The 253,104-nt window shown below is 46.8% G+C and overlaps 4 protein-coding genes and 2 long non-coding RNA genes across 19 annotated transcripts; 2 read left to right on the top strand and 4 right to left on the bottom strand.

Annotated features, from left to right (window-relative positions):
• Positions 1-29,743: 29,743 nt before the first annotated feature.
• PPP4R1 (protein phosphatase 4 regulatory subunit 1) lies at positions 29,744-111,605 on the top strand. Of its 8 annotated transcripts, none has more exons than XM_064150214.1 (20): positions 29,744-30,211; positions 30,461-30,505; positions 47,694-47,778; positions 55,150-55,256; positions 67,925-68,067; positions 72,079-72,225; positions 75,116-75,223; positions 76,002-76,067; positions 77,873-78,031; positions 80,768-80,898; positions 82,867-83,381; positions 89,170-89,339; positions 95,178-95,273; positions 100,014-100,199; positions 105,419-105,580; positions 106,305-106,405; positions 106,709-106,829; positions 106,919-107,053; positions 108,295-108,436; positions 110,330-111,605. In XM_064150214.1, exons 1-20 carry the CDS (start codon positions 29,863-29,865, stop codon positions 110,491-110,493), a joined length of 3,132 nt encoding a protein of 1,043 aa, XP_064006284.1. In that variant the 5' UTR covers positions 29,744-29,862; the 3' UTR covers positions 110,494-111,605. The 8 variants fall into 8 exon arrangements, with proteins under 8 accessions (XP_064006284.1, XP_064006282.1, XP_064006283.1 ...); XM_064150212.1 differs by having other exon boundaries at positions 47,643-47,778; XM_064150213.1 differs by lacking the exon at positions 30,461-30,505 and having other exon boundaries at positions 47,643-47,778.
• A 4,720-nt stretch (positions 111,606-116,325) lies between these two features.
• LOC135178867 (uncharacterized) lies at positions 116,326-118,010 on the top strand. The gene is made up of 3 exons (XR_010303766.1): positions 116,326-116,493; positions 117,005-117,125; positions 117,885-118,010. It is a non-coding gene; the product is annotated as an uncharacterized LOC135178867 (long non-coding RNA).
• Positions 118,011-118,053: 43 nt separating this feature from the next.
• On the bottom strand, positions 118,054-151,275 carry RALBP1 (ralA binding protein 1). 2 transcript variants are annotated; one of them, XM_064150209.1, is made up of 10 exons: positions 151,127-151,275; positions 134,874-135,167; positions 129,382-129,840; positions 126,078-126,427; positions 123,415-123,576; positions 122,431-122,562; positions 121,813-121,920; positions 120,957-121,078; positions 120,489-120,612; positions 118,054-119,778 (listed from the first exon to the last, which is right to left on the bottom strand). In XM_064150209.1, exons 2-10 carry the CDS (start codon positions 135,115-135,117, stop codon positions 119,503-119,505), a joined length of 1,977 nt encoding a protein of 658 aa, XP_064006279.1. In that variant the 5' UTR covers positions 135,118-135,167; positions 151,127-151,275; the 3' UTR covers positions 118,054-119,502. The 2 variants fall into 2 exon arrangements, with proteins under 2 accessions (XP_064006279.1, XP_064006280.1); XM_064150210.1 differs by having other exon boundaries at positions 119,646-119,839.
• Positions 151,276-157,339: 6,064 nt separating this feature from the next.
• On the bottom strand, positions 157,340-187,848 carry TWSG1 (twisted gastrulation BMP signaling modulator 1). Of its 5 annotated transcripts, none has more exons than XM_064150207.1 (5): positions 187,738-187,848; positions 183,994-184,159; positions 172,960-173,059; positions 167,615-167,881; positions 157,340-160,549 (listed from the first exon to the last, which is right to left on the bottom strand). In XM_064150207.1, exons 2-5 carry the CDS (start codon positions 184,114-184,116, stop codon positions 160,368-160,370), a joined length of 672 nt encoding a protein of 223 aa, XP_064006277.1. In that variant the 5' UTR covers positions 184,117-184,159; positions 187,738-187,848; the 3' UTR covers positions 157,340-160,367. The 5 variants fall into 5 exon arrangements, with proteins under 5 accessions (XP_064006277.1, XP_064006274.1, XP_064006275.1 ...); XM_064150204.1 differs by having other exon boundaries at positions 187,653-187,741; XM_064150205.1 differs by lacking the exon at positions 187,738-187,848 and adding an exon at positions 187,633-187,714.
• A 2,298-nt stretch (positions 187,849-190,146) lies between these two features.
• ANKRD12 (ankyrin repeat domain 12) lies at positions 190,147-252,649 on the bottom strand. 2 transcript variants are annotated; one of them, XR_010303765.1, is made up of 13 exons: positions 252,450-252,649; positions 231,441-231,578; positions 223,872-224,019; positions 222,179-222,325; positions 220,087-220,287; positions 215,693-215,835; positions 213,036-213,183; positions 206,546-211,191; positions 199,616-199,714; positions 197,507-197,650; positions 193,211-193,306; positions 192,627-192,885; positions 190,147-190,391 (listed from the first exon to the last, which is right to left on the bottom strand). XR_010303765.1 is itself a non-coding variant. In XM_064150201.1 (12 exons), exons 2-12 carry the CDS (start codon positions 231,525-231,527, stop codon positions 192,700-192,702), a joined length of 6,045 nt encoding a protein of 2,014 aa, XP_064006271.1. In that variant the 5' UTR covers positions 231,528-231,578; positions 252,450-252,649; the 3' UTR covers positions 191,532-192,699. The 2 variants fall into 2 exon arrangements, 1 of the variants encoding a protein (XP_064006271.1); XM_064150201.1 differs by lacking the exon at positions 190,147-190,391 and having other exon boundaries at positions 191,532-192,885.
• LOC135179034 (uncharacterized) lies at positions 245,297-246,221 on the bottom strand. Its single transcript, XR_010303875.1, has 2 exons — positions 245,762-246,221; positions 245,297-245,686 (listed from the first exon to the last, which is right to left on the bottom strand). It is a non-coding gene; the product is annotated as an uncharacterized LOC135179034 (long non-coding RNA).
• Positions 252,650-253,104: the final 455 nt, after the last annotated feature.

Here is a 253,104-nt window from a genome sequence, read left to right as displayed (position 1 = left end):
ACTCCAGATGGGGTCTCAGAAAAGTTTGCTGTTGTTGATAAAGGGCACAGAAGTGAGGCACAAGAGAGAAATTCTTGTAAGTTTCAAAGCACGGAATTGAGAAACTTGGATGTTCAGGGCTAAACATGGAACAATGAAGAAAGGGCCTTGTCATTAGGGTATCCTTGAGAGTTGAAACATCCTAGGCAAAGTATGTAAAAAGTGCTACTAAATATTATAGTCAGCTTTTGAGTCAAAAACAATGTCCTGACCTAAACTAACCTCAGTATAATGTTGAAAACCCACACCTCCTCGCTGGGAGACTCCTGCCCAAAATAAACCCCTCATCCTATGAGCATGCAGAGTGAATTTAAGAGAAGCTGGACCTTGAAAGCAAAGCAAGAGACCAACCAGTGGATAGTTAGTAGGTGTTAAGATGAAGTTGTAGGGAATACACCTCACTGTGTAAGTATCTGCCAGGAATTCCAGCTGACGTGCTGGATTTGTGGGGATGTCTCCTAGCACTGAAACTTGTGCAGCTTTGTAATTAAGTAATGCCTGCTCATTAATGCTAAATCTGGCATTGAGGGCTTTGATTCCTGATTTTGGTAACAACCTGACCTGGAATGTTTCTACCACCTCTGTGGGCAGCCTAGGCCAGTGCTTCACCACCCTTGGTGTAAAAAAAAAGGTCTTCCATCTATTGAGTCTAAATCTCTCCTCTTTTAGTTTAAATCCAACACCCCTTGTCCTGTCACAACAGGCTCTGCTAAAAAGTATATCCCCAGCTTTCTGGTCGGCCCTTTAAGTACTGAAAGGCTCCAAGAAAGTGTACCTGGAGCCTTCTCTTCTCCAAGCTGAACGACTCCGACTCTCTCAGCCTGTCCTTATAGCAGAGAGGTTCCAGACACAGCATCATTGTTGTGACCCAACAGGACTCCAACAGGTCCATGTCTCTCCTGTGCTGAGGACTCCAGAGTTGGACCCAGCACTGCAGGTGAGGTCAGTGACTGAATATATGTGGTGAGTTTCTGTAACAGATTAAATCCTATTCAGTGAGGCAGAAGCAGGAGGCTGGTGAGATCTTGAAGTAATTTTAACCTTTGGCCTTAGTGATTGTCGCTGTATATTTTAGTGGATATAGTAGAATCACAGAATCAGTCAGGGTTGGAAGGGACCACAAGGATCAGCCAGTTCCAAACCCCCTGCTACAGGCAGGGACACCCTACCCTAGAGCAGGCTGGCCACAGCCTCATCTAGCCTGGCCTTAAACACCTCCAGGCATGGGGCCTCCACCACCTCCCTGGGCAACCCATTCCAGGCTCTCACCACTCTCATGATGAGGAACTTCCTCCTCACATCCAGTCTGAATCGCCTCACCTCCAGCTCTGCTCCATTCCTCCCAGTCCTGTCACTACCTGATATCTAAAAAGTCCCTCCCCAGCTTTTTTGTAGGCCCCTTTCAGATACTGAAAGGCCACAAGAAGGTCACCTGGGAGCCTCCTCTTCTGCAGCCTGAACAGCCTGGAGAAGTAGTTGAAGCCGAAGGTGAAGCTGTTTATTGCTGTAGCAGCAGTCTTCTTATATGCCTTTCTACACATTGTGGCAGCTCTCCCACTTATGGAATACAGTGATGGGGCAAAATATTGGTTTTAACATTCTTACTGAGTAACAGTGAGGTGTTGGCTACCTTGGCACAGACTGCTTTCAGTTCTTTGTTCTGAGTTTGCTGTGCTTCTATGCAAGTGTTACTCAAGGTGAGCATCCCAGTTTACTTTGTTTCTAAACTCAGTCTTCTTATGTCAAGGGTACAGAGGGATGCACTCTAGCTGACTCTCACAAATGATGATGATGATAACTTTTCACTAGCTACATGAGCTTTTTACTGGGTTGGCAGCTTGGAGCCACAGGAAAGAGGAGATCCTCTTATTGGAATTGCCAAGCCCTCGTGTCTCACAGTGTGTGTGCAAAAAGCAGCCTGCATACAAGTGATACATGAGAGAGATGCATCTCTGATGTCAGCTCCTGTCAGCCCTGCCAGGTTTAACTGCCCTTATCCATGGCCTCCTGGACAGCCTTAAATGTGTGCAGCTAACACCTAGGGCCACACACAAACTGCTCATCTTGTGAGTGCTGCCATGGGTCAGGTACAGCCTCTGCATCAGCCAGTACATGCAATAACCCAGAGTGAATTAGTCTGGAGAAGGGAAGGCTAAAGGGGATATCTCACTGCTCTCTACAACTACCTGAAAAGAGGTTGGAGTAAGGCTGGTGTTGATCACTTCTCCTTGGTAACTGGCAACAGGATGGGAGCAAATGAGCTTAAGTTGTGCCAGGGAAGATCTAGATTGGATGTTAGGAAAACTTTCTTCAGTGAAAAGGTAGTGAGTTGTTGGAACAGGCTGCCCAGGGAGCTGATGGAATCACCAATCTTGGAGGTGTTGAAGAAGAATGTAGATGTGGTACTTCAGGATGTAGTTTGGTGGTCATGGTAGTTGGGTTAAAGTTGGACTCAATGATCTCAAAGGTCTTTTCCAACCTTAATGATTCCATGATCCCACTCTGGGATAGGAAGGGGCAAGTTGATATACCATGCTTCAAGACCAAGGCCGTTTACAGACAGCAGGTGTTTGTGTTAAATGAAGATCTGCAAAGCCAGGCTGACAAAGAGCTGAAGGAGGGAGCCTTTTGAAGATAAGACTGGCCCTGCTTTGACTGAAACTGACGAAGAAAGGCTCAGCTAACATAAACACCCAACTTCAAATCACTTTTGGAGGGACAGGGTGTCTGGATGAAGACCTCTGCCTAATTAACTGTAATCTGAATATTTAAGTTGAAGCCCCTCAGTATGCTAAGGAGGAAAGTTACGACCATGCTAAACACATACAACTATGTTACTCAACTTTCTTCCCAAATCGTGCTAAACACTACCTAGAAAGCAGGGACCATCCTGAGCTGTGGTATACAGCCCATGAGAGGGGTATCTTGGGTTGCACTGCCTCTTGCATCAGGGAGCATGAGTGCTACTCATACTGGTATCAGGTTCAGGAAGCAGGGGTGTAGCATGGGCCAGCACAAGCACCACCACCAGCGGCAGAAGCAGCTGAGATCAGGGGAGAAGACAGAGGCAAGGAGACCATGAGCTGTGCTCCTTTTACTCCACTCAAGACAGGGATATGGATGAACTTCTGCTGCATTAGAGCACGTTGGAGCTACAGCAAAATCTTCAGCTGTGTCAGGCTCTCACCACTCTCATGCTGAAGAACTTTCTCCTCACCTCCAGTCTGAATCAGGTTGCCCAGAGCCCTCTCATGCCTCATCTTGACTATCTCCAGGGATGAGGCTCCAACCAGCTCTCTGGGCACCCAGGTTTAAAGGCTGTGGTTTACAGTCCCACTTTGAAAAGATATTTGAGTTGGATTATTAGGGAAATGCCAGCCTGAATAGGACAATCCAGTTTTGCCCATCAAGAAGCTGCATTCTCAGGAATAAAGCCTGGGACAAGATTTAAGGGAAAAATAGATCTGAGGGGGAAATATCACTCAGAATTGGGAGATAAGAGAAAGCAACAGTACAAACAGACCAGACCAGTGCTCCAGGGTTCAAAGGGATAAAAAAAGGCTGATGATGCTCATTCTTCCAGGAACTAGCTTAATCCTTGTGTTTGTCTGCATGCAAGATGCTGTGGTCAGGAAAACGTTTTTGGGGAACTGGTCATGCTGCAGTGGTTTCAAATGCTGGTTAAAAGCAAAAGAAAACAAGTCTCTGCATCCCAAAGGGGTTGTTGGGTTGGTTTTGGTTTGGTTTGGTTTTTCCCCTTTTGTAGTATCTTATTCAATAGCTAATTATAAGTTTTGAAGCAGTCATTTACCTCACTGCTTTTTCTACCCAACTGTATTTTGCTTTTGGGAAATACAAAACCATACAGCTTTGGTTTTCAGCAGCCTTCCCTCAGAGGTTCACATACTTCTCTCCTCAGAAAACATTTCCTTCAGCTTCCAGACACTGGAGGAACCAGACCATCCTTTACTTTATCCTAATTTCATAACAGTGCAGTTACACTGATCTTATTTACTCCTTAAAGGGAGAGATTTAGTTCCTCAGAGATGAGCTTAAGCCTGCAAGATGTGATCTGACTCAAAGTGGTTCAGAGTGGGATAATTGGGAAGTTTGTTCAGGCCTGTCCCAGTCTGGAAATTCAAGGTAGTATTAGTTTTCTGGGGAGGGTAGGATTGATTCATCCTTCACTCTGGCTTCTTTTTTGCTTAGACAGCTGAAACAGGATGATCCTGTCATTCTTAATAGAGGAAGACAGCCTCTTGCTTAGAGGCACAAGAGCAGGAGTGCAGAATCACAGAATGGTGAGGGTTGGAAGGGATGTCTGGAGATCATCCAGTCCAACCCCCCTGCTAAAGCAGAGTCACCCAGAGCAGGTTGCACAGGATCACAATGTCCAGGCAGGTCTGGAATCTCTTCAGAGAAGGAAATTCCACAGTCCCTCTGGGCAGCCTGGTCCAGTGCTCACCTTCACAGGAAAGAAGTATTTCCATATGTTCAGTTTATGCCCATTGTCCCTTGTCCTGTCACTGGGCACCACTGAAAAGAATCTGGCCCCATTGTCTTGTGCCTCACCTTTCAGATATTGATGAGCACTGAGAAGATCTCCTCTCAGTCTATTCTTCTCCAGGCTAAACAGCTCCAGATCTCTCAGCTTTTCTTTCTCACAGAGATGCTCCAGTCCCCTCAGCATCTTCATAGCCTCCACTGGACCCTCTTCAGTAGTTCCCTGTCTCTGGGGAGTCTGAAACTGGACACAGCACTCCAGAAGACTGAGTTATTCTCCTACCTGCAGCATTGCCTTGCTGTGAGACCTGGGCTTGGGTCCCTAACAAGGTTCTGTCCTGGCACTTGGTCCTTCAGTAGTCTGGAGCAACTGGGTCTGCTGTTGCCCTCCCTTTTGTCTCTACTCACACATTCCTGCTGCTCTGTAGCTTGTTCTGGTAGAAATCTAGCCCTTTGTTTCAAAGTTTTCTACAACCTCAGCCTCTTCCTCTCCAGAAGTGGTGTAGTGGTATTTATCTAATCTGTACTGGTAGGACACTGGGTGCTTGTGAAGTGCTGGCAATGTTTCCAGCCTTGTGAAGGTATGAAGGCATCTACTTTGCCCCTGCAAGATTCTGATGCCTTTCCAGCTCCCAAAACTGCTGCTGTTCATCCTGAGCACCTGATGAGTTACTTCCTTTCTCCCACTGCTGCTTTCCTCCTTGATTTCTTGGCAAGCATCTTCCTCTCACAAAAACGTTATCCCTCCTCATTACTGTATAGTCCAGGCTCTCCTCCAATGGGCTGCCATCCTCTTATTCCCAAGGCACAGAGCAGGGAGGCAAGTTAACTCCATGCTGCCCAGGCTGAAATGCCTTTCTGGCCCGTGGATGACACAAACGTGTGGCACAGCAATGAATGCTGCCACAAAAGTCTCTCCAGTGCCTGCCCAAGGAACTGCCAAAGTCTCTTAAAGGGAAAGCAGTGTGCTGAGCAACTCAGCTCAGACTCCAGATCCCACACAAAGTCCAGCGGTCACCAAACAGCTACAAGTCTGGAAGAGGCTATTTTTGGTTCATTTGTTTGTTTAAAAGGCTCCAGGGAGAGCTTCTAGCAGCCTTCCAGTACTTAAAGGAGGCCTACAGGAAAGGAGAGGTTTTTTTTTAAGCTGGGGTTGTAGTGATAGGGTCAGGAGTAGCAGTTTGAAACTCCAAGAGGAGAGATTTAGATTAGATACTAAGAAGAAGTTCTTTATTGTGGGGGTGATGATGCCCTGGAGGAGGTTGCCCAGAGAATTCGTGGATGCCTCATCCCTGAAAGTGCTTGAGGACAAGACTGGATGAGGCACTTGGTGCCATGGTCTACTTGACTGGATAGGGCTGGGGGATAGGTTGGACTGGATAATCCTGGAGGTCTCTTCCAACCTGGTTGATTCTATGATTCTATGACAGGTTGGATGGGTTGAGGCTGTGTCCTCTCGTTCTGGTGCTGGCCACCCGAGAGTGGTGGTGCTTGCGGATAGGGGGATATGGTTTAAGGTGAATGTTGTAGAGTAGGGTTCTGGGTTGGACGTGGTGATCCTGAGAGGCTTTTCCAACCTGGATGTTTCTATGATTCTGTGATTCTGTTATGCTTCTTGATAGAATCAGAGAATCATAGAATGGTTTGGGTTGGAAGGGACCTCTAAAGCACATCCAGTCCAGACTCCCTGCAGTCAGCAGGGACATCCTCTGTTAGATCAGGCTGCCCAAAGCTGGATCAAGCCTCACTTTGAATATCTCCAAAGATGGGGCCTCAGCTACCTCCCTGGGCAACCTGTTTCAGTGTTCCACCACTCTCACAGCATAGAACTTCCTACTAACATCCAACCTAAGTCTACTCTTCTCTCATTTCAAGCCTTTGTCCTTTGTCCTGTCACTTCAGGCCTTTGTAAACAGTCCTTCTCCAGCCTGCTTGTAGGCTCCCTTCAGGTACTAGAAGGTCACTATTATGTCTCTCTTTTCCAGGCTGAGCAACTCCAGTTCTCTCAATCCATCCTGTGCTCCGACCCCCTGATCATTTTCATGGCCCTTCTCTGGACCAGCTCCATCAGAACCATGTCCTTCTTGCATTGAGGGCTCCAGAGCTGGACGCAGTACTCCAGATGAGGTCTCACCAGAGCAGAGTGGCAGGATACCCTCTTTCCATCTGCTGGCCACACATCTTTTGATGCACCCCAGGACGCCATTGGCCTTCTGGGCTGCAAGCCCACATTGTTAGTTCACGTTCAGCTTCTCATCCATCAGTACCCCCAAGTCCTTTTCTGCAGGGCTGCTCTCTATCAACTCATTCCCCAGCCTGTATTGATAATGAGCTTGTGACAGATGTGCTGTGCCTAAAGAGCTTGGGAAAGAGTTTTGGCAGTGTAGATGTATCATTGTCACTGAAGAAATGTGCATGTTCAGGGCTAAACTGTTCTTTTAGAGGACAAGCTGGAACAATGAAGAAAGGACCTTCTCAGGATGTTCTTGAGAGTTGAAACATCCTAGGCAAAGTATGTAAAAAGTGCTACTAAATATTATAGTCAGCTTTTGAGTCAAAAACAATGTCCTGACCTAAACTAACCTCAGTATAATGTTGAAAACCCACACCTCCTCGCTGGGAGACTCCTGCCCAAAATAAACCCCTCGTCCTATGAGCATGCAGAGTGAATTTAAGAGAAGCTGGACCTTGAAAGCAAAGCAAGAGACCAACCAGTGGATAATTAGGAGCTGCTGACATGTGGTATGCTGGAGAGGGAGTTTTTATAGGATGCCTGGCAACAGGACAAGGGGGAATGGTTTTAAGCTGAGGGAGAGTAGGTTTAGACTGGTTCTTAGGAAGAAACTCTTCAGTATGAAGGTGGTGAGACTCTGGAGTAGGTTGCCGAGGAAGGCTGTGGGTGCCTTCTTCCTGGGGGTGTTCAAGGCCAGGTTGGATGAAACCTTGAGCAGCTGACTCCAGTTGAGAGGTCCTGGCCCATGGCAGGGAGGTTGGAGTAGATAATCTGTAAGGTCCCTTCCAACCTAGGCCATTCTATGATTCACTGCATTGATATCCACTTGGCATTTTGGCTGGCGTGCTGCATTTGTGGGGAATTAATTGATGAACTCATCATGTTCTGCCCTAGTAAGACCACAGCTGGAATTCTGTGTCAAATTTTGGGCTCTCCAGTTCAAGAGAGATAGAGACCTGCTGGAGAGAGTCCAACAGAGAGACGTGGGGATGAGTGGGGGACTTGAGCACCTCCCCTATGGAGAGACACTGAGAGCCCTGGGGCTGTTTAGTCTGGAGAAGAGAAGACTGAGAGGAAATCTCATCAGTGTGTACAAATCTCTGAGGGGTGGGGGTCAAGTGGCTGGGGCCAATCTCTTCTCAGTGGTCAGCAGTAATAAGAAAAGGAGCAACAGCTACAGGCTTGAACGTAGAAAGTTCCACTTCAGCATGAAAAGAAACTACAGGGAGGTGACAGAGCACTGGGACAGGCTGCCCAGAGAAGTTGTGGAGTCTCCTTCTGGAGACTTTCCAAACCTGCCTGGATGCATTCCTATGAGAACTACCCTAAGTGCCCCTGCCTTGGCAGGAGGCTTGGACTCAATGATCTCTGGAGGTCCCTTCCAACTTCTCTTACTCTGTGATTCTGTGATGTTTTAGTCCAGCAAAAAAATCCCAGCTGCTTCATGGTGAATTCATAGAGCCTGTTCCTGGTGAAAGCTCCATATCTTACTATCAACCTCCTTTTCCATATGAACTTCATGAAAACATTCTTGTGAGCCCATGAAGCTGGATGTGTCCTTTCTCCTGATACATTCCATACATAATTCTGCCTCATCATGCTCCTGTTTGCAGTGTAAGCACCGATCCAACCCAAAGGTGGCTGTGATTTCATTTACCAAGGTGCCACTCAAACAGGGAGCTGACAGCCTGGGGGCATTCTAGGTTGCAATTAGGTAGTGTCCATAGCACTTGTAACGTGTTTCTTGGTTCAGAATCTCTCCTCAGGCTGATGGGTTTTGACAAGACAACATATTGATTGTTGTGAGTAAGCCCCTGAAAATGACCTGAGCTGTATCAACTACAAAAAAAGCTGGGGAGGGACTTTTTAGGGTCTCAGGGAGTGACAGGACTAGGGGGAATGGAGCAAAGCTGGAGGTGGGGAGGCTCAGACTGGATGTGAGGAGGAAGCTGTTCAGCATGAGAGTGGTGAGAGCCTGGAATGGGTTGCCCAGGGAGGTGGTTGAGGCCCCATTACAGGAGCTGTTTAAGGCCAGGCTGGATGAGGCTTTGTCCAGCCTGCTCTAGGGTAGGGTGTGCCTGCCCATGGCAGGGGGGTTGGACTCGATGATCTCCTTGAGTCCCTTCCAACCCCTAATATCCTGTGATCCTGTGAACTTGCTTTCAGTGGTGGTGACATTGGTTTGGTCTCTTCATGCTTCTAAGGGCTATGAAAGGTGCTGAAGGTCCTGGAGCATCTTTCTGAGGAGGAGAAGCTGAGAGACCTGGGGCTGTTTAGCCTGGAGAAGAGCAGCCTAAGAGAGGATCTTCTCAATGCTGATTAATAGGTAAAGGGCAGGGGTCAGGAGGATGGGGGCAGACTCTTTTCAGTGATGCTGAGCAACCAGACAAGGGACAATGAGCACAAACTGGAGGTTCCATCTGAACATGAGGAAAAACTTACTTCTTCTGAGGGTGCCAGAGCACTGGAGCAGGCTGCCCCTAGAGGGTGTGAAATCTTCTCTGGAGGGAATTCCAAACCTGTCTGCATATTGTGATCCTATGCAACCTGCCGCAGGTGACCCTGCTTTAGTAGAGAGGTTGGACCTCCAGAGGTCCTTTGCAACCCCCACCACTCCTGGATTCTCTGATAGCTGATACTTGTTAACTGCTGCTTGACAAGGGAATGAAGGACCAGCTTCATCCAGCTAGATATTGTCTGATTGGGCTGAAATTTGGCCAGACATCTGTACTCCAAGATGCAAGGAGACTTTGCAGTGGGACTGCAATACCTTCTTGCCTTCCAGCTCACTGCAGCAGCAGCCCAGTGAGGGTCTTATTGTAAAGGACAGTCAGATTTACTGAATAGCAGTGCTGTTTCCTTCTGGCAGTATATTCCACACTAGACTATTCTTACTCTTTCCCCAGTTTACCACCCTGAGCTTTGTGTGGGGTGAAGGAGCCTGTGTTTACTACCAAATGAAAGGAGGGCACCCACAATTTTCCCTTTAACTAAGCTGAGCCTTGTAAACTGTGAAAGGGCTGTTATATTAAGGCCAACATTTCATTGCCAAGCAAGCAGGCTCCTATTGTGTGGATTGCCAAGGAGAGATAACAGTGCTCTTATGCTGTCAGCAACTCATCCTGCCAAGTGGGCATCAGGTTTGTCTAAAACATGCCCAGCGTGTGTGTGTGCTGCCAGCCAGAGAAGGTCTGCATTTCACAGCCATTCTTCTCAGGCAGGGGATGCATGGTGAGAGCTCCTTCCTCTGGGCACAGGAAATTCAAACTGGCACCTTCCAAACAAGCCTCAAATTATTATTATTTTTTTAATTCAAATGCTTCTACCCCTTCTGGGACTAGAAGAGTTTGGGTGGTGAGCAGGGTGTCTGTAGCCAGCTTGGGGGGGGGGTGTGTGACTCCTGTCTTTTTGTCTGCTTTGGTGGAACCTGGTGTTCATTATAAACAATTGTGAGGCAACTGAAAAGGAGAAATTAAGATCTAGCTGTAAGCCAGGTGGTGACTGAGGAGGCATCTTGTGGAATAATACTGCTTTATTTGTTCAGATATAATAGTGAAGAAGTGCTGTGCAGTCATGGACTCTTGGAATCATAGAATCATTTAGAATAGAACAGAATAGAACAGGATAGAATAGAATGGAATGGAAAGGAATGGAATGGAATGGAATGGAATGGAATGGAATGGAATGGAATGGAATAGAATCAACCAGGTTGGAGGAGACCTCCAAGATCAGCCAGGCCAACCTAGCTCCCAGGCCTATCCAGACAACTAGACCATGGCACTAAGTGCCTCATCCTGGCTTTGCTTCAACACCTCCAGGGACAGCAACTCCACCACCTCCCTGGGCAGCCCATTCCAATGCCAATCACTCTCTCTGCCAACAACTTCCTCCTGACATCCAGCCTAGACCTCCCCCAGCACAACTTGAGACTGTGTCCCCTTGTTCTGTTGCTGGTTGCCTGGCAGAAGAGCCCAACCCTGACCTGGCTACAGCCTCCCTTCAGGTAGTTGTAGACAGCAATGAGGTCACCCCTGAGCCTCCTCCAGGCTGCACACCCCCAGCTCCCTCAGCCTCTCCTCGCAGGGCTGTGCTCCAGGCCCCTCACCAGCTTTGTTGCCCTCCTCTGGACGTGTTCCAGTATCTCAACATCTCTCTTGAATTGAGGAGCCCAGAACTGGGCAGAGCACTCAAGGTGTGGCCTGACCAATGCTGAGTGCAGGGGCAGAATAACCTCCCTTGTCCCTTTTCCTACTGGCCACACTGTTCCTGATCCAGGCCAGGATGCCATTGGCTTTCCTGGCCACCTGGGCACACTGCTGGCTCACCTTCAGCTACTATCTACCAGCACTCCCAAGTCCCTTTCTGCCTGGCTGCTCTCCAGCCTCTCTGTCCCCTGCCTGTAGCACTGCTTGGGGTTGTTGTGGGCAAAATGTAGGCTAGAAAAGACCTTTAAGGTTACAAATTCCAAAACTACCAAGCCCACCAATGAACCATATCCCTTAGCACCATAGCTACACATCCTGTCAATCCCCTCAGAGGTGGTGACTACACCACTTCCCTAGGCAGCCTGTTCCAGGGCTTGAAAACCCTTTTCAGGGAATAACTTTCTCCTAATACTCAGACTAAACCTGCTTTGGCACAGCTTGAGGCTGTTTCCTCTCATACTATCACATTCTAAACAATAATTGGGAAAACCATCTGAGAAAGAAATCTCAGAGGGAGAAAAATATGGTCAAGAAAAGCTCATCAATCCAAAAAATCTTCAACAACATGAAAGACAGAGTTCCTAACTTTTTTTTTCCCTCTCTCTTTTATTTTCTTCTTTTTTTTCCCCACTCCTGTTTCCACTATGAATAAACTGTTTATGTGTTCCAATGTGTTTCAGCTCAAGTTTGGAAGTTTGACCTCTCCTCTTCCCACCACCGATCTAAACAAGTCCTGAAACATGGAGGACATTTGATGTAAGTTCTGAATGCCCTTTAGGATCTATGTCCTTTGTGGGGATAAATTCACCTTTAAAGAAACATTCACTTTTGCAAAGTTTTGGACACACCAATTAGAAGTCTTGCTGCTGTGAAGTCTGTATTTTGCTTTTCAAGTCCTGTCCAGAGAAGCTGTGGAACCTCCAACCCTGGATGTACTCCAAGTCAGGCTGAATGGGGCTTTGAGCAACTTAGTCTAGCAGGAGGTGCTGGAACTCGGGTGGTTGTGGCAAGGAGGAGGTTGCTCTCTTCTCTCAGCACCAGAACAAGAGGGCACAGCCTCAGGCTGCGCCAGGGGAGATTTAGGCTGGAGGTGAGGAGAAAGTTCTTCACTGAGAGAGTCATTGGACACTGGAATGGGCTGCCCGGGGAGGTGGTGGAGTCGCCGTCCCTGGAGCTGTTCAAGGCAGGATTGGACGTGGCACTTGGTGCCATGGTCTAGCCTTGAGCTCTGTGGTAAAGGGTTGGACTTGATGATCTGTGAGGTCTCTTCCAACCCTGATGATACTGTGATACTGTGATAACTAGATTATCTCTAAGGTCCCTTTCCACTCAAACCATTCTATGATTCTATGATTTATTCCAATTTCACAGAATCACAGAATTGTCAGGGTCAGAAGAGACTTCAAGGATCATCTAACTCCAGTCCCCCTGCCATGGGCAGGGACACCTTCCACTAGATAAGGTTGTGCAGAGCCACATCAAGCCTGGCCTTAAAGACATCCAGGGCTGGGGCTTTCTCTTTGGGCAACCTGTTCCAGTGTCTCACCACCCTTCTGGTGAAAAACTTCTTCCTAATGTCCAATCTGAATCTCCCCTTGTCTAGCTCGGATCCATTCCCCATAGTCCTATTACTACCTGACATCCTAAAAAGTCCCTTCCCAGCTTTCTTGTAGGCCACTTCAGATACTGGAAGGCCACAATAAGGTCTCCTCATCGTGTCCATGGTAGAACTGCCTGTTTATAGATGTCAGAACTTGCCTTCAACACAGATAATCTGAATTTGAGCAAACCTGAAAAGTAAATGAGAAGGCTGTATGGTTCATTTGGTAGGGTTCTGACTATTTAGTCAGGAAGTGTGATCTGGTATAGGTGATCCTGCCCTGGCAGGGGATTTGGACTGGATGATCTTTCAGGTCCCTTCATAGAAACACAGAATCAACCAGGTTGGAAGAGACCTCCAATATCTTCCAGTCCAACCTATCACCCAGCCCTGTCCAATCAACCAGACCATGGCACTAAGTGCCTCAGCCAGGCTCTTTTTGAACACCTCCAGGGACAGTAACACCACCACCTCCCTGGGCAGCCCATTCCGATGGCAAATCACTCTCAAACTTTCCGCCCCTGACATTCTATGATTTAGTGATTGACAATGGGGGGGGGGAAATAATGCACTACCTGATTGACTTCTTTATTGTTCTAATGAGGAGCAATCATAGAGTAATCTCTGCAAAGAAGCAGTAGCTTCTCAGGTCCTTGAGCAGCAACAGCTGCTGAGTAGCCTGACATATCTGGTAGCTACAGGACTATCCTGAAGAGCAGAAATTGGAAACAAGCAGATCCAGCATATTTTATCAGTCCAGATTTCTCACCCTCCCCTTCAATCATTTTTGGTGGTTTCTTTTAAGATGATTGAATGGTGATGGGTGCATGTCCTAGTTTGAACTAGATGAGAATTAATTTCTGTTCAGGGATTTGACTTCTCAGCTCAGTCTCTACTCAGTGAGGGCACTTGCTGAAGTTCAGGGCAGGTTTGCACAGCCAGAGGCTGCTTCTAGCATTGAGAGCACTGATGGGGACAGTTCCTGACAAAGGTTGGGCTGCAGAAAGACTCTGGCTTAGGCTTGCTCTGGGGCACACTAAGGGCTACTTCTTGTGCTCCACGCTGGGGTGCAGGAAGTGACAGCTGGCACCTGTGAGGAGGAGCAGACAGGACAGGTAGGTAACCCTCAACTGACCAACAGGGGATTCCATCCCATGGACAGCATCTTCAGGATAAGGCTGAGGGATAACTGGGTTCAAATTCTCTCTTCTTCAATGGCCAGTGTCTGAGAAGGACTCCATCCTTTCTGCCTTCAATCCTGATCCATGTCTTCCAGAATCCAGCTCCTGAATCTGGTTCTCATCTGCTTAAGAGTGCAGTCTGGGATTTCACCAGTGCCTGTGTCCAGCATCAGTGGTGACAATGGTGACATCATTGCCATCAGGGGTTGGGGTCCATACTGGGTTTTATTTATTTCATTTCATCATTGTTATTTCCAGCTGCTTTTGTTTCTTTCTCAGACAAAAGTCTTTCTCCATTGCTCCCCTTCTCTTCCCTATGGGAAGGCAGAGAGGAGTTGAGATACTGGAATGTGTCCAGAGAAGGGTGACAAAGCTGGTGAGAGGCCTGGAGCACAGCCCTGTGAGAACAGGCTGAGGGAGCTGGGGGTGTGCAGTCTGGAGAAGAGGAGGCTCAGGGCAGACCTCATTGCTCTCTACAACTATCTGAAGGGAGGCTGTAGCCAGGTGGGGTTGGTCTCTTCTGCCAGGCAAGCAGCAACAGAACAAGGGGACACAGTCTCAAGTTGTGCCAGGGTAGGCATAGGCTGGATGTTAGGAGGAAGTTGTTGGCAGAGAGAGTGATTGGCATTGGAATGGGCTGTCCAGGGAGGTGGTGGAGTTGCTGTTCCTGGAGGTGTTGAAGCAAAGCCTGGCATGAGGCACTTAGTGCCATGGTCTGGTTGATTGGATATAGAGCTGGGTGCTAGGATGGACTGGGTGACCTTGGAGGTCTCTTCCAACCTGACTGATTCTATGATTCTATGATAGGGAGCCTCTGACACTTGTTTAGTGGTCAGCCTGTCTCTTGATAGTGCATCAGGTCCAAAGATCCTGTCAAAAGCCAGAAGGAGTCCAGGTCTGGTGAGGAGCAGCTGAGGGAACTGGGGTTGTTTAGCCTGTAGAACAAGAGGCTGAGGGCAGACATTCTCTCTTGCCATGGAATCAGACCTCTGGAAATAGGAGAGTGCTTGGGAAGCTGCCGAACAAATTGCACAGAAGATGGGGGAAAATTGAACTGCTGTCTGGCTCTATCCTTCAGGAAGGGTTGATAAATGACACTGAATTCAAAGGCTTCTATCCAAGCACAGAGCTGCCTGGGTATGATATCCCATAGCAACAGCAAGTTCGTGTCTTGTTTATTCCAACAGAGAAGTCAGGACATAGGCATCCCTCTGAGGGGACGTCTATTCTGTATCTATTCTTGGACTGATCACCCCCAAGATAAGCTCAGACTGAGGGCTGGTTTGTTTATGTAGCCCAAGGGAAGAAGTAAAACGAGCAAGTGATCAGGTTCAGTGGACACATGCCATGCTGGTGGCATCTAAGGAGCTCAATTCAGGAGGAAAAAAAGGATGCAGAGATTTGTGAGGATAAAAACACATAAAGCCTGTCTTAAAGCAAGCCACTCTGCTGCCAGCTCTATCTGTATGCAAGCTCTGTCTCTGGATCAAAGAAACAAAATTGCTCTACAGCTTGTTTGCTCAAGATAAGTCAGATTTTGACTGCCTCTCCTCTGACTTGCAGTGGCATGCTGCACACAGCAGCTCTTTATTTGCTTATCAAAGGCAATATGAGATAATAAATGCACAGAAGCTAGAACTTTCCAAGAGAAAGAACATTTCCTTTCTTCTCAAGTTTAGACTAGATGGAAGGAAGAAATTGAGGGTGGTGAAACACTGGCACAGGCTGTTCAGAGAGGAGGTGGAAGTCCCATCCCCGGAGATGTTCCAGGTCAAGTTGGACAGGGCTCTGAGCAACCTGGCCTAGTTGAAGATGTCCCTGCTTACTGCAAGGGGGATAGATTAGAGGATCTTAAAAGGTCCCTTCCAAACCATTCCATGGTTCTGTGATTTTTTGAGTTCCTAATTTACTGAAGTTTTTAGTCCCTGATAATTTTGAGAACCATAGACATTAACTTCTCATGGATAGGTGAAGGACACCACTGCAAGCACAGCCTTTAATCTGTTTCTTGCTGAGATGAATTACAAACTAAAATCTTCCCTGTCTATTTAATCTAATTTAAACCTTAAAGTACATTGGAGTGAAAGGATGGAATACATCATTTGAAGCTAATCCATTAACCTGGGGGTTAATAGAACCCATAGCTTTAAAAACAGTTGATAGGAAATGAACATGAACATGAGCCAGAACATGAGCCAGCAGTGTGGCCAGGTGGGCAGGAAGGCCAACAGCATCCTGGCCTGTATCAGAAATGGTGTGAACAGCAGGAGTAGGAAGGTGATCATGCCCCTGTACTCAGCACTTGTGAGACCACACCTTGAGTACTGTGTCCAATTTTGGTCACCACAGTATAGGAGGGACACTGAGGTGCTGGAGTGGGTGCAGAGAAGGGTGATGAGGCTGGGGAGAGGTCTGGCAAACATGAGCTATGAGGAGCAACTGAGGGAACTGGGGTTGTTTAGTCTGGAGAAGAGGAGGCTGAGAGGGGACCTTATTGCCCTCTACAACTACCTAAAGGGAGGTTGTAGTGAGGCTGGAGCTGGTCTCTGCTCCCCAATTACTAATGATAGGACAAGAGGAAATGGCCTCAAGTTGCATCAGGGGAGGTTTAGGTTGGCTGTTGGAAGGAAGTTCTTTACTGAGCAGGTGGTCAGACACTGGCACAGGCTGCCCAGGGAGGTGGTGAAGTCACCATCCCTGGAGGTGTTTAAAAGGAGAGTGGATGTGGTGCTTGAGGCTATGGTCTAGTGATGAAGGCTGCTGGGATGAAGGTTGGACTGGCTCATCCTGCTGGTCCTTTCCAACCACAGCGATTCATAGTGATTAGAAGTTGTGCTGAGGGATTTGGTTTAGTCAAGGACTTGTCAGTGTGAACCTAATGATTGGACTCAATGATCTTGAAGGTCTTTTCCAATCTGAGACATTCTGTGATTCTGTGATCCTGTCACTCCATACCTTTGTAACAAGTCCTTCCCCAGCTGTCCTGTAGCCCCCTTCAAATCCTGGAAGACTTCTCTGTCGTCTCCCAGGAGCTGAACACCCCCAGTTCCCTCAACCTGTCCTCACAGGAGAGGTGCTCCTGCCCACTGATCATCTTTGTAGCCTGCTCAGAGCTCACTCTAAGAATTGCACTGAATGAAGATTGACTCAGCAAAGGAGGGCAGAAGAGCAGTGTCCATGCTAGCTGGAAGGTGCTGGAACAGATGCTGCTTTATTTTTACAAATACTTTAAACAGTGCCCCCCAGTTTGGGGTGAGTAAAAGCTCTACTGGTTTTTAGGCTGCTGGACACACAAGTGTAGGTGAAACAAGCTATTAGCACAGAATTTTAGCATGGTGGGAGTTAAAAGAGATCTGTGGAGATTATCTGGCCCAAAGCCTCTGCTAAAGCAGGGTCACCCACAGCAGGTTGCTCAGGATGGCAGTGTCTGAGTGGGTTTGCAATCTCTCCAGAGAAGGAGACTTAACAATCTCTCCAGAGAAGGGCACCAAGGCTGGTGATGGGGCTGGAGCACAGCCTTACCAGGAGAGGCTGAGGGAGCTGGGGGTGTTCAGCCTGGAGAAGAGGAGGCTCAGAGGAGACCTCATTTCTCTCTACAACTACCTGAAAGGAGGTTGTAGTCAGGTGGGGGTTGGTCTCTTCTCCCAGGCACCCAGTGAGAGAACAAGAGGACACAGCCTCAAGATCCACCAGGGAAGGTTTTGGCTGGATGTTAGGAAGAAGTTCTAAATGAAAAGAGTGATTGGCACTGGAATGGGCTGCCCAGGGAGGTGGTGGAGTTCCCATCCCTGGAGGTGTTTAAGAGGAGGCTGGATGAGGCACTTAGTGCCAGGGTTTAGTTAATTAGAAGAGTTAGGTGATAGGTTGGACTCGATGATCCTAGAGGTGTTTTCCAAGCTGGTTAATTCTGTAATTCTGTGACTCTGTGATTCCTGACACCCATCCTTTAAGATTTATAAGCACTGATGAGACCTCCACTCAGCCTTCTCCTTTCCAGACTAAAAAGATTAAATTCTCTAAATCTTTCCTCCTAAGAGAGATATTCTAATCCCTTAAACATCTTTGTAGCCCTTTTTTGTACCCTCTCCAGCAAGTCCCTGTCCTTGAAGTGGGGAGCCCAGAATTTTCTTCTGTGTCAGCACTGCAGACAGTGTCCCTTTAAATCTACACTCTTTTGATTAATACTATTAATTCTCCTGACCTTTATTCCCAACAAGTCTGACTGTGGCCTCATTGCCAGTGGAATATCTTAGGGAGAACGATGTAGCTTTCTCATTTGACTTGGATATTTTCACTGGGGGTTCACTTGGAATAAATGACACTTGGAAACATACTGAGGTTCTCCTGGGCTAAAATCCATCTTTATTCAGGAAGAAGATTTCCTGTGAGTTCTTCTTGACCAATATATTCCACTCAATCACATTCCAATACTGCCAGGCATACTTCATCTGAGGTTTGTATGAATCACCCAGTAAAACACACCCAGCTAAGATATGGTTGGCGAGGTACCAGCCTACCTACATTAAACAGCATTTTAAACAAACAAACAAAAAGCTTTCAACCTGAAATGTTGCCATTGCCCAAGCCCAACAAGTGCAAATGCAGTAACATCCTGGCTCGTGTCAGGAAAAGCGTGGCCAGGGAGGCTGTAGCCAGGTGGGGCTTGGCCTCTTCTGCCAGGCTAACAGCAACAGAACAAGAGGACAGAGTCTCAAGTTGTGCCAGGGGAGTTATAGGCTGGATGTTAGGAGGAAGTTGTTGGCAGAGAGAGTGATTGGCATTGGAATGGGCTGCCCAGGGAGGTGGTGGAGTCGCCATCCCTGGAGGTGTTGAAGAAAAGCCTGGCTGAGGCACTTAGTGCCATGGTCTGGTTGATTGGCTGGGGCTGGGTGCTAGGTTGGACTGGCTGAGCTTGGAGGTCTCTTCCAGCTTGGCTGATTCTGTGATTCTATGTGCTTGTTCACCTCTACTCAGTACTGGTGAGGCCACCTCTCTAGGTGGGGACCTCTCAAGGCAGGAACCTCTCAGGGTGGGACCTCTCAAGGTGGGCACCTCTCAAGGTGGGGAACTCTCAAGGGGGGAACCTCTCAAGGTGGGAACCTCTCAAGGCAGGGAACCTCTCAAGGCAGGGAACCTCTCAAGGCAAGAACCTCTCAAGGCAGGGAACCTCTCAAGGCAGGAACCTCTCAGGGTGGGACCTCTCAAGGTGGGCACCTCTCAAGGTGGGGAACTCTCAAGGGGGGAACCTCTCAAGGTGGGAACCTCTCAAGGCAGGGAACCTCTCAAGGCAGGGAACCTCTCAAGGCAAGAACCTCTCAAGGCAGGGAACCTCTCAAGGCAGGAACCTCTCAAGGCAGGGAACCTCTCAAGGCGGGAACCTCTCAAGGCAGGGAACCTCTCAGGGCGGGAACCTCTCAATGCAGGGAACCTCTCAAGGCAGGGAACCTCTCAAGGCAGGAACCTCTCAAGGCAGGGAACCTCTCAAGGCAGGGAACCTCTCAAGGCGGGAACCTCTCAAGGCAGGGAACTCTCAAGGCGGGAACCTCTCAAGGCAGGGAACCTCTCAGGGCGGGAACCTCTCAAGGCAGGGAACCTCTCAAGGCAGGAACCTCTCAAGGCAGGGAACCTCTCAAGGCAGGAACCTCTCAAGGCAGGGCCCTCTCAAGGCAGGGAACCTCTCAAGGCAGGGAACCTCTCAAGGTGGGAACCTCTCAAGGCAGGAACCTCTCAAGGCAGGGAACCTCTCAAGGCAGGAACCTCTCAAGGCAGGGAACCTCTCAAGGCAGGGAACCTCTCAGGGCGGGAACCTCTCAAGGCAGGGAACCTCTCCAGGCAGGAACCTCTCAAGGCGGGAACCTCTCAAGGCAGGGAACCTCTCAAGGCAGGGAACCTCTCAAGGCAGGAACCTCTCAAGGCAGGGAACCTCTCAAGGCAGGAACCTCTCAAGGCAGGGAACCTCTCAAGGCAGGGAACCTCTCAGGGCAGGGAACCTCTCAAGGCAGGGAACCTCTCAAGGCAGGAACCTCTCAAGGCAGGGAACCTCTCAAGGCAGGGAACCTCTCAAGGCAGGGAACCTCTCAAGGCAGGAACCTCTCAAGGCAGGGAACCTCTCAAGGCAGGGAACCTCTCAGGGCGGGAACCTCTCAAGGCAGGGAACCTCTCAAGGCAGGGAACCTCTCAAGGCAGGAACCTCTCAAGGCAGGGAACCTCTCAAGGCAGGGAACTCTCAAGGCAGGGAACCTCTCAAGGCAGGAACCTCTCAAGGCAGGGAACCTCTCAATGCAGGGAACCTCTCAAGGCAGGGAACCTCTCAAGGCAGGAACCTCTCAAGGCAGGGAACCTCTCAATGCAGGGAACCTCTCAAGGCAGGGAACCTCTCAAGGCGGGGAACCTCTCCAGGCGGGGAACCTCTCAAGGCAGGGCCCTCTCAAGGCAGGGAACCTCTCAAGGCAGGGCCCTCTCAAGGCAGGGAACTCTCAAGGCAGGGAACCTCTCAAGGCAGGGAACTCTCAAGGCAGGGAACCTCTCAAGGCAGGGAACCTCTCAAGGCGGGAACCTCTCAAGGCAGGGCCCTCTCAAGGCAGGGAACCTCTCAAGGCAGGAACCTCTCAAGGCAGGGAACTCTCAAGGCAGGGAACCTCTCAAGGCAGGAACCTCTCAAGGCAGGGAACCTCTCAATGCAGGGAACCTCTCAAGGCAGGGAACCTCTCAAGGCAGGAACCTCTCAAGGCAGGGAACCTCTCAAGGCAGGGAACCTCTCAATGCAGGGAACCTCTCAAGGCAGGGAACCTCTCAAGGCAGGAACCTCTCAAGGCAGGAACCTCTCAAGGCGGGGAACCTCTCAAGGCAGGGCCCTCTCAAGGCAGGGAACCTCTCAAGGCGGGAACCTCTCAAGGCAGGGAACTCTCAAGGCAGGGAACCTCTCAAGGCAGGGAACCTCTCAATGCAGGGAACCTCTCAAGGCAGGGAACCTCTCAATGCAGGGAACCTCTCAAGGCAGGGAACCTCTCAAGGCAGGAACCTCTCAAGGCGGGGAACCTCTCAAGGCAGGGCCCTCTCAAGGCAGGGAACCTCTCAAGGCAGGGCCCTCTCAAGGCAGGGAACCTCTCAAGGCAGGGAACCTCTCAAGGCAGGGAACTCTCAGGGTGGGGCCCTCTCAAGGCGGGGCCCTCTCAGGGTGGTCACTCTCCAGGGGGGAGCCTCTCAGGGTGGTCACTCTCACGGTGGGACCTTTCCCGCCTTCTCCCTCGCCCCGTTGATCTGTTTCCCATTTGAGAAGGGGTGCAGGAACCCAGCCCCCAGCAGCCCGGCTCCAGCAGGGGCTGCCCCACGGCCAGCCCACGCGTGGAGAGGAGCCTTTGGCTGTTCCACTTCAAGCCCACAGGCCGGGGGCGGGGGGAAGCAGTTGTTGCACCTCCTTTTCCCATTCAAACCCGTGTCAGGGAGCGGGGGAGAAGAAGGAATTTGGGGTAGCCCAGGACACCCTCCTCCTCAGAGATGGTGCACAGGGTTGTAGGTTTCTGTTTATCTCCTGGAGCTTTGGAGTTCAGTTTCTGAGAATCATCCTTCAGGTGTCCCTGTTTCGGGTGGCCTTTTGGTGGTTATTTCCTCTGTGCCGCTCCCGGTCTGTAGATCATTTCCTGACATCATCAGTGAGACAGGAATGGAGTTGTTTTGAATAATCTCAGCCTCCACTTTTAGAGGAACAACAATTTTCATTTCAGTTTTGTTCTTCTCTGCTGTATTTGGTTGGTTTCTGTCAAGGGTAAGGACTGGGACAGCCACTAGGTGAGTGACAGAGGCTCTGCAGAGAATCATAGAATGGTTTAGGTTGGAAGGGACCTCAAGGATCATGTAGTTCCAACTCCCTGCCACAGGCAGGGACACCTCCCACTAGAACAGGTTGCTCAAGGCCTCATCCAGCCTGGCCTTGAACACCTCCAGGGAGGGAGCAGCCACAGCTTTCCTGGGCAACCTGTGCCAGTGTCTCACCACCCTCACTGGAAAGAACTTCTTCCTAACATCCAGTTTGAATCTCCCCTCTTCGAGTTTAAACCCCTTACCCCTTGTCCTGTCATTACAAGACCTTGTCAATAGTCCCTCCCCAGCCCTCCTGCAGGCCCCCTTCAGATACTGGAAGACCACTATAAGGTCTCCTTGAAGCTTTCTCTTCTCCAGGCTGCAGAGCCCCAGCTCTCATAGCCTGTCCTCACAGCAGAGCTGCTGCAGCCCTCTGAGCATCTTTGTGGCCCTCCTCTGGACTGGTTCCAACAGTTCCATGTCCTTCTTGTGTTGGGGGCTCCAGAACTGCACACAGTACTCCAGGTGGGGTCTGACAAGTGCAGAGTAAAGGAGCAGAATCCCCTGCCTTGCCCTGCTGATCTTGATGCAGCCTAGGACATGGTTGCTGCACATGCACACTGCTGGCTCATGTTGAGCTTTTCATCAGCCCAGACCCCCATGAACACCTCTGTCTTCCCAAAGGGAAGAGAAAGGGAATAAGGGAAAGAGACTGATGGGCTGGGAAAGAAAATTAAACCAGCTGGAATAGAAATGAGAACAACAAATTGAAATAGATACAAGGAGGTACAAACCAATATGCAACCAAATTCTGATGGCAATGATGTCACCATTGTCACTGCTGATGCTGGGGGCAGGCACTGGGCAAGTCCCAGACAGCACTCTAAAGCAGATGGGAAACATATTCAGGAGCTGGATTCTGGAACTGAATTCCAGAGCACGTGAACTGGGGTGGAAGGCAGAATGGACTGAGTCCTCTTCAGACACTGGTCAGTGAAAAGGCTTGACCTTGGTGATCTCTCAGCTTCATCCTGACAATGAAGTCCATAGGATGGAATCTCTTGATGATGAGTTGAGGATCTCCTGTCTGCTCCTCCTCACAGGTGCCACCTCTCAGTTCCAGTACCCCAAGGTAGGGCACAAGATGTGGCAGTGCCCTTGGCGTGCCCAGGAGCAAGTCTAGGCCAGAGCCTTTCTGCAGCCCAGTCCTTGGCAGGAACTATCCCTGCTAGAAGCAGCCCCTGGCTGTGCAAACCTGTCCTGAACTTCAGAAGGTGCCCTCACTGAGCTGAGAAGTCAAATTCCTGAACAGAATTGTCCTCACCTTACTCAAATCAGGGCAGTTTCCAAATATCATACCACTGTCTGCCCATGTGACTGTCTGAGCTCAGTGCTACATGCACTGTAAATGCACAGCTGCTGGCTGGAGCACAAGCAGAATGAGCCCACATCTGCCCTCATAAGCCTGTACAAATACACATATCTAAACACTCATTCCTCCAAAGATCTGTGTGTAACTGACCCTGAAGTTCAGCTTGCTTCCTACAAGAGCCAGGGTTATCTAAACAAAGAGTTCTTGGGATGTAACTCCTGAACTTCTCCACTTCTCACATTTTTTATGGTTGACAGGTCCTAGCAAACACACAGACCAGGATAACGAGCCATATGCCAAAGCAATCATTCTCCTGACATGCATCCTACTGGCACCTACTACCTCCAGATCAGCACAGGTAGTGATAGGACAAGAGGAAATGGCCTCAAGCTGCGACTCGGTAGGTTTAGACTGGACATTAGGAATCTTTTTTTTTTCCCAGCAAGAGTGGTTAGGCATTGGAATGAGCTGCCCAGGGAGGTACTGGAGTCACCAACCTTGGATGTGTCTGAGAGTCATTTGGATATGGTGCTTGGGGATATATGGTTTAGGGTGAACCTTGTAAAGTAGGGATATGGATTGGACTTGATGATCCTGGGGGCGTCTTTTCCAACCTGAATGTTTCTGAGATTCTGTGGAAAGAAGAGCTTAGCTGCCAGCATAGGCATGCACCCAATTCCTACTAAATGGATCACATTGTTGTTGGCCAAGAAGACTTCCAGCCAGCTTGTATTTACATGGGTTGTGAAACAGTGCTGCTCTTGAATCCAACCTAAGCCCAGTTCTGACCTGAAAAAGGTCTGCAGACAGGTTGCCAGATTCCATTTCTTCCAGGATTTGGAGGGTTTTCTTTTCTTTATTTTACTTCAGGAAAATTCAATGTGAATATAAGAAAACACTAAGAAGGTTTAAAAGAAGGTTAAAAACTTGTGGATAGAACCAGAATTAGAAGTGCTTGCACCACAGCAGCTTGCTGAGAGGTGTTTAGGATGGAAGAGTGAGGGGTTGCAGAGAGCAGGTGCTGTAGTGAGAATAAAAAGGATCATAGGAAGGGGCCAAATGGAAGGATTTGAAGCTGATATTAGAGGATAACCACCAAAGGTAAAGCAGGTTTGGTGGTTGTGGTAGCTCAATTCCATGTGTTCTGGGATCTGGCTAACTCATCTCTGATTCAGAAGAAGAGTGTGAGCTGACTGTATGTGCCAGTACCTAAGCAAACCCAGAGAGATGCAAATTTCAACTCAGAAGACCAGGAAATGAAGGGATAAATCAATGCAAATAAAGTCATCTGAAAATCAGCCTGGGTATTGCCAAGTAGGGACTGATTGGGTGGGGAAGGGAGATAGTGTGGGCTGAGGAAAGGCTGGAAAGCCTGGCTGACTCAGGGGCAAGTTGAACAAGAAGGCAGGGGCTGGCCTGGCAGAGCTGGTATGTTAGGAACCACACATTAGATTGCTACCTGTCACCTTGCATCCTGGGCTGCATCAAAAAAGCATGGCCGGGAGGTTGAGAGGTGACACTGCCCCTTGGCTCTGCCCCAGAACTCACCTGTCCAGCTCTGGGGCCCCCCAACACAAGAGAGGCATGGACCTGCTGGAGTGGTCCAGAGTAAGGCCACAGAGATGATCAGAGGGCTGGAGCACCTTTCCTGTGAAGACAGGCTGAAAGAATTGAGGCTGTTCAGCCTGAAGAAGAGAAGGCTCCAGGGAGACCTTAGAACTGCTTTTCAGCATCTAAAGGGAAGGCTGGGGAAGGACTGGCAGAGGGGAGATTTAAACTAGATGTTAGGAAGAAGCTCTTTACAGTGAGGGTGGTGAGACAAAAGGTTGCCCAGGGAGGTTGTTGGTGCTCCCTCCCTGGAGGGGTTCAAGGCCAGGCTGGATGAGGCCTTGAGTGACTTGTTCTAGTGGGAGGTGTCTCTGCCTATGGCGGGGGGTTAGAACCAGATGATCTTTGAGGTCCCTTCCAACCTAAACCATTCTATGATTCTATGACTGTTTAGAAGGGTTTGTAGCAATAGAATGAGGGACAATGGCTTGAAACTGGAGCAGGGTAGATTTAGGTTGGACATCAGGAGAAAGTTCCTTACAATGAGAGTAGTGAGTACTGGAACAGGTTGCCCAAGGATGTGGTTGAGACCCCATCCCTGGAGATACTCAAGATAAGACTTGATGTGGCTCTGGACACAGCCTGATCTTGTTGGAGGTGTCCCTGCTGACTGCGGGGGGGGGATTGGACCTCTTTGAGGGTCCCATCCAAGCTGATGCAATCTGTGAATCTGCAAATGTATATCATGGCATCAGGTAGCAAAGAACAGCACAGATTTTTAGGTGTGGTTTAATTAATTCACTATTCTCCATCTCGAGGCTTTAAGCAGTATCAGGAATTAAGTTTGCTTGGTTTGTTCTGTATTTCTTTATCTGTTAGATGTGAATAATGACATTTATTTGCTTTCTAAATGATTTTGGAGAGCAAGAATGAAGGGTTGAGGAATATCAGTATCTAGTACAATATTAACCCAGCTGCACATATTCATAGTTGCTGCCATTTTATGAAATACCCAAAATTCAGGCTTTTTTTCCCCTCTCTGCTCAAATAAAAAGTAAAATATTCAACAGACAACTCAGTGAGGAAAAGGTTCTGCATCTGATTGTCTGCTCTTGTTTCTTTACAGCATGTTTGTGAGATGCAGATCTCTGAGAACCAGGAAATCTGGAGCTAAGGTGCTTGGGTACAACCTCAACCCTGCCTTGTTTGATCAGTGATTCAGTCTTCCTGTCACATGCATATGCATGACACATGATTCCTGAAGCAGGACATCTCAGAGCTGTAGCACAGCTCTCTTAAAGGAAAATCTGTGTCCAGGTGAGTGCTACTGAACAAGGAATCTTGTGCTCAAATATGGAGACCTGCCTCCCTGAAACAGCCTCTGGGTCCTGTACTCAGCACCAGTGAGGCCATACTTTTGAGTAGAGGGTTCAGTTTAGGGCCCTTCACTACAAGAAGGACAGTGAAGTCCTGGAGTGTGTCCAGAAAAGGCCAGTGCTGCTGGGGAAGGGTCTAGAGCACAAGTGCTATGAGGAGTGGCTGTCGAAACAGGGGTTGTTTAGTCTGGAGTAAAGGAGCCTGAGGGGAAATCTTTACACTCTCCACAACTTCCTGAAAGGAGGTTATAGTGAGGTGGGTGTTGATTTCTTCTCCTAAGGAAGAGGTGATAGGAAATGGCCTCAAATGTCAACAGGGGAGGATTAAGAACATTTTCTACCCTGAAGCAGTTGTCAAGCCCTTGAAGAGTCTGCCCAGGGAGGTGATGGAGTCACCACACCTGGAGGGATTTAATAGACCTGTAGGTGTGACGCTGAGGGACATAATTTAGTGTGGACCTGTCAGTGTCTTTGTCCTCTTTCACAGTGAGCTTGAGCACCTAAGGATCAGATACAGACAGAGACTTCTGCTTGCCTGCTGTAAATGTTACAGACTACCCTCATGCAGTGTCTGTAGCCAGAAGAGTTAGAGTTATCACCACTGGTCATAGTCTGAATCACAAAATGGGGTATTGAGAGTTATCTCCTGAGTGACATGGCTCTCTGCCTTTTGCCCACACAGTTCTCATCTTCATACCGTTGGTGCAATAGATTTGCTTGCAAATTAATGCCAAGAGCCAGTGTGAGCCCCAGGTGCAACCTTAGTGTTGTACCAGCACATCCCTCAGGTGGGTATTTCCTCGTTTTCAGAGGTTTGAGCATCACTTGAACTTCCCACTGAATTTGCTCCTGCCCTGGAATGACATGAGGAACCCACGGGGCATAACTTTGTATTAACCCAGCTCTTTGTCAGCAAATGTAGGTGCTAATTTATTCATGGTTGGCATACTAATGTGTTTATAACTCTTCTGCAAGGCCTTGGCTGAGAGCAGCGGCAGGAGGAGTCTGATGTTATGGGTCACAGGTAGTCAGCAGTTCAAGCTCTCACCCAAGAAAAAGGGAAAAGTAAATAAAACTCAGTGGTGCACAGTCAAAAACATCCTCAACCACAAGAGATGCATCAAAAATAGGAAAGGCATCGTAGAATCACAGGATGTTAGGGGTTAGAAGGGACCTCTGGAGATCATCGAGTCCAACCCTCCTGCCAGAGCAGGACCTTAATCTAGTGCAGGTCACACAGGAACACATCCAGATGAGTCTTGAAAGTCTCCAGAAAAGGACACTCCACAACCTCTCTGGGGTTGAGGAGCAGAAGGAAGGGAAAGGGGAAGAAGAAAGGAAAGGCTTCATGACCAACACCTCTTTTTAGGAGGAATGCTTCAGCATGAGAGACATTTTCAAATGCAAATTGAGCATGTCCCAGTCTTCAGGCATTTATTTTGTATCCATTTATATGGGCTTACATGTGTGTGTATCTTAATCCTTATGTTCAATCATGGGCCAATTTTGGTTAAACACTCTACAGAGAGCAAAGAAGATGGTCTGTAAAGAGCAAAAAGACAGTCTATAAAGAGCACAGAGTTTAAGTGTAAAGCCCAAGAGATGTGTGCAGACAGAATCCTGGGGGTGGCCAAGAAAACCGTGAGTCAGTATTACTCAAGAGGATAAGCAGTTGCCTTGGTGCACCAACAGCCTAACCCTGATGCATTTTTTTAATAGGCTTTACAGGAAAAGCAGGGTTTGCAGAGGAGGTTTGCAGAAGACTCTGAAGGAGGATACTGAGATGGCTGCACAGATATTTATGGGAAGCTCTCCCCACATGCAAAAGGTAGCCTGGGACAAATGCAAGGCTGGTGAAAAGGTGGACAGTGAAGAATGGAATTGTTTGACCACACTTCCTTCTTCAGAGCAAATGAGAGAAGATAAAGAATAATATAGAATCATAACATTTGGAAAAGACCTCCAGTTACCCAGAGCAAAGGCTCTGGGTAACTTGATGTCTCTGCTCACTTCAGGAGGTTGGCCCAGATGACCTTTAGAGGTCCTTTCCAACCCAAACCACTCTGTGATTCTATGATCTAGCAAGGACATCCATATGCTTTCTCTGTTCTAGTTCTATTGCTATTACGCCCAGTGTTGGCAGTGATTTGTGAGGTTAGATATTTCCCCCTGAATCTCCTCTTAAATGACAAAAGATCAAATGGGTATGAAACAGGGCAGAGTTATTCCCTAGGACTGGAAGGGATGGATCCTTGTGAAAAAAGATTACACATTTTGAGCCACTATGGCAAAGAGAAGATCATTCTCTTCATAAGTAGAGAGAGAGGTTTAATCCTTATCCAACATACAAAACAAATCCAGCCATAAGATGTTAAAAATCAGCTTATAAGACATGCTGTCAAGCATTCAGTTTAAACCAAAGCTACTGAAATTGCATCTTTCAAAAGACAAAAAGATCCAAAATAACTTATTTTGCTTTTCTCTTTATTAACAGCTTCATCAACTATCACCAAGAGTAAAACAAGACTGCAGAAGACTCCCAGGCAGCATCAGCAATGATCCTTTCCTTTATCAAGTGCTGAGGGTATGAACTAATGAAGAGGATTTGTTTTATCCAGGACTTTTAATCTTCCCATATAGTGGAAAATCCATCAAAACAGTTATAATGGCAACCACCAGCACTGATCTAGAAGGTTCAGCCAACAAGAGCAGAAAACAGTGGCAATCTTTGCATTTACCTGCAACTAAACCATTTGTTTTCACCACCAAAGTCAAAGCAGACAGCAGCAATGCAGAACACGTCCTGTGCTTTCAAGGCACAGGTTCCCACTTGCTGAAACTCAGCATTTCACGCTGGGAGGTGCTCATGAGTAGCATGGCCACCTCTGAGGGGACTCTTCTCTCCAGGTGATCCCACATTGCCCAAAGCAGGAGCTTCCGTGGCACCTCTGCCTTGTTGAGTCTTTTCCTGGCAGCCAAGGTGAGGATGCATGACTGCCTTGTGTGGACCCTTCTCTCCAGGTGACAGCACAACACCCAAACCAGGCCCTTCTGTGGCCCCACTGCCTCACCAAGACCCCTTCCTCTGGAAAAGATGCCATGCAGCCTCTGGCGAAGAAGGTTTTTGTGGAGTGGCCATCCTGCAGGGACCCTTCTCTGGGAGACCCGCCCCGACACCCAGTGAAAGGACTTCTAGAGAGGTTCTTCTCCCCCTCTGCTCTGTTCTGGTGAGACCACACCTGGAACACTGTATTACTCAGTTTTGGGCTCCCCAGTTCAAGACAGGGAGCTGCCGGAGAGAGTCCAGCAGAGAGTCACGAGGATGATTGGGGAACTTGAGCATCTCCCCTATGGAGAGAGACTGAGAGCCCTGGGGCTGTTTAGTCTGGAGAAGAGAAGAGAAGACAAGGCTGAGAGAAGACTTCATCAATATGTACAAATATCTGAGGGATGAGTGTCAAGTGGCTGGGGGCAATCTCTTTTCGCTGGGCAGCAGCAGTAAGACAAGGAGCAACAGCTACACACGGGAACATAGGTTTCAGCACAACATGAGAAGAAACTTCTTTACAGTGAGGGTGACAGAGCACTGGGACATACTGCCTAGAGAAGTTGCGGAGCCTCCTCTGGACTTTCCAAACCTGCCTGGATGCGTTCCTATGGGAACTACCCTAAGTGATCCTGCCTTGGCAGGGAGGTTGGACTCGATCATCTCTGGAGGTGCCTCTAAAGTTCTGTGATTCTGCGGTCCCTCTGCCTCAGCAAGCCCCTGGTTCCCTGGAAGCGACCCCTTGCAACCCAAAGTGACAAGAACCGCGGGGCTTCTCTCCGGGTGACCTCGCAATACCCAGAGCGGGACCTTCCGACGCCGGACCGGGACAGCCCTGGGGCCACAGCACAACCCCGCTGCGCTCCTGGTCCCTCGGCAGGCGGCAGGAGGAGCCCAAGCCCCGAGATAGCGGCGGGGAGCGCATCGAGGCCTACGTAACCAGGGCAGCGAGTGCGGCCATGCCTAAAGGGCAGGGAAGAGCCCAGGCGCACGGCCCCGGCGTAGAGCCGGAGCGGAGGGGCGGGGAGGCGAAGCCGCCCGTGCCGCGCCGTGCCGGGCGGAGGCGGGGGCAGCGTGTCCGGCCCAGACCCCTCCTCCCGCCTTCCTCCGCCCGCCCGTTCCCTCCTCCCTCCCTGCGCGGCTCTCCCGGGGAAGCGGGGAGACGCTGCTGTTGCCGCCGGGCCCGGGGCCTGAATCGGGCTGGACCTGCCCCTTGCTCTCAGCGCCCGGCACCTCCGCTGCCTTCGCCGCCCGGCGGTGGATTAAATGTAGCCCGGTGCCCCGCGGGGGGCTGCAGCAAGATGGCGGGTAGGTAGCGCCCCCCTCCCCCTTTCCGCACACACCGCCTCCCCGGTGAGGCGCCAGCCCTCCTCTACACCCCCTCTCCTCCTCCTCCTCTTCTCCCCCGCCTCGGCTTCGGAAGCGCTGCCCGCCGCTGGCCGGCTCGGGTGGCTGCGGGGTGGGGTCGGGTCGGTTGCAGGCAGCGGAGCTCGCTGCCGGTGGCGGCTCCGGGGGCTGCCGGGCCGGACGCGCTGGGACACGGTGTATCTCCCGCAGATCTGTCGCTGCTCCAGGAGGACCTTCAGGAGGAGGTCGACGGATGTGAGTGGGGCCAGGGGGTGGCGTGGGGCGGCTTTCGGGCGAGGAAGTGGCTTCAGCGGGGAAGGGCGCACGGTGCATTGTGGGAGGAGGAAGAGGAGGAGGCCATGCTCCGCGCTGCCCCGCGTACATGACCCGCTCCCGGGCTGGCGTGGGGCAGGCCGGGCTCCGCCGGGCATCCCCGCGGGGAAGCGGCGGCGGCGGCGGCGGGGCTCCGAGGGGTGCGTTGGGAGGCGGGAAGCGCGGGTGGGGTGGCGGGGGTGGGGGGGAGGAGGGCCCGTTAACGGCGGGAGGTGTGGCGGAGGGCCCATTAACGGCGGGAGGAGTGGCGGCAGGCTGGGGGGCTTCATCTCATCGCGGCCCAGGCCCAGGCCCGGGAAGATGCCTCCAGGGGAGAAACCTGCTGGGTCGGAGGCTGCTGCCTGTGGGTAGCTCGTACCTTTTACATCTCGCTGGGTTTATTTATTTATATAGAGATTTCTTTTGTGTATCCCCTTTCTTCCTGCCTCCCGTCCCTCAGCCTTCCCTCGGGCTCTGCTGGACAAACGCTGGGGGAGCGGGGTGGGGAGGGAAGGAAGAAGGGAAAAAAGGAGTTAAGTGTCAGGGGTGTAAATTGCCGAGTGCGTCTCTGCTGCAAAATGACTTACCTCAGGGGCATGAAGCCTGGCTGGGCACTCAGTGAGATGTTACTCAGGTGAGAAGGTGTCCTGTTGGTTATGTCAGTACCCAGGGAGCTTGTTGGTAGCGTGAAGGAGGATAAATTTTGGGTGGAAAGTGAAGATGGAGGCGGTTGGTATCGCAGGCTGCCGTGGGCATGCAGGCGCTGGTCGCTGTCTGGAGGTATTTCGCTTGAGGTGCAATCTGCAGAGCGATCTGCTCACAAGGGCTGGATTTGCAGGAGAAAAGAGGAAAAGAAAGAGCTTTCGTTCCATGTCTTAACGTTTCATCTCTTCAGCGTTTCACTGGTTTACGTCCCTCTCGGTTTTGCCATTTGATGTTTGAGAGACCTTGATCGTGCCCTGCCTTGCACAAAGGAGCCTTTCTCTAAGGCTTTTTATGGGGTTTTATTTTCAGTTCTGCTTGCTCGAAATGCAGATTGCTTGGCGTAGCTGCTTGAAAACTTTGTGTGATGACAAGAGGACTTTCTTGGAAGTGACACACTTTCTAAATGGTCTTAAATTTCCACTTAGAGGATGATTTTTCTTGACAGGAATTGAAGGATGATAGGGGTGTAACCATTGGAGAGATGATTCTGAACCCCTGGGTTTGTGGTGATGGTTCGAATCTTATGGTCTTGCATTTAAAAGCATAAGATAAGCATGGAGATAGGACTCAACCCAGATGAGAGCATCCTGAAGGCAGAATCCATAGAAATCTGAAAATTCGAAGCATCATTAAAAATTAACTGAGGTTTTGATGGAAGCAGATAAAAGTGAACAGCTCAGTACTCCTCTGTGTTGTTTTAGGAGAACAAAACAGGAGTCCGTGTGAATCAATGTGTGCTGTCTGGGCATCGTTCAGTCACACAATGTCTTTGACGGCTGTAAATTTCATATGGGGTTTGATCCTGTGTGGTGAGTTTGAGATGAACAAAAGCTGTACAGAGCAGGGACTTATCTAGTCAGAAGCATTGGGAGGTTTTTTTTTTGTGCCTTGAAATAACCACATTTTTGTATTGGCATACAGCAAGTTTTACGCCGTTTATGAAAGCATCCCCAAGTGATGCATCGTTTGGGGTTACATTTTGTGGTTGCCCAGATGGAGCAGTTTCAAAAAGAGGCTAAATGCAGTGATGTTTGCCTGAACCTCACCTTCCACTACCTCTCTGCTGTAAATATTTTAGGTGCTTGCAGCTTTTTTGAGCAGTAGACGCTGGTTTAGAGATGTATTCTGCAACTAGCGGAATGTGATTATGTGAGAACTGGAAGTGCTGGCAGCTTTTAATGCATGTGTGATTCTGCTGGCTGCAGTCCTGCTACTAAATCTACTAAGCTATGGTCGAGGATAAACAAGGAAAAGGACATAGGCAGGTCTGATGGTGTCATTTAGGAGAAGAAACTGGGTAAATATTTAGTAAAATGATATGAATTCTAAGGAAAAAAGTCAATTAACTGGTTGTTCTGAGAGGTGATCCATGTAGCTTTCCAAAGATCTTTGGGTTTTAGTTGATCTGATGTCAAGTAATAGGAAAACATCTGTGAGGTATGCTGGGAAAACCAGGAGAGATGAGAGCTAGATGCATATGTGAAAGTCTGAGTTGGGCATCTGTAGCTGGGTCTTTGATTTGACATGGCTTAGGACATTTGCCTTGAGATATGATGTTCCTTTGTAGCTTACCAGTGAGTCTAGGTTTGATCTGGAATCACAAAATGAGAGTTTCTTGGTAATGAAAGTCTACAAGGGGATCCACTATTTCTAATAAAATGGAAGTACAAAAGATGATGAAAGGAGGGCCTTTTTATGAAGGCAAGTAGCACAGAATAAGTGTTAATGGCTTTAAAGTGAAAGAGAGTGGATTCAGGCTGGATAAAAGGATGCAGTTTTTCACTTCAAGTGTGATGAGGTTGCCTAGACAAGTTGTGGAGGCTGCAAGCCTAGAAGTGTTTAAAGGAAACTTGGATGGACCCTTGAGCAACCTGGTCTAGTAGGAAAGTGTGCCAGTGGCCACAGTATTTGATGATAATGCAGGTGAACTAAGACTTACATTTTATTGACCATATTCTAAGGCAGCAGAAGAAAGTCTTTGGAGCTGAGCAAACAGTAATACACAGTTCCTGATAAAAGTCATGAGCCAAACATCTCTGTGCCTTTTCAGATATGCAAAGTTAAGATCAGCTGGTTTATAATCTTTGCCTTTAAGGTCTCTGAATTGGGTATTTTACTGGAAAGTTGGAGTTTAGCCAACAACCTGTACAGCTGTACAGTTTGTGCCTCCATTTATTGAGCCAGCTCCTTGGATGCTAATTAACCTGAAATATAAAGCAGTAAATGATGATATCTCTGGACTACTGTTTTAGTGGTTGCTTGTAAAATGAAGGTTATCCTTTCTCAGTGAGATAAATATTTGGGTTAAATGAAACAAAGGAGTAAATCTGATTTTGGAGCATTGGGAGACCCTCAGAATATCTGTTGTGGAAGGCACCTACTGAAAAATGATTTATTCCTTGAAGAGGCCAGCATTTAAACAGGAGCTTTTCTGAGGAAGGCTTTTAGAGAGTGGTTGATAAACCAGCTGGACTGACTTCTAAATAATTAATTTCAGCTTTGGTTTGCGTTTCTATTTTGAAAGCTTCATCTTATTTCCTTCTCTTGGTTGCTTGGTAACCACTGGAAAGCTCTGATTAATTTTTTTTCAGGTGACTGCATACTTTACACCTGATGGTATGTTACACAGATGATTGCTTTAAGTAGTTGCACAGATTGGCACATGGTATTTCACTGCTTCAAATTTAGCTATTATTTTGCTTCAGTAGAAATGTCATGGAATGGTGGAGGTTAGAAGGGACCTCTGGTTAGAAGGTCCAGTTCAACCCTCTTGCTAAATAGGCAGGGTCACTCAGACAAAGTTGCTCAGGATCGCATCCAGGCAGGTCAGAATCTCTCCAGGGAAGAAGACTCCACAACCTGTCTGGGCAGCCTGGTCCACTGCTCTCTCTGTGAAGAAGATTTTTCTTCATGTTTTGGTGGAACCTCCTGGGTTCCAGTTTTCATCCATTGTCCTGTCACTGGGTACCACTGAAAAGAGTCTGTCCTCATCCTCTTGCCCCCTGTCCTTTAGATACTGATAAACATTGAGAAGATCTCCTTTCAGCCTGCTCTTCTCCAGGCTAGACTGCTTTAGGTCTCTCAGCCTTTCCTTGGAAGAGAGATGCTATGATAATCATAGAATCAGTCAGTGTTGGAAAGGACCCCAAGGATCATCTAGTTCCAACCCCTCTGCCATGCCCAGGGACACCCTACCCTAGATTAGGTGCCCACAGCCTCATCCAGCCTGGCCTTAAACACCACCAGGGATGTGGCCTCAGCCACCTCCCTGGGCATCCCGTTCCAGGCTCTCACCACTCGCATGGTGAAGAACTTCCTCCTCACATCCTTAATAATAATTAAGGAAATCCTAGTTCTCCCATTCTTAGCCTGTGAATTTTTCCTTGTGTGGCAGTTTGAAGTAACAACAAAAAATACAAAAAACCCCAACAAAGAAACAAAACAAACCCCTGTGGGTGTATCTCACAGATGAGAATAAATCTGTGAGGCTGAACATACAGAAGGCTGTAAAAGAAGATTAATTTAAAAAACTAATTTAATTCCTAAATCACAAAAGCTCTTATTGCAAAAGGCAGCTTTGTTACTAACTCTAACCCCCCAAATAAGTAACATATGCATTGCATTTCTGGGAAGGCAAACCTAAGAAGAATCCTGGTGTTATATCCATTAAGGTGAAAAAAAATTTAAATCCTATCCTACAGGGTTAAGTTCGAAGTTGCAAGCTTGCAGAAGACCCCCCCTATCCCATCTGGCTGCTTTAAGGTGGGAAAATAATGGCAGTGGTTGAATGTCATCTGTAACAGCTACCCATAACACTAGTGGGACTGTTGGCTTACTTCATCTTCTGTCTGACGTCTTAGAGTCATAGAATCAGTCAGGGTTGGAAGGGACCACAAGGATCATCTAGTTCCAACCCCCCTGCCATGGGCAGGGGCACCCTACCCTAGATCAGGCTGCCCAGAACCCCATCCAGCCTGGCCTGAAACACCTCCAGGTATGGGGCCTCAACCACCTCCCTGGGCAACCCATTCCAGGCTCTCACCACTCTCATGCTGAACAACTTCAACTTCCTCTTCACGTCCAGCATGAACCTACCCATCTCCAGCTTTGTCCATTCCACCTAGTCCTGTCACTCTCTAATATCCTGAAAAGCCCTTCCCCACCTTCTTTGTAGGCCCCTTTCAGATACTGAAAGGCCACAAGAAGGTCACCTGGGAGCCTCCTCTTCTGCAGACTGAACAGCCCCAACTTTTTCAGACTGCCCTCATAGGAGAGGTGCTCCAGCCCTCTGAGCGTCCTCATGGTCCATCTCTGGACACGCTCCAGCACGTCCACATCCCTCTTGCAATGGGGGCTCTGGTGGGGTCTCACCAGAGCAGAGTAGAGGGGGAGAATCACCTCCCTGGCCCTGCTGGCCACACTTCTGATGCAGCCCAGGATCTGGTCTTGCATGGTGTATGAAAAAAGGTCAGAGAAGTGTTGGCTTTGGGTCAAATCTTAGTTTGTGCACACAAAATCCAGGATAGGATCGTGTTAAGTGCATAAGATATGGAGCGCCAAAAATGATAGCAAACCCATGGGGCTGCAGAGTTAGCTTCTGGTGCTGCTACATAAAATGTTCTCTATGACTTCCCAGATAGTTTGTGTCCCCCTTGCTCTCCCCCTGGACATGTCCGAAGATTGAACATCACGATAGGTGCAGATCGATGCAATCAAACGTGCCATGATGCTGCTTTCTTTCAGGCTGCCCACTGAAGTGTGCTCTGGAAAATGGAGCCATCTGTAATTACAATTCAGGTTGGGAAATTGGATAGCTTTATTTAACTAAGGCTTTTTAATTGTGATTTAAATCAGGAGGGAAAAGATTATTTTTTTTTTCAATCTCATGTCTCTTCAATATTAGTATTTGTGGGTTTGAATAAAATGTTAACCAACAACTGCATGTACACACAACTTTGGGATGTTTGAGAGTTGCACTTGGTGGTGGTTGTGTAGCTTAAGATTCATATTCTCAAGCTTTACCTTATATTGTATTGAAAAATGCTAAGAATTACCCTTTGCTGTACTTTCATCTTCAGATATTTTAACTGAAAAGGCAGAAAATATTTTAATATCTAAGCTTAGTTTAGATATAGTTTAGAGCTGTTAAGTGACTTCATATATTAGTTATTATGAGTTTATATGTATTAATATACACTGTACACACAACTTTGAGACTTCTGAGAGTTGCACTTGGTGGTTGTGTAGCTTAAGATTCAGATTCTCAAGCTTTATCTTTTATTGTGGTGAAAAATGCTAGGAATTGCCCTTTGCTGTTCTTTCATTTTCAGATATTTTAACTGAAAAGGCAGAAAATATTTTAATATCTAAACTTAGTTTAGATAGTTACAGTTTAGAGCTGTTAAGTGACTTCATATATTAGTTATTATGAGTTTATATGTATTAATATACATTGTACACACAACTTTGAGACTTTTGGGAGTTGCACTTGGTGGTTGTGTAGCTTAAGATTCAGATTCTCAAGCTTTATCTTTTATTGTGGTGAAAAATGCTAGGAATTGCCCTTTGCTGTTCTTTCATTTTCAGATATTTTAACTGAAAAGGCAGAAAATATTTCAGTATCTAAGCTTAGTTTAGATAGTTACAGTTTAGAGCTGTTAAGTGACTTCATATATTAGTTATTATGAGTTTATATGTATTAATATACACTGTACACACAACTTTGAGACTTTTGGGAGTTGCACTTGGTGGTTGTGTAGCTTAAGATTCAGATTCTCAAGCTCTATCTTTTATTGTGGTGAAAAATGCTAGGAATTGCCCTTCACTGCTTTCATTTTCAGATATTTTAACTGAAAAGGCAGAAAATATTTCAATATCTAAGCTTAGTTTAGATGTAGTTTAGAGCTGTTAAGTGACTTCATATATTAGTTACTATGAATTTATATGTATTAATATACACTGTACAATACACAATGTGCACACAACTTTGGGACTTTAGAGTTGCACATGCTGGTGATTGTGTAGCTTAAGATTCAGATTCTCAAGCTTTACCTTTTATTGTATTGAAAAATGATAGGAATTACCCTTTGCTGTACTTTCATTTTCAGATATTTTAACTGAAAAGGCAGAAAATATTTTAATAGCTAAGCTTAGACAGTTATAGTTTAGAGCTGTTAAATGACTTTATATTAGTTATGATGAGTTTATATGTATTATATATATGTATTAATATGCATTAATATATATATATATTAATATACATGTGTATAGGTATTGACCAATGTATAAACTTATTTTCTTTAGGAAAAGAGCTTAATGGTATAAGAATTAAAGTTTAACAATAAGATGGCTTTTACATTAGCAAATCTCATATTGCTGGTTGAATTCTACTTGTGGATTAGCAGTAGTGCAGTAGCTGTGGTCTAATACAGCTCTAGGTTTGGTATTGAGTTCTTTGCAGTGAGTGGAAAGGGAGGACAGGTCTTTCTAGCCTCTCCTCTCAGCTGGCTTTTCTGAGCGAACCAGTTATTTAGCAGAGCTGAAGAAAACACTCTTTGTGCATCTGCAGATGTCAAAAGCTTGTTTGTCATCACTGAGATGTCCTTTTTCCAGGTGATCAGCAAATGATCTGACAATAGCAACGAGCTTGTGTTGAGTGCATGCTTTAAGGGAGATTATTCCCTTAGACTTCAGGTGTCTCTTCCCGTGTAGAAGCTAACTTGCACTTATGATCGTTTCTTTCATTTGTGGTTCTTACGGTTCTACAAAGGATGTTTTTATTTTCTTTTAATAACATCAGTCTGTGTTTCCCTGTAGTGCCAAATCGCAATCACAGCTTCACGCTGCTGTGGTTCCTACTCTTTTGCAGTGAATTACACTGGCACGACACACATTCAGTACATGAAAATCCACCTTCCCTTTCCCACAGCTCGACTGAGTGAGATCAGAAGCTTTTGCGTTGTGCTTGCTTTGTTCCTTCTGCCACAGAACAAGAATTAGCTTTTAGTTGTTGCATACAAACTGCAAGTCGAGTCACTTCTGAGACTTTCATACGTGATGTGCTAATACCATGCGGTAGTGCTGACTTTCCGGTCTTAGTCTTGGGTAGTTACTGGCTTGGCATTTCGGTAGTCTTCGGCCTTTAATAGTCTCTCTTGCAAAAAATAACAACAGAAACTAACGGCAGACTTTGTATAGTGCTCAGAAGCAGGTTTCTGATGTGACCGAGGTTGTGTTCCCTTGGGAATCTAATAACCGGATTTTAATGCTAATGAAGCATCCTTGTCAAGTCTGTTGTTTCCCCTGGAGATCAGGTTGCTATTCTCCCGATTCTTCAGCTCAATTCTTTGTCTTTTCATGTGGTGATTGACCCTCATAGAAGCTGGGAGCCTCAGGTGGATGACTCTGTCCCCGTGGAATTCCGGTTTTAGCATTCTCAGGTGGATAATGCTTCATCTCTTTTTCTCAGGCATACTAGAGAGAGGAGGAGATGGTGTGAGGCAAGGATCGAGCCTGACTTGATAGAGGCTAATGAACCTTCTTCGTGCAGCTGCATGCGTTATCACCCTTACACCTAACAGAGGATTGATGAAGAGATAATTGTTGAGTCTTTCGGTTTCCCAAGGCCAGTAGCATCATTTCTGATGTGGAACTGTGCTTTTCAGCAGACAGCTTTTGCTTTCCTGTCTGTGTCAGCCATCCTCAGTTAACATTGCCAGCTCTTTTTTAACTTTAACTTTGTCACCTGATCTGTCTCCTAGGCCTTCAAGTATCCTCCTTCTCGCTTTCTCTCCCGTTTAGAGGAGATAAAAAAGCCAAAAAGGGTAAGGAGTGAACAAGTCAGGAAGGAGCTGGAAGTTTTCAAAAGCTTAAGCTTAGAGTGAAACCTTGATATTTGTGGAGTTGCTTCTGACTGCTGACCAGCTGTGGAGGTGGCAGACCACAGCATGTTGAAGATAAAAGTGCCTTTCTTTCCTGTGTGTGTCTTTTGCTGCTGAGACTTTTCCCTCTGTGTGGGCAGGAAGTGTTCATTGTAAGAGTAGTAGCTGCAGGAGATGACTTGTAACAGCAGCAGAACAGGATGAAAGGAGAGCTTCTGCTTTGAGAGCTGGAGTATCAATTCCCTCTTTGGAAGAGCAGGGCAGGCACAGCTGCCTCTAAAGGAACCCAGAACATCAGGGCTGCTCTGTATGCTTTAGAAGGTACAATGTAAGAAAAATTCAAGTGGCTTTTTCTTGGTGTGGGTGAGATTCTTTCTAGCAACAGGCTCTTAAAATCCTGTCCAAGGTAGAGGCTGAAGGAAAAGTCAAATATGTATGTGAGAGATGTTCATTTGAAACAGCGGAACTGCACTGAGAGCTGAGGGTACTGGTTTGCTGGGGGGTGGTTTTTACTGTTTTTAAGGTTAAAAAGGCAAATAGCACAATTATTCTGTGATACAAGTTCATAAAAGCTAAGTAAATTAATGTATACAAGTGACATTCTGTAGGAGCAATAATGCAGCCTGTTAGAGCATACTTCTTTGACAGACAAGTCTGCTGAGGTGTTTTTTTGGTCTTGTTGCCATAGTGTTTGAACACTTCCCAAATATTTGAATGGAAGAGAGACCACCTTTTCCTTCCTTTCTAGGCTGCAGGAGGAATAGCCTGGTCAGTCTGTCAGAATATTTGCTTGTGTGGGTTTGCTTGTTTGTGTGTTTTATCAGAGGAGACTATTTTGCATAACATAAAAATTAACACTCATGACTGTTCTTACTTTTTCTCATCTCCTACATTCTGTCCTTCTCAGTCTTTTCCCACAGACCAGTTTTAAACTTTATACCAAGCACAGACAGGAAGAGTGCAGAGAGATGCAGAAGGAAGAAGAGCCTGAGGAGTTACAGAAGGAATTTCCTCCTGTGTGCTCAGGAAACACGGAGGCTTAATCCTGCTGAGAGTTTTGAATGCTATCAAGAAAGGTCTCCGGAGTGGTGTCTTTGGGTTAAGGAGTGAGAGGAGTGGTGCAGTTAGGAAGTTACGGGTGACTTGCAGTGCAAAGCCATGTTTTATAGCTTGCAGAAGTGCTAGTCATCATAGACCTTCCCTCCTCTGCAGCTTTTGGCCCAAGCAAGCTTGTTTCAGTTACTGTGATTGAACCATTCAGAGTAACTGCACAATGTAACAGTCCTTAGTGCGAGTGCAGCAATTGAGTTAATAGCCAGTATGTTGTTACTAGTGTTGCAAAGGCAGCAGGAGCCTTTGGAGCACTTCAGCTTCAATTGCTTGCTTCATAGAATCACAAAATAGTTTGGATTAGGAGGGACCTTAAAAATCATCACCTCCTACAGACCGGGTTGCTCAGGGTTCCATCCACCCTGGCTTGGAGTGCTTCCAGGCTTGGAGCCTCCACAAGTCCTCTGGGCAACCTGTTCCAGTGCCTCACCACCCTCAAGGGGAAGAATTTCTTCCTAATGTCTCGTCTCAATCCATTGGAAGCAATTTGAAGCCATTACCCTTTGTCCTGTCACTACATGTCTTTGTAACAAGTCCCCCTCCAGCAGTCCTGTTTCCCCCTTCAAATACTTAAAAGCCACAAGAAGGTCTCCCTGGAGCCTTCTTTTCTCCAGGCTGAACAACCCCAACTTCGTCAGCTTGTCTTCGTAGGAGGGGTGTTCTGGTGCTCTGATTATTTTCATGGCCTTCCTCTGGACCTGCTCTAAGAGGTCCATGTCTCTTTTGTGCTGAGAACTCCAGAGCTGGACCCAGCAGTGCAGGAGGCATCTCAGCAGGGCGGAACTGAGAGGCAGCATCCTTCATGATGCTTTCCAGTTAAGAGTTAAAGGTTCTACTTGGGATTTGGTTTGTGTGTACCAGATGCTCACTGAGAAGCTGAACCTGAGCATGGTGTACAGCAGTATGAACGTATGTGTCTTGTCATGGTAGGGTCAGGGTAGGATCTTGGTTGAAGGTAGGAGTAGGATTCATAGAGCTACAAAATTCTCAACCAGTGGTGGCTTCAATCACCACCCCACCACTCCCCCCAAGCAGCAGTGATCTAGAGAGAGGATGGTGCCTTTCTTTGACAATAAGGAACTTGCAGAAGAGGAAAAAAGTACCTTGTAGGACTTTTGTGCTCACACCAATTGACATTAGCTTCACTGCAGCCTCATTCTACAATTCTTAATAGTATGCAGTTGTTTGGAAGGGTAGGAGATGGGGCCCCGAGTACCGTGGTGATGGGTGTGACCTGCTCCCAGCAGGAAATCAATGGGCAAAATATAAACTGTTGATTGTTCTAACTGGTAGCTTCGATGCCCTTCTTTGTTTCAGTTTCCTCCAGACCAGCTTTTGTCGCAGATTACACTGCTAAGGGGTAGGAAATAGATTCTACTGTGGTGCAAAAATACGTTAGTGAGGAATAGGAGTTAGAACTATTCTTTGTTTCAGAACAAATCAGGATTTTTCAGTGCTGCTTGTGTCTACCTGGAAGAGACAAATTTATGTGCAGCTGCACTTGTCCTCCTTGCTTACAGAATTTTTGTTTTGAAGACCTTTGCTATATTAAAATGTTCTCTTTAGTCTAGTGGATCTTTCAATTTGCTGTGCTAGACTTGCATAGATTCTGTTTGTAAACAGCTGCTGATTTTGATGCCTGTGTCTGTCTTTCATCTGCTAAACACTTTCCCCCTCCCAGCCTGTATTGAAGTTTCATTTTAAAGAGTTTGCTCTCTGTCTTCTTCAAGCTGTTAACAAGCTCTGTGCTGCAAGTGCCACATAGGAGTTAATGTAAGCCTTGCTGTTAGCAGGGCAGCTTTTCATCAAGAGATGCTTTGCATTTCCCCCTCTTTATCTTCTTCCTTGTTCCTACCTCTGTTTCCCCACCCCCAAACCCAGTCTCACTAAACTGGGAGCACAGACAGCAAAGTGTCTGCATCCAGGTGTGGTGGCTTCACATTGGTAAGAGGCTCAAGGCAGATAGTGCTCCTTGTTTGAATGGGAAATTTAGGGGAGAGACAGAGAAAAGGAAGTGTTTTTCTTACTCCTGCTAATTGCAGAACAGTTTTGGTTGCAAGAGACTTCTAGGCTCATCAAGTCCAGCAGTTAACCCGGCACTGCCAAGTCCACCACTAAACCATACCCCTCAGCACCACATCTACAAGTCTTTGAAATCCCTCCAGGGATTGTGACTCCACTGCTGCCCTGGGTAGTCTGTTCCTACGGTTTGACAAGCATTTCAGGGAAAAAAAAAATCCTAGTATCCAACTTAAACTTCCCCTGACACAACTGGAGGCTGTTTCCCTTTTCGGTGGACTGACCGGCATCTGAGATTATCACTTGAAGATCCCCTTAGTACTCTTTATTCTCTTGTTCTGCAGTTTTGCTGAGTGAAACCACAGGCTGCTCAAACTTGCATTTTTCTGCCAAGGCATAGGCAGTATCAAGGTAATTTTGGAGCATGTTATCTGTGTTTTCAGTCTCAAGACTACAGCAGGAAACAGAAATCTTAAGTTTCAAGTATCTCTCCTTCTTTCTGACAGAGGGGTTTGTGATCACTGCTAAGGGATACCTAGATGGAGCAGGCAGTGGTGGGATTCAGTGTGCCAAACACATCTTGTCATATTCATATAACCATCACCACAGGAGCACTTGGTTGATGTTTCTGAAGCAGCTCAGTGAATTTGTGGTAGCAAACAAGGCTGAAGTAGCATGACTGATGCTGAGGCTGCTGATGTCAGTGTGGAACCAGTGCTAGAATATAGTGCATTATGAAAGGTTAAGAGAGCTGAGTTCCTAAATGGGGATAAACATAGATGTTTAGCTTCCATGCTCATGCTGAGGTGGATTTCTCTTTAGAATCATGGAATGGTTTGGGTTGCAAGGGGTGTTTTAAAGGTCGTCTAGTCCAACGCCTTTTGCAGTGAGCAGGGATGTCTTCAACTAGATAAGGTTGTTCAGAGTCCTGTTGAACCTGACCTGAAATGATACCAGGAATCTACCACTTCTCTGGGCAACCTGGGTTGGTGTCTTACCACCCTCACTGTAAAACATTTCTTCTATTTTCCCTAGTCTAAGTCTTTTAGTTTAAAACCATCACCTCTTGTCCTGCCTAAACAGGCTCTGCTAAAAAGATTGTCCCCATCTTAGAAGTAAGCCCCTGGGAACAGAACATCAGAGATGCAAAATGCTATTGCTTAGAGAAGACGAGATGGAAGTGAGTGTATTTAAATTTACAGCATGGAAGGGCTGAGACTTCAATCTGGGTTCTGCAGAAGTCTGAGCATACATTGAATTTATAGCACAGAGTATGGTAGCTTAGAGCAAAATCTGCTGCTGTTCTTCTGTGATTATGATATCAAATGTTTGGGCTCCTAGGATTTGTACTTTGCAATTAAACAGAAAAATCACTCGCTTGAACAGCAGAACAGAATGAAATCCTTCCTGCATATAAGTGCTGTGTTAACCTGAGCATCCTTATGGTAACAATTGATGTAGGGCATAGGAAATAGTTTGTACTGCAGCTGAATAAAAATTAGTCTATCATACCAGATTTATCTGTAGCAACTGCCACAGGGACTTCTTAATAGATCTTGGCAGTGCAGAAGACAAAATGAGGAAACTGTAATATTAGTTGGAAATCTTGACTCTAAAATTGCCTTCAGGAGTGAAAATGGTTCATTTTTAGAATACCTATTACCTTGTTACTGAGTTTCTCTGCCAAAATGAGGATGTTTCTGTCATGACACCCACACCAAGTAGAGAGGAACAAAAGGAATACATAGACCTTGCTCTACTGAACAGTCTGTGGCAAAGGGTTGTTCATGCATTATTAAATTAAAGAGAAATAGTTACTGGTTTTGAACGTGGTCTTGTGCACCTGCCTGTCAAAGACACAGTAAGATCAAGATCTTTGTGAAAGATGCAATGGAGATGTGTAGTAGAATCAAAGAATCAGAGAAGTCTTTGAGTCCAAGCTCGCTGCAGTGAGTGACTCCCTGAAGGGACCTTTTAAGGTCTTCTAGTCCAATCTTCTGCAGTAAGCAGGTCTATCTGCAGCTAGACCAGATTGCACAGGGTTATGTCCAACCTGAGCTGCAATGATTCCAGGGATGAGGTTTCTGCTACCTCTCTGGGCAACCCGGGCCAATGTTTTGCCACCCTTGGTGTAAACCATTTCTTCCTGCTATCTAGTCTAAATCTGCCTCTTTTAGTTTCAGACCATCACCCCTTGTCCTGTCACAGCACACTCTGCTAAAAATACTGTCCCCAGCTTTCTTATAGGCCCCCTTAAGTACCAAAAGGCCACAAAGAGGTCTCCTTTAAGCCTTCTCTAGGCTCAAAAATCAGCTCGGTTGAGAACTGGCTATATACTCTGGCTTTATAGAGGACTGAGTTTCACATGGACCTCTAGTGTGTTGTTACATGCTTGGCCAAGCTTGTCCACGGATGGCTAAGCACCTCTGAACAGTCTGTCTCAGCAGGATTGCTGTATGGTCCACGTTAGTTAATAATTGTGCCAGGTAATTGTTGTATCTCTCATAAAAGGGAGAACTTCAGGGAAGCAGTGGGGGTTGGGGTGGAGGGTGTTAATATATTCTGAGCACAGTATGGATGAGATGCAAGGTAGATAGACAAGCCTGAACAGTTAGAAAGCCCAGCCAAGCATAGGATTGGGCAGGAGAGTGAAGGTACAGAGAGGAGGAGGGACTTGGCTTGGGTCATACAATAGGTCAGTGAGGCTCAGATGCTGAAACAAAACGATGCTGTTTTGTGTGTGGCAGTTGTAGAGTTTGGGAAAGCAGTTTGCAAGATCCTGAATCGAGCTGAATAAACGTATTGATTTGTTTTACTCTGCTTTAGCATTTATGTGGGCAAAACAGAAGGGCACCGTGATTGCATTTCACACTCTTGTCCAGTCATTGTTCCTCCTTCTGTCACCACTAGTGACTTTGAGCTGCTGGGCTAGAGTGTTTCCACACAGACTCCTAATTACCTAGCTCTCCTTCTTTCTTGTGTTGGTGTGAACACGTGAGGCTAGATTTAGAGGTACATAGGCTTTACACTTGCAATGGTTTTCAAGTGTGTCCTGTAGCTCAGATGCCTTCTGAGTGTTTGCTTCAGCCTTATTTGTACTAATGTGGAGAAAATAGTTTTCCTGCAGCAGGAGAGGAAACAAACACGTGGCCCTGTTGCCTGGTCCTCGTTCTAAAAGCAGGGACAAATGTGGACGTTCTCCCTTTGAACTAGTGATGTTTGTACTGGTTTTGGTTGAGGTAGAGCTTAATTTCTTCCTAGTAGCTGGTGTGGTTTGGATTTGTGCTGAAACTAGTGTTAATAACACAGGGATGTTTTACTTTCTGCTGAGCAGCATTCACACAATGTCAAGGCTTTTCCTGCTTCTCACACTGCCTCTGAGTGTGTTGGACCCTCAAAACAGCCCCATAGAAGCTACTGCAGAGAATCTCTCTCTCTGTCCAAACCAGTACACATGCGTTCAAGGTTGGATTTTGTGCATTTGTAACACTTACCACAGAATCTCAGATTGGTTTAGGTTAGAAGTGGCCTCAAAGATCATCCAGTTCCAACCCCCTGCCATAGGCAGAGACACCTTCCGCTAGCACAGGTCGCTCAAGGCCTCATCCAGCCTGGCCTTGAACACCTCCAGGGAAGGAGCATCTGCAACCTTCCTGGGTAACCTGTGCCAGTGTTTCGCAGCCCTCGCTGTAAAGAACTTCTTCCTTGCATGTAGTTTAAACCTCCCCTCTTCGAGTTTAAACCCATTACTCCTCATCCTGTCGCTAAAAGACCTTGTAAATAGTCCCTCCCCAGCACTCTTGTAGACTTCCTTCAGATACTGGAAGCTAATACAAGGTCTCCTCAAAACCTTCTCCTCTCCAGGCTGAAGAGCCCCAACACTTGTAGCCTGCCCCCATAGCAGAGCTGCTCCAGCCATCTGATTTGGCCAAGTGCTCCAAGTTGGGTGGAAAGCATGGAAGGGCTGAGGGGGCAATATTGAGTTAACAGCTTTTCTGGTAGCTTCTCCAAGTGTAGGGAGTATCAAAATGACTTTGTTGATGGAATAATGCCAAAGATGCCATTCGTGCATTTTAGATGGAGTGGCTAAATTGTTGGTGAACCATATTTGGGGCAAGTTAAAGGCAAACATCCATCTCTACTTGCCAGTTTTTAGAAGGCTTTTCAGGGAAATGTGGCTGGGCTGAAAGATAGTTGGAGCATGCTGGTGTTTGCAGGAGCAAAGCAGGTGGCTTAGGGGAGTTCTTGCAAATGAGTGGTTGCATTTGTAGGCTGAAGTGTGTGTTTGGAATGGAACTGTGTTTTCAAGCAGTTTAGAGGACATATTTAAAAGGTGCAAAGACAACTGAGGGACTGGAACATCTCTCTTACTAAGAGACTGAGGGAGCTGGGGCTATTTAGCCTGGAGAAGAGGAGACTGAGAGGTGAAATCGTTCATGTTTATAAATATGTAAAGGGTGAGTGCCAGGAGGCTGGAGCCAGGCTCTGCTTGGTGATGCCCAGTGAGAGGACAAGGACAGTGGGTGGAAGTTGAGGTGTAGGAAGTTCCATGGAAACAGGAGGAATTTTGCCCCTGTGAGGGTAACAGAACACTGGAAAAGACTGCCCAGGGGAGTTGTGTAGTCTTCCTTTCTGGAGACATTCACAACCCACCTGGATGCCTTCCTGTGTGATCTGGTATAGGTGATCCTGCTCTGGCAGGGTGGTTGAACTGGATGAGCTTTGGAGATGCCTTCCAGCCCCTGACATTGAGTGAAAATCTAAATTCTTCAGGCAGCTCTGCAGAGCAGGATGGACTCTCCCACACTTTGTTGTGGTTCCATGTTGATAAAGGTGTCTTCAAATGAAGTTGCCTATTGATGCTCTAATTAATAACTACAGAGTAGGTGAATTGTGCCTATTCTGTTTGATAGTTGGATAGTCTGAACTTTTTAACGTGCTTAATTTGGGGTTTCCCTTTAGAAGTCTTTCTGTGTTCTGTTGGGTGATGGTCTATTAACTCTTTATCTTGGGGCTCATTGCAGCTGTGGTGTTAGCCTGTGTCTTCAAAAAGCTGGCTTTAGAGCTTGCTAAAAGGCATTTGCTTGGTAAAAATGAAAGATGTAAAAGCATCGTTGGCTAAAAAATACCTTGAACCTTAGGTGTTTAGTGAAACATGTTTGGGAATTTAGAGAATTTTTGTGTTGTCAGAAGAGGCTTTGTGGGGGCTGGGAAAGGCTGAGGGGAGAAGGGGAATGATGTAGTGCTGTTGGTAAACACATCGTCCTGGGACTTTGCCTAGACATCTGTATTTCAGACCAACAACAGACATCATTTTAGTGTTAAACTACCATGATTATAAGGAATATTTCTGATGTCTCTGCTAGTTGGTGTGGATGACTACAGCTCAGAGTTTGATGTGATTATTATACCTTCAGCCCTGGACTTTGTCTCACAAGATGAAATGTTGACGCCTTTGGGAAGACTGGACAAGTACGCTGCAAGTGAGAACATATTTAACAGGTATGCTTTTTAAATGTCCTGTCTGCCTAATGGTCTCCATCTGATTTGGGTCTCACTGCAGTTAATTTGCATGAAACACAATTAATTTAACACCACAAAAACCCCAACAACCCAAACAGAAGAACTTCATAAAACTCTTCACTTTCCACTCTTCCTGCTGTCTACTTACTCTCCTTCTATGTAGAGAGCAAAATACTAACAACAGATAACCATTTGCTTACCATTTAAGCAGCTGTAGTGCAGGGCTTGTTAAACTTTATCATTAATTGTACCACATCCTTTTAGGTGTTTTGGGGATGGTAAGCTCCTGTTGACACAGGACTAGAAGACAAGAGTAAACTGTATCCATAGCTCCGTGGGGAAAATGGCTTGAAGAATGGCCTTCACGAAGGGTCAGGAGGGAATAAGGAGCCCAAAAAGCATTCTGCAAGATCCCCTAGTTTACAGTTTGGGTGTTGGTGCTTCTGATTACCAATAGTAACTTTACCCACTTAATACTATTGTCTGTATTTTCCCCTTTTTATTTCTGTGATGCCACTGAGCTCATTGTTTAATTTAAAAGCACAGATATTGCAGCTTACTCAGACCTCCCCTGCACACAGACATACTGCGATGGAATGGAAAGATTCAAACTCAGCATCTTTATTTTACTTACAAACAGTTACAAGATCACAGAAGTGTATACAATATGTTAAGGTTGTGGGTTTCTGAGTGTTTCATTTTAACATAGTTTAATTCGGGCTGCAAGTAAGCAAGTTTGCTTTTATGCTGAGCTTTCTCCAGAATCGAGAAGATAAGTCTATGAACAACCACCCTATAGCTTAGCCTCTGGTTTTCTGCTCATGGTCTGAACTCTGTAAGGATTTAGCCCTGTGCTTAACTTCAGTCATGTGAATTGTACTTAAAATTCCATGTATGAATTTACCCTGGTTTGGAAAGTTTTCATTCTGATTGAACTGAAGCTGACAATGATCAAATGGTTTATTTTATGATAACCTGCATAAATTGGTTCTGAAGTGCCTGATTGTAAAGCTTTCCTGTTTTCCTGAAATCCTCTTCATTGTATTTTACAATTTAAGGTGAAATCAGCAATTTGAGTTTTTGTTTTTTCATGGAGAGGGAAGGAAGAGAAACTTTTAAGGCTGTAGGTGACAGCCATCAGGGAGGAGACCAAACTCAGAAACTCCAGTTGTGTGACTTGAATTTTAAACAGGAAGAGTGGTCCTAATATATTTTATTGACTTGTTTAAGAAACTCTCTGAGTTTCTCAGTATGGATTGCACAGAGAATGGGGCATGCACAAGCTTGAAATCTTGTGGCTAATGCTGTCCAGCTTTATGCATCCTGCTTTTCTGCAGGGGAATGTGGGTGGAGTAACCACAGTTTTTCTTGCTGGTGTAAACATGTTGCTGAGTTCTAGTACTCTGTAGGCTCACTGTGTTGTGTAGCATAAGAAAACAGAAGAAATACCATATGATAGCCATTAGCAATACAACTGTGAGTAGCAGTTACATCACTGTAAGTGATAATGAGTAATGATTGCAGCAGTTTGTGATGATTCAGCATTAATCAGTCTCAGGAGTAACTGGAGAAGTTTTGATATCCAGATGAGCTGGAGTGTTTCATAGGGGGAAAATGTAAGAATAACCAACTTAAATGTAATTTAATCTCTTTAGTATTCATCACATCCAGTTACTTAAGTGTAGTTTGTTACGACTGAGTGGATTCTTTGAGCACTCTCAGTTTCTCAAGCCAAAGCCAGTTGCCCTGAGATGAAAACAGATCTGTCTGCATACTGAGAAATTTTAGCAGATCAAACTTGGAACTCGCAGACAGGAACTGTTTCTTCCTTTAAATATGTGTGGGTTTTGACAGGGTGAAGTGAAAAAGAGATTGAGATAGGGATTCCTTTAACAGCTTCCCGAATGGAAGGAATTGCTGTGTGACAGCTTTTGGCAGGTCATGGTCTTCATCCTCACTGTTTGAAGTGTTGCTGATCAACACCACGGATGTTGTCTTGGTCTGTGAGAATGGAGTGGGACCTGACAAACAGTATGTTAAATGACGCCTCTTGTGTCTGAAAACCAAGGCAAAGAGGACTTTGGTTCTGATTTTATTAAGGAAGAAGCAGCCTCCAGACCAATGTAATCCAATATCATCTTATAGGAAGGGTAGATGTCAAGCAGGAAGCCAAGACCATCACCCTGAAACAAAGTGTCCTTGTGTTTGGTAGCACTGGTGTGTGTGCACGCATGGATGAGGATTCCCTTCTTTTGCTCTTTGCTTTAAAAAGCAATTGCTGGCACAGACTGGAGCAGAGCTTTTGTCTCTTCTCATTTTAAAAATCCTCTGAGGGTTTTCCTAAGCTTTACTGCTGTTAACTTACTTCCATTCCTCATTAAGAAGGCTCAGAAGTAAACAGCACTCACCAACAGATGTTCAAACAGCGAGGCTGTTCCTGGACAGCAGACCCTTCCTTTTTTCAGCCTACTTTGTGAGGAATTTTGTTGCCCTTTCTCTTCAAAGCAAAGCAGATCTTGGCAGCAAACTCTCATTCATCACTGTGATCAGTCTTGGCTCTCAAGACCGTAGCTACATATGGATGTAGATATTTTTTAAGCTATCTTCTTGCCATGTTACCTGCCTTCTGAAGTATTTCTTTGCTTGTCCCTTGAGAGATAAACCATTTCAAAAGACATCAGGTAAACTTGTAAATACTTGAAGGGCAGCACTCAGCACTAGCGGAGGAGATGTTGGATCTCAAAAAAGGATTGGTATTTGCAGTGTGAGTAAAGATGTAACCTAAAGCATTCTGAGTTACTTGTGGGTTTTGGCTAGAAAATATACTCCTTTGACTTCCTGGCACAGGTATGGTCAGTGGAAAGCAGCCTTCTTGGTTTCTACACTCAATGTGGAAGAGAGGTTGGTGTCAGAGAGGAAGCTGTGCCACACATGACTATTTCAGTGTGGCTGTCTGATTCCTGACCCCAAGATGGAATCTTCCAGGCTTTTTATCACACAACCATCAGTGCTGCATGAGAAGGAAGGTTGCCCAAAGAGGTGTTGGAAGCCCCTTCCCTGGAAGTTTTAAAGGCCAGGCTTGATTTAGTGGAAAGTGTCCCTGCTCATGGCAGAGAGGTTGGAGCTAGATGATCCTTGAGGTCCCTTCTAACCGTGATAACTCTGTGACTCTGTGATCAGGTAGCAAGGGACCCTTGCTTGCTTCAGCTCTCCAGCAAGCAGACAATGTTCAAGGGTGAGCTCAGATCATTAGGCATTAGTTGCCTACACTTCAGTGTGCTCTCAGCCTGTCTCAGATGCGAGGCAGGCTTAGCTTTGAGTCCTGTGTTTGTGCCTTGGAGGCACAAGAGTAGTTTTGGCAGATTGTTTGAGATAATGGCAGAGCTAGGCCAGAGCCTGAGTTGTTTGGATACATGGACCTGCTTGAGCAGGTCCAAAGGAGGCCACAAAAATGATCAGAAGGCTGGAACACCACCTCTGTGAAGAGAAGGCTCTGGAGAGTCCTTCTTGCAGCCTTGTGGTACTTAGATGGGGCCTGCAAGAAAGCTGGAGAGGGACTTTTTTATGATGACACGTGATAGAACTAAGGGATAATGGTTTTAAACTGGAAGAGGAGAGGTTTGGATTAAAGATTAGGAAGGAATTTGTTTGTCTGAGGGTGATGAAACACTCACAGGAGCAGGTTGCCCAAAGAAGTTGTGGGTGTCCCATTCCTGTAAGTGTTCAAGGCCAAGTTGGACAGGGCTTTGAGTGACCTGATCTAGTGAAAGATGTCTCTGCCCATGGCAGAGAAGCTGAGTAAGATCCCTAAGATCCCTTCCAACTCAAACCATTCTGTGATTCAATGAGATGAGTGAATATCAGCTCCCAAGATGCTGGATGGATGGACTTAGGAATTTACACTGTCATTATTGGCTGGCTTCCCAGTTAGGCTTTCCAAAGCCAGCTTAGCTTGGCCCATTGTCTTTTGCTGTGGTGCTTCTCACCAGGATCTGCTGAATGCCAGAGCAGATCCACTGATTCCTTTATGAGCACAGAAGGCTAAGTACCACCTGGATGTAGGTGGAAGCCATCTTCCACATTTAGTCCAGGGAAAAAGCTGAATGTCCCTTCTTAGCTTTGAGTGGATTTAAGAAATGTGTCCTGTCTAGATCAGGTTAGGATTTGTGTTTTCATCTCCTCCTCTTGAGCAGAAGGTTTGTGGCCTTCAGTTTACTGAATGGCTGCTTCTATATAACCACTCTAACTCACGTGAGTTAGCAAAGACTTGCTGTGGGATCGAGCCACCACAGTTCAGGATGCTGCCAACAAAGCTCTCTCTATGAGGAGATGCCCAAAACTCCCAGCGCAAGTAGGGTGCAATTCCACAGTCCCCAGGAGCCACCTGGGATGTAGTGCTGTTTATTGTGGTTTTCTACTTGCTGAGATCAACTCAGTGGGTCGCGTGGCTTGTCTCGCAGTTCCCAAGGTGACATTTAAGCTTGTAGGAGACACACACATCCAGGCAGGCTGCTTTATGACATATGCTTCATCTGTTCCTCTTCTCTTTTCAGAGGCATCCAGCCCTTTAAAAGACCAAGTCAACTCTGCTTCTAGGTTAGTGTGTCACATAGTCTGTTTCCCTCCATTAGTATTCTGACAGAGCTGAGTTTTCAACTGCATATCAAGGGCTCTGCTGAGAGATGTTGCACTTCTACCAAGTTATAAGGAATGAGGGAGAGGAAATCTGTCAAAAGCACACAATTTTTGCAGGTTTTTTGTTGGGTTATTTGGTTGGTTGGTTGTTTTTTAGGATTTTGTTCATCTGCATGTCAAAACACTTTAAAGAGTCTGTTGCAAGTGGCCAGTGTGAAGCATTTAAACTTGATTTTCAGCGTGAGAAAGTGGAAACATCTGCTTAGCTTTGGGAATTCCTGGAAACATGCTGAGTTTCTCTGACTGCTGGGAGTTGTAGAAGTTCTCAAGCTTCCCTTGTACGTTAGGATGTTCCCATCTGTTTCTAACCAGTTTGTGGCCGCTGCTTACATTCACCATTTGCAGTAAGCACAGTTGATATAGCTGTGGTTCTGCTCTTAGAAGCATGGAATCGTTTTGATTGAAATGACCTTTAAGGTCGAGTCCAACTGTTAACCTTACTCTACCAAGTCTGACGCTAAACCATGTCCCTGAGCACCACATCTCTGTGTCTCTTAAATGCCTCCAGGGATGGGGATTCAACTGCCACCCTGGGCAGCCTGCTCCAGGACTTGGCAGTGAAGTTTCTTCTGCTATACAACCTAAACCTCCCCTGGTGCAACTGGAGGCCATTTCCTTCCACCTGGTCACTTCTTCCTAGGGAGAAGAGGTTCACCCCCATCTCACTACAGCCTTTCTTCAGGGAGTTGCAGAGAGCAAGAAGGTCTCCCCTCAGCCTCTTTTTTTTTTTTTCCAGACTGAACAACTCTGGTTCCCTCAGCAGCTCCTCACAAGACCTGTTCTCCAGACCCTTCAAATCACAGACATGCTTCTTGTCTACAGCACTGCTGTTTGCTAACAGTGCCTCTATCTGCATCCTAACAGAATTTCTGTCAGTTCTGGAAATACCTGGCACTTGACCCTTGCAGCTTCAGCAATCGTTCTGGGGCAGTACCAGAGCTAACAGTGTACTGGATGCTGTTCCTTGGCCTTTTCCACTGTCGAGATAATTCCACTTGCTCACTGAACTGATGTTCAACTCACAGTGTTCAAAAGGGTGAAAAAAAATAGTTCTGTCATTGCAGGCTGTTGAGGAAGAGATGTTTGAATGTTTAATGTTTAGGGCACTCTAGGTAACTGATGGGCATGACTTTGTAACAGAACCTCAGAGGACGAACCCCTAAGTTTGTCTGTTTCTTATCACTGACAAGTGTATCCTTAGAAAAATATCCTGAATTGATTCATGTTAATGTTTCTTTTTCTACTTTGCTTAACTGTAGAATCATAGAAAGGTTTGGATTGGAAGGGATCTTTTGGATCACTAGTTCTAGCCCTCCTACTCTGGGCAGGGACACCTCCTACTAGAGCAGGTTACTCAAAGCCCCATCCAACCTGTATGTCTCAGGTTGGTTAGGGGTTAATGTATGTCCCAGGCATAGTACATTTTACTTTCCCAGAGTCTGCCCATTGCTCTCTATAGCTTTTAGAATCAAAGAGTTAGTAGGGTTGGACAAGACCTTCAAACTCAAGGAATCCAACCACTAACCAAGCACTGCCAGGTCCACCATTAAGCCATGTCCCTCAGCACCACATCTACACAGTTCTTTGAATGCTTCTAGGAGCAGTGATTCCACCCCTTCTGTGGGCAGCCTGATCCAGGGTTTAACCACTCACTCACAGGATCACAGGATGTTAGGAGTTGGAAGGGACCCAGGGAGATCATCGAGTCCAACCCCCCTGCCAGAGCAGGACCACACAATCTAGCTCAGGTCACAGAGGAATACATCCAGACAAACCTTGAAAGTCTCCAGAGAAGGAGACGCCACAATCTCTCTGGGGAGCCTGTTCCAGTGCTCTGTGACACAGTAAAGAAGTTCCCCCTTGTCTTGAGGTAGAACCTCCTGTGCTGCAACTTACATCCATTGCTCCTTGTCCTATCCCAGGGAGCAAGTGAGAAGAGCCTGTCCCCCCACTCCTGACCAGCCCTCAGGCCCACCTAAACCATCTCTGGTGCAACCTGAGGCCAGTTCCTTGTGTTCTGTCACTTCCTACTTGGAGGAATAGACCAGCCATCACTTCACTCCCACCTCCTCTCAGGTAGTTGTGTAGAGCCAGAAAGTCTCCTCTGAGCCTTCTTTTCTCCAGGCTAGACAACCCCAGTTTCCTCAGCAGATTTGTGCTTTGGGTCCTTCACCAACTTTCTTGCCAAATTTGAATGGAGTTTGGCTTCCAAAAATCACCATGGGTATGGAAGTCTTGAGCTGAGTGCTCATGCTTCATTGGAACGCTTCAGAACTGTTCTGAGAGCAGCAGTATTGTCCTGCTTTGTTGGGGACAAAGGTGAGGGCAGAAAGCTGACGCTGGCTTCCTAACATTCAACTCTTCTTCACCCATTTGGCAGATGATTCCTAATTTTTATCTTTGTGGCTGTTTGGTTTTGAATCCTTCTAGATTTAAAGTGGATAGTTCTCCAGGATCACAGCAGATGTCAGAATTAAGAATTCCCAAAGCAGGACTCATGAAATTTACTGAGCAAAAAGTGAATCTGCCTATAAGTTTACTGCTTGATTTTAAGGGTTTTGTCTAATTGCAGAGTTGTCATTTGCTTTGTACTATTTGTCTGTATTTCTGGACACCAATAATGCTATTTTAAAATCTTTTTTGTTTGTAAACTAGGCAAATGGTGGCTCGAAGTTTGCTGGACACTTTGAAGGAAGTCAGTGATGATGAGAGAGATTGTATTGCTGTGCTGGAGAGAATCAGCAGATTAGCTGATGATTCAGGTAGGTAGCCTTAAACCTCTCACTGTGCTAATGAGGGCAAGTCAGAATTGTTGACCCCTGTGTTCAGCACAGGACCAGTATGTTCTTTCTCATCTTCAATATTCAAACCAGGCTCCTGCAACTGCAATAAAATGCTGTCAAAATGTCGTTTTGCTAAATCACTACCCCTAAAGATGACTTTTTTCCTGCCTATTTTTCTCCACATCCCTTCAAAATATAAGATTAACCCTTCCCACTAGTAAGTTTTGAATTGCTTTTCTGATGTGCTGTGACTGCCCAGCAGGTCTACCTGATGAATTTAGGTTTGTAGGTAAAGGTTAATTTATTGCTTTGCTAAGAATCTAGCAAAATATCTGTGGAAAACTCATTAATTTTGGTAGAGTTTAAATGCTGAAGTTGTTGCCTTGGTCTCTTTTGGACAACCAGCTGAGAAGTTGAGGAGAGGCAGCAATAACTGGTGACCAAGATGCAGAGAGAAGTAATGAATAGTAGGGCTCTAGATACAGAGAGGCTTTTACTTGTGGACAGAGGTTGCTAGATGTTGTGAATGAAGTGAAAAATAGTGTGAAGAAACCTGCAATAAAATTCCAGGTTGAACATACACTAGAAAGAATTAAAGGCTTGGATATGAGTTGGGACACAGCAGCTTCCACCTCAGTGTGAGGAGAATCTTCTTTACTGTCAGGATGATGGAGCACTGGGACAGGCTGCCCAGAGAGGTTGTGGAGTCTCCTTCTCTGGAGACTCTGAAAGCCAACTTGAATATGCTCCTGTGTGGCCTGCCCTAGGTGATGCTGCCTTGTCAGGGGGGTTGGACCTGATGATCTTTGGAGGTTCCTTCCAACCCCTAACATTCTGTGATTGAGCACACAGTTGAAACACCAGAAGGAAGGAGGGAGTTTTATCAGCACAAGACTGGAGGAGGTCTGAAGTTCAGTCTTCTGTAACTGTAGGAGTGCTGTGGAGAGGAGCTGTTACATGCTGTGTGAGAAGAAAATGTTTCTTCTGCTTAACGCCTGCTAGTTTTTCTCTCTTCTTCTGGAGTGGCAGAAGGTAATGCTTTGCAAGGGTGAAAAAATACTCTGCTCAGTGCTCTTCCTCTCTCATTACTGTTCAAATTAAAATAATAGAAGGCTTTTGCTTGGCAAGGGTCCTTTAAAGCTCATCTAGTCCAACCCCATTGCAGTCAGCAGGGATATATTCAACTAGATCAGGTTGCTTGGAGCCCCGAACGACCTGACCTGGAATGGTTCTAGGCTTGGGGCTCCTACCAGCTTTTTGTGCAACCAGTGTCAGTCAGAAGGAACAATTTTCTGGCTCCCTCAGTTGATGAAGGACCTCAGAAAACCGCTTGAAAGAGTCCGGCAGAGTGCCGTGAAGATGATGAAGACAGAGGAACACATCCTTTGTGAGGGCAGGCTGAGGGAGCTGGGACTCTGCTTTCGAAGAGACTGAGAGATGACCTCATTCATGTTCATAAAAATGTGAAGGGCAAGTGTCAGGAGAACAGAGCCAGACTCTTCTCAGTGACATCCAAAGATAGGGTAGGGGACAATAGGTGCAAGCACAGGAGGTTCTACATGACCATAAGGAAAAACTTTTCACTGTGCCCTGGCACAGGCTGCCCAGAAAGGTTGTGGAGCCTCCTTCTCTGGAGGTACTCATAACCCACCTGGATTCATTCCTGTATGATCTGCTCTAGATGATTCTGCTCTGGCAGGAGGCTTGGACTAGATGGTCTTTTGTGGTCCCTTCCAACCCTTAGCACTGTGTGATTCTGTGATTTAATCTTTTTTCTTCTTCAATCTCTTCCAAATCTCCCTCTTTTAGTTTAAAACCATTATGCACATCTGTACTTTTGGGAGGGAATGCCCTCTCTTGTTAAACCAGGAAAAATAGCCTGTTGTAAGCATTGCATAATTGCATTGAGTGCCTCTCCAAGGCTTCTTTAAGAGAGGGGGGAAAAAACAAGTCATTATTCATTTTGAATTGAATGTGTCTTTATTTGAGAACAGTGGCACACCAGTGTTTCTAGAGAGCTTCCCTAGCAGACCTCTGCTTCTGAGATCTGTATGTACAGTGCTTGTTTGTGTGATCATGTTAACAGTTTTGAGCATCAGAAACTTTCTGACGCTTCAAGTTTGGGAAATAGGACAGATAGGTCCGAGGGAAAATCACAAAATCATTAGGATGGGGAAGGATGTCAAGGTCACTGAGTCCAACTGTTAAGCAGCACTGCCAAGTCCACCACTAAGTCCTGTCAGTAGGTGCCATCCCTCTGCTTCCAGGGGTAGTGACTCCTCTATGTTCCTGGGCAGCCTCTTTCAGCGAAGAATTTTTTTCCTAACGTCCAACCTGAACCTCCCTTGGTGCAACTTGATGCTGTTTCCTCTTGCCCTGACACTTACTGCTCGGGAAAAGAAACCCTCACCTCACTTGCACCTTCTTTCAGATAGAGGCAGCTGGAAGGTCTCTTCAGCCTCCTTTCCTCCAAGCTAAACAACTCCACTTCCCTCAGCCATTCCTTCTCAGACTTGTGCAGTGCCAAAATGGCCTCAGGCTTGCTTTCAGAGCCTAGGCCTGTCGTTGATGACCAAATGCATCAAGGTGAAGTATGTTTAGGTAGAAATTTAGTGGAAGACAAGGCTTGAGCTCACATCAATTGGTTCCCTTTCACACGGGTGGAGTGCATTTATTTTTCAGTCAGGGCTGATGTTTTCTCAGCGTCAGGAAAAGCAGCATTTCAGGCTTTTCCTGCGTTGGAGAAGTCACCTCAGATCTGCCAAACTAGTAGCACTGGATTCTGCAGCTGCCCCACAAATGGAATTTCTGCAACCTTCAGCGTGAGCTTTGTGCCTGCAGCAGTTGCAGTGTTGGACTTGGCCCATTTCTGTGAGACAGGTGATTAGAATTTCCTTCTGTGTGTGAAGATTCATTAGGGAACTGGATCTGCTTTGTGCCTTCTTAACTGATGTGCTGAACTGCAGCACAGCAGGGTTTGTTGAAGGTGTTTGGTGTAGGCATGAAGTTTTCAAGGTTGCTGTTACTAGACTTGGGTTTCAGTCTTCTCTCTCCTCTTTTTTCCCATTTATGATATTTTTTTCAACCTCTTTTGTAAAACAAGGGAGGTGGTTTGGGCTCCATCCCTGGAGGTATTAAAGGTGAAGCTTGACAGGGCTTTGAGCAGCCTGATTTAGTTGAGGATGTCCCTGCTGACTGCAGTGAGGATTGGACTAGATGACCTTTGGAGGCCCCTCCAACCCAGACCACTCTATGATTCTATGAAAAAGGCTCATAACTCAAAAACCCCAAATGCTACATTATAAAAGTGTCAGTGGGTTTGACTTGTTTAGTTAGAACCTGATACCTGAGTAGACACCACCTGGAGTCAAGGCTTCTTATTTAAATCACAGAATGATGGAGCCTGCAAGGGACCTCTGGAGATGATCTATTCCAGCCCCCTGCTAAAGCCAGGTCACCCACAGCAGGTCATCCAGGATTACAATCTCTAGGTAGGTTTGGACTTTCTCCAGAGAAGGAGATTCCACAATCTCCCTAGGAAGCCTGCTCCAGCAGCCTCACAACAAAGAATTTTCCTCTTATGTTTAGGCAGAACTTCCTTGTCATCCAGCTTTTGCCTGTTGCTTGTCCTGTCCATGGGCACCCCTGGAAGGAGTCTGGACCCATCCTCTTTACCCCTGCCCTTAAGATGTTCATAAGCATTGAGAAGATCCCCTCTCGGTGTTCATCTCCAGGCTAAACAGCCCCTAGGTATCTCAGCCTTTCCTTGTAAGAGAGAGGCTCTAGTCCCCTAGCAGCAGCAGCAGCAGCCTCCACTGGACTCTCCAGTAATCCCCAGTACACCCTTGTGGCCTAACTAGGGCAGAGCAGGAGGAGAAGCCATCCTTGCACCCCAGGAGACTCTTTGCCTTCTTGGCCACAAGAGCACATTGCTGCTCGTGCTGAACACGTCTGCTGCTTTCCAGCAGGTACACCCTCACCTGTGCTGGTGCAGGGGGTTATTCCCCTCCAGGTGCAGGACCCTACACTTGCCCATGTTGAACTTCACGAGGTTCTCATTTGCCCAACTGTCCATCCTGCCCAGGTCTCACTGAATGGCAGCACAGCCTGCTGGGGGTGTCAGCTACTCCTCAGCTCTGTGTCATCAGCTGACTGGCTGAAGGTCCACTCTGGATACATCTGGGAGATGTTTAACAAGACTGGACCCTTGAGGAACACCACTAGCTACATACAAGCCTGCAACTAGACCCTGCACAGCTGATCACAACTCCTGCTCTTTACTTCAGCTAGTTTTTCAACCATCTCACTGTCCACTCACCTAACCCATGCTTCCCAAGCTTCCCTGTGAGAATGTTAGTTAAGCTCAGAGAAACAAGCTTCATGTGAAATAAAGCTGAGTCCAAATACATGATTGCAGAATGGAAGGCACCAAAAAAAGTCATGGGGCTGGGATAATTTGGTGCATTTGACAGCACTTTCTTCATTCTCAGATGTAGACTAGAGCTTGAACAAGGGCCTTATGTCTGTCTTTTTCACTTCAGTATCATTCAAGCTGGGTTTGTTCTGGTCCCAGCTTGTGAGTGCTTTATGTGATACAAGACTTTATCACAAGATGCTCAACGATCTTAAAGGTCTTTTCCAACCAAAACAATTCTGACTGACTGGCTTTCAAAGTTAACCTCAGCCAGAATGCCTTGTAGGCATTTTGCTCAGTGTGCTTGCAAAGGCAACCAGAAGCTTTCAGACTTATGTTTCTGAGGGTTGTTTTAGAGGGAGAGCCTCTGTTTTTGTTTTTTAACTGTATGTGGTGTTTTAGTGTATAATGAAGTTAAGTGTGGGTGCTCTAAAGAAATGATGAGGGAAAAGAAAGTGGCTCCCTGGAGGACTTGGTGCTTATTTGCTTGGATGTAACCAAAAATAATGACTTCTTTTTTTAATTCCTGAATAAAATCAGTTGTGAACTCACTCTGCAAAGCAAACTGATTTTAAAACCAATTATTTAAACTAATTGGTCATTAACTTTTGAAGCTGTGTGATTAGCTGTAATGTGCGTGGCCTCCCAACCTTAATTACCTAACGTTGTGCTGCACCCGTTAGCAAAGCCATTTTAATTAGTGCTGTTGGCATGATGAGAGATGCCAACAATAGCTGTTGAGTAGCATATCTGACAGTGTTTCATTGAGCAAAATCTTCATATCTAAGCAATATTAATGGGAATCCTTATATTTGCCTTTCCCAGCTGTCAGGGTTTCACCTCTGCCCTCTCCTCTCCTGCACCAGTACAGGCTGGAGAACAGCCCTGTGGAAAGGGACCTGGGAGTGCCGGTAGATAACCATGGGACAGCAATGTGCCCTTGTGGCCAAGGCCAAAGGGATCTTGGGGTGCATTAAGAAGAGTGTGTCCAACAGGTTGAGGTGGGTTCTCCTCTGCCTCTTCTCTGCCCCATCATTCAGTTTTGTGCTCCCTAGTTTGAGAGACAGGTAATCTGCTGGAGAGAGTCCAGCGGAGAGCTACAAGGATGATGAGGGGACTGGAGCACTGCCTAATGAGGAGAGGTTGAGGGACCTGTGGCTGTTTAGTCTGGACAAGAGAAGACTGAGAGAGGATTTAATAAATGTCTATAAATATCTGAGGGCTGGTGGTGGGGGACAGACTCTGCTCAGTTGCTCTCTGGGATAGGCCAAGGAGCGATGTATGCAAGCTGCAGCACAGGAGGTTCCACTTCAACACAAGGGGGAACTTCTTGACTGTAAGGGTAACAGAGCACTAGAACAGGCTTCCCAGAGAGGTTGTGGAGTCTCCTTCTCTGGAGGCTTCCAAGGCCTGTCTGGATGTGTTCCTCTGTGACCAGAGCTAGATTGTGTGGTCCTGCTCTGGCAGGGGGGTTGGGCTTGATGATCTCTTTGGGTCCCTTCCAACCCCTAACATCCTGTGATCCTGTGATCTTCACGTTTCAGGATTTTCCAGACCTTTCCTCCCACCTCCTGCCACCCTAAGAATACTTTTTCCTTTGCTTGATGTGATCTTTTTGTCTCACCATACATCTGATGGATGACCCTCTCCCAGTAGTCTGTATTTAACTCCTCACTCTGCCAGTCAAGTAATGAGGAAAATCTCTGGTTAGTAAGAGAAAACTGAAGCAGCACACATCAGTCTTTCTGATGGACTCTTGAGCTAAGAGGGACAGGCTCTGGTTACATTGTGTTTCCACTGGTCTAGGTTTTCTTTCTGCTTTGAAAAAGGTGGAGAAGGTAGAGGGACAGAGGCGGCAGAGAGATAGCAAAGAAAAATATGCATGATAGCAGAAGGTTGAAAAGAGGGGAAGAGAAAGTTCTGCTTGGGAAAGAAGGGTTAGGTGAAGTTTGAGTGGGTGAATGATAGAATTTATTTGCAGTCTGTCTTTGATCATGCAATAATCTTCAATTTGAGAGCAAACATCCTACAAAGCCAGTACTATCACTATGCTCCTGGCAGATTGGCCTCTCAGTATGTTGTGGACCCCTCTTGTCAGGCTGAAATGAAGATCTCTACCTGGGGAAGGACATAAAGGTGATTTCTGCCCTGCTTGTTTCACTCTAGCATATATAACTGTATTTTTTCCCTAGCAGCCTGCTACTTTAAGGCAAAGGTTTGTGCCTTCAGGAGACAGTCTGGAAAGAGCAGCACTTAAAAATACTTCCCCTGCCAAGCGGAAAAGTACTGTTCCAAGCACATGTTATGGAGAACCTCATTGCACACAGTTTGCTTAAAATAGACTTGAAAGTATTGATGTGAAGCAAAATCCCCCACCCAGATCTTGTTTATACTGTGTGAAACCTTGGTCCTGACTGTCTTGTACAGTGCAAGAAATATGTAATACAGATGTATTCCCCAGCTGGATGAGCTTATGCCTCAAGAAGCAGCACACAATGATTTTAACTGCTTCTTCCACACTCTGTTCAGTGTGGTGATGACCAAACCATGAACTTGGTTAGAAACAACACAAGACTTTAAACTGAAATGGCAGACACTGGGTTTTTTTTTCCTCTGTGAGGGTCACAGAAGACTGGAACAGGCTGCCCAGGGGGGTTGTGGAGTTTCCTTCTCTGGAGATATTCAAAACCTACCTGGATATATTCATGTGTGACCTGGCAGGCAGATTGGACTGGATAATCTTTGAAGGTCCCTTCCAACCCCCAACATGCTGTTTTTTTCACTGTCATGTCACTGCCTGCGGGAATCTGTTTTTGGAACTCCTCCAGCTGAAGACCAAACTGAGGAATGGATGACAGAGAGGAGAAAGTGCTGTCTCCTAAGTGGAAATTTTGAGTACTGTTGCGTGGCTTTTTAGGAAGCATAACGAAACCAAAAACTGAAAAAGCTCTACTGTAAGCCCATCAGGCTGCAAGGTGGAGCTCTTTTCAGTACAAGCTGGAACATATGGTTCAGCTTTTGGAGGAACTGAGCTCTCATGTAAATTGGTAAGGTTAAGGTTCAGGTTTTTGCACAGCAACTTGAATTGCCCAGAAGAGCACAGATGCCTTTTTGATGGCGAATTAGGGTGTTGCATTACACCCCCTGCTCCCTGCACAGCGCTCGTTTTGTTTGTTGGTCAGAACTGATCTTCCTAGGATTGCAGAGCCATGTACTTGAAAGTTAGGGAAGGTAAGAACTAAGGTGGCTTGGCAGTTCTAATTCATTCCTGGCCATGAATTTTTCAAGTCTTTAATTGCATCACCTCATCTGCGTTCGTCGCAGAGCTGCAGCTTACTCAGACCGAAGCTCGGGGAGGAGAGGGCTCGCTTTACGTGAGCAGCTCTTGGGTCTTGTCAGGTGGTGTGGCTGCTCTCTCCAGTGCTACATAATAGATGAACCCTGTTCTGAAGAAGCAGGTGTCTTAGGGTTTTGGTGCTCCTTGCTCTCTTATTGGTGTGCTTCATAAAGAAATGTGCAAACTCAGTTTCACAGCAAACCTGCTTGGTGGGTTAAAAACTGGCTGTGAGCCGCCAATGTGTGCTCACAGCCCAGAATCCAACCGTGTCCTGGGCTGCGTTCCCCAGCACTCTGGGAAGCAAGTGGAAGGAAGGGATTGTGCCTCTCTACTCTGCTGAAACTTCACCTGCAGGGCTGGGCCCAACTCTGGGGTCCTCATCAAGGAAGAGACATGGAGCTGTTGGAGAGGGTGCAGAGGTCCCAAACATGATCTGAGAGTTGGAAGCCCTCTGCTTTGAGGCCAGGCTGAGAGAGTTGGGGTGTTTAGGCTGGAGAAGAGAAGGCTTGGAGTGACCTTCTCGTGGCCTTTTAGAACGTAAGTGGGAGCTGTGAGAAAGGTGGGAGCAGTTCTATTAGCAGGGCCAGGGGTGACAGGACAAGAGATGATGGTTTTAAATTAGAAGACTATAGAGAAGGAAGAAATTATTTACACCGAGTGTGGTGAAACCCTGGCCACCGTTGTCCAGACTGGTGATAGAAGCCCCATTCCTGGATCCATTCCAGTTTATGTTGAACAAGGCTTGGAGCAGTCTGATCTAGTTGAAGATGTCCCTGCTGCCTGCAGGGCAATTGGACTAGATGACCTTCAAAGGTCTTTTCCAACCCAATCCATTCTATGGTTGTATGATTTGAGGAGTGCCTAGCGTGTGAAGCTCTATACATAGCTCTTTGATATGCTTAGTGCAGAGCTCTTGTTGGCTTTGATTGTAGTGGTGGTGTTTCTTCAGCAGGAAGGACACACTTTGGAGTCCAGACAAATGAGCAGTGTGCAATTGCTCTCTGAAGAGTCTGGCTCGAGCATTTTGCGCAGCTTCATGCTAGGTAAAGGAACCAATTGAGTTTCTCAACATATTGCTTCTTTCACTCTGTTTTGATGGTAATAACCACGGGTAGCAGTCCCTGTGTGCTCTTTCTCACCATTGCTTGCTTGCTTCCATCATCAGATAGTTATGCTACTTGAGGGAAATGTGTGATTGCACGGGGAAGCCAAGCAAAGTGCCAGTTCTTGCTGTTTAATCATGTTGCTGTGGTGGGGCAGAAGCTGCGTCAGCCAGATCGCTTCTTTGATATGGTTTGTTGTCTGGCTGCGTGAACAGTTGCACTGGCATCATGGAAGCCACAGGTTTTGGGTTGGGGAGGGTGGGAACTGCCTAAAGCAAATTCAGGAACAGTTTAAGCTCTGCTGCCAAACGTGCAGCCTCAGCCAAATTCATCTTCCTCACTCTTTTTCCTCTCTGCCCCCTGCCCCTAAGTCATCTTCTCCATGCTGCAAGAAATGAAACAGGAGTCCTAAGAAGCAAGAATGAGATCCTAGAGATTAGGGTTGTGACAGAAGCTTCTTGTACCCTTAAATCATGTCCTGGGCATGTCTTGAAATAGCAGCCTCACTGGGGAGAAGTGGGAGCAAGTCCCTCCAGCCCTGGCATTTGGCCCTGATTCCAGTTTCTTGTCCAGCAAGTTCTTTTTAGTTACTAGGCTTCTTCATTCACCTCCCAGCCCTCCATCCCCCCTTGCCCAGACTGATGATTCCTCATTCTGCTGTTCAGCCTTTTCAAGAGAGTTCTTCTTGGGAAAGGGGCTGTGCAAAGTCTGTCTGCAGTGACTATGACTCATGATGATGGCTTTCTTCATCTCAAAACATGCCTGGCAGGAAGGACTCTTTTCACTGTGTAGTTGCTCTGATCTCTGTTGGCTAGTGGGCAGGCACAAATGTGAGGCTATATTTAAGGCCTGTTAGCTCAGCCACCTTTGGCCAGGTTTTCACAGAGATAGAAGAAAACATGTTGAGACGAGATGTGGAAGAATGTGTGCTTCAAGCCCAGCTTCCAGAAGTGGAGCTGGCAGACCTTGCCAGATTTCACAGAATCCAGTCAGAGTGCGGGTTGAGAGTGACCTCTGGTAATCATCTAGTCCAATGCCACTGCTAAAGCAGGGTGACCCACAGCAGGGTGCTTAGAAATCATGTCCTGGTGGGTTGGAATCTCTCCCTCTGGGGCAGCCTGCTCCAGGGCTCCAGCACCTTCACAGAAATTAAGTTTTTCCTCATGTTTCAGTGGAGCTTTCTGTGTCATACTTCATGTCAGTTGCCCTTTATCCTTTCCCCAGTATCTCACTGACCCCATGCCCTTGTTCCTGCTCTTCAGCTATTGATAAGCATTGAGAAGATTCCCTCTGGGTCTTCTTGATCCCATTGCTCTCTACAGCTACATGTTGGAGTGAAGCTGGCGTTGGTCCCTTCTCCCAAGTAACCAGCAGTAGAACAAGAGGAAATGGGCTGAGGTTGTGCCAGGGAAGGTTTAGACTGGACACTAGGAAAAAATTGTTTGCTGAGAGAGTGGTGAGTTGTTGGAACAGGCTGCCCAGGGAGGTGGTGGAGTCACCATCACAGGATGTGTTCAAGAAGCATCTAGATGTGGTGCTTCAGGATATAGTGTAATGGTCATGGTAGTTGGTGTCTCAGCCTTTCCTCCTTACAGAGATGCTCCAGTCCTTTCAGCATCTTTGTGACATTCAGTGGACACTCTCCAGTAGTTCCCTGTCTCTCTTGAACTGGGAAGCCCAAGACTGGACACAGTGCTGCAGATGTGGCCTCGCTAGGGCAGAGCAGAGGGGGAGGAAAATCTCTTTCAACCTGCTGGCCACATTCTTCTTGCATGCAGTTCACCATAGGAGGAAAACACAGGTGGTTTTGCTAACTTTGCCTTGAAAACAACTGATAAACTTTGGTTGAGAAAACCTCATCCCAAGGAGGAGTTGCAGCTTATCCTATCTCGTGTTCTAGGGACTACTTTGGGAAATCTGTATAAGGAAGCCAAAACTGAGTCACAGAGGTAGGAAATACAACACAGCTTTAATAGCAAGAGGTGCTGCTGACTGCCAGTAAAAAAGTTAGGCTGAAGTTAGAAACTGAGACTGAGGATGGTAACTTTGTGTTCATAGAATCATAGAACTCACTAAACTAAACATAGAATCTGGGTTGGAAGGGACCTCCAAAGATCATCTAGTCTAACCCCTTCTGCAGTCAGCAGGGGCATGCTCAACCAGATCAGGTTGCCCAGAGCCCTGTCCAGCCTCACCTTGAACATTTCCAGAGATGAGACCATGGCTACCTCCCTGGGTAACCTGTTCCAGTATTCCACCACCCTCGTGGTAAAGAAATTGTTCCTAACATCCAATCTAAATCTGCTTTCCTCTAATTTGAAGCCATTGCCCTGCCACTGCAGGCTTTTGTAAGTAGTCTCTCTGTATCCTTCTTGTAGTCCCCCTTTGGGTACTGGAAAGTTCTGTGACTGTGTTTTATATTCAGTGCAAACTTCAGGATGTGTCTGGTGCTTATGAGGCACAACCTGGTTGCATTTCAGAACATCTGGATTTTAAATAAAAAGCCTTTGTCCTATGTGTTCCTGATGGGTTTGGGGAAGAGAAATGGACCAGACTGGAAGAGTTATTTGTTTATTTGGGAATTAACATTGTGTTTTGAGATTCTGTCAACAATGCATTCATTTACAGAGGTTTTTGGTGTTGCTGTAGGAAAACTTAAGTCTAAGCTTGTAGTCAACAAAGTGGAGCCCAAAAGCCTTTTCTGGAAATGACACAGGAAGATTGGAGACACCTTTAAAGGTCATCTAGTCCAACTTCCTTACAGCCAGCAGGGACATTTCCATTTAGATCAGAGCATTTCCAGATGCTCAGAGCTCCATCCAACCTGGCCTGGAATGGTTCCAAGGATGAGGCATCTCCCACCTCTCTAGGCAAGCTGGACCAGTGTCTCACTACTGTCAGCATAAAAAAATACTCCTTTTCTCTAGTCTGAATCTCCCTTCTTCCCTGGAGGTGTTTAAGGGCAGGCTGGATGAGGCTCTAGACAGCCTGACCTAGTGTGAAGTGTCCTTGCCTGTGGCAGGGGGGTTGGAACTAGATGATCTTTGTAGTGTCTTTCAACCCTGACTGATTCTGTGATTCTAATTGAAAGCCATCATCCATCACAACAGGCCCTGCTAAGAGGACTGTCCCCATCTTTGGCATAGCCCCCCTTTAAGTACTGAAAGACCACACAGGATTTCCTTGGAGTTTTTCCTCTTTTCCAGGTTAATCAACCTCAACTCCTTCAGCCTATCCTCGCAACAGAGAAGATCCACCTCTTGGATCATGTTTGTGGCTTCTTCTGGACCCTCTCTTGCATGTTGGTCCATATCTCTCCTGTGCTGAGGACTCCCGAGCTGAACCCAGCACTGCAGATGCTGTCTCATCAGAGCAGAGGCATAGAGTCCCCTCCCTTCACCTGCTGCTCACAGTGCTAGGGATGCAGCCCAGGATACAGATGGCTTCTGGGCTGTAAGCACACATTGACAGCTCATGTCCAGTTTTTCACTCCCAAGTCCTTCTCTGCAAGGCTGCTCTCCAGCCCTTCAGCCACCAGTCTCTACTGATACTGTGGATTATCTCAATCCAGATGCAGCAGCTTGCACTTGTTGAAGCTCAGGAGGTTCACACAGAGGTTCACACAGACCCACTTCTTGACCCTGCCCAGATCTGTCTGGATGCCATTCCACACCTCAGGTCTATCAGCTAAAACTGCAATTTGTATGTACAGGACCAGAAAAAAAGCTTACTGTGGAGAAAGCTTCTAACCATTGACTGTTCTTTCTTTGCTTTTATTCTCCCCCCCTGACAGAGCCAACAGTGCGGGCAGAGCTGATGGAACAGGTGCCTCACATTGCAATGTTCTGTCAAGAGAACAGACCTTCAATCCCTTATGCTTTTTCCAAGTACTTACTGCCCATCGTGGTACGGTACCTTGCAGACCAGAACAACCAGGTAAGTGTCTGCTTACAAAGAGCTGGCTTAGAGGGTTGAATATTCCTGGTGTGATGCTGAATGGGAATAATTTAGCTTCATACAAGTGTGTAATGTTTCAGGGTGAAAAGGTTGTTGAATGGACAGGAAGTACAGGAGACTCTGGACTTCCACCTGGAGTATTGTGTTCAGTTTTGGGCTGCCCAGTTCGGGAGGGACAGGGATCTGCTTCAAAGAATCCAGTGGAAGGCTGTGAAGATGATGAAGGGGCTGGAGCATTGGCCTGTGAGGAGCAGCTGAAGGACCTGGGGCTGTTTGGTCTGGTGAAGAGAAGACTTAGAGGGGATCTAATTGATGTTTATAAATATTTGTGGGCTGGGAGTCAAGAGGGAGAGGATAAAATCTTTTCAGTTGCACTCTGTGATAGGACAAGGGACAATGGGACAAGGGACAATTGCAGCACAGGAAGTTCCACCTCAACATAAAATCATAGAATCAACCATGCTGGAAGAGACCTCCAAGCTCATCCAGTCCAACCTATCACCCAGCCCTACCCAGTCAACTAGACCATGGCACTAAGTGCCTCAGACAGACTTTTCTTGAACACCTCCAGGGATGGTGACTCCACCACCTCCCTGGGCAGCCCATTCCAATGCCAATCACTCTCTCTGCCAACAACTTCCTCCTAATATCCAGCCCAGACCTCCCCTGGCACAACTTGAGACTGTGTCCCCTTGTTCTGTTGCTGGATGCCTGGCAGAAGAGACCAACCCCCACCTGGCTACAGCCTCCCTTCAGGTAGTTCCAGACAGCAATGAGGTCTGCCCTGAGCCTCCTCCAGGCTGCACATCCCCAGCTTCCTCAGCCTCTCCTCATAGGGTTTATGTTCCAGACCCCTCACCAGCTTCGTTGCCCTTCTCTGGTCACGTTCCAGTATCTCAACATGAGGAAGAACTTCTTTACTGTAAGGGTCACAGAGCACTGGATCAGACTCCAGAGAGGTGGTGGAGTCTCCTTCTCTGCAGACTTTCAAGAGCTGTCTGGATGCATTCCTGTGTGACCTGCACTAGATTATGATCCTGCTCTGGCAGGGGGATTGGACTGGATGATTTCTTTGGGTCCCTTCCAACTGCTAATATCCTGTGATCCCGTGAAAATTTCCAACATTCTTCTTTATCTGAGGCAATCTGTTCTCATGTGAAGGTCTTTTAGCTGATGTTTTAAGAAGAAAATAAATCATTTTAAGTTTACATAACTTTAATTCTGGTAGAAGTGGTCATGGAAAACTGACTCCTTGTCTGATTCCTCTCTATGGTTGAAAAAATCACTTTGCTCTGCTCTGGTGAGACCTCACCTGGAGCATTGCATCCAGCTTTGGAGCCCTCAGTGTGGAAAGGAAAGGACAATGACCTGATGGAGCTGGTCTGGAGTGCCATGGAAGTGATCGGGGGTTGGAGCACTTCAGCTATGAAAACAGTCTGAGGGATCTGGGATTGTTCAGCCTGGAAAACAGCAGGCTCTGGGAAGACTTAGTAGCAGTCTTCCAGTACCTGAAGGGGGCCTCCAAGAAGGCTGGAGAGAGACTGTTTACAAAGGTCTGCAGTAACAGGATGAGGGACAGTGGCTTCAAACTAGAGAAGAGCAGGTTGAGATTGGTTGTTAGGCACAAACTCTTCATCATGAGGGTGGTGGAACACTGGAACAGATTGCCTGGGGAGGTGGTTGACTCCCCATCCCTTGAGAGAAGTTTTATGACATCCATTTTGTCCCTTCATGACATGTTATTTGTGTATTGATCCAAGAAAGCTTCTGTATGGTTTGTTTCTCTGTGTGAATTACCTTGCCTGAAGCTTTCTGGTTTCTCCACATCATTTCACACTGGACATGTTTTAGGTGAACCATTATTTTAAGTCTTATTACTCCCTCATTTTATTGGACGAGGGAAGGGCTGTGGGCATTGTAAAGAGATTGGTGCCAATCTCTTCTCATAGGTAATTAGTGGTAGGGCAAGAGGGAATGGCCTCAGACTGCAGCAGGGTTGGCTTAGACAGGACATTAGGAATTTTTTTTCCCCAGCAAGAGTGGTCAGACATTGCAATGAGCTGCCCAGGGAGGTGGAGTCACTATCCCTGCATGTGTTTGAAAGTCGTTTAGATGTGGTGCTGAGGGATACAGTGTAAGGTGAACCTTGTAGAGTAGGGTCAATGGTTGGACTTGATGATCCCAGGGTTGTTTCCAAGCTGAATGATTCTATGATTTTATGCTTCCATTTGCCACTTATTCCCATGCCCTTTCCAGATTCTCTGTAATTAAAAATAATTACCTAGACCTATTTTTCTTAGTTGTTGTTTTGCTACCTCATAGCATAACAGAATGCGTTGGGTTGGAAGGGATCGTAACAATCATCTAGTTTCAACCACCCTGCTATGGGCAGGGACACCTCCTACTAGACCAGGTTGCTCAAAGCCCCATCCAGCCTGGCTTTGAACACTGACAGGCTTGGAGCCTTCACAGCTTCTCTGGGCAACCTGTTCCAGTGGGGAAAAATTTCCTTCCTAGAGTCTGATCTCTGTTAAGCTTCTTCCAGCTGGAAGCCATTTCCCCTGATCACCTGCACACCTTTGAGCTCTTGCTGGCAGATTTAGTGACTCCTCACCTTAACCTTTGTTGATAGTTCATGGTTTTGTCTAGTTTGCTCCAAAGCTGAGAACAATGAGTTGTCTGCACTGCAACATGAATGACTTTTTTGAGAGGCAGGGATTAGCTGTGTATGAATCCAGTTGTTAATGGTTATCTTGTTTTTGTACAGTCTGGTTTGAGGTGGGAATAAGCAAAGCTGTGTCTCAGAATTAAAAGGAAGCCACCTTATTCATTGTCAGCCAACTTGTTTATCTCAGAAAAAGAAGTTGTTTCCAAAAAATCATATTCCTTAGAACTTTGCTACTCACAGTTGTGTTGCATGAGGTTTCAGCAAGACCTGCATCTGGGTTGGGGCAATCTCAAGTACCAACATAGGCTGGGCAGTGACTGGCTTGAGAGCAAACCTAAATAAAAGGGCTTGGGTGTACTGGTGGAGGAGAAGCTCAGCATGAGCTGTCAGCATACACCTGCAGCCCAGAGAACCAATCCCGTGCTGGGCTACATCAGGAGAAATGTGGCCAGCAGGTCAAGGGAAGTGATTCTCTTCCTCTACGCCACTTTGGTGAGACCCCAGCTGGAGTACTGCATCCAGTTCTGGAGCCACTATTAAAAGAGGATCTGGATGTGATGGAATGTGTCCAAAGAAGGGCCACGAGGATGATCAGAGAACTGGAGCACCTCTCCTGAGGACAGGTTGAGAGAGTTGGGGCTGTTCAGTCTGGAGAGCAGAAGGCTCTGAGGAGACCTTCTTGTGGCCTTCTGGGATCTGAAGGTAGCTACAAGGAAGCTGGGGAGGGATCTTTTTTAGGGTGTCAGGTAGTGATAAGACTGGGGGGAAAGGATCCCAGCTAGAGGAGAGATTTATATTGAATGTTAGGAAGAAGTTTTTCACCTTGAGGGTGGTGAGACATGGGAACAGATTGCCCAGGGAGGTGGTGGAAGCCTCATCTTGGAGGTTTCTAAGGCCAGGCTGGATGTGGCTCTGGGCAATGTGGTCTAATGTGAGGTGTCCCTGCCCATGGCAGGGGGGTTGGAACTGGATGATCTTTGGGGTCTCTTCCAGCCCTAACAATTCTGTATTCCTTTTTTTGTGCTGCATACACTTTGCCACAAGTGCACTTTTTGATCCTGTTACCTTGTGTAGTGGGAAGTAGGTAGAGACTTGTGTGACAGCTTTTGCTTAGCTTACAATATGCAGATGTTCTTGGGATCAAAGGTAGTTTGTTTCAAACATGAGGTGTTTGCCAAAGAGCTGTCGGAGCTCTTGTCCTCTTGCTGAGAACAATTAGCCTGGCACTGCCTAAGTACAGCTTCTGAAATACATGATGTTTAAGTAAGAAACCAAAGAACTCTCTACAAATTCCCTGGTTCAGTTTTGTCTTTTTGTGGTAGGTAAGAAAAACAAGCCAAGCAGCACTGTTAGTTCTGTTGGAGCAAGAGCTCATTGAGAGATACGATGTGGAGACCAAAGTGTGCCCTGTTCTGATTGAGCTGACAGCTCCAGACAGCAATGATGATGTGAAGACAGAAGCCGTGGCTGTAAGTATCAACATTTCCAGGTGTCAGAGTATGAAATTTGCCTGAATGTTTGATATTGCAACAATGGTCATGTGTAATGGACAGGAAGTTAGGCAGGGGACAGTAATGTGCCCTTGTGGCCAAGAGGGCCAATGGTGTTCTGGGGTGCATCAAGAAAAGTGTGTCCAGCAGGTCTGGGGAAATCATTCCCTTCTACTTTGCCCTGGTGAGACCACACTTGGAATACTGTGGCTGGTTTTGGGCTTCCCAGTTCAAGAGACATGGGGATCTACTGGAGAAAGTCCAATGGAGAGCAATGAGGATGATGAAGGCACTTGAACATCTCTCCTGTGAAGAAAGACTAAGAGACCTGGGGCTGTTTAGACTTGAGAAAAGAAGGCTGAGAGGGGTGTTATTAATATCTATAAATATCTGAGGGGTGGCTGTCAAGACGAAGGTGCCAGGCTCTTTTTATTGATGCCCAGTGATAGGACAAGGAACAACAGGTACAAGCTGGAACACAGGAGGTTCCACCTCAACATGAGAAGAAACGTCTTTGAGGCTGATTTTGCCCTGGAACAGGCTGCCCAGAGAGGTTGTGGAGTCTTCTCCTCCCGAGACTTTCCACATCCACCTGGATGTGTTGCTGTGTGGCATGCCTTGGGTGATCCTACTTTGTCAGGTGACTTGGACTAGATGACCTCTAGAGGTCCTTTCCTGTGCCTAACATTCGATAAGTCTATGATCCATGTGGTTTTCAAGAGAGAAAAAAAATACTGCTGCCTGTGACCCCAATCTCCTGACTTTTCCCATGTGTTTTACACTGAAGTCATGGTTAGATTTAAATTCATTAGCTCATACATCCTGTAAAGAAAACCCCAGCTGCACAAGACAGCTCAGAGGATTCATTTTACTGACTCCTAAAGCATCTGTTTTATTGTGCTGGTTCTTCTAAAAGTTTTTTTTTTTAAGGTTTATTTAGCTTAGAGTTTTAAGTTGGCTTATGTGGAAAATTTTCCATCAGTGGAAAATCTTTGGTGTGCGAATTGAGTTGCTGTGTCTGGTCCCTTTTTCTTGCTCTGGTTTGTGTTTTGTTTTATTGGACAAATAAGAAGCATTTGAGCTGAATAATTCATGGGTGAGTCGGTGGTTTGCATTAGACACATCTTTAATAATTCAAAATTATGATGTGTTGAATTAGTGAAGAAATAAGTTGTAGAGAAGAAATGGCAGCAGATATATACTTTTATACTTCCCTTGATATTTTTGTTCTTGCATTTCATGCAGATGTTGTCTGAGTGGTTTGTTTTCATTTATTTGTTTTCTTTTGGCTTGTGAGTGAGGCCTCATTAATGTTTCACTTGCTTAATGTGACTCATAAACAGGCTGGCCACTATTGGATTTGGCACCCAATAATTGGACTCAACGACCTTAAAGGTCTTTTGCAGTAAAAAAATCACAGATTTCTGAATTTCTAGGACTCTCCTGAAGAAGCTTATAAAGACATAAGGGAATAAAATTTAATGCAGGATTGCTTTACCTATCTTCATTGTTTTGAAGGGGTCTATAAAGGTTTCTGCAGCTCATCAATCCCCTTGAGGTTAGAAATGTAAGGATTTGTAAGGGAAATGGATTTAAATAGTTCTGCCTAGGAAAGTTAAACGTAGAATTCTTTTGGATTTCCTTCTGGTTTTGAAAGTTCTAGTAAAAATCAGGATGAAAGAGGAGAAAGCTGCCACTTTCTTTGGTGTGACATGCTTGCTTTCTCAGTGGTTTGCTGTCAGGGAACAGTTTGCCCAGGGAGGTCATGAATACCCCCTCACTGGAGGCATTCAAGGCCAGGCTGGATGAGGCTTTGAGCAGCCTGGGGTCCCTGCCCATGGCAGGGAGGTTGGAACTAAATGATCTTTAAGGTCCCTTCCAACCCAAGCCATTCTGTGAATCTATGAATGAAATCATGTGCATCAGTATGAAAAGTAAACATAAAAAGCTTCTGACACACCAGAAGGCTGTGCTGCTGTTCAGAGAGATTGAGATAGGCTGGAGGGTTGATCAGGAAGAAATGTAATGAAATTCAACAAGGGCAAGTGTAGAGTCTTGCACCTGGGAAAGAACAACCCCAGGTGTCAGTATAGGTTGGGGGCTGACCTGCTGGAAGGTAGCAAAAGGGAAAAGGATCTGGGGGTCCTAGTGGATAGGAGCTTGACCATCAGCCAGCAATGTGCTCTTGTGGCCAGGAGGGCCAATGCCATTCTGGGCTGTATTAGAAGGGCTGTGGCTAGCAGGTCGAGAGAGGTTCTCCTGCTCCTCTGCTCTGCCCTGGTGAGGCTGCATCTGGAATACTGTGTCCAGTTCTGGGCCACTCAGTTCAAGAGGGACATAGAACTGCTTGAGGGAGTCCAGCACAGAGCCACAAAGATGATGAGGGGAATGGAACATCTCTCTTAAAAGGAGAGATTGAGGGAGCTGGGGCTCTGCTGCTTGGAGAAGAGGAGCCTGAGAGGTGACCTCATCAGTGTTTATAAAGATGTAAAGGGTGAGTGCCAGGAGGCTGGAGCCAGGCTCTGCTGGGTGATGCCCAGTGACAGGACAAGGGGCAGTGGATGGAAGCTGAAGCATAGAAAGTTCCATGGAAGCATGAGGAGGTTTTTTTTTTCCCTGTGAGGGTGACAGAGCACTGGAACAGGCTGCTCAGGGAGGCTGTGGAGTCTTCCCTCTCTGGACATATTCAACACCCACCTGGATGCCTTCCTGTGTGATCTGGTCTCAGTGGTCCTGCTCTGGCAGGGAGGTTGGACTGGATGAGCTTTGGAGATGCCTTCCAGCCCCTGACATTCTGTGACTCTGCTTCGGTGCCAGGGGGTGGTGCGTTGTGGCAAGCATCCCTGATTGGTGTCTGTCTTGCCACTAGATCATGTGCAAAATGGCCTCGATGGTGGGAAAGGACATCACAGAAAGGCTCGTTCTGCCCAGGTTCTGTGAGATGTGCTGTGACTGCAGGATGTTCCACGTTCGTAAGGTACGCAGCTATCACCACCTGCCCAGGACCGTCTGTGAGAGGAGTTCTCACCACCTTGCAACTGAATGGCTGCTCCCTGCTACAGCTCCTTTTACCATGTCCAAGCAGAAGCCACAGGCATCCTTGGAAGCTCTCATTTCCACAGATGTTTATATCCCACAGTTAGATCTGATGCTGAATGGGTTTTTTCCCCATAGTCCTGGCATTTGTTATCAGAGACAAAGAATCTGCTTCTCCTCATCATGGTATAGATAGCCACAAAAATGTGAACATCTCTTAACTGATAACAGCATCAGCCCACTGAGCTCCTCTCTCTCTGAAGGAGATCTCTTGAGATGAGATGAATGGAATTAATTAATGGCGTTCATTAAGATGAAATAAATCACTACTCTGTCGTGGTATTTAGGTGCTGAGGCTGTGTTGTGGGTTAACACTGCCACTGCACAGCTTCTTTTCCTTGATAACTGCTTTCAGTCTTTCATATGACAGCACTTTGAACACGTTTTGTCCTCCCTCCCTTTCGTTTGAGCTCTGAGGTGGTTCTTTCATCATTAAAAAAGCCTGATTAAACTTGAAGTGAAGAAAAGCATTTTAAACTCGTTTTAAAACCATGGGAACTGATGGAGTGGGGAAGTAACTGATACTGAGTTTACATCAACACCTGATTTTATGGTTTATAAAGCTCTTTTGTTCCCCCTCCCCTTTGCTTTTCTTTGCTGTATTAAAACTCTTTAAACTGTTCTTAATGGTTATTTCTTTTTCATATTTTGTCTGCAAGGTTTGTGCAGCCAATTTTGGAGATATTTGCAGTGTGGTTGGGCAGCAAGCCACTGAAGAAATGCTGGTAAGCCTTCCCTTAATGGGTTTTTCTTTTAGTACAAGTCAATGTTGGAGCTGGAAAGGTACAGAAGGGCAAGTAGAATGATGGGAGAAGGACAGAATGGTCCTTGAGTAAGGAGAGACTAAAAAAAGCTGCCACTCCTCAGTTCTGCTGACATGAGGTTATGATTCATGTCTACAGAACCTTCAAGACGCTGTCACAGAGTGGTGGGGTTTGGAGGGGACCTCTGGGCATCATCTAATCCAATTCCTCTGCTGAAGCAGAGTCACCCAGGGCAGGTCCTGTGAATACAGAACTCCTCATTGCCAAGTTGTACAGTCTGGAGCTCAGGGGGACTTGGTTCTAGGGCTGGGAGAGGACTTTAAACAAAACTGGAGAAATAGCTGTGGTGATGGAGAATATTTGCAACTTCTGAACTAAATAAGGCAGGAAGGAGGCTAATCTACCCTGGTTGAGACCTCAGTTGCAGTGCTGGGTCCAGCTCTGAAGTCCTCAGCACAGGAGACACATGGACCTGTTGTATCAGGGTCTGGAAAGGCCACAAAGGTGATTGTAGGTCTGAAACCCAACCCCTCTGCTATGAGGACAGGCTGAGAGAATTGGGGTTGTTCAGCCTGGAGAAGAGAAAGCTCTAGGCAGACCTTCTCGTGGCCTTTCAGTGCTTAATAGAAGCCCAGAAGAAAGATGAGGAGACCTGTTGTGACAAGACTGTTGGGCCTTTTCCAACCAAAAGGATTCTATGATTTTATTCTTCAGCATTATGAATAAAGCCACTGCTCTGTTCAAACCTTGTTTGCACCAAACAGTGTTTCTCTTGCTCCCTTATTCCCCTTTGTGGTCCTGCTTTGTAGGGTGGGTGGGGAGAGAGATTGGTAAATCCAACCGTGAGAAATTGAGGTGGAAAAGAAAGGTTTTCTTTCTCTGTGAAGATGCCTTTTTATTTTTTTTTCATTTCACTGAGAATCTTAACAAAATCTGAAGTGATTTCTGACAGGTAACAAGTATAGGAAGGACATGGACCTGATGGAGTGTGTCCAGAGGAGGACCATGAAAGTGATCGGGGGTTGGAGCACCTCTGCTATGGGGACAGACTGAGGGAGCTGGGGGTGTTCAGCCTGGAGAGAAGGCTCTGGGGAGACGTAGTAGCAGCCTTCCAGTACCTGAAGGGAGCCTCCAAGAAGGCTGGAGAGAGACTATTTGCAAAGGCCTGCAGTGACAGGGTGAGGGGCAATGGCTTCAAACTAGAGAAGAGCAAATTTAGGTTGGATGCTAGGAACCATGAAGGCAGTGGAACACTCGAGCAGGTTGCCCAGGGAGGTGGTTGTGGCCCCATACCCTGAAATATTCCAGGCAAGGCTTGATGGGGCTCTGGGCAACCTGATCTAGTTGAGGATGCCCCTGCTGGCTACAGAGGGGCTTGGACTAAATGATATTTGGAGCTTCCTTCTAGCCCAGACCATTCTCTGATTCTGTGACTATGTGCCAGTGTTCCTCACTTTCACTGCTTTCAATGTTAGGTACATTAAAAGACTGGTGGGTGTTTTCTTTATGTAAATCAGATTACAAAGTTAGCATTTTGTTGCTGTTCCTCAGGTAGATGATTTTCCTTATCTGCATCCATGAGAGCAGCTGATCAGAGGGGTGACGCTCCTGAATGTGTGCTGTCTTGCAAGCGTTCAACTTCACCCAGGTCTGAGGGTGCAGAAGCAGATGAAGGAAATAAAAGTGAAGGGGGAAAAAAGGAAATGTACTTTGAAACAAGTACTGCCTGTCAAGACTTGCACACTCACTCACTCTGTTCCCAACAGCTGCCGAGGTTTTTCCAGCTCTGCTCCGACAACGTGTGGGGAGTCCGGAAAGCCTGCGCCGAATGCTTCATGGTTGTGTCTTGTGCAACGTCCCAGGAAGTCCGAAGGACAAAGCTGTCACCCCTTTTTATTAACCTGATTAGTGATCCTTCACGATGGGTAAGAGTTGGGGAGTTTTATGGCTTGAATTGCTGTCACAGTGAAAAGGTTTTACTGCGATGCTCTGCATAGAAGTTCTCAGCCTTAGGTGTGGGTAACTTCATAGATTCATAGAATCAGTCAGGGTTGGAAGGGACCACAAGGATCATCTAATTCCAACCCTCTGTCGTGGGCAGGGACACCTCACACTAGATAAGGCTGTCTAGAGCCTCATCCAGCCTGGCCTTAAACACCTCCAGGGTGTTTAAACCACCTCCCTGGGCAACCCATTCCAGGCTCTCACCACCCTCACGGTGAAGAACTTCTTCCTAACATCCAATCTGAATCTCCTCATTTCTAGCTTTGTTCCATTCCTCCCAGTTCTGTCACTACCTGACATCCTGTACAGTCCCTCCTCAGCTTTCTTGTAGGCCCACTTCAGATACTGAAAGGCCACAATAAGGTCACCTTGGAGCCTTTTCCTCTCCAGACTGAACAGCCCCAATTCCCTCAGTCCCTCCTCATAGGAGAGGTGCTCCAGCCCTCTGATCATCTTTGTGGCCCTTCTCTGGACATGTTCCAGCACATCCATATCCCTCTTGTAATGTGTGCTCCAGAATTCACAGAATCACAGAAACATCCAGGTTGGAAAAGCCCCTCAGGATCACCAGGTCCAACCTATAACTGTACTCTGCAAGATTCACCTTAAACCATATCCCTAAGCACCACATCCAAACCACCCTTAAACACATCCAGGGTAGGTGACTCCACCACCTCTCTGAGCAGCTCATTCCAGTGCCTGACCACTCTCTTCATGAAAACTGATTTTCCTAATGTCCAGCCTAAACCTATCCATCCTCAGCTTGAGGCCATTCCCCCTTCTTCTGTCTCCAGTTACCTGTGAGAAGGGACCAGCAGCAGCCTCTCCACAACAAGTCCCTTCAGGTAGTTGTAGACAGCAGTGAGATCTATTTCATAGAATGGTTTAGGTTGGAAGAGACCTCAGAGATCATCTAAGTCAAATCTTTAAGAGTAAGGATGTAGTTTAGATGAGGTGGCCCAGCACCTTGTCAAGCTGGGTCTGAAAACTCTCTAATGTAGGGAATTCCACCACTTCCCTTGGAAGTTTGCTTCAATGTTTAATAGTTTAAATGGTGATTTTTTTTTTTTTCTGGCATCATCTTGTTTCACACATCTTTATTCTGTTCTTGTGAGACCCCACCTGGAGTACAGCAGCCACTTCTGGTACCCCCACCATAAGAGGGACATAGAACTACTGGAGTGGATCCAGAGGAGTGCCACAGAGATGATCAGTGGGATGGAGCAGCTCTCCTGTGAGGACAGGCTGAGAGAGTTGGGGCTCTTCAACCCCAAGAAAACAAAGCTCTGGGGAAACCTTTTAGTGGCTTTCCAGTACCTGAAGAGGGCCTACAAGAAAACTAGGAGGGGACTTTTTACAAGGGCTTGTAGTGATAGAATAAGAGATTGAAGCTTGAAGAGGGCAGATTTAGGCTGGATATTAGGAAGTAATTCTTTACAGTGAGGGTGTTGAGACACTGGAACAGGTTGCCCATGGAGGTTGTGAGTGCTCCCTCCATGTAGGTGTTCAAGGTCAGGTTGCATAAGGCCTCGAGCAACCTGGTCTAGTGGAAGGTGTCCTTGCCCATGACAGGGAGGTTGGAACTAGATCTTGAAGGTCCCTTCCAACCTAAACCATTCTATGGATCTGTGAATCTCAAGTGGAATACTTCACAGACTGCTTAGTTTGTCACAGAATCGCAGAGGTTGGAAGGGAGCTCCAGAAATCACCAAGCCCAGCCTCCCCTGCCGAGTAATCAGTGGGTGTAGAAAGTCACTCATATTGTCACTGCGCCAGGTGAGAAAAAACTGTCAGTGGGATAGCTGCAGAACTGCCTGGAAAACATTGCTGAAAACCATGAACAAATTGGAAAATGGGATGTGATTTCATTGTATTTCTACCAGCTCCCTACCACCACCTCCTTTTTGGGGGGCAGTAGGGTCAGTGGAGGGGGTTGGTCTCTTCTCCCAAGCGGCAACCAGCAACAGAACAAGGGGACAGAGTCTCAAGTTGTGCTGGGGGAGGTCTAGGCTGGATGTTAGGAGGAAGTTGTTGGCAGAGAGAGTGATTGGCATTGGAATGGGCTGCCCAGGGAGGTGGTGGAGTCGCTGTCGCTGGAGGTGTTGAATAAAAGCCTGTGTGAGGCACTTAGTGCCATGCTTTAGTTGATTGGATAGAGCTGGGTGCTAGGTTGGACTGGGTGGTATTGGAAGTCTCTTCCAACCTGGTTGCTTCTATGATTCTTTAAATAGGAGGAGAAAAGAGGAGCAAATGAAGAATTCAGCCAAATAGGAAAAGGAAAGGAGTGCATCTTACCAGTCCAGCTTATGGCAGTGAAATGCCTGCTCTCCAAGCACAGTTTTTAACTTTCAAGCTGTCAGAATTCTCAGATGAGCTTTCCCATTTACCTGCTTCTCTTGCTTCAATAATTGTGATTGTTTTGGTTGTGGGGAACAGAACTGCCAACGTAGTTACTTTGATTCAACTGATTTTACCTTGCTTTTTCTTGTCTTGGTTACTACTTTCTGTATACAGCTGGCTGACTCCTGCCAAACGAGAGCCTTTGCCCTTGCTTTACTGCCTGTGGCCTTTCCAACTCCTAGTAGCAGGCATTTGTGTAAGCCAGCAGGATTTCTATCTATAAATAGTGCTTTCTCACCTTGCACCTTTCCCACCAGGTCCGCCAAGCTGCTTTTCAATCTCTGGGGCCTTTCATATCAACTTTTGCTAATCCATCCAGCAGTGGCCAGTACTTTAAAGAAGAAGATGGTAAAAACCCAGAAGATGGTGGTTCTGCACAGGAGAACAGGTAATGAATTGACTAAATCTAAACATTGTTCATGTCTCTTTTCCTTGGGTTTCTTCAGTGGGAACTGCGAGTTAAGAAGGTAACTTTCCTGTCTAAATTGAGTATCTTGGTAAATTAAAGATCTGGAACTTCTCATCTACTTAGTAGACCCCCAGAATTTCACAGCATCACGACCTTAAGAGTTGGGGTGACCTCCAGAGATCATTGAGTCCAACCCCCCTGCCAACCCCCTGTAAGTTAGTCCACACAGGAATGCGTCCAGGCAGGTTTTGAATGTCTCAAGAGGAGACTCCACTACTCCCCTGGGCAGCCTATTCCAGTGCTCTGTCACCCTCACTGTAAAGAAGTTTCTCCTCATATTGAGCTGAAACCTTCTGTGTTCCAGTTTGTAGCTGTTGCTCCATGTCTTATTGCTGCTGACCAGCAAAAAAGAGACTGGCCCCAGCCACTTGACCCCCACCCCTCAGATATTTGTACACATTGATGAGATCTCCTCTCAGTCTTCTCTTCTCCAGACTAAACAGGGCTCTCAGTCTCTCTCCATAGGGGAGATGCTCAAGTCCCCCTGTCATCCTCTTGGCTCTCTGCTGGACTCTCTCTGTCAGGTCCCTGTCTCTCTTGAACTGGGGAGCCCAAAACTGGACACAGTACTTCAAATGTGGTCTCACTAGGGCAGAGTAGAGGGGGAGAAGAACTTCCCTAGACCTGCTGGACACACTTTCCTTGACATAGCTAAGATATATCTTCTGAGAGGAAATGACAGACAGAGAGCAGCGAGTATAGCCTGCCTAGGCTTCAGTAAGATTTTCAACATGATCTCCCATCAAAATCCTCGTAGAGAATCTGGTGAAGTATGAGCTGAAGGAGCAGCCAGTGAGGTGGATTGACAGCTGGCTGAGTGGCCAAGTCCAGAGGGCACTGATCAGCTGGATACCAATAACTGCTAGTGTATCTCGGGGGTCGGTGTTTGGTCCAGTCCTGCTTGACATCTTCCTAGATGGTGGAGCAGGGTGTACCCTTAGCAAACCTGCTGATATGAAGCTGAGAGGAGTGGCTGTTGTGCCAGAAACTTGTGCCACTGTCCAGAAGGACCTCAGTAAACTGCAGGAATGGGCTGGTAGGAGCCTCTTGAAGTTCAACAAGAATGTAGAGTCCTGCACCTGGAAAGGAACAACTTCAGGTGCCAGTACAGGCTACAGTTTGCCTGGACAGAGAGTGTCCTTCCAGAAAAGACCTTAATAGCTATGGTGGACACTAAGCTGACTGTGAGCCAGCAGTGTGGCCTTGCAGCAAAGGCCAGTGGTATCCTGTGCTGCTTTGGGAGGAAGGTTGCCAGTAGGTTGAGGGAAGTAATCCTTCCTCTTTCCTCAGCATTGGTAGGGCTGCAGCTGAAGTGATGAGTCCAGTTGTGGGTTCCCCATTATGAGAGATGTGGATATAGTTGGTGGGTCAGGAAGATGATGGAGTGGAGCATCTCTCCTATTACTTAGGACTGAGAGAGCTGGGACTGCTTAGCCTGGAGAAGAGATGGCTCAGAGGAATCTCACTGATGCCTATAGATACCTGAAGGGAGGGATAGAAAGAAGGCAGAGCCAGGCTTTTTCCACTGGTGCCTGGTGACAGGACCAGAGGCACTGGGCACAAACTGCAACACAGCAGGTTCCCTCTGAAGATCAGGAAACACTTACTGTTAGAGTGAGCACTGGCACAGGTTGCCCAGGGAGCTTGTGGAGTCTCCATCCTCCAAAACATTCACAAGCTGCCTGGGCACAGTCCTGGGCAACTACTTGAACTGGAGGCGTCTCGAATCTCAACCATTCTGTGATTGCACACTTTCTTTGAGATTTTTTTTCCCTTTTCATGTAAGTAAATGTAGTCTGGTGAATAATAAGCTGGTAGCAGGTGTGCAGCTGTTTGCAAGGAGAATGTTTTGGTGCTCAACTGTTGATTTTCTTTGGCACTCAGCAGTGAACAAGTCAGGACTGCAGAAGAGGTTGCGACAGAGGATGAGCACAACAGGACCGAGGATCTGTCTTTGCACGCCCATCATGATTTTGCAACAAAACTTGAAAATGCCATGGAAGAGCAAAATACAGTCTCAAGTGGCTCCCAGAAGGAAAGTGATTTCCAAACTGAGTCATCCTTCCATTGCACTTTGTCTTCGGAACCTTGCGGGGAAATGGCTGGCGAGAAGGAGCGGAGTTCTCGTTGCTGCACGGCAGGTCTGCGGGAGGCTGGGCTGAATTCAAAGGAAGCCTCTCTTTCAGAGCAGGAATTGTACAACTCTTTCCATTTCTGGAGGACTCCACTCCCTGAAATAGATATTGACTTGGAGCTTCAGCAAGCTTCGGAGATAATACTTGACAGAGAGGTTCAGGAGCTGACTATGCCGGCATCTTCAAACATTCCTATGGCAACGAGGAGAGAATTGGAGGAAATGATAGAGAATCTGGAACCCCACGTAGATGATCCAGATGTTAAAGGTAGAGTAAAGATTCTGAAGTGGTTTTAGTGTTTGCAGATAATCTTGCTGTAGCTGTTTGAGCTTTAACTTTTCAGGTGCTTTAAAAGTCAGAAGCTCTGCTTTCTCCTGATCCTCAAAGAGATTGTATTTATTTTGATGTAGTTGTAATTGTGTTTGTGTAAAGATGTAAAGGCTGTGAGATGCCTTCCATGCACTGGATGTGTGGTGTTGGTATAAACTTAGGACTGCCTGGCCTATAATCAGGATTGATTTGATTAATAATCAAATAGATAATTCAATTATATCAGCTATTGATCTGGACTTCCCAGTTCAAGAGAGACAGAACTACTGGAGAGAGTCCGGTGGAGGCTACAAAGATACTGAGGGAACTCAAGCATCTATGTGAGGAGGAAAGGCTGAGAGATCTGGAGGTGTTTAGGTTGGAGAAGAGCAGCCTGAGAGGGAATCTTCTCAATGCTGATTAAGAGCTGCATGGTGAGAGTCAAGAGGATGGGGCCAGACTCTTTTTGATGGTGCCTAGTGACAGGACGAGGGGCAAAAAACACAAGCAGAAGCCTGAATCCAGCAGGTTCCATCTGAACATGAGGAGAAATTTTGCTGTGAAGGTGACCAAACCCTGGAGCAGACTGTCTAGAGAGGTTGTGTAGTCTCCTTCTCTGAAGAGATTCCAAACCCACCTGGAGATTGTGATTCTGGGCAACCTGCTGTGGGTGACCCTGCTTTAGCAGTAAAGTTGGGACTAAATGATCTCCAGAGGTCACTTCCAAGCCCCACCATGCTTGGATTTTGTAATTAGCATATTTGGAGGGGGAAAAAAAGGCAAACTAAGATTCATTTGTGTTTGAAATATCCAAGTGTGTTAAATGGTTTCCATTTTATTCTTTATTGATTGTTAATGATTGAGTAATTTTTCTGCAAGGTCTTCATGGGTGCAGCTTCCTGTTGTCAGGTGGAGTGTGTTGAGTTTGTTGGATCAGAGTGAGAACTGGTCCAAAATGAGTTATTGAAGTGAATGCACATTTTCAGAGCTCTTTTTAGATTGGAGAAGGGTTTCATAAATATGACCAGCTGGTGGAACAGCACCTTGGAGATACCTCCTGAGCTGAAATGACAGTCTGGAGAAGAGAAAGCTCAGAGGAGACATTACTGTGGCTTTTCAGTATCTGAAGAAAGCTGGTGAGGGACTTTTTAGGGTGTCAAGTAGTGATAGGACTGGGGGGAATGGAGCAAAACTAGAAGTGGAGAATTTCAGATTGGATGTTAGGAAGAAGTTCTTCAGCATGAGGCTGGTGAGACACTGGAACAGGTTGCCTAGGGAGGTGGTGGAAGCCTTATCTGTGGAGGTTTTTAAGCCAGGCTGGATGTGGCTCTGGGGAACCTGATCTAGTGTGAGGTGTAGAGGGGTTGGAACTGGATGATCTTTGATGTCCCTTCCAGCCCTGGCAATTCTATGATTCTGTGACTTGTTCCTACTGGAGATAAGTCTCTCTTGGTATTATGCTCAATAAATTCCAAGGCACATGAAGCTTGTCACAGTCAGACAGTCCAGAGGTACCACTGAAGATGAATCCATATTTTGGAGCTGAGGAAACCCCAGGAGAAAGCTGCCCACCAGGAAAAGTAGGAAGCAAAAAGAAGAGCAAGTTGGGAGTGGGAAAAACGTTTAGAATCTACTGATACTGCTTTAATCTTTTTGTTGCTAGTAGGTGGATATGCTAATACCTTATTTTTGGGCTGCTTTTATTTATTACTGTGTAAGTCAGCAGGAACAAGTTTGCTCTAAGAGTGCTTTGGGCACCCCTTCTCTAAGGGAAGAGGTAAGAGAAAAATTTCAGCCTTGCTACTCGTCTCTGAAGTCTGCTGTTAAAACTTGCCCTGCTGTTTCCTTTTGCAAACCCTTGTTCTACCCAGTTAGAAGGCATCTTAAAGACCTCTCAGGGAGGTTTTTGTAGCTATGAATTTGTATGTCCAAAATTGGGTTATTTTTCTTGTGTGTTCATGTCTTATTTCAGTGCAGGGAGTTTTGTAGCTCTCAGAGGGCATCAAGAGGTTTCTGTATTGTTCTTGACTAGCACAAACTGGAACCCAGGAGGTTCCCTCTGAACAGGAGGAAAAACTTCTTTGCTGTGCAGGGTGACAGACCTCTGGAGCAGGCTGCCCAGAGAAGCTGTGGCATCTCCTTCTCTGGAGAGACTCCAAATCCACTTGGACACCGTGATCCTGAGCAGCCTGCTGTGGGTGACCCTGCTTTTGCAGGGGAGTTGGACTGGTCCCTTCCAACCCCCTGAGTCTGTGAGTAACTAGTGATGGCAGGAAGGCTGTGTCCTTCATGGTGTGATAAGCAGGGACTGATTTCTATTTTGATAACTGCTTTCAGAGCCAGTCCTGAGCAGCTGAGGCAAGTGATTTGGTACTGGAGTTCATCTGGCAGTGACTGACAATGATTCTTTCCTCCTGTATGTTTTGTTTGTTGTTTTTTTTTGCTCCCATTTCTCTTCCTTTCTGGATTTTGCATTCCTCTACTACCTTGTGGGATTGAGTGAGCCCTCAGCAAGTTTCCAGGTAACACCAATCCTAGTGATGCAGTTGATACACCTAAGGGATGGGATGTCATCCAGAGGGACTTGGGCAAGCCTGAGAACTGGGTCTGTGCAAACCTTGTGAAGTTCAGTGAGGCCAAGGGCAAGGTCCTGCACCTGGGTTGGGGCAGTCTCCAATCTCAGTCCAGGCTGAGGGATGAAGGACTTGTGGGTGCTGGTGGGTGAAAAGCTGGGCATGAGCTGGCAAAGTGCACTCGCAGCCCCAGCACACACAGCTGTGTGGGCAGCAGGTGGAGGGAGGGGATTCTGCCCCTCTGCTCTGCTTAGACTTCACTTGCAGTGCTGGGTCCAGCTCTGGAGTCCTCAGCACAGAATAAACATGGAACTGTTGGAATGGGGCCAGGGGAAGCCACAATGATGGGAGTGCTGGAAGCCGTCTTTTATGACACCAGGCTGAGAGAGTTGGGGTTATTCAGCCTGGAGAAGACCAGGCTCCAGGGAGGCCCTTTGTCTCTAAGAAAGTTTGGGACAGACTTTTTTAGCAGGACCTGTTGTGACAGGACAGGAGGTGATGGTTTGAAACTAAAAGAAGCAGATTTAGACTAGAGAGAGAGAAAAAATTGCTTACACTGATGGGCATGAAATCCTGGCCCAGGTTGCCCAGAGAGGTGACAGAAACCTCATCTCAGGCAACATTCCAAGTCAGGTTGTTTGGGGCTCTGAGGAACCTGATCTAGTTGCAGATGTTTTTTGGGGGGGAGGTTCAGGTTTGTAACTTGACTGTGTTTTCTCTGTTTCTGTTGTGCACCTCCCTGTCAGCAGAGCAGTTTCCATTTCAAGCAGTTTCCATTTCAGGCTTCAGATCCTTGCTCCAAGGCATGGAGACTGATGAGGTCTCCAGTAAATACTTTTTTGTTGTTGTTGTTTATGGTGGCCAACTTTTTTTTTCCCCTGTAATCTCATTCTCAGGAAGGGGTAAACTGCTTTAATTGAACCTCACTCCTTTAAAATCTTTACCTTGAGGCTTTCTTTCCAGCACTAGCTTGCTGCCAGAGTGGTAAGTTGAGTAATAGGTAGCTAAGCAGCCAGCAACCAAGCTGAAGACAACCTGTCTTCTCCCAGCCAACCTGCTGGCCAGCAGACCTACACAGCTGTCCAAAGCTGAGCTGTGGTATGTAATCCCTGTTAATAAGACATTTCCAACCCACAGGACCAGACATCCTGAGGGTCTCAAAGTGGCAGATGGAAACCTACACATTCCTCTGAAGTCTGCCAGCTCTTGGTCTTTATTCAGGTCACATCTTTTTTCCCAGCTCCCTGAGTCTGCTGCCTTCTTCGCTTACTTCAGAGGTTGTCTTTTCTTTTTTTTCCCCCCAGATGTTTTTATTTTTCTTTCCAAGAGGCTTTATTTACCTCCTGCTGCATAGAAGGTGTCAAATTTATGAAATGTCAGCTCTTCTTAATGTTATTTGGGGGAAAAGATAAAGCCTGACTTGCAGGTTGCTGGAGCCGGTTGTGCCTTGTGCCAGTTTCAGGCTGCTTTGCCACATGGAGACCTAATAGGGCTAATCCAACCCAAATCTGGGGTGAATTTGATCCCATTTCTTTATCAAAATCATATTTGTGAGGCAGGCTACTTGTGTAAAAGTCTCAAGTGCTTTGCTAATGGAACAGTAGGTGAGGAGTAAGTGGAAAAGAAACTCTTCTTCCTTTGATACTTTAATTATTTTTGCCTCTGAGTAAGAAGTGAGGGTAAGGAAGGGCAGATTGCTCAGAGGAAAAAAAGGGAGCATGCCATGCAGGTGTATCAGTGTCTGCCACTGACATCATTCCCACTGTTGCCCAGTGACAGGAGAAGGCAGAGCAGGCACAAACTGGAACCCAGGAGATTCCCTCTGAACATGAGGAGAAACTTCTTTTTTGTGAGGGTGCTGGAGCTCTGGAGCAGGCTGCCCAGGGAGGTGGTGGAGTCTCCTCCTGGAGATATTCCAAACCTGCCTGGACATTGAGACCCTGGGCAGCCTGCTTTGGGTGACCCTACTTTAGCAGCAGGATTGGACTATATGATCTCCAGACATCCCTTCCAACTCCCAGCAGTCTGTGATTCTTGTGTGGCTTGCAGCTAGGATTGCCTCTGATACTTCATCTGCTTAGGTCAGACTATATCTAAGGAACATTGCTCCACAAAGCTGTTCTTAATGGGCAGTAAGCAGAGGTGGAAAGCAGAGCACTGCTGGACATGTTTGAAAGAGTGAAGTTCCTAAGGCTTTCTTTTGATGTCAAACACTGCAGCCTCCATTAGTTGTTTGGAAGATGCAAGGAGGCTAAAGTATTGTGCAGGAAAGATCTTGTGTCTCTACAGCTACCTGAAAGGAGATTGTAGTGAGGCAGGAGTTGGTCTCTTCTCCCAAATAGCAAGCAATAAGACAAGAGGAAATGGCCTCAAGTTGCACCAAGGGACATTTAGGAAAAAAATGTTCACTGAAAGGGTTGTGCAGCCCTGAAACAGACTGCCTAGGGCAGTGGTGGAGAGGTTTGAAAGCTGTGTAGATGCGGTGCTGAGGCACGTGGTTTAGTAGGGGACACGGCAGTGCTGGGTTAACAATTGGATTTGATGCTCTTGAGGTCTTTTTCAACCTCAGTGGTTCTATGACTTGACCTGTCATCCCAGTATGCCAGTGGGTGTGGGAAATGGTTGGACTCCATGTGAAAGGTCTGTGTCAGCCAAAATGATTCTGTGATTTGTGACCATATAGACACACACAGCCTCTTAGAACCAAAAGCTTTTTTGTTTGAATCAATCTGTTCTCAACCCTTACTTGAATTGCTTTTCTGTCTCTCTCTCATTCCTACCTCCCACAAAAGACCCAGTCAGTAAGTTAGCATCCATGTGCTCTTCTGCCCTGAGAACACCATTCCTATGCACTAAGATTCCTAGACAACTGATCCTGCCTTAACCACAATCTGCACCTGGGGTTTGTATATTTTGCTGTGAAGCCCAATTTCACTGAGCTGCAGTGTGGCTGAGCACCCTAGGAGGACTGGGGTACCAGTCACTCTTATCTTTGACATTTATTGTCTCCACTTTGAGATTTACTAAGAGTTAATAATCTTCCATTTGTACCTCCCCTGTAGTTCCTCCACCATCTGTCAGTTAATTAGTTGCTGTGTAGAAGTTGGTTTATGGGCTTGCTGAAGTTCCTTGCAGTTCAGCCTCTCATGTGTTTCCCTCTCATGTCCCTGCAGCACAAGTGGAGATGTTGTCTGCTGCACTAAGAGCATCCACATTGCGTCCAGAAGAGCCCATGGCCAACGCTGGCAAGGGAACAGACTCGCAGACAGAGCTAACCATCAATGACCAACAGAGTTTTAAGCCTATACTGAGTGATGTCGTGCCTTTAATTGGTGACACTGAGGTAAGAAGAGAGTTTTAGGCTCAATTATTTGTCTTCCCCTTAGGATTTCTTGTGCTCCAGTAGCAGAGCTGTGTTTTTTCTTCCTGGAGGAGTAGCAGCCAAAGATTTCCTACTTTTGGCTAGTGTGATGTTGAGATTTCTTAGCTGGCAGTGAAACTCCAGCTACTGAAATAAAATGAGTTGGGTGCCTTTGTTTTGGCCAGTTCTGTGCTTACCCAGACAGCTTGGTTTTGAAGCTGATTCCACTAAACTCTTTTGTGATTATCACATTTTAAGATGTTTTAATGCTACTGCTGTTTACTTCTGTGAAATCCCTTCCCTAAAACTAACACCTCCTGGTAATTTGTTGAGTCTCCTTCACCAGTACCCTTCCCAGTCTGGAGAATGAGGCACTTTGTTCCCTCTGCTCACTACTGAAATGTTCCATAGTGGTTTACTGGCCTGCATAAGAGAAGTTCAGAAGCAGTAGTCTAGGAGGTTGTGTGGACTACTGAAAGGGAAGGTAGATTCTATCAGTCAGTTAACATTTTGAAGTGCTTTGCTTTCAATCCTTCAGCACCACCACCTTGTGCCCAACTCGGGTCTGTGGCACTGGATACCATTTTCTGTTCTGCACTGTGCGTGGTATGCTGTGTATTGAATGTCTTGATAAGTGGTCTGGAGGAGGGGATCAAGTGCATCCTCACTAGATTTGAGGTTGATGCTAATTTGATTGGGAGTGTTGATCTGCTTGAGGGTAGGAAGGCTCTGCAAAGAGATCTGGACAGGCTGGGTCCATGGGCTGAGATCAATTGTATGAGGTTTAACAGGGCCCGAGCGCTGTGTCCTTCACTTGGGTGGCACCGTGCAGTGCTACAGGCTTGGGGTAGAGTGGCTGGGAAGTTACCCAGTAGAAAAGGACCTGGAGTGACGACAGCCATGTGAACATGAGCCAGCTGTGTGCTCAGGAGGCCAAGAAGGCCAATAGCACCCTGGCTTGTATCAGGAATGGTGTGGCCAGCAGGAGTAGGGAAGGGATCCTGCCCCTGTACTCAGTACTGCTGAGGCCACGTCACAAATACTGAATTCAGTTTTGGGCCCCTCACTACAAAAAGGACATTGAGGTGCTGGAGCACGTCCAGAGAAGGGTGACAGAGCTGGTGAAGGGTTTAGAGAACAATTCTTGTGAGGAGAAGCTGAGAGAACTGGGGTTGTTTAGCCTGGACTAAAGGGGAAGTGAAAGGAGATTGTAGTGAGGTGTGGGTCATCAGTCCCATCTCCCTAGTACCAGGTGACAGGATGAAAAGAAATGCCTTCAAATTGCACCAGGGAAGGTTTAGTTTGAATATTACAAGAACCTTCTTCACTGAAAGGATTCTCAAACTCTGGAACAGGCTCTGCAGGGAGATGGTTGAATCCCCATCCCTGGAGCTGCTTCAAAAGCATAGAGATGTGGTGCTGAAGGATGTGGTTTAGCAGCAGCCTTGGCAGAGTTAGGTGATGGTTGGCCTCAATCTGAAAGGCCTTTTCCAACAAGTGTATGATTCTGCATTCACTGCATCTAGTGCCACAAGCTCTGGTGGTACTGAAAGCTGCAGCAATGGTTCTAAAACCCACTTCATAAAACCACAGCAGATGTTTTGTTGGCTCAGTTGCCTGAATGGTGTTTTCAGAGGAAATGTTGATAAATGTCTTGGAAAAGTCCAGGAACTGACTTCTGTCCAGTGCAAATATTTGCAGCCTTCTTTAATGAGTGCAGTGTTTCTAAATGCCCTTTAGCTTTCACCTAAGCTGTTGGACTAGCTTGTGGCCTACAGACATCCAGGCAGTGGAGGAACGTGACATTTACTTGGATACTGCTGTTTGTACACAACCATAATTTAACACTAGAAATGTGGTTGGTTGGTTTGCTTCTTTGCTTCCAAAAAACAACTTGGCCCCAGTTCCTCCTGTCAATCGAGCTGGGTAGGTTTCTTCCTGGTCTGTTGTCATACCAACCCAAAACATGTCAGTCTGACTGTGTCCTCTGCCTTTCTCTGATTTTGGGAGTGAGGAGGGTGCTGTTTGCTCAGGGGCACCAAGTCCATCAGTTTATTTTTCACTTGATTCTGATGCTGACAGAGGGTTCAAGAAGCTGTCACGTTCCTGATATATGTTGGTTGTGCTTGTTTCAGCTTTGCCCTTTCAGAAGGATGCTCTTAATCTGTCAGTTCCTTGTTTGCTACTGGCATCAAATCAAGTCCTCATTTTACAAGTGAGAGGTTGTTATACAGGTGACCTAGAATTTGGGAATCAAACTGAGATCTGTTGAGCCAAGTAGATTGTTGCTCCTAATAGTGAGGAGAGCTCTGATTTTTCACAGGTGGCTTTTCTTTCTGTCCCCCCCTCCCCATACATGGGTGTGAGAGTTGTCTGCTTCTTCTCTCCAGTTGGAGGTAGAGGGTAAAGACAAAGCAAGCTGAAGTATAGGCAGTCCACTCCTGTCCAATATAAGAAGGTGCCCTAGTGAGGTCACATCTGGAGTACTGGATCCATTTCTTGCCTCCCCAGGTCAAGAGAAACAGGGAATTACTGCAGAGAGTCCAGTGGAGGCTACAAAGATGATGAGGGGACTGGAACATCTCTGTGAGGAGGAAAGGCTGAGAGACCTTGGGGACCTTTTTAGTCTGGAGGATAGCAGACTGGGAGTGGATCTTATCTCTGTCTAAACGGCAGGGGTAAGAGGATGGTGGCTGACACTTCAGTGATGCTCACTGACAGAACAAGGGTCACTAGGCAAAAACTGGGACCCAGGAAACTCCATCTGAACATGAGGAAAAACTTCTTTCTTGATGGTGCCAGAGCCCTGGAGCAGGCTTCCCACAAAGGTTGTGGAGTCTCCTTGTCCTGAGAGATTCCAGATCCTCTTGGACAACCTTCTGTGGGTGACCCTGCTTTAGCAGTGGGATTGGACTGGATGATCTCCAGAGATCTCTCCCAGCCACTACCCAGACATCCCTTCCAACTCCCACCATTTTGTGATTCTTTGATTCTGCAGATGCCAGGAAGAGTCCTAGACTCTTGAAACCTACCTCTCCTGTCTGTTTGAGCCAGCTGCCCTGTCAGGCAATGCCAGTACTACTTGCCCTGATGCTGTGGGCTGTGTGTGCACAGCTCAGGGGTCCACAGAGCACAGCCGCAACGCTCTTGTTACACCGCAGCCAAAGGAGGCCTCATGTGAGAGATTTGTGAGGCTGCCACTAAGGTTTTTGCCTCTCAGAGGTGGTGGTTCACCAGTTTGGTGCCAAGAAGCTTTCAGGCTGAACCTTGCAGAATTTTTATATCCTGGCTGTGCAACATTCAGCTCAGCTTGTATGCATGTGACATGGAAGAACTACAGATGGAGCTTCTCTGCAGGAGCAGAGATGCTACCCTGACTTAAATACCAACTGATGCTGCAGTGGGTCTGCACTGAAGCTCGTCCTTTCTGGAATGGAGACTTGACTTTAAAAGTGGCTGCTTAGAAATGTTCCCATCTGCAACACCCTTCAGTAAATTTAGTTGTTTGACTTAGTTCAGGCAGTGAAGTATTATTTTTGTCTGTCTTGTTTATTTTAAACTCAACTCTTGCGAGCTGAAAGATTGTGAGATGACATCTTTGCATTTTTATGGTAGCAGAATGGATGACTAACCCCTGACCTATGCACTTGGGCAAATCATGGGAAGTGCTGTGGCTAACCAGTGCTGCTTGCCTGCACTTTGAGCACTGAGTCAAATTCTGGGGGCTTCATACAAGGGGGACATTGAGGTGCTGGAGCAGGTCCAGAGAAGAGCACCAAAGCTGATATGAAAGGTCCAGAGAACAGTTCTTGTGAGGCTGAAGGAGCACTGGGGCTGTTTAGCCTGGAAAAAAGGAGGCTCAGAGGAGACCCTTTCATTCTCCATAAATCCCTGAAAGGAGGTTGGAGTGGGGATTGGTCTCTTCTCCCTGATAAAAAGTGAGAGAATGAGCAGAAATGGCCTCAAGTTGCACCAGGGGAGATTTAGGCTGGATAACAGAAGAAACTTTTTCACTGAAAGGGTTCCCAAATACTGGAATAAGCTTTCCAGGGAGATGGTTGAATCCTCACTCCCATTTTAAAAGCTGCAGAGATGTGGTGCTAAAGGATATGAGTTAGCAGCAGCTAATGGTTGGACTTGATAGTCTGAAAGGTCTTCTCCAACCCAAATGGTGCTGTGCTCATCTCTTGTTGTGAAAGAGGCCAAAGCTGCTGACTTTCAGGCAACGCTGTCATTTTTCTCCTTTTCATGGGGAGGAGGAAAAAAAAAAAAGGAGTGAGGAATTGACAAGGTAAAATCTTGCAGAGATTGTTCCCAGAGCCTCTGGAGGACACATTTAGTTATGAAGTCCCTTGCATATCTGTTCTTTCCTTGGCTCTTTGGCACCTTCTTGCTGCTGTGCGATAAACCTGACAGACGCCGTGGGCCGTTGTGCCAGCAGTCTGTGATTGCCTCCCAGCTCTGCCTCTTCTGCAGCACCTGTAATTATACCTCAGTGACTAAAATTACAACCTGCTGCTTCTATGAAAGCAGCCTGTGGAAGGGGAAGTAGCAGCTGAAGTCAAAGCAAGGAAGACAGATGGTATCCTGGAGGCTTTTTTTGAGGAAGTTTCTGGGTTGTGGGAGAATTCTCCTTGTCAAACCGATCCGAGCTGCTGGTAGAGCAGGCATGTTCCTGACCCTCAGAGCTCACCCTGCAGCCTCTCTGAATAGATAGCTTGGCTCACATCTTGCAAAAATGCCTCTGCCCTCTTCTACCTGACAGCAGCCCCATCTACTTTTCAAATATTCATCGTGAACCCCTTGGAATTCACAGCTGATTATGCAAAGTCCATTGTGTGTGGGGAGCTGCTCCGGTACAGAAGGTGTCAGCAGCACAGTTTATCAAGCCTCTGCTGCTCAGCACAGTTCCAAAGTCTTAGTCCTTATCTACAAAGCCCAGATATGAAGCCAGGATGCTTGAATGATTGCTAAAATAGATCTTAATAGAACTGCTGAGAGGGGGGATGACTCATGTCAGCAGCTATGGTCTACTAGGACTCTGCACGATAAGGTGAAGCTCATCTGCAGAGAAGATTATAGACTAATCACCTCTGGGCAAGGAGCCTCATCAGTTTCTACTCTTAAGTGTGAGAGTGGCTTTGTGGTGACCTTTTTCTAGCCCAAATCCAAAGCAACAAATCCAACAAAATCTGCTATGGATGATTTCTCCCCATGCCTTCAGGGGAGAAGCAATGTGACCTGTGTCTTGGTTACAAATTTCTGTAATGCAGTCTCAGAGGTACCATTCTCCTGGGGTTTTATGGAACAAAAAAACCCAACTGGAGCAGAGTAAGAGGAGCTTGTGTTGGAAATGGAAAGATTTATCTCACAGACCTTTTGATTTGGGGCTGTAACAAACTACCTGAGGGTTAGTCTCTTCTCCCAGGTAACGAGCAATAGAACAAGGGGACACAGCCTCAAATTGTGCAGAGGGAGGTCTAGGCTGGATGTTAGGAGGAAGTTGTTGCCAGAGAGAGTGATTGGCATTGGAATGGGCTGCCCAGGGAGGTGGTGGAGTCACTGTCCCTGGAGGTGTTCAAGCAAATCCTGGCTGAGGCACTTAGTGCCATGGTCTGGTTGATTGGCTAGGGCTGGGTGCTAGGTTGGACTGAATGATCTTGGAGGTCTCTTCCAACCTGCTAGATTCTATGATTCAAAATGATATTTGATGTTAGAAGATGTCCTTCTTTAAGAGAGAGACCGTGAGGTGAGGACAGTGCTTCTAGGTGCTGATGAGTGTACCTTGTGTGACCTTCTCCCTTTCCCTCCTTTTCACAGAATATGGATTCCACACTTCACTATATCCACAATGACTCCGATTTGAGCACCAACAGCAGTTTCAGCCCTGAAGAAGAAAGAAAATCCAAAGTACAGGTAGATGAGAGTGGTTGTTTTTTTTTCCTCTACATAGATCAGTATGTGAGGACTTGTTAACACCTTTCATTCACTCATTGCTGATGCAGTTTCTATTAAACATGGCAAACCTCTTCAGTAAGTACTTTTAGAATATTCCATGTTGAAGTTTGCAGATGACAGCAAGTCAGGTGGCAGTGTTGATCATCATGAGGAGGGTAGGGAGGCTCTACAGAGGGACTTGGATAGATTGGATGGATGGGCCAGTGTTAGTGGCATGAGCCAAATGCCAGGTCCTGCACGTGGGCCACAACAACTCCAAGCAACGCTACAGGCTAGGGGCAGTGTGGCTGAAAAGCTGCCAACAGAAAGGGACCTGGGGGGTGTCATACACAAACAGCTGAATATGAGCAAGCAGTGTGCCCAGGTGGCAAAGAAAACTAATGGCATCCTGGCTGGGGTTAGAAATGCTGTGTCCAGCAGGAGAAGGGAGGTGATTGTCCCCTTGGACTCTGCTCTGGTGAGGCTATACCTGAATTATTGTGTTGAATTTTGGGCACTTCAACACAAGAGAGACTTGAAGGTGCTGGAGTGAGTGCAGAGGAGGGCAACAAAGCTGGGGAAGGGCCTGGAGAATAAATCTGATGAGGAGTGACTGAGGGAGCTGGGGATGGTTAGTTTGAGGAGGCTGAGAGGAGACCTCATGGCTGCCTACAGCTATGTAAAAGGAGGTTATGGAGAGGTTGGTACTGATCTCTTCTCATGGGTAAATAGTGATAGAACAAGAGGGAATGGCCTCAAGCTGCAACTAGATTGATTTAGACTGCACAATAGGAGATAATTTTTTCCCATCTAGAGTGATCAAGCACTGGAATGAGCTGCCCAGGGAGGTGTTGGGAGTCAACCAACCCTGGATGCTTTTAAAAGTCATTGGGCTGTGGTGCCTGGGGATATGATTTAGGGTGCACGTTGTAGAGTAGGGATATGGGTTGTACTTGGTGATCCTGAGGGGCTTTTCCAACCTGAATGTTTCTGTAATTTTGTTTCCAGAGAGAATGGCTTCATTCAGCAGTTGCTTCTGGATTTAATTACACATAAGAGATGACACCATTTTGGTTTTACATGATAGGATGGTTGTCTTAGACTTCCAGACTCTGCTTGGGTTTGTTTCCATTTTCTATGGAAACCATCCTGTAATGGAAATTAGGGTTGTTGAGGAAACAGGATATTCTGTTAAATATTTGAAGTGGAACCAACCTCACTCTGTTGCAGAGCTTTTTGCAGGGATTTGTGAAAGTGCTTTCATTAAGCTCCAGCTGGTTTTTAACCCCCGGAGGAATTGAATGGTTGTTGTTGCATTGTTCAGGATGAAGGGTGCCACCCTCTGATTGCTTGAGTGGGAGCCTCAATCCCCCTTGTTGCTGACATCAGCTCCTGTGTTAGGGCAATGCTCTTGTGCGCCTCTTGGGTAGAGTCAGTGCTTCAGAGGAGCTAATGGCTGCTGACAGTGCCGAAGTTAACATCTTAGTGCTTTCATTTCTTAGTGGAGAGAATCATAGGATGGTTTGAGTTGGAAGGGACCTTAAAGATAGAATCATAGAATCAACCAGGTTGGAAGAGACCTCCAAGATCATCCAGTCCAACCTAGCACCCAGCCCTATCCAGTCAACTAGACCATGGCACTAAGTGCCTCAGACAGGCTTTTCTTGAGCACCTCCACGGACAGCGACTCCACCACCTCTCTGGGCAGCCCATTCCAATGCCAAACACTCTCTCTGGCAAGGACTTCCTCCTAACATCCAGCCTAGACCTCTACCAGCACAACTTGAGACTCTGTCCCCTTGTTCAATTGCTGGTTGCCTGGCAGAAGAGACCAATGCCCACCTGGCTACAACCTCCCTTCCGGTAGTTGTAGACAGCAATGAGGTCTGCCCTGAGCCTCCTCTTCTGCAGGCTGCACACCCCCAGCTCCCTCAGCCTCTCCTCGCAGGGTTTGTGTTCCAGGCCACAGAACTATTTATACCTGTGTTCCAGGTCATAGAACTATTTTGGTTGGAAGAGACCTTTAAGATTGAGTCCAACCTTCAATCTAAGACCACCACGGCCATTAAACCATGTCCCAAAGTGCTGTGTCCACATGTTTCTTGAACACCTCCTGGGACAGTGCCTCCACCACCTCCCTGGGCAATCTGTTCCAGTGCCTGACCACACTTTCTGTGAAGAAACTTCTTTTGTTATCCAACCTAAACCTTCCCTGATACAATTTAAGGTCACTTCCTTTCCTTCTGTCACCTAATCACTATGAGAAGAGACCAACCCCCTCCTCACTACAACCTCCTTTCAGGGAGTCCTGAAGACCAGTGAGGTATACTCTCAGTCTCCTCTTCTCCAGGTTAATCAATGCCAGTTCCCTCAGCTACCCTTCACCAGGACCTGGTCTCCAGCCCCTTTGGCAGCTTTGCTGACATTCTATGGACATGCTCCAGCACCTCAATGTCCTTCTTGTAATGAGAGGCCCAAGACTGAACACAGTATTTGAGATGTGGCCTCACTAATGCACACTATAGGGGCACAGTCACTTCCCTGCTCCTGCTGGCCACATTACTGCTGGTACAGGCCAGGTTGCTGTTAACCTTGGCCACCCAAGCACACTGCTGGTTCATGTTCAACCAGCTGTTCACCAGCACCCTCACATCCTTTTCCACTGAGCAGCCTTCCAGACACTGCTAAAACCTGGAGCATTCATGGGGTTGTTGTTACCCAAGTGCAGGACCTAGCAGTTGGCCATGGTAAACCTCATACAACTGACCTCAGTCCACTGATCCAGCCTGGCCAGATGTCTTAGCAGGGCCTTGCTACCCTCAAGCAGATCAACACTCCCACCCAATTTGGTGCCAACCTACTAAAGGTGCACTCAGTTACCTCATTGATGAAGGTGTTAAAGGAAACTGGCCCCAGTACTGAGCCCTGAAGGACACCACTAGTGACAGACTACCACTAGTAACAGATTAACAACTGGATTTAAGTCCATTCACCACACATCTCTGGGCCCAGCCAGCCAGTTCTTAACCCAGTGTAGTGTGTGCCTATCCAAGCCACAAGCAGTCGCTGCCTCCAAGAGGATGCTGGGAGAAACTGTTGAAGGCTTCACTAAAATCATCTGTGCAATGGTCAGGGACACCTCCTACCATTCCAGGTTTCCCAAGGCCCCATCTAACTTGGCTCTGAATGCTGCCAGGCTTGAAGCCTCCACATTTCTCTGGGTGCTGTATTTCATTGTGTCCTCCCTCATGGGGAAGAATTTCTTTTTTCTGTCCACTCTATGTAGCCTCTTCCAGTCTGAACCCATGACCTCTCATCCTGTCAGTCCATGCCTTTGTAAAAAGTCCCTCTGCAGCTCTCCTTTAGCCCACTTCAAATAGTAGAAGGCTGCACTAAGGTCTCCCTGGAGCCTTCTCATCTCTAGGCTGAAGGACTGTTCTTCACCAGAGATCTTTGTCTCTGGAGAGCCTATTTGCTTCCTGCTGACTGTTTGGAAGCAATATTGAACACTCTCTCTTTTGTCCTTCCCCATTTCTTACCCCCCCAACACATTTTAATTTAGCTTTTTTTTTCCCTCCTGACCTCCCCAAGATTCTGGTAAGAATAGGAAAATGATTTTTGAGTAAATCTCATCATTTACTATTCTGCCTATTTGTACTGATGTGTTAAAATGGCCAATTTCAACACATGGCCAACGTGTTGGCTGGGCTCACTAGTTCAAGGATAGGGAAGTGCTTGTGAGGATACAGTAAAAGGCTGTGAAGATGAGGGGATGAAAACATCTCTTTTGTGAGGAAAGGCTGAGGGACCTGAGGCTGTTCAGCCTAGAGAAGAGAATCATAGACTCATAGAATCAAGCAGGTTGGAAGAGACCTCCAGGATCATCCAGTCCAACCTAGCACCCAGCCCTAGCCAGTCAACCAGACCATGGCACCAAGTGCCTCATCTAGGCTTCTCCTGAACGCTTCCAGGGATGGCAACTCCACCACCTCCCTGGGCAGTCCATTCCAATGCCAATCACTCTCTCTGTCAAGAGAAGACAGAGGGGGGGATATTCTCAGTGCTTATAAGTATTTAAAGGATGGGTGTCAGGAGGATGGGGCCAGTGTTTCTTTGGTGGTGCTCAGCAACAGGACAAAGAGTAATGGACACAAAGTTGGAGACAGGAAGTTCCATCTAAATGTGAGGAGAAAGTTCTTTCCATTGAGGGTGGTAGAGCACTGGAACAGGCTGCCCAGAGAAGCATTGGGATCTCTATCCTTTGAGTCATTCCAGACCTACCTGGATGCTGTCCTGTGCAACCTGCTGTAGGTGAACCTGCTCTGGCAGCAGGGCTGGGTTGGGATGATCTCCAGAGGTCCCTTCCAACCCCCACTGTTCTGTGATTTAGTGATTTGCAGAGCCTGTGTGCCCGGGTGGGTGCAGAAAGGTAAAATAGAGCCCTTGAATCTCCTGCTCTGCCAGAGCAGACAGCGATCCACCCACTCCTCTGCTGTGTTGGTCTGTGGCTGTGCAGGCAGCTCCCACTCAGGTCACCCTTTCTGTGGAGGAACTTAGGAAGCAGACAGGTTTTGCATTCTTATTAACAGATTGTAATTAAATAACTCTAGGGGTATGGGAGGGAAAAAACCTGTTTTGCCAGAGTACCCTGGAATTTTGGCAGGCCATGGGAAGACTTGTTGGAAGCAGTGTGAGCACTGACCTCTCTTCTCGCCGCAGGATGTGGTACCTCAAGCCCTGCTGGATCAGTATCTGTCCATGACTGATCCGTCCCGCGCACAAACTGTCGACACCGAGATCGCCAAGCACTGCGCCTACAGCCTGCCTGGGGTGGCACTCACCTTGGGCAGACAGAACTGGCACTGTCTGAAAGATACCTATGAGACACTGGCTTCTGACATGCAGGTAAGCTCAGAGCCTCTGACAGGGGGTGAGCTCAACTTGGGGGGTGATTTAATAGAACCATAGAATCAGCCAGGTTGGAAGAGACCTCCAAGCTCAGCCAGTCCAACCTAGCACCCAGCCCTATCCAATCAACCAGACCATGGCACTAAGTGCCTCATCCAGGCTTTTCTTGGACACCTCCAGGGATGGTGACTCCACCTCCTCCTGCTGATATTTAGTTATTTGTATGGAGAATGAAAGCATTCTTGAGAAGCTTGCAGCCCATGGCACAGCCAGGTGGACTCTTTGCTGGATTAAAAACTGTCTGGACAGCTGAGAAAAGGAGTACAGCTGGTGGCCAGTCACAAGCAGTGTCCCTTAGGGTTGGATACTGGAGCCACTTCTGCTTCATATCTTTATTAATGATTCATTTATAAAATGAATAATGATATTTTCTGTTGTGGATGCCTCTCCCTGGAGGTGTTCGAGTCTGATCTGGATGAGGCCTTGAACAGCCTGGTCTAGTGTAAGTGGACTCAGTGACTTTTTAGGCTCTTAGGGAGTGACAGGACTAGGGGGAATGGAGCAAAGCTGGAGGTGGTGCATTCAGACTGGGCATGAGGAGGAAGTTGTTCAGCATGAGAGTGGTGAGAGCCTGGAATGGGTTGCCCAGGGAGGTGGTTGAGGCCCCATTGCTGGAGGTGTTTAAGACCAGGCTGGATGAGGCTCTGGCTGGGCTGATCTAGGGTAGGGTGTCTCTGGGCATGGAACTAGATGATGCTTGTGGTCCCTTCCAACCCTGACTGATTCTATGATCTTAAAGGTCTTTCCTAACCAAAACAATTCTAGAATTCTATATGTCTAGGACTTTCCTGAAGAAGCTTATAAAGACGTAAGGGAATACAATTGAAAGCAGGTTTGCTTTACCTATCTTCATTGTTTTGAAGGTACTGAGGGGCCTATCAAGGTTTCTGCAGCTTGTCAACCACCTTGAAGTTAGAAACAAGGATTTGTAAGGGAAATGGATTTACATAGCTCTGCTTAGGAACGTTAAACTTGGAATTATTTTGGATTTCCTTCTGGTTTTGAGAGTTCCAGTAAAAATCAGGATGAAAGAGGGGAAAGCTGCCACTTTCTTTGGTGTGAGATGCTTTCTCAGTGGTTTGATGTCAGGGAATGGATTGCCCAGGGAGGTTGTGAGTGCCCTCTCCTTAGAGGCACTCAAGGCTAGGGTGGATGATGCTTTGAGCAGCCTGGGAGGGAGGTCACGGCAGGGAGGTTGGAACTAGATGATCTTCAAGGTCTCTTCCAACCCCAAGCATTCTGTGGTTCTCTGATTGGGTTGAGGGGATGGAGTGCACCATCAGCAAGTTTGCAGACAGCACTAACTGGGGCAGGAGTGTTGCTCTGCTGGAGGGTAGGAAGGCTCTGCAAAGAGGTCTAGACAGGTTCAGTTGAGGCCAACGGAACGAGGTTTAACAAGACCAAGTGCTGGCTCCTGCACTTTGGTCACAACAACCCCAGACAGTGCTACAGACCTGGGGCAGAGTGGCTGGAAAGATGTCTGGTGGAAAAGGGTCTGGGGGTGCTGGTGGCCAGTTGAATGTGAGCCAGCAGTGTGCCCAGGTGGCCAAGAAGGCCAAAGGATCCTGGCCTTTATCAACAACAGTGTGGCCAGCAGGACTAGGGAAGTGATTGTGCCCCTGTACTTGCCTTGGTGAGGCATGAGTGCTGTGTTCAGTTCTGGGTGTCACAGTGCAGGAAAGAGGTTGAGGTCCCTGAAGGTGGTGAGGGGTTTGGAGGGCATGTCATGTCATATGAGGAGTGGCTGAGGGTGCTGAGGTTGTTCAGTCTGGAGAGGAGAAGGCTAAGGGGAGATCTTAGTGCTCTCTACAACTACCTGGAAGGAGGTTGGAGTGAGGCTGGTGTAACCAGGAGTAACCAGTGACAGGATGAGAACAAATGACTTCATATTGCACCAGGGGAGGTTTAGGCTGGACATTAGGAAAAATTCTTCACTGAACAAATGGTGAGGTGTTGGAACAGGCTGCAAGGGAGGTGGTGGAGTCACCATCTCCTGGAGGTGTTCAAGAAGCTGTAGATGTGGTGCTTCAGGATATAGTTCAGTGATCATGGTACTTGGGTTATGGTTGGACTCAATGATCTTAAAGGTCTTTTCCAACCTCAGTGATTTTGTGATGGGTGTCTTGGAGGAAGCTGGGTGTGTGCTTAGCTAGTGAGGAAATGGAGCAGTGTGAGTGGCATTTCCAGTGGGAATGTGAGGAGAGGTATCTGGTTTCCATTGCTCACTTCTGATCTTAAGGCAGTGCTTGGGATTTGGGGGACACCTTGCTCTTTACAACAGGAGGTTGTCACAACGTGAAGGTCAGTCTCTTCTCCCAAGGAACAAGAGATGGCACAAGAGGAAGTGGCCTCAAGTTGCATCAAGGGAGGTTTAGGTTGAGCCTTAGGAGAACTTTTTCCCTGGAAGGGTTGTCAAGCTCTGGAACAGGCTGCCCAGGTTTGTGGTGGAGTCCCCATCCTTGGAGGGATTGAAAAGCTGAGGGACACGGTTTAGCGGTGGACTTGGCAGTACTGCGTTTGTGGTTGGAGCTGATGATCTTCAAGGTTTCTTCCACCCAAAATGATTACCCAGTTGTTGCAGCTATGAGAACCTGGGCTGTGTTGGTGGGGGTGAGTAGACCTGTGCTCCTGCAGACGTGTCTGGAGCTCAGTGAGTCAGCCAGGCTTTTGGGGCTGCATCCAGTTAGTCATAAGGGAGTAACATCGTGAGCACCATGCAGCATGGCTCCTCTGAAAGCAAGTGCTGGAAACAGCAGCATTTCCCTTGCTGTCAGGTGGTGAGCAGGTGACTTTGTGCACTTTGCAGTTGTTTCCCAGTCCTCCCTGGTTTCCTTTTTTGGAGATGCTCTTTTTATTTCTTTAAATGTTCTCAGACAACTTCACCTCTCCTGCACTTTTGCTGCTTGTTCTGTCAGAGCAGAAAGTCTCATGGTATGCAGTGAGTGATTTTCTATGTGGCCATTGCTCATATTTTCCAAACTCTTTTGCTGCCATTAAAAACAACCAGCAAGCAAACTTAAAACATGAGTAAAACCAGACTACTCTGTGTTCAGAACTACCCAGAGTTTTATTGCCAGTCTAATCTGAATCAGAAATGCCGTAGAATGGTTTGGGTTGGAAGGCAACTTAAAGGTCATCTAGTTCCAATCCCCCTGCCATGGGCAGGGACACCTCCTACTAGAACTGGTTGCTCAAGACTCCATCCAGCCTGGCTTTGAACACTTCCAGGCTTGGAGCCTCCTCAGTTTCTGAGGGCAACCTGTTCCAGTGCCTCACCACCTTCATGGGGAGGAATTTCTTCCTAATATCTAATCTCAATTCAGCTTCTCCCAGTTTGAAGCCATTACCTCGCATCACCACAGTATGGGAGGGACATTGAGGTGCTGGAGGGGGTGCAGAGAAGGGCGATGAGGCTGGGGAGAGGTCTGGAAAACATGAACTATGAGGAGCAGGTGAGGGAGCTGGGGTTGTTCAGTCTGCCTTCTCCAACTACCTAAAAGGAGGTTGTAGGGAGGCTGGAAATGGTCTCTTCTCCCCAATTACTAGTGATAGGACAAGAGGAAATGGCCTCAAGTTGTGTTGGGAGGTTTAGGTTGGCTGTTGGGAGGAAGTTCTTTACTGAGCAGGTGGTCAGGCACTGGCACAGGCTGCCCAGGGAGGTGGTGGAGTCACCATCCCTGGAGGTGTTTAAAAGGAGAGTGGATGTGGTGCTTGAGACTATGGTCTGGTGATGAAGGCTGCTGGGATGAAGGTTGGGCTGGCTGATCCTGGTGGTCCTTTCCAGCCATAGTGATTCACAGTGATTAGAAGTTGTGCTGAGGGATTTGGTTTAGTCAAGGACTTGTCAGTGTGAACCTTATGATTGGACTCAATGATCTTGAAGGTCTTTTCCAATCTGAGACATTCTGTGATCCTGTCACTCCATACCTTTGTAACAAGTCCTTCCCCAGCTGTCTTGTAGCTCCCTTCAAATCCTGGAAGACTTCTCTGTCATATCCCAGGAGCTGAACACCCCCAGTTCTCTTAACCTGTCCTCACAGGAGAGGTGCTCCTGTCCACTGATCATCTTTGTAGCCTGCTCAGAGCTCACTCTAAGAATTGCACTGAATGAAGATTGACTCAGCACAGAATTTTAGCATGGTGGGAGTTAGAAGAGATCTGTGGAGATTATCTGGCCCAAAGCTTCTGCTAAAGCAGGGTCACTCACAGCAGGTTGCCCAGGATGGCAGTGTCCGAGTGGGTTTGGAATCTCTCCAGAGAAAGAGACTCCACAATCTCTCTGGGCTGCCTGCTCCAGGGCTCTGGCACCCTCACAGCAAAGACATTTTTCATTATTGGAAATGTTTCCTTACTGTTGAGAGTTGCCCTTAAAAAAAAGACTCGAGGGTGTTGATCAATGAGAAGCTTTGCATGAGCCAGCAGTCCACTCGTGCAGACCAGAAGGCAGATCCCATCCTGGGATGCATCCAGAGCAGTGTGGCCAGCAGGGCAAGAGATGATTCTTCCCTTTTACTCTGGCCTGCTGAGACTCCAGCTCAAATACCACGTCCAGCTCTGGTGTGCCCAGCACAAGACAGACACAGAACTGTTGGGGCAAGTCCAGAGGAGGACCACAGAGGAGATCTAAAGGCTGGAGCCTGTCTGCTATGAGGATAGGCTGAGGGATCTGTGGGTGTTCAGCCTGGAAAAGACACAACTCCAAGGGGAACCTTATAGCTACCTTCTAATTCCTGAAGGGAACATAAAGGAAAACTGGAGAGGGACTTTACATAGGAGTGTCTAGCGACAGGACAAGGGGGAATGGTTTGATGCTGAGGTTTAGCCTGGATCTTCGGAAGAAGTTCTTCAGTATGAGGGTGGTGGGACTCTGGAAAAGGCTACCCAGATGTGGATGCCTCTTCCCTGAGGGTGTTGAAGCCAACTCTAGTTGAGAGGCATCTCACAGCAGGGAGGTTGGAGTAGATGATCTCTAGGATCCTTTCCACCTTAAGCCATTCTGTGGCTCTTACACAAGTTTCTCCATTGTGGAAGCTCCAATGTGCCAGCTGAAATACTATAGGATATAAATCTTGCTGTGCTGTGTGAATGAAATGAGGGACAGAGCAGTGGAGCCCCTCAGGTGGGGCACCAGTGAAGGCCATGGATTTGTGTTGCAGTGGAAGGTTCGGCGGACGCTGGCGTTTTCCATACACGAGCTCGCTGTCATCCTTGGAGAGCAGCTGACAGCTGTAGATCTGGTTCCTGTCTTCAATGGCTTCCTGAAGGATCTGGATGAAGTCAGGATAGGTGTGCTTAAACACTTGCACGACTTCCTGAAGGTATGTCTGCATTCAGCCCCTGGCCAAGTCCAGTCAGGTGTTTTGCAACTTGTCTCTGCTCATGCTTTGCTTTTTCCCCTGCCCACCAGTACCCATGCAGCTGTCTGTTGAATAGCAGAGTGTACTTTGCAGGAGATCTCTGCTGCTGCTGCTTTCTTTCCTCTGGGGCGCCTGCTTTAGCCACTCTAGAGGTGGTAGAAGCCCCATTCCTGGAACCACTCCAGGTCAGCAACCTGCTCCACTTGAAGATGTCCCTGCTGACTGCCAGGCGGTTGGACTAGATGACCTTTAAAGGTCCCTTCCAACCCATTGGTAGGAATCCATGGTTTGTGCATGCTTATTCAATGTAGAGGCACCAGTGGATGGTGTAAGGATTTTTGATGGCTCTCACCTTTCTACTACAGCCCCTCAAACATCTTTAGGAGTTTTTCTGCAACTGGAGCTGAAAGCCAGAAATCATAAACCCTTTCTAATCAATACCATCTTTGTTGTTTGCTCCTCTTGTTTCCTAGAGTAAAAGCAGAGTCTGGATCGGATTCTGCCATCAGTATGCCCCCTGTGATTTCACAGCCCCAGCCATGGTTGGGTTTAGCCCAGGAAAGCCACATCATTGCTCTAGATTCCCTTTTGTTGAGTCAAAGCAAATGTTTCATTAGCTGTGTGCTACAGCTCTTGTTCTGCATGCTGCCTGTAGCCTACATTCCCTCATGTAACGTTGTTGCAGCTCCTTCACCCGGACAAGAGGCGGGAATACCTCTACCAGCTTCAGGAATTCCTGGTGACGGACAACAGCAGGAACTGGCGCTTCCGCGCCGAGCTGGCTGAGTGAGTCGCTTTCTGCATGTTTGGTTTTCCTCCCATGGATATTTCCCAATCTTAAAACCATAGAACAGTCCATAGAATGCTAAGGGTTGGAAAGGACCTCTAGACATTATCCATGCCAGAGCAGGACCACCTAGGGCAGGTTGCACAGGAATGTGTCCATGTGAGAAGGAGGCTCCACAACCTCTCTGGGCAGCCTGCGCGTTGCACGTTGGGCAAGGGCTGTTGTGTACATGATCTCATTCCCAGTTAAAGCTACCTTCCTGATTATGATGCACTCTCTTTTGTTCTTCTTCCATCTTATAGGCAACTGATCCTGCTTCTGGACCTGTACAGCGCCAGAGACATTTATGACTACTTGCGACCCATCGCATTCAGCCTCTGTGCAGACAAAGTGTCCTCTGTCCGTTGTATTTCTTACAAGCTGGTAAAGCAAGCTAAGTAAATTCAGGCTAATCAGGCTTCTGGGGGTTGGTGCTCAGAACTACATTGGGTGTTCCTTCTCCTTTCTTCAAGGTCAGTGAAATGGTGAAAAAGCTCTATGTGTCTTCGACATCAACCTTTGTGGTAGACCTCACCAATGAACTTGTAGAGAAGTTCTGCAGATGCCCCAAATGGTCTGGTCGGCAAACTTTCATCTTCATATGTCAGGTGAAGTGTCTTTTTTGTTCTTCCTCTGGGGGTTGTGGGGGTAAGAACAAAGAGGAGTTAGCAACTGGAGCTCTTCAGCTGTCCTTTGTTGCTATTTTTATGAGTGCCTGAGAGCTTTGTTTTCAAGGGAGAGCTTTGTTTTCATGGCTGCTTTCTGCAGTGTTGCCCCACACATGAACTTGAATTCATCTTGAGTTTAGCATTTTGACATCAGGTTGCCAGATCTGATGTTGGATGTGAAATGAAAGCATAGCAAAGTAATTCCTGAGTTCACAGGATCACAGGATGTTAGGGGTTGGAAGGGACCAAGATAATCGTCGAGTCCAACGCTCCTGCCAGAGCAGGACCACACAATCTAGCACAGATCACAGAGGAACACATCCAGACAGGCCTGAAAGTCTCCAGAGAAGGAAAGTCCACAACCTCTCTGGGGAGCCTGTTCCAGTGCTCTGTGACCCAACAGTTGGGAAGGTGCTTTGCTACTCAAGATGAAGCGAGGTTCTTCTAACATGTTGCAGAACCTATCACTCTTTTGGATTACCCTTTTGAAATCAAGCAGTGGGATTTGTCTGTACCAAAGTAATGCAGCTTGGCCAAACCCACCATATCCTCAACAAAATAAGCAGAGAAGTTGAAACTAGCAGCTGAGGTTCCAAGGAAAAATGGTCTCATTTGGAGGAGATAGCAGAGGTGCAGACTGGGAGCCAATGTGACTGGTGCCCAGGTGGGGCAGCTTGTTGAAGTATTTGGAGAAATGAGCTTTGAGCTTATTCAGAAACACATTTTTGGGTTTATTAGATGTTTATTGTCTTAATAGACTGCCTAGGGAAAACGAAGGCTAAACTTAATCTTGGAAAGCATTGGGAATCACAGAGTAGCAGGGGTTGGAAGGGACTTCTGGACATGACCTAGTCCAACCCCTCTGATAAAGCAGGGTCACCTAAAGGAAGGAAAGCTCTTTTACATTTCTTCCCTGTTCTCAAGTGGTGCAGTGATTAACACCACCACCAGCCAATACAAACAGGGAAGTTGCCAGATTTCATACAAAGTCAAGTGGGCTTCTAACTAACCCCAACCTGCTTCATCCTCTGCCAGGTATTGTGCCGTATCTTACAGCTGGTGGTAACCACAAAGCTGGGTTTGTGCTGTGAGGGTGATAGAATCTATTAGCTCAGATGTCTTGGGACTGTATCTTCCTACTGTGCTGAAATCTAATGAAATTGCTTCTGTCTTCTTGCCAGTTCATCATTGAAGATGACTGCCTGCCCATGGACCAGTTTGCTGTGCATCTGCTGCCACACTTACTGCACTTGGCATCTGACAGGATTCCAAATGTTCGACTGCTGCTTGCAAAAACCTTAAAGCAAACCCTTCTAGAGAAAGGTTAGTGGTGGAAAGAGCTGAGGTGAGCTGACTCTGCATCTTTTTGTCCCTCCATTTCCCTACTGGGCAAGAAGAAGTGACATCAGGCATGAGTTGTGTTTGCTTTTGCGGTCTCCTTGGTGTGGGGTGTTACCTTGGCTGAGGTAAAACCATTAGCCTTGGTGTGGCATCAGAGCCACTGTTGAGTGGGGCTGAGGAACTGAGAGTTCCTGCCTGCCTTCTAGTACCATTTTCCCTGTTTTGAAAAGGTGTCACCATAGAATCACAAAATGGTTTGGATTGAAATGCATCATAAAGATCATCTAGTTCCAGCCTCCCTACCAAGGGCAGGAGGACATCCTACTAGATGAGGATGCTCGAGGCCCCATCCAGCCTGGCTTGGAATACTTCCAGTCTTGGAGCCTGCACAACTTGTGTGGGCAGCTTGTTCCAGTGCCTCACCACCTTCATGGAGAAGAACTTTTTCAGGGCTCAGAAACCACAAATGAACAACTAGCAACTGAGGAGCTGTTCAGCAACTTTCATTACCTTGTAATTGCTCAGAAAAAACCCACACTAAACAAAACCCAGCAGTGTGTGATAAGAAAAAGAAAGGAAAATGCTTCCATACAAATCCACCTTCTGTTTCCTCACTGGGGGAGAAGAGATGGCTGAGGTTTGGGTTTTGTGTTTTATGGTAGCAGTGGGAAGGAGGCTTCTCTGCAGTCTCCTCAGGGACATCAGACAAGCAGCGCTCAAACTGCAGCCTTTGCTTAGGAAAGCATCTCCAGTGCAGTCAGCAGGCAGTCCAGAGCCCTGGAAAGGAAAAGAGCATAGATGAGGCTCCCTCCCTTATGGGAAAGGCATTGAGGTGGTGGAGCAGGTCCAGAGAAAGGCAGCAAAGCTGGAGAAGGGTCTGAAGAACATGTCTGGTGAGGAGCAGCTGAGGGAACCAGGCTTGTTCAGCCTAGGGAGGATACTCAGGGAAGATCTTCTTGCTTGTGACTCTTTGAAAGGATGTTGGAGCAAGGTTAGGGTAAGAAGTGGAAAGAGGTTGGAGTGAGGTTAGGGTTGGTCTCTTCTCCCTAGTAAGAAGTGGAAGGAGGAAAGTGAAAAGGGCCTCAAATTGCAACAGGGGTAGTTTAAGTTGGGTGTTAGAAGCACAGGGAGGTGGTTGAATCCCCATCCATGGAGGCATTTAAAAGCCAAAGAGATGTGGTGCTGAGGGCCATGCTTTGACATCAGCCTTTGCAGAGTTAGATAGTGGTTGGAGTCAACAATCTGGAAGGTCCTTTCCAACCCAAAGGATTCTCTGGCTCTGTGTGTGCCTGCTCAGCTATTCCCCTTTGACTCAGAATCACAGAATGTCAGGGGATGGAAGGCACCTCGAAAGCTCATCCAGACCAACTGCCCTGCCAGAGCAGGATCTCCTACACCAGATCACACAGGAAGGCATCCAGGCAGGTTTTGAATATCCCCAGAGAGGGAGACTCCACAACTCCCTGGGCAGCCTGTTCCAGTGTTCTGTCACCCTCACAGGCTAAAAATTCATCCTCATGTTTCCATGAAATCTCCTGTGCCTCAGCTTCCACCCACTGCCTCTTGTCTTGTCATTGAGCATCACCCAGCAGAGCCTGGCTCCAGCCTCCTGGCACTCACCCTTCACATCGTTACAAACATTGATGAGGTCACCTCTCAGTCTCCTCTTCTGCAGGCTGAAGAGCCCCAGCTCCCTCAGCCTCTCCTCCTAAGAGAGATGCTCCATTCCCTTCATCATCTTTGTGGCTCTGTGCTGGACTCTCTCAAGCAGTTCTTGTCTCCTGAGATCCTGAGCCTCATGCTAGCCTGCTGAGGTTTGCCTTGAAGCACCTCCTGTCTCTTCCTGCTGTAATTCTTATGCCTTTTCTCTTGCAGAGTATTTCCTAAACTCTGCCAACTCTCACCAGGAAGCTGTGGAACAAACAATCATGGTGCTTCAAATGGATGATGACAACGATGTCAAATACTTCGCCAGCATCCACCCTGCCAGTAGCAAACTGGCGGACGACGCCATGAGCACCACTTCATCCACTTACTGACCGGGCCTCAGCCTGCTATCAATAAAGAGATTTCACAGCAGCTCTCCTCATTTGCTTCTAAAATGGGTGATCTGGGACAACCTCTTGGGAAGGCAAGACTCCTTGCCAGATTGAGGAGGTGGATGTGACCCTAAGCCTCAAGAACCAGGGATTTTTAAGTCGAGAGAAGTTAAACCATACCTGTGTCAGCTTTGACTTTTAGCTCAACACTGCTCAGAGGATTCTTTTTGCCACCGAAGCCTTAAATCTTCTGTCTTCCTCAACAACTGAAAACTTGAATTGGCAGATCGTTGTCATTGCAGAACAGATGTGATCTGGGGGTTTGGATTTTTGGGTTTGGTTTGTTTTTCCAGAGACCTGCCTTGTTTCTCCCCCAGAGGAGTTAGCAAGTCTTTTCCTGTAGCAGCTGGTAGATAAAATGGCCAGAAAAAGGCAAATTTATACCAGGATGAAAACAAAAAAAAGAAAACCTCCAGTATTAGCTCTCAAAAAGTTTGGGTTTGTTGTTTTGGGGGCTTGTTTTAATCATTCAAGGACTCGATTTGTGTGCAGCTGGGCACACCCTGAAGTGGGAACAGCTTCCATGTCTTGTCAGTGGAGGGGGTGAGGGAAGCAAAAGAAGAGATTTGGGTTTTTTTTTCCTCTTAAGGGCTCAGTGCTAACACTAACCTAGAATTTGATTTTAATCCTTAAATGCAGCATATTGCTGTAGCCATTAGCAGAAAACTTTTGCTGAGTACCTGCGTCCTAATTATTTTTTTTCATGCTGGTCATGACCTAAAGAAGATTTATTAGCACAGATACTTTGAGTCAGGTATTTTTAACTTGATGATCAGCTCTTGAGGTGCAACTGTTTTGTTGGGTTTGTTGTTGGGGTTTTTTTTTGTGGGGTGGGGGTTTTTTTTTGTTGTTTTAGGGTTGGTTGTTTTTTTTTTCCTTCACATACTGTACATATCTGTCAGCCCCCTTGGAGGGCTGCAGTCTTGACTCATGTTGTTTAAAGCTGTTGTGATATGAGTTGTTCTCTATTTGTCCAAATAAAATTTGTTAATAAGATTGAAAGCAAAATTGTGACCTTTTTAAGACATTAAAAGAAGAAGTTTGACATTTAAGTGGCCTTTTTTTCCTTTGTTTGTGTTTTTGGTTTTTTTTCCCACCCCTCTTTTTAATTCTTTGACATCTTTTGCAGGAGAAAGGAGATTGCTTAGTCATAGAAGCTTAGAATGGTTTGGGCTAGGAGGGACCTTAAAGATCATCCAGCCCAACCTCCTCTGCCAGAGCAGGGTCACCTAGAGCAGGCCACACAGGAATGCATTCAGGTGGGTTTTGGATGTCTCCGCAGCCTCTCTGGGCAGCCTTTGCCAGGGCTTTGCCACCCTAACAGTGACAAAGTTTTTCCTTATGTTCCCATGGAACCTCCTCTGCTCCAGCCAGCATCCATTGCCCCTTGCCCTGTCATTGGCCATCACTGGTCAGAGCTTGCTCCATCCTCCTGACACCCTTTACAACTTCATAAACATTAATGAGATCACCCCTCCAAGATCAGAAACCCAGCTCCCTCCTCCCTCAGCCTCTCCTCCTAAGAAAGATGTTCCATTCCCTTCATCATTGTTGTGGCTTTGAGCTGGACTCTCAAACAGTTTCCTGATGTCCTTTTTGAACTGAGAGAGCCAGAATGGGACACAATATTCCAGATGCAGCCTCAGCAGGGCAGAGTAGAGGGGAAGAAGAACCTCTCCACCTACTAGCCACAGCCCTTCTAATACACCCCAGAATGCCACTGACCTACTTGGCCACAAGGGTACATTGCTGGCTGATGGTCTTCCTTCTGTCCACTTCTGGTCCCTTTCCCCTGTGGTGCTCTCCAGTAGGTCAGTCCCCAGTTTATACTTTGCTGTCCTTAAGGCATCTCTTGTGCTTGAGACCCTGTCCCTCCAGCATGAAATGGCATCAGAGCGAGGCTGAACATCCACCTCAGTCCAGGTGCTCAGCAAATTGAGAGCTCAAACTGCTTTGAGTCCACTGCCTGCTTTCCTCTGACTGATACATCTCCTCCTGTCTCTTCCAGGGCCAACTCACTCAAGTCACCTTCTGCCCAGCCTGCTGAACCAGGAACTTGTGAGGCTTACCTTCCCGAGGAGGTCGAAAGGGCTGTGGCTCCTCAGCTCTGGCAGGTGTGGGCAGCACATTTCCACTTCTCAGCTGGTGATACCCTGGCAGTTCAGCCTCAGGCAAGTGCCTCTTTTTTCCCTCTGTTCTCCTGGGAAACCATAAAATGCTTTGGGTTGGAGGGGACCTCTAAACATAATCTGGTCCAACACCCCTGCAGTGAGCAGGGACTTCCTCTAATCATCAGGTTGCTCAGAGTCTTGTCAAGCCTGACCTCAAATATCTCTAAGGATGGGACCTCAACGTTTCATTCTTTTCTTTAGCACACAAGGAGTTGCTGTTTGCTCCCCACAGGCCTGCTTCTGTCTTCAGCATGGCCAGGGAGGTGGTTCAGTTACAGAATCCTCCCTGTCTGCCTTGGAGCTTGGTAGGTTTGAGGCTTTGGAAGTTAATTCTTCTATTAATGTTATCTTCTTTTACAGGGTTGAGGTTTGGGGTTTGTTTGTTTTGAGGTCACTTTAGGGTTTGCTTTGGTGGGTTGGGGTTTTTTTTTTTAGATTTGTTTTCTGCTTGTCCTCTTTTTTTGTTACTATCAAAATCAGCTTAAGATTTTGAGAAGGCAGCTCTGTGCCCAGCTCAGAGGATCCTGTGGCACAGCAGTCTCCTCCTCAGGTTTTCTTTCACAGGATATTAGGGGTTGGAAGGGACCCAAAGAGATCATCGAGTCTAACCCCCCTGCCAGAGCAGGACCACACAATCTAGCACAGATCACAGAGGAACACATCCAGACAGGCCTTGAAAGTCTCCAGAGAAGGAGACTCCAAAACCTCTCTGGGCAGCCTGTTCCAGTGCTCTGTAACCCTTACAGTAAAGAAGTTCCCCCTTGTGCTGAGGCAGAACCTCTTTTGCTGCAACTTAGACCCATTGCTCCTTGTCTATCCCAGGCAACAAGGGAGCAGAGCCTGTCCCCCCTACTCCTGACCCCCAGCCCTCTGATGCTTATAAACATTTATCAAATCCCCTCTCAGTCTTCTCCTCTCCAGACTGAACAGCCCCAGGTCCCTCAGCCTCTCTTCATCAGGCACTGCTCCAGTCCTCTAATCGTCCTTGTAGCTCTCTGCTGGACCCTCCCCAGCAGATCCCTGTCCCCTATTCCTTGTGTTCTCTGGTAATTGCCCACACACAAACCCTTAGAGGCTGTGAGCAAGCAGACTCCTCAGGCAGGAGGGCTTCTGAGCTCTCCCTGCTGCCATACAGAGCAGGCAGCAGGCCCAAGTGCTCTTGCAGCGCAGGTGATTCCCGTGTCAGAAGCACAGCTCCAAGTGCAGCTGATTGCTGCATTTTCTGCAGGGTGTGTAAACCCCTTCAGCGGTGCTTTGACTCAGTGTAGAGACAGCTGAATGGCTCTTGGGTCATTTGTGTGATCTCTGAGGTGGATGGGGTCAGTTCTGGCCAGACCAGAGCATGCTTCAGGTCACCTTCTAACTGTGGAGTTGCAGCATTCACTGGAGGAGTATTAGGTTGGACTTGGATGGTCTCCAGAGGTCCCTTCCAACCCCTAACATTCTATGAGAGAAATCCAGAATGAGCATAGCCCAACCTAGTTCTGGTCCTGCTCCCCAAATCCAGTGAGCTGAAGGGTTCTAGGTGATCCCTTGAGCTGTTTCCCACTTATTTAATGTCCAACACCTTTAAGCTGAAAAGTGAGGCAGATCTTCCCTATTCTGTTATGTTTTATTTGGGTCAGGAAGCAGGGAGAGGGACAGCCTCTGCTCACTTGCCCTGTCATAGGCCAAGGGGCAATGGATGTACACCACAGCATAGGAAGTTCCACAGCAACATGAGGAAGAACTTCTTTGCTGTAAAGGTCATGGAGCACTGGAGCAGGCTCCCCAGAGAGGTTGTGGAGTCACCTGGATGCATTCCTCTGTGACCTGCACTAGGTTATGGTCCTGCTCTGATCTCCAGAGGTCCCTTCCAACCCCTAACGTCCTGTGGTATCTCTTTTTCTTCAGTACTGCTGCAGGTCTGTGAATCTGAGGAAGAGTTTGAGGTTTTTCCTTCAACCACAAAATGGTTTGGGTTGGAAGGGCCCTTTGAAGGTCATCTAGTCCAACCACCCTGCAGTCAGCAGGGACATCAACTTGCTCAGAGCCCGTGACCTGGAATGGTTCCAGGGGTTGGAGCTTCTACCTCCTCTCTGGGCAGTCCGATTCAATGTTTCACCACCCTCAGTGTGAAAAGTTTCTTCCTTCTCTCTAGCCTGAATCTCTCCTCTTAGAGTTTCAAACCATCACCCCTTGTCCTGTCACAACAGGCCCTGCTAAGAAGTCTGTCCCCAGCTTTCTGCTTGTCCCCTTTAAGTACTGAAAGTCCACAAGAAGGTCTTCCTGGAGCCTTCTCTTCCCCAGGCTGAACAACTCCAACTCAGCCTCACAGCAGAGGGGTTCCAGCCCTCAGATCATTGCTTTGGCCTCCTCTGGCCCTGGCCCTGCTCTGATCCATGTCTTCTGTGCTGAGGACTGCAGAGCTGGGCCCAGGCCTGCAGGTGACATTTCTTTCTGCTGTTTCCAGTAGCAGAGTGCCTGAATTCCCCTGGCCTCTGCCTCTTTCCTACTTCCTTTGGTGTTTCCCAAGAAGTGACAGGAAGGCAAAGCCTTGGCTTTATTCTCAGCCTTGCCCATAAGTGTTTGCTGTACAGCCTGAGGGCTGTGCTGGCTCTTGCTGAGCTCTGACAGGGAGTTTTCTCCTGCAGGTGAATTCAGCCTTCAGCTTCTCCCTAAGGAGCTGGCCTCTGAGGAAGCATGACTCTCAGCTAAGAGTGGAGAAAAAAGGGAGCTGACTTCCCGGTGGGGCTGTGCCTGGGGATGCTGCCAAAGATCCTGGTGAGTTCCCTCCTGCGTGTGTCTCACCCGGATCAAGACAGGAGCTTTGTAGCTCATCTCTGGTTTGCTCAGGATTTCTGGAGCAGAAAGTGAGGTGGCTCCCAAATTGTCATCTGTTGGTCCACAGCTTCCAGCACCAGTGTCAGAGCTCATCCTCTCCTCTCCTTGGTGGAATCCCAAATCACTCCTTCACAGTTAATCTCTTGGCTTGCTCAGCCTGGAGCTGCTTTATGGGAAATCCTTTTTTCCCTATGTCCTGCCTGCAGCCCTCGCTGCCTTTCTCCTGCCTGCAGCCCTCGCTGCCTTTCTCCTGCTTGCTATTCTTCACAGCAGGCTCTGTCTTCAGGTGTTCCTCCCCAGACACCTGTCAGGCTTTGGTAGGGCTGTTTGTTCACCACACTTGCACGTCAATTTCACACCAATAAACCCAGCAAGTGTCTGGAACCATCCAGGTGCTGCTTTGCTTTTAACCAAGCCATGGCTGATGCCTGGCAGTCCAGGTGTTGTGTCTTGCATGTCCCCAGGTAGCTGTGGCACAAACTCCTGCCCCTGTGGGCACGATCCTGTGTTCATCATAAGAGCAGAAGAACAGGCCAGTTACAGTCCAGCTGATCTTAGGGACAGGATGCCACTTAGAGGGACCTGGGCAAGCTGGAGAAGTGAGCCTGTGTGAACCTCATGAGGTTCAACAAGGCAAGTGCAAGGTCCCACACCCGGCTGCTGGTGTCGTAGCCCCAGGGAGTTCACATGGTGCTGCTTTGGGTTTCCAGCTGGTAATGGTAAAAGCTGATCCAGGCTTGTGTTGCAAAGGGCTCTAAGAACACTTAAGGTACGTAGTTGTCTCCTGTCCTAGCATCCTGCTGAAGCCTCATCTGAAGCAATCCTCTGTGGTGGAAACACTTTGAAGAGGAAAGCAGATGGACTACACTGAACTGTCACCAAGTTTTGTGACGTCCAGAAGAGCAGGATTAGTGCTGCAGGGTGCTGGTTCTTCATCTCAGCACGGGTAAGTGAGGCTGCTGGGTCCATCCAGGGGCTCTGACAGAGGGCCTGTTGCTGCACTGGGGACAGACAAGCTGCCCAGTTGGCAGCTTGACATTACAGAATGTTTGGGGTTGGAAGGGACCTTTCAAGGTCATCTAGTCCAAACCCACCCCCCACTGCAGTTAGCAGGGACAGCTGCGTGCAGCTAGCCGAGGTTGCTCAGAGCCCCATCAGTGTGATGTTTAAATGACAGCTTGACTTAGGTAATGCTTCAAGCTGTCTTTGGAGTTCATGAAGCTGGCCTCATGTCAGGACCTGTGGATGCTATGGGAGGTAATGGCTGGAATGCTGCAGCTCAGACATGTCATTGGGAGCCTCCAGCTCAGAGGGTCTCTGGCAAAGGGCTGGTTTTAGCCATGGCTCAGAGATTGTCACTGCCTTGAACCACCTGCCCCCGGGGCCTCTCCTGGGGCTGTCTGGCTTCCCTGCTAATGCTGTGAGCTTGATTTGACCAGCATGGACTTGCACTTCAGCTTCATCTCTATAGGAGTTCTTTCCATACCTGCTGGATGAGTCCTGTGGAAGAATGGGAAGGGAAATTCCAAAGCAACATCTTTCAGGTGTTTTGAAACTGAGGATCTGATTGCAGCTGCTGTAAGTACCTCAGGAGGCTCCAATGGCAACACCTGAAGTGCATTCTAGGGTCACAGGAGTTCATGTGTTGGAAGTAGTGTGACTGGGATGGGGTTGTACCTTCACAGCTGAAATCAGACTGGTTTGGGCTGGAAGAGACTTTTAAAGGTCATCTAGTCCCACTTCCTGCACTCAGCAGGGACACCTTCAACTAGAGCTGAAGCCCCAACCTACCCTGGAATGGTTTCAGTGAGGGGACTTCTTGAGACAGACTGAGATTTGGGACTGTCCAGGCTGGAGAAGAGAAGGCTCTGAGGAGACCTTATTGTGGCCTTCCAGCATCTGAAGTGGACTACAAGAAAGCTGGGGAGGGACTTTTTAGGGTGTCAGGTGGTGATAGGACTGGGGGGAAAGGAGCAAAACTAGAAGTGGGGAGATTCAGATTGGACATTAGGAAGTTCTTCTCCATGAGGGTGGTGAGACACTGGAACAGGTTGCTCAGTGAGGTGATGGAAACCTCATGTCTGGAGTTGGCTTTGAGCAACTTGATCTAGTGTGAGGTGTCCCTGCCCATGGCAGGGGGTTAGAACTAGATGATCCTTGGGGTCCCTTCCAGCACTGATGATTCTGATTCTAGCACCTCTCTGGGCAACCTGGGCCAGTGCCTCACCCCCCTCAGAGTAAAAAAGTTCTTCTAAGTCTCCCTTTTGGTTTAACTCTCTTACCAGTGAAGCAAATTGTTACCATCTGTAATTTAACTGGAGGAACTCTGCTTTCCAGCTCCGCCAGGGAAGCTTTCTCTGCTTGGCAGCAGCAGCAGGCAATGCTCTTTCAGGGAAAAGGGACTGAGAAACCCTGGATTGATTTGTCACAGAACCACCTTGCAGGTAGGTACCCAAGCCAACCACCTGTCATTTATGGTACAACATAGAGAGCAATTAGAAACTCCTTTCAAATGGCTGTTGTTGAATTTATTGGCTTGATAAATACAATCCTAACAAAATAAAAGTTAACTGAGAGAGAGAATCTGAAGACCATTAGAGAAAAGAAAAATCCGTGCCGGTCCACCAGGAATTTTAGTGTGAATTAACTCATCAAAGCCAGAAAAGAGGTTGGACTATTGCCAGCAAATACAAAATGTGCGTAAGGAGGGTGAGGGAGGAGAATGTCACATCCAGCTGACGCAGTTTTGTCTTTATAAACTCTTTTTTTTTGTCCTCAAATGTTACAAAAATACTGTGCTGGTTTCTCTTCGCGTATCAAAGCAGCGGCTGTACAAACCCAGGTCATGGCCAACGAGGCGCGGCAGTGCAATGGAGAGAGGGCAGGAAGGGAGAACGCAGCCGCCTGGGGGAGCTGCTGGCCGGGTGGGAGGCTGGAAGAGCAGCCAGCCTCTCCCTCAGCCTGGCTGCAGGCTTGGCGCTGGGCAGAAACGGCCAACCCCGAGAGCAAGTGCCAAGGGGAGGAGGGTGGGCTGCGGGCGAACCCCAACCCCGCTCCTTGGTGCTGTTCCTCAGGCTGGTTTGGAAAGGTCCCGGTGCATTTCTGCAGAGGGAAAGGCTGTATTGCTTGGGCAGGCAGGGCTGAAGCAACACAACCCCTCCCTACCGCTGCCTGAAGCACCCCTGGGGGCTTTCTCCGAGGGACTCACCAACACTGGAGGAAGCAGCAGCACGGACACTGGGGGTGAGTTGATGAGGGTGGTTTATAAATGACTTCATGGCTCACCTATGGTGCCAGAAGACACCAAAGCGCTCTCGCTGAACATTTCTGTGGTACAGGGACATAAATAACATCTCTCAAGTGGTTTACATTTATTCAGTACATCTCAGAACACAAAAATAACGAAGCTTAAGGGCATGTTGGGGTCAAAGCCCCCAGTCTCCCACCTTCTCAGCCAACCCAGAATCAATTTAAAGCTCCCTTGTATATATAATCTGCATCAAAAAGGTATCAAAAGGCACAAGCAAGAAGTGACAAGGTTAAGAAGCAGAAAGAATGGTGAATGAGGATGAAGAGATCCACAAGGCAAATAATTAGGAGGTGTGGGTGGGCTTTTTTTTTAATTTACTGAGCTCTTCTTCCAATTGTGCTCCAAAGAATGGAAGGAAAATGATTCTGGTTTCAAATAAAAGGGCTACTGAAGTATTTCAAATCACCTGAAGGAAACCAGAATGGAAAGAATCCGTTACTAACTGGAAAACTCTTCTGGCCTCTCCAGACTCACCTGAGCCTGATGAGTAGAAGCCACAAGCGTGGGAGACAGCACTCTCCAGGGCTCAAAAAGCAAGGTTCCTTTACAGAATGCACACAGCCAGCAATTCCTTTTGTGCACTCTGCCTCCCGGTACAGTAATTCGCACAGTTTGCTTTGTTTAATGCATGTTTGAGGAGCCAGATCAAATCGGAGTTTCCTTCCTGTCTTTGCTCGGCGATGGCTTCACCTGCTGCTCCTTGCTTGCTTTTGGCTGCTCTTTGGCTGCTTTTGTCTCCAGGACAGTGTCTCTTTGCTGCTGTTGCTGCTGCTGAGGACCACCCCCACGTTTTTCTGGCTCCTCTTCTTCCTGCACCTGCTGCTCCGATTTCGCTTGCTGCAGCAGGCGAAGCTGCACCCGCAGCTCGATGATGGCCTCACGCTCCTCGTGGATCGCTTGGTTCAGGTGGTTGTTCTTTATCTTTGGAGCAAGGAAAGGAAAGGTCAGGGCTCCTTCTGACAGAGGAGGGCTCTGGCTGGAGCTGGGGACACATTTGGCACAGCACAATGAAGCTCTGCTGTTAACTCATAGCAACCTGGGCTTCAGCACCAGGGACTTAAACACAGAGCACATGGGGCTGTAGGCAGAACTGATGCAAACACCACTGCACAGCCTGAACTACCACGGAGAGGAGCTCTAATTAATACAAAGACTCAGACTGAGGGTGTTTCTCTTACCCCTCTGCTCTAGTAAGGCCCCACCTAGAATACTGCATCCAGTTCTGGGCTGCTCAGTTCAGGAGGGTCAGGGATCTACTGGAGAGAGTCAAAGGAGGGCTACAAGGACGATGAAGGGACTGGAGGACTGCCTGATGAGAAGGTTGAGGGTCAGGAAGGGACAGGGACAGCCTCTGCTCACTTGTGCCCCATGACAGGACAAGGGGAAATGAATGTAAACTACAGCATAGGAAGCTTCACCTCAGCATGAGGAAGAACTTCTTTACTGTAAGGGTCACAGAGCACTGGAACAGGCTCCCCAGAGAGGTTGTGTAATCTCCTTCTCTGGAGCCTTTCCAGCCCTGTCTGGATGTGTTTGTGTGACCTGCAATAGATTCTATGATCCTGCAAGAGGGTTGGACTTGACGATCTCCTGAGGTCTCTTCCAACCCCTAACATCCTGTGAAATCTCACCTCTAGGTCCTCATTCTGCCTCTGCAGATCCTCCAGAATGACCTGCAGTTCCTCCTCATCTTCACTCTCGCTTTCGCTCTCAGAAGAATACTCCTCGGTTTCACTCCGGCCGTGCTGCTGGCGACTGAAAGACCAAGGATAAACCTTGACTGAAGCCCTGCCAGAGCTGTGGCAGCATAAAAGAATTAAACTCACTGCATCACCTCCAACAGCTTCAAAGACAAAACCCAGAACCTCCTATCGACGTCTCATTTAATAAACTGATGGTTTCCTAGAGGGATGCTTTTTAGCGCAGAGGTCTAACAAAGAACATCCCCAGAAGGGTCGCACTTTCAGGGCTGTCAGTAAACAGAGGTGGCTTTTGTGTGTGCTGTTCACGGGGGGCAGCTTTTCAGTGCAGTTTATAGCTGCAGCAGAGTGGGGGTGCACTTGAGAGGCTGTGGTGAGGCAGTTGCCCTCCCCCCTTACCTTTGTATTTCAGCTATTTCAGCTCGGAGCCGGTCGATCTCCTCCTTCTCCGAGGCAATCTGTCTCCGGAGGAACTGCTCCATGGCCAGCAGCTCTTCCTGCTCCGTTAAAATCTCGTTCTCCTGCAACGTGCAATTGCTTCACTTCGTGACTGAGCATCACACCCTCAGAGCCAGATGCTGCTGGTCTCTGAAACACTTTGAGCAGAAGCAGTCCCGTGCCTGCTTTGAATCTTGATTCATCAAGATCTCAAAGCGAATCCAAGCTGAAACCCAACAATGCCAGCTCTGAGCCCAGCAGACGATGGCTGTGCAGAGTAGCTGTGGAGATGACACACTAAATGCCACCACATTTGGCTCCTGATTTCCTTAAATCACAGGGGAATAACTCAGTGAAAGCAGGAGAAAACCTGAATTACAAAACAGATCTTTGAAGATGGGGCAGGGTAGTGCAGGGGGGGAGAGCATCAAAGCTACTGAGGGAAGCAGAGGAAGGCGGAGAAGCCACAACAGCTGCCTTGCTTCCTTTGATCAGCAGGGAAGCAAGCAGGTAGCAGTATTCAAACTGGTTGGACTGGGAAGTGCTTTCTAATGACAGACACAACAAAGCTATGCCTTCCTGCTGCTGCACAGTGTCTCCTTTCTGCTGTCTGCTCAGCCTGGCTTCCCTCCCTGCTTTACTGATCACTACCACATAGCCTTGCATTCGAATGGACACAGAGAGATCCCTTTAAGCCTTCCATTTCCCGTCAGAGGGAACAGAATTCTCTTCAGTCACATCAGGAACAAGAGAGGGTTTAATATTTCTGAGAGATGAGGAACAAAAACGTGCCAAGAGGCAAATGCTTGCCACCTACCTGTGCCAGCAGAATGTTGATGACTTCTTCATTCTCATTCATTTCCTCTTTGGAGACATCCTCCTTGGAAAGGCTAGCGATCTCCTGTGCAATCTTGGTCTCACACTCCTGCCAGGGGAAGAGGACACCTGTTCAAAGGATGCCCCTCCCAGTCACTCTGACTGAAAAAGAATGCTTTTATTTGAGCAGCAGCATTTTCCCAATTTAGAAGCACCAGCTTGGTTGTCTCGGAAGTGTTCAGGAAGGTCTGGTGCCTTCTCTGGGACATGAGACAGTTGGTTCTGAAGTCTGGTAACCTTCAGGCTTCAAACAATTCCTTTTGCTACTGCAGGACACAAAAATGATCCCAGGGCTGGAAGCCCTCTGTTGTGAGGACAGGCTGAGAAAGTTGGGGCTGCTCATCCTGGAGAAGGCTCCAGGGAGACCCTCTTGTGGCTTTTCAGTACTTAAAGGGGCTGATAAGAAAGATGGGGACAGTCCTCTTAGCAGGGCCTGTTGTGACAGGATGAGGCGTGATGGTTTTAAGCTAAAAGAGGGAGCTTTAGACTAGACTTTGATCTAAGTGGTGCCTCAGCATGGTCACAAAACAGATATTTGGCCAATAAAAAAGTTACTCACCTGTCTCTTTGCTTCCCTTAGTTTCCTCTTAAGAGCTGTTAAAATTCTTTGCACCTCCCAGAGTCTCTCTTCTTTGGATAGGTCTTTTATCCCTGCCTGCAAGTCTCTGTGTAAACAGTTCAGGAGGAATTCCTAGAAATGGTGCCAAAGAAATGAGTGTCTGTGACATGTCATGGCAGGGCAGACTGAAAAGGAAACATGAGGTTGGCTTTGTGAGAACAGGAGGCTGAGGAGAGACCTTCTGACTCCCTACACCTCCCTGAAAGGAGAATGGAGGCAAGTGGGGATTGGTCTCCCGAGGAACAAGGGATAGTAGAAGAAGAAACAGCCTCAGGTTGCACCAGGAGAGGTTTAGGTTGGACATTAGGAAAAACTTCCTCACCAGAAGGGTTGTAAAACTCTGCAACAGGCTGCTCAGGGACATGGTGGAGTCTCTGGCCCTGGAGGGATTTAAAAGCTGTATAGATGTGGTGCTGAGGGACGTGGTTTAGTGGCAAAGTGGCAGTGCTGGGTTAATGGTTGGAATTGATGACCTTAAAGGTCTTTCCCAACCTAAACAATTCTATAGTTCCTGGCAAGAAGCTTGGAATTCTGGCTCTCAGAGCCTGGCATGCTGAGCAACAAGCATTAGCATATGCTCAGCACACTATCTGAGGAGCAATACATAAGAAACTACTCTCTTCCACACATTCTCCTGCCATGATAAAAGTACTGAACTCCAGGACAAGACAATCCATGAAAAACACTCTGCTGTAATAATCACAAGGCCACAACAGCTTTCTACACCTGACATGGGGAAGACCATCACAGGATATTAGGGGTTGGAAGGGACCCAAAGAGCCATCATCAATTTCCTCCCAGTGGTCTCCACTGAAGGACGACTGGGATAGAATTCAGGGGTGTATTACAAGCTTGTGGCAATTTACTACTGAATGGCTCAAAGTCCAGGCAAAGACAAAGAGAAGCACTCAAGTAACTGCCAACCTGTCTCCTGATTTCTTCCTTGATGCTCTCCTGTGTTTCTGGAAGTGCTGGCATTGTTGCCATGTTCGACCAGCGAAGAGGTTTTGTCACCTGCTTCAGGGTGATGTTCCCAAAGAACTCTTGGACGTGTGTGAAAAACACATACAGGACACGGTTACTGATCTGCAAGGGAAGGAGACAAAGGACTGGGTAAGGGGATGTGGTCAGAGAATGTCAGGGGCTAGAAGGGACCCCCAAAGCTCATCCAATCCACCCCCCATCCAGAGCAGGATCACTTTGACCAGATTGTACAGGAAGGCATCCAGGTGGGTTTTGAATAGCTCCAGAGAGGGAGATTCCACAACCCCCAAGGCAGCCTGTTCCAGTGCTCTGCCACACTCACAGGGAAAAAATTCCACCTCATGTTTAAATGAAACTTCCTATGCCTCAGCTTCCACCCATTGCCCCTTGTTCTGTCACTGGGCATCACCCAGCAGAGCCTGGCTTCATCCTCCTGGCACTCACCTTTACATCTTTATAAACACTGATGAGGTCACCTCTCAGGCTCCTCCAAGCAGCAGAGCCCCAGCTCACTCAGGCTCTCCTTTTAAGAGAGGTGTTCCATTCCCTTCACCATCTTTGTGGCTCTGTGCTGGACTCTCTCAAGTAGTCTGTGTCTCCCTTGAACTGGTGGGCCCAGAACTGGCTACCTTGCCTCTATCTGTGAAGCTGACATGGAACAGAGCAGCCTTTAACAGGCCCTTCTGAGGAGCAGTCACCTTCATTTGTACTGAAACCCTAACATCTGGATTAAAAATGATACTTTAAATGAGCCAGTGCTGGCACCAAGGAATCACTTCACTCTTACCTCTCTATCTGAGGCATTTTCATGCTGAACGTCGTAACCTACCATAATCCTTTCCCTCACTGGTACTTTTTATCCAAAATCTTCCTTTTTTCACTCTGTTTTGAGGACAGGCTGAGGGAGCTGAGGTTTTGCAGCCTGGAGGAGAGAGGGCTCAGTGGAAACCTAATAGCCACCTCCCAGCACCTGAGGGGGACCTGCAGGAGGGCTGCAGAGGGACTGTTTCCAGGAGCCGGTGGTGATAAGATGAAGGTCAGTGGTTTGAGGTTGGAGGAGATTTGGACTGGGTGTTGGGAGCAAGTTCTGTACCATGACGCTGGAGCAGGTTGCCCAGGAAGGTAAGGTGAGGCTTCGTCCCAGAAGCTGTTCAAGGCCAGGCTGGACAAGGCTCTGAGAACCCAGTCTAGTGGAGGATGTCCCTGTTGAGTTCAGGGGGGTTGGTCTAGATGATCTGTGGAGGTCCCTTCCAACCCAAGCCATTCTATGACTCTAAAGGCAGTGACAGCAGCGGGGTCACCAACTGCCTTGTACCCTGGCTGGGGGCTGGCTGCCTTCTCTCTCCTCCCCAAGCCTGGACATATTTTCTGTAACATCCCTCAGTGCTTTAATGCAGCATGAAAAAAGCTGTGACTGCATTGAATGTGAGACAGCAGCAAGGCATTCATTTGATTCTGCACCTTCCATCAAAAATAAACACTTTTATCCCAAAAGCAAGCTCAGAGTTCAGTCAGCACCTCCCCTGCCCTCACCACACAGCATGAGGGGGCCTGTGCTGGTTTGCATTACCTGTTACTGCTTTTGCTAGCCACAAAGTGCCTGGTGCAGCAAAACGACCAAGAACACCACCCAAGCTTTTTGCTGTGGGGCCTCCAGCAGCCTCCTCATTATAAAGCCAAGCTTTTCTGGAGTGTGGCTTGTCTTCTGCAAGACCCCATGGTCTCCATTCTGCACAGGACTAATTCTGAGCTGCATTTAAGTATTTCCATGGTGTTCATTGGGGAGTTAATCCTAAACCCCCAAGATCCCTCTGGAAAACAAAGTCAGTGGTTTGCCTCCAGCCAGCTGGCTATAGACACCAAAGCCTGGTGCAGTCCCCACTCCACCAGGAAGATCTGCTTGCATGCCTATCAGAATGAAGCAACCATCTAGTCTTTACTCAACTGTCACTAAATTATGACCAGGAGACCTCAGAGCAGCCTTCCAGCACTTTAAGAGGACAGCTGGAGAAGGGCTTTTCAGAAAGACATGTGGTGAAAGGACGAGGGGCAATGGCTTCAATCTGGAAGAAGCTCAATTCAGATCAGACATTGGGAGGAAATTCTTCCCCATGAGGGTGGTGAGGCACTGGAACAGGTTGCCCACAGAAGTCGTGCAGGCTCCAAGCCTTCAAATGTTCAAAGCCAATCTGGATGGGACCCTGAGTAACCTGGTGTAGCAGGAGGTGTCCCTGCCCACAGCAGGGGTGGTGGAACTAGATGACCTTTAAGGTCCCTTCCAACCCAAACCAGCCTGTGATTCTATGATTACTGGATGAAGAGCCCAGGGAAATTCTCTCCCTGTATGAATTACTGGAGGAATTCAACATTAAATCACTCCTCACAGCAGAGTCAAACCCCTGACAGCAGTCTTTGTAAGAATGACCCAAAGATCAGGCCCATGACTAAGCAAGACCACACTTACAGTTTTTCCCTCCTCCTCTCCTCTCTTAGTTAGAAAGAGACTGTCATTAACTGTATCACCCAAGCCTTGAATCCCACCTACAGATGAGCCTTTGCTAGGCTTTAGTTCTGCTCTACTGCTCCCAGCGTGGTGCACCTACCTGGACAGTGGGGCTGAGCACTATAGAAATATTCTGGATGTTCATTTTTGTTTCCAGTTCCTTGGCAATAACGTGGTCCATGTGCACAATCAGCCAAGAAATGAGGAGGTGGTTGCACTCTGGCAGCTCCTTCAGCAGCCTCTGGCACTCCTGAACTTTCTCAGCTTCTGTGCTCTTCCCGCAAGCGTCTTCAAAGCGGGGCATGAGCTCTTTGGTCAGCAGGTTCTCAGGCAGCTCTCGCAGGTACTGCTTCAGCAAGCTGGCTACTGTGTTGGGCTCATATTCCTCCAGGTTGGGAGATTCCTCTCGATCGTAGGCTGCTTTCAGCTCGTCCACTTTTGATTTGATGCCTTAAAATATTGAGACCGAGAATTAAGGGACAGCAGCAGATGCAAATGTGTAATAATTAGTGTTTAAACCAGGCTTGGCAGAGTGAGATAACAGTTGGACTTGATCATCTTTTTCAACCAAAATGATCCTGTGATTCCATGACTCTTGTTCTAAGAGATGTATTTATTTCACCTCTCCTTACGATTTAAGGTCATTGAGGAGTGCTTTTTAAAGGTACCATGGAGCAGAGTTAATATCATGACTCTAAATGACTTCTAAAAGCACTGACAATCACTAGGAGGCAAAGCCCCAGCATCAGACCTGGTGCCAACATTCCCTTGCATCAAGGAATGCAAAAACAGGGTGAGGAAGAGAACATTAAATCAGTTGCATCTCTCTGGCTGTGTCAATTATACAGCCCTAAGCCAAGAAGCAAATCTGTTACCAACTCAAACACTGGGCAGCAAAGTTCCACCTCAAACAGCTTTCCTCTGTCAAAACAAACCCCACACTTTCTAGCTCCCAGATTTCCAGCTGGTTCTCCTCAGAGGGGGAATCTCAGAGAATATCTTTAGTTGGAAGAGACCTTCAAGATCATCCGAGTCCAACCTTCAGTTCAGCACTGAAGGGTCAACACTAAACCATATCCCTAAGTGCCAGGTCCACATGCTGCTGAAACCCCCCCAGGGGTGGTGACTCGACCACTGCCCTGCGCAGACCACTCCAGTGTTTGAGAACCCTTTCAGTGAGGAAGTATTTCCTAATATCCAAGCTGAACCTCCCCTGGCATAGCTTGTATCCATTTCCTCTGGCCCTGCTGCTTGCCACCAGGATGCTTGATTGCTGCATGAATGAAAACATGTTGACAGAATTAGCCAATCCATCCCAGACCTTCTGTGAGATGTTTTTATGACCTGGGGACATCCCCATGGCAATCCTCTCTGAGCTCGCAATTTAAAAACCCTTGCCCACACAAGAGGGTGCTGTTGCCCTGGAGAACACCTAGAAAGTGCAAACATTAAAAGATGCTTCACGGAAAATACACTCTCCCTCCTGTGAAAGTGTCAACATTCCCAACACACTGTGTCATGAAAAAACAAACACATCACCAGAACGTTCCAGCTGGCAAGACTAAGAGACTGCGTGAGCTGCAGGGGGATTTGTACATCCCTACCAAACAGGGACTTGGAGTGGGTCCAGAGGAGGGCAGTGAAGCTGGTGAAGGGTCTGGAGAAGAGGTCTTGTGAGGAGCAGCTGAGGGACCTAGGGTTGATCAGTCTGGAGAAAAAGAGGCTCAGGGGAGACCTTCTCACTCTCTGGAACTACCTGTAAGAAGGTTAGAGCAAGGTGGGGATTGGGTCTTCTCTCCCAAGTAACCAGTGATAGGATGAGAGGAAATGGCCTCAGGTCGCACCAGGGGAGGCTTGGGTTGGACACTGGGAATCTTTTTCTCCCCCAAATGGTTATCAGGTCCTGCAACAGGCTGCCCAGGGCACTGGTGGAGTCACCATCCCTGGAGGTGTTTAAAAGACATAGATGTGGTGCTGAGAGACACAGTTTAACAGCTGACTTCAGGCAGAATTAGATACTGGTTGGACTGACTGATCTTAAAAGGCCTTTTGCAGGCAAGATGGTTCTGTGGTTCTGTAACACTGTGCAGATCAACACCACAGAGGCAGCAGAAGGAGGCCTTTAAAACAGTTTGATTCCAGCTTCATGAGGCCTTTAAACTGGTTTGATGAGTTTTACAGTGCCAGGTAATTTGCTTCAAAGGCTTTTCCTCAAATCCCTTCCCTCACTTGCTCCCTTAAAAGGCACCACAGAATTTCCTGCGTGTCCTGTTGCAGAGGTAGCTGACAAAGAAAGAGGCTGTTTGTTGGAGGTGATGCCTCACCTAGGGAAGCTGGTGTTACACAATGGCCTGCTGCTGCTCAGCTGAGGCACTCACAGCTGTGCTTTCTGCTTGCTAGGGTGCCTCAGAATCACAGATTGTCAGGGCTGGAAGGGAGCCCAAGGATCATCTAGCTCCAACCCCCTGCCATGGGTGGGGACACCTCACACTAGATCAGGTTGCTCAGAGATACATCCAGCCTGGCCTTAAAAAGCCCCAGGGATGGGGCTTCTACTACCTCCCTGGGCAACCTGCTCCAGGCTCTCACCACCCTCACGTTGAAGAACTTCTTCCTAACATCCAATCTGAATCTCCCCACTTCTAGTTTTGTTCCTATCACTACCTGACACCCTACAAAGTCCCTCCCCAGCTTTCTTCTGGCCCCCTTCAGATGCTAGAAGGCCACAACAAGGTCTCCTCAGAGCCTCCTCCTCTCCAGAGTGAACAGCCCCGACCCTCTCTTGGTTGCAGCAGAGAGAAAAATTACTTTACACCTTCCCAAAGGAGCAAAAATAAAAGCTCCACACTGGCTTTGGAAGTTTAAATGGAACTACTCCTCACAAATACACAAATTCATATTCACCCTCACAAGCTCATGAAGACAAAGCTTTCCACAGTTTTTCCTCATGCCCCCTCCCATGCCTCCCTGCTTTCCTCCCACTACCAGGCCCGAATTATGCAGCAAAAATTAGCTTTGCCCAGGCCCCAGAAGGTGCGAACCTCCTCCGTGCATCACGGATAAGAGCTGAGACTCTGCGCTGGGAAACAGAGAGGGGGAGAAAAGGGCAGAATTGGCTCTGCAGTCAGTTTATATAGAAGATAAAGATGCAATATTATGGGATGGAATAGCAGCATTTCTGGTGCCATCCTCCTTGGGATGGATGGACTGTCCAGTCCACCGGCAGGCCCTCTCCATGGCTGGGCAGCTATCCCTTAACCCCACACCGGGCAGCTGCTCGGAGTTTCTAAGGACAAAACCCCTACACACGGTGGAAGCAAGTGGGACAGGCAGCTTTGTGGGAAGCCCATGAGCAGACTCTGGGTGCCAGACGTGGCTAAAGAAAGAGCAAAGGAGCCGAGTACCTGAGACCCTGTAGATGCCCTCGCACTTCATGCCGTACTTCTCCACGTAGTCGATGCACTCCCGGAAGACGGCAGGCAGGCGGACGCCGTCGTACAGCATGGTCCTGTCCACCGCGTCCGACAGGGGGATGCCGAACACAGGCCTGTGGCTCGGGACCTCCACCTGAGGTATCTCTGCCTCCTGAATGGGCTTCTTCTTTTTCTTCTTCTCTTTCCACTGTTTTACCACGTCTGCTGCCGTTAAGTCTTTCGACTTCTTCTCTTTGTGTTTGTCCTCCTTGTGTTTGTCCTCCTTGTGTTTTTCATCTTTGGGTTTCTCTTTTACTTTGAAATCCTTTTCCTTTTTTTTGGAGAAACTGGGTTTCTTGAAGACATGTATCCCCTTGGACCGCTTCAGCTTGGAGGGGCTCTCGGCTTCATCGCCGGAACTGTCCTCTTGAAAGGCAGCGTAACCTTCCGCTGTTGGAGAAGGCAAGAGGACAGCTGTAAGCCTGTTTACCTTCTAGGCAGCACTTTGTTAGAGGGAGAGAATAAGAGTATGTGAGGAGGAGGAGGAGAAAGAGAAGCACCTGCCTGACTCTTCTGAAGCTTCTCTGTAGTTGTTACAACGTGAAGTGGACAAGGACTAAATTAAGGTTGTAGAGATAAGCCACACAGCTCCTGAGGGATCTAAACAATGAATGTCTTAGATACTTACTCATAATGGCAATGTCCATCTTATGGGTTAGTTTCCCATCTAATAGTCAATGGAATGCAAAATAAAAACAACTGTCTGGCAACTTCTCTACGTTCCTGCAATCAACAGTATAAGAGTTGCTGTTAAGGATCAGCTCCACACACCCAAGTCTAACAAATTTCTGTCAACAGCAAACCGAACTTCAACCACTTAATTCCCCAATCTCCTTCTAGGACATTATCAATTTTAAGGTGATAAAACTTCAGCATCCAATAAAAGCCAAACAAAATAATCCAAAACCAGACCAAACCAACCCTCCAAAAGCCCACAGCATTACATAAAAGACAGGAAAAACACCCCTCCAAAAGCCCAAGCACACTTACTTTTGTACTGGACAAATAACCAGCTCCAGTATCACCAGCACGATGCCTGCCAGTGAAGGTGTGTGCCTGCCTTAAAAACCCTGTGTGAGAGCTTCAAACGAGTCCAAGGGTGGAGTGACTTTTCCAGCAAAACACCAAATGCCATCTGAAACCTGCACCAGTGCTGTTAAGAGCTACACCTCCACAGCCAGCCCTGCCCATCCTTCAGGCAAAAGCAACAAGGATCTTTAAAGGTGGATTACAAAACAATCCTCAAACCCACAGCAAGCAACAACAACAAAAAAAACAAACCCATGGCCAAATCCAACATAGGAACACAACTTCTACATCAATTAACTATCATTTTACACACATAGTACCCCATACAAGAAAAGTCTGACTGAAACCTGGTTGGCAGAAGACATTTTTCATCATCCAAGTTCCCCCAAGGCTATGGGCAGCAAATTCTTGCCTCAACGTGAAGCCCCCCATTATAGAGATCCTTTGAGGATCTTCCACTACATCCTGTGCCTCTGCCTGAGTGAGGACACATAAGACAGCCAAGAGTTCTTCCTGCATGAAGAGTTTTGGGTGGTGGAAAATTATCCCCCTGGATTATCAGAGAGAGCATCATGGAGCAGATTATGGGCTGTTGTTCTCACAGGTCTTTATTTTGCCAGTTCTAAACTGTTTTAAGCTGTGGAGCTTCTCAGCATTAAGCTGCTGGATCAGGCAACAGAAATGATGTGAGGAATGGAACCCCTCTGCTGTAAGCACAGGCTGAGAGAGATGGGCTTGTTCAGCCTGGAGTAAAGAGGGCTCCTGGGAGACCTTGTGGTGAACTTTCAGTACTTGGAGTCCTTTAAGGGATAAGCTTTCTAGCAGGGCCCACTGTGCAAGGACAAGGGATGATGGTTTTAAACTGAAAGAGGGAGATTGAGACTAGAGAGAAGGAAGAATTCTTTTTACCATGAGGGTGGTGAAACACTGGCCCGGGTTGCCTGGAGAGGTGCTAGAAGCCCCATTCCTGGAAACATTCCAGGTCAGGTTGGTTGGTGCTCTGAGCAACCTCATCGAGGTGCAGATGTCCCTGCTGAGTGCAAGGGGGTTAGACTAGATGACCTTTAAAGGTCCCTTCCCACCCAAACCATCCTGTGATTATTTCAGCACATCCAAGGAGCTGTCTGTATTTCAAAGCCTCCCTGGCTGCTCTGTAGATGATAGTTTTCAACATAAGAAATGTATCAAAGCATGGAACTGCCATAAAATAATTACACCGTGTGACCAGCTCACCATTCCCACCCAGAACTCCTCCCTAGGACCACCAAGCATGCACCTTCATAGAAGATTGTAGAGAAACTGCTCCTGCCCAAGTGGATTTTAGGATCAAAATGCAAGTGTTACCTGGAGGATGACCAGTAACCAGGTCTCATCCTCCCAGTTCACTGGCTACACCACCACTGATTTTGTAAACTAAACCCAGAAGGCAACCTGCAGTGCAGAAACTAAAGATTCAAAGCTCTCTGATACAGGAAGAGCCATTGGTGAACCAGCCATGGGTCGAAGGAGGAGGACACATCACCACAGTGTTTGGTGAGAACAAGATGGGGCTAGCACTGAGTTTCAAGCTGAGGTTCACAGATCCTCACCAGACAGTCCAGAACAATGTGCCCCCAATTCTTGCAGTACCTCACAGCTGTAGGGTTCACACATACACAGTGGGAAGAGTGTCTGCACAGAAGACTTCAGCTTGGAGACTGCCTTCACCAACAAGCTGTGAGTCAGCACAGGAGACCCCAAGCTTGAAGACTGCCTTCACCAACAAGCTATGAGTCAGCTCAGGAGACTCCAAGCTTGGAGGTTGCCTTCACCAACAAACTAGGGGTCAGCACAGGAGACCCCAAGCTTGGAGGTTGCCTTCACCAACAAGCTATGAGTCAGCACAGGAGACCCCAAGCTTGGAGGTTGCCTTCACCAACAAACTAGGGGTCAGCACAGGAGACCCCAAGCTTGGAGGTTGCCTTCACCAACAAACTCGGGGTCAGCACAGGAGACCCCAAGCTTGGAGGTTGCCTTCACCAATAAAGCATGGTTTGGCAGAGGAGGCTCAAGGCAGAGGCTGCCTTCACCCACAGAACACCTGCCTTAGATGTCAACAGCCCATGTTGCAACACCAACCTTGGTGCTTTTCTAGGTCCGTGGGAACATAACACCAGAAACAGCACACTGCTGAAACTGGTATTTCTTGACGTGCTGAGAAGACATGAAGGAGCACGTTAAACACCTCACTGCACTTATTTTAAATGTGATGTTTAAATGTCTGCTAAAATCCACTAAAGAAGGCCACTGGTCTCCCAAGGTGCATTAAGAGTGTGGCCAGCAAGTTGAGGGATGTTCTCCTTCTCCTATACTCTGAGTGAGGCCACATCTGGAGTACTGTGTCCAGTTCTGGGCTCCCCAGTTCAGTGGAGACAGAGAATTACTGGAGAGAGACCAGTGGAGACTACAAAGATGCAGAGGGGACTGGAGCATCTCTGTGAGAAAAGACTGAGAGCCCTAGGGCTGGTTAGCCTGGAGAAGAGCAGCCTGAGAGGGGATCTGATCAGTGCTAAATCCCTGTATCTCTATAAATCTATCTATAAACCTCAATATCTAAAAGGTGGAGGCAAAGAGGATGAGGCCAGAGAGGTTTTCTCATAGAAACACTGAGTCACATTTGTTTAAAGCCCAACCTACATGACCACAGCAGGTCATGGATTATCCTAAATCAATGCAGGTAGCCATGAAAAGTGGAAAGAAACAACCTGAACATGTGTAACAGAATTTAAAACGTGGAGTAGACTGAAGGACCAAAAGCCTGGAAGGAACAAAGGCAAAACTGGAAGGGGAACTCTTAAAACCAGCCACGTAAAGCAACTGCAAGGAAGCCTTGTAATGTACGTAAGGAAAAATGTCTCTTCAAGGTGTATTTACCATAATGAGGATTTCCAGACAGGATGAGGTCTCCCACCAGCTTTATCTGCAGCTTAGATATGAGTAGCAGTTCCATGACACACATCTACAATGGCTAAGAAGTGCTGAAAGTTTTGTACATTACAGCTGCAAGAGATAATTTGACTCTTCTGACTTTTTCTGCTTCTCAAGGCTTTTTTTATACCCTTAAAGCTGTAAGTGGCAAAAAATTGCTTTACAGCAGCTGCAAACTTGTTGTCATCTCTCGGGGGAGAAAATAGTTACAGTGCTAATGTGCGCTGAGCTGCATCTATGTGCTGAGGATGCCTTTTTCCTCCTCAGCCTTCAGTTAGATGATCACCATGGGATACACGGAATTACATCACAAACCCACACTGTATGTAATGCTGACCTTCACTAATTCCAGATTTAGAAGCCTCTAAAGCACAGTTGTAACAGAATGCTGGTTTGCAAAGAGTAAAAAAACCCAGCTACTAATGGCCTGAGTTTAAAGCTATCCAATCAACACCAAATGTTCCTCCCCAGTCCAATAACCTGTATGAGGTTAATGCTGCTTGCATTACAGGAAAACCCTCAGGAATTACCTTTTTTGTGAGAACCTGTAGGAATTTTAACTGCTGGTTTTTACTAAAGGATAATGTAGAGCAATAGGATAAAGGATAACACAGATCAATATACAAAACCTGCCTGGATGTGTTCCTGTGTGATCTGGTATAGGTGGTCCTGCTCTGGCAGGGGGGTTGGACTGGATGAGCTTTCAAGGTTCCTTCCAGCCCCTGATATTCAGTGATTGTATTAACTAAAGGGCAAAGGTCAAGAGGATGGGATCAGATTCTTTCCAGTGGTGCCCAGTGACAGAAGAAGAGGCAGTGGGCATAAGTTGGAACCCAGGAGGTTCCATCTGAACAGGTGGAAAAATTTCTTTAAGGGTGACAGAGCCCTGAAGCAAGCTGCCCAGAGAGGTTGTGGAGTTTCCTTCTCCCAAGAGATTCCAAATCCACCTGGACACTGCGATCCTGGGCAGCCTGCTGTGGGTGACCCTGCTTTAGTAGCGGCAGGTGGACTAGACCATTTCCACCATCCTGTGAAATTTAGGTCAAACAGCTTTATTCTAGCTGGCCCCTCAGCTACAATTTCCAGAAGCATCTATTTGGAAATATTCTGGGAAAGCTCCAGGTAGGCTGTGAACAGATAATGAGATTAGCAGAACCCTGCGGCAGGCAGGAGACGTTGGATGTTTGTTAGCAATTCTGGGCACCTGCACCTGTGTGACAAAAAAACAAATCCATTTTTTGGTTAAGGTGTGGGAGTTGTTTTTTGGTTTTTTTTTTTGGAAGAGAAACAGGTATTGCACAAAGCCTGTTTGTGCAGGTTGATTTCCTCCACACCTAAACAAGTTGGGAAAAAGCCCTACTGGGAATACTCAGGGAGAAAGAAAAAGAGAAATCATGAGCATGAAGTTAGAGGAGTTGCCTACTCACTTCTTTTTTCTTTCTTCTTAAATTTTCCTTTCTTCTTCCCGTGCTCCTTTTCATCATCAGATATTATATCGGGAGGCTCATGCAGGCTGTCGTGAGGTGGCGAAGGCTCACCGGTGCGGTACAACCCAGGGAATTTGGTAGGACTGATTTCTTCAGAGCTGGGAGTACGAGCCAGCCCCCCGCTGTGCTCCACCCGGCGGTGCTCGCTGGGGCTGCTGGTGGGAGGCAGGAAGCACTCGGTCATTCTGGGTCCCTGTTAGCCAAGTGAAACCTTCTGCTACCTGTCCATCACACCTGCAGCAGGGGAGAGGAGAAAGCTGGGTTTCAGAACACCTTGTTTGGAGCTCTGCTCTAGAAACACCAACAGCAATACCTGCTACGCTGAACGGGCCCACTTATGGTGACACAAACAATAAGACATCAGGGCCTGAGCTCGCTGTTTGCACAATCTGTCCAGTAACTCCTAAACCATATTAACATAATGAAGGAGCTGCTGGGTTAGACATCTCTGCTGCAGAGCAATGAATCAGCATACAGAGAGAGCATGAGGGTATTTTCACATTTGAGATAACTCTTAACAAACTCACAGGTGGACTCCATACTTAAGTCTCAGTATTTACTTAAAAAGTAGTGCTCAAACTTTCCATTTTGGTATCAAGTAGAACTTTCTGGAAGCTCAGAGTGTTTATGAGCACTGCACTGAAGGCAAAGATCATTTTCATCTCTCCTGAGCATACTGCACTGCACTGAAGGCAAAGATCATTTTCATCTCTCCCAAGCATATTTTACAGATGCAAATAAGGACTTGTCCAACCTGTTGTAATAAGGGGGGGGGGAAATAAAACCCAAATGACAAAGAGTTAAAGTAAATCCATCTTGTAATCATTCTAATGCCAATTAAAGAAAGCAGAAAAGGACTAATGAAGTTCTTTTCTGGTATATGCAACAAGAGCTTCATATTTCATGAGGTTATATCAGGTCACCCACAATCAGATGCTGGTATGTTGTTTGCTTGAGTTGTGGCCAAAAAGCAGCTAAGATGAAAATTGCTGAAGAAAGGTAATCTCAGCAGTGAAACTCATAAGCAAGAGGTTTTTCCTAGCAGGGATAAAGATCAGAAATTCCATAGCCTTGATATGCCACAGAAGACATCGTGCCTCTGCAGACCACTTTGCTGAAGATGGCATTTTGTGTCTAAATGGTCACTCTCAGACATGAGCCCTTCTTTCATGGCATGAAATGAAAACCCTGGGAAAAGCTACTGGTATAGTGAGATGACAGATCAAGTTATAAAACCAGTAAGGTTGGAAAAGACCTCCAAGATGAATGAACTCAGCTGTTAACCCAGCACTGCATGGCCCACCACTATGCCATGCCCCTCAGCATCAAATCAACACGCTTTCTGAACACCTCAGGGATGGTGACTCCACCACTTCCCTGGGAAGCATTGTTCCAGTCCAGAAATTTTTCCTGATGTCCAACCTAAGCCTGTCCTGGCACAATTTTAAGCCCATTCCTCTTGTCCTATCTCTTGTTACTTGGGAGAAGTACTTGAAGTTACTTCAGGGTGCCAGACCCCTGGATTAGGCTGCGCAGAGAGGTTGTGCAGAGATTCCAGGCATGCCTGACAGGATCCTAGACAGGGCTCCTCAGAGTCCTATCAAACCTCATCTGGACTGTTTGCAGGGATGGGGCACCTAGCACCTATCTGGGCAACCCAGGCCAGGGGTTTTCCCCATTTTTTCCCATCTAGTCTTAATCTCCCTCTGTTAGTTCAAACTCATCACCCCTTGCCCTGTCACAACAGGCCTGGTTAAAAAACCTGTCCACAGCTTTCTTATCAGCCCCTTTAGGTACTTGTCCTGTGAAGGCAGCTGACAACTAATCTGATAGAAGAAACAGAAGAAGGAGAGGGAGAATTTCTGTCTTTGCTCACAACCCAGAAGTCAACTGTGTCCTGGGCTGTATCCCCAGCAGCATGAGCAGCAGGTGGCTGCCCCTCTGCTCTCCTGAAACCCCACCTGTAGTGCTGGGTTCAGCTCTGCAGTCCTCAGCACAGGAGAGACATGGACCTCTTGGACAGGGTCCCTAGGAGGCCACAAAAATGATCCAAGAACAGGAACCTCTCTGCTGTGAGGACAGGCTGAAGAGAGTTGTGTTGTTCAGCCTGGAGAAGACTCCAATGAGTCTCTTCTTGTGACATTTCAGTATTTAAAGAGGGCTACTGGAGAGTTGGAGAAGGGCTTGTCACAAAAACATGTAGACAGGATGAGGGCTAATGGCTTCAAACTGGAAGAAGCTGGATTGAGAGTAGACATTAGGAAAAGTTCTTCCCTACGAGGGTGGTGAGGCACTGAAACAGGTTGCCCAGAGAAGCTGTGGAGATGATAAACCTGGAAGTGTTCAAAGGCAGATTGGATGGAGCCTTGAGCAACGTGGTCTAGCAGGAAGTGTCTCTGCCCAGGGCATGGGGGTTGGAACTAGATGATCTTTGAGGTCCTTTCCAACCATATTGAGTCTTGGATTCCATGATTCTTTCCTAGAAAATATTAGGAAGCAAGGAGGCTGTTAGGAGGAAGTTCTTCACAGAGAGAGTGACTGGCATTGGAATGGGCTGCCCAGGGAGGTGGTGGAGTCACCGTCCCTGAAGGTGTCCAAGCAAAGCCTGGCTGAGGCACTTAGTGCCATGGTCTAGTTGAACAGACAGGGCTGGGTGCTAGGTTGGGCTGGATGATCTTGGAGGTCTCTTCCAACCTGATTCTATGACAATCCATCCTGAGTGTATCTAGGAAATAAAAATGCCCACTAAAGAGATCAGGCTTGGAAAAAAAGACATAGAGAAGTGAAGACAGACACAGGACAACCAGCTGCCACAGCTATCACTTATTACAAGGCGCCAGAAACACATGAAAGGGAGGCACAGCCTGGAAGACCAACCTCAGAGCTCTCTCATTCAGCATAGAGGGCTCCATCATTTCTTGTTTGCATCACCTTTGCAGTGTCTTTGTGCCTTGTAATCAGTTGCAACAGCAAGAGTGAATTAGAGCAGGTGATTGCACCCACAGCTGTTACTTTGTAAAGCTGCTGGATGGAATGAAGGACACAAGTAAGAGGTATTATGCAAGACCACACCTGAAGCGTGGTGGGTGTCCCCAGGTCATTCTGTTTGCCACAAGCAGACACACTGTGGAAAGCAGGGTGTTACACTGAACACAGCCCCAAGAAGTCAGAAATTATGGGATGGAGGCAGAGTGGGGACACTCAACTATCAGAACCTGCTCTATCATAACTATCCAAAAGCAAGACCAAGAAGGCAGCAGGGGCCTCATCACTGTAGGCCCTCAGTCCAAAAGATCTGGATGTAGGTTACTCCAATCTGGATTGGGGTTACTCAACAACATGAGGCAGACAACTGCTTTTCAATCAAAACTATCCTAATAAAAGCATAGCTCCAATTTGGAAGGTAATGAACCATAAAAGGAAAGAAGAAAAAACTACCACTTGTGGTCAAAGAATGTCAAAGAACCCCAGAAACTATGAGTTGTACTTGCACCACTGCTGAGATGGTTGAAAAGATGACCTGGAGATGAGAAGAGAGTTAGAGGGAAGTTATTTACCAGACTATGCAATATCTGAGACACAGCTAAGGTCTGTACCTTGCTCAGACTACTGCAGCAAGACATGAATAGGCTTGAGATTTGGGCAGAGGGGAGCCTAATTAAGTTCAACAAGAGTCCCACACCTGATTCCTCCTGAATCAGGACAGGTTAGAGGCTGAGCTGCTGGAAAGCAGCTCCATGGAGGACCCAGGAGTCCTAGCAGGCAACCACAAGCCAGCAGTGTGCTTTTGGGCCAAGAAGGCAAATGGTGTCCTGGGGTCCACTGAGAAGAGTGAGACCAGGAGGTCAGGGGAGGTTCTGCCCCAGTCAGGCCACATCTGGAGTACTGGGTCCAGTTCTGGGCTCCCCAGTTCAAGAGAGACAAGGAACTACTGGAGAGAGTCCAACAGAGTGTATAAAGATGCTGAGGGGCCTGGAGCATCTCTGTGAAGAGGAAAGGCTGAGAGCCCTGGGGCTGTTTAGCCTGGAGAAGAGGAGGCTGAGAGGGAATCTTCTCAATGCCGATCAATAGCTAAAGGGGGGGGGACAGGAGGATGGGGCCAGGCTCGTTTCAGCGGTGCCTAGGGACGGGACAAGTGGCAATGGGCACAAACTGGAATGCAGGAGGTTCCATTTGAACAGGGAGAAAAAATCTTTCCTGTGAGGGTAGCAGAGCACTGGAGCAGCCTGCCCAGAGAGATTGTGCAGTCTTCTCCTCTGGAGAGATTCCAAACCCACCTGGTCACTGTGATCCTGGACAACCTGCTGTGGGTGACCTTGCTTTAGCAGGAGAGTTGGACTGGACGATCTCAAGAGATCACTTCCATCCCCCACCATGCTAGCATTCTGTGAAGCATGGGATGCTACTTAAACTATGGCCTTTCCAAGAGCAGAGGATGTTTTTAAGTACACCTCAAATTAATTACCTTGTAACTACTGATGGTTGTCAGCTGCAGCAGTAAGTCAGGCAAAGAACAAAGATTTTCTTTGTAGCTTAAACCTAATAAACCATTTCTGGTTTACTCAAATTGTTCTGAGATTTTATTAGTGCAATAAACTGGAACAGTTTAAGCTGGGTTATGAAATAAGAAGATGCAGTTTTTACAGCATAGTGAAAAGTTTAATACCAAACACTGCTTTCACTCAGACACTACCTAGACCAAAATGTCACCACATAGTCAAACAGCAAAATAACATCAGAGGCCACCTATTTAACAAGCAAAATCCAGGCACATAAACAGTACCCTTTCCTTTATTTAATAGCCATGAGAGGAGAAAGAAGAGGGAAGTGCTTCATGCAGACAGGTAAAGCAAGTTTAACATTTCACAAGTCACCAGGAATCACACAAACACTGCATGAAGTAACTTCTGTGTGAGTCACTCACACTTCATAACTGGCAAGAGCTAAAGTCTTAAGAAGAGCCCTGAGAAGACTTTTTTTGGTTAAAGAAAATAAAATACAAATTGCTTAGTACTCAGCTCCTAAACCTAAGGTCACTTCACAGACTACATGATGCTCTGTGAACCTTAGAGAACTTTGTTAGAAGGTGTAATGACACAACTCAAGTCACACAGGAGCAAGCTGTGTGTTTTTCAACAACAATGCCAGCATCGGATCAGCTCCAGAAGTAAAACAAACAGGACTGTGTGTTCTCTCGTTTACCTGCAGGCAGATAGAGCCTGCTGCATGTACAGTACCATCCAAAGCATTTCAAGTCCTGCTCCAAGAGGCCATTCCAGCCCAGAAGTGCTGATACGCAGCTGCACAAAACTACTTGGCTCTCAATGACTGGAGAGCTACAAACCAGAGCTCTATTTCAGTGGAGTGCTGGAGGAAGCCAGCTCACATTCAGAACAAGTACCAGCATCCAGGTTACTCCCTGTTACTGAGGTATTGCAGCTCCTCATTAACCCATTAAGTTGAGAGCCAACCTTAAATAATTGTTGGGTGAAAAACAGAACATGAGCAGGCCGTGTGTACACTCAGGCCAGAACCAAGTGTCCTGGGCAGCAGGTGGAAGGAGATTTTGTCCCTCTGCTGAGACCCCACCTGCATTGCTAAGTCCAGCTCCGGAGTCGTCAGTGCAAAACAGACATGGAGCTCTCAGAGAGGTCCCCAGCAGGCCACAGCCATAATGTGGGGACTGGAACCCATGTGCTGTGAGGCCAGGCTAAGAAAGCTGGGGTTGTTCAGCCTAGAAAAGACTCTAAGGAGATCTTTCAGTACTTTAAAGGAGCCCAGAACAAAGTTGTGGACAAACTCTTTAGCAAGGGCTGTTGTGGCAGGACAAAGGGTGATAGTTTTGAACAAAAGAGGGAGATTTATCAATGCCAGTGCAAACACCACATGAAGTATTTCTTCTTTCTCTAAAGACCTAGATTTTTAGTCCCTTTCTCAGTACCATATGTAGAGTCAGGATTAACAAAGTCTCATTTCCACCTCTGCTCCAGATTCACTCAATACCTGAGGGGAAAGTCAATTTACATATTTATAAGCTCAGTAGATTATTACTTATGATTAACATCACCACCTCCAGGGCTGAGAGGTTGCAAAACGTCAGGAAACCCTGAAAACCTTCACAAACACATCCAAGGGAGGGTGTAGCACACCCCAGCCTGGGGCAGTGCCTCGTCTCCAGGGATCCCCTCAAGAGGGAATGGCTGGGAAGCAGGAATCTGCCTCCACCGCCAGCAAAGGCTCTTCAGAGGCAACTGTGGGACAACTCAGCAGTTAAATTATCTGCTACTGAATCAGCAGCAGGACCCAGGTGCTCACAATGTTTGTCTTCTGTGTCAATTTACACAGCTAATCAGTCTTACAAGAGAACTCAGCTCAAACATCAGCTTTCTTTGAGAAAGGTATCAACATCCTTAGAATTTAAACTTAAATCCCAAACTGTTTTCTAGAAAAGCTTCAGCTCAGGCTGCAGCACTTACTGCAGTGATGTTCAGCAATCCCATGGCTTCAGAGAATGGTAAAGCCCCCACCTGATAAAATACATGCTGATTGCTGCTTTCAGTTTACTTGCCAAGTATAAAAAAAGCAACAGAGCGATAGAGTGAATGGATAAAAATGTATGAATGCTTCACAACTGGTGAAAAAGTAGAATCAGAAAATCATTTAGGTTGGAAGAGACCTTTAAGATCATCAAGTCCAATCACTAACCCATCATTGCCAGGTCACTACTAAACCATGTCCTTCAGCACCACATCTCCATGGCTTTTGAGTCCCCCCAGGGATGGTAACTCCACCACTGCCCCAGGCAGCCTGTTCCAGGACTTGATAAACCTTTTTGGGAAGAAATTGTACCTGATGTCCAACTTAAGCCCCACCCAGTGCAACTTGAGGCCATCTCCTCTTGTCCTATCACTTCTTATTTGGGAGAAGAGACAGACCCCTGCCTGGCTTCAACCTCCTATGACTGTAGAGCAAAACAGTCTCCCCTCAGCCTCCTTTTCTCTAGAATAAAGGTCCTCAGTTCCCTCAGATGCTCCTCACAAGATCTGTGCACCCTTCATCAGCCTTCTCTGGACACACTCTAGCAATTCAATGTCTCTCTTGCAGTAAGGGGTGCAAAACTGAGCCCAGTACTCAAGGTGTGGCTCCATCAATGCTAAGTACAGGGGAGAGAAAATCACTGCCCTGGTCCTGCTGGCCTGGCTATTCCTGACCCAAGTCAGGATGCTGTTGATCTTCTTGTCCACCTGTGCACACCCCTGGCTCATATTCAGCCAGCTATTGACCATCATCCCCAGGTCTTCTCTGCTGGGCAACTTTCCAGCCTCTCCTCCCCAAGCCTGGAGCATTCATGGGGTTTTGTGACCCAAGTGCCGGACCTGGCATTTGGCCTTGCTGAACTTCATACTGCTGGCTGTGGCCCATTGATCCAGCCTGCCCAGGTCCCTCTGTACAGCCTCCCTACCCTCCAGCAGATCTGACAGCATAGGACAAAACAAGTTGTGACTGCCATTCCCACATCTGTTGTGTAGCCTAGTCTACACAAAGAAAACACTGCTGCTTTGAAGAAAATCAGTGTGGGTAGTTTAGTGGCAGCCCCAGTATGCATCAACAGAGTGCCACTGTCTACCCATCATAATAAGCTGCCTTTGTGGGTAAAAGGCATTTTTAAGAGTGGTGACATCTGCAACTAGATGAGGTTGCTCTGAGCCCCAAACAACATGACCTGGTTCCAGTGGTGGAGTGTCTACCACTACCACCACTCTGGGCAACTTATGACAGCACCTCCTTTGGTGTACAAAATTTCTTCCTTCTCCCTAGTCTAAATCTCCTCTCCTCCTCTCTTTTAGTTTAAAATCATCACCCCTTGTCCTGTCAGAGCAGGTCCTGCTAAAAATATTGTCCCCATCTTTCTTATAGGACTCCTTTAAGTACAGAAAGGCCACAATAAGGTCTCCCAAATACTCGTCACTTCCTCTTTCTGTTGGAAAGCTGCAGTTCAATTCTTCCAACAGCTTCTGAAATCCTTTTCAAAAGATGATTGATAAAACACCACCTGAACATCGATGGTAGAACTCAAATTACAGGATTAAAATTTCAGAAGCATGACTTCTGTGGAAGATCTCTGCACCTAGGAGTACCTTGCAAGCACACAGCACAGAATCACTGAATATTAGGGGTTGGATAGGACCTCTAGAAATCATCTAGTCCAAGCCCTCTGCCAGAGCAAGATCACCTAAGGCAGGTCACACAGGAACACATAGAGGTAGATGTAAAAAGTCTCCAGAACAGGAGACTCCACAACCTCTCTGGGCAGCCTGTTCCAGTGCTCCAGTATCTTCACCATATAGAAGTGTGTCCTCATATTATGGTGGAAATTCCTGAGTTCCAGCTTATACTCATTGTTCCTTGTCCTATTACTGGGCACCACCAAAAAGAGCCTGGCACCTTCATCCTGACACCCACCCTTCAGATATTTATAGACATTAATAAGATCCCCTCTCTGCCTTCTCTTCTCAAGACCAAACAGTCCCAGGTCTCTCAGTCTCTCTTCACAGGAGAGATGTTCACATAATTTGCAGAGATTCAAACATCTAAAGGACAAGAAAAGCTAAAAATAAAAGACTGAAATAATCCAAAGTGTTTCTAGGGTAATTAATGAGTTGGTTTGTTTTCTTCTCCCCAAGCTCTTACAATTTTAGTTCAATTCATCAGATACATAAAGCTCTTCAGCTAACTTAGAAGAAAAGCATCTTGTTTGAAGCCATCACAGTATCACCAAGGTTGGAAGAGACCTCATAGATCATCAAATCCAACCCTTTACCACAGAGCTCAAGACTCCACCACCTCCCTGGGCAGCCCATTCCAGTGTCCAATGACTCTCTCAGTGAAGAACTTTCTCCTCACCTCAAGCCTAAATCTCCCCTGGCGCAGCTTGAGGCTGTGTCCTCTCGTTCTGGTGCTGGCCACCTGAAAGAAGAGAGCAACCTCCTCCTGGCCACAACCACCCCTCAGGTAGTTGTAGACAGCAATAAGGTCTCCCCTGAGCCTCCTCTTCTCCAGGCTAAACAGTCCCAGCTCCCTCCACAAATCAAAATGAAAAGTGGAGAGTGCTAGATGATACTCCTCTTCAAATCCAATTAATAAGGAAGGTATTTTGGCTTCTGTACAGATTTGCAATATGATTTTGCAGGGCATTTTGTCGACAATATTAAAATATACTGGAGTTAATTACTACAAATATAGCAAAATCTCTGACAATTAAGTTACCTTACATCGTTAGCAAAGCTGCAGTTAGGTCAGTTTTGACTGCAACATGTTCTGCTTATTAATTTTATTTTAGTTAATCATTGGGTGATGCTATAGTTCAACCTCCTGATCTCTCACCATTAATAAATCTTAACCTGCTAGTACATCATAACTGCATCAAATATTTCGCCCTGTGACAACTGTAAAGCAGGAAGCAAACATCATGTGCTGGCTCAGATTAAATCATAAATGTGCAATTTTCACAAGTGGAGGATGAAAATGAAACCAAAATACATTTTGTCTTTAGATAACTAGATGAATTGACTAGAAGGAGAGTTACCTCTACTACAAAGCACCCAACCTGAAACTAATTTTATTTTCCCTTAAAAGAATTTCCACTTTGGTCCAAACTTGTGGTTTGATTTGGAATGTCAAAGCTCTCCACAGAGCACTCACTCCTCACTCTTCCACTGCAGCAGCCATCTGGTCCCTTCCCACCTCATCCAAGCAGGCAGCACTCACCCCCTTTATTCATCTAGTGCCTCCAGGGACCAAAATAGCCAGTCTAAAAAAAAAAAGCCCCAGTCCTTGTGAGCAAGAAGAATAACTCAGCTTGGAAGTGTGAAATCTGCTCATCCTAGTTGCAAAGCTGCCCCTTCCAAAGCTGCTGGAGTGGAGGGCAGGACTTGCTCCTACAAAAAAAGGCAGATCAGAAGCTGAATTAGTGCATTCCTGCACACTTCTGCAGGTCTTCCCCACTGCTATGCTCCTGGACTTGGCAAGGATCACCGAGGCATTCCCTGCTTCCTACAGGAAAGACAGAGGCCTGGATGGAGGCACGCCAGGGATTTCCTGCAAGGTCATGCTGTAAATTAATCTGTAACACCAAGTATCATAAAGCCTCTTTTTAAAGACATTTATAGCTGTACTGATTGCTTAAGATTTCTATCTCTGCTTATCTTCCCAGCACTGAAATGGATGGATGACAAACTATTAAGGGCACATCAATAAGGAAGAAGAGACTTGAATCACACTCTTTAATTATTATGACATCAGAACAATTGCTTGAATGAATTCTGTGCATGCAATAGTAAATTTCATTATTTAAACCTAAACATTTTCTCTGTTAATGTTCTAAACTGGGCTACATCCCACATTAATTTGAGCTATCAAACAGTTCATTATACTGTTTAATATATCTGCAAATGGCACAGCAAGATTGAGTGCAGCCTCAGCATCTCTGCAGGTGACACCAAGCTGAATGGTGCAGCTGACACCCCTGTGGGGGCACAGTGTCATCCAGAGGGACCTGCACAAGGTTGAGAAGTGGGTCTGTGTGAATCTCATGAAGTTCAATAAGGCCAAGGGCAAGGCTTTGCAGTATCAATCTAGACTGGCTAACAAAAGGATGGAGAATCACAGAACAGCAGGAGTCGGAAAGGACCTCTTAAGATCATTGAATCCAACCCCGCTACCAAAGCAGGATCACTTAGGGCAGGTCACCCAGGAAGTCATCCAGACAGGTCTTGAAAGTCTCCAGAGGAGACTCCACAACCTCTCTGCACAGCCTGTTCCAGAGCTCCAGCATTCTCACAGTGCTCCCCCTCATGCTGAGGTAGAACCTCCTGTGTTCCAGTTTGTATCCATTGCCCCTTGTCCTACCACAAGACAGCACTGAGGAGATACTGGCACCTTCTTCTTGACACCCACCCTTCAGATACTGATAAACATTAATGAGATCTCTCGATCTTCTCTTCCAGACTAAACAGTCACAGGTCTCTCAGCCTTTCCTCATGGGACAGATGTTCAAGTCCCTTCATTGTCCTTATCGCCCCCTGTTGGACACTCCAGCATATCCCTGTCTCTCTTGAATTGGGGAGACCAGAACTAGATGTAATACTCTAGATGTGGTCCCTTGACCTTTGAACCACCCTTGACCTGGCCACACTCTTCTTAATGCACCCCAGGATACCACTGGCCTTCTTGACTACAAGAACACATTACTGTCCACTAGGACTCCAAGGTCTACGGAGCTGCTTTCCAGAAGGTCAACCCCTAACCTGTACTGACGCATGGTGTTGTTCCCTGCCAAGTGCAGGACTCCACACTTATTTTTGTTGCAACTCCTTAGTTTACTCTGTGCCCAGCTCCCCAGTCTGTCTGGGTGCTGCACAGCCTTCTGGTGTACTGGCCAGTCCTGCCAGTTTGGTATCAGCAGACTCACTGAGGGTACACTCTATGCTTTCAACCAAGTCACTGATGAAGATACTGAAAAGACTGGACACAGCACTGACCCCTGGGCAACACCACTACCTACAGGTCTCCAACTGAACTCTGCACCACTGATCACAATCCTCTGAGCTCTGTTGTTTAGCCAGATCACAATCCAGCTCACTGCCCACTCTTCTAAACCAGACTTCCTGAGCTAGTCTACAGGAGACAGTGTCAAAAACCATCTTGCTAAAGTCAAGGCAGACAACATCCATTGCTCTCCCTGTATCTATCCGTTCATTCACACCATCATGGAAAGCTATCAGATTAGTCCACTTGGCCATTTCATGCTGCCTGCTCCCCTGCTCCTAACAGCCTTTTCTCCTCTAGAATGAGCTGCTCCATCACATCCCCTTTCCAGAGATGGAGGTAAGGGTGACTGCTCTGTGGTTTTCTTTCTTGCCCTTTAGAAGACTGGAATGACATTGACTTTCCTCTCTCGTTTTCCATGATTTTCAAAAATGATGGGAGAGTGGTACAGCAACATCAGCCAGCAGCCTCAGAGCTCACAGGTTCATCCCATCAGGGCCCATGGATTTGTGGGTGTACAGTTTGCCCACACGATCTTTAACTCAATCCTCACTGACCAGTGGAGAGAGCAGCCCTGTGGAGAAGGTGCTGGTGGGTGAAAAGCTGGACATGAGCTGTCAATGTGCACTCACAGCCCAGAAGTCAACATCCTGACAGGATGGACAGCAGGTGCAGAGAAGTGATTTTGTCCCTCTGCTCTGCTTAGACCCCACCTGCAATGCTGGGTCCAGCTCTGGAGTCCTCAGCACAGAAGTGACAGGGACCTATTGAAGTGGATCCCCAGGAGGCCACAGCAATAATGTCAGGGTTGGAATCCACCTGCTGTAAGGACAGACTGAGACAGTTGAGGTTGTTCAACCTGGAGAAGAGAAGGCTCCAGGGAGTTCTTCTGCCCTTTCAGTACTTAAAGAGGGGCCAGAGGAAAGCTGGGGACAGACTTTTTAGCAGGGTCTGCTGTGACAAGACAAAGGGTGATGGTTTTAAACTAAAAGAGGGAGATTTAGGCTAGATATTAGCAAGGAATTTTTTTAACTGAGGCTGGTGAAACACTTGCCTATGTTGCCCTGAGAGGTGGCAGAAAGCACATTCCTGGAAACATTCCAGGGCAGGTTGGACAGGGCTCTAAGCAGCCTGATCTCGTGGAAGATGTCCCTGCTCAGTGCAGGCAGGCTGGACTAGATGACCTTTAAAGGTCCCTTCCAACCAAAATTGCTCTGTGATTCTGATCTACGTTATTATTTTTTCAGCAACCGGGGAGCACTTTTTCTTCCTTCACATCTTTATGAATATAAAATCCTGTGTTTATTTGCTGATGAGTTGCTATTTTTCAGTCAGGACATTATGCCAAGCTGCTTCTGGAAGAAACTGGGACACAGTCATCATCTGTACTTTTGTTTAGTTAGCATTAGAGAAGCTACAGAAGGAAAAAACACCAAGCTGTGCTCCCAATTTAAATACATCTTATTACCTACCAAAAGGAAATCAGTGTTCCCAAGTACTGTCATCTCAATAAATACAACTAATACTTCCAGTCCAACCATAGGCTTTTTTGGTTATTTTGGGGTGAATGAGGTTTAGGTAGAGTTGATGAAATCCTTAGGTGAAAATGTGAAGCAGGCACATGGCAAATCCTGACTAGTTTTAAGGGCAGTGAATCTTTCACCAGATGTATTAGTTCAGAGAAAAAAACTTAGCAGATCCTACTGGACATACAATAAACCCAAAGTAAATCTTTATTTTGGCATTTTGAGGCTAGCTATGTCACAACAAGCTTCAAAGAAAAGAGTGTAATTAGCAGTCAAGGGTTCTCTCCTCCCTCTATTCTGCCCTAGTGAGGTCACACCTGGAGTACTGGGTTCAGTTTTGAACTTCTCAGTTCAAGTAATAGGGGAGTACTGGAGAATCCAGTGGAGGCAACAAAGGTGCTGATGGGACCGCATCATCTCTGTGAGAAGCAAAGACTGAGAGACCTGGGGCTGTTCAGCCTGGATAAGAGCAGACTGTGATCTTATAAACGCTCATCAATAGCTGAAGGGCTGGAGTGAAGAGGATCCAGGCTCTCTTTCAGTGGTGCCCAGTGACAGGACAGAGGACAACAGGCAGTCAGTGGAACACAGGAGGTTCCATCTGAACACAAGGAAAAACTCACTTGTTGTGAGGATGCTAAGGCACTGGAGCAGGCTGCCCAAGAGGTTGTGGGGTCTCCTTCACTGGAGAAATTCCAAACCTGCCTGGATATCATGATCCTAGGCAACTTGATAAGACTGACTCTGCTTTTGCATAAGGGTTGAGTTAGGTGACCTCCAGAGGTTCCTTCTAAGCCCTGCCAGCCTGTGATTTTATGAAAGCAGATTTGCGTTTGTGGTACTTATTGCCCAACAGCAGCACCCTCCATCTTAGTCTAAAAGCAGCTTGTTAAAAACAGTCTTGTTTACCCTTAAAACACTCAAACCTTATCTTTAAGAATATAAAGCTGAAGCATACTGGGGAAGTGCTCAAAGGGTACAGCGGAGATCAGAACCCCAACCCACACATCAGTTCTGCTTTCATTACCTCTACAGAATTAAGCCATGGAGCTCTGAAACAAGGTCACAGTTACTGCAATACCAAGATAATATATTCCAGTGTAGAAAAGCAGCTATAGAAATGGAAATAAGCTACCCTACAGAAAAATGCTTTCTTCCCTGTGTAACTACAATCACGCACCAAGGGCTTTTACAGTGAAATCTCTACTTTTGAGGGGGGGAAAAAGTCCCAAACAAACCACTAAACATGCCCTGAATACACCTCCCCTAAGACAGACAAATGCTGGAGTTGCACTTGGAATGCTAAAATGAGGCAGCTCTTTCTATCTCGTATTTCAGGTGAGGAAAGACTAAAGGACACAACTTATTTTCTCAAAGGTAGAGATGAAATCTCTGTGACAGTGAATTGTAGAGGTCCTTGCTTCTCTCTAATAAACACCCTAGCTCTGACCTAGCCACGGGGAACATCAGTGAATGTCAGGCAGTGAGCAGCAGTAAAGACTCGAAATTACAACTGCTCTGCAGAAAAGAGCCCCTGGAGAGCATGTCACACTGGCTGTGGAGCTACACTATATATGGCCTGAAGAAGCCGCATGGCAGCGTTCAGCAGAAGCTGCGTGCAACAACTCAACAGACATCCAACCCCAAATCTGTGGCATCTCACTGCCATTTTTCCTTTAGCTCGCTGACAAATTTAAATGCATTACAGTGCTGCATCACATCCAATTTAGCCTGGACAAAAGAAGGCTAAGAGGAGACCTTCTTGCTCTCTAAAAGTGCCTGAAAGGAGGCTGGAGTGCAGCCTCTTCTCCCTAGTAACAAGTGACAGGGTGAGAGGAAATGGCTTCAAGTTGCAGCAGGGGAAGTTTAGGTTTAGCAGAAACATCTTCAGTGAAAGGGTTCTCAAACAGGGGAAGAGGGTCTCCAGGGAGGTGTTTAAAAGCTAAAGAGATGTGGTGCCGAGGGACATGGTTCAGCAGCAGTCTTGGGAGAGGAGTTAATGGTTGGACTTAACGATAGGAAAGGTCTTTTCCAAACAAACAAAAAGGTTCATGCACGGTAAGTGTTTCAAGCACTTTCCAGATAAGAAACAGGTACGAAAATGCACTTATGACTTGTTTGCTGGGCAGGAAGAATAAAAGCCAAACCACTAACGCAAATCCAGTTTTTAAAAAGCCCTCAGCCTATTATTTTTTATTACTATTCCTCATTAACCTCAGGGACACCAGGGGCATGCAGGAGTAGGCATCCAAACCACATCATTTTCATGAACAGATCCTTTCAGATCACCACTGTGAATTGTTGGCGTTTTCTCTGTCATTTAACATCCACGGAATCGTTTAGGTTGGGAAAGAAAAGGTTGAAGATCACCGAGTCCAACCCTTGAAGCTAGCCCAGCCAAGTCATTAAGCACTTAGAAGCGAGATCCGCTCATTTACTCATACATCAGGGGCTGATAAATGATGCATGGCAACACAGGCTTCTCAAACACCATTATCAGCTAGAAAACCCAGCGTCCTTCGAACCTGCTGAACGTGACACAGAAAAATACCAGCAACAGCAAGTTTTCGTTGGCTTAAGACGTGACTTGTAGGCGAAGGTAAATGAGTAGCCAGCTCTGACCTCTCCCCCACCAAGCCACCCCCCAAAGAAGCCCAACAAACGCTGGCCCACGGCCCCGCACACCTCTAACCTCAGCTACAGTGAACCCCGCACGATCCAAACCGCCAAACGCTTCACAAAACGGCGCGCACAAGAGCCCGGCGCCCACAGCCACCACAGGACCAAGCGAGCCGGTCCCACACAGCGCAGCGCCGGGGTGACCGCCCCCGGACAGCTCGCTGAGAGCCCCCCGCGGGGACGCGCGGCCTCTGCCCGCAGCTGCGCCACCCTGAGCGGGGATGATCCCCTCCGAGAACGGCAGCGCCCCGGGCCTGCCGACGGGCCCGGCGAGGGCGAACAGGGGGAAAAGGGAGGCGGAGTTCCTAACGGCACATCCCCCAGCCTCCAGGCAGCCCGCTATCCCCCCGCTTCCTCCCAGCCACCGCCATCCCGGAAGCGGCCACCGCGCCCCTCACGGGGAACCAGGGAGGCAGGCGACCGAGCTGTGCCGGCCCTTACCAGAGGACTCTCCGCTCCCGGCCCGCACTAACCGCCGGGTCCCGCTCGGCGTAACGGCAACGGCAACGGCAACGACTCCGCCTCAGCCGCGCGGGCGGGGCCCCGCCGCGCGCCACATCCCGCCGCCGCCGCGCCCAGGCTCGCGAGGACGGCCCGCGCCGCGGCGCGACCGCCCACTGCGCATGCGCAAAGCCGCGGCGCCCACTGCGCATCTGCACCAGCCGCGACCACGGGGGCGCCCTGCCCCCTGCGCAGGGCACGACGGGCACTGCAGTTCGCTTCGGCACACCTAGTGGCAGTCCGGTGAGGAGCCTTCCGCCGCTGGACTACATCGGGCACTGGAGTTCGCTTTGGCACACCTAGCGGCAGTCCGGTGAGGAGCCGTCCCGCCGCCGGCTGCAGCGGGCAATGGAGTTCGCTTCGGCACACCTAGTGGCAGTCCGGTGAGGAGCCGTCCCGCCACCGGGCTACAGCGGGCACTGCAGTTCGCTTCGGCACACCTAGTGGCAGTCCGGTGAGGAGCCTTCCGCCGCTGGACTACAGCGGGCACTGGAGTTCGCTTCGGCACACCTAGTGGCAGTTCGGTGAGGAGCCGTCCCGCCACCGGGCTACAGCGGGCACTGGAGTTCACTTTGGCACACCTAGCGGCAGTTCGGTGAGGAGCCGTCCCGCCACCGGGCTACAGCGGGCACTGGAGTTCACTTTGGCACACCTAGCGGCAGTTCCGTGAGGAGCCGTCCCGCCACCGGGCTACAGCGGGCACTGGAGTTCACTTTGGCACACCTAGCGGCAGTTCCGTGAGGCGCCTTCCGCCGCTGCACTACAGCGCCCGGCGTGTCCCCGCACCGCCCCCATCCACCTGTGCTCCTCAAGCCCCTGAGCCCGCAGTGGTTGCGTGGTGAAGCTTTCAGTGTCCGGATGGTAGACGTCGCTAAGAGAAAGCTTGACGGGAGCTTTCCTGGGACAGGAGCTGAAGGTCTTTGGCTTCTGTTTCGGTTAATGATCTCCCGGAGGGGCAAACTATGTAAAACAACTTTGTAAAGCGGCCTGAAGGCAGGTGGGCAGCAACCCTATGAGGAGAGGCTGGGGGAGCTGGGGCTGTTTAGCCTGGAGAAGAGGAGGCTCAGGGGTGACCTTATTGCTGTCTACAACTACCTGAAGGGAGATTGTAGCCAGGTGGGAGGTGGCCTCTTCTCCCAGGCAACCAGCAATAGAACAAGGGGACACAGTCTCAAATTATTCCGGGGAAAGTCTAGGCTGGATGTTAGGAGGAAGTTGTTGGCAGAGAGAGTGATTGGCATTGGAATGGGCTGCCCAGGGAGGTGGTGGAGGCACCATCCCTGGAGGTGTTGAAGCAAAGCCTGGCTGAGGCACTTAGTGCCATGGTCTGGTTGACTGGCTAGGGCTGGGTGCTAGGTTGGACTGGATGATCTTGGAGGTCTCTTCCAACCTGGTTGATTCTATGATTCTGTTGCTCTTCTGGGCAGATTTACTATGACATTTAAGTGTTACTAGTCATTAAAGTACCGTGTGACTAAACCTGTCGTGAGGTGGCATTTGTAACAGTCGTGATAGCAGTGGGGAGTTCAGTACTTTATTAATCAGCCTATAAAAATCTTTTTGGGTTTGTTTTTAGCTCGTTGCAACAGGACAACTGGTGATGGGTTAAAACTAAAAGAGAGGATATTTAGCCTACAGAGGAAAGGCATTTTTCATGGTAGTAAACCACTGGCTCAGATTGCCCAGAGAGGTGGCAGAAGCCCCATCCCTGGCAACATTCCAGGTCAGGTTGGGACTCGGCAGCCTGCTCTAATTGAAGGTGCCCCTGCTAACTGCAGGGAAGTTGGACTAGTTGACCTTAAAGGGTCCTTTCCAACCCAAACTCTGTGAATCTATTAATGCAGCAAACACCAACAGCTGTTACACCCATCACAAGAACTGATAAAGCTCTATAGCTGGCTGCCTCTAGTCAGCTTCCCAAATAATGTTCCTAATGACTTGGACATTTGCAGCTCCCAAAGGAGCAGCCATCGACTTCGGCGTTATCTTACATAATGAGTCTGACCTTGAAGTCTTACCAGTTCCTCTCCGTCGCTCTCAAACGCACGAAAAGGAGAAACTGGACTCGAGGCGACCGGTGCCAAGGAGGACATCTCCATTTCAACGTGCATCCTGTTTACAGGGATGTTAAAGGGAATTCTGTATTCTTTGTCCTTCACAAGGCAAGTTTCTGTTATGTTAAGCACCTGCATAATTTGAATCCCTTTCAGCATTCCTCATCAACGAGGGAATTTGTTTCAGTGAGAAGCAGGCCGATTCATTCCCACAGCCTCAAAACATAATCCCTGGGCTACTGGACACATTAATACTGTGGCAACGTGCCACCTGCTCCATTTATTCCACTTGGGATTCAGTGCTGCTTAGTCCCTGTCAAATGGGCTCTTTGTGCAACCTCCTGCGGTAATGCAAAAAAGGTCCCCCGCTGGAATTTGTGCTATTCAGTGGGAAATACAAAAGGGAGGGTTGTAAACACTCCGATTAGTGTTGGAGCACAGAGAGATTGTCTCCACGACTTACTACATAACCTCCCAACTGCCTCTTTCCCTCCAGAAGAAACAGTTTAACGGCAAGGGCTTACTGGTTTACTTAATCGAACACCGCAGTCAGTGCGAGGGGTTTTGTGTTACACAAAGGCTGTGCAGCTCCTGGCAGAAGAAGAGAAGAAGGTTACTGCAGTAACACCCTGCAGTAATTTGAGATGATTGCCTGTGAGGATCTCCACTGGAAGCCACGGTCCCCAGAGGCTCTCAGCTCCAAAGACTAAGTATTATCGGAGGCTGCAGCCAACACAAGTTCACACACAATGGGCCCCATCGGCTAATGAGCCCAGAATGAATCTTCTCCCATTTTTGGAAGACAAACGAGGGATTGTCTGCAGCGCTGCCCGCCCCAATTTACTGCCATGTGAAATAGAGCTGTGTGAGTTCTGACTTAACAAAGTTCATTGTGGTCTGAGGCTACTCACACAGGCAGAGGCACTTGCTTACATCCACCGTGCCCCACACTGACTCTCTAAGCTCTCACTGCTTTAGGGACAAAGTCAAGCAAGGTTCCCCAGCTGACAAGCTCTCTGCTTTGACCTTCAGTGGTGCTGATGTGCCTGAGCCTTGGAAACGTAGGGGAGCTTCTTTCACCCTAGAGAAGGCTCCAGGGAGACCACCTTCTGGCCTTTAAAGAGGCCAAGAAGAAGGATGGGGACAGACTTTTAGCAGGGCTGACTGTGACAAGAGAAGGGGTGATGGTTTGGCACTAAAAGAGAAATGTAGAGTAGATAGAAGAAGAAATGTTTTAAAATGAGAGCCATGTAATACTGGCCCAGGCTGTCCAGAGAGAGATGCCACATCCCTGGAAACATTCCAGGTCAGTTTGTCTGGGGCTAGCTGCAGATATCCCTGCTGACTGTAGGAGGGTTGCAATAAATGACCTTTAAAGGTCCTTTGCAACCCAAATTCTGTGATTCTTTAGAAAGCATTTTGTTAGAAAGGGGGAAACTGTGTAAATAAATAATTCCTTTCCACTCCCTCTCAGCTGTACTACAAGAAAGTCAGTTCTGGGGCTGAGTTTGCTTGGAGAGATGGGACTCACAGAATCATTTAGGTTGGAAAAGACCTTTAAGATCATTGAGTCCAACCATTAACCCAACACTGCCCGGTCACAACTAAACCATTTCCCACAGCACCACAATCGTCTAATTTCTTACTATGTGAGTTGTTTTTTTTGCTTCCCTTCAAGTTCAGGGATTCACAATTCTATCCCAAAGGACAATGCTAAAACTGGTTGATGCTTTACCTGGAGAAGATTCCCAGCCATAAAATATGGTGCCATGGTCTAGTTGACTGGCTAGGGCTGGGTGCTAGGTTGGACTGGATGATCTTGGAGGTCTCTTCCAACCTGATTGATTCTATGATATTTAAAACACGTTCTAAAGTGCTTATGTAGGTGATGGTTTGCTGGTGAAGCAAGACTCCCTGAAATGAATGATGATTTCTCTTGCAAAACAAGACTTAATAAACAACTTCCCACAATATGGTGATGTAGCTAAAAGAACATTTCGACTATTGATAAAACTGTTGTGTTGATATTTGCCCTGAGAAAATCTCAGGAATGAAAACACCTAACCCAGGGATGTCTTCATCAGCAGACCTCTTAAAACACTCAGTTGTGGTAAAATTCACTAGATGTATCAGGCCTGCATACACACAATGGCTACAACGAGCTCTGAGCAGCGTCGGGAATGGTAACAAATGAGGCAAGCCCCCAGAAAGTGTCCCCTCACCACCTGCCTCAGGCTGTGACACATCAAACTGTACCGACACAGTGGGGGTTGGGCTCTTCTCCCTAGGAGCAAGCAATAGGACAAAAGGCAATGGCCTCAGGTTGTGCCAGGAGAGGTTTAGGTTGGACATCAGGAAACCTTTCTTCCCTGAAAGGGTTGTCAACAGGCTGCTGAGAGCGGTGGTGGAGTCCTCATCCCTGGAGGGATTTAAAAGATGTGTAGATGTGGTGCTGAGGGACACAGTTCAGTGGTAGATTTGGTGGTGTTGGGTTAATGGCTTGACTTGATCTTGAAAGCCTTTTTCAGTCTAAACAATTCTCTAACATTCCTATGCCATTCTCTAAATGTTTCCTGGACACCTTGCAGGCCTTCCCTTCTGATCCCCACCCTTGCTGTCCCCTGGACTTGACACCCCAGGGAAATTCAGATGATGGAGACAGAGATGCTGCCAGTGATTCTGGTTTTCCCCACAGAGGATTCTAAACGACCATAATGTAACAGCACAGGAATCTGCAACATGCTCATGAGCTGCAGCAATGCTTACTGTGTATCTCCTGCTTTGGACAAGAACATTAGAGGTCAACAGCATCCTGGCCTGTATCAGCAATAGTGTGGGCAGCAGAACCATGGAAGTGGCTGTCCCCATGTACTCAGAACTGATGAGGCTGCATCTTGAGTCCTGCCTTTGAATTTGCTCCAACAACATTGAGATGCTAGAGTGTGCCCAGAGGAGGGCAAAGAAGCTGGTGAAGGGTCTGGGGAACAGGTCTTGTGAGGAGCAGCTGAGGGAACTGGGGTTGTTTAGTCTCGAGAAAGAAGGCTGAGGGGAGACCTCCTAGCTCTCTGCAACCTCCTTAAAGGAGCTTCTAATGGTTGTTCTCTTCTCCCTCTTGTCAACTGACAGCACAAGAAGAATTGGCCTGTAGTTGCCCCAGGGGTGGTTTAGGTTGAATACAAGAAGAAACTTCTTCACAGAAAGGGTTCTCAAACATCAGGCTGCCCAGGGAAGTGATTGAATCCCCTGCCCTGGAGGTGTTCAAAAGCCGAAGAGATGTGGTGCTGAGTGCCACGGTTTAGCTCCAATCTTGGTAGAATTAGACAACATTTGGACTCTATGATCTTAAATCAGAACAATTTCATCATTCCCTGATATTCCTTTCTTCAGCAACAACATTTAAGGGGAGAAGAAAACAAACAACCAAAGTCGTGGTGCAGAGTAAACACTAACTACAGGTAGCTGAATGGGAACACGCCTGCTGCCAGCTGCTCAGCTCACAGCCCCATGCAGCTTGTCATCCCTGTCATTTAATTCTTCTTTATTCAATCAGTCATGGTCTAGCCTTGAGCTCTGTGGTAAAGGGTTGGACTTGATGATCTGTGAGGTCTCTTCCAACCCTGATGATACTGTGATACTGTGATTAAATCATAAGAACCTGTCACATTTCCTTCAGTGGACTGAAGGTTCAGGGGTAAGCAAAGCCTTTAGAACAGTGCAAAAGGAGGGAGAGGCAGCTGCACTTAACAGCTTTCTGTTGGCATCAAGAGACGACTGGAAAGATTATGATTGTTAGATCAATGGTTAGACTCAGTGACTGTAAAGGTCTTTTCCAACCAAAATGATGCACCAGCCTCCCCCAGAAGCAGTCACACCTACTCTAACATTTAATTTCTCACCATTCCTTCTACAAAACTCAAGCAGAAGATAATATGAGCTACCAAACACAGGGAGAGCAACTCCTTGTGGTAAAAGTTTACCTATGATTTTTTATCACTTAACAGTGAAAGGTTAAAGTATGAAAGCATTTCTTGATCAAAATAACAAAAAATTGCCTTTCAAGTACTTCTTTAGAGCTGAAGAAGAGACTGAAGTAACAGTATTTCATGAGAGTAGATTTTATTATTATTATTATTTTATCTTATTGAAACAGTATCATGATAAAAAAAATAAACCAACCATTCAGACAGACTTTCCAACAACAGAAGTTTAAAATGCTTTCATTTGTACACGGTACAGATAGACAGGTGGGACCAGAAAAAGTTTAACTCCTCTAGACTGAGGCTAGCCAGAGAAACATGAATGTCAAACTCTTTTCTGTGTGCATATGCATTAAAACCAAAGTATCCAAGCAGTTTAAACCAGCATTATAAATACTAAAAGCTGATCTCTAACTACTCATACCATTTATTCTTGTACTTAGTACCATTATCAACAGAGGCCTGGGTCATAGCAACTGGGTCATAGTAACTGCTGTGGAATTGCCAACATAGTAAAACCCTTACTGAGAAAAATGGGCAATGTTTTCAACTCAGAACATCCTACTTTTGTCTTTGAAGACACATCTACACTCTGGGCATTCTCAGCTCAGAACATCCTACTTTTGTCTTTGAAGACACAACTACACTCTGGGCATTCTCTACTCAGAACATCCTACTTTTGTCTTTGAAGACACAACTACACTCTGGGCATTCTCTACTCAGAACATCCTAGTTTTGTTTGTGAAGACACAACTACACTCTGGGCATTCTCTACTCAGAACATCCTAGTTTTGTTTGTGAAGACACAACTACACTCTGGGCATTCTCTACTCAGAACATCCTACTTTTGTCTTTGAAGACACAACTACACTCTGGGCATTCTCTACTCAGAACACCCTACTTTTGTCTTTGAAGACACAACTACACTCTGGGCATTCTCTACTCAGAACATCCTACTTTTGTCTTTGAAGACACAACTACACTCTGGGCATTCTCAACTCAGAATATCCTACTTTTGTCTTTGAAGACACATCTACACACTAGGCTTGGGGTAAGAGTGGCTGGTGAATGACCTGAAGGTGTTGATAGACAGTTGGCTGAACATGAACCAGCAGTGTGTCCAGGAATGCCAACAGCATCCTAGCCTGGATGGGGAACAGTGTGACCTGCAGGACCAAGAAAGTGATTGTCTCCCTGTGTTCAGCACCAAAGAGGCTGCACCTTGAATACTGGGTTCAGTTTTGTGCCCCTCACTCCAAGAATGACACTGAGGTGCTGGAAGGAGTCCAGAGAAGGGCAACAAAGCCAGTGAAGGGCATGAAGAGCAGATCTTGTGAGGACAGGCTGAGGGAACTGAGATTGTTTGGTCTTCAGAAGAGGATGCTGAGGGGATACCTCACTGTCAAAACTCCTCTAAAGGAGGCTGCAGCAAGATGTGTGAGTGGGAAGGCTCAGTCTCTTCTTCCTACTAACAGGCAGGACCAGAGAAAACGATGTAAATCTGCACCAGGGGAAGTTTAGACTGGATATTAAGAAAAAGGGTTGTCAAGCCCTGGAACAGGCTGCCCAGTGAAGTGGTGGAGTCACCCTCCCTGGAGGCATTTAAAAGCCACAGAGATACAGTGTTGAGGGCCATGGTTTAGCTCCAGATTTGGTAGAATTAGACAACATTTGGACTCGATGATCTTAAATCAGAACATTCTTAAACCATATCATTCTCTGATATTCCCTTCTTCAGCAACAACATTTAAGGGGAGAAGAAAACAAACAACCAAAGTCGTGGTGCAGAGTAAACATTAACTACAGGTAGCTGAATGGGAACACGCCTGCTGCCAGCTGCTCAACTCACAGCCCCATGCAGCTTGTCATCCCTGTCATTTAATTCTTCTTTATCCAGACAGGCATTAAATCATAAGAACCTGTCACATTTCCTTCACTGGACTGAAGGTCCAGGGGTAAGCAAACCCTTTAGAACAGTGCAAAAGGAGGGAGAGGCAACTGCACTTAACAGCTTTCTGTTGGTATCAAGAGAAGACTGGAAAGATTATGATTGTTTTTTTCAGTATATAAATTATGCATCCTGGGCCCCAATATCCTTATGGGAGCAGGGCAAATCAAACTGGAGAGAAAAGTGTCCTGTAAATGGAGTTTTGTTGGGCAGCCCTTCTAAGAAGTTTGGATTTTATCCATGACAGCCCAGATGATCTTCTGCGTGCTGATCAGTATCTAAAGTGTGGGGGTCAAGAGCATGGGGCCAGACTCTTGGCCCAGTGGTGCCCAGTGACAGGACAAGAGGCAGTGGGCACAATCAGGAGCACAGGAAGTTTCACCTAAGAGAAGGGAAACATTCTTCCCCACGAGGGTGCCAAAGCACTGGAGCAGGCTGCCCAGGGAGGTTGTGGGATCTCCTTCTCTGGAGAGATTCCAAACCCACCTGGACGTTGTGATCCTGGGCAACTCACTGTGAGTGACCTTGCTTTAGCAGGGAGAGGGTTGGACTAGATGATCTCTAGAGATCCCTTCCAACCATTCCCATCCTGTGATTCTGCAAGATGCTGCACTTGCAGAGAAAGCATCTGTTTTTCTTTTCCCCCACATACCTTTTTCACATCAGAAGGTAATAAAAACCAAAACCAGAACCAAAAACGATCTAAACCTCATCTCCTGAAGAACAACCAACCTAGCAGCCATTTTATTATTGGTTGAATGTGGATGATGGAAATCTCATTACCACATTCCTAAGATTTGCCTACTCTAAACTAGGAGCTCTAGCACTACATCCTGAAAACCAGCAGAGGAGACACTTCCAGATCAAAGGAAAACAAGGATGAGCATGGCTGTACCACTTCAGCAGAAATAACAAGACATAAACTTCAAACATAGCTTTGAAACTTCTACCAGCAAGCCTCATTTACATGGATTTAGGAAAAAAAACAACAACAACAACCGACAACCAAATCCAACAAAACAAAAAAACCCAAACCCAGGAGGTTTCCAAATTTTATACATCTTTCTTTTTCTCAACCAGGTACACTTTATTGCAAGCAGCAGGCACTCCACCAAACATGCAGCACTTGCAATCCCCATCTTTAACTGGGAGAGGTGACTTTGGCCTTGGTGTCTCTCTCTGTGTGTCACAATGTTGCTGCTTCAGAACATGCAGTTCATGCATTTGACAGTTTTGCTGCCGTAGTCGATGCACTCAGGCCCAATGCACTCGCAGCAGGCGTTGTGAAACCATCGGTATTTGGAAGCTCCCATGGACTCACAAGAGATCTTGCACTGATGTATTGACATGCAGTCATCAAAATACACCACGGTACACATGTGCTCTGAAGCAAGAGGAGGGAGGGGGGAAACTGGGCTTAAAAGGCCTGAAAATACTTGTAAAGGTTAGTTAAAACTCAATGAGAGCTGCAGCCCCTGAGGCAGGATTGCACATCATCATGGCTATGAGGTGTAAGGCAAAGAAAGCTGAGAGTGAAAGCAGAGAGAAGAAGCAGAGAGGCAAGTACCATCCATCAACTTCAAGTTGGACTTGTTTGTAACTCAACCTATTCCCTCTGTTCCACTCCTGGACTGGTTGATTTCTACAGTCACAGGCAAAAGAGGTTTGGGATTCTGTCCCCGAGTTCTGAGGGATACCTTCTGAAGCACAAGGATTAGAACCACAGAAGGGTTTGGGTTGGAAGGGACCTTTGAAGGTCATCTAGTCCAAACCCTCTGCAGTAAGCAGAGATATCTCCAACCATATCAGGTTGCTTAGAGCCCCACAGGGTCTCAAAACCCCAAGGGAGTTGGTCTCTTCACCTAAGAACAAGGAATAGGACATGAGGAAATAGCCTCAAGCTGCACCAGAGGAGGTTTAGGTTGGATATTAGGAAAAAAATTCTTTCCTGAAAGGGTTGCTAAGCCCTGGAACAGGATGCCCAAGGAAGTGGTGGAGTCCCTATCCCTGGAGGGATTTAAAAGACATGTAGATGTGGTGCTGAGGGACATAGTTCAGTGGTGACCTGGTGGTGCTGGGTTAAGAGTTGGGACTTGATAATCTCTTTCAAACAAAGCAATTCTATGATCCCATGGCAAGGGACAGCACAACATACAGCCTTAGAACAAGATGCTCAGGGAAGTGGTGGAGTCACCATCCCTGGAGGTGTTCAAAAAAACATGTAGACATGATGCTCTGGGACATGGTTTAGTGCTGCTGGGCTAATGGTTGGACTTGATGATCTCAGAGGTCTTTTCCAACCTTAATGATTCTACAATACAGGAGAGCACACTGTCCCAAAGAGCTTTTCTCTGGAGGTGTCTTACTTGATGCCTTGAAACTTTCCTACCCTACCTTTTAAACATTATCACTTGTTAAAACATGTATGAGTGGACCTTACCTACAGCCAACCTGTCTTACTATTCTCTAAAGAGATGCAAGAGGGTCACAGGATGTGCTGCCAGCCTGCTGAAAGCAAGAGAGTACTCACTGCCTGATGTACACTGTATGCACTGCAACAGACAAGGAGGATCCTGGGGAGGAGGTGCAGAACCACAGCTGAAGCAGCTTTCTGCTCCCAGAAAAGCTCTGCTATGAGTAAAGCTGTAAGCATCCACAAAATCTTGGAGTACCTGAAGTCCTACTGGGAGTGTCGACAAAGCACACCGTGGCTGTGGAAGGCCTGTCCAAGGACAGGACCTCACGTGTGACAGTTTGTACCACTTCAGAAGGCCTGGAGAAGCCCTGCTCAACAGTTAATGCCCGTTGACACTTGCAATACACCTCTCATGAAGAAGAGCCTGTGATTTCTAGGATGCAGAGGCCGATGATGCTGAACTAAGAGGCTGAAGACATCTGTCGGTCAGAAGGAAGGTGCAGGATGAGCAGCATCAGGCCCATAAGCCTGGTAAAGGCAGATGACAGCAGTCAGATGCTGTGAGACTGAAGAGACTGGTCTCCTCAACAGCTCTCCCAGGACCAAAATGGGAACCAAAGCCAGACCTCTACCTTATTAAGGTGGCAGCAACAACCAAGGACATTAATCTTCACTAGCTGGAGAGTGAAGAAGTGTGTTTTTATCTGCAAGAGAATAGGTCCTTACAGGACCAGTTTGAAAACGCTGTGAAGGGGAGAGGACAACTGTAAAAGGCAGGCCAGAGCCAGCAGAGGTCTGGCTGGTTCCCAGTAGTTCTTCAAGCAGCTGGAGGATGTGCTCTGTGTATATGCTACCAAGCCACCTCTGCAGTCTCACTCTCTCAGAAGCTTGCCAGGTCTGAATGAGTCCAACTGGCCAGGCTGCACTTCCCCACGGGACACTCCTTCTCCTCTCCTCAGCAGCATCTGTGTGCCCACTTGGAGGCTGAATTACTGAAAGCAGGAGAGTCCCTCCCATCCTCTTCAAAGCCAGGTTGGATGGGGCCTTGAGCAACCTAGTCTAGTGGAAGGTTTCCCTACCCATAGCAGGGGGGTTGGAACTAGATGATCTTGAAAGTCCCTTCCAAGTCATTCTGTGATTCCATGACCAAGCATTAAATCCCTCTTTATAGGCTGCAGAACCAGAGTGACACAGGGGAAAAAAATCCATCCCTGCAGGCTCAGCAGGGATCAGGAGAGTATTTAATTGTTTCACAGCCCTAATTACTCTCACTTGACTCCCTTGGTGCAGATAAGGATGCTGTGTGGTGCAGCAACAGCTCCTTCAGTTGTGTTTTGCCTGTTTTCACACAGACTGCATACGCACTACAGGTGTGGAGAGGGAGAAGGGGGCAGCAGCAAACTTTTTTTTCCAGAACATGAGTTTCTAACCTTTTTTTCCCCCCAATTAATATTCAATGAAGACTAAAGAATTATAGAGTGGTTTAGGTTGAAAGGGACCTTTAAAGCTTTATTCCAACCCTTTTGCACCAAGCAGTGACATCTTCCATCAGATCAGGTTGCTCAGAGCCCAAACCAACCTGACCTAGAATGGGCCACCTTGCTGAATAACCCAGGCCACTAATTTTTCCTTCTCTCTAGTCTAAATCTCCCTCTTCTAGTGTAAAACCATCACCCTCTGTCCTGTCACAACAGGCCCTGCTAAAAAGTTGTTCCACTGCCTTCTTCTGGGCCCCTTTAAGTACTGAAAGTGCACAAGAAGGTCTCCCTGGAGCCTTCTGTTCTCCAGGCTGAACAACTCCAACTCTCTCAGCCTGTCCTCATGGCAGAGGGGTTCCAGTCCTCACATCATTGTGGTGGCCTCCTCTGGACCTAGCTCCAACAGGTCCATGTCTCTCCTGTGCTGAGGACTCCAGAGCTGAAACCAGCACTGCAGGTAGAGTCTCAGCAGTGCAGAGGGACAAAAATGCCTCCCTCCACCTGCTGCCCATGCTGCTGGGGATCAGCCCAGGACATGGCTCGTTTGATCCTCCTGTCCATGTCACTGATGAAGGTATTAAACATCAGGGATGCCTGGGGGACCCCTCTTGTCACAGATAAAACATTTTCCTAGGAGAAGCATGAACCAAATCTAAATTCAAAACAAGCAGGAGCTGATGTTTCTACCAGGCTTTGCTGTGACACTGTCTGTGCTGCAGGTGAGCTCTGCATCGGTGAACTACAGAGGAGCTGAGCAACTCAGAAGGTAAAACAATTCAGTTGAGGAACACTACCTATCAGTGAGATGGGAAAACTCCCCCAGGTAATGACAGCTGCCTGCATGCCACTTCTGAAGCTAAAAGTGCTGTGTGAGGTCAGTTGACACTTCACAGGATTTCCAGCCTGGCACTGGGTGGGGGGGGGAGCACAAGTGCAGAGCAGACACCATCCCCTGTCACCGAGGAGCACAAGTCAGAAACTCTTCACTACAGCCCAGATTTCATTTCATCAGTTGCCAAAAGATTATCTAGCTCCCTTCCCTCGCCAACATCCTGTCATCATCTGCAGCAATTAAGGTTATTTAAACATCTGAGCAAGCAGTTCTGAACTCAGAGGGTTTCAGCTGCAAATAAAGCAAGAAGAATCAAGAATAAATGCAGCCCCAGATTAACAATCACCACAATCCTCTCTCAAGTAGTGGCTCCAACACCAGAAACGACTGACACTTTGGCAGCTGAAGCGTTCAAAGTCAAATCCACAGGAGGAAAGGGAAGACACTCATTAAGACAATAATGGGGAAGTAGAAGGAAAGGAATGCTTTATATCCCACCACACCCCACCTCCTCCCGGATCCACAGCCTCCCTCCCGGAGCTGAAGGCTTCATGCTGCTCCAAGCCAAAGCTCGTGGGTTCCTGGGGCTGGTGCTGCTTTCCTTGGCGCTTACCCAGAACTGCAGTGAGGCAGTCTGGCATCCTGGACCAGCTCAGCAGCAATCCCTTCACAGTGAAGTAGGAATCAGAACTCTGCACCACAAGCAGTAGGCAGAGCCTCTCCAAATTTTGGGAGGTATCCCAGAAGCCCAAAAAGAGACACTGTCCTCTTACCAAAATCTACCTTGCATTAGCCCCCTCCCTTCACAGGCAATGCAACAGGCTGCTGCCAGCACACCAGGCTGGAGAGAAGCCACAAGATGGAGGAGGCACCAGACTGTAAAGAAGACATAAAGCATCTCTAGTCCTCATCGCTGTCTACAACTACCTGAAGGGATGTTGTGGAGAAGCTGGTGCTGATCTCTTGGAGGGACAGAAGAAGGGGACCCCAACATGAGGAGGACACGGAACTGTTAGAGCAGGCCACAAAGATGAGCAGAGTGCTGGAGTACCTCTGCTGTGAAGACAGGCTTCAAGGGTTGAAGTTGTTCAGCCTGGAGAAGAGAAAGCTCTGGAGAAACCTTAGAGCAGCCTTCCAGTATTTGAAGGAGGCCACAGGACAGCTGGAGAGGGACTGATGGAGTGACAGAATGAGAGGTAATGGCTTCAGAGTGGAAGAAGCTGGACTGAGATTAGATACCAGGAAGAATTTCTTCCCCACGAGAGTGGTAAGGCACAGGAACAGGTTGCCAGGGAAGCTGTGGAGGCTGCAAGCCTGGAATTGTTCAAAACCAGATTGGATGAAGCCTTGAGCAACTTGGTCTAATAGGAGGTGTCCCTGTCCATGGCAGAGGGTTGGAACTAGATGATCTTCGTGTTCCTTTCCAACCCAAACCAGTCTGAGATTCTGTCACTCTCCTAATGGTGAGCAAGCATTGTAATAACATCAACTACATGTGCATGAGAAGCTTTCTGACCATCTGGTTTCCCAGTTCTGGAATTAATTTATGTTCCTAACGTGCCTTAACCAAAGGAAATTAGAAAAGTTGCCATTAGGATCCCATTTAATCAAGAGCAGTCCTGCTTGGAAACGTAACTAGGTCAAAGGGTCACTGTGATATGGAAGCAGTGTGTCCATCATACAGTGATAGGAGACCCATCACAACATAAAGGGTTAGGAACATTTAAAGCATGTGCTGGGAAGGAAGCAAAGACCTTAATTACACAAATAAATCAGATGCTCTTTTTCCCCTGTTAAGCAGCAGTTTCACTGTGAGCTGTGTAAGAGATTCTTCTAAGTGTGATGAAATGATCTGCAGGCAGAGGTATGTCAGGTTGAGTAGGGAAACCAAGAAGCAGAGAGAATTTTTTCTTATGCCACTAATGTCACTACCTCAAACTTCTCATCTTTTCCCCACCATCTGCACCAAATGATATTCTGAAATCTGTCCTCTAATTTAATCAAGAGCTTATAAAAACTTAACCAAAAAAATAAGAGAAACAAAACCCTAAGTTGAACTCCCACTCCCAAAATGTGTATTTTTAAGACTGTCATATATCTGCTCCCTTACCTATTCTCCTCCTCTTCTACTCTGCCCTAGCGAGGCCACATCTGGAGTACTGGGTCCAGACCTGGGCTCCTCAGTTCAGGAGAGACAGGGAACTAATGGAGAGAGTCCAACAGAGGCTGTGAAGATGCTGAGGGGCCTGGTGCATCTCTGTGAGGAGGAAAGGCTGAGAGACCTGGGGCTGCTGAGCCTGGAGAAGTGCAGCCTGTGAAGGTATCTGATCAATGCTCATCAACATCCAAAGGGTGGGGTCAAGGGGATGGGGCCAGACTCTCTTCATTAGTGCCCAGTGACAGGACAAAGGAGAATGTGCACAAACTAGAACCCAGGAGGTTTCATCTGAACATGAGGAGAAACTTCTTTCCTGTGAAGGTAACAGAGCACTGGACCAGGCTGCCCAGAGAGTCTGTGTTGCCTCCTTTTCCTGGATAGATTTCAACCCCATTGCAATCCTGGGCAACCTGCTGTGGGTGGCCCTGCTTTAGCAGGAAGGCTGGACTAGATGATCTCCAGAAGTACCTCCTCACCCCCACCATTCTGTGATTCTATGCTATCCCTCCTCAACATAAAGAGCAATCTTGCTAATCTTACTGAGGTTTACTATCAATCCTGGATTTCCTACAAACCACCCTTCTAAAGAGTCCAAGTTATGCCAGCTCAGACAAAAGAAATAAACATCTGCTCCAGACAGAGTGGTTTATGGCACGTGGCTTTCTCAAACCTCTGAAGCCCTGCACTTCAGTTGCCTACCTCTGCACTGACACAGGACCTGGATTCAGTTTTCGGTCTGTCCTGTCTCCTAAGTTACACAGAGATGTTGAGATGCTGGAACATGTCCAGAGAATGGTGACAAAGCTGGTGAGAGGCCTGGAGCACAGCCCTGTGAGGAGAGGCTGAGGGAGCTGGGGGTGTGCAGCCTGCAAAAGAGGAGGCTCAGGAGTGACCTCATTGCTGTCTACAACTACCTGAAGGGAGGCTGTAGCCAGGTGGGGGTTGGTCTCTTCTGCCAGGCAACCAGCAACAGAACAAGGGGACAGAGTCTCAAGTTGTGTCAGGGGAGGTCTAGGCTGGATGTTAGGAGGAAGTTCTTGACAGAGAGAGTGATTTGCTATTGAGCTGCCCAGGGGGGTGGTGGAGTCACCATCCCTGGAGGTGTTGAAGAAAATCCTGGATGAGGCACTTAATGCCATGGTCTGGTTGATTGGACAGGGCTGGGAGATAGGTTGGACTGGCTGATCTTGGAGGTTTCTTCCAACCTGGTTGATTCTATGAACACACTGTGCCAGTGCACATGAAGTAATGTGAACAAACTGCCCCATGCCACTGGAGGAATTACAGAGATAACAAACACGTTTTGGTGTCTCCTAAGATCATCAGACACTTGAACACCACCTTGCACATTCCTAAGATCGTCAAACACTTGAACACCATCTCCCATGTTCCTCAATACTTTTGCTTCACTCCTTTTGTTAACATCATGCTCCAAACTAGATGGAGCTTTCCCAGTTTTTATGGAAGAAGAAGCAGCAAGCACAGACAAGGAGAGAAGGTGCAAGGAGAAGGCTCCTGGAAAAGACAAGAGGAAGCACATGAAATTTAGCCACTAGACTCATTACCTTTGTCACTGGGGTACGGTGCATGGACGTTGTTGCTTGGAACAGAGACATTCTGGTGCTGGGGCTGGTTCACTGTTTCTAGGAAGGAAACAAGGTTCTCGTGGTGTGACAGCTCTTCTGCCACAGGGAAGGAAACAATATTCCAGTTCAGCTGAGTGTCCCCTTCTGTCAGTGCCCGAAAGAGGGAAGGAATTGGTTCATGCAGCTCCTCAACAGTGCTCTTGGACGTTGGAGGCGTGTCACTGTAATTGCGAGGGTTGCACATACCTGCAGAGCAATGGGACAGAAAGTTACAGGGAACTCCCAAAATGCTTCTCCTTAACTGAACAGCCAGAAATTTTGAACTGTCTTGTGGGGTTGTTTTTTTTTTGCTTAAGCACAACTGGAGATATTTAAAGTGAGGCTTGACAGGGCTCTGGGCAACCTGATCTAGTTGAGCAGCAGGGGTTGGACCAGATGATCTTCAGAAGTCTCTTTCAACCCAGACCATTCTGTGATTGTAAGAGTCCTTGAGTATATACCCCCACTCTTAGCTCAACAGCTGAAATGCCATCAGACAAAGGAGGATCAGGTTTCCATAAGAGCAGCTTTCAGATCTCTGCAGCTTTCCATTCCAAGAAGGAAACTGAAGTGCTAGAGCAGGTCTAGAAAAGGACAATGAAGCTGGCGAGGGATGTGGAGAACAGATTTTATGAACACTGAGGGAACTGGGGTTGTTTTAGCCAGGAGAAAAAGGAGGCTGAGGGGAGATTTCACTCTCTACTCTCTACCCGAACCCTCTACTCTCTTCCTGAAAGGAGGCTGGAGTGAGGTGAGGGTGGGTAGCTTCTCCCAAGTAACAAACAACAAGATGAGATCAAATGGCCTCATGTTGTGCCAGGGTAGGGATCAAGCTGGATATTAGGAAAAATGTCTTCCCCCAAAGGGTTGTTGAGCCCTGGAACAGGCTGCCATGGAACATAGCAGAGTCACCATCCTTGGAGGAAATTAATAGCCATGTAGGTGTGGTGCAGAGGAACGTGGTTTAGTAGTGACTTGGTAGTGCTGGGTTAACTTTTGGACTTGATATGAAAAGTCTCTTCCAGCCTAAACCATTCAATGCTTCTAAAACACACCCGTGAGCTTCAAGTGCAAAGACCTCCTCTAAAGAGCACTTTGCTTCCCTTTCCAGGCTGACATCGCAGCTCACAACATGAAGAGTTCAACGCAGGGTTTGTTTCCCCTGGGACAAGAGACAAAGCACAGTAAAACAGATACCACCACAAACCCAGCCTGAAAGCTTATGCCTGAACAAAGATGGTATCTGGAGAGGTCCTGAGGTGCAGGAAACTTGTGATCACAGTTTGAGTATTCGATCTCACTGGCTGCGGCCGTGCACTGGATCTTTTTAGTTGCCTGCCAGAGCTGCAAAGATCACTATCAGGAGGGAGCAAGAGTATGAATTACTTTATCTGCTTAGAGACAGCAGAGATGAACCCTGTTTTGCTGCTTAGTTGGAAGGGTCACTGCAGGCAAAGTGCTTATTTCCAGGTTACCTCTTCCTTGATCCTCATTGTCTTTTGTGTTACCTTTTTTGGTAACCTCTTATTTCTCTTTGCCACTTCCTACAAAATGTTGCCACAATGTGCACTGCTGGTGACAGTTTTTCATTAACTATTTAAGCACTAACATTTACTGCTAGCTGTGAAACTGAAGGGTATCTGGATTTAATCCCAACACTGAAAACAAGATCAGAAAGAAAAGTTGTATCTACAGAGGTATTTAAACTCAGAGCTGTAAAACACGACTACAAGTCACCTGGCAAGAGACAGACAAATCCATTTTCCTCATGCACATCTGGATATCATTTTGGGTAGCTCCACAGACAGAGTTTTAGACAGCTACAGCTGCAGAGCACACCAGTCCATAAAGCATCAAAGCCACATGGGACAGAAAATGTTCCAAGTCTACCTGCTCCACGCAACCAAAGAAGCATCTCCTGCCCTGCAGATACATTAGGAGAAGAGGAAATGGCCTTAAGTTCTACCAGGGGAGGTTCAGGTTGGGTATCAGGAAGATTTCTTCACTGAAAGGGTTGTCAGGCCCTGGAAGAGGCTGCCTAAGAAGGCAGTGGAGTTGTTATCCCTGAAGGAATTTAGAAGCTGTGTAGATGGGGTGCTGAGGGACATGGCTTAGTGGTGATCTGGCTGTGCTGGGTTAATGGTTGGACTCGATGATTTTAAAGGTCTTTTCCAACCAAAGCAATTCTATGATTTGAGCTTCAGAAATCATATTAAACTAGAGCTTCATAGCAAGCCTACAAGCTCTTCAAGTCTGAGAGGTATTTCCATAATGACAAAAGCAGAGCCAGGCTCATCCATGAGTATTAGCATCAGATCTGGCACGTCCTAAGCCAGGGGTTGGCATTACCAGCACTCAACAAAAAGAGTAACACAAGTTAGTCTGCTCCTATAAAAAGGTGAGCCAAGTACTGGGTAGGAAAAGGAACAAACCTCTCCTCCAAACATCAGATCACAGTGAAAAATAATTCCAGCAGGTCAAGAGAGGTGGTTCTGCCCCTTTACTCTGCTCTGGTGAGACTCCACCTCAAATACTGCATCCAGTTCTGGTGTCCTCATCATAAGAAGGACACTGAGCTGTTGGAATGAATCCAGAGGAAGGCCACAAAGATGATCCAAGGGCTGGAACACCTCTGCTATGAGGATAGGCTGAGGGAGCTGAAGGTGTTCAGCCTGGATAAGAGAAGACTCTGGGGGGGACCTTATAGCTGTTTTCCAGTAGCTGAAGTGATCCTGCAGGAAGGCTGGAGAGGGACTCTTCATAAGGGTGTCCAGTGACAGGACAAGGGGAAATGGTTTGAAGCTAAGGGAGAGCAGGGTTAGACTGGATCTTAGGAAGAAGTTCTTCAGTATGAGAGTGGCAAGACTCTGGAATAGCCTGCCCATGGAGATTGTGGATGCCTCCTCCCTGAAGATGTTGAAGGCCAAGTTGGAAGAGTCCATGAGAAGCCAAGTCTAGCTGGGAGGTATCCCTGACCTTAGCAGGGAGGTTGGAGTAGATGATCTCTAAGGTCCCTTCCAACCTAAACTATTCTATGTTTATTACTCTGGAATGGATGAGGGGATGCAGAAATGGGCTACGGTGGATGCAAATAAGGCTTGACATGAGGAACTGGAGAAATCTAAGTCACAAAGCCTAGAAAAAACAAAGGAAAAAAGAACCTGTTGCTGTTCTCGTCCTCCAGTGCTTTTTTCCCTGCCAGAGAAGGGAGAGAACATCCACACAAACACAGGGCATCAGTAAAGTTAGTGTTGGAGATGGGATGTAACTCCTGACCTCAGAGCAGACCTGAAGGCTGTGACAACCGACCTGTCCTTACATGAGACATGATCAGCTTAAAAAGAGACTTAGCTACCAGCTCAGCTATCAGCACAGACCTGTCTCCAGGACACTGGGAATGGCATGCACTCCAGTTTCCTCATTTGAATAAGGCTGCAGCAGAGATGACTGCAGAGCTGCAGACAAGAGGAAGAGGACCTTAGCATAGAACCAAAAGCCACAGCACCATCAGGAAATGTTCTAATTCACACAGTACTGGGAAACGGAACCCAAAAGCTCATTAACCTTCGAACTAGCACACCTACCTTTGGGAGAACACCACAGGAAAGGGCAGCAAAAACATGGGATTTAGAAAAAAAATCCCTGTGGGAACTTGGCTTTTTTGCTCCACAGTCTCAATAGGTAGGTCCTTCCTCTTTCTGGAGGACACTGGCACACTAAGCCTTGCTTTCTACAGGTGATAATGGTTCAGAACTAGCTAAAAGAACCCAAACCAGGTAAAATAACCTCCTATCCTATTCCTCACCAGTCCTACTATCATCTCTTTAAATGTATCTCCTCCGCAGGGTGCAGGGGCTGAAAAGATGCCATTGGGAGGAAGCACAAATGACAGGACCATCCCACTCCACTGCTAACTGCAAGACAGTAACGCAAAGCTAAGAACAAGCAAGCAAAAAGTAGGGTGCCAGGAAGCATACTGGTACCCTGAGGGGACAGGAGGAGCAAAGGACTGCACTAGAAAAGAGCATTTTCACACATCTGAGGCCAGATTCTTTTAAGTGGTGGCCAGAGACAGGAGAAGTGGCAGTGAGCATAAACTGGAACACAGGAAGTTCCCTCTGAACATGAGGAAAGAATTCTTTGTCTGAATCCAAGGACATGGAGGTGCTGAAGCAAGTCCAGAGAAGGGCAGTGACACTGGTGAAGTGTCTAGAGCACAAGCCCTAAGAGAAGCAGCTGAGGGAACTGAGGTTGTTTAGCCTGGAGCAAAGGCAGCTAATGGGAGACCTTAGAGCTCTCTACAGTTGTCTGAAAGGAGGTTGTAATGAGGTGTGAGTTGGTCTCCTAAGGAACAAGTGATAGGACAAAAGGAAATGGCCTCAACTTGTGCCAGGGAAGGTTCAGGTTGGACATTAGGAAAAACTTCTTCCCTAGAAGGGCTGTCAAGTCCTGGAACAGGCTGCCCAGGCCAGTGGTGGGAGTCACCATGCCTAGATGTATTTAAAAGCTGTGTAGATGGGGTGCAGAGGAACACACAGTTTAGTGACGACCTGGTAGTGCTGGGTTAACAGCTGGACTTAATGACATTAAAGGTCTTTTCCAACCAAAACAGTTCCTTGATTCTGTAAACTGCAATGTGTACTGACTGGTACCACACAGAGACAACCTCAGTTTGAGTTCCCTTGTGAACCTTTGTGATTGTGCACAGCCCAACGTTCTCATTGGGTTTTTCATCTGCTCTTCATGGAGGGTAACAAAGAGACAGAGAAATTCTTAGTGTAGAGTTAGAGGACAGTCTTAACAAGAACAGCATTACTGCTGAACCTCATCCTACTGGCCTGCCCATTGATCCAGCTTGTCCAGATCTCTCTGTAGAGCCTCCCTACCCTCAAGCAGATCAACATCCCCACCCAGCTTGGTGTTATCTGCAATAGAAACCTCCATACAGTATCCAGTACTGCGAAGCAGATGCTGCTTCAGTTCAAAAAGGGAGTTTCTGTCATTGAGACAGAATTAATAGTTACAATGACATTAACAAAGAAAGATCTGGACCACCCCCACCCCGCTCTCCACAGAGCAGATGGAGCCTCCAAATGCTTGGTTCCCCACAGCAGTTTATTCGTACCCACAGAATAAGCTGCAAGATGTTTAAAGCACAGATTCTGTCCTGATGTTTGACTTCTATTCTAAGGCTGTGAGCTCAGCTGGTGGCAGGTGGAAGCAATTTAAATCAAAAAAAAAAAAGCCCCAAACCAAACCAGAAGAAAATCCCCAAGCAAACTTACCAACGCAGTCACAGCACTCATCCCAGAGCGTCCCCAGGCACAGCATGCACTCCTTGCAGCAGGAGCAGTTCCCTTCCCCAGGGCGGCACTGACACAGCTCCTGAAAGCAACACAAACTCATCACATCGCTGCCAAATCCGCCCAGGCCAATCATGGAACGGTTTGGCTTGGAAGGGACCCCAAAGATCATCTAGTTCCAAGCCCCCTGCCATGGGCAGGGGCATCTATTGCAAAAGCAGAGAGCTCAAAGCCACATATAACCTGGCTTTGAGCCAGCAAAGACAAGGCTGTTGGAACACAAGTGAAATCTTAGAGTCACAGGATGGTTTGGGTTGGTGGGGAGCCCAAAGATCATCTCGTTTTGACCTCCCTGCTGTGGGCACAGACTACACCACATTGCTCAAGGCCCCATCCAGCCTGGCTTTGAACAATTCCAGGCTTGGAGCCTCCACAACTTCTCTGGGCAATCTGGTCCAGTGCCTCACCACCCTCACAGGGAAGAATTTCATAGAATCATAGAATGGTTTAGGCTGGAAGGGACCTCAAAGCTCATCCAGTTCCAACCCCCTGCCACAGGCAAGGACACCTCCCACTAGAACAGGTCACTCAAGGCCTCATCCAACCTGGCCTTGAACACCTCCAAGGAGGGAGCAGCCATAACCTCCCTGGGCAACCTGTGCCAGTGTCTCACCACCCTCACTGTGAAGAACTTCTTCCTAACATCTACTTTAAATCTCCCCTCTGCCAGTTTAAACCCATTACCCCTCACCCTGTCATCACAACTCTTACCTACAATTTCTTCCTAATGTCTAATCTCAATCCAGCTTCTTCCAGTTAGAAGCCATTACCCATTACCCGATATGAAGTCCCTGTCCAGCTCTCCTGCAGGCCCACTTCAAACACTGGAAGGCCACAAGATCTCCCCACAGCCTACTCTTTGCTTCCCCAGCTCTTTTGGCCTGCCTTCACAGCACAGGTGCTCCAGCCCTCTGCTCATCTTCGTGGCTTCCTCTGGACCCACTCCAACAGTTCCATCTCTTTCTTCTGTTGGGGGCTCCAGAGCAAAATATGGCAGAGAGATTCTTCCTCAAGCCACAACTCAAATTAGGGTATTAAAAGCAGCTTGGCACACTAATACAAGGAGAAACAGCAAAACACTGCCAGCCAAATCCTACCTTAGCTCACAAAAGCTTCATTTTTATTTATTTTTTCATGTGACATCCTAATCTGCAGGCAGCTTTTAAAAGAGACAAAAATCCCATTGATGGGGGAGGAGTGTGCATGGAATGCATGCCTGGACCTGCAAGGGCTTTTACTGCTTTTGCCATCACAACAGGAAAGGCGGTGAAGGCTGTTTCTTTACGTATAAATAGCACACTTAGGCTATAATTAAGCTAAAAAAGGAGGTTACTCTGAGCCACATGTACATACCCAAGGCAATGCACCGTGCCTACCTTCACACCTCACTGTGGATTCTAAAAGGCACTTCCTCAGCTGAGTCATCTGACACAGGATTTTTTTGCATCTCAATGCTGGTCACACATCACTCTCCATTAGCAATACTGGACGAGATCATTTTCCCCTCGCTCAGGTTCAGCTGATGATAGTAGGAAAACAATCCCCTCTCTCCAAAAAATCAGCACCTTGGGGGAGTTGCAACACTTCTGGAGCAAAGCCAGGTTGGATGAAGCCTCGAGGGACTTGGTCTAGTGGAAGGTGTCCCTGCCCATGGCAGAGGGGTGGGAACTAGATGATTTTTAAGGTCTCTTCCAATCTAAACCATTCTATGAACCTATGAACTGGAAGTCAAAGCTTTCTCTTTAAATTACCTAAGCCTGAAGGTACTGAGGTAGCAGTCCTCTGCTGAAGACCTACTCTTGTGGACCTTGCAGCATGGAAACAACCAACCCAGCTGAAGGAAATGTAAGAACTAAGCATTCTCCTTCCCTCTAGCTCAAATCCACACTAGCAATTCCAGTTTGGCTGAAAGACTGTGGCTACAGTAAGATAATATATGGGCTGGGATCAGGCTGAAGTGCAAAATGTGGGCACTCAAGCAGTCACATTGGTTGTCCTGTCCTCAGAACCAGGCTCTTAGGCATCTGCCTTCCTGTCACGTTAGGCACACTGGTGAGGAAACAAAAACCCATTACTGGAAACACTGACCACAGGTTCCTTCCCATCCCTAGCTTTACTGGAACAGCCACTGCCAAATCTCTGCTACTCACTGGACTGGGAGGCCAACGCCCATCCCTGCCCTTTGATCCTGTTCTCCAGAAGCAGAGGAGGGACATGCTGCAGTGTGGCTGGGAGATGCACATGGATGAGAGGGAAGGGCAGGAAGATGGTTTGGCATGAAAGTCTCCTAATCTGGAGTCACCAGTCGAGGATCACAGACTCACAGGAAACATCTGGATGGAAGAGACCTCAGAGATCATCCAGTCCAACCCTAACCCAGCACTGAAGGGTCAGCACTAAACCGCATTTCTAAGCATCAGGTCCACACACTGCTAAAGCACCTCCAGAGATGGTGACTGCACCACTGCCCTGGGCAGCCCATTCCAGTGTTTGAGAACCCTCTCTCTGAAGAAGAAACATTTCCTAAAGCTGATCCACCTCAGCTAACCACAGCTAGGTGAGGGATACCAGACCTCACTGGCCAACACAAATGTTTATCACCCACATAGGCTTTCTTGGGAAGAAGCTAAGGGGACAAAACTCCACTTTTGAAGTAAATCTCTGCCTGCTGCTGTTATACTTCAGGTAAAGAATTCTGAAATCATAGAATGGTTTGTGTTGGAAGAGACCCTTAAAGGTCATCTAATCCACATCTACACCTAGAGCACACTGCTCAGAGCTCCAAGAAAACCTCACCTGGAATGTTTCCAGGGATGGGGCATCTACTGTTTCTCTGAACAACATGAGCCAGTGTCTCATCACCCTCAAGGTAATAACTTTCCTCCTTCCCTCCAGCCTAAATCTCCCATCTCACTCTTTCAGTTTCAAACCATCACCCCTCATCCTGTCTCATCCTGTCACAATAGGCCCTGCTGAAAAGATTGTCCCCAAGAGACAAGAAGAAAGCAAGAGTTTTTACACCAAACATCAGGAATGCATTGGCTAGGCTAGGCAAGGCAGAGGTGCACCTCATGCTTCCTCTGGCAACCACAAACGTCCACAGCCCTGTGAGTCACTCAGGGAGTCACAGAAGAGCCAGGAGCGTGTTTTGAGAGGGCAAGGCCAGAGTGAAAGGCTAGGGAAAGGGTTTAAGAATACAGCAAAAGAAGTTGTGTGCACACAGTTGGACTCAACGACCACAGGGTCTAGAGAACAGGTCTTGTGAGGAGCAGCTGAGGGAATCGGGATTGTTTAGCCTGGAGAAAAGGAGAGGGAGGGGAGACCTTCTCCCTCTCTACAACTACCTGAAAGGATGTTATAGTGAGGTAGGTGTCAGTCTCCTCCCTAGTAACAAGTAATAGGCTAAGAGGAAACTTCCTCAAGTTGCACCAGAGGAAGTTTAGCTTGGGTATCAGGAAAAAAATCTCCCCCAAAGGGGTTGTCAAGCCCTGGAACGGGCTGCCCAGGGAAGAGGTAGAGTGATGGTGCCTGGATGCATTTAAAAGCTGTGTAGTTGCGGTGCTGAGGCACATGGTTTGGTGGTGTCTTGCTAGTGCTGGGTTAACAGATGGACTTGACCTTAAAGCTCTTTTCCAGCCCACACAATTCTACGATTGCAAGCTTCAGGGCACTCAGATCTGGACTAACACTGAAGCCAGCCCCAAAGCTGCAGACATGCTGTGATGTATTAATGCAGTTAGGAATCCACTGATGTGCTGTTTTTCCATTCACTTCACCCCAGATTACAGAAGCCAGCTAAGCAACTGGATTCACAAACTCTTGAGTGCTCCACATGATGGTGAGAAACGCTGTTGCCTGCACAGAGTGCTGGGAACTGTTTGCCTTGCTGAGTGGCTGCAGTGAGCTCCTGCTCCACAGGCACTGCTGCAATACGCAGTCTTGGTAAAGCCTTCCATTTTTATTTAGAGAGTGCAAAGCCACCAACATCTTTCACTTTTTTGCATCCTCAGAGTTTATGACTGTCACCTATTACCAGACTGTTTCCAAGTGAAAGATGAAGGAAAAAAAAAGCCAGGCTCCTTAATAAAATATACAGTGTTTTTCCTCAAGGGAGAGACATCACAAAGTTAGGAAGATGACTTATGTGACTGAATGACGCAGGTCTCAACTATTTATCTTACTGTTTGATAAACAGATTGTGTCACCCTGGAGAATAAAAAGGCAGAGGAAGGCAACTTTTAAAGCAACCATGAGTAAAGTGCTGCTAGCGTGGCCAGAGAATAGAAAAGCCTGGATGAGGCACTCAGTGCCACGGACAGGGCTGGGTGCTAGGTTGGACTGGATGATCTTGGAGGTCTCTTCCAACCTGGTTGATTCTCTGATTCTATACTAAAAATATCCTATTGATTTGTTCTCCAACAGTCAAAGTGGGCAATTAACTTCATATTCACTTTGAAGTTGTTGAACTTCATCAGTGACAACACCAAGTCAGATGGGAATGTTGATCTGCTTGAGGGTAGAATGGCACTACAGAGGTACCTGGACAGGCTGGATTGATAGGCTGAGGTCACAGAACCACAGAATCAAGCAGGTTGAAAAAGACCTTTGAGGTCATCGAGTCCAACCTATCACCCAACACCTTCTAATTAACTAAACCATGGCACTAAGTGCCTCATCCAGCCTCCTTTTAAATACCTCCAGGGATGGTGACTCCACCACCTCCCTAGGCAGCCCATTCCAATGCCAATCACTCTCTCTGGGAAGAACTTCTTCCTCACATCCAGCCTAACCCTGCCCTGGCACAGCTTGATACTGTGTCCTCTTGTTCTGTCACTGGATGCCTGGGAGCAGAGACTGACCCCCAGTGGGATGAGGATCAAGAAGGCCAAGTGCCAGGTCCTGCACTTGGTGACAACCACCCCATGCAATGCTACAGGCTTAGGGAAGAGTGGCTGGAAACCGCTCAGGGGAAGAGAACCTGGGGGTGCTGGTCAACAGCTGGCTGAATATCAGCCAGCATGTGCTCTGATGGCCAAGAAGGCCAACAGCATCCTGGCTTGGATCAGCAATAGTGTGACCAGCAGGACCATGGAAGTGATTGTCACCCTGTACTTGGAATTAGTGAGGCCACACCTTCAGCACTGGGCTTAGTTTTGAGCCCTGCACTCCAAGAAGGACGTTGAAGTGCTGCAGCAGGTCCAGAGGCAAAGGCAGGGAAGCTGAGGAAGGGTCTGGAGATCAGGTCTTGTGAGGAGCACCTGAGGGAACTGGGCTTGTTCAGTCTGGAAGAAAGAAGGCTGAGGAGAGGCCTTACTGCTCTCTACAACTGCCCGAAAGGAAGCTGGAGTGAGGTAGGGATTGGTCTCTCTCCCAGGTAACCAGTGGCGGGACAAGAGCTATAGACCTCATGTTGTGGCAGAGGAGGGTCAGGTTGGACATTAGGAATAATTTTTCAGTGAAAGAGTGGTTAAGCCCCAGAACAGGCTCCCCAGGGAAGTGGTCAAATCAATATGCCTGGAAAGGTTCAAACAAATGTGTAGATGAGGGACATGGTTTAGTGGTGACCTTGCAGTGCTGGGTTAGCAACTGGAGTTTAAGGCTGGAAAAGGCCTCCATGATCATAAAGAGACTAAGATTCTATATTTACAGGTATTGCACCAGCAAGCTGGTATTTGGGAGCAGGTATTTCTGTGTACACATCAAAGCCAGAATACCCACTAGAGTCATTTGCAGTGCACAGACTGCACTGTGTGAATCTAGGAGGGTTCTCACCGAATTGAATGCAACTTTAAATTGTTCCTTTGCATCATAATAAACAAATACTCTGCTGAGCTTCAGGGTGTGGAGCTACTTGCTTGGAATAGGACCACTGTACTATACCTAACACATTCTTAGCAGCTTTGTTTTTACAGGAGGGCTCCTAAGCAGTGCAAGTCTTCATTTTATTTTCTATGTTTAACTTGGTGTGGAAAGAGGGAAAAGTGAGCAACTCAACCAGACCTCTGCAGAGGTCTCCAGCTCCCTCCTCCTCTCCAGAGCCTTCCTCAGAACTGTCTCTTCAGGGCAATAACTGTCTGTTTTTCCATGGATGTGTTTGCATCTACACAGTTTCCTTAACCACTCTTGAGTCCCTCTGCCTGGCCTGACTCATCCACACTGGCTACTTGAGCAGGATACATCTCTTTAAAAGAATGCTTACATGAGACATGGGTGAAGCCAGGCAGAATGAAACGTTCCTTGTTGAACTGCTGGGGGTGGTGAGGCATTAGTGGAAGAAAATATTACTCATAAGTCAACCTGGCAGCTTCCCAAGATTGAACTACCAAAGGTGCATCAGAGAATGTGTTTTGCTAGGCAAGGAATGAGCCTCTCAAGCTAAAAATATGGCATTAAATAGGAAGCAGGCTTGTTTGGACAATAAAGACACTTCTGCTCCAGCAAGCAAATAAAGATTTTTACAAGGTATTTAACATCTGCCTTTTTTCAAAGCTTTCTTGAAACAGCAGAGCCAGAAACAGGACCTGAAGGCACTGGCAAACTCTTGGAAAGGGGAGTGAAAGCAAAGGAGGTAATGTTTTTTTTTCCTAGAACAGTTTAATAGCAGAAAATCTCCTGGAAGCAAAGCAACCAGCACTGTTTTGTTAACCCGACTGCGTTACGTACCACGGCTACAACATCCGCGCCGAAAGTCACTTTTAGATGCCTAAGACCTGAAGTTCAGGAGTGGTTTGTTTTGTACCACCACAGGGCTGGAAACCCTTTCGAGTTGGCAGGTTTGTACACAAGATTAACAGCAGGGGAAGACAAAGATGAAAAGAGACTTTAATTGCAACTGTAGAGCAGCCAAGGTGACTGCAGGCATGTAGACTCTGGGACAGAAAACTCTATTCTCCAGAGAACAATTCCTCTTTAGAGGGACCTGAAACTACAGCACCATTTATTTCCTACACACAGCAGTGGTTGAAAGAGCTGTTGCAGATGTTAGACAGCAAAGCTCAGCTTCCAGCACAGCACACAAATTCCACCCAAACCTGACCCACCACAACAGCCAGCCTGGGACTTGCCTCAAGATCGTTTGCTATGAACAATTGTGGGAATGTCCCATCTCAGAGGTTTCTGCCTTCAAGGATTTCCTCCATGTCCCTCCACTCCACCCACCAAGCATAATTGGCCTTCTCATCTCATCCACACATGGGAACATCAAAACAACCCACGCCTGCAAGTGAACAACAGATGTGCTAGAATAAATACTGCAACGTACACGTCTTATGCAACCAGGGCTCTGAAGCCTACCTGAAAACCAAGGTAACACTTACTGACTTCAGTGCCCCAACCTCAGAGACAGGGAAAGGAGCTACATCCAAAGCCTTTAAGGGAGCTAATTTTGTGGTCCCACCTTGCTGACATTCCCAAGTCAACGACTACAAAAAGCCACACAGGACTACAGCAGCGATTGTCCCCCTGTACTCAGCACTGGTGAGGCCACACTTTGAATACTGGGTTAAACTTTGGACCCCTCACTCCAGGAAGGACATTTAGGTGCTGGAGTGTGCCAGGGAAGGGCAACAAAGCTGGTGAAGGGTCTGGAGAACAGGGCTGGTGAGGAGTGTCTAAGGGAACAGGGGGTGTTTAGCCTGGAGAAAAGGAGACTGAGGGAAGACCTTCTCACTCTCCACAAGTCCATGAAAGGTGATTAGAGCGAGGGAAGTGATGGTCTGTTCTCCTAAGTAACAGATGACAGGACAAGAGGAAATGGCCTCAAGTTGTGCCAGGGGAGGTTTAGGTTGGACATTAGGAAAAACTTCTTCACTGGAGAATTTTTCAAGCCCTAGAAGAGGTTAGCCAGGGCGGTAGTGGAGTCACCAACCCTGGAGGGATTTCAAAGACCTGCAGATGCGGCGCTGAGGGACATGCCTAAGCAGTGAGCCAGCAGCACTGGGTTAATGGCTGGACTCGATGATCTTAAAGGTCTCTTCCAACCAAAACTATTCTACCACTCTAAATGGTGGGATTTTTTGCAGTTTATGCAGGCAGATGCCTCAAGCTATTTTCTTACAGGTACTCTGCTTGAAAGAAGAAAACAAGAAGTAGCCCCTGAGAGCTCTGCCGCCACTGGAGCCTGAGGAAGTGCAGAAGAGCTGAAGGCATGCGAGCTGTTGATCTCCTGCTCTGCATCTAGCAAAAATAAATATTTATGCAGGGACCACCCTTAAGCAGAGCAGCTCTGAAGGAGTGGCAGCAATGACTGTACTGACTTCCAGCCACACTGGCAAAAATATTTACGCTAACTGTATGGGTTTTTGGAAGAGCAGGTCTTTTGTCTCCAAGGCCAGCAGCCTCTCTTTCTGCAGGCAGATGCAGATGACAAACAACCACATTCTGTTTGCTCCCCTGCTTGCCACTAAGTGACTTGATCTTGATTTCAAGCCATGGATTTTGCCTAAGTAGAAGAGAGATAAAAATAGGTTTGAGAAAAATGTCATGTGAGAGTCAAGCAAACTCACTCAACACAGGGTTTTATTTTTAAGTTTGGATTTCTCCAGAAGAGTTCAGAGGGGGGGGGGGGAAAAACATCCAAAGATATCTTCTGCTTGTACCCAAGAAAAACACAACTTTACATACCCATGCAGTGCTTCTGCCACAACACCCGAGACAGAAGATGCTTTAAACCAAAGCTTTAGGAGTCTTTAAATCCACAATCAGACTAGTCTGACCTGATCTGCTCTGTGAAGAATGGATACTGACTGGTATGTCAGGCCTGCTGGCAGGCAGAGAGCAGCCAGATGGTGAGAACCAACAGCAGCGTTCCCCTGTAATCCTATACGATCCACATGGCCTGAGATACTTCAGGGGCCTGGAGAATCGTGAATGATTTTGATTTTAGGGAAATGCTTCAACAAGGGATTCTACATCAGCTGTACAAAGCCAGGGAGAACACTCCTAGGACAAGTAAAGCAGTACTCTGCACGGTCAGGGCTGTCAAAGAGATGCCAATGTAATTTCCTGTTGGGACAGGGCAAGAGGTGGTGATTTTACACTAAAAAAGGGAGATTTAAACTAGATAGAAGGAAGAAATGCTTTACACTGAGGGTGGTGAAACACTGGCCCAGGTTGCCTAGAGAGGTGGTAGAACCCTTATCCCTGGAATCATTCCAGGACAGCTTGTTTGGGGCTGTGAGCAACCTGCTCTAGCAGCAGATGTCCCTGCTGACTGCAAGGGGCTTGGACTAGATGATCTTTAAAGGCCCTTTCCAACCCAAACCAATCTATGATTTTATATTCCAAGCACAGCACTGTTGTGTGAGCCACCTCCATGCTGCAATGAACCTCAGCCACCTTATTCCCAGGTGAGGAAGGACTCCAGCTCCACATCCCCTGGGATGTACTCAGAGAGCTCAAATTCTGAGCATCTCAAGCTTGACTCACTAGAAGCAAGATGTCTGCGCTTTCATGGCTCATGCACTCCACCACCGGCAGCACAGGAAAAGGAGACAGCCTATCTTCTCTGTTTTCCCTTCATCTGGACCCAACAGCTTTCCTCTGAATCAACAGATCTGTACCACTGCACTTGGCATTTAAATGCCTTGCAGATCCCACATCACAACCAGCATCTTAAAGGTGATTTGAAGAAATGCAACAGATGGAACCTGTAAGTGCATTCATTTGTCACAAACCACCATGCCTAATGCAGCAGTAAAAACACTTTAGAAAGTTCAAAGTGAAAAGTCTCTTTCTTCCTTAGAGACCATGGTGGGGGGCTGGGAGAAGTGCAATTTCTTTCTTCTTTATTTACTTTCTTGTTTTGAAGCAATGGCAGTCCAGAAGCAGGAGAAAACAGCTCAGCCTGCAGCCAGCCTTCACTCTGCAGGATGGGGCTGTGAATCTGCCAGGTGTTTTTATTTGTAAGTCAGACACAATTCTACAGTGAAGCCAACGATATGAAGTTGCATTTCCAAGCTACAAGGAGCCAACAACAAGCAGCTCCTTCTAAAGAAGTTGCAGCTGCCCAGATACATGCTGCTTCTTCAATATGGAGTCAAGCAGCATGCTCACTGCACCACCAGTAAATAAATTCTTGGTAGTAACCAGAGCTGCTTGCCATTTTGCTAAAACAGGCACTTTTGGTCTGCTGCACACCTTAACTTCTGCTGTAAGAGCAGCAGCCTGGTCTCAGCAGCATCCTTTCACTGCAGACAGACATGCAGTGAGCAAAAAGCAGCATCTGGATTTGAGTTTAACAGTCATTTCCTACTACTTCAACTCTAAAGTATTTGGTTTGGTTTTGGTTTTGTTTTTTTCAGGTAGACCCACATGCTTTCAGAGCTTGCTCATTACCATCAGTAGCCAGAGGTCTCTCCTGATCAAAAAGCTTTTCCAAATGCACCTCAGGGCTCTAAGACCTTACTCATGTCCCTCAGTTGAGTTCCTTAGGCATCTTTCAATCAACTGTACAGATCTGATGTTATGTTATCCTCTGTCTGGGCCAGAGGATTTGAGGAAGTGGAGAGATGATGAGTTAAGGGGAACAGAGAAGGAGAACAGCTATGGGATCACTGTTAGCACACTTGAACAGATATCTTTACAACAACCAATTCTTGCCCACAGAAACCTCTCTAATAAAAATATCTAAATTGCTGCTTGTTCACAGCACCACTAATAAAGGAGAAAGAGGATGAAAAGTAACAGTGGGACTACTAGTGGCTTCTAATCATCATCCCCTTCAACTTGAAAAGGCTTCCACAGAAAAGAAACAGGCTCCTGTACACATGGACTTCAAATTATCTAGACAATGGTTGCTAATTTGCATTTATATGTGCAAGAGACCAAAGTAACTTCTTCAGAAAGAATGTTTAGCATAAAATGATGGTTATTCCTACCACTGGGTCTTTTCAAGACACACCTTCAGAGCTGCTTCTTATGCAGCTTGAAGGCAGACAAAAGAAACAGGAGCAATACCTGTATCAGGCACTTGCTGACATCACTAGCACAGAGAGCCTTGTTGCAGCCTGACGACGACTGGGCCCACAGCAGGACCAGGAGGACAGTGACTGTGGGTGCTGTGATGTACTGTGACCTCATGGCTCCTGCAGGTGAGTGATCTTCACCAGGACTTCACCCAGCACTGAAAGAAAAAACAGCAAAGAAAAGGCTGTTGGAACTAAGCTAAATGTCACTTAGAATCACAGAACAGTTTGGGTTGGTAGGGAGAACAAAGACCAACAACTTCCCTGCACCTTCTACTACACCACACTGCTCAAGGCCCCATCCAGCCTGGTGTTGACCACTTCAAGCCTCCACAGCATCTCTTGTCAACCTGTTCCAATGCCTCACCACCCTCATGGGGACGAATTTATTCCTAACTTCTAATCTCAATCCAGTTTCTTCCACTTTGAAGCCATGAGCCCTCATCCTCTCACTACCTGTGTTTTTACAAAGTCCCTCTCCAGCTGTCCTGTAGTCCCCTTCAAATACTGGAAGGCCACTGTAAGGTCTCCCTGGAGCATTCTCCTTTCCAGGCTGAGCAACCCCAGCTTTTCAAGCCTGTACCCATAAGAGAGGTGCTCCAGGCCTCTAATCGTCTTCGTGGCTCTTCTCTGAACCCAATCCAACAGTTCCAAGTCCTTCCTGTGTTAGGAGCTTCAGAGATGAGCATAATAGTCCAGGTGATGCCTCAGCAGAGCTGAGTAGAGGGAGAGAATCACCTCCCTACCACTTGTAACTTTTTCAATAGAAATCAATATAAATGAAAGGAAAAAAAAGGTCAAACTGGGCACATAACAGCCCAAACCTAACCCTTTGTCCCCCAAAATGACATTTAGTTGAAACTCTATGCTATGCATGTTAGAACTGCAGTAAACTTAAGGTGAACAATCTTGAGTCTGCACTATCACAGATTCATAGAATGGTTTAGGTTGGAAGAGACCTTAAAGATCATCTGGTTTCAACCTCCCTGCCACTAGATCAGGTTTCTCAAGGCCTCGTCCAACCCAGGCTTCAACAACTCCAGGGAGGGGACATCCAGTTTCCCTGGGCAACCTGTTCCTGTGTCTCACCACCTTCACTGTAAAGAATTTCTTCCTAGTATCCAGTCTAACTCTGCCCTCACCTAGCTTCAATCCATTCTCTCTCATCCTATCACTACAAGGCCTTGTAAAAAGTCCCTTCCCAGCTTCCTTGCAGGCCCTGTTCAGGTACTGGAAGGGCTCCCTGGAGCTTTCTTTTCTCTGCCTCAGCCAACCCTCTGATCATCTTTGTGGTCTCTAGACCCCATCTCTGGACCCTCTGCAGCAGTTTGATATCCCTCTCATGCTGGGGGCACCAGAACTGGAGTCAATATTCCAGGTGAGGTCTCATGACAGCAGAGTAGAGAGGCAGAATCACCTCCCTCATCCTGCTGGTCACACTGCTTTTGGTACAGCCTTCTGGGCTGCAAGTTCACATTGATGGGTCATGTTGAATTTTTTATCAACTGACATCCCCAAGTCCTTCTCTTCAAGACTGCTCCCAAGCTACTGCTTGCCCAGCCTATATGTGTGCTTGAGATTGCCCTGGACCAGGTGTAGGACCTTGCATTTGGCCTTGATGAACTTCCTGAGGTTGGCTTGGGCCCAAATCCCCCTGGACAGCATCCCTGCCCTCCAGTGTGTCACCGGCAAATTGCTGAGGGTGCCTCAGCTCCACTGTCCTTGTCACTGACTGGTTCAGCAGCACCAGTCTCAGTGCTGACCTGTGAGGGACTCCACTTGTCACCGGTCTCCCTTAGAATAGAACCACTTCAGTTAGAACAGTTAAGAACCTTTCAATGCAACCACTCTCTAACTCTTCCAAGTCTGGTGCTAAACCATGTCCCTCAGCACCACACCTCTGCATCTTTTATGGCCCTCCAGGGAGGAGGATCCAAACACTTCCACGGGGAGCCGAGATTAAATATGATACTCTCTAAGCAGTGACGATAAAAAAACACCTCAGAAGAGAAAACCCAACAATAAAGACCTAAGTCTGTAGATGCATGAAGCAGAGAGGTTTTGTGTAGTATCTCCTCCATCTGGAGGTACACACAGGACCAAAGCTACACAGCAGCCTTCTACCAGGTGTAAGGTAAGTTGCCCTGTCACTCTTAATACAGACTGACAGATGTTTTCATACCCAGTTAGATGCCACACAGGCTTCCAACTCCATTACAAGGTTAACTTCAGACACCAGCACTTCAAAACCAGAAGTTCCATAGAGTTTGAAGGAGGAAGATTTGAAGAACCGCACAAGTGACTGAAGTCAACCAGAGACAAGCATCTGCTACTTCAAACACAGAGAAAAAGGGGGCTTGTTCAAAGCATCCCACCCTTCTCCCTTGCTGAAAGCTCAGCTTCTAGGCAGGTGGCACTTGCAACACGACGAGCAGGGTGCCCGGGGGTTCTCACCAGGCAGATCTTGCTTTGTGCTAAGCACGTGAAGTCAGTCAAGAGAGGATCCATCCCACTGTGCCAGGCGCTGGACCAACACATAATAAAAGGCAGCCCACGTTCGGGCACGCTTGCAGTGAGCCTGTATTGTTCTCTTAAGAGGGGGAAAAAAATGCTAATGGGACTCTGACTTTCTTTCTTTTCTGTATCTAGAAATGTTTTTTTCTACTTTACGAACTCAAAAACCCCCAAACCTCAATTAGCAACATCCAAACACTAAAAAGGAGCAAACCAAGCCAACGCGTCAATAAGGCACGATCCGGACATTTCGGTGCCTGTGTCCGATTAATCCTCCTTACAATGCTTCTTAAATGCTCCCGAATCTCACTGTGCTGGGCACATGGCCACTGGCTCGGGAGGGACCCCCTGCAAGAGCCAGGGGCAGGCACGCAGCACATCTTCCCCTTCAAGAAGGGGAGCTCACAGGGAGAGCACTTTCTCCCCCGAGTAAGGGGAGGTCACCCTTTCCTCACACTCCCGCCCAGACCCAAGAAAGTTTCCCTTCTACCACGGATGGTCCGAACCCACCGGGTGCTGCACGCCAGCGATGCAGGGCAGCAGCCCGGAGGAGCAGGCTGCGGGGCTCCAGCCGAGCGATCCGGGCGCCTTTTAACACCGTCTCGGCAAAGGGCCGTCCTCGGCTCCCGCATAAAAGGCTCCGGAGCAGCGGGACCGTTTCCAGGAGCACGTCCCCCACCTTCCCCAGGCTCGCCGCGTTTCACCGACTTGCTGCTTTCCCACACTTTCATGCACCGGAGCACGACCCCCGCAGCCCACCCCGGCGGCACCGGCTCCCTCCGCCCCAGTCCCGGCTCAGCATCGCTCTCCCGCTGCCCCAAACTCCCTCAGGGCGACCAACCCGCGCTCGGCTCCCGGGAGGCCCCGGCCCCAGAGCTGGCAGTGCCAGGGGCCCGGGAGGCCGGTGACAGGGAGCGCGCCCCGGGACAGCCGAGGCCCCTCTCCCGGTGGCCGGGGCCCGGCCTTCTGCTGCTCCTCCGGCGGCAGGCACCGGGGCGGCCGCGCCGCACCGAAACTTTCCTTCCACAAAGAAGCAGCCGCGGCCCCGCCGCCGCCTCCTGCTCCTTCTCCTCCTCCTCCTCCCCAGCCACCGGCTCCATCCCGCCACCGCTCACACCTCTCCCTCCGCACTCCCACCGTGGTCTGGCGTGAGCCGAGGACCGGGCACCCCCCAGCTCCGCCGGCGGCTCTCGGTGCTCCGGCGGCAGCCACAACCCCGCACCTCGGGCCCGCTCTCCCCTCCTCGCTCGGCCGCAGGCAGCACGGAGGCGGCGGCGCGGCCTCGCCTCGCCCCGCCTCGGGGCACCGTCAGGCGCCAGGACCCTCCCCCCGCCGCCGGCTGCGCGCCCCGGGACCCTCCGCCCCGGCTGGCGGCGGCTGCGCGCAGCCGGGTGAGGCCGGTGGGCGTAAGGAAGCTGCGTGGCTCGGCCCCGCCGAAGGGCTCGTCGGCGGAGGCGCTCCGGCTCGCCTGGCAGGTGGCGAGGGGAGCCCCGGTGCCAGCTCCGGCAAGGGCAGGAGCAGGCTGTGGGGAGGAAAGGAACCGCGGCTTTGGGACAGCCGCGCTCAGAGCGCTGCTCTGTGCCTGCCTTCTTCTTCCCGCCGGCTTCAAGGGACCAAGCTTCTTACTTGGGTTCTTACAAGGAAAACGCCGGAGGAACCTGCCCAGGTAGCCAGAATCACTGACTGGGTTGTGTTGGACGGGACCTTTAAAGGTCATCGCATCCAAGCGCCCTGCGGTCAGCAGGGACATCTTCAGCTAGACCAGGCTGTGCAGAGCCCTGTGCAGCCTGAGCTGGAACGGCTCCGAGATGGGGCTTCTACCACCTCTCTAGGCAACCTGGGCCAGCGTCTTACCAACCTCAGTGTGAACTATCTTCCTTATATCTAACGTAACTGTCCCCTCGTTCAGTTTAAACCCATCACCCTTGTCCTGTCGCAACAGGCTCTGCTCAAAACTCTGTCCCCATCTTTCTTACTGGTCTCTGTAAGTACTGAAAAAACCTCAGAGCAGCCCTCAAGCTTTTTGGGGGCAGTGAGACTCTCCCAGGGGAAACATGGCCTTCTCCCCACAAAGTCATGACTGAATATCCTCACATCCTTCCTTCTCCCCTCACGTTCTTGAGGGAAATGCACAGCAGAGGGTCCTGAAGCAACACACAAGCTATCATACCACCGAGTAAACTTGGACCAAAAAACCCAAACAGCTCAACTGGAACAAAGCCTGCATTTAAATCAGAAGCCAAGAGATCATTGTCTAAGGGAATGAAACGTTTGGACAGTCTTGAAGCAACTGAATTTTTACTAAATGGTTGCAGTGGAAAAAAAAACCCCAAGACCCTGCTAATGGGAAATCAGCTCTCCCTGCAAAGCAGACACAGGCTAACCCTAACAAACATCTGCCTTCAGATCTCCTTCTGTGCTAGAACACTGCCCAAATATTTGAAAATCATCACAAGAATGTTTCTGTGGACACTTCCAGAGGCTTAACTTTCTGGTTGTTTTAAAGTAAGCCCAGTTCAATCCCCACCCTCCTCCCAGCCCTGCAGGGTTGTTCCTGCAGCTGTGGCAGAGTGCAGAACTGCTGCGGCACCTCAGTGCTGTCCTGCTGCCTGGTTTGTGTCACCACATTGCCCTGGAAGGCTCCACTCCCACTCGGGACACGTGGAGGCACCACTATACAACACCGAGTTCCAGTGAAATCTGCCCACTTATCTCCATCCCAAGTACTTTTGTCACCTGCTTCTTGCCTAACACAGCCAACATTTCTACCACCCTGCTTACACTCTTGATTATTCATATCCCATACTTCAAAAAGTCTGCAAGAGTTTCTGGCACTTCTACATCATGGAATCACATAATAGATCCAGTTGGAAGAGACCTCATAGATCATCCAGTCCAACCCTTGAACCAACACTGAAAGGTCAACACTAAACCACATCCCTAAAGCACCAGGTCCACATACAGCTTAAACACCTCCAGGGACAGTGACTGCACCATTTCAACGTTTGAGAATCCTTTCAGCAAAGAAATATTTTCCAATATCCAACCTGAACCTCCCCTGGCACAGCTTGAAACCATTTCCTCTAATCTTACTGCTTGATACCAAGGAGCAGAGGCTGCCCCCTCCTCACTCCAACCTCCTTTCGGGTAGTTGGAGAGAGCAATGGGGGTCTCCTCTCAGCCTCCTCTTCTCCAGACTGAACAATGCCAGCTCCCTCAGACAGTCCCTGTAGGCCATGTGCCCCAGGCTCTCCACAAGCCTTCTTGCTTCTTCTCTGGACTCACTCCAGCATCTCCATGTCCTTTTTATAGTGAATTGAACACTGTACTCGAGGCCTGGCCTCACCAGTGCTGAGTACAGGGGGATCAATCACTTCTCTGCTCCTGCTGGCCACCGTGTTTCCAACCCAAGTCAGGATGCCACTAGCCCCCTCGGCCACTTGGGCACACTGCTGACTCATATACAGTCACCTGTCAAGCAATACCCCCAGGTCCCTCTCCAAGTAGCAGCTTTCCCACCCCACATCCACAAGTCTGTAGCTCACGATGGGGTTGTTGCGACCTAGGTGAGGGAGCTGGTGCTTGGCCTTGCAGGTGCTGCTTGTTACTTTAAGTATGTGAAGTAAACTCACACTCACTCACTCACTAGTTAACGCCTTGCAGCTTTATCCATTTTTTCCTTTTAAGCAGCTAACAGATTTCTGTATTGTTCTCAAAATGTACAGCTAGCTCCTGACGAACATTTCACTTCCAGAGGAATATTTCACTTCTAGAAGAACATCACATTGGCATTTTCCTCACTAGATCTTCAATTCTCAGTGATGTCAGGAAGATACTCCTATAGAAAGCAGGAACAACTTCTCCTTCCTTAGGTACCTAACAAATTAAAAGTGGGAAAAACAAACAGGCAGTTACAGGACAGGAACTACAAAAGTAATCAATTTTACTATGCTTCACTATTGCTATGACTATTACTTTACTCTTCATGTGCACAGGGTAAAGAGCCTACGGCCTATAGAGTCTCTTGTTCATGCCAGTCTGCACTGCAGCACAAGGAGGGCACCCCAGGCACTGACATAAGCAGGAGTATTACTCTGTGGTAGTTCACCTGGTAATTAATAATCACTTCAAACCAAGCTCTTGAAATCTCTTTCCAGGGTCTCTTGCCTAAGCCCTGCTTCTTTCAACAGCAACTTCAGACATCAGATCCCAAGCATTCCTGAATGATTTATGGACTAGAGGGTAACAAATCTTTTTCATGAATATCCCTTAACCTCCTACTAATAAATAATTAACTGTCAGCTCATTAACGACAGGACTAAGAATAAAAAAGCTTTACATTTCACAACATGGGAATTATCTCACTGAACTTCTGTCCTGGTTTGAGCTAGACCAGAACCAGCTCTGGTCAGGGATTTGACTTCTCAGCTCACTCTCTGCTCAGTGAGGGCACTTTGAAGTTCAGGGCAGGTCTGCACAGCCAGGGGCTGCTTCTAGCAGTGAGAATGCCGAAGGGGAAAGTTACTGCCAAGGGCTGGGCTGCAGAAAGGCTCTGGCTTAGACTTGCTCCTGTACAGAGCAAGGGCAGTGCCACATCTCTTCTTCAGTGGTCATTTGTTCCACATACAATTCCAATCTGTGCATTCCCAAATCCAGTTCCAGAATCCAGCTCCTGAATCTGGTTGCTGTTCGCTGCTGCATCCAGTCTGGGACTTCCCCGGCACCTGCCCACAGCATCAGTGGTGGCAGTGACACCACTGGCACCAGCGGTTGGGCTCCACATTAGCTTGCATCTCTTTGTATCCATTTTAGTACTATGTCCATTAAAGCTGTTCTACTTCTCTTTCCCAGCCCATCAGTCTCTTTGCCCTTGTCCCTTTCTCTTCCCTTTGGGAAGGGAGAGGGGTTCATAGAGAGGCTCTGAGGCTCATCTAGTGGCCCTAACCCTTGCCATTCTCCTTACGTACTTCAGGAACGCTGAGATTTGATACATCAAAGTGTTCCAAGACTAAGAAATTCCAACGAGCAACATGACCAATAAAATTTATTAAACATTCTATTTACAGCTATTCACATATGTCCTTCCATAGATTAATATTAAAATAGACAATGTACAATTTAAGAATTTTCATTCAAAGGCATTTAGTTGGAAAAAAAAATAGGCTCTATTACGAGACCACCATGTAAGAGCAAAAGGTGTTTGTTGGGTTTTTGTTTGCTTGTTTTACACAAATGATATCTTCAGTACAGTAAGTGGTAGGTGTGGCATGACAACAGCAGACTGATGTGAGATGTGGTGGGTGTAGGTATTACAGTTGTTTAGGGATCAGTTATTGAAGCACAGGAGTTTTCAGGGGGACTGTGAAGCATGCAGTACAGTTCTGTCTCAACTCTTTTACAGTCATGGTGATGAAACAAGCAGCGAAATCAAACACATTCCCTACCAAAAAAAAACCCAAACCAAAACCAGAACTGCCAATCAGGAACACGTTACACCGCAGGGAAAAAAAAACCAAACCAACAACAACTTTGGTCCAATAAAACCTTAGACAGGAAAATAACAAAACAGTTGTACAGTTAAAAGATCTGCACATTAATTACAAGACTATTTACATTTGCACAATAGGTAGAAAATAAATTATTTAAAAATGAAAACAATATTACATCTTTCCCTTCCCCACCCCCCAAAAAAGAAAACTGTACAGCACTTTACAAAATGTAATAAGATTAATAAGACTATTTTCCTCCAGGTTGGATATTTTCTTCCACAGGCTTTCTCATCCTCTTTCTGTGGGAGTCTGAGTGTTACTGAAGTTTTTCAATGCAAAGCTTTACAGCAGATTTTGAAGTGTCCTTTGTGGTTGGTGGTTTTGTTTTTGGGGGCTGTTTTAGTTACTAACAGCTTCCAGCGCTGTTAGCTTGCCCTGTTTTGTCATTTTGCAGCAGCAAGCTTTAAAGCCACAGGCAAGTTACTGGGAAATGGGCTTTAAAATTAGGATTCATCTTCTGTGTCCCCAACAAGAGCCTGAGCTACACTTCTCTGAAGGAACACCAGAATTATTGAGAGGGAATTCCACAGAATTAAGTGCTTTGTCTGCAAAGAAAAAATACCTTTTGTGTGTCCCTGCGCCTCAATCTTTAGCTGTCCAAGAGGAAAAAAGGGTCAGCCACAAGGTGCTCAATGTCATATTGGTGTCAACTCGAAGTCATCGTTAACATCAACAAGAGGAACATAAAACTCCTGAATTTCATAAATGCTGATGGATTTGTAGGTAGCAGGATCAAGCTCTTGGAGCTTAAGCTGCCACTCCAGTCTCTGTACCGCGTTTAACGCTGCTGCTTCGTGCTGCTGCCTCATCAAAAGGCACGTCTGTCAAAAAAAAGGAGAAAGAAATGACTGCAGTATTGGACAAAGCAAGTCAAACTTGAACATCTAAGAACCATCAGGAGCCTCTTTGCTAGCAGTAATTTCTCAACTATGCATCTAGAAATGTGAAGGTTATTCCATGATGCTACATAACAACAAAGCTGTTTTTCTCTTTAACCTGCTGGACCCTCCTTTATGTTGCACTCAAAACCTCTCCAATCGCCTCTGATACTGTATATGAATCTACTTTTTAGTCACCTCATCTTCACAAGGACATCTCAGTCTGGTGGGGTTTCCTTTTTTGAAGTGGAAAGAAAAAGAAGTGTACCTTTAACTTGTCAAACTTATCATCCACATCCTGTAACCACGACATGAACTGCCTCGCGTTGAACCGATCTCTAACCGATGTTTTGCTGTCATCAGCCTGTGAAAAAAGAATTGAGCCAAACTGTCAGGGTTTGGATGATTCAGTTTTAAGCATACTATGAAACAGGGAACTACTCTCTGGGTCCTTCTTGAAAAAAACAACACATGTTTCAGACTGGACATGAGGAGGAAGTTGTTCAGCATGAGAGTGGTGAGAGCCTGGAATGGGTTGCCCAGGGAGGTGGTTGAGGCCCCGTCCCTGGAGGTGTTTAAGGCCAGGCTGGATGAGGCTCTGGGCAGCCTGCTCTAGGGTAGGGTGTCCCTGCCCATGGCAGGGGGGTTGGAACTAGATGATCCTTGTGGTCCCTTCCAACACTGACTGATTCTATGATTATCTAACCTACCAAGGTTGGTGCTACACCATGTCCCTCAGCACTGCATCTCTGTGTTTCTGAAACACCTCCAGGGATGGAGGTTTCATGTTTGGGAAGCTGTTCAGTGAAAAAGTGTCTTCTAACATCCAACCTAAATCTCCCCTGGTACAACTTGAGGCCATTTTTTCTCAACTTGTTACTAAGGAGAAGAAACCAATCTGAACCCGGCACCAACCTCCTTTCAAGTATTTGTAGAGAGCCTTCTTTTCTCCAGGCTAAGTGACCCCAGTTCCCTCAGCTGCTCCTCATCAGCCCTGTTCTCCAGATCCTTCACCAGCATCATTTCCCCTCTCTGGACCTGCTCTAGCACCTCAGTGTCCTTCTTGTAGTGTGGACCCTAAATCTAAGCATAGTACTCAAGATGTGCCCTCACCAGTGCATCACGATGGAAAACTAAACTCAGAGTATAAATATTGGCTACCACTTCTACTGTGAGCCAGCTGCTCACTAAAAATAGGTATTTTCAGGTTCCCTCCAAAATTCAAAGCATTTTTGTGATTTAGTGTGGGGAGGCTTAAAGATTTATACCTTAAATCACAGAATGGTGGGGGCTGAAAGGGAACTCTTGAGATCACCTAGTCCAAACTCACTGCTGAAGCAGTGTCACCCACAGCAGGTTGCCCAGGATCACAATGACCAGGTGGGTTTGGAATCTCTCCAGAGAAGGAGACTCCACAACCTCTCTGGACAGCCTGCTCCACTGCACTTTCACCCTCACAGGGAAGAATTTTCTCCTCATGTTCAGGTAGAACCTCCTGGGTTCCATTTTGTGCCTATCAGCCCTTATGATTTCACTGGGCATCACTGATAAAAGTCTGGCCTATTCCCCTTGAACCTGACCTTTTAGATATTGATGAGCATTGAGAAGATTCTCTCTCAGGCTGCTCTTCTCCAAGCTAAAGAGGCCCAGGTGTCTCAGGCTTTCCTCCTCACAGAGATGCTTCAGTCCCCTCAGCATCTTTGTACCCTGCACTTGCTCTCTCCATTAGCTCCCTGTCTCTCTTGGACTGGGGAGTCCAAAATTGGACCCAGTACTGCAGATGTGGCTTTGCTAGGGCATAGTAGAGGGGAAGGAGCACCTCCTTCAGCTTAATCTTTGAAATCTTAATCAGTATAAGACAGATCCTTCCACAAAACTGCTTTTGCTTTATTCTCTTTAAAATTCAGTAACAAATTAAAGACATAGTCCCTTGGGGAAAGGTAAAAACATTAATAAAGGAAAACTTCTGCAGTCTGACTTCACAGACTACAAAAGTATTCAAAGGCAATAACAGAACAGTACTTTTACATCCAAATCCCTAGAGGGAGAGTTTAAAAAGCAAGCAGACACATCTTATGTCTTGCTCAATGAAATAAACCCCATATCTATTTATTGAGAACAGGGAACATCACATCTGCCCCTCAGTCCCTCATGAGAAACTAGATCCTCTGTAGATAGTCCTGAAGCCAAACTATGCCAATATAACAGCTACGTCGTAATCACTAAATAAAACAAGCTGCTGTTGCCTTTTTTTTAGGGAAGAAAACAAAGATACTGCAGGAATTTCTACCCTGCAGCAAGGGGCAGGAATGGGAGAAAAACCTCCAAAGACTAAAAAAATCTCTAAAAAAGCCATCTTTGGGTTTGAGCACATGACTGTGAAGCATGGCTCTTAAGGTCTGCCCAACACGTGCAGCTGGAAAGGCAAGCCTCCAAAGACCCAGAAATCCCATCAAAACAGTTCTGAGGGAGCCATTTTCCTGCAAAACAAAGCAGCTCTTTGATTACAAACCTCTGCCAGCTATTTGCTCAGACATGAGAGAAACTTCATCCAAAATGCTGCTTCTTTGGAGAACACAATTAAGAGTTGCCAGCAGGGTAACGGCAAAGTGACAGAACCCACCACAGGGGAATGTTTGTTTTTCTTAAGCATCTGCACAAGGGCATCCTGGCCTGGATCAGGAACAGTGTAGCCAGCAGGACGAGGGAGGTTATCCTGCCCCTGTACTCAACACTGCTCAGGCCACACCTTGAGTGCTGTGTCCAGTTCTGGGCTACTCAATTCAAGAGAGATGTTGAGTACTGGAACATGTCCAGAGAAAGGCAACGAAGCTGGAGAGAGACCTGGAGCACAACCCTGTTCCATTTGGTTATGTAGCAGAGCTATTCGCAAGACACTGACACCAGGAAATTATAGGCACCAAAGTTGTCTGGTAGCCATAGTCCACAAAAGGTACATAGATGACAAAAAGCTCATTTACTGCTCATACTACACATGCTGAAGTAACCATATATTGCTCCTTTGATAGAATCATAGAACTATTAATGAGGGAAAAGCTCCCCAAGATCATCAAGCCCAACCATTAACCCAGCACTGCCAAGTCCACCACTGAACTTCATCTCTCAGCACCACATCTACAGGGCTTTTTGAACGCTTCCATGGATGGTGACTCCATGACTGCCCCAGGCAGCCTGTTTCAGGGCTTAGCTATTCTTTCAGTGAAGAAATTTTCTTAATATCCAGCCTAAACCTCCCCTGGTGCAACTAGAGGCTGCTTCCTCTCATTCTATTGCTTGTTACCTGACAAAAGAAACCAACTCTCACCTTGCTATGACCTCCTTTCAGCAAGCTGTAGAGAGCAAGAAGGTTTTCTCTCATCCTCCTTTTGTCCAGACTGAACAACAACTCCAGTTCCCTCAGCTGCTCTTCACAAGACATGTACTCCAGACCCTTCACCAGCTTCATTGTCTTTCTCAGGACATACTCCAGCACCTCAATGTCCTTCTTGTAGAGTCAGGGGCCTAACCTTGATCCTGGCATTCAAGGTTCAGTCTTCTTAGTGCCCAGTAAGGAGAGACAGTCACTCCCCTGGTCCTGCTGGCCACACTATTGCTGGGTCAGGCCAGGATGATGTTGGCCTTCTTGGCCACCTGGGCACACTACTGACTCACATTCAGCCAGCTGTTAACCAGCAAGCCCAGGTCCTATTTTAACCAGGAATAATACCAACACTGAAGATGTAAATAACTTTGCACATGTAAATAATATGAAGCTTGGGGTGATTTTGAAAGAAACCAACATTTGTTACTGTTCTGTGCAATGTTTCAATGCTGGTCATCTGATTTGTATGAAGCAATTCATATGTTCCTTATGGAGAGAAGTACAATGTGGTGGTTAGACACTGGACCAGGTTGTCCAGAGAAGCTGCAAAGGCAGCTACAAGCTTGGAAATGTTCAAAGCCAGGCTGGATGGGGCCTTCAGCAACAGGGTCTAGTAGGAAGTGGCCCTGCCCCATGACCAGAGGACTGGAACTAGATGATCTCTAAGGTTGCTTCCAATCCAAACCAGTCTAGGATTGCATGATATCTCCACAAAACATTTCCAAATTCATGAACCAGTCTCACCACTTCATGCACTACTGACACTCCAAGTCTGTGGGCTGCTGACAAAAAATACTCTCTTATTTTGCTATGTTTCTAATTACTGTTTAAGCTGTATTTGTAAACTCCCTCCCTGCCCCCAGTAAGTTCTGTTCATGACTGAAACTGGCTTTCATCAAAATCAGCAAAGTAATGTTCTCATTTTATCTTTCTCCTCATTTCTGGAAGTGAAAGAAAATCAGCCATGGTACCAAACAGAAAACCAAACAACACATACCCCTAGCCTCTTGTCACTGTACACCCACACAAGGCCTAACCAAAGTAACAACCTATAATGTGCAAGACCTTAATTCCATACAAATCAATGCCAGCTTCAGCATGGGAACAGGATTCTTTCCAAACATTCCTTTTGAGCCAGTCTAGAAAGACCTTCTTGGATGGCATTCTGAAATGCATCTCTACCTGAGCATCCAGAGGAACGTTGTAAACCTCGGCATCCAGCAGAACGGTGCAGGCACTGAACGGTAGTGTTTGGTTAGCCAGAGTTCGTGCTGCTCGGTAGTGAACACGTAGAACTTCTTGTTCATTTGAAACAATAAGCTTCTCCTAATTGTATGAAAGATCAGCATGGAAATGTACATGAGGTCATTTAAACATTTCAGGTTCATTCATTCAAATGTTTGCTCGTTTAAAGGTTTCTTTTCAGGGCTTAAAATGCTTTTGAATGGGGTGAGAAATGGGTTGGTAGAGGGAGGAGTGGTTGTTACAGAATCAGAGAATGGTAGGTGGTTGGAAAGGACCTCTGGAGATCATTAGTCAAACCCTCCTGCTAAAGCAGGGTCACTCATAGCAAGTTGCCCAGGATCACAATGCCCAGACAGGTTTGGAATCTCACCATGAAAGGAGACTCTACAATCTCTCTGGGCAGCCTGGTCTAGTGCTCTCTTTCACCCTCAGAGCAAAGAGGTTTCTCCTTATGTTCAGGTGTGACCTGGGTTCCAGTTTGTGTCCATTCCCCTTTTTCCTATCACTGAGCACCACTGAAAAGAGTCTGGCTCCATCCTCTTGAACCCCACCCTTTAGATATTGAGGTGCACTGAGAAAAATCTCCTCTCAGGCTGCTCTTCTCCAGGCTAAACAGCCCCAGGTCTCTCACCCTTGCCTCCTCACAGTGATGCTTCATTCCCCTCAGCATCTCTGCAGCCTCCACTGGACTCTCTCCAGTAGTTTCCTATCTCCATTAAACTGAAGAGCCAGAACTGGACACAACACTCCCAACATGGCCTCACTAGTGCAGAGTAGAGGAGTAGAACCTCCCTCAACCTGCTGGTCATCTAATCAAATCCAAAATGTCAATTTAAAGATGCAAAGAGCATTCCCTGAATGTCAGAACTGAAAACATCTTCCCTTCACCCAAATGCTGGCTGAATGTCACGCCCAGATTTTCCACTTAGTGTTACTGAGGCAAGTTCCAGGTAATGAGGAAGGTGAAAGATGAAAAGTTTGAGGAGCAGAGTGTTGGGATATAGAACCTTGAAAGACTTTCAAGATCATCAAACCAAATCATTATATAGGTTTGTGAGTCTCCACCATACAAAGATTTTTGTCACATACTTGTCATGGCAAACACAGTGGCCAAGCACAAAAGAAGGTGTTAGGTGTGTGTTTACTGCTCTGCAATGTAATGGCTCTAATTTTCAACCTAAGGAGAAAAAGTGAATTATAAAAGCTCAGAAAACAGTGAAAAGCAGCATCTTACCTTTGCTTACACCTAATTTCTTTTCAGTCAGAACCTTGAGCCATGTCCCCATTCTTTGTGCTTGTATTTTATACCTATTTTACACTGAAATACTGAATTCAAGTAAATATTTGGCCTCAACTGGTGTGTTATGGCTTGAAATCCACTTTAAAAATGACCACACTGTGTTTTAATGAACCAGCTGCTTGTAGAACTGTGTATAAAGATTTCTTACCTATCTTTAAGATACATTCTACATGAGGAAGGGGTCCTGCCTGTGTCCACAAGCAACCTGGCTCATAGTACTAACAGACACCTAAATCTAGGCTGCCAAGGAACAAAGTTTGGGCTTCACAAAGAGTACTCTTAAAGCAGGAGTACTTTCTCCATTTCTCTATTCAAATCCAGTGAAGCCTGCAGGTGCAGTCCTAATAGAATTTCAGACACTTTCTGCAAGCAGAGTATTGCAAATAATCTGTTAGTCTTAGAGCCACATTCTACCAAGACAGAATTTACTCTTGCTTTGATTCTGTTTTAACTTGGTCAGTTTGGCTCTCAATCCTATGACCATTACTAACTGTCAAAAACAGAGTGTGAAGCTTTCTTCCTACTTCCCCTGGGAAAAAAAATCTGGGCTACATCTTAGAGGAATTAACAGGAAAAAGCTGCTGACTGACTTAAGTACTCTGCTAAGCTGTCCAAAGCTTTCCTTTTTTTTGGATAGAAGGTGCATTACTTCTAAAGTCATTCAGCCAAATACAGCCTGTGCACTGGAAAAAAGAGAAATAGCTTAAAGCTGGGAGAGAAAAGAATGCAAATTCCTTCAGTCTTACCCTTTCAATGCTGTGCTGCAAACGTAGCTTCATCCTCACAACCTCTTGTTGTTTAAATAGTTCCTTAAGTGGGTCTGAGAGAGAGGGAGGTGGTGTAATCTGTGTAAAAAAGATGTAAAAATGGCATAGTCAGCCTGTCTTTAACAGATGTTTGATACTACTTAGATGACTTGAGCAATAATTAAAACAACAACGAACCAAACCAAAAACCAAACACAAGCAAGGTATATTTTAGGGAAAATGTGAGATTTTTGGACATTCTATTTATTATGTGACTACAATCCATTGGCAATAAAATGTTGTAAGGATTTTTCACAACAAAGCTGATAAACCTGACTGAAGTGGCATTTCAAACTGTTTCATACAATCATAGAATGGTTTGGCTTGGAAGGGACTTTAAAAGGCTGTTTAGTCCAACCCTGCTGCAGTCAGCAGGGACATCTGAAACTAGATCAAGTTGCTTAAGAGCCCCAAACAACCTGACCTGGAATGCTTCCAGGGATGTGGCATCTACCACCTCTCTGGACAAACTGGGCCAGGGTCTCAGCACCCTCAGTGTAAAACATTTCTTCCTTCTCTGGGTAACCAGGGCCAGGGTCTCAGCACCCTCAGAGTAAAACATTTCTTCTTTCCCTGGGTAACCTGGGCCAGGGTCTCAGTACCCTCAGTGTAAAACATTTCTTCTTTCTCTGGACAACCTGGGCCAGGGTCTCAGCACCCTCAGAGTAAAACATTTCTTCTTTCTCTGGGTAACCAGGGCCAGGGTCTCAGCACCCTCAGTGTAAAACATTTCTTCCTTCTCTGGGTAACCAGGGCCAGGGTCTCAGCACCCTCAGTGTAAAACATTTGTTCCTTCTCTGGGTAACCTGGGCCAGGGTCTCAGCATCCTCAGTGTAAAACATTTCTTCCTTCTCTGGGTAACCTGGGCCAGGGTCTCAGCACCCTCAGTGTAAAACATTTGTTCCTTCTCTGGGTAACCTGGGCCAGGGTCTCAGCACCCTCAGTGTAAAACCTTTCTTCCTTCTTTCTAGTCTAAATCTCCCTCCCTTAGTTTCAAACCATCACACCTTGTCCTGTCACAACAGGCCCTGCTAAAATACCTGTCCCAAACTTTCTGATCAGCCCTTTAAGTACTGAAATGCCACATGAAGGTGTCCCTGGAGCTTTCCCTTCTCCAGGCTTGAACAACCCCTGTCTTCGCAGTAGAGGAGTCCCAGCCTTTGAATCATACTGTGACCTCCTCTGGATCTGCTTCAACAGGTCCAAGTCTTCCCTGTGCTGAGGACTCCAGAGCTGGACTCAGCACTGCAGGTGGGTGTCAGCAGAGTGGAGCAGAGGGGAAGAATCCCCTCCCTGGACCTGCTGTCTCGTGTTTCAACCAGTCACTGTCAGCATGGCCTAGATCTTCTGTAAGAGACCTACACATTAGAAGATAGTAAAAACAAATCTTGCTTTCAAAGATTCTTTAAAGCAGAACTGTTCAAAACGTTAAAAGGTGCCTAGCCAAATGCAAGAGCCAAGCAAGGAAACAAAAAGCACTGCTGAAAAAGAAGTGGCTCAATGCAGCTAAGCAGTGTCACTGGCATTTCATGTGGGACAAAAGAGAACAAACCCTATTCCTCATCTAACAATCAGGCAGGACACAGGCAAGCACAAAAAGCACACTGGAGTCCCAGGCAGCAGCTTGGAAGGTTGTTTTCTTCTGTCAGTTATTCAAATGTAATTTTTAAAGCTCAAGCCTAAAAAAATAATGAATAAAATAATCAAAGAGACTTGAGTGAACTGACAACACTGTTACTGATCTGCTTTAAGCATTTTGTGTTCTCAGCCTGTTGTTACACAACCAGTATTACTGTGCTGCCTGAGCTGTGTGACACATGCTGAAAAGGCACCTGGAGGCCTTATGGCAACTGCAAAAAATCAGATGTTCCTTGAGAAGTAACTAATAAACAACTTGAGAGTTTTAAGGCTCCACCCAAAGTTTCCTTTTCTTTGTGCCAGTTCTTTCTGACAGCTCAGGGTGGATTTTTTAAGCAGTGCTAGATGTAAGAGCATTGATATTGCTCTGCAAAAACTCATCAAAATGAAATTAAATCATAGAATCAACCAGGTTGGAAGAGACCTCCAAGATCAGCCAGTCCAACCTAGCACCCAGCCCTAGCCAATCAACTAGACCATGGCACTAAGTGCCTCAGCCAGGCTTTGCTTGAACACCTCCAGGGACAATGACTCCACCACCTCCCTGGGCAGCCCATTCCAATGCCAATCACTCTCTCTGCCAACAACTTTCTCCTAACATCCAGCCTAGACCTCCCCCAGCACAACTTGAGACTGTGTCCTCTTGTTCTGTTGCTGGTTGCCTGGCAGAAGAGACCAACCCCCACCTGGCTCCAGCCTCCCTTCAGGTAGCTGTAGAGAGCAGTGAGGTCTGCCCTGAGCCTCCTCTTCTGCAGGCTGCACACCCCCAGCTCCCTCAGCCTCTCCTCACAGGGCTGTGCTCCAGGTCTCTCACCAGCTTTGTTGCCCTCCTCTGGACACGTTCCAGTACCTCAATATCTCTCTTGAATTGAAGAGCCCAGAACTGGACACAGCACTCAAGGTTTGGTCTGACAAATACTGCTTACTATTGCTGCTCCTCCAAAACCACAGCTGAAATAGGTACCTACAGGTATGACACTCTACCTTCAACCCAACACAAATACAGACAGAAAGAATTCTCTGCAGTCAAATGCAACTGTCAGGAAGTAATTCATCCAATATTAAAATGTGGACATATTGCACTATTGCAATCTTGCAACTGTGCACTTCAGTAGCAAAGGGATTTAGCTAACAGAAGTTATCTGATTATTATTATCTTGGAATATTATTCCAGGACAATTTTTTCATCAACTGAAAGCTGACCAATGTCTCTGGAATTAAAGAACATATCAACAGGTCAAGAGGAAACGGGCTCAAACAAACCAGTCTAAGGTGTCAGAATCTACTGGGGTACTTCACAGGATGAAAGGAAGCATCCTGAAGTTGCATCAGAGGAGGTTTAGGCTGGACATTGGGAACAATTTCTTCCCTAAAAGAGTTGTCAAGTCCTGGAACAGGCTGCCCAGGGAAGTGGTGGAGCCCCCATCCCTGGAGGGATTGAAAAGCCATGCAGATGTGGTGGTGAGCGACACGGTTTAGTGGTGGCTTGGCAGTGCTGGGTTAATGGTTGGACTTGACAATCCTACAGGTCTCTTCCAATCAAAACAATTCTGTGATTCTCCTAATTGTGGTTTATTTCTTCAGTTACTACTTGATACAAAATGACATTTAGCTCCTTCACATTTCAAACTGCTAAGCACGACACACTTGACTTCTCTTAATGAAATTGGTTTGGCTCCTGAACGGGGTGAGTAATGTTTATGGCATCTGCCACTTGGTGTAAGTCATCACCACTGAAAACAAACACACACAACCAAAATAAAAAACAAACCCAAATCACAGACATCTCCTGCAATAATCTATCTCAGTCATAAGGGGTATCAGCATGATTAAGCTTAGTTTCAGGTGCACCACAGTCTAGTTTTGCCTGCCTTCTGCACTTGTGGCACAGCACAACAGCACTGTCACGCTCTCTCAATACATCAGACAAGATGCTTGCAGTGACATCAAGCTCTTATTTAATTAATTCAGCTAAATCCAGAAATATCCCTCAAAAAAATCAGTGCTTTGGCTAGCAGAGAACACCACAGCATAACAAGCAAGATAAACAATCAGTCTATAAATATTCTTCAGGCTTATGCAGCTAAACTGTCCAGAAATAAAATCTCAGAGTTGGTGAGCTTCCATATCACCTCAAACAACTGTAAATAGTGCCAAATGCTGTCCCCTTAAATTTACTGATCACTTGATTTTGCAAGGGAAGTGAGAACCAACACCACAGCAAATAACTAGAAAGGGCTTAATGACCCAGACAGCAAACTTGTGGAGGCTTTTATTTAAATGCCTAAGAGAACTCTACCCCTGTGAAGCTGCTGTTCATAGGTTTTGGTTGGAAGAGACCAAAGAGATCTTAAAATGCATCAAGTCTCATCATCAACTCAGCACAGCAAATTCCACCACTAAACCATGTTCCTCAGCACCACATCTATAATGCTTTTCAATCCCTCTGGGAATAGTGATGCCACCACTTCCCTGGGCAGCATGTTCCAGGGCTTGGCAACCCTTTCAGGGAAGAAATTGTTCCTGATGTTCAATCTCAGCCTCCCCTTGTGCAACTTGAGGATGCTTCCTCTCATCCTATCAAGCACCCTAGTAGATTCTGAGCCCTCAGAACTGGTTTATTGGCAGATTTTCTAACACCAGCAGCTAACATGACAGTGTCCTTCCACTACCCCACAGCCCAGCCTGTTGACCCTGGCTGGCTGACACTTCCTGAGGCATCCTTGGACATATTTGGGGTCAGGTTGGATGGGGCTCTGAGCAACCAACCTGCTCTAGTTGCAGATGTCCCTGCTTAGTGCAAGAGGGTTGGAGTAGCTGACCTTTAAAGGTCCCTTACAACCCAAACCATTGTCTGATTCTGTGCAGCAGCCACAAGTTTTTATGACCCCAGAGATCACAACTGTGTCTGTGTATAAACATCTACTTTAGCCCCACAGTGTCTTCCAAAACACAAAGCTAAACACAGAACTGAGTCTGCTTCCAGTGATTTTTGAAATTATCATTTTTTTCCTGTCTTCTTGGAAACATGGGAGGAGCAAGTCTTGGATCCTTGAAGTCTGCAGACAGGGTTTGAGTAGTCTTACACCACCTGCTGGAAATCTAACCTTGTGAACCAGCACTGGGTTTGGAGAGCAGAAATTACTTTAGTAAGACCACAGAGTTTAAGGGTTTCAAGGCAAGAACAGTCAGAGAGGCCCCTCTGATCTTCTAGTGAAAGAGATGGTTAGTAAGGAGACCATGAAAAGTGAGTAGGGAAAATGCAAACATGCTCTTGCAAGAACAGGGCATGAGACTGAACGCCTCAAGCAAAAGGTGACTATTTTTTTAATGTAACCAAACAACATTATCAAACCAGTTTCTTAAGGTCAGACTCCACACAGAAGAGAGGAAAATAAAGAAGCCCTTCCTTCTCCAGTGTTTTCTAACCCTGGTCTGAGAAACCACCCAGAAAAGCTAGACAGAACTCAGCCTTTCACCTCTTTGCTCCACTCCACTAGAAGGCAACCATCAGAATGGGTTTGTTTGGTAGCAGCTAAGCCTCAAGACATGCCCTCACCACCTCCACCACATGAAAATCAGTTAACCAAGTTTCTTGTACACCATATATCCTGCATAAAAACTACAAGAGCACCAACTCTTCACTCCATAAATCTCCAATCCTATTTTGTGCCCCTTACACAAAGAGACCACTACTGAAGCTCACATTCACACATACAGAGGTTTTCCTCCACATCCCTCTCCATCTCCCCTCACCCACCCCGCCCAGACCAACCAGCCTGTTCTGTTGCTGGAGTATTTCATGCATTTGGGAAGTAAGTTTCTGGTGACAGCACTAAAATAGGCTTTTACCACTCAAGTTTTGGCAGCAACACCAGAGAGAATGGACAGAATCTCTTTCACTAGGTATCTATCTGCAAGATAGCCATTGGAAGCTGGAAATGAATCACACAATGGTTTGGGTTGGGAAGGACCATAGAAGGTCATGTAGTCCAAGCACTGAATCATCTTGTTGCCTCTTTCCAGGAGGCAGTGCAGACAGATGACTGAACTCTGCAGCACATGCTGGTGCACCAGCCTCTAAGGAACACAGCTAAGCACAATTCACATTTCCTCTGTTAGATCCTGGTTAGTTTCCTTTTGTTTTGTAGAACCATAGAATGGTCTCACCTAGAAGGGACTCCCAAAGGGCACCTAGCCCAACTCCCTCTACAGTAGAATGGACATCCTCAACTAGATCAGGCTGCCCACAGCCCTATCCAACTTCACCTTGAACACCTCTCCAGGGATGGATCCCCAACTACTTCCCTGGGCAACTCTTTCCGGTGTTCCGCTACCCTCATGGTGCACAACTTGTTCCTAACATCCAATCTAAATCTACTCTTCCCTAGTTTGAAACCATTGCCCCTTGTCCTGTCACTGCAGGCCTTTGTAAGCAGACTCTCTCCAGCCTTCTTGTAGGCTCCCTTCAGGTACTTCAAAGACATTATTAGGTCTCCCCAGAGCCTTCTCTTCTCCAGGCTGAACAACCCCAGCTACCTCCACCTGTCCTCGTAGCAGAGGTGTTCCAGCCCCCTGAACCATATCCACAGCTCTCCTCTGGATTTGCTCCCTCAGGTCCATATCCTTCCTGCATTTTGAACTGACCTTCAAAGGTCCCTTCCAACCCAAACCATCCAATGGCTGTGAAACCACTGCTTGCATTTTTACTGATTGGGCCTTTTAAAGAGGACATTACTGGTCAATGCTAATTTGACATTTAGTCTTGAGAAGATGAGGCTGAGAGGAGATCTTACTAATGTTTATAAATACCTGAGGGGTGGCTGCCAAGATGATGGTGGTGCCTAGTGATGGGACAAAGAACAGTGGGTACAAGCTAGAACACAGAAGGTTCCACCTCAACATGAGGAAAGAATGTTTTATTGTGATGGTGACAGAGCACTGGAACAGGCTGCCCAGAGAGGTTCTGAGTATCTTTCTCTGGAGACTTTGAGAATGTGCCTGGGTGTGTTCCTGTGTGGCTTGCCCTAAGTGATCCTTATTTGGCAGGGGGATTGGACTCTATGATCTCTGGAGGTCCCTTCCAGCCCCTAATGTTCTGTGATCCTTTGACAAATGCCAACTAACTATTTTGAGCACAAGTCTTCAGAAGGAAGTTAGGGAGAACATTCAAGTTACAAACCCAAACCATGCTTTTGGTGGTACTGTGCACATAGAGACTGTGTTACTTACAGTTGGGATGCAGATTTTGCTCAAAGGATTGCCATCCAGCAGGTATGAGCCATTGAAGGTCACATATTCATCATAGTACTGAGGTGCCTGAGGAATAACACTGCACAGCAGCTTGCGCTTCTCCTCTATCTTTTTCCTTATGTGCAAGTACTCAAAATAGGGGTTTGCTCTCTCAGAGCTATAAGGCTGAATCTCCTCCAGCTTCAGAGAATCAACAATAGCTGCCAGCGACTGCTGGGTCTTCTCCTTAGCCTGCAGTAAAGAAGGGTTCGCTTGCACAGGCTGTGGCACACGCGACACCTTTCTTTTACGTGGATGATGGACCTGAGCGTCCTCCTCTTCAGTCAGTCTAATCCTTGCTCTCAGAGAGGCTGAGGACTCTGACTCTTTTTCTGATGTCTGTGTGAAGCCAAGGGGATTCTGCTTCCCCTGGCTGGCAAGCATATTAGCTCTGTTCCTCGTGATTCTTTGAGGTACTTCTTGCTGTTCCACCTTCTGATCCTCAGCAGTTTCATCTTCCAGTTTCACTGTTTGGCCGTATTTCTGCCCCTCTTCCTGTGCCATCTGTTGCAAGCTATTACCTGAACTAGATAAAGAGGAGAACTGTGGTGGCTCATCTGTCAATACATTTTCTCTGTCTGCAGTGCAGGGCTTTTTAGGAGCTGATTCGCTCATAGTTCCCTTTGACATTCCGGAACTTAGTTCACAGAGCTCAGGGTTGGCTTTGCTATCAACAACATGCCCTGCACACAGCTTCTCTTGGCCTTTCTCATTTCTGATGTCAGAAGCATCTGCTGTGTTACCACCTGCTTCGCTCGGAGCGTTCTTACACACAGCTTTACTGACCGTGCAGGAGTTTAGGAGTAATTGTGAACTGCTCTCACTCCCAGGGGTATCTTTTTCTGTCGATGCCGTAGGTGAATCGTTCAGCCTCTCACAGCTCTGTGAAACATCCTTTGCAGAGCTCTCAGAACACACAACAGTGGGTGCATCAGCCCTCCTGGTGTTGGAAGGGCAGAAAGAGCTTTCCAGCTCTCTGGTACTAACACTATCTGTATCCAAAGTAGGTGCTGTAATTTGAACTAGATTTTGGTGTGCAAATGATGAATCTTGGCTGCTAATGCCTGGTAAAGAGATGTGCTTAGACTCGTCTGGGAGTGGCTGCGCAGGTAAAGAAGGCAGAGACTGTGAAGGCAAAAAAGATGCAGATTCTTGAGAAGTGGAACTTCCCTTAATCTCAGCGTGCTGAGGCACAAATTGAGATACCTGCTGCTCTTTTAATGTCCTGTTTTCAGAACTAGGTGCTGCTGCAAAGCTGCTGGTATCTTGCTCTGCTACACCATAACCTGAGCTGTTGCACTCATTGTTTAATGAACTGAGTCTGTCAAAAGGCACATCCCACGGTTTGGCTTGCTGAGTCACACCAGTTTGACTGCATGGCTCTAAACGCGTGTTAGAGTCTCCGGAGGGGCCCGTCTGAAGGCTATTTTTAACAGTACTTGTACCCATTGCTGCCTGCTTGTTGCTAACCGTTGGAGATGATGAGAAGTTGGACTGCAAACCAGACATACTGTTCTGAGAGTCTCTTTCGAGCACGCTGCAGGGCAGCTCTGCTTTAGGAGAAGTGCTGGCAAAAGCCTGAGCTGACAGCAGAGCATTCTGGTTATGCTCTTCTGATATTCGGGGCTGCCTGCTAGGTTCAGAAACAGCAGCCGGCACGCTGCACCTTCGAACCTCCACCACGGGTCGACACTCATTCAAAACCAGTTTAGCATCCTCGATAGACACCGATCTGATGTACGCCGTTGCAAGCCTGCTTGTGAAAGGTGGCTTAGGGCGGTCGGGCAGCTCGGCCGGCCCCTCAGGCTCCTTCTCAGGGAAGGCTGGAGATTTGGCAGCCGCCAAAAACGGTGACTGCGAACAAGACATCTGGGAGTCAGAACCTTCTGGCGTAAAGTCCGAGTCATATTCGGTTACAGGCCGGGGAGTGGCTGCCATGGCGTGGCAGGAATCCTCAGAGCTTGCAACTGAAAGCATGGACACTGACCTGGAGCTCAGACCTGTCTTTTCGCTTTCTGATTTGGGGGATCTATTTGAGTTCTCTAAGGCGAAGGAAGGCTTTATAACATTGACACTTCTGGCATCTACAGACTGAGATCTACTACTTGTAGCATCTTTCTGCTGCTTCTCCTTCACGCAGGCATCTGGCAGCTCCGAGCTTTTCGAACGCATCAGCTCTTTGCTCTTAGCCTCAGCTAAGGAGTGTTTGGGTTTCTCTTTCATCTTGTTGAGTTCTACAGAAGTGCGGTTTCTTAAACGCTCCTTCTCTTTCTGTTTTATTTTCTCCTTGTGTTTTCTGTGCCACTGCTCTATCTCCAGATCTTTAAGGCTAAGCATTCGTTCAAAACTCGTCTGCATTAAGTCATCGTTGACTAATCTCTTCTCTTTAGGCCGAGCGTCCTTCGGGGGAGGAGCTGGTTTAGGCTTAACTTTCTCGTGTTCCAGTTTCGGTTTCAGCAAAGTGCTCTGATGCAGTTTCTCTTTATGCTTGTCTCTCTCTTTGTACCGGTCGATATCTTTCTCTTTTTTATCTTTCTCCCTGCCATCTGGAGTCTTCAACAGGTCATCTTTTGGTTTTTCTCTCACAGATGCCAGTTTGTCATGTGCCGTTTTGGTGCTTTCCGTCCCACCGCACCGCCTTTCCTCCTGCAGGTGTTTAGAGTTCGCTGCTGCTGCTGCCATCTCCTTGTCTTTGCATCTGTCTTTTTTGTCAGGCTCCTTTTCTTTCGCTCTGCTTTTTTCCGATTTAGTATATTCAGAGTCTTTGTCAGACTGTTTGACTTTCCTTTCAGTGCAGTGTTTTTCTTTGCTTTCAGGCCAGTGTCTGTCTTTATCAGCCTTCTCTTTATCATGCTTCTTATCAGGTTTCTCTTTATTTCTTTCTTTGTCATCAGGTTTTTTAAGGGTACCCAGGCTTTTGATTTTATCATTGTCCTTATGGCACCTTTCTGCTTGCTGGAAATTTGGCTTCTCCTTGACTTTCTCTGTGTTTTCATTTACTTCTGTTTTTTCTTTTGCCTTTTTCTCTTTCTCTCCAGTTTTCCTTTCCATTTTTTCAATGTCTTTTTCTTTTGCTGAGGTTCGTTTTTCAGCTTTTTCTTTATTTTCCTTTAAATGCTTTTCCTGCTTTGCAGCATCTGTTTCCTTCTCTATTAAATTCATGCTCACAGCCTCATCCTTAACAACAAGGAACAGTTCCATCTCTTTATCTGCAAGCATCATTTCTTTCTCTTCTTTTGTATCCTTTATTCTTTCATCCTTCAGAAACCTCTCATTTTCTTTTTTGCTTTTCTCTTTCTCTCTCTCCTCTTTAGCATTTCTCTGGAACTGTCTTTCCTTAACTAATTTATCTTCTTTTGCCACAGCTTTCTCTAGCTTTGATTTTCTGTCTGAAGAGAGAGATTCATGGTCTAGATTTAACAACATGTCTTCATTTTCATCACTTTTAAAGAAGTTCTCTTTCCAAAATTCTCTGTCAAACTCAATGCTTCTTTGAACCTCTTTCACGTGTTTATGTTTTTCCTTCTCTCCATCCTGTTCCTTTTTGTGCTTCTCCTTTTCTCTGTCTTTGTGCCTTAATTTACGCTTCTTAAGTGTTTTACCTTCCTTGTCGATCTTTCTCACAGTATACTCTGAACTCTCAAATGCTGAGCTGTTGTCTTCCTCTTTCACTTTAGGACTGGATTTTTCACCAAATTCTAAGTGAAACTCTTTCTGATGATGCTTGCTTTTTTCTTTGTGCTTGCAAGACTTGCCACTAGAACTTTCTACCAGATACTCAGAATCGGTGTTGTGATCATACCGTGTTAAATCAGACTGCAAAGTCATTTCAGAGCCTCCTGGAGATAAGCAGGTTTTGGTGTTCTCTTGCTTTAGAGGCGAGGCCTGCTTTTCACTTAACCCACAGGGGTGCTTTGGAGACTTGCCAGCAGTGATATGAACGACATGTACAGTACTTTCTTTTGAGGCTAAAGACTTCTTGAATGTCTCTTCCTCTCGAGTTTTATCTAAGGAATCTAACCCAGAAGCAGCTATATTTGTTACCCTAGCATTTTCTTTTTCTTGCTTTAGTTCTTGATTCTCTTTGTTTTTGCTCTGATTTTTTAGTTTCCTCTTAACTTTGCCTTTTTGCTTGTGCTCGTTTGGAACCACATATTCTTTCTTCACTCTTACATCTGAGTTTGAGGTCTCTGAAATAGAGCAAGGAGAGACGACCTTCTTGTCCTGAAATATCTCTTCATCTGAGCTGTCAGAACTTGAATACAGAACTCTAGAGGGTTTTTGCTTTTTGCTTTTAAATGATTTCGAAAAGGTAACTTTTTCCTGTTTCACAAACAAGCTGTTCTTCGCACCTTCAGCCTCATCCTCTTTCCTTAGGTCTTTTCTGAGGATGTGCTTGTCATCAATCATTTTTTTCACTTCATCTTCATCATCATCTTTGAACTCGTATTCATCAAGGGCAGGTGGAAGCGGTGCCTTACTGGGGACTGTTTGTTTGCTGTCGTTGGCTATAGAGTCCTTTTCCACTTCTGAATCAACATTTGCCTCTACACTGGAGGGGTTTACAGATGGAGGTTCTTCAGAATCTACAGTAAGGAAACCAAAGATTAGCTGTATATCACTTCAGGACAAAAATAAATCAGTTCAGCAGTCATGCTTCTGTACAAAGGAAGAAAGAAAAAGCCACTCAAAACACACAATAAACCCTCTCGCTAGAGTTCAGCTTCTGAAAATTAAAGGTTGTTGAAACCAAAGCTCTCCCCACACTTTGGAGCTCTCACTCAGGTATGTAAAAACATTGATTTGTGGTTTTATATCCCTGTCTAATAAAAGCAATGTCCTTACATTTCGTAATCCTCACCTATCGTGGCTAATTACAGGCTTGGGGAAGTGTGGCTGGAAAGCTTTGTGGCAGAAAGGGACCTGGGGTTTCTAACTGACAGGTGGCTGAATATGAGCCAGCAGTGTGCCCAGGTGGCCAAGACAGAGTCAAAGGCATCCTGGTTTGTATGAGAAACGCTGTGTGCAGCTGGAGTAGGGAGGTGATTGTCCCCCTGTACTTGGCACTGGCAAGGCCACACCTTGGGTACTGAGTCCAGTTTTGAGCACCTCCATACAAGAGAGATGTGAAGGTGCTGAAATGAGTGCAGAGGAAGACAACGAAGCTGGGGAAGGGCCTGGAGAATAAATCTTATGAGGAGTTACGAGGAGCTGGTTAGTTTGAAGAAGTGGAGGCTAAGGAGAGACCTCACTGCTGTCTATAGCTACCTGAAAGGACATTACAGAGTGATTGGTGATGATCTCTTCTCAGAGGTAATTAGGGAATGACCTCAAACTGCAGCAGGTTTAGACCGGACATTAGGAATTTTTTTTTCACAGGAGTGGCCAGACATTGGAAGAGATTGCTCAGGGAGTGATGGAGTCACCATCCCTGGATGCATTTAAAGACTGTTTAAATGTGGTGCCTGAGGATATGGTTTAGGGGTGAACTTTGTAAAGTGGAGTTGATGGTTGGACTTGATGACCCAAGGGATCTTTTCCAATCTGAATGATTCTATAACCTAACACTTTCTTAAGGATATCTCACCACAATGACTCAATTCCTCTAGGGATTCATCAACACTTACTCTAACAACCACATGAGGTTCCTCCACATGAACCATTAAGTTGTTTTTCAACAGCAGGTAGGTTTTTGTTGTTAAAAGGCAGAAAGCTGCACATGTAAAGAAATTACCTCATGAATCTTTATACACCTGAGTAAGTTACTAAGTGGAACCAAGTTACATCCTTGTGAGACACTAGGTCCCATTCATCTGCTAAGGATGTGAACCAGGCAACCAGCAACAGAACAAGGGGACACAGTCTCAAGTTGTGCCGGGGGAGGTCTAGGCTGGATGTTAGGAGGAAGTTGTTGGCAGAGAGAGTGATTGGCATGGGAATGGGCTGCCCAGGGAGGTGGTGGAGTCACCATCCCTTGGAGGTGTTGAAGAAAAGCCTGGCTGAGGCACTTAGTGCCATGGTCTAGTTGAATGGCTAGGGCTGGGTGCTAGGTTGGACTCGATGATCTTGGAGGCCTCTTCCAACCTGGCTGATTCTATGATTCTAAGTGACTTGGAAGATATTTTCCCCCAAAAAGACCTCTCAGAAATCACTTTGTATCCTGCTAAAGATGGTAATTTTCTCTGTATATTTCTCTGGTTAAAAACACCACTCTGAAGTGGGGTTCATTTGTGGGACTATTAAAGAAAGGAAGAAAATTCAGAAAAAGCATTTCAGAGAACTTAATTCACCTGGAAGATTTGAAAACTACCCCTCAGCAAAGATTAAACCCTCAGCAACAGGAATTGCTACCTGCAGCAAAAGATTAAACCAACCTGATTTCAGGTGAATTGTTGCACTTGAGGCTATATCATTAAATGGCTGTTCTTACCTGAGCAGCTCTCCTCATCATCAGAGATGGGCACCTCCCTTTTCAACAGCATTTCCAGCTCTTCTGTCTCAGCAACATCCACAGGTCTCTCTCCATGCTTGTTGGCTTGGAATGGGTTTCCACCGTGTCGAAGCAGCAGCTTCACAATCTGCAGTAATAAATCAATTCAGCTTTAGGTTTTCCACAACATGTTACCTAAACCAGCAGAAAAATCTTCCACTGCATGTGAAATGTGGACAACCTTGAATTACTCCCCATGAGCCAGCCTGGAAACCAAGACTTTGGCAACTAGAATGAAAACTCCATGTACTCATCATCTGCTCTTCAAATAGGTAATAAGAACACTAAAGAAGCTGTCCTCTGTTACACAGGCATTTCATCATGAGGAAAAGCAGCAATGTTCTTTTATTCTTGCTGTTTCTCATACAACTTACCTAGTTTCTATCAGCTCTCTCTACTCCCCTTCTTGTGGTTCACCTCCTTGCTCCAAATTTTCTAGCACTTAAGTCCATGGAATGGGACAAGTTGTTCAACTACCAGTACTATTGGTTTCAACAGCATTCCAGAAAAGCCCTGAAGAGATTCATGTACCTTAATGGAAGAACAAACTTCCTCCACCTTTAGCTGAATACAGTACAGCAAACCCATCAATTTCTCTAGCACCAAGGGTAAAAAAAACCTGTTAAAGTTAGAATGACACCAAGGCCACTGCATTTTCAGCAGAGGATCCAGTGTGAGTTACATTTTTTCTGTCCTGCATCCTAAGAATGGAGAAGTTCAGCAGGCACTGATATGGTAACATGACCCTCCTTACTTTGAGGGTACAGGAGCAGGCTGCCCAGAGAGCTTGTGGAGTCTCCTTCAGTGGAGAGATTCCAAACCTGCCTGGATGGTGCCATCCTGGGTAGCCTGCTGTGGGTGACCCTGCTTTAGCCCAGGGGTTGGACTAGATGATTTTCAGAGGTCACTTCCAACCCCCAACATGCTGGGGCTGTGTGTGTTCTAGAAAGAGACAGCAGAGTAATTCCTGCATCTATACACATACACACACCAATGCTGTTTTAAACAGGAGAAAGGGGAAAGGTGGGGGGAAAGGGAAGAGTAGGGGGGAATGGAGTAAGGGTGTGAGGGGAAGGGGCAAAGCGGGGGACAAGGGGCAAGGCTGAAGGGGAAGGGGCAAGGGCTTCCCAGTTGAGCATAAGCTGGCAAATAGTGTTCTGGTTTCCAAGAAGAGAAAGAATGAAGCCCCTGGTAATTACAGCCTGCCAGTTTCACTTCAGTGCCTGGTAAAACAGTGGAGAAGGTTGTTCTGCATGTTACTGAGAAAGGCAATGCAGTCACTGGTCATAGCCAGCACCAGCTCCTGAAGGGAAAGTCCTGATTAATTTCCTATTATTACAAGGGCAACCACCTGGCTGAGCAAGGGAAGTCAGGAGATCTGGTGGTTTGGGATTTTAGCAAAGCTTTTGATACTGTCTCTCACAGTGCCCTTCTGCATAAAACATTCAGCACACAGCTAGACAAGTCCATAATGTGATGAGTGAGCAATGAATGGGCTGACAGGTTAGGCTCAAAGAGTTATTATAAGTGGGGTCCCATGAAGCTGATGGCCAGTCACCAGGGCTCAATTTTAGGGCCAGTTCTCTTCCATGGTTTTATAAATTACCTAGATTCAAGGAACTGAATGGACATGAAACAAGGCTGCTGATGATACTATACTAGGAGGAGCTGTGGACTCCATCGAGTGCAGAAAGGCCCTAGAGAGATTTGCACAGATCAGGGAGCTGGGCAGTTACCAACTGCACAACTTCTTATGGGAGCAAGTGCTAGATTCTGCACCTGGGAGAGGGCAATCCTAGCTATGTGTACAAACTGGGGGATGAGAAGCTGAAGGGTAGCCCTGTGGAAAGAGATGTGGAGGGTTGGGCTGATGGCAAGTTTAATATGAGTCAACAATGTGCCCTAGCAGCCATGAGACCTAGCCCAGGCGGTTGAGAAGAGAGGTGCCCAGGGAGGTTGGGGGTTCCCCCTCCCTGAAAATGGTCAAGACCAGGTTGGACAAGGCCTGGAGGGTGTCCAGACCAATGCCAGGGAGTTGGAATAGGATTATCTTCAAGGTCCCTTCCAACCCAAACCATTCTATACATGGATGGAAGGATAAGTGGATGGATGGGGGGATAAGCAGGTGGATGCATGGGGGGATAAGTGGATGGATGGAGGAATAGATGGGGAGGATAAGTAGATGGATGGAGGGAGGGATAAGTGGATGGATGGAGGGAGGGATGAGTGGATGGGGGGTGAAGAGAGGGGAGATTTACACACAAAGCCACAGTATACTGTTTGGAGACATTTTGTGTGAAATTCTCAAGAGTAACAGAAATCTCATTAAGAAAAAGTAATTAAATTATGTATTTAAAAAATAGAAGTCAAACTTCTAAATGCTTGAGAAAACTGAAAATACCTGGCAATAGAAGTAGGATGAAAACTGAGAGATGTAACAACCAAAAAAAATCAAACCAACTTTAAGATGCCCCCAAAACAGCAGCAGCAAAATTATAGAACCATATGACAGCAATCAGGGTAGTCAGGACTTGTTCTAAAGATGGAGCATTTCAAACCTCCTCTTGATTGCCCTCCCACTCTTGCTGTACACTCACATTCCTGTGCCCACTGCTAGCAGAGTCATGAAGTGGTGTATCATCATCCAAGCCCTGTGTGTTCACGTCAGCTCCTGCTGCTATCAGGACTTTGGCGACATCGTAGTAACCGACGTTACAAGCTTCATGCAGTGGTGTCCAACCTGTAGCAAAGAGTGGTAAGCATGAGTTGGAAAGAGTTGAGAGGGTTTTTTTTTACCTCCTGTGTGTTAGGACAAGGAGCAATGAATGTAAGTTGCAGCACAGGAGGTTCCACCTCAATGCAAGGGGGAACTTCTTGACTGTAAGGGTCCCAGAGCACTGCAACAGGCTCCTCAGAGAGGTTGTGCAGTCTCCTTCTCTGGAGACTCTGACGGCCCTGTCTGGATGCATTCCTGTGTGACCTGAGCTAGACTGTATGGTCCTACTCTAGCCCAGGAGTTGGACTCAATGATCTGTTTGGGTCCTTTCCAACCCTTAACACCCTGTGATCTTGTGATCTCTGTTGCCTTAAACCACTTCAAACCACACTTGCACACAGCAGCTGGCAGGAAGGTAATGCCATCCATCTGATGGACAACACTTGCTTTGTCAACTCTAAACATCCTGCCAAATTCCAAACTTTGGTGTGATTAAGCTGAACACAGAAATCACTCAAAGAGGAAAAACAAATCTGGCACAAAATCCCCAGACTAAACATGTGAGAAATTGTTTATCCAGTAAGCATTTGACCACAGCATTAAGTATATATAAATAATATTATTCTACATGGAAACAGCTTGAAAATCACATTATTGGAAAGAACCAATATAGCAAATTATTGTAACCATGCCCCTTCAGAGCTGCTGAACATGGACCAGGAACTGCTACCAACATTCAGCTATCTAACTAGTCTAGATAACAAGCTATGAATAGATATTGGCAGAGAACTTATTCCTGCTGCTTCCTAGAATATTACATTCTTAGCAGTTTTGATTTCCACATTGACAAGCTGAAGTTCAGAGCTCCTTTTTCTGTAGCACAGCCTCAACTGAAGAGATCAACCTTCATGTGTTGTGTTCCTCATTTCAGTTTCCACATTCCTTACTTCAATTTCCTCTCCCCAGCTTGATGCCTTCTACTAAGCTGCCCTGGACTTCCAGCCAGATGCTTCTGCCTTCTCAAAGCCCAGTTCTGTGGAAGGCATTTGCCTTTTCTTTCCAACTTCATCAGTTTAAGTCTAGAAGGATTTATTCACTTGAACTGTGTGTCTAATCCATAATGGGCTTGAACACCCGTGAAGAGGAGGTACAAGAAACTCCCGATTTAATTCCTCACCTTTACTCCACTCAACTTCTCTCAAGTGGCACTCACTTGAATAAAAATAAAGCTAAAAACATAAAAATACTCTACTTTAGAGCAAAACACTTCTTCTGATTTTCCTATACCACACTTCTTCTCCACTTATCTGGGTCACTCGCTGCCTGGCTCCTTTTCATGTTCTTGTCATTCACCCTTTTCCCACTTACCCATAAGCACGACACTTTTCTGCTCTCAGTCCTCTGATCTTGGTCTTCTTTCCCCTTGGTAGCACCCTCCATAATTCATTCCTCTCCGTGTTTTACTGCTGTGCTTTCCTATTCTACCACAATGTCCAGCCTGCCAACTCTAGTCCCGGCTTGCTCACAACATCTGTTTCCTTTACTCTTGTTCTCACACGGCAGTATCGTTCCGGCAGATATCCCATGAGCAGGGTTATATCCTCCCTTACTCATTCATTTTCTGCTCCTTTAGTTCTGCCAGATTCTTAGCTACAAACCTTTAATTATCTCTACACTTCACTGTATCCTGAAGTTTTATGTCTCTCCATGCATGATTCACTGCTCAAATCCTCCTGCTCTTCTTAACTTCTTCCTCTGCACAGTATTTTGAAGCTCAGCCACCTTTGCTTCTCACTTGGGATTATCAATAGAGAAGTATCTCACTTGATTTCAACCATGTCCTCGAGAGTTCTGAATGGAGTCTCTAAAAACTTGCTCCTAATTGATTCCCAGAACCAGCTCTCAGCCATTCTCCTCATCCTTTCATCTGCCTTTACAATTAAATTAAGGTGGGGAAGCATCTGAACCACAGATCTTCTGACAAGCACCTGAGAGTTGTTCAGCCTGGAGAAAGGGAGGCTCAGGAGAGACTTTTTTGCTCTCCACTCTCTGTAAATAGGTTGTAGAGAGGTGAGTATTGGTTTCTTCTCCCAAGTAACAAATGATAGGACAAGAGAAAATGGCCTCAAGTTGTGCCACAGGAAGTTTACATCAGATATTAGAAGAATCATCTTCATCAAAAGGGTTCTCAAACACAGAACCAGGCTGCCCAGGAAAGAGGTGGAGTCACCATCCCTGGAAGAACTTAAAAGCTGTGGAGATAGGGACATGATTTAGTTGTGACCTGACAATGCCGGGTTAACTGCTGGACTTGATGATCTTTAAGTTCTCTTCCAAACTAAGTTATTCTGTGAATTACATCAGGCAAAGTCAGTGACTGATAATAAGATTGTAGGTTGTGTGAGGAGATGCAGAGTTTAGTAACAGGAAGGGCACTACCAACATAATGTATGTTGTCTCCTTATTGGGACAGATAATGTGCACCAAGGTAGATGAGTGTGGTGTAGCTTGTGCTTCTGTCTATGTCTAGCCCCTATCTGGAGCTAAACTCCAGCAGTTGCTTTATCACCTGCTGAGCCCTCCTCAGGAAAAGAGGAGAGATCGGAGGAGGAGATAAGGCCCTTGGGCTAAAATGAAAAGGATTTAATGACATGACAAAACTGTTCACAATGCCAGCATAAAGTGTACAAAGCTATACTCAGCCCAGCAAAGGTACAGCAGTCCTAAAGAGTAGAAGGAAGAGGAGAAGGACCAGGAAGAGTCAAAGCAGGAAGCTCTAACAGGAGACTCTTTTCTCCTCTAACTTAGCCCTTCCAATCTGAGAGACTGGAGAGCTGGGTAAAGAAGAACCAAATGAGGTTCAAGAAGGACAAGTGCAGAGTCCTGCACCTGGGGAGGAATAATAAACTGCACCAGTAGAGGCTGGGAGGTGATCTGCTGGAAAGGATCTGCTCCTCTGTGGAGAGCAACCTGGCAGTGCTGGTGGGTAACAAGCTAACCATGGCACAGCAATGTGCCCTTGTGGCCGAGAAGGCCAATGGGATCCTGGGGTGTATTGAGAAGAGTGTGTCCAGCAGATCAAGGGATCTTGAATACTGTGTTCAGTTTTGGCCTCCTCAGTCTAAGAGAGACAGGAATCTGCTGGAGAGGGTCCAGCAGAGGGCTATGAGGATGATTAGGAGACTGGAGCACTGCCTGATGAGGAGAGGCTGAGGGACCTGGGGCTGTTTAGTCTGGAGAAGACAGAGGGGGGTTAATAAATGTCTATAAATATCCGAGGGCTGGGGGTCAGAACTGGGAAGACAGGCTCTGCTCACTTACTCCCTGTGATAAGACAATGGATGCAAGCTGCAACACAGGAGCTTTCACCTCAACACAAGGGATAACTTCTTGTCTGTAAGGGTTACAGAGCACTGCAACAGGCTCCTCAGAAAGGCTGTGGAGTCTCCTTCTCTGGAGACTTTCAAGGCCTGTCTGGATGTGTTCCTCTGTGACCTGAGCTACATTGTATGGTCCTGCTCTGACAGGGGGGTTGGACTCAATGGTCATTTTGGGTCCCTTCCAACCCCTAACATCCTCTGACCTGTGACTTTATACTGAATGCTGGGTTTATGGACTGGGATCCACATGTAGCCAACTCCAGTCAGCTGTCCTGGCTGACTCCAAACTGCTAATGGTCTGCAGACCAGCAAACCCAGGGTACCTTGTGATCCAGTCCTGTCAGATTAATGATCATTTTGATGTGCCAGCATTTGCTGTCACTCCACCACTTCCCTGCATAGTCTGTTGCTTGGCAACTCTTTTGGTGAATACATTCTTCCTAAAATCCAACTACTCTAAACAAAATCCAGAAGGCATGCACAGGTAATTCTGCAAACACCCACTAAGCAAAGGCCCTGGCCACAGCTTAAACCTCCAGGTATTAATATGCTGTTTTAAAAAGGTATGTACCCTCTGTCCCAGTATTCCACTGCCATCAAGAATAACACCCACAATTAGAGAGTGTCTCTATGTTTTAAGTCCTATTTTTTCTTTGCATGTAGCACAAACTGAAGTTTAATCTCTGACAGCAACCTGAGTACTAACTTTGACATCGCCCAGTCGAGAGGACATAGAATCAACAAGGTTGGAAGAGATCTCCAAGATCATCCAGTCCAACCTAGCACCCAGCCCTATACAGTCATCTAGACCATGGCACTAAACATCACAGTATCACCAAGGTTGGAAGAGACCTCATAGATCAAGTCCAACCTGTTACCACATGCGGCAACTTACCTGCAAAATCTTTTACGTTGACATTCGCACCTAAGCGGATCAGCTCCTTCACTTGTTTGACATCCCCCCGGATTGCTGCCATGTGTAGTGGAGTTTCCCCTCTCTCATTTCTCTTGTTCACTTTGTCTTTCTGCCTTGAAGAAGAGGTTGGAGTTTTCTTCTGCGATGGTGGTGTTTGTAAGGGGTGATTTAAGGTGGAATCTACAACGTAAGGTTTGAAACGGTCACTCTTTAGTTACTGTAAGACTATTTTTACCTCACCTCACGTTACCACTTGCATTCCAAGATGACAGTAATCAGTGAATAATTTGTATTTAAATAAAGGACTTCACATTTACCAACACAATGTCTATTTGCAGTGTGGAAAAAGGGTGCTGTTGTTAAAGTAGGTTTCAAGGACAGATGAAGTTTGTCTGAAACACAAGCTCCACCTGCTCTGGTACAAATTCTGCTGACACAAGACAAAACATGACCATACAGATCACAGGATCACTTTGGTGGAAACTAACCCAACCTTTTAAGATCATTGAGTCTAACCATTACCTAAATCTAGTGCTGAACCATGTTCCATGGCACCACAGCTCTGGCTCTTTTTAACAGAGACTCAACCACCTGCCTGGGCAGCCTGTTTCAGTGTTTGAGAACCCTTTCTGTGAAGAAGTTTCTTCCCATTTCCAGCCTAAACCTCCCCTGGTGTAATTTGAGGCCACTTCCTTTTGTCCTATCGCTTGTTACTATGGAGAAAAGACCAACACCCATCTCACTCCAACCTCCTTTCAGGGAGTTGTGGAGAGTAAGGTGGTCTGTCCTCAGCCTCCTCTCCTCCAGGCTAAATAATTCCAGTTCCCTGAGCTGCTCCTTGCATGACTTGTGCTCTAGACCCTTCATCAGCTTTGCTGGCCTTCTCTGGATCCTCAATGTCTTTCTTGTAGCAAGGGCCAAAAACTGAACCCAGCACTCACGGTGTGGCCTCAGCAGTATTGAGTACAGGGGACAATCATTTTCCTGGTTCTGCTGGCCACACTGTTCCTGATACAGGCCAGGATGCTGTTGGCCTTCTTGGCCACCTGAGATCAGTACCTATCTTGCTTCCCCTTCCTCCAGCACAATTCCACTCTATTTTCATGTAGTGCGATGCCAGTTGAAAGGAAAACATTGTGTATGGTACTTCTCAGCTGCAGCAACACAAACCCTTTGGGGTAGCTGAGGTAGTTTAAGGAAATACAGCTATTCCCTTTTAAATGCTACTTTCATATACCTGTAGAACACACACTTTAATATAAAGATTTTTCTTACACACAGATGGACCAAGAAAGTTTGAAGTTCTGAATTAAAACCAAGTGTTACTCCTCTCCCATTAAATCACAGAATCTCAGATTGCAATTCTCATTCCCTGTTTTGGCTTCAAAATCTCTTGTGGGGCACCATAATTGAGTAGATAAAATCACCTACAACTGTGGGCATCAGTTTGGTTTTCCTGCAGCCCTGTCCTAGCTTCAAAGCCTCTTGTTCTGTTGGGCACCATAACTGAGTAGATAAAATCACCTACAACTGTGGGCATCAGTTTGGTTGTCATGCAGCCCTGTCCTAGCTTCAGGCTTTGAAGCTAGGACAGGTCTGCAGGAAAACCAAACTGATGCCTACAAAGCTTCTTGTTCTGTTGGGCACCATAACTGAGTAGATAAAATCACAGAATCAAAACCTAAGGAAGCAATCCAGTTTCATTCTAACTTAAAAAACCCACTCTGAATGAGACAACAGAATAATGGTTAAACTTCCTAAAAACACAGTTAACATTCAGGTTTTCAAAGAGTGCATGGAAGAGTGTTTGAGAGGCAAAAAGATATTGAAATAAAGACATTTTCAGATCAATCCTACAGCTCTCACAATCCAAAAGTTTGCACAAATACACAGAAAGTCAAGAATTTTTCATCAGTTTACTCATCAGTGAAAAATCATTTTAACAGACTTGGGATTAATGTAACTAGCTCCAATAAAAGTCAAGGATTCTTGAAAGGCATCAGGATTCAGAATAGTGGGACTGGGAGAGAACTGCACAGGTAGAAGAAAACTTTTCACTTTGTAAGATCACCTGGGCTGTTGTCTCTTGCTGTCATCTGCATGAGAAGTGCCATCTGCTTGCGCTCTGACAGAGGATAGCCAAACAGGATGCTAACTGGCGTTGACTTCTTATTTGCAGCATCCTTCTTCAGTTTCTTTTTCTCAGGTCCTTCCTTGTCTGGAAATATGGACATGTGAAAAATTAACCTGCAGCTGTGTTAGGGCATCATTCTAGATGTGCAACCAGCTTTCTTTTTCAGGTATGTGAACTGGTGATGGCAATTAGATTTTACATCTCTAATTTACTGCACTTGAGTTAGTTTTGGCTACCTGCTCTCACCAGGAAAATAACATAGTGACTGAAAGCACTTTCCAATGTAGGACAAGGATCAATGGATGTAAGCTGCAGCACAGCAGGTTCCACCTCAACACAAGGAGGAACTTTTTTACTGTAAGGGTCATAGAGCACTGGAACAGGCTTCCCAGAGGGGCTGTGGAGTCTCCTTCTCTGGAGACTTTCAAGGCCTGTCTGGATGTGTTCCTCTATGACCTGAGCTAGATTGTACGATCCTGCTCTGGCAGGGGGACTGGACTCAATCTCTTCGGGTCCCTTCCAACCCCTAACACCTGTAATCCTGTAAAGCTGCCAGGAATATTACAAAGGAGTTCTAAAAGATTAAAACCCTGTTTCACAGCAGCAACCATAGAACACCAGGTTGGAAGGAACCCCAAGGATTATCCAGTCCAACCTTTTGGAGAATCACAGAATGTTAGCAATTGGAAGGAACCTCCACAGATCATCAAGCCCAATCCCCTGCCAAAGCAGGATCACCTAGGGCAGGCCACGCAGGAACACACCCAGGTGGGTTTTGAAAGTCTCCAGAGAAGGAGACTCCACAGCCTCTCTGGGAAGCCTGTTCCAGTGCTTCTATATCCTCACCATGAAGAAGTCTCTCCTCTTGCTGAGATGAAACCTCTGGCACTTGTCTGATGGCTGTCCCAGCCCTAACCTTTGACATGTACAAGGGATATATGTACAAGAAATTAAATCTCCTGAGAAATTTGGGGAACGTGCCTTCTGGTGACTGCTTTGCTACCAATAGAACTGTGACCAAGACTCAGGGGTAACTGTACTCTCGGAATACAACCAGATCCCTCCATCTTGGTTTCTAAGGCATCACTTTAAGAATGGGATTTTGCAGTGTTGAAACCAGTTCTAATAAAATGTTGCTTAAGCTGGAATTACTAGCTTGTGCAGAAAAGGTATCCTGAACACATCACAGCAGTTTAGACTGCAGGAAAAGTTCACTGTCCATAGCTTCTTATCTTCATAACCTCAGCAACCTTTTCTTTCCCATGGAGGAGACTACATCTACCAATCTTTCCCACGCTCTCTCTCCAAAGAGCTGACAACTGTGTTTCAAATCCAGACACTTAGGTGTCATTTTCTCAGTTCATTTGTTTAAACAAATGGACCTCTAGAGATGACAACAGACAGAAAAATTTATTATTACAACAGAAGCAAAGGAACAAGGTTAGGAAACAACTGAAATATGTGGAAAAACCATGCTGGCCTGCTAGGTCTTGCTAATGACAAGCAGGCAACTTTTATACTTGGTGTCCTTTTTTTTTCAGGGGAAAAAAAAAAGTCAGCATAAAACCATAATATACAATTAAATTAGGACATATTTTACCCACATTGAGGAAACAAAAAAGGGTTCTACCTGTGTCTGAATTCCGATCTTCATTTCGAGACGGACTAATGGTAAAAGGAAGTTTCCGTTTTATGGAAGGCTTTTCTTTCATCTCCTTCCCCACATCACTTCTATCCACTTTGGGGTTTTTGCTGTAGGAAGCAATCTTGTCCTTGCTCTAATATAAATAAAAAGTACACTAAGTAATTTTGTAGAGAGAAGGATTAAGTCTTATAAGGCTGAAAATGTAGGTGAGAATGTTATGTGACCGTGTGTTATGATGTGCTTTACAGAGTTTATTCCAAAGGTTCTACAATAACCTTATGAAAAACAATCAATGCCCTTTATCTGTTTTTAAAATGAGTATATTCTACGTTATTTCTGCTTCCAAACATCACTGTTGGATTGCTGTTCACTGTTAGAGCCTTAATTAATAAGCCAAGGAACATGCACTGGAGAAGAATTTGCCAAGTCTTAACAACAATCCCAATTTCCTTCCCTGACCGTAACATAACAATGACATTAAAAACACATTAAAAGCAATTCAGAGTGTGAGCAGTAACACAGCAACAACAAAACAACCTTCCAGCAACACTGCCCTGCTTCCACCTCAGCCCACAATCATTGTCATACAATGGTTTGGATTGGGAGAGACCTCCAAAGGTCATCTGTTCCAACTCCCGTGAAGTGGGAGCAGGGACATCCTCCACTAGATCAGGTTGCCCAGAGCCCTGCTGTGCTGCTTTGAGGCTAATTTTTACTGAGAGGAATGAAATCTTTAGCTGTGAAGGAAGAAAAACAACATGTGCCCTATACCACCATTCTTCTGCTGAGAAATGCAACCAGTCAAAATCAAGGTAAGACAGGCACTTCACAAACACACACTGCTCACCTCTTCACTTTGGGCTGTGCCTTCTTTCTGGCAGTCCGGTCTCTGGCTGACTGCCTTTAACTCTCTAACCTACCTAACCCTTTTTTTCCCCTCTAACCTCCTTGCCATCTTTTTCTGACATCTCACCTCAGATCTCCAGATCTATCACATGAGATATACGTGGCTTGACCTGGTTATTTCTGAAGGGAGGGAAAAAGGGAGGGGGAAGGGGGTTTGGAGTGAGAGCCCTACTGGGGAATCCAACTGCTTCTGGGAGGGGTATTGTGTTTTCTTGTGTTACTTTTAATTTGTATATAACTGCAAATATTGGTGTATATATGCTTCTATATTGTGCTAAGCTGTAAATACAGCTTCAGTCCTTAATGTCCATCCTTCTGAGTCCGGATGATTTTCCTTAAGTGGGGTGGGTCTGAAACCATCACATCTGTTGAGCCTGACCTTGAATATCTCCAAGGATGGGACCTCAACTACCTCTCTGAGCAACCACCCGTCCATAATCATCCATACAGGACTCTATTTCTATTTCAGCATGACAAAAAGAATGCATTGCTTCCCTTTCAAAAGCAAGATTCACTAAGAACTTAGAAAATCTTTGAATAAGCTTTTAAACCTAGTGTCAGTTTTAGAAGGAGTAGGTACAAGCTATTTGGATTTTCTTTAGTTGGAGAAATCTGGGATTTTTGGACTTATAAAACCTACTCATAGAATCATTTTGGTTGGAAAAGACCTTTAAGATCATTGAGTCTAACCATTAACTTTTAAGGTTAACAAAGGAAAAAAAGATGGATGGGCAAAATATTAACTTGTGATTCATTATTTTGGTAACATAGGAGGTCAAAGTATGTAAAAGACAGAGGGTTAGTGAGAAGGCTGCTTGAGAGAAACCTCAGCAATCCCAACATTTTGGCCTACCCCACTCAAGAGGCTAAAGAGAATATTAACATATCCTGTTCACTGCATACTGCAGAAACACATCACCCAGCTCCACAGCTTCATATCACTCTTAACAGATGATCAGATGAAACCATGAGTATATTAGAACCACAAAACCATAGAACTGTTTCAATTGGAAAAGACCTTTAAGATCATCAAGTCCAACCATAATCTAACTCTACCTAGTTAGTCTGATGCTAAACCACATCCCTCAGCACCACATCTCTCTGCCTTTTAAACACTTCCACCTCTCTGTGGAGCCTATTCCAGAGTTTGAGAAACCTTTCAGTGAAGAAGTTTCTTCTAATGTCCAACCTAAACCTCCCCAGGTCCAAATTGAGGATATTTCCTCTTTTACTGTCACTCACATGTGACTAGGGAGAAGAGACTGATCCCCACCTCACTACAATCTCATTTCAGGGGGTTGTAACGAGCAGGAGGGTTCCCCCTCAGCCTTCTTTTCTTCAGGCTGAACAACTCCAGATTCCTAGGCTGCTCCTCATAGTATTTGTTCTCCAGACCCCTCACCAGCTTCACTGTGCTTTTCCAGACAACACTCCAGCAACTCAGAAGGTTTCTTGTAGTGAGGGGCCCAAAACTGAAGCCCTTATTCATGGTGTGGCCCCACCAGTGTTGAATACAGAAGGAGAATCGCTTCCCTACTGGCCACATTATGACCGATCTAAGGCAGGATGCCGTTGGCCCTTTTGGCTACCTGGGCACACACACACAGACTCACATTCATCTGACTGTCAACCAACACCCCCAGGTCTTCCTCTGCTGAGCAGCTTCCCATCTTCTCTTTCTCAGGTCTGAGGCATTCATGGGGTTGTTGTGGCCCATGTGCAGGACCCTCCACTTGGCCTCACCCTGCTGGTCTCAACCCATCCAGATCCTTCTGCAGAGCCTTCCTACTCTCAAGCAGCTCAACACTCTTCAACTGTGTATATGAGTTTTGTTAAATATTATGACTGATGAACTGCTTCTTTGGCAATCACTGAATATTAATTTTGTGATGATCTAATTAGGAGGAGAAGCAATTAAAAATGAACACTTTCATCTACTTAAAGATAGACTGAAAATGACAGAACAGGTTAGACACAGAATACACTGGAAAACACAAGAGTATTTTGGTCCTTACATGTTGTGGAAAGAAAACAACACTATGCCACCACCAGTACTGGACTTTCCCACTTACAAGACACAGTGAGTTTGGGTTTTTGAGGAGTCAGCATAGTTAGTGCTAGTTAGTATTTCTAGTGATGATGATGAAATAGAGATGCAGACACAACTGGAGAGAGGGAGAGGCAAAGAGCACTGGCAAAGGGCAAATAAAATGACTAGTGGAATTAAAACTACAGCTTAAATAGAAATCAAAACTAAAAGGGCCAGGATAAAACCAAAGTTCTACAGACTGCTAATCAACTGCACAACCACAAGACCCTGCATTAAAAAAATCATAGAACTCTTTGCAGGCTCCTGGACTCAATGTCAAGAAAAGCAAGGCAAGAGGAGGTATCGAAGCCCACTCGCAGAAGAGGGATTTGGATTTAAAGAGTCAGGGCTGGGTGCTAGGTTGGACTGGATGATCTTGGAGGTCTCTTCCAACCTGGTTGATTCTATGATTCTATTCCAACTACTCCTGGGCACTATGACAGCATGGACATCATCTCCACAGGGCAGAAAGCAAGGTTCAAAATTCAGCATGAATAGGTTTAGTTCAATATGATGAAATGAAGATCTAAAATGAAGTTGATGTCTTTTATAAAGCAAGCTGCAACTTAAGAGTGTGGACTTTCTAACAGGGTTCTTCAAAGTGAAAATTGCTATTCAAACAAACCTGCATTACATACTCTCCATGTCCACTCCAGACAAAGGACATTCTATGGCTATACACTGCAAGAGGAGCCAAGCAAAGTTTATTTATCCTTCTGCTAAGTATCTAACTCTCTGCTGGTCAGTTCAAGTACATACCCAAAGAAGCTGCCCAAGGAGGCTGGAATTTCCAACAGGCAAGGCTTGAAAGGAAAGGCCTGGCAAACATCTATCAAGAGCAGAGTACAGCCTAGTCCACTCTGGCGCAAATGGGATGAACTCAGTGTTTAATGTTGAGGAGGTCTGAGTAACAAGAAAGAATTTTCTCTGTCCTCTGTGATGAGGAACACATTTTTCATCTGCTCAACACAAAGTATCTTGGAAGGCTAACAAAGAGCAGTTTGGACCATTCCTTGATATCCCATTCCAGCTCTATTGTCTGGTAGAGCTACAATTGATGACAACAGACAAAAGGAGACAACAGAGTGCCATGGAATGCAGCAGCTGTACTCAGCCCTGGGAGAACAAGCGTTCTTTTTCTGCCTATCAAAGCTAATTACATACTGAAGTGTGTTCTGCATGGTATTCAGATGGCTTTGGGCACTATTGTTGGACTCTTCAATGACACTTAATTCCTTACAAGGCTCAAATGTGTTTCTCCTTGGGACCACACATCTATCACTTGCTTCCTGAGTCTTGCCTGTGTATGTTCTGAAGTATAAATTCAGATAAATTTAAGTTTCATTATGTCCTGATGTTGTAAAATATCTCATACAGACATTAAATGTCTGTCTGCTGTACACACTTACTAGTTTTTTTAAATTTACTTTATGTTCCCAAGATCAGCAATTGAAATAAAATACATGAACCCTGAAGCATGTATGACATAAGCTCAGTTTATTAATGGGAATGTTATTCCTAATAGTTTAGTTTCTGAGCTCTCTGAACACCTCAACACACAGCTGATCACTCCACTATTTACTGTTTCCTAGAACAGCATAAGCAGCATGAATTTCCACTGGACAAGTATGAAAGACCTGTGCTGTAGGCCCTTCACCAGCTTCGTTGCTGTTCTTCGGACATACTTCAGTACCTCAGAGTCCTGCTTGGAGTGAGGGGGCCAAAACTGAAAGCAGTATTTGAGATGTGGTCTCACTGGTGCTGAGTACTGCTCTACTCACAGTATCACAGCATCATCAGGGTTGGAAGAGACCTCACAGATCATCAAGTCCAACCCTTCACCACAGAGCTCAAGGCTAGACCATGGCACCAAGTGCCACGTCCAATCCTGCCTTGAACAGCTCCAGGGACGGCGACTCCACCACCTCCCCGGGCAGCCCATTCCAGTGTCCAATGACTCTCTCAGTGAAGAACTTTCTCCTCACCTCCAGCCTAAATTTCCCCTGGTGTAGCTTGAGGATGTGTCCTCTTGTTCTGGAGCTGTCCACCTGAGAGAAGAGAGCAACCTCCTCCTGGCCACAACCACCCCTCAGGTAGTTGAAGACAGCAATAAGGTCACCCCTGAATTCTGGAATTGAGAAACCCAGAATTGGACACAATACTCCAGATGTGGTCTCACCAAGGCAGAGTAGAGGGGTAGGAGAACCTTTGTGACTTGCTGGCCATACTCTTAATGCACCCCAGGACACCACTGGCCTTCTTGGTAAATGACACTATGCTCACCCACACTTCTGATCCCTGGAAAAGGTGATTCATATCTTCATATGAATTCAGAGCTTCTTTAATGTACTGGCAAAGGAGCCACATGGCTGCTCCAGATGCCCAGGGAGGTGGTAGAGTCACTGTCCCGGGAGGTGCTCAAGAAGAGCCTGGAGGAGGCACTTAGTGCCATGGTCTAGTTGATTGGACAGGGCTGGGTGCTAGGTTGGACTGGATGATCTCAGAGGTCTCTCCAACCTGGTTGATTCTATGATTCTAAGGTACCGGGGGGGGTCACGTGGCCTATAAGTTGTAACTGCTACTGCTACTAGCAGAGAGGGAGCATTTTAAGGGATCAGAGGCAGGAGATGACTGCAGACAAAGGTGTCAACACAATCAGTGAGTGAAGCGAGCACAAGGATCACTACTAAGTTTTTTCAACACCCACTTGGGAAATTAGCTCCATTTAACACAACAGCAGCAAGCAACAGGTAGAGGAGGTGAGGGGGATTCAGAGGTGGAGATCAGAAGGCGAAAAAGGGACTTGCAAGTGAATTATTTTGATTGCTTTATTTTAAATGAACTCAGATTCCAGAGTAATTTCTACATTCAATCAAGAGCCTATAATCTGCACTACAGAAATATGGTAATCTAGTTCCATATACTCACACCTACAAACGTGTTCCAAGGATTTCAAGCCATATTTTGAGCAAAGAAACAGGGGGAGGAAAGGAAGACTTTAAGAAGTGACATATTCCACCATTTTTGCTTTGATGAAAGTGAACAGAAGATGAAAATTCATTTTAACCTTTGTGTTATGGATTTTTAAGTTTGCTTTAAAACCCTGAGCATAAATAAAGCCTAAAACCCAATCAATTTTCCTACCAGCTGGTGATTATGCCCTCCAGATGCTCCTGTGCTAAAAGATTCTTTGCAGAAATAGTGAAATGTCAAGATAATGAGGTTCTACAGCCAGACAATATTTTGGGGCTTTAAAGAACCTAAAAATCTTTACTTATTAACAAGTGTGTAAGTAAAAATGCACTTTTCAGCAGCACTAGATTTCACTGCAGTAGTCTTCCTCTTCCTGCTTCTTGTAGACTCTGGGCATTCCCCCACTCTTTCCCAGTACTGAACGATGCCTCAGTTAACTTGACCATAACCCAAACAAGGAGCAGAACAAAAATACCCTGGAAAATCCAACATTTTTTCATCTCTTTACTAGGTAAGCCAACTTCCTCTCCCCTTTTTATTCTGTTATCTTCCTCTTCTTATCTAAGCAGCTCATCAGAGCTAGTAGAAACAACTACCTTTGCCTTACTTTACTGGCACACATAAAACAAAGTGGAAACAGACTAAAAAGTCAGAGGTTTTCCAGGAATATTTCCAGAAGACAAACAGAAGGAGATACTGAATCTGCTCCTCTTACTTTTTAATCTCTTTGTGTCTTATAATTATTCATTAAGAGGTTTCACAAAGAATACAGACTCCAATAAAATAGTAAATATGACCACACACACACACACAATCTTCTTTTCCAGAGAAGAGATAAATGAGATTCTGCCTCCTTAGTACAATATTCAACTCATCACTCAAGGCACAATACTCTTCTGCTCCTCATTTGTACTACAGATAAACTTGTCTATTGCACAAGTCTACTCAGCTGACAAAATGGAAAAGAGGATTATTCACAGCTAGGCTCCAGTCTGAAAATTAAGGGAAACAACAAACCACCCTGCAGTGTTACTGGAGCTGCTACATTCCTTCGTTTTCCAGCACTCAAAACCAGATTGTAGCAATTTGGAAGTGGATTCCCTTGTACAGAAGTTACTCTCCTGAAGCATTTGGATTTCAAGTTCTCCTAACGGAGGGAACAAGTCCCTGTGTAACAAAGGAATGCAACAAACTTGTGTTGGTTCATTGGTCTGTGCTTCAGAAACCTTTTATGTGACTGCTGTAGACATTGTAAAACTAAATAAAATATGAACCATTGTTCTTGTGCCTGTAAAAAGACTTTATATGATGTAAGACATGGAAACTAAGCACTAACTTACATCAAACAAACCCACCATGTCCAGCTTCCTTTTGAATTAAGCTGCAAGTTAGAACAGAAGGCAGGGATTCTGTTTCCCAGCTTAATTTACAGATAAAATCATGTAAAACTTATTTCTTCCCTGCACTCTAAAGATCAGAATACAGATCCACTTTTACTTCTTCCCATTACAGCAACAAAACCCCATGATGAAGCACATGCTCTTCACTTCACTGCAATTAAATGGACCTCGATTTCAATTTGTTACCTTTCTTGCAGTTGTTTTTTCCACCATGGTGCTGTCACTGTCAGAATTTTCAACGTGAACTGTTTTTGTTGACCCAAATTTGGGCATTTTATAGCTGTTTAGCTAGCTGTAACTTCTGTCAGTGGGTTCATCGTGTGTCTGCAAAACAAACAAACAGGCAACATTATATAAATGTGCACACTGCAGTGTCATGTCAGGACAAATGTTACTGCAGACGGAGGCAGAGCTGAATAGTACCCTAAAAAGGATGACTAACAACACCTGACTTTAAGCATCCCACTTGCAGCTCAATCCTTGGGGTGAAAACCATAAAGGTCTGACATGGTTGCTACTGGTGACAATGTCATCAGAAAACCACCGAGTTAGTGATGAGGTTGAACTGCTTCAACCCTCTAACTTATCTCTTTGGTTGTCTGATAGGTCATCAGTTCAATACCTCACCGAATTCTATAGGTAGTAAGGCTGGGAAGATGCACAAGATAATTTCTAGCAACACTCTGAAGGGAAATTAAGTTTTCTGGCTTAATTATCTACCCAAACTATGACAGAAAGAAAGTCAGACCTTGGTGATTTGCTACCTTTTTGTTTGAACAGAAGAGATGTTAGAAGAAAAATCTGTTAGAGGTTAGACCTGAAACTAGAAACCTTAATTTCCCCTATAGCAAGTTACATAAAGCATATATGTGTGTATATATATGTACATAAAACTCTAAGGGCTCTGTGGTGTTGGATCTCCAAGGTCCCCCAGTAAGTGTCATTACAGATTCACATAATGGAAGAGGTTTCCACTGTGAGGGTGGTGAGACACCGGAACAGGTTGCCCAGGGTGGTGGTGGAAGCCCCATCCCTGGACGATTTAAAGGCCAGGCTGTATGTGGCTCTGGGCAACCTGATCTAGTAGAAAGTGTCCATTCCCATGGCAGAGGGGTTGCAGCTATATGATCCTTGAGGGCCCTTCAATTCTGTGATTCTGTTTGACTTGCTTCTTCTACAGAATGAAGAGTCACTACTCCTCCTCTAAGAGTGCCTGAGAGGAAAGGTCACATGAAAAGTAAAACCATTTTTGACACCATTTTATGGTGGGTGATGCTCAACTGATGTGTCAGGTTACAAATACTTATGCCATGATGGTCTTGCTGAGCCTGGTAGTAAGTTTATGTCTCAGCCAGACGCCACTGCAGTTCTCATGTTTCTACTCTTGCTTTACAGTTAAGACTTTGAGATCATCATATAGTAAATTTGCTGCTGTTGCAGGACTAGGGCCACTGGTCTGGTTTGACACAGGTAACTGACAATAGAAACTGCTGTTTTCTCTTGGCAGATGATTGAGAAAACTGTTTTGTGCATGAGACTTGACAGACATTTCAGATTTAAAGGAATCTCTATACCTCAACCCCCCTTCATCCATCCATCCATCCATCCACTCATCCATCCACCTTCCCTCCTCCTCAAGATCTAAACTATGGGCAATTCTTGACTAAGATGAATACCACTGCATACAACACAGTAACATTTCACTTTCTTCTTCCAGAACAAGAAAAGGAAGGACAAGAGAAGAAGGCAAGTGCAAAATGCTCAATCCTAAATTCAGAAAAGCAGGAAATGCTGCACTAAGGTCTGCTCTTTTCCTTCCTTTTGCTCACACCTGAGGGTTTTTTATTTATTTAACATGAACCACTTAATGGAAACCAGGAAGAGCTTAACTAGAAAGTGCCTCACATAAAACAACCTGAATCTTGCCTCCACTATGATGATAAAACATTGTGAAATTCCTGCTGCTCCACCCTCACCTAAGACAAAAGCAACAACAGGTTATTATTTCCTCCATTCCTGAGTGTGATCAGATCTTCTGCCACTGGTATGTGGCAAAAGTAACAATATCCAGGATGTCTCCCAAACCTGGCTGTCAGCCTGCAGGAATGGATCATAGAATCAACCACATTGGAAGAGATTTCCAAGATCATCCAGTCCAACTAGCATCCAGCCCTAGCCAATCAACCAGACCATGGCACTAAGTGCCCCAGCCAGGCTTTTCTTCAACACCTCCAGGGACAGTGACTCCACCACCTCCCTGAGCAGCCCATTCCAATGCCAATCACTCTCTCTGCCAACAACTTCCTCCTAACATCCAGCCTAGACCTCCCCCAGCACAACTTGAGACTGTGCCCCCTTGTTCTCTTGCTGCTTGCCTGGCAGAAGAGACCAACCCCACCTGGCTACAGCCTCCCTTCAGGTAGTTGTACACAGCAACGAGGTCACCCCTGAGCCTCCTCTTCTGCAGGCTGCACACCCTCAGCTCCCTAAGCCTCTCCTCACAGGGCTGTGCCCCAGGCCTCTAACCAGCTTCATCACCCTTCTCTGGACACATTTCAGTATCTCAGCATCTCTCTTGAATAAGGGAATGGCCTCAAGCTGCACCAGGGGAGGTTTGGGCTGGATATTAGGGAAAAAAAAAATCACTGAAAGGGCTGTCAGACATTGGGATAGGCTGCCCAGGGAAATGGTGGAGTCACCATCCCTGGATGTGCTTAAAAGCCGTGCAGATGTGGTGCTTGGGGGCTATGGCTTACTGGTGGACTTGGTAGAGTCAGGTTAATGGTTTGGACTCAATGATCTTGAGGGTGTCCTCCAACCTATGATTTTATGATTTCTTCAGCCCTACTGATCTGGAGAGTAACTATTCATTTTTAAAGGCCATCAGAACACAGAGTTATTTGCCTTTTCCTTTGATTTGCTTTTTGTTAACAGCTTCAGAAAGATTCCTGGTGCAGAGTAATCTAGAAGGAGTTTCCTCTAGTTTACAAAAGCATTTCTTAACTCAAAAAGACAGCAATGAATGTTTTTGCTCTGTTGCTGATTACACCACACACAGAGTATTACCACAGCAGCCAGTATCTGTTTTCATGAGTTTAAAAAGAAAACATAAGTGATAAATCCAATTTAGCCCAGACTCCACCACCTCCCTGGGCAGCCCATTCCAAGGCCAATCACTCTCTCTGACAACAACTTCCTCCTAACATCCAGCCTAGACCTCCCCCAGCACAACTTGAGACTCTGTCCCCTTGTTCTGTTGCTGGTTGTCTGGGAGAAGAGACCAACCCCACCTGGCTACAGCCTCCCTTCAGGGAGTTGTAGAGAGCAAGGAGGTCACCCCTGAGCCTCGTCTTCTCCAGGCTGCACACCCCCAGCTCCCTCAGCCTCTCCTCACAGGGCTGTGCTCCAGGCCCCTCACCAGCTTTGTTGCCCTTCTCTGGGCACGTCCCAGCACCTCAACATTTCTCCTGAATTGAGGGGCCCAGAACTGGACACAGGACTCAAGGTGTGGCCTGTCCAGTGTTGAGTACAGGGGAATAATAACCTCCCTTGTCCTACTGGCTACACAAATCCTGATGCAGGCCAGGATGCCATTGGCTCTCTTGGCCACCTGGGCACACTGCTCGCTCATGTTCAGCTACTATCTACCAGTATCCCCAGGTCCCTCTTTACCTGGCTGCTCTCCAGGCACTATGTCCCCAGCCTGTAGTGCTGCTTGGGGTTGTTGTGGCCAAAGTGTAGAACCCTGCACTTGGCCTTGTTAGATCTCATCCCAGTGGCCTCTGCCCACCCATCCAGCCTGTCTAGGTCCCTCTGCAGGGCTCTCCTACCTTCCAACAGCTCCACACCTGCTGCTAGCTTGGTGTCATCTGAAAACTTACTGATGCTGGACTCAATCCTCTCATCCAGATCAATAAAGATGTTAAAACACACCAGCTAACCAAGAGTTTCTCCCTTCTGAGTGCTCAGCATCCCTCTATTTCCTTTCAAGTCTTACTGAACTTGATACTGAAACAGAAATAATTTTTTTAATGGCAAAACAACAACAAAAATCTACTTCAAGCTACAGGTATTGCACGGGGGCAAGAGGATGATGGAAACACTTTCAAACTACATTGGAATGAAAAATCAATTTAATCTGTTTAGAGAATACAACTGGCAGAAATAATACACAGATAGGAGTAAAGGAAAACAGAAGGCACAGGATGTTTCCATTTTCTTCACCACATAATCAACATGAAATGTGAATTCATTCAATTCTTGATCTTAAGCCAACTATCTTTGGAAGAGAAAATGGTTTTGGAAGTTCACTCAAACAGAGTATCACATACTAGATTATTAAAGCAGATTCATCCCAACCATCACATTGACACTGGCAATATTTCCAGGAAGTGTTTTGTGCACCGAGGCGGATTTCACAATCCCTGTGTGAAATACTTCTCAGACAGACAGCAATGCTTCAAACATCTGAGAGAACTCCCACTTCTCATAAAGTAAAATGACCAAAAATTGGGAGGGGTGTCATCAACCACCCCATTCAGTCAGACATGGATGTGCTGGAGAGCTGTGTCGAGGGAAGTTCAGCAAGGGCAAGTGCAGGGTTCTGCACCTAGGAAGGAATAACTCCCTGCACTGCTACAGGTGACCTGCTGGGAAGCTGCTCCATGGAGGAGGACTTGGGAGTGATGGTGAAAAAGTTTAACATGACCCAGCAACATGCTCTTGTGGCCAAGAAGGAAAATGGCCTCACCTCCTAGAGCATTAAGAGCAGCATGGTCAGCAGGTCCAGGGAGGTTCCTGCCTTGGTGAGGTCACATCTGGAGTACTGGGTCCAGGTCTGGGCTCCCCAGTTCAAGAGAGACAAGGAACTGCTGGAGAGAGTTCAGCAAAGGATTACCAAGATGCTGAGGGGACTGGAGCATAAGAGGAGGAAAAGCTGAGATACCCAGGGCTGTAGAGCCTGGAGAAGAGTAGACTGAGAGAGGACCTTAGCAGTATCAGTCAAGAGGATGGGGTCAGTCTCTTCTCAGTGGTGCCCAACGATAGGACAAGGGTCAACAGGCACAAACTGGAACACAAGAAGTTCCACCAAAACACAAGGAAAACCTTCTTTCCTGTGAGGGTGACAGATCAACTGGACCAGACTGTCCAGAGAGGTTGTGGAGTCTCTGGGTGATCCTGCTTTGGCAGGAGGGTTAGACAAGACTATCTTCAAAGGTTCCTGCCATGTCCTACCACTCTGTGATAAATCTTACTGTTTTTAAAGTATCACTAGTTGTGGTGCTCCAAGTAATTGTCTCCTTTCTTAATCCTGCAGGTCTTCCTCATAATGCATCCACCAAAAAGTTATACTATGCTTGGGGTGGGACAGTTTATCTCAAAGGTTAACTGACTGCTCTTAGAGCAATTCAGTCAGGCACAAGACTGAATTGTTAGGGTAACATCAGGAGTAACAGGTTCATTTCCAAGATATTATCTCTGAACTCCAGAATATGTTTGCATTTAAAAAGCAGAGGATCTAGGATAGGGCGATTTTCTCAACTACCTCTGTCTTCTGAATTTCACATATCTGCTGCAGAGATAAAAATATGAAGAAAAATATCCTTCACTTCCAGCAGGGATTTACTCCAGACTGTGAAACAGTGAATCAACTGTACAAAAATCTTTGCTATAAATATTTGACAGGAGTGCTTCAGAATGTTTTGCTAAAATTAAATGCATGGAAGTGACAGCAAAGGCTACATCTACATTGGCAAGAAGAAGAGAGATAACAAGAGTGGGTCTGGAGTGTCAAACAGCTGGTAACACAAATCCAGAATTCACATGAGCCACACTTGGCAGTTTTGCTCTGAATTAATTCTAGTGCAGTCCCATGAATTAAACACACATAAGAGGTTGGAGCACATTCCTGAACACATCTCTGAGCTTACAACAGGAGGAATCCACTGCACAGAGCAAACTAAACTACAGTGAGGAGGAAGATGTGTGGTCATTCTCAGGACGTATTTCCGAGTCAAACAAAGGCTCTGATGTAGATGTTCTCTCAGGATCTCCTCCCTCCCACACTCAAGACTCTCTCTTTTCCAAGTCAATGTAGAAATGACTTGTATGATCTTGATCTCAAACCTACTAAGAAGTGTGTCCAGTTTTGGTGTTCCCAGTATCAGTAGGACATCAAACTGCTGGAGAGAGGCCAGAGGAGGGCAAAGATGACCAGAGTGCTGGAGCACCTCTGCTATGGGGATAGGCTATGAGAGTTGGGGCTGTTCAGTGGGGAGAAAAGAAGGCTCTGGGAAGACTTTATAGTCTGGCCTTCCAGCACCTGAAGGGGGCCTACAAGAAAGCCAGGAAGGGACTTAGAGTGATGGGATGAGAAGGAACAGATTGAAGCTTGAGGAGGGCAGATTTAGACTGGGTATCAGAAAAAAAATCTTTACAGTGAGCATGGTGAGAAATTCTTTACAGTGAGGAACACTGCTCAATTTGGTGGTGGATGCCTCCTCCCTAGAGGTGTTCAAGGCCAGACTGGGTGAGGCCTTGAGTAGCCTGGTCTAGCGGGAGGGTGCTCCTGCCCCCATGACAAGGGGGCTGGAACTAGATGCTCTTTAAGATCCATTCCAACTCAAACCATTCTATAAATCTATGACAGGAAAAAGTGGTGGACGATTGTAAGAGGGAGATGTTGGAGAACAGCTGAAGTGAGGGAAAGGCAGGCAAAAGCCAGCATGCCAAATTCTGCTCAGAGAATGCCAGCTGGCCCACCCGTATGTATAGAGTGGTTAATTAAGAAGTATGTAGGTAGCTCCCGCCTAGTCACACCAAATGTTGTCTGCGTTCTGGTGGGAGTGTCAAAGGCAGCTGGGAGAAGGGGAATGGGTACAGTACAAAGGAGCAAACTTCACAGCAAATTGGGCTTTTGACATGCTATAAAGAGCAGAGTTTAAGCAAAAAGAAACAAGCAGAAAGATGCTCGTTTAACTACGTTTAACACTCTCAGGGTCGGGGATCTTTCTATCAGGAAAGCATAGAATCACAGAACCCCAGCATGGTCAGAAGAATCATCCAGAAATCACCTTGTCTAACCTCCTTGTTGAAGCAGGGTCACCCACAGCAGACTGCCTAGGATCACAACATCCAGCTGGTTTTGGAATCTCCCCAGAAGAGGAGACTCCACAACTTCTCTGGACAGCCAGGTCCAGAGCTCCATTACCTCACAAGAAAGAAGTTTTTCTCATCAGAACATGAACCAAAATTCTTTAGACTTGCCATTCCTGTGGTCCTGTGAAAAAGCAGAAGTGTTCCATCTCTTTTCAGCTTTAATGGAGAGTGACAAGCTTACTACTGTGGTCACTCTTCCATTACCTCCTTGGACAGACATGATTGGAGAAGTGAAGTCTTAACACTGCTGATGTCTCATCAGCATCACTGAGAATGTCAAAATGATGGCAAAGGATGGAACATTGCCCATGGCATGCAGTCAAAAATCCCATTAGAACATGGTATCAAATCCTGTTCTGAAATTTCACATTTCAGTGACGATAGCCACAAAAACACCAGTCTTTGCACCAAAGTCTAGAGTGGACTACATAAATATAGTCATTCTACAAGGATTGCAGCAGTTTATTTGATCCTTACAAGGAAAAGGCTATTAAAGGCTTCTTTTCAGCAAAAATGGGTTTTGATTTCTTGTTCAGAGTCCTATGAAAACAGTATTATATTGATCCCTTCTAAAAAAGACCTCTTTTAGCACCTGAGAATGCTGCTGGAGTGCAGCATACAGGGTGTTTCCTGGCAGGTGTGTGAGGAGGCAGTCAGTGGCAGCCTCCAAAGAATCCCCTCTGCCTGATGGAGGGATTTAACTTCTAAAGGTGGTTTAACCAGCAGAGGAAAAACATCACCCTTTCTCCTGTCTCCCATGTGTCATCCCACCCACCTGCTTTCTGGTACAGGGCTGGAAAGCACAAATGTGCCTCCTAAAAGGAGGTTGTAGTAAGGTGGGAGTTGTTCTGTTCTTCCTAGTATGAGGTGATAGAATGAGAGGAGATTGACTGAAATTGTGCCAGAAGTTTCAGTTGGATATTAGGAAAAGTTTTAGTGAGAGAGTGGTCAGGCACCGGAACAGGCTGTCCAGGGAGGTGCAGGAGTCACCATCCCTGGAGGTGTTCAAGAAACATGTTAACATGGCCATTCTGGACTTGGTTTAATGGGCAATGTGGTCTTTGGCTGATGACTGGACTTGACCTTAAAGGTGTCTTCCATCTGAAACAATTCTATGGATCCATCATTACTGAATAATTTAACTCTCCAGGTGCTGAAGTCAAAGATGAGCAAAGCTGACCTTTTTTCCCCACAGCTGGCTGCATCAGACATTGGCAGCTGTAACGGACTAAATCTCACCACAGCACACCCCTACTGGCAAGCCCAGAAGCATATTCTCCTTTACAAGTTGAAGGGAAACATTTTGCATGAGAAAAAAACAAAATAAAAAGGGTTTTGTCTATGTTCTACTACTTAAGATTACAGCATATTCACCATTGTCACTTTCTGAATGTGTTGTGCAATCATATACAAACAAATAGAATAAACAGAACAACTTGACAGGCACTTTTTGCCCTGCACTCCATGGTGTCTCAATGCACTTGCAATGTGGTTTTCCAGCAGTAACCAGGAAAAAAAAAAGCATTAAATATTTTTTTTTTCCAAACTAAAGATGTGGATTTGTTGTAGCAGGTCCAGAACAGGCCACAAAAATGACTGGAGAGCTGGAACCTCTCTGCTGTGAAGATAGGCTGAGAGAGCTGGAGTTGTTCAGTTTGAAGAAGAAAAGGTGTCAGGGAGAACTTACTGTGGGCCTTCAGTGCTTAAAGGGATCCGTGAGAAAGCTGGGGAGATGTTTTTTTTTAGGAGGGCCTGTTGACAGGACAAGTGGTGATGGGTTTAAACTGAAAGAGGGAAGACTTAGACTAAATAGAAGGAAGAAATGTTTTACCATGAGGGTGGTGAGACACTGGCCCAGGTTGTGCAGCGCAGTGATGGATGCCTCAGTCTTGGGACCATTCTAGGTCAGGTTGTCTGAACAACCTGCTGTAAGCTGCAACTGCCTCTGCTGACTGCAGGGGGGCTGAACTAGATGACCTTTAAAGGTCCCCTCAAGCTCCAACTATTCTGTGATTCTAGGATTACTAAATACTCCTGGCTTTAGGTAGAACATCCATTTGGAACACTTCAGGCACATGCAATGGCTTTTGCAGATGAATGATGACAAGAACTTTGTTATCCGAAAAACATTCCCCCTTTTCACACATGATTGTGACAGTTCAGTCCAGGCAGATCCCAGTGTCTGAGTGGTGATGAAAGAACCAAGCTCCAGCACAGTCAAAAACTAACAGTGCCTAAGGCAACAGTCAGCTGCAGTCTGAAGTGCAAATGCAGTGCCCAGCGTGGACACGAGTCACAAAGCTGGCAGATCTTACAGCATTTTACAATAAAATATGACAAACCATTTTTGGTCCAGAAGTGAGGAGTTCTTTTTCATTACAATCTTCCTTCAAGATTTGCACAACATTTTGTGGCTAGAACAGGCACTGCTGAGATCAGTTCTGCTCCTTTCATTGCTGTACCTCTTGTGCAACCTTGGAGAAAGTGTCTTACCTTTCCCCTACTGCAATCCTCCCTGCATGATTTTAGATGTTACTCTAAAAACCAAATCAAACAAAACACCAGCTAACATAAACTGGTCCCTACATTGGAAAGGCATGGACCTGATGGGGGGGACCACTCGATGGGGAAGGAACTGGCTGGATGGTCACCCTCAAAAAGTAACTGTCAAGAGCTCAATGTCTAAGTGGAAACCAGTAACAAGTGGTGTCTCTCAAGGATCTGTACTATGAACAATACTATTCAGTATCTTTTCTTCAAGGACATAATGGGATTGAAGTACCCTCAACAAGTTTGCAGATGAAACCAAGCTGTGTGTTGTGGTGAACACTTTGGAGGAAAAGAGATGTCATCCAGAGGCACCTGAACAGGCTGAGAGGTGGGTCTGTGGTGAACCTCACAAAAATCAGAAGGTCAGATGCAAGCTCCTATACATGCATCAGGGCAATCCCAAGCACAAATACAGGCTGAGCAGAGAGCGGAGATAGAGCAGTGCAAGGAACAGGACTTGAGGCTGCTTACTCATGAGAAGCTCAACATGAGCAAGTGATGTGTGCTCACATTCCAAGGCCAACTGTGTCCTGGGCTGTACCCAAAGCAGTGTTGTCAGCAGGTGAAGAGAGGGGATTCTCTCCTCCACTCTGCTGAGACCTCCCTTCAACGATGTGTCCACCTTTGGAGCTCCCATCTCAGCAAGGATATGAAACTGTTAGAGCAGGTACAGAGGAAGGTCACCGAGATGATCAGGGGGTTGGAGCACTTCTCCTATGAAGACAGACTGCAAAAGCTGGGGTTGTTCAGTCTGAAGAAGACGCCAGGGAGACCCTACAGCAGCTTTCCAGTGTTTGAAGTGGGCTACAGGAGAGCCTGAGAGAGACTTTTCTCAAAGTTGTGTAGTGACAGGATCAGAGGTAATGGCTTCAAACTGGAAGAAGGAATGAGATTAGACATTAAGAAGAGGGCAGTGAGGTACTGGAACAGGTTACCCAGAGAGGCTGTGGAGGCTCAAAGCCTGGAAGTATTCAAAGGGAGGTTGGATGAAGCTTTGAGCAATCTGGTCTAGTAGGAGGTGTCCCTGCCCATGGCAGAGGGGTCATAACTAGACGATCTTTACAGTCCCTTCCATCCCAAGCCATTCTATGATAAACATATCTTTTAGGAATACCTGCCAGGAAAGAATTTGGGCACATGTATTTTGGATCCTCAGGTCCCAGCTAACATATGGAATGAACTACTAGGCTTGCCATCCTGTCAGAAAGTATTCCTCCATTTCAATCTGAGATGTTTAGATACTTGAGATCCAATCATTTATATGCAGTCAAGAAGCACAAATCTTTCTGCAATAAGAAAAAATCCAACATTTTAATCCTGTTTCATAATGGGGTCCTGAAGCAGTGAAATAGCAACAGGCAGTGACTACTCAGTCTCCAGAAGAGCTTTTAAGATCCTCTGAAGTACCTCCTCATGGCCTGCTAGGATGACATGCCTACACACCAGCCGGCGCTCAGGCAGCAAGAAAGATTTTCCAATACTTCAGCTGGAACTCCCCACTACTTCCTACCAAAATAAGGAATGTGTCTCATAGTCTAGGAATTTCTACTAGGAAAAGCAAAAAACCTGAAGATACACAACCCTTGCCTTGGCAGGGCTTTGGTTGTAACTGCCCATACAGGACCTTGGGCTCCTACTCATAAAACCTTCAAAGCCCTCTTTAGAGAGCCTGCGTTCACTTGTGCTTGGTTTCAAGTATTCCACAGAGCTCACAATACTCTTCAGTTTATTTTCTATGCTAATAGTGGCACCTAGACCTGCCAACTTCTAACAGTTCCACTCTATTAATCAGCATGACTGAATCTGTAGTTTTCTGATTGAATTTTATTAGTAAGGCTTTTTCTTCATTTTTCCTTCTCCCCTCCCTTTCTTTTTTACCTAAACACACTTACCAAAAAGCACAAAACCTTAAAAGCTCATAAAGAATAGTGGAGAGGAAGGCATATCTAGAGGTCATCTAATTCCCTCAGTTATCTAGTCAGACATTTTCAGCTCTTGTTCTACCTTAAATAGCTCAGGTTGAATTTGTTACTGCAGCAAGAAAAAAGAAACACAAATCAGAGAACTGCTTTGGTTGGAAAAGACCTTTAAGATCACCAAGCCCAACTATTACCTAACTCTACCAAGTCTGGTGCTAAACCATGTCCCTCAGCATCACATTTCTGTGTTTTTTAAACATCTCCACGGATGGGGATGAAGCCACCTCTCTGCAGAGCCTGTTCCAGTGTTTAAGAGCCCTGTTTGTGAAGGAGTTTCTTCTAATATATAACCCAAACTTCCCCTGGTGCAACGTGAGACTGTTTCTTTTCATTCTGTCACCCTTTACTAGGAAGATAAGACTGATTCCCACCTCATTCCAACCTCCTTTCAGGCAGCTGTAGAGAGCAAAAAGGTCTTCCCTCAGCCTTCTTATCTTCAGGCTAAACACCCCCAGGTCTCTTGGCTGCACTTCACCAGACTTGTGCTCTAGACACTTCACCAGCATTACTGTCTTTCTTTGGGCATGCTCCAGCACCTCAATGTCCTTGTATTGAGAAGCTCAAAATCAAACCCATCACCCAAGGTGTGGGCTCAGCAGTGCTGAGTAAAGGGGCATGATCACTTCCCTTCTCCTGCTGATCACACTGTATCTGATACAGACCAAGATGTTGTTGGCCTTGGCCACCTGGGCACATGCCAGCTTATATTCAGTCAGATGTCAAACAACACCCTCAGGTCCTTTCCCACCAAACAGCTTCCCAAGCATGAAGCATTCATGGGATTGTTGTGATCCAAGTGTTGCATCTCACACAGTTGACCTCAGCCCATTGATCCAGCCTACACAAACCTAACTGTTTGGCACTTCTGCAGAGAAACAGACCAAGAAGGGTACAAATACAACTGGCTTAAATAACAAATGTTCTTCTCCTTAAAAGGAATTCTTGCAGGATCATAAATATTGCTAAGTTTCTTTTCAGATGTTACCAGATGATGACTTCTGAAGAAATGCTCTCATTACTATTTATGCTTCAGCTACTTTTCCTATTTCTCCTTCAGCAGCAGAAAGTAAGGTTGTTTCACTTTCAGTTTCTCACTTTCAAACTCATTCCGAGTTGCAGGCACTGGAGAAGACCTTCCTCATTAAGTTCTAGTACAAGCATCATGAAGAAAAGACATATATTTGTCTTTCTTAAAACAATAAATCAGAAATGGTGTCATTAATAAGCAAAACAGTGCAAAGTAGTAGTATTTACACAACCAGTTAGTCATTTAAATTAAACAAAATCAGTAAGAATCTGAGCAGCAGAATTTTGCAGGATGCACCAAGGCTTTACAAGACTACCACACACAGGCAGGACAAGAAGAATGCAATCTCTGACTATGAAAAATTGAATTTGTCAGAAAAGACTTTACCTACAACAGCTGGGAAAAAAGCTCTGCTCCACAATTAAAAGAAAAAAGTCTGACAGATGACACCAGGCTGAGCAGTGCAGTTGGCACACCTGAGGGAAGGGATGTCATCCAGAGGGACATGGACAACAAGTTTGAGCCTGTGGGAAGCTTATGAGGTTCAAGACTAAGTGCACTGTCTTGGCACAAAGGTTGGAGTATCCTGGTATCAATCCAGGCTGCAAGATGAAGGGATGTAGAGTAAGCAGCCCTATGGAGAAAACTTGAGTGCTTGTGGGTGAAGAGCTGGACACGAGCTGGCAATGTGCACTCCCAGCCCATACCCAACCATGTCCTGGGCTGCATCCCCAGCAGCGTGGGCAGAAGGTGGAGGAAGGGGATTCTGCTCTGCTGAGACCTCACCTGCAGTTCTGGGTCCAGCTCTGGAGTCCTCAGCACAGCAGAAACATGGACCTGTTGCGGAGGGTCCAGAGGAAGCCACAACCATGATCCTACGATTGGAACCACTCTGATGTGAGGACAGGCTGAGAGAATTGGGGTTGTTAACCTCCAGAAAAGAAGGCTCCAGGGAGACCCTTCTGCAGCCTTTCACTACTTGAAGAGGGCCTATCAGAAGGATTGGGACAGGCCTGCTGTGACAGGACAAGGAGTGATGGTTTTAAACAAAAAGAGGGAGATTTAGGCTAGAGAGAAGGAATTACTTACTCTGAGGGTGGTAAAGCACCACCTGAGGCTGCCCAGACTAGTGGTTGATGCCCTATTCCTGGAACCACACCAGGTCAGGTTGTTTGGGGCTCTGATCAACCTGCTCTAGTTGTAGATGTTCCTGCTGACTGCTGGGTGTTTGGCCTAGATGACCTTTACAGATGTCTGTCAACCCAAAACATTCTTTGAGTTATCAAACCTTCAGCAACAGGTCCAGCAAGGAATCACAACAACTCTAATTAAAAATTCATAACATTTATTTTTCTCACACTATTGGGATGAATTCCAGACTCAACTGCTCATGTCTAGAAGCAATCTGCTCTAGCAGACCCCATGCCGAGTAGGACACAGGCTAGGTGACCTTTAGAGGTGCTTTCTGATGTCAGCTAGTCTGTGATTAATTTCCATGATTTAGAAATGCAGATGTTCTTCACTCTACTGGCAGCTCTCTCCTCTTGCTGATACATTCAACATACAGAAAGGTTTTAGTCTTCCATGTGCTTCAGTAACTTCAGCTATGTAGACAAGATAGCATTTCTTCCAACAAAGACTTACGAGGTGACCAGAAGAACCTGTGCAGCTGGTGAGTACTTGTGCCATACTACAGTTAAATCATATCATTAAGTCAGCTGTGTACAGTATAAAACATCATATTCCTACTGAGAGACTCACCTAGCTACATTTACATGGAAAAACAGCCTCACCTCCTTACTTTGAGAACCAGACACACACATGCACCCAGAGTGCTTGAAGGCATTTGGCTTTATTCTGGATAGCATCTCAAAACAAAGGAGATTCTTGATCCTATAAAGAGTCTGGGAAAGAAAAGAGTTAACTTGCTCAAGAATTCTTAGGAGACAAAGATGCTTATTGCAAAATCCATTAGTCCTTCCTTTTAATCTGCAAGTCTAAAATCTTGTATGTTCACAGGTGCTTCCTCTTGAGTCTTTTTTAGGATGAGCTATGGGTTGAAAGGAAACACCTGCACAGATATTTAGCATTATGTGATGCTCCCTGTATGGTAAATGGAGAAGTGGAGTTGTAAACTTCAGTTTTGAGCTGAGTTATTCCTCAAAGATGTAACAAAGTAGATCTTGGTCAACTGAGAAAGACTATTCCATGAGCACAATGTCTACCAAAGTAAAACTTAAAACCTTCACCAGTATTCTGCTCAACTTAAGATTCCTTCTACAGGAATCTACATCCCTTCTGGAAACCTTCTACATAGATTTCATATCTACTCTATACATTTTATTAGAGCTTCAGAAACTAATGATAATTTGCCTACTCAAACCCAAGAAAATCCACAACTTATCTGCAGCACTACCAGGAGGAACCTCAAACCACACAAAGGACCTTCACAGACTAAACACAGACAGCTACCAACACCTTCAACTTTAGAGGATTCACCAAGAGTAAACCAACGTGCTGGAATGCTTCCATCCATGGAAGCAGCAGATGCAGGAAAAAAAGGCAAGCTCCTAGCAAGGCTTATCTGCAGCTCTTCATCTGGAAAATAGAGGGGTTTGTCTTGGCTAAATTGTGAAGACATGCAAAATATTTGATGGTCTTTATTGCCACCTCTTGGCCATCACCACATAGCACAAAAGCAACAGAAGAAAAACCTGGCAAGTTCTGTTAAGGAAATAATTTTTCTTCGAGAGGAAAAGAGGTAGTGAGGGAACAGATGGAGTGAAAACAGAGAACAACCAGCAAACTGTTTGCACACAAGTATAACTATTTGGAGTTGTAAAACTGCACTGAGTACTGCAATTAACCTTCGTTAATGTTTTACTGTGTCATCTGGAGAACTGAAGGGACCGGAAAGCAAAACAACAGTTAAAGAGAAAAGATAACTTTATTTATTTACTTATGTAGAGAAGGTAACATGGTTGTCAAGACACCTGTCCCTTCTTCAACTCAGAAGACAAGTGGATGATCATTACCCATACTAGAAAGAGAAGGAAAATATCAGAGTTTGAGAGGTGTGAAAAGCCAGACATCTCTTAAGTAGGACTCATGAAAGGCTCTGAAAGAGAAGGGCAACTATAAGAAATGTCTTCACCTAAGTAAGCTCATTTCTGCTGTCACTGAGCAATGAACTTTGTAATACTCCTGGAAATGCAAAGTGTTAGGTGGCTTCTCTTGTATTTAATACATTCTGAACCTCAGAAAGGAGGGGGAAAGTGCTCTTGGCTGTTTTCCAGCCTCATGAATGCAAGACATAGGACAAGAAGGTCATTCCCAGACTCAATCTCCACCAGGCTACTTGCAAGTGGAAAGTACCTGAGAGCAGCAGGGAAGAAAATACCTCGAGTCTTCCTCCTCAGCTTGCATTTTTATTTTCTGTCTCTAATGGAGCTCATAATTCTGTCTCTAACATTGCTAATGGCTTTTCTTCACATAAACCAGTGTGAAACCAATTCCTTTGTGACATGATCACATCTCAGGCATGAAACTGAGGAGAGTTTATTCATTTGTTGCTTGTTAAAGATAAAAGCAGTTGCTGTAGATATAAGGGTGCTTTGTCAGATTCAGAGAGATAACTCAAACCAAAGTAATCCTCTCAAAGGCTTCAAGTTTCTCTCTTTACATGAATACTTAGGTTCCATGTAAGGTGCCAATGAAGATTCTTAACTCTGTAGCTGAGATACAAATATGGCTCCATGAGCTTCTGAAGGAACTTTCAAAGACTTCTCCAGCTTCTGCAATAATGATATAGAACAGGATCACAGAATCATTTCAGCTGAGCAACATCTTTAAGATCATTGAGTCAAACTCTATCAGTTTGGTGCTAAACCAGATCACTCAGCACCACATCTCTTAAACACCTCCAGGGATCAGGATCAACCACCTCCTTAGGGAACCTGTTCCAAGGCTTAAGAACCTTTTCAGTGAAGAAGTTTATTCTAATATGCAATCTAGACCTCTTCTGGTGCAATTTGGGTCCCCTACCTCACTGTAACCTCCTTTCAAGGAGTTGTAAGGAGTGAAGTCTTCCCTCTTTCTTCTCTACTCCAAGCTAAACAAACCCACTTCCTTCAGCTGCTCCTCAGAAAAGCTGTTCTCCAGACCCTTTGCCAGCTTCATTGTCCTTCACTGGACCTGCTCCAGGACCTCAATGTCCTTCTTGTAGTGAGGAGCCCAATCACTGAACAGTAGTGAACCGGTGAGACAAAGACCTGAAAATGTTAGCAGGGCTCTGACTCCTGCTATTCTGTTAATAATTTAGTGTCATAACACAAAATGCAAGGCAGAGTTTGTGCTAATATTTATTTCGTTACCATCTGTCGCTAGACACTAAGTAGAGCCTAATGATGTAGTTAAAATATAGCCTGATTTGGAGACTAAATGACCAATCAACATTTATGCTGCTCCACCTGCAATAAAACATGGAAAGGAAAGAGCACCAAACATTCAGGCTCAGCCCATCTCTTCATAAGGTGCAAAAAAATGTTAGAAGTAAGTTGTTCTGAGTGTGCCTATCAACAGTGCAAGTATCAGGTTAATCATTACACATTTTGGGACCGACAGGCACTTCCAGCTTTAGAGGACCAACCGTGCTGGTCTTCCAGGTGATTTCATCAGCCTAAGATCACCTAAACGTGGTAAGTAAAGGTCAGTGGAGGTAAGCCTACCCTTCTACTCTGCCCTAGTCAGGCCACATCTGGAGTCCAGCTCTGGGCTCCCCAGTTAAAGAAGGACAAGGAACCCTGATGGAGAGCACCCAGCAGAGGCTATGAAGATCCTCTCTGTAGAGGAAAGGCTGAGAGACCGGAGGTTGGTTAGTCTGGAGAAGAGGAGGCTGAAAAGGGATCTTCTCAGTGCTCACCAATATCGCAAGGTCAAGAGGATGGGGCCAGACTCTTTTCATTAGGAACAGGGAAGAGAACAAGGGGCAACAGGTACAAACAGGAACCCAGGAATTTCTATCTGAAGGCAAAGAAAAAATTCTTTACTGTGAGGTGACAGAGCACTAGAACAGGCTGCCCAGAGAGGCTGTGGAGTCTCCCTCTCTGGAGAAATTCCAAACCCACCTGGACACTGTGATCCTGGGCAATGTGCCGTGCACAACCCTGCTTTATTTAGCAGGGGTGATGGACTAGATGATCCCCAGAGGTCGCTTCCTACCCATCAAGCTCAGATTTTGATTCTGTTTAATCAGGTCAACAAGTTGAATTTGTTTTCATACATCTCTGTATGCCCAATGTTGAGGAAAAAGCCAATAGCTGAGCCATTTCTGGGTTCTCACATTTCCACTAAAAGGACTTTGCATCCAGTTGAAGCTGCAGCAGTTTATGGGCTTTGTAGTCATTTAAACAGATGTTGAATGGTGCAATGAAGCTGTTGATTGAGAGTGTGACTGTTGACCTCTAATTTAATAAACACAGGTATTAAATGTTCAGTATATGCTTTTAATCCTACAGTAAGTGGTAATCATAGAATCACAGGATGGTAGGGGCTGGAAGTGACCTCTGGAGATGATTATAGAATCAACCAGGTTGGAAGAGACCTCCAAGACCATCCAGTCCAACCTAGCACCCAGCCCTATCCAATCAACTAGACCATGGCACTAAGTGCCTCATCCAGGCTTTTCTTGAAGACCCCCAGGGACGGTGCCTCCATCACCTCCCTGGGCAGCCCATTCCAATGCCAATCACTCTCTCTATGAAGAACTTCCTCCTAACATCCAGCCTATACCTACCCTGCCACAACTTGAGACTGTGTCCCTTTGTTCTATTGCTGGTTGCCTGGGAGAAGAGGCCACCTCCCACCTGGCTACAATGCCCCTTCAGGTAGTTGTAGACAGTAATAAGATCACCCCTGAGTCTCCTCTTCTCCAGGCTAAACAGGCCCAGCTCCCTCAACCTCTCCTCATAGGATTTGTGCTCCAGGCCCCTCGAGTCCAACTCCCCTGCCAAAGCAGGATCACCTAGGGTAGGCCACACAGAAGTATGTCTAGGTAGGTTTTGAAAGTCTCTGGAGAAGGAGACTCCACAACCTTCCTGGGCAGCCTGTTCCAGAGCTCCAGCACCCTCAATTAGTTTTTCCTCACGTTGAGGTGGAACTTCCTGTGTTCTACTTTGTGTTTGCTGTAGTAGTAGCCCTTTCCAATAATGCCAAAGAAAGTTTCACATAATCATTCATTCCAGCTGCTTATTAAAAGATCTTTTCCTCAAAAAAGTTACCTGTTGTGCAAGCAGACTGGAAAAAATGGTAAATGAAGTCAAGTCCGTTGCATAGATCTTGCTTTCCCACCCAACATCTGTCCTAAGTTTTGCTGTCTGTAATATTTAGAGTTCAGAAATAATTTTGGATTGCCCTCTGGATGGAAGAACACCACACAAAGGGATGGTTAACAGAAAAGCCAAAATCCTTATATTTGAAAGCCTGAGTTGTCATCTTTGCAAAGGAACTGAAGGCTCTTGGATCAACTGTCTGCACTCAGCAGTTACTAGAGAAAAGCCAGAAAATCAGAAGAGAGACTCACATATGGTGCACCAAAAAAATGACATCACCACAAGGATGCCACCATAGTCCTTCAAGTGCAGAGGAAAACAGTGGCATGGCTTGTTATTTTAGCTTACAAGGCACATACAGGAGAAGGGGAAGGGGAAGAGGGAAAAAGACACCAACAATCAACAGGGTTGCCATTGCCCTCCCAATGAAGCATTCTGCTACATCTAAAATTAAGGTCCCCAGCTGATCAAGTCACAAGGTTAGCTAAGTGTTTACGTTTCTGTCTAAAGAATGAAGTGAGCGATGCCCAAGATCGGCACAAGCCTCAAATAACAGCAAGTGAAATGCCCTGACATCTCGCATCATTCTGAAGTTCTGCTACTCCAAGGACTATTACCTTCTGAACCGTTGTAGAAGAAGGAAAGCAAGTACAGAATGCACAGTACCTGCGAGTAGCTCACCATGCCCTTACCTAGAGTAACCAAGACATGAGGACAACCAAGCTCTGAGGCCAACCAAGCTGTCATCTATGTGCATACTGAAAAACACCCAAACCCTCGAAGCTTCAAAACCAGAGAGCAGAAGTGTTCCCCCTCCTTCAAATCATGACATGTCAATAACTGTGAATTATTTTAATACAAGTTAATGATTTTGTATAGACATGATGATCTCAGCCTTTCCTAGTGTTCCAAGATTAAACAGTTTTTTTTTTTCCTGGAACATAAGGTCATCTGGACTGTTCTACATCTGACTGACAGATTTTTGTTCCTACAAGCATCACAACTTACTCACTTGCCTTCACTGAAGAGCTGCTTTATCCCACAAACTACCTTATAATTCAGATGGACGAATTCAGATTTTCCTCCACACACCCATGGCCCACAGAAGAAAGGCGGAGAACACAGCGGCAGCATCCAGGCAACGTCTACAAGACCTCTAGCTGATAACAGGGATATTAAACTACTGATGGGAAAAATAAACTAAAAATCATTTCATTTCTTATCAACTACCCAGCCCTTAAATACAGGCTGAACGTTAGCAGCAGTACCTGCAGAGTCAAGGCTGAACCAGCACGAAGAGCTGTGCATCTGAGCCTGGCATTCTCTCATTTCTCGTCCTTCCTTTGTTGCCTGTGTCACCTGTGCTCCACCTCAGCGCTGCCTTGCGCTGGCACACCGAGCCGGCTCAACCTTCCTTTTCTGCCAAACAACCGGGGCAGCCCTTCGGCGTTTCGCGGCGGGCTGGAGCCGGGTAACTGCCAAACGCCCCACGCCGGGCTGTCGGTTTGACAAAGGCAGGCTGCCCCGCGCCGGGGTGGCACGGCCCAAATCGGCGGGGCAAGCCCCGAGCCTGCAGCGAGCTGCCAAAATTGGGAGGCGGGGCGGCGGGGCGTGTGTGTGTGTGTCTGTCTGTCTGCTTGTCTGTCTGTGTGTGTGTGTGTGCGCGCACCGCCATGCCGCCCTCAGCACCCGGCCCCGGGCAGCCCCCGCCGCTGCCACCTCCCTCCCCACTGCCACTGGGAAACCACCGCCCAGGTCTCCTGCGCCCACCGTCCCTTCCCTCTCCTGACCCCTTCCCACCGGACGGCGGGGCAAGGGCCGGGCTCGGCGGGGCGAGAGGCGCGGCCGCCAGACGGTGACAGCGGCGGCCATGGCTCCAGCCGCGCCGCTGACAGCGGACAGCCGCTGCCCGCCACCGTGCCCCCGGCACAGGGCATTGCGGCGACAGGCCCGGGACACACAGACGCAGCGCCCACTGCCCCAGCGAGCAGGGCAGCGGTTACACCTCCTGAGGCGGGCACCGGGTGAAGGGCTCCCGAACGCGTTCCGAGAGACAGAGTGGCAGGCAGCCGCGGTGGCACCGGGTAGAAACGCGGGTCCCCGCCGCTCGCTGAGAAGGAAAGGGTTGGCAGGGTTGCTCTCCAGTCCTTACCTTCTCCTGGGAGCCAGCGACGGGACGCGTCCTTCTCCTTCTCCCGCCGTTTCCCCCCTCCTCTCTCCGTCAGAGATCTGACAGGGGAGCGGCTGCCACCCGCCGTTACCAGCGGTGCCCAGAGGGGCTCAGGTTCAGCCCTAGCCGCTGCAGGGTTTGAAAACGCCCCTTCACCTCCTCTCCCTCCCGCCCGCTCCCTCCCTCTCTCCCTCCCTCTGCTCCTGCGCTGCCGTTACCGCTCCCCCCTTCCTCGCTCCCCCAACGTCGCCGCCGGAGCCCAGCTCCGCCGAGCTCCCATTGGCTGTGCCCCGCCCACGTGGCCCTCACCCAGGGCTCGGCGGGCAGCGCCGCCGCCAGCGTTGTACCGGCGGGTGGGGCGGGTAAGCGGCTGTGTGCGCCTATCTGCAGGGCGCCTTAGCATTCCGCTCCTCGCCTAAGCGAGACGACCAGGAGCACCGCGTCCTCCCTCATCCCCCCACGCGAATAACGGGCTGGGAGGGTGCCGGCGGTGAAGCTGTGTGTGTGTGTGAAGAGGACGCGAGGACTGCGCAGGCGCTGGCCAGTCGCGGCCACTGGAACTTTCTGGAAATGGCGGCACTGCTGCGGCGGGTATGGTTGTGGAGTGAGGGCGAGTAAGAGCCTTAAAGAGCGCCTC

Source organism: Pogoniulus pusillus, chromosome 10 (assembly GCF_015220805.1).
Source record: "Pogoniulus pusillus isolate bPogPus1 chromosome 10, bPogPus1.pri, whole genome shotgun sequence".
In the NCBI taxonomy this organism is placed as follows: domain Eukaryota; kingdom Metazoa; phylum Chordata; class Aves; order Piciformes; family Lybiidae; genus Pogoniulus; species Pogoniulus pusillus.
Note: the sequence above shows the minus strand (reverse complement) of the source record. Positions and strands in the feature narration are given on the sequence as shown.

Excerpts from the sequence above, each read along its gene's own strand:
- PPP4R1 (XM_064150212.1), top strand. The coding sequence starts at position 29,863 with ATGCCTAAAGGGCAGGGAAGAGCCCAGGCGCACGGCCCCGGCGTAGAG. Across the intron at positions 72,226-75,115 it reads TGAAGACAGAAGCCGTGGCT|ATCATGTGCAAAATGGCCTC; the intron begins GTAAGTATCAAC and ends TCTTGCCACTAG. Across the intron at positions 100,200-105,418 it reads CACTGGCTTCTGACATGCAG|TGGAAGGTTCGGCGGACGCT; the intron begins GTAAGCTCAGAG and ends TTTGTGTTGCAG.
- RALBP1 (XM_064150209.1), bottom strand. The coding sequence starts at position 135,117 with ATGACCGAGTGCTTCCTGCCTCCCACCAGCAGCCCCAGCGAGCACCGC. Across the intron at positions 129,841-134,873 it reads TAAGAAGAAAGAAAAAAGAA|CGGAAGGTTACGCTGCCTTT; the intron begins GTGAGTAGGCAA and ends CTTCTCCAACAG. Across the intron at positions 122,563-123,414 it reads AGGAAGAAATCAGGAGACAG|GAATTCCTCCTGAACTGTTT; the intron begins GTTGGCAGTTAC and ends CACCATTTCTAG.
- TWSG1 (XM_064150207.1), bottom strand. The coding sequence starts at position 184,116 with ATGAGGTCACAGTACATCACAGCACCCACAGTCACTGTCCTCCTGGTC. Across the intron at positions 167,882-172,959 it reads TGAGTGCTGTGACTGCGTTG|GTATGTGCAACCCTCGCAAT; the intron begins GTAAGTTTGCTT and ends ATTGCTCTGCAG. Across the intron at positions 160,550-167,614 it reads ACCGTACCCCAGTGACAAAG|AGCACATGTGTACCGTGGTG; the intron begins GTAATGAGTCTA and ends CTCTTGCTTCAG.
- ANKRD12 (XM_064150201.1), bottom strand. The coding sequence starts at position 231,527 with ATGCCCAAATTTGGGTCAACAAAAACAGTTCACGTTGAAAATTCTGAC. Across the intron at positions 224,020-231,440 it reads AAAAAACAACTGCAAGAAAG|AGCAAGGACAAGATTGCTTC; the intron begins GTAACAAATTGA and ends TATTTATATTAG. Across the intron at positions 213,184-215,692 it reads CTAGCAGTGGGCACAGGAAT|ATTGTGAAGCTGCTGCTTCG; the intron begins GTGAGTGTACAG and ends TTATTACTGCAG.